The sequence below is a fragment of the Ceratotherium simum genome, chromosome 37 (assembly GCF_057802395.1).
Source record: "Ceratotherium simum simum isolate JZ-2026a chromosome 37, ASM5780239v1, whole genome shotgun sequence".
Classification (NCBI taxonomy): Eukaryota; Metazoa; Chordata; class Mammalia; order Perissodactyla; family Rhinocerotidae; genus Ceratotherium; species Ceratotherium simum.
In genome coordinates, this window is record NC_141936.1 from 7,875,581 (window position 1) to 8,163,938 (window position 288,358).

General features: G+C 44.2%; 4 protein-coding genes, 1 long non-coding RNA gene and 4 pseudogenes across 14 annotated transcripts in view; 3 read left to right on the top strand and 6 right to left on the bottom strand.

The window, feature by feature from the left end:
* Nucleotides 1-4,179: 4,179 nt before the first annotated feature.
* On the bottom strand, nt 4,180-73,383 carry LOC101398944 (UDP-glucuronosyltransferase 1A6). 4 transcript variants are annotated; one of them, XM_014785410.2, is made up of 5 exons: nt 72,263-73,383; nt 8,705-8,836; nt 7,782-7,869; nt 7,275-7,494; nt 4,180-5,192 (listed from the first exon to the last, which is right to left on the bottom strand). In XM_014785410.2, exons 1-5 carry the CDS (start codon nt 73,121-73,123, stop codon nt 4,895-4,897), a joined length of 1,599 nt encoding a protein of 532 aa, XP_014640896.2. In that variant the 5' UTR covers nt 73,124-73,383; the 3' UTR covers nt 4,180-4,894. The 4 variants fall into 4 exon arrangements, with proteins under 4 accessions (XP_014640896.2, XP_087280785.1, XP_087280786.1 ...); XM_087424659.1 differs by lacking the exon at nt 72,263-73,383 and adding an exon at nt 63,422-63,585; XM_087424660.1 differs by lacking the exon at nt 72,263-73,383 and adding an exon at nt 52,086-52,978.
* On the top strand, nt 24,512-25,520 carry LOC101399203 (dnaJ homolog subfamily B member 3). Its single transcript, XM_004427703.3, has one exon. It carries the CDS (start codon nt 24,564-24,566, stop codon nt 25,290-25,292), a length of 729 nt encoding a protein of 242 aa, XP_004427760.1. The 5' UTR covers nt 24,512-24,563; the 3' UTR covers nt 25,293-25,520.
* Nucleotides 33,550-34,566, bottom strand: LOC147912290 (UDP-glucuronosyltransferase 1A3 pseudogene; annotated as a pseudogene).
* Nucleotides 73,384-79,132: 5,749 nt separating the features above from the next.
* On the bottom strand, nt 79,133-80,044 carry LOC101405668 (UDP-glucuronosyltransferase 1A10 pseudogene; annotated as a pseudogene).
* Nucleotides 80,045-81,877: 1,833 nt separating this feature from the next.
* Nucleotides 81,878-86,792, top strand: LOC147912291 (uncharacterized). The gene is made up of 3 exons (XR_015550068.1): nt 81,878-81,962; nt 83,052-83,269; nt 84,194-86,792. It is a non-coding gene; the product is annotated as an uncharacterized LOC147912291 (long non-coding RNA).
* Nucleotides 86,793-89,677: 2,885 nt separating this feature from the next.
* On the bottom strand, nt 89,678-90,618 carry LOC101399470 (UDP-glucuronosyltransferase 1A7 pseudogene; annotated as a pseudogene).
* A 1,816-nt stretch (nt 90,619-92,434) lies between these two features.
* USP40 (ubiquitin specific peptidase 40) lies at nt 92,435-186,253 on the top strand. Of its 6 annotated transcripts, XM_087424662.1 has the most exons (34): nt 92,435-92,526; nt 93,652-93,857; nt 100,149-100,220; nt 105,876-106,093; nt 109,202-109,269; nt 110,456-110,569; nt 113,163-113,327; nt 114,912-115,058; nt 118,299-118,442; nt 120,544-120,672; nt 126,799-126,894; nt 128,295-128,402; nt 134,336-134,636; nt 138,633-138,714; nt 140,250-140,421; nt 142,471-142,555; nt 143,516-143,586; nt 144,203-144,522; nt 146,941-147,064; nt 148,301-148,358; nt 154,026-154,079; nt 154,839-154,927; nt 156,442-156,528; nt 160,473-160,509; nt 162,160-162,224; nt 164,308-164,382; nt 166,982-167,108; nt 169,573-169,667; nt 171,016-171,134; nt 174,743-174,808; nt 177,342-177,552; nt 177,693-177,788; nt 182,315-182,409; nt 184,169-186,253. In XM_087424662.1, exons 4-34 carry the CDS (start codon nt 105,895-105,897, stop codon nt 184,278-184,280), a joined length of 3,711 nt encoding a protein of 1,236 aa, XP_087280788.1. In that variant the 5' UTR covers nt 92,435-92,526; nt 93,652-93,857; nt 100,149-100,220; nt 105,876-105,894; the 3' UTR covers nt 184,281-186,253. The 6 variants fall into 6 exon arrangements, with proteins under 6 accessions (XP_087280788.1, XP_087280789.1, XP_087280787.1 ...); XM_087424663.1 differs by lacking the exon at nt 100,149-100,220; XM_087424661.1 differs by lacking the exons at nt 92,435-92,526; nt 93,652-93,857; nt 100,149-100,220 and adding an exon at nt 104,682-104,790.
* Nucleotides 101,869-102,983, bottom strand: LOC101399726 (UDP-glucuronosyltransferase 1A10 pseudogene; annotated as a pseudogene).
* A 5,421-nt stretch (nt 186,254-191,674) lies between the features above and the next one.
* Nucleotides 191,675-288,358, bottom strand: part of DGKD (diacylglycerol kinase delta) — a 111,181-nt gene continuing 14,497 nt past the window's right edge. Inside the window, exons 2-30 of one of the 2 annotated variants that reach the window (XM_087424667.1) lie at nt 272,149-272,259; nt 269,831-269,911; nt 230,696-230,800; nt 230,288-230,420; nt 229,240-229,346; nt 228,730-228,855; nt 228,430-228,532; nt 227,596-227,758; nt 225,057-225,165; nt 221,965-222,104; nt 220,786-220,870; nt 219,423-219,517; nt 219,216-219,315; nt 218,863-219,136; nt 216,906-217,055; nt 215,864-215,992; nt 214,498-214,594; nt 211,573-211,683; nt 209,593-209,689; nt 209,251-209,358; nt 208,121-208,234; nt 206,720-206,854; nt 206,255-206,406; nt 204,490-204,601; nt 204,316-204,408; nt 203,275-203,394; nt 195,980-196,097; nt 194,740-194,870; nt 191,675-193,883 (exon numbers count right to left, since the gene is read on the bottom strand). In XM_087424667.1, the coding sequence (XP_087280793.1) occupies nt 193,794-193,883; nt 194,740-194,870; nt 195,980-196,097; nt 203,275-203,394; nt 204,316-204,408; nt 204,490-204,601; nt 206,255-206,406; nt 206,720-206,854; nt 208,121-208,234; nt 209,251-209,358; nt 209,593-209,689; nt 211,573-211,683; nt 214,498-214,594; nt 215,864-215,992; nt 216,906-217,055; nt 218,863-219,136; nt 219,216-219,315; nt 219,423-219,517; nt 220,786-220,870; nt 221,965-222,104; nt 225,057-225,165; nt 227,596-227,758; nt 228,430-228,532; nt 228,730-228,855; nt 229,240-229,346; nt 230,288-230,420; nt 230,696-230,800; nt 269,831-269,911; nt 272,149-272,259 (3,489 nt within the window). In that variant the 3' untranslated portion in view covers nt 191,675-193,793. The remainder of the gene's footprint in view (nt 193,884-194,739; nt 194,871-195,979; nt 196,098-203,274; nt 203,395-204,315; nt 204,409-204,489; nt 204,602-206,254; nt 206,407-206,719; nt 206,855-208,120; nt 208,235-209,250; nt 209,359-209,592; nt 209,690-211,572; nt 211,684-214,497; nt 214,595-215,863; nt 215,993-216,905; nt 217,056-218,862; nt 219,137-219,215; nt 219,316-219,422; nt 219,518-220,785; nt 220,871-221,964; nt 222,105-225,056; nt 225,166-227,595; nt 227,759-228,429; nt 228,533-228,729; nt 228,856-229,239; nt 229,347-230,287; nt 230,421-230,695; nt 230,801-269,830; nt 269,912-272,148; nt 272,260-288,358) is intronic. The other variant, XM_087424668.1, reaches the window with a different exon arrangement.

The window sequence follows — 288,358 nt, forward strand, 5'->3', positions numbered from 1 at the left end:
TGTTGTCATTAAACATTTCTGTTACCCACATGTGTGGCCTATTTGGGAAAGGGAAAAGGTGGAAGGGGGATGATTCACGACAGAGTCCCCTGGGGATGGGGTCATAGGAGCCCAGGGTGGGAAGGTGTGGTCAGGGCAGCGGGAGGGGTGAGGGTGACAGAGGGGTCCTGGGAAGAGGACTGCTCCCTAAGGACTGGACGACTTGCTGGGGAAGGGGGTTCCAACTGGCAGAATATTTAGAAGGTGAAGAACCTCACAGATAGGTAAGAGGGCAGGGACCTTGTTTCCCTGAACCAAAAGTGGGGCCCAAGGGATTTCCCTGCCACTTGTAGCTGGGAGAGACAGTCCAGATCAACAGTTTGAGCAATGAAATATGGGCCTTTGGAAGCTTTCCTATGCATTACAGAATTCCTTTCTCTTAGTAATTCACGTGCCCCTTCTTTTACATTCCTCTCTGCCCTACCTCCTCCCACTTCCCGCTGGGCCTTCGTTTCTCTTGCAAAGATTACTCAAGTTATGTGGTTGCAATTACATTCTATAGACCCTGACTATGTGCCTGCTGTGTTCAGCTAAGCATGGGTCTCCATCTTGTGGTTGATATAGAGGTGGGTAGGACACACCTTTATCTCTGAGGGTCTAAAGACCCAACACATGAAAGATCATCAATTTAGGGCCAGGAGTGAATTTATCAGTTAGTTATTGCTGTGTAACAAACCACCTCAAAGCTTAATGACTGAAAACAACCATTTATTATTATTCATGAATCTATGGGCCAGCTGGGTGGTTCTGTTGATCTGGGCCATGTCCAGCCAAGCATAACGGGAGTCACTCATGCATCTGCGGTCAGCTGGTGGGCTGGGTGAGGGCTGGCTGGTCTAGGATGGCCCCACATAGGTGTCTGGCAGTTGGCTAGCTACTGGCTGAAGTGACTAGGGTGATGGGGACACGTGTCTCTCATCATTCAGCAGGGCTAGCCCCGGTTTTTCCCATAGCAGCTGGATGGGGTTCCACGAGAGCAAACAGAAACATGAAGGCCCTTGGGGCCTAGACTTGGAAACAGCACCCTTCACTTCTGCCACATTCTATCAGCCAAGGCATGTCATAGGCCAACCAAGACTCAAGGGGTGGAGAAATAGACCCCTCATCCTGATGGGAAGAGCAGCAAAGTCACATTGTGAAGGACATGGCTATCAGCAGGGGTGGCGAAAGGGGCCATTTTTTTATTACACACATGGTGAGTGTGTAAGCCACAGAAAAAAGTGAGATACCCTAAGCATGTTATCTAAGGGGACACTAAGGTGATGAGACCAAGGAGAGAGAAATGGGGTCTGCTTGCTTTTCCAAAATGAAAATACTTTTCATTTTTTTAGATTATGACAATAATATTTGACCCCATTCATTTATTCATGAAATCAATCAGTCGTTTCAATTCATGAAACCACCCACTCTTATGTGCTGTCACTCTACTGAGCTTCCCACCTCTGCTTCTACGGGAACTAACTTGAAAATAAGAAAACACCGTATTTGTGGAAACCTGTGAGCTTAAATGCATGAAAGGGTGAAGGCAGAAAGTGGAAAAAATGGAAATAATGTACGTATGTAGTGGACATGTCTGGGGGCATCTCTCCAACTCACAACACTCCCTCTTCCCTGACCCTTGCGTCACGATTTTGGACCCCTAGCAGCCGTGTTTTCCCTCTGTAATCCCTCCCTCAACACTCCTGATTGGACAAGGAGTGGACACCTGGTCCAGCTGGACCAATCTGATTCTTTCTCTTAGGAATTCAGAACTCTGGGTAAGAGAGAATCCAGTCAGTCTTCTGTGGGTCCTGTGGGATCTTGGGGCTGAGGGATCTGGGGCCTAAGAAGCAGAGAAAGCCAAGAGGAGAAGGAAGAGTAAAGCCAGCACCTAGAGCCCACAGGGACAGGAGGGGCAAGAGATGCCCCATCAGCACCATGCAGGCTTGGCCATGAGCCTCGCATCCTTCGGAAGTCTGTCCTTACAAAAAGTCCTTACAAAAAGACCCCTTTTTTGCTTAGAATAGTCTGAGTTGAGTTTTCTTGCCTTTAAACAAGAGGGGATAAGGTCTAGAAACACAAAGGTGCAAAGGAGCATGAGCTGGTGGGAGGTCAGAGCAGCTCGGGGTCCCTGAGAGACCTGGGGCAGGCAGGGAGGCTGGGAAGTGGTCTCTGGGTGGACCGACAAGGGCCTGAAAAGAGGGTGACATAGTCCAAAAGTCAATGCAGGGCTCAAAGATGTGGGGTGGGATCTGGTGTGAACAGCTTGTGTTGCAAAAGCAGCCTTTGTTGTTCGTGCCGTTGAGTGGATTCTGACTCCCAGCGACCCTGTGTACAGCAGAGCAGAACCCTACCAGGTCTTTTTGCACCATCCCCTCACCTTCCTGAACTATATCAGACAATGCTCCACTGCTATTTGTAGGGTTTTGATGGCCAATTTTTTCAGAAGTGGGTAGCCAGATCCTTCTTCCTAGTCTGTCTAGTCTGGAAGCTCCACTGAGACCTGTCCCCACGGGTGACCCTGCTGGTATTTGAAATCCCAGTGGCGTAGCTTTCAGCATCACAGCAACATGCAGCCACCACAGTATGACGACCAACAGATGGGTGGTGTGGTTCCCTGATCGGGACATGAACCCGGCTGCTGCGGTGAAGCACCGAATCTTAACCACTAGATCACCAAAAGGAAAAACAGCAGCCTAAGAAATGAGTAAATGTCCTGGCATCAGGAGAAACCCTAGCTGTCCCTGTGACCCCAGCTCCACTTTGAAGCCTACACATTTAAAACTTCTACATGCAACACAAAGCAAAAAACAAAGGTGTGAACAAAATTAAAAGCAAAGAACAAGTGCAGAAAATACAGAACATGACAGAGGATATGCTCATTAATGCAGAAAGCACCTTAACAAATCCCCAGGGTAATGCACCCCATGGAAAAACAGGCAAAGGACAGTCTCCAAAAAGGAAATACAAATGGCTCATAAGCTTGAAAAAAAATTCAAGCTGTAATAGTAATAATAATAATAGAAGCAAATTTAAAACAAGATCCCATTTCTCACCTATCAAACTGATACTTTTTTTTTCAATATGCTACTTATTACGGAAGAGGGTGTGGAAACCTGGCTCTCTCACAAGCTGATAGAACCTCTCTGGATGCAGTTGGGAATGTCTCAGACCATTTACCCAGGGTAGCAATGCTGCGGTGCCCCACCCAGATCTCCTCTGTTCTTATCTCTTAGTGCGCAAGGGCCCACATCCAACGCTGCACCTGTGTTTCTCTCCTGGGGACTCTCTGGGGCTTTTAGAGTCCCCCCTTGCCTGCCCTTGTGGCCAACTGGAAGTGCAAGGAAATTAATACTACCTGAGAGCAGCCAATCACTGACAGGGCGAGCGCTCAGATACCCCAGGGTCTTGCTTCCCTGGTGGGATAAGTCTGGTGTATTACACTGGCTCCCAGCGTCAACCAGAGCGGGATTCAGCTGCATTCGCCCATAGGAGAGCCAGCTTCTTGGCGGCCATCACTTCCAGTCCACTCCCCACTCCCCTGTCAGGGTTGCCTTCACTTCCCAAATAAACTCCGTGTTCTTGAATCCTCGCCTCTCTCAGGAATCGAAACTGAGACAACCATCAATTTCATTTGTTGTAAAGCACTTTCTCATGGAAACTGTCATGAATATGTGCAAAGACTTAGCTACTAGGATATGTAATGAGGCCTTTCTTAAATATATATATTACGTTCTATCAGCTTGTGAGAGCGCCAGGTTCTCACACCCTCTTCCGTATATATTAAGGTTAAATATATCCTGGTATATCCATGTAACAGATACTTCTTGGCCACTAAAAATGAATTAAATGTTATACAAAAACCTAGACAGAACATTCCCAATACAGTGAAGTGGAAAAAGGATGTTAGAAAACACTAGATATTTTGGTATAGCTGCAATATTTTATAAGTATATGCATTTGCCAAAATAGTAACTGTGGTTATTTCCGGAGACCGTGATTCCTGGAGATTTCCATTTTCTTGTGTGTTTATGTATGCACCTCTATGTTTTTCAAATTTTCTGTCATAACCATGCATAACTTTTGTAATTGGAACATGTAATTTAACAACAATAAACACAACAGCAATGAAGAGAAGAACACCTAAGACATATAATTTATATAAATTTATTAATATGTTTTTAGTTGTGGGAAATATCAGAGAAAATATACCTGCCAGACACTATATTTTGAGTTTTTATCAAGTTCAGACCCCTTTGGCACAAGCAATGATTATCTTCTCAAACCCACTACCCATCAGTTTTATACATCATTCTTTTCCCCCCAAGTCAGAAAATCATACACTGTTCTCAAAAGAGTCTATGTCACTCATTTATTTCAAGTACAAGGAACTATGCTCTAAAGGAATAAACGCTTCCTTCTTTAAATACACCAAGTGACATCTGTGAAGCATGAGCATAAATCAGGACCTGCCATTATTGGTGAAGGAATTAATCACAACAGTCTATGGAAGCCAGATGATGATGTTAGAAACGTCATCCAAGGTTGGGGCAGCCGTGGGACAACCTCTGAAACCTGCGCTCCCAAACAGGCCGCATCTGAGTAAGAAAAGTAATGCAGGATGAAAGAGAGACCTGTCCAACCCTCTTGGCAAGTCATTTGATAGATGACAAGTGAGTCCAAGTTAAAGATATTGGAAGGAGCAGAAAACATATTCAAATATCTCTAGCAATTAGACAAACAATTAGATTGTTTTTATTTTTAAAAACACTCGGGGCTGTTTAACTTATGGCTCAGTATTTCTTGAATAAGCATAACATGAATTTCATGCTGACTCCATTTGCAAGTTTGGGTCACCTCATTTCCCACCCACTTCTCAGTGTGTCTTGGATTTCTGAGATTTCTTAGCTTGCCCCTTTTTCCCGAAGCACTTCTGGTAGCCGAAGACACAAGATTTATAGGTGATGAAGGCAACTCCCAGCACGACGGCCAGGAGGAAGCCAATCACGTCCAAAGAGTGGTACTGGTACCACGTGAGGTCGTGGGCCGCAGGGCGCAGGTGCGGGGCCCCTTTGTGCCTCATCACGAACTCCACCCAGAACACTGCCAGGTCCAGTGGCTCCACGGGGCGGTCCTTGTGAATGCTGGAGAGGCGCATGATGTTTTCTTTATAGCTAAACACAAAGAGAGTTATGTGAATGCCTGGAACACCAACAGAAGTGAACCATCCTCCCTCTGTTTGCTTCTGGTTAGGAGCTACCAAATTTTCCCAACTTGGTAGAAAAAGAAACGTATTTCTATTCTAGTCAGAAAAGAAAACGCACACAAACACACACACTAAATGTTCTTTATCTATCAAAAAAAAATAAAATCGGAAGCCAAAATTATAATTTTAAATTATTTGAAATTTGCTTACTACTTTCTTCTTTTCTTTTTAGTGATATTTTTGTAGGAAATTAGATTATACTTTCTTTATAATGAGATGAAGAAATAAATGAAAAGGTCATGTCAGAAATTATGAACGGTTTTCCATGTGAAGTTGTAAACAATCACATCTAGTCAAGTAAAAGCCATTTTTAAGTGCCATCTCCAAGATGGTGGCACACTTTCAATTCAATTATTGAAACATCAAACGATCCAAGTGCTAAATTTAGCATAAGGCTGTGTCTATGCAGCCTATTAAACAAAATGCATTTGTTTATTTTGGACAGCTGAATCAGAATCTGAAAGCTGAATCCTTAAACATGTCTGCCATTTTATTTGGATACATTATTGTAATGTAATATTAATATTTGGCCATAAATCCTGCTCAACACCTTCCTTTTATATATATCTTCTCTTAAGCAAGATAGATTTTCTGGAGACTTTCATTCATTCATCCAATACCTATAGAGCACCTGTTATGGCCTGGTTGCATAATCTGATGTTCGGAATTTTTCCATTTCTCTTTATTTTATGTAGGTGCAGTCCCAGCTTAGAGTGTTGGGAACATGGAGATTCACGATCAGATAGAGATGGCTCAAAAATGAATAGATGAACTTAGCTAACAACTTACGCTGATCAATTAGTGTTTTTAAAAAATAATAATGTACTAGAGAACTTCTACCAAGTCATTTTTAGGTTACAAGCAGTTGTCTGTACTACCGAACAAAAGATCAAAATTATAGTACTAATGTGAACCTCAAGAATGAGTTTCGTGAGCACATGGAGAGAAGTTGAGTTTTAATTGTGTTGATGTGTGAGCAGCACAGCCTGACACTGACAAGCCTGGCTGCCAGCAGAGGCCAATGGAAAGCAGAGTGAGAACCACACCAACTGCTCTGGGCAGGCTGTTACCCAACACTCTGGGCACTTTACCCTGGGGTTATGTGGACTTTTCTCTTTGATCCATGGCACCGCACACATATGAGCCCCATCATTTTGCCCCCATCTTCCTTTGTCCAGGCTTGATGTATCCCCCTGTGTAGTGTCTCCTCTCATCTGAACACACTCGAGTTTTTTCACATCTGTCCTCCTGACTGGGGTCTCTTTTAAAATGAACTAACTACAGGTGAAGGCTCCTGACACTCTCACAGACACACACACATGCACACGCACTCATATGCATGCACAGGCACACACATGCTCATGCACGCACACACACATTATCAATTGTTGGATGAAGTCTACCCCTGGCCATCACTTCTCCCTGTAAGGTTTTGATCAGCCTATTTCTAGTGAGCTTGACAGCAAGAAAATAAATCTTATGCAGAGATCATTTAATCTGATGGCTTTTGCCTTTTGAACCATTTTCAGAGCCACATTTGAACAAACCTGTCTTTGCTTTTATTATAAGCCTTTGTCTGTGATGTCACATGACCCCCTCATTTATAAATCCCCATGGACAAAATTTCTCACAAGTTTCAGTGCTGGGAAAAGCTTTACCTCTAAGCACCTGGTTTGTTTATATCTTATGGACATTCTGCTTCTTGTAATGGAATATTTCTGTCTTGGCAGGAACTTATAGATCAAACGTCTATTATGGTGACATTTTTTAATAAATTGAAATTTTAAATCTATCGGGGGAAATAATATTTAAAATCATTTCTATGATAAATTCTATAGGTATTAAAGTATCCTTTTATAAGATGAATAATAACCCCCAAATCAACTTCCTTCTAAATTAGATTTTTATGTATTTATTTTCACATTTGAATATTTATTGTGACTGCGATGGCCAAAATACACGTAGTATTCCTCTGTACCTTCTCTCTTACCGTTTGTCATTGATGACAGCTTTTAGGGCATTTGCTAAATCGTCAGAAGTCATTTCCAGGACGTTCAAGGACACTCCAGCTCCCCTGGTCTCCATGCGCTTCGCATTGTCCATCTGATCACCAAACAAGGGCATCATCACCATTGGAACGCCATTGCATATTCCTTCATATATACCATGGGAGCCAGAATGTGTAATAAAGGCACGAGTCTTCGGGTGACCTGAGAAGCAAGAAAGGAGGGAGGCCTTCGGTTAAGTCACTGGGTTTCACAATCTGACACTGTCTAGGTTCTGAAAGCTCTCTAAGGACTCAGTGCTATCCACATGTGGCCCTTGCAGAATTTTGCAGAAGAAAATGTGGGTTGAGATGCCCCACTGGGTAAAAAGTAATGTGGGATACGTTGCCCATAATATTTTCCAGCTAAACAATCCTTTAGAACAGCCATGCCTAAGCCACTTTCTTAATTTAACCTCAGTTTGACCCACACGTCAAATCCTCCCCACGTACCAAGCAGATCATTTTGGGGCAGCCACTTGACAAGGATTGTATTCTTTGAAAGATTTGGTGGTGGAGTTCCCGTGTACCGCCACAGGACCTTGCAGAGACAAAAATAGAGTTTAAAGAACAGAATATGATTTAAAAACAAAACATCTGCTATAGTAGTTAGAAAGTGGAGTCCTCTGAATGAACCTAACAGGGATGGAAGGATGTAGTGAGTAAGAAGGCTTCTGGGGGCTGGTAACATTCTGTGAATTTGTGAAAACTCCTCAAGCTGTACATTTATGATTTTTGCACTTTTCTGCACTTCAAGGGAAAGTTTATTTAATAAAATGAGTGGACCTAGAACTACAAAAGCAGATATATAAGAAATAAATCCAGTTGTCCTAACCAACAGCTTTTTGGAGAAATATTCCTACTTAATATGAAGAAACACTATCCTGTTTATTTTATTTCATTTTATTTTTTTTGCTGAGGAAGAGTGGCCCTGAGCTAACATCTGTGCCCATCTTCCTCTATTTTTTATATGTAGGACGCCTGCCACTGCATGGCTTGATAAGCAGTGCATAGGTCTGCGCCCAGGATCCGAACCTGTGAACCCCAGGCTGCCAAAGTGGAGCACACGAACTTAACCACTACGCCACTGGGCCAGCCCCTGTTTATTTTATTTTTAATTCTCCGTAATACACTTTTGAGTCTCTTAGAGAAAATGAGACCTCAGAGTGAAGTGGACCATGGTTTAACAGAGCAGCGGGAGTGAAATTGAAAAAAAAAAAAAGATTGAATTTGCATTAATTGAATTTGCATTAATAATTGGCAAGTAGCAGGGAAAAACCAAGTCTAAAGTCCAACTAATGGAATTTAGATATTGGAAGTCTGAGGTTAGACTCGTGTGACGATAGAAATGAAGGAATTGTATAAAATCTTCTTACTGTCTGAGGTATTCTGCCTAAAGCATCAGCAATTTCCATCGCTTTCTTCTCCGGAATCTCTGAGACCATGGAGCCCAAAGAGAAAACCACAATTCCATGTTCTCCAGAAGCATTGATATAGGCTTCAAATTCCTAGGACCAGAAGAAAAATTTCCAGTTAATTTTTTTTCTCATATTCTTTGGTGACTGCATACATTAAGCTATGAATCAGATATCTTTCTCTTAACAGTGTGATTAAAGGGGTGTGTGTGTGTGTGTGTGTGTGTGTGTGTATGACAGAGACACAAAGTATTAGTCTGTGTTGCAGCATTTCTCTCTCCCTTCCTTCCTTCCAAAGGAGGAAAGCTTCTTGCTTACAGAGTTATCTCTTGGCTTCTTCTTGGAGATGCAGAATCCAAGTTAGGTTCTAATTTTCCCAAAGAAAAGCAGAGATAAGACCAGATCCACTTCCCCAGGGCTGCCGGCAGCTGGGAAGGTCTTGGGAGAAATCTGGTTTTTGGAAAGGTGGTTGAAGGAGAGAGCAGAAGGCAATGAGGAAAGAGGGAGGAAAAGTGAACAAGCATCATGGAGTGAGGAGAGAGCCTTTTAGCAGATGCTGTGAAAGGCAAAATTGGGGCAGAGGAAAGCTGTCCAAAGAGGATTTCAGAAAGCTTTCTATGGACTCTCAAACCCTTGCACTGCCCCTTTAAGAAAATCTACAGTCAAGATCTGTATTACTTTTCAAGGCTTCTGGAATATTCTTTTTATGTTGAAAGAATGCCTAGAGTCAAAGCACAAAGCTACAGAGAGTGCTAAGGATTAGGCTCACAATTAAGGAAAAACCTCAAATACCAAAGACCACCTTTAACAACTCTTGCTTCCCTGTGGCCTCTAGCAGTCTTCCATACCAGCCAATACATGTGGATGATTCAAGATCATACTCATGTCACCCGGCGCTGAAATTTAACCAGTCAACCTTGCATTTTTTCACCTTTCTTGGAGGAGAGCTTTCTATAGAGTGTAAGTCAACTTTGCTGCTTTAGCAAGAAGAATATACAGAAATATATTTGACTCTTTCTTTGCTGGCTCCATAATGTACTCTAAACAGCAAAATATTCCTCACTAGGGATGAAAGATACAAAACAGGAGACAGAAACCCTTGCCAAGTGTGCACTAGTGATCTGAGCCCCTTCCACGGAGTTCAGAGCAGGTCAAGGGCATGTGAGTAAAACCTGACTCCCAAAGCTGCTGTGGGAAGGATAAACAGGCACTGAGTCTCGACCCATCCAGCATACAACCCTCATGGAGTGCTCTTGTCCTGTTCCAGAAGCTGATTCCTTCTAGCAATATGTCCATCACTGTCAACCAAGGAAGACTGCAGCTGTCAGGCTGTCTCAGGAGGCCTCTAACAAAGATCGCCTGAGGGCATTACAGCCTTGGCTGTTCAAGGACAAAGCTCAAGATGAGGCAATAGGACTTGCTTCCGAAGAAACTTCTGGGCCAGATGACTCAAGGAATAAGGAATGAAGAACCGAGAGGAGACTGCATGACAAGCCCTCTACAGATGACACCAGCTTGGTTCCCTGCTGCCTACAAGACAAATCATTAGAAAACTGGGGGACTGAATTGATTCAAAGTCCTCCCTATTGCCAATGGCATCTTGTTGCCATTGTCATCTTTTTTATCAATAAGTAATGTTTTTTAATTGAGTGAGTTTGCTATATTTGAACTGTAAACGCAGTGGTCTTCCAGTTAATAATGAATGTCACAACAACTAGAAAAAAGCAATCTGTGGTCTCCTTGGATGAGGCAAGAGAATGGGATTTTAGAAATTGTGTGTACAGAGGTGAGAAACCAGTGATAGCAGGGGTCCCAACTAGTAAGTAAGATTACAGATTATGACCTATCAAAGGCCCATCCTTAAAGTAACAAGGAATAGACAGTAGAGATGGATGCCAAACAAAAGCTCTGAAAGGATGCACCAAAAAGATAATTCAGTCAGAAGAACAGCAGCATCAGCTACAGTGTTGAAACAGGGGAACAGGGGAACCTGGAATTAAGAGTAGGGGTGTGTCCCCAGGAAGAGAGTAAGGCAGCCCCTAGATTGAACCCTTGGCAATAATCTTAGCTCAGCGTGATCTGTCCCCAACCTTCAAAGCCATCTCCAGAGTGCTCCGGTCTGCAGGAAACATACACTTGCACGCCCACACAGTGGTAACTCCACTTAGAGGAAACAGAGTTAAGCATAAGTATGGCAATTTTCCCCCAACCATAGGTTATTAATGATCTAATTAACGCCCCGAGGGTCTCCCAAATGGTTTTATATGTTTCCAAAGAATGCCAAGGGCATTAATGAGATTGTGTGATGTGGCAGGGTTTGCCCAAAACTGAGGGGTTTCCTGGGACATGGGAGTTTCAGTGTTAAAACCTGAACAGTCCTGGACAAACCAGGACATTGGTCACCCTAGAAGAGAGATGTAGGAGACCTCTGACAGTGCTTAGCACACACGATTTTAAGAGACTTCTGCCAAGCTTGATTCTGAGCGTGACCAGTAAAGCCAGAATACTGACCAGCCCACTGTCTAGCCTGCCCCCACCAGTCCCAGGCCCTCTTCAAGGCCTCTGGCTCTAGCAGCCGTGTCTCGGCCTTTTGCATTGGGCTCATCTGAAAGGCCAGGGAGGCCAGCATCATCCTCCCCATCATCACGCTGCATTTTTGGTTTGTGGCAATAATATCCTGAGGATAGTTTTTCCGAAGTCCTTCCTCCCTAGGATCTGCACCACATCCCTCTTTCCTGGGGAGGGACAGCTCATCTCCAAGTGTTCTTTAAATTCTTTCTCCTGAGTGAAGGTACATGGCTTACCTTAATTTCCTAGGGCCTTCACTCCTTCATGAAACCTGGTCTTGCATTTAACCTGGTCTAGAAAGCGCTGAGTCTAACTTCCCCTCCTCGCACACCCTCCCACACCCACTCAGCAACCAGCAGTGTATGATTAACACAAAATGGAACCCACAGGTCCATAAACACCCAGCATTAAATAACAGCACTTGGCTAAAGTTTAAATAGCACAAAAGTTCATCAAGAGATTACAGCAGGGCAAACTTCAGAGATTGTGTTATCATGGCCAATGCCCAGCTCTGGGCCAGCTCTTACGGGATCCATAACAATGAGGTCCACCCCCTACTTGGCAAAACATGCCATAAACCTTGCCCTTCACAGACTCTGGAATGGCCAAAGAGTAAAGCAACGTGTTAACTGCAAATAACCCTTGGTCCCCCACCTCTTACCCTTGCAAAAAAAATGAGACCCCCTCTGAAGTGAAAGAACTTGCCTGCTCTGATGAGGCCTTTAATATAGGAGTTAAGTTCTGCTGAGAGTTTAGTATTTTTAGTTCCATGCTCCTATTAGATTGTCTCTTCCCAAATGTCTTTTGTTTCTCAAGAAACCTTAGCAAGCACTTAGACAGCATGTTGGAAATATGTCACCTCATACGCATTCAGAGCCACCTGCAAACACTGCAAGTCCCCAGTCTTTCTTCTCGTCATCATCTTCAGATCTCTGTTCTCACTGATCTTCTGTTTGGCTATTTTCTTCAGACCCAACATGTACATATGGATATCATCTCTGAATCTCTACATGTCCACAAAGACCTCTCACCCCGAGAGGGGACCGACATCTTGAAATTCTTAAGTTTCATTCCTTTGTTCTCAATGATGTTCTACATCATTTTTTTGTCTTGCAGGCATCCCAAAGATATGTCCAACACCAGGCTGTGCCTTCTCTATGGACTCTCTTTATCAAATAAAGATTCTATCTTTATTCTTGAAGTCCAGGACTTTTATCAAAAGCATTGGGAATAGGACGATCTCCACCAAAGGAATGGAAGTGCACAGTAGCATTTTTTAATTAACAAAGGGAAAAAAAAGAAACTAAATAGCAATTTGACACACTAGCAAAACTCAGGAAGAAGGAAGATGACAAAGCAAAATAAAAATAAAATAAATTAGAAGAGTTATAATCAAATCAATCAATTGTTAAATTAAGTGCAAACAGGCAAAATTCACCTATTAAAGGAATCTACCTGACCAAGGTAAACATATCAGCTTCGTGTTGTTTAAAGAAAAAGAAGGAGAAAGCTTGAAGACAAAGGAGTAGTAAGGAGGTACTAGGACAATGGAAACAAAAATAACGCAGGAATGTGATATTAATATCAAAAAGTAGAATTTCAAATTAAATAGGACAAAGAATGTTACTGTCAGGAACAATTTACAAAGACATTCTCACACCTAAGCTTGTTTGTACCAAACGAGGCAGCAACCAACACGTAGTCAATACAACTCACCACTTATACAAATTTACAGGGAAAAAATATGATATTAATAAATGATATCAAAAAATATGCTATCGGGGGCGGAGTCAAGATGGCGGCAGAGGCAGACTCTGAACTCACCTCCTCCCGTGGACACAGCCAATTTACAACTACTCGTGGAAAAATTACCCCTGAGACAGAACTGAAAACTGGATAAGAGGAACTCCTGCAACAACGGACAATCCTAACTGGAGTAGAAGCAGAGACTCCCTTCCGAGAGGAAGCGCCGCCTTCACAAGCACGCCAGCTTCACGACCCGGGAGCAGCTCACAGGCATGAGCCTCCTGGAGCGCGGGGCCCCTGAGCCGAGGCGCCCCCGCTGTGGGCATTTGTGACCCAGCACAATTGAGACCAGCAGCATAATATCTGACTTTGCCTGCTACTAAAGCATTGGTAGCACCCCAGAAAACCCGGTTCCACAAAGAAACTAAAACTGGCTCTTAAAGGGCCCACAAACTCACCGTTCCAGAAAGCATCCTAAAATCACCAGAAAGAAAAGGTGCACAGTGCTTCGGTGACAAGAGACTCACCTAATAGGCCTGAGTGCATCTCGGTGAGGGGTGAGACCTCTCCAGGGACTGGGACATTGGCGGGCCATTGTTGTGGCCTGGTGTGAGCGTGCTGACACAGACGCCATTGGAGTTCTCCCTGAGACCTGCTAGCCCAGGGTCTGCTCCACCCGCTAGAGCACCGATTTAATCCAGCTCAGCCAGGGCAGGCAGCCCACCCTGAGACTAGCCCCACCCAACAACAAGCCTCAGGCAACGTGTGGGCCTGCATAGATTGGTGACTGGATTCTCTGCAGCCTGGCAACTGAGCTGACTTGAGCAGGGCAGGGGTGTGCACAAGGAGCAGGTGGAGGGTGTGGGGCGGTGGCAGAGTGTGTGGGGCTCCCGCCGTGGAGAGACTGGGTCCACTTGGGGAGGTCGGGGCACTCACACGGGCAGGACTGTGTTGACTGTGTGTGTGGACCTGTGGGCGGCAGGGCTTCTCAGCCACAGAAGACTTGTACTTCTCAAAGACCCACATAGGAGGTTTGCTCCACCTTCCAAAACCTGAAACAATTGGGTGCTCCTGTGCCTGAGGCCAGCCCCACCCAGCTGCAATCCTCAGAGAGCTGACAAGAGACCTAATAGGCTAGAGGCTTACAGCAATTGTGTAAGGCCCTGAGCCTAACAACCTGCCACACGGTGGGGCCTACTCACTAAAAGAAATACTGCAACACAAATGTGGTATTAGAACTTGCAGCCAACTGTGCTGGGGCTCCCCACAGCTGATAAAGAGACTGAAGGGCCCACAACAACTACAAGCAGCTGAGCATTACAACAGCTGGCCAGGAGCATAACTCAGCCTCCTGGGAGCCTACAGGGAGAGCAAACAGGCCACAGCAGAAGGATACACATAGCCCACATAGGGGGTCACCTGGAACATTGAGAACTGAGGGAAGCACACTGGAAGCCTCCTAAGCCATCACTTACATAAGGTCACCTATCCAAGAGCAGGAGACGTAGCTGACCTACCTAATACGTAGACACAAGCACAGGGAAAGAGGAAAAATGAAGAGGCAAAAGAATACATTCCAAGTAAGGGAACAGGACAAAACCCCAGATAAGGAACTTAGTGAAACAGAAATGAGCAACCTACCTGACAGAGAGTTCAAACTAAGAGTGTTAAGGATGCTCACTGATCTGGGGAGAAGAATAGATGGACTCAGTGAGAATGTCAACAAAGAAATGGAAGATATAAAAAGAACCAATCAGAAATGAAGAATACAATACTGGAAATGAAAAACTCATTAGAGGGACTCAAAAGCAGAGTAGAGGATACAGAAGAACGGATCTGTGAGCTGGAAGAAAGACTAGAAGAAATTACTCAAGGTGAACAGGTAAAGAGAAAGAATTAAAAGAGTGAGGACAGTCTAAGGGACCTCTGGGACAACATCGCACTAACATCAAGTGTTATAGGTGTCCCGGAAGGAGAAGAGCGAGACAAGGGGCAGAGAATCTATTTCAAGAAATAATAGATGAAAACTTCCTAACCTAAGGAAGGAAACAGACATCCAGGTACAGGAGGCACAGAGAGCCCCAAACAAGATAAACCCAAGAGGCCCACACCAAGACACATCATAATCAAAATGTCCAGAATTAAAGATAAAGAGAGAATCCTAAAAGCCATGAGAGAATGTCAAGTTACATACAAAGGAAACCCCATAAGGCTATCAGCTGACTTCTCAGCAGAAACCTTACAGGCTAGAAGAGAATGGCACACGATATATTTAAAGTGCTAAAAGGAAAAAACTTACAGCCAAGAATACTCTACCCAGCAAGGTTATCGTTCAAAATGGAAGGAGAGATCAAAATTTTTCAGATAAGCAAAAATTAAAGGAGTTTGTCACCAAGAAACCAGTGTTACAAGAAATGTTAAAGGGACTGATTTAAGGGGGAAAGCAAGACCACAAAAAGGAAAAATTATCTATTTCCACGATTAGAACGTAATGGATACAAATGCACAAAAAGAGGTTGGATATGATATTAAAACATAAAAAGGAGGAGGAGGGTAGTTAAAGAGTACAGCTTTCAGACAGAGGTCAAACTAAAGTGACCATCAATTCTGTATAGAAGAAGTAAGGAACAGAGAAGGACTACTAAAACACTGAGAAAAAAAAAGTTAAAAAATGGCAGTAAGTACATACTTATCAATAGCTACTTTAAATGTCAATGGACTAAATGCTCCAATTAAAAGGCATAGGGTGGCTGACTGGATAAAAAAACAAGACCCATATATATGCTGCATACAAGAGACACACTTCAGACCTAAAGACACTCAAGAATTTGCCATTGCTTGCCTCTCCGCCCTCGGAGCTCACCACTTTCCATTTTATATCATTCACACTAGTCATGTAGAATCAACTGAAGGTCACTGAAGGCATTATTGTCTTTTGAATATTAATACAAAAAACGTTTATTTTGAAACAATTTCAAACTTATGGAAAAATTGCAAGGCTAGTATAAAAAACCCCAATATATTCTTCATCTAGATTTGCCAGTTGTTAGCATTTTACCACATTTGCTTTATCGTTTTTCTTGTCTATCTTACTTACCTATCTACATAGTATTATTTGTTTTCTGTACCATTTGAGAGTAAATCAGGCACTTTATGCTCCTTTTATCCCTAAATAATTAAGTATGTATTTCCTAAGTACAAAGGCATTCATTTATACAAACACAGGGCAGTTATCAAACTCAAGAATTTAACATCAATAAAATAGTATTTCCTAATCTAAAAAAAAAAAAAAAAAAAAAAAAAAAAAAAAAAAAAAAATATGCTATCAAGAAAGGTAGTTGATAAAGTTCTGCACCCTCTCCCATTAAACATCTTAAAGTAAAGAAGAAAACAATTTAAATAAATATACTATTTGTCAAAAGACAAGGGCAAACATAATGCAAAATGATAATTAATTTCCATTACAATCAGGAGCAAGACAAGGCTTCTTGCTAAGACCAAAATTATTCAACTGTTTTTAGAGATTCTACTGAATTCAATAAGACCGATACTTGGCATGGAATTTTGAACAGAAGAAATCAAATTTCCTTTTTTTGGCAAATGACTGCATGCTAGTGTTTTAAAAAATGTTGAAAATCAATATTTTGGTGAGATGGCTGAATATCGAGTAGATAACCAGCTAGAGACAGAAATGGAAAAAATATCACATTCCCAGTAGTGACCCTCCCAAAACTGTGTAAAACAAGAAAAGATGAATAAGAAAGGAATAGAACAAACATGAAGAAAACAACAAAATATTTGATGTTTGTTAAGGTAAACTTTGAAACAACAAGAACACCAAAAAACCCTGGAATACAAATTTCTCTGCTCTTCCTTAGGGAACTGGATTAGATGGCTAACAAACAACTTGTGGCACATAAACGCCAGGAAATATTATGTAGCAGCTAAAAAACAGATATAATACTCAGAACTGGAGCAATATCCATGACATATTGATAAATGAGCAATGGAGATATATTATCACTTTATAAAGCATGCAACAAAAAGTTCTATACATGTACATATGTTTATACATAATTGTAGGAGTATAAAAAGCTGTTGGAGATTACTACATAACAGTGACTAGTCCTCAGTTCATACCCTCTTCTCTTTCATTCATTCATTTAACAGATATTTGATGAGTGCCAATTATATGCCTTAGAGGCTGATATTTATGGGATACCAATCACGTGCAGACCCACTGCCAGGTGCTAAGGATGCAGTGCCCTGCAGAAGTGGTCCCTGCCCCTGCATATACGTAGGAGACACTCAACAAACAATCATCTAAAGGAAATAATCACGGTATTTGATGTGCTGTGAAGGAAATAGCACAGGATGCTCTCTTAGAGAGAAGGACTTCCTGTGGAAGTGACTTTGAAGCTGACCTGAAAACTGAAAAGACAGCTGCTACCTCACAAATTCAGGGAACAGCATCCCAGAAAGAGGGAACAGCAAGTTCAAGGGTCCTGAACTGGGAAAGACTTTGGAATGTCCCAGGAATAAAGAGAAGGCCATGTCACTGGGAATGTCCATGTAGATTCATAGACAAGCCCTTCCAGTTATAACAGAATTTCCATTATGTATGTAGGTCTTCAAAGTTTTAAATTGCAAAGTGAAAGTGAAACACAATTGTTTTTTCTTGGATCCCTCACAATGATGCCAAAAATATTTCTCTTTAATGTCTCTCTAGCTTGGACATGCTGACTAGCTTTCTTTCCTTTGATCTGAGATGTGCCCATTGGTTTGGTAATATTTCATCTCTTTCTTTTCCTCTTTCTGAAAGAGAATCATTAATTGTTTTCTCTACCTTTAGGGTTTCTCATTTTGCTTTCAGAAAATCAACAACACCTCCCTCTTTCTTAACCAGACCGCCCCATCAAACACATACTTGTCCAACAGGTCAGGGGTATCAGAATCTTGTTGCTGAGAGACTGTGAGGGGTCATCAGATCTCTCTCCATGTTGTAAGGGAAGAATCAGAGCCCCCACAGAGGGGAGCCTGTCATGTGGCAGTGGGTGGAGGCATCAACCCGGCACCAAAGTTTCTCCTTGCCATGATAATTACATGATCATTTAAAATATGAGTCACACTAGAGGCACATTGGAAGTAAGACTCAATGCTCTCCGAAGGTAATGACAGTCTCTTAGTAGGAGCCAGACTCAGCATCTGGAAAGTAACTTGGCTACCAGCAGATTCTCAACCAACACTTGAAGAATAAATTAGTGAATGCCCACTGAAATGTCACCTTCTCAGAGAATCCTCTCGCTCCTCTTCTAAAGGAGCCTGTCCTGCTATTCTCTATCAGCTCCATTGAGATTTGGAAGAGGATGTGAATGCTGCTTTTTCGCATACCTCAAATTCCGTAGGGGAAAAAATTAACAGATGAGCATTGCCAAGAACAAGACTCAGGGCCTTTTTGCCCAATGTCAGAACCTGGCTGTCTGGTTGTTTACTTATTAAAAGAGAAGGTACTGCAGGAGCCAGCTTCCTGTCAGAATATCTAGAAAGTGGAACTTTAACCAGGAACATAAAGGCAACTTTCTCTGCCAGAATCCATAAGTCAAAGAATTATTTCAGCAATCTTGAATCTCGCGTGCCTGGCCCAATCCAGAGCGAGGTGCATGCTGTACCCAGCTCTCTGTGCTTATGCCATTTAACCTTTCACATCTAATTGATTACTAGCCCCTGGAACACACAGAATAAACTGTCCAAAGTGTACTTTCCTAAAGCGTCAGCTACAAAGAAATAACCCAGAAGATAATATCAAAGACAGATATAAATTACAACTCAGACCTAGGAGACTTGTGAGATAGAAATTAACAAAGAGGGCATTTGAAACTATCTCAGCGTGCTCATTCAGCATATATCTTGGCAAGCTTATCTATCCGAAGTATTTGCAAAATAGGCATGCAAAGTTCCCACCCAAATACACACCTGGGATAGTGGTTTTTTGTTCAGGCAGTTGATCCCACCAATAAAAACCATATTGGGCATGATGGGCCTGGGGTAATCCTTCACAAAGTCACCTCTGAGAAGCCAGACAGACGCAGAGCTCAGAAGGTCCTGGAGAGTCACGTCTTTCTGAAGGATTTCCGAGGCAAGTGGCACAAACGGGGAATAAACCACATTGCACAGAGAGATCTCTATGAATGCAATGAGCATGTTTTTCACCCGCTGCAGGAAGGTCATGTGATCTGAGTTAGAGGACAGAGATCTGGGCACATAGGATGGTGGGTTGGGGCACTGGGTAGCATGAAAGTGCAGACTGCACGGTAGCGCACTCAAGAAGAACACAACAGGCAGAGCCAGGTACTGGGCCACGATGGCGCCGCAAGGAAGGAATGGGTCTGTCAGCACGGCATCAAAGCTGCTTTCCACCAGGGAGCTCATCACCTCCTTGTTGTGCAGTAAATGGGAGCAGGAAGACAAAAGCAGAGCCGAAGTCTCTTTGACTTTCTTGTAGGTTTTGACTACACGCTGCAGGAAAGGTTCGTTCTCAAAAACCCTAAACCCAAGACTGGCAAAAGTCTCTTCCAAATCCTCCTTTCGGAATGGCACGGGGTACTTCTTCAAGGTGTAAGATGCTCCTTCCTTAATGTATATGGACGCTTCAGGTGCTAGGACCACTATGTCATGTCCCCTCTGCTGCAGCTGCTGGAGGACCCCCACCAAGCTCAGCCAGTGGCTGCCGTCCGCTGGGACCAACAACAGTTTTCCGCCCTGGGACACAGAGGGGCCGAGCGCACACAGCAGCAGACCCAGGACAAGCTGACGTGGACCCTGGGAGCCCACTGCCATGGTGTCCCCGACTTTGCTACTAAGACTTTGACTTGCCAGAAGTTTACTCTCTCCCACTTACATGTTATAAGAACCAATCCATACACCAAGTTAATGTTTGATTGTGTCATATGACTACAGCTGTCAGTCAGCTAAAGGTAACAGGAAGTTTACTTATAGAGATAAAGAGGGCAGACCTTTACTAGGTTTCTTAATAGACAACCAAAGTTTAACTGGCTGGAATTCCTTATCAACCACTCACATCACATTCTTGATTAAACACAGAAGGCAAAGCATCTCCAGTATCTTTGAATCCATCAAATTACTATTTCCATGGACCAAAAGAGCATTATTGAATAGGAAAAAAGGCTATGTGGTGACAAATTAGACTTCCTTTTCACAAATGAAGTAGAAAGCTGAATATACCTTTTAGAAAGAATAGAACATGACATTGCAAGCCCACCTTTGGCCCGTGGAAACTTCTTAGAATGTCCTTCTCCGCAGCTCACTCAGGGCTCTGCTCTCGCTGCATCATTTTTCGTTTCATTCGTCCAACAAACATGTATTGAGTCCGGCACAGTGCTGGGCCTGGAGGCTCCAGCAGAGATCACCACAGATGAGTCTCCTGCCTTCCCAGAACTCACGCTCCATCAAAAGAAACAGACTGACAATTTGAACAGATAGATACATTCGAGGCTGAGAAACATGCTAAGGAGGAAATGAATGCTGCTGGGGTAGAGAATGATGGGAAAGGGAAACCTGCTTGAGGACCTGTGCACAGAAGGTCTTTCCCAGGACAGATCTGTATTCATTCAGAGAGGTAGCAGGAGAACACTGTAAAGAAGAAACCAAAATAGATAAGGGAACAACGGTAAGTTAAACTGTAGTCATCATCACACAGGCCCAAGGTCCAGGGGAAGGAAGACGCTTTGGGAAATTCTGATGACTAGGTGGAAGGCAAGGGGCAGAGGTGGAGAAAAATGATAAGAAGAATATGTATTTATTGAGCTTGTGCAACGTGCCAAGGATGGTGCTCAGCACTTCACAACACGTCCTATGTAATCCCCCAGAACTATCCTACAAGGCAGATACTATTATTCCCATTTTACAGTCGAAGACACTGAGGCTCAGAGAGACAAAGTGATTTGCCAGAGTCCTAAATTTACTAAGCAGCAGAGCCGAGATCCAGGCCCTGGGTATCAGAGCCCAGAGACCCTGCTCTCAAGCACAACTCCCTCCAGCGGGGCCCAGACAATGGTATTAAGGCTGCCATCGAAATTTACAACCAACTAGAAGTCAGAAGTGAAGCTGTGATCCCCACAGTCATTACCCAATCAATATAAATGGAGAGAAGGCAGATGGCAAGACTTTGGGATTATGTAGTAGGTGCTCACACAGCAATACCCAGCTAGTACCCCAAAAGATCTGGTGCCAGGTTGGAGAGCAAATACGGTGGTTAGTTGCCGAATAGAAATGCCCTTCCCAAAGAAAGGGCAAATTGGAGTGCAGACAGAACTGAGTATCTCACTCTTTCCTTTTGGGATCCATTGCTGTTCTATACAATTCCAAGCTGAAAGCACAGATCCCAATATGTTGACAGTGGACATCACTGGCCACCCAGACATGAGGATCTGTTAGGAGGGTCATGGAGAAACTGCTAACTTTAAAGCTTTGGTGTCCTGTGGGCATATTCACAGGACCCCTCATTCTGGTACTTAGAGTAGGAACTTAAGAGTCTCTTTTCCCTGTACCACCATCCTCCATAGACCTCTAGTCTTGTATGTGCTGACGTAAGGGTGCTCATACACACATGCACTCTGAAGCTCCCCGCGCACAACCCACGAGCACTCTCCATTCTCCAGAACCAAGATTCGGGGTAAGCAGAAAAGACGCAGCAAGGCTTTGCCTTATTGATGTGCCCTTACCTGCAATTTTGAAATTGATAGCCCAGTTTAAACATTAAGGGCAATCATTCTTCGGAAGTCTCCATGTCATGAGAGTTCATCTGTAGATTACACCATGGAGCAAAGGGCTGTAAAAACACACAGTCACCACTGACATGACTTTATGACTTTCCTGCCTCACGCAGAGCCTCAGAATTTTTTGAGCCCACTGTGCACCCAGATGGTTTGGGGCCAAGACTCTGCCTGTGACCAGGGATTGCTGTTCACCCATGTGAACAGCAGGGAACCCACATTCACTCTCAAGAATTACGACCAAGAACCACTACTAAGCAACCCAATAAAGCTTCTGCCCTGGAACCTGAGCAGACCTGACACTCAAAATCCATTGCTAATTCCCCCACTCACCCAATATTTATGAGAATGTTGGCCCTGCTGGCATTCTGCTAGAAGCTGGGACTAGAAAACCAAGTTAGAAATGGTCCTTGCCTGTCAGAAGTGCTCCAGTGGGCAAGAGATAAGCAACCAGGCAACTATAGGGCAGGGTGAAATGTGCTTGGTGGGGGAGCAGGGGTGGCCAAGGAAACACAGAGCAAGGCCACATTGTGGTCTTGCTTGGGGGCTACTGTAGAGTACGATGTCTGCGAGAGAGTTTCTGGAACCCACTGGAAGATGATTTCTTTTTAAGCTGAAACCAGTAGTTAAGAGACCCATCACACACTCCCAGCTCCTTTGATGGGATTAGATTAGAGCTGCTTGTTACTCAACTAACGAGCTATGTAAACAAGTTCATTGCCTTTTGGATAATCTATGGGACCCTCTAGGGGAAACAAATGTGTTTTCCTTGAATCTCTGTAGCATTTTGTTTTATTCTGCCTTATTTCCTTTAGCAGTCTGCATATTTGTCTCTCCTACTAGACTCTCTCACTCTCTCTTCCTCTTCTTAACAGGCAGAGTTTCAGCTTTGGAATCACTCTCTCACACAGGTGCCAGTCCGTGGTTTTGCAGACAGTAAACACTCGGTAAATGTGTCTGTTTAGATGTGACTTCCCTTCTCCCTTTATTGTAGGCCCCATATCGAAGCAAGTGCTGAAAGTGGATGATTCTACCACTGTCTCTCAGACCCAGTTGCCATGGTCCTGTTCAGGGCCTCAGCCCCCAATGCCCTCAACTCCTATCTGTCCCTTCTGATTCCCTGCATCAGCAGACCCCTGCACAGCTCCAACTCACCACCACCTGATAACCTTGGTCAACAGCTTCCTAGGGCCCAGAATAGAATTCAGACTCCTCAGCCTTGCCCACAGAACCCCAGCCCACCTGTCCAAACTCATTCCTAATCTTGAGCACTTCCACTAGACTCCTCCGTCTGCCCTTCTCCCTCCGGGCATTCTGGATCACTTGCCCTTCCCAAAACACGTTTTGCACTTTCCCGCATTGTTTCGTTGCCATTGGACTCTACACCTGATCAGCTTCCTACTACTGTTTATTGCGTGCTTACCCAGTACCAAGTCCAGGGCTTTATAGGCAATCGTTCAAGGTGATATAAAGCCACCAGTTTGTTCTGGTGACATAGCACACCCTTTCAGATCTACTACCCTTTATCATGATATGATGAAATGTTAAGTAAGTTTGTTTGTTAATTGTTTTCCTCTTAGTACTAAGTGACCTTTATTAGTGTTGCCTCAGCATTTATCAAAGCAAAGACTATACTGCCCGAGAGAGCACAAGGACGAAGTGAAGAGAAGTCAGATGTCAAGAAACGCCAAAAAGAAAAGTCACGGTCATGATACACCAGTTTTCGTGGAAATAATCACTGCACCCTAAGTTTACCACATAGCGCTATAAACATGGCCAGCAAGTCTTAATCATTTTGATATGCTAGACCAGGAGTTCTCAAACTATGGGCCAGGGCTATATCCAAAACTTTTCAGGGGAATTTTGCAAAGTCAAAACTATTTCCATAACAATGATATTTGACTTGTTCACTTTCATTCTCTCATCAGCATACAGAGGAGTTTCCCAGTGGCCACATGACACGTGATACTGCAACATATTGACTGCAGAAGCAGATATAAGAATCCAGCTCTCTTCTGTTAAGCCTTTGCAGAGAGATGCAAAAAATGTAAAATGAGGCCACTCCTCACTAAATTTTTTTGTTTTGAAAAATCACTATTTTTCCATAAAAATATGATTATGTTAGCATGCAATGGTTTTATTGTTACCATTAAATTGACTAATGAATTTGTTTTAATTTCTAAGGGAGTAAGTATTGATAGATATAACCCACATGAACAAAAGCAAACCGGTCCTGGGGCCAAGAGTTGGAGAATTGCTGACTTAGACAAACAACATGACTGATCTTCAGCCAAAGGTCAGACCAAACTCTCTCCCATCACTCTACCCCTACCCATGGGCCCGCGGGAAGGCCCACGGAAAGCCTACTTTAGGAAAATCATTCTCTATGGCAGCCAGTCGTAGCCCCCATTCTACCCGCTATCTCCCTCTTTTTTCTACGCTACAGAGGGGCAGGCGGGGGAGGCCGGTAGGTGGGAGGAGCCGGGGAGTGGGCGTGGCCATGGGTAGGCGGTGCCTCGGCACCCGCGTGAGACACGTCACAGAGCGCCTTGTAGGGAGTGGGACAAGCTCCCCAGCACTGCATTCTGGGATGCAGCCTCGACCAATGAGATGCGGCTACGTCACAAGGGGCGCCACTCGCGAGCGGGCTGGCCTCGCAGGGCACTCGGGCCCGCCCCCCGGGGCTGCCAGCCGCGCTGTGCCGGCCGTCCGACATGGTGGACTACTACGAGGTGCTGGGCGTGTCCCGCCAGGCCTCGTCCGAGGCCATCAAGAAGGCGTACCGCAAGCTGGCGCTCAAGTGGCACCCCGACAAAAACCCCGAGAACAAGGAGGAAGCGGAGAGGAGATTCAAACAAGTGGCCCAGGCGTACGAGGTGTTGTCAGACGCCAAGAAAAGGGAGGTCTACGACCGATACGGCGAGGCGGGGGTAGAGGAGGGCGGCGGCGGCGGCGCCGGCGGGCCCTTCGAGGACCCCTTCGAGTACGTCTTCACCTTCCGCGACCCGGCCGAGGTCTTCAGGGAGTTCTTCGGCGGCCAGGACCCATTTTCGTTTGACTTCTTCGGAGACCCGCTTGAGAACATTTTTGGGGGTCGGAGGACCTCCCGGGGAAGCAGAAGCAGAGGGTCCGCAAACCTTTTCTCCACCTTCAGTCAATTTCCAGCATTCGGGGGTGGCTTTTCTTCTTCCGATACGGGATTTCCTTCCTTTGGTTCCCTGGGGAATGGAGGCCTTTCTTCCTTCTCCATGTCCTGTGGTAGTGGTGGGACGGGCAACTTCAAATCCATGTCGACTTCCACTGAAATAGTGAATGGCAAAAAAATCACCACCAAGAGAATCGTTGAGAATGGCCAGGAAAGGGTGGAAGTGGAAGAAGATGGCGAGTTAAAGTCCCTGATGATAAATGGCAAAGAGCAGTTGCTGCACATTGACACCAAGTAATTCCAGTCCACATTCAACTTAAAGCACGTTGTGAGGAATAGCAGGACTTGTTCTTATTTGGAGATTGCAAGTGACCTCTACTTTCAGACAGCCGTACTCATAATTCATAAACAGTTCATGCCAACGCCTATTTGTTGTTATTGTTGGGACCAGAACAATAGGACCTCTGTCTGCCTTTAAGAAAAACTGTTGTAATTATCTGTATGCACTTTGCTATTTATTAAACATAATCCCAAGGCAGGCGGTGATTATTCTGTAGAACTAGGAAAAAATGTTCATCACCAGAGCGCCTGGAAGCTTGCCCTTCCATTTTGTTTGAAATGTAAGCCAGGTTGTTTGCTCTGAAGTCAACATTGCCAAGATAGATCATTTTACTTCATTTTTTAGCACATAGTAGTAAAATATATGAATGTATTAATAATACATCTGGCTTAAATTAAAGATGGTGTTTAGTTCCACATAAATGCTGGTGACGTAGTAAAAGTTGACCGTTTAAATATAACGTCTAGCCTAGGCTTTTTAAAAGCAGGTAAACCTGGCATAAGTGGGTGTATTAGTTTCCTGTGGCTGCTGTAACAAATTAACAGGAATTTGGTAGCTTAAAATAAGTCACATTTATTCTCTTAAAGATCTGGAGGTCAGAAGTCTGAAATCAGTTTCACTGGACTGAATGATGTCAGTGTTAGCAAGAAGGTATTCCCTCCAAAGACTTGGGCAAAATACTTAAGTGCATTCCTCACAGTTACATGGTTGGTCAAAGGCATCCTGAGGACTGTACTGACTCAGGTCCTTGACTTAAGCAATAAAAAATGCAGTGGTAATGATGACTCAAAAACTCAATGCCAATCTGATTGCTAGCCTGTACCCAACTTGGTTCTACAACTATGACTGTTGGAAATGTGAAAAGCATTTCTGTAAGGCTACACGAAACTATCCCATTGCCATGTGCAGGATGTATCTCATTGCAAATTAGGTTGACAAAAACCAGGAATATTGGAAAGCTTGGAATATTGATTGGGTGAGGCAACATACACACATCTGGGAGGGTAGTTTTCTGTTGGCACAGTTTATGCCACCAATGAAAGCCTTTTGGGGCATGGTTGCCTTGGGATAGTCCATCACAAAGTGTGCCATCTCCCTTGGTCATCTCTAAGGAAAGGTTTGCATGAAGCATGGGAGAAAAAAGGCAACTGAACTAGACAGACTAAAAATGCAGGTTGTTTTTAGTTCTTTACTGAAAGGTAATGTGGCCTGAGCGCATTGGTAACAAGAATAGATGAGATTTTGTTTGGATACCCTATGGTGCCCTTGAAGTCCAATCCCCATGGAATGACTTGCAAACAATGCTCCGTGGGAACATAGGATTTAGCCACCACTATCCCACAGGGGCACACGGAGCCTGTTAAACCACATCAAATAAATAGTCACTGAGGTACCTGGGCAGTGCTTCTTAATACACTAACTGTACAAGAAGTATCAGAATATAACAGACTACCAGGGCTTTTAAAACATGAGTTCATTTGTTTGCCAGGCAAGGGAACTCACACCAGGGTAGACAGGCATAGTTGTTGGGAGCAAGGGGAGAAGGGATGGTCAGGGGTTTTGAAGTGATAGAGAGGTGGGCACACAGTTTTATGGTGGTTATGCTCATTAAGGGTTGAAAATTACCACTCTGGATGGTACAGAATAAGTACATTTGTATCTATATAATTGGTTAAAACAAGTCCCCATTGTCCAGTGGTCATGAAAGTCTTCAGTTGGGTCCAGTAAGAGTCTGGCATACCAGTGTCACTCAGAGGTCATGGATCTTTCACAGCTCTGGCTAATTATAACAGTTGAGGGGAAACACAGCATTCAGTTTTGGTATATCCTGGATTAGTGCTGCTAAATGGAAGGTTTTCCTTTTACAGAAATATAAATCATTTTATTTAAAGAATTTTAAAAATTGAAAATCTCTTTTTAAAAATAACTTGATGCAAAATATCACACTGCTGTAGGCCTGTATATCAGTATTCCTCTTTTATGGAAAGGTTTGAGGGGGCTTTCAGAGTGGAAAAAAGGCATTTCCTCTGGTGCAAAGAGGACCATCTCGAGTCCCCTGCAGTGGATTCCTTGCGTGGGATCACTAGCACTTTCCCACATAACACACCAGGTAGGGAGAGGCGCAATTCAAGTCCCAAGAGACTTAGAAACCTGTGGCCGTCTCGGCAGCATCCAAATAGCTGAACATTTCCCCTGGCTAGAGCTCCACACAGTGCTATTTTTAGTTCAGCTTGCTTCACACAACAGAAAACATTTGGAAGAGAGAATAGTCTCTTCAAATAACCATTAAAGGATCAAGCTTCTTCCCTGGGATTCCGCTCTTCTGTCTCCAAACAGGCAGCGAGATCCTCTCACCATGGGAGATCATTCATCCGACTGCTTACCTCTATAGGAGTTGCTAATTCCACTTTCTCATCCTACTTTCTCAGTAAACACAGATTCCTTATATTTCCTCTTCTCCCGCTCTCCTTTAAACTCTTTCAGTAAGATTTCAATTACCACCAATCAGTATAACTTCAGTCACCAGCAATCTAGTATGACTACACTCTGGGAAGTCATCAACACCCTTATTACTGGAATAGTCTATTCTCCATCTTTATCCCACTCAGCTGAATTTTAGACTTTTTAGTAATTTATAAAACTCTTCCTCCTATTAATATGCAACTTGTAGTATCCCCAATCAGAAATAAGCTTTGTTAAGGTAGAGTTCTCTAAGGAAAGCTCCTTGTTTTTTTTGTTTTTTTGTTTTTTTCCACTTTGTGGATGAGAATATTTATGTCAAACTAGGGAGAGTGCTTCATTTGAGGTATCTATATTGGACAACATTCAGAGGAATTCTTTACCTTGGAACTTTCTGAAAACAAAATTATTTGTTGAAAATGAGTATATTCATGTCTTGGGGGGGACAATAACTGACTTGAAGGAAGCAAAAAAATGAATTTTTAAAAATGGACATTGAAAGCCACAAGATCACAACTGATAATGCAGAAAGTCAAGTCAGTGCTATAAATATGCTCCTCAGAGAACTCTCCCAGAATGCATCGGAAAAGTAGAGATAAAGTTGAAGAGTAAGATGCTAGCAACAGAGCCTGGGAAATAGAAATCTACAGATAACAGATATTCCCAAAGAAGAAATCAGAACAAAAATTTCAATAACTTAAATAGAGGAAAACTTTCAAGTTTTCAATAAGATTTGGGTTTAACTTTAGGCTTACTGTCTGAGGTAGGCAGTAAAATGGCCTTGCAAAGATGTCCACATCCTAATCCCTGGAACCTGTGAAGATGTCACCTTACATGGCAAAAGGGACTTTGCAGGTTTGATTAAGTTAAGGATCTTGAGACACAGGGAGATTACCTTGGATTATCTGGGTGGGCTCAATGTAATCACAAGAATCCTTATGAACAAAAGAGGGAGGCAGGGGAGTCAGAGATTTGAAGATGCTTTACTGCATTTATATGGAAATAGAAAAGCACCAGTAAATCCCCAAATTAACGAAGAAAAAAATCTTGTTTAAAAAAAAAGGAAAAGGAAACAATAAGGTAAAAAAAAAATGAGCTTACACTAAATGGAAGGAATAAAATCAAGTATATATATTGTGTGAATGGACAGAAATCTTACATCAATAGAAACTATCTGATTGGAGGGGGTTTTTACATGTTATTTAAAAACTCTTTAAGGAAACTTTTTTATAAAGTTTTTTTCAAGTTAAAAGTAAAGAGATAGACTTCACATGTATGGTCAAATGACTTTTGGTAAGGGTGCCAAGATATTCAATGGGAAAAGGACAGTCTTTTCAACAAATCATGCTGGGGAAACTATATATCCACATGCAAAAGAATGAAGTTGGACCCTTAGGTAATACAAAATGTACAAAAGTTAACTCAAAAATAAATAAAAGACCTAAATGTAAGATCTAAAACTATAAAACTCATAGCATAAAACATAGGACAAAGCTTCATGACATTGGATTTTGCAATGATTTCTTGAATGTGACACCAAAGTCACAGGTAACAAAAAAAGAAACAAATTGGACTTCATGAAAATTTACACAACAGAGTAAAATGGCAATCCACAGAATGGGAGAAAATATTTGCAAATCATATATCTGATATGGGATTAATATCCAAAGTATATAGAGAACTTCTAAAACTCAACAACAAAAAAACCCAATTCAAAAATGAGCAAAGGACTTGAATAGACATTTCTCCAAAGAAGATATACAAATGGCCAATAAGCACTTGAAAAGATGCTCAGCATCACTAATCATTAGGGAAATGCAAATCAAAACTACAATGAGATGCCACCTCACACCCATTAAGACGGCTACTACCCAAAAACCAGAAAATAACAAGTGTTGGAGAGGATGTGGAGAAACTGGAAAATGTGTAAACTGTTGATGGAAATGTTAAATGTACAGTCACTGGAGAAAACAGTAGGGCAGTTCCTCAAAAATTAAAAATAGAATTACCATATGATCCAGCAATTCCACTTCTGGGTATATACCCAAGAGAATCAAAAGCAGGATCTCAAAGAGATATTCATACACCCATGCTCATAGCAGTGTTAGTTACAATAGCCAAAAGGTGGAAGCAACCCAAATGTCCATCAATAGATGAATAGACAAGCAAAATGTGGTATATCCATACAATGGAATATTATTTAGTCTTAAAAAGGAAGGAAATTCTGACATATGCTACAACATGAATGCACCTTGAGGACATTATGCTAAGTGAAATAAGTCAGCCACAAAAAGACAAATACTGTATGAATCCACTTATATGAGGTTCCTAGAGGAGTCAAATTCATAGAGACAGAAAGTAGAATGGTGGTTGCCAGGAGCTGGGGAGAGAGGGGAATGTGGAGTTGTTTAAGGGGTATAGAGTCTCAGTTTTTCAAGGTGAAAAGAGTTCTGGAGGTTGGTTGCACAACAATGTGAATGCACTTAACACTACTAAACTGTATCTCAAAAATGTTAAAGATGGTAAATCTTAGGTGTATTTTACCACAATTAAACTTTTAAAAGGCAAACTTTATGAAAAAAATACAACAGGCATAAATCTTTTGAATCAGGTGCACCAGTCTAGCAGCCATATGTTTAAAGCAAAAGTTATTAAAAATTTCAAATGTAAATTGAGCAAAATTCAGTTAAATAGGAAAATATTTTAAGACTTCTTTTTCAGAATTGGGCATATGAAGTTTTTTTAAAAGAAAAATTGAAAATGTACATTTTTAGGTGTATTCATGGAACATTCACAAATGTTGATCATATGCTGTCTGATATAGTAGCCACTAGCTATACATGACTATTGAGCATCTGCAGTGTGGCTAGTCCAAATTGATATATGCTGTAAGTGTAAAATACAGACCAGATTTTGAAGACTTTGTATGAAAGAAAAAGAATATGAAGTATCTCATTACTATTTTTATATTGAGTATATGTTGAAAAGATAATGTTTTGGATATATTTGGTTGAATAAAATGTATTATTAAAATTAATTTTAATCTTCTTTTTGTTTTTAACATGCCTACTAAAAAGTTTTTAATTACATATGTGGCTTGCATTATATTTCTATTGGACAACTCTACACTAGACCATAAAGAAAACCTATTAAGAAATCTTTAAAACTAGTCACTTCACAAGAAATGTTCTCTGATTATAATCCAAAATAATTAGGAAAAAAATTTTAAAAAGAAGAACACAATAAATCTTTACTATGTGGGAATTGGAAACAGCCTTGTAGATAGCCATTGACTCAAAGAAGAAATCAAAAACAAAAATTTAAATGAGAAAATACAATGAAAATGAGAGCAATTTATGCTAAAACCTTAGGGACATAGAAAAGGTTTTATTTATGACCTTCAATGCTTCATTATTAAGAAAACATAAAGGAACTTAATATTTACCTAAGGAAATTAGAAAAACAACTATAAAGTAAACCAAAAGAAGCAAGGATGATATCATTCATAAAAAGTAAGCTGGAACCGGGGCCAGCCCGGTGGTGCAAGCAGTTTAAGTGCACGCTCTGCTGTGGCAGGCTGGGGTTCGTGGGTTCAGATCCCGGGCACGCACCATTGCACCGCTTGTCAAGCCGTGCTGTGGCAGCGTCCCATATAAAGTAGAGGAAGCTGGGCACGGATGTTAGCTCAGGGCCAATCTTCCGCAACAAAAAGAGGAGGATTGGCATTGGATGTTAGCTCGGGGCCAATCTTCCTCACCAAAAAAAAAAAAAGTAAGCTGGAATTAATGAAATAGAAAAAAATAGTAAAAAGAATAAGCAAGTCCAAAATTATTTCTTTGAGAATACCAATAAAATAATTCAACCCACCATAAATCTTAAAGAAGAAAGAGAAGGAGCAAAAATATAAGAGACTTAGACTTTGGAGCCAGCCCTGATGGCCTAGTGGTTAATGTTCAGCACACTCCATTTCAATGGCTCGGGTTTGGCTCCCAGGCACAGAACCACACCACCCATCTGTCAGTAGCCATGCTGTGGCAGAGGCTCACATAGAAGAACTAGAAGGACTTACAACTGGAATATACAACTATGTACTGGGGTTTTGGGGAGAAAAAAAAAAAGAGAGAGAGAGGAAGATTGGCAACAGATGTCAGCTGAGGGGACTCTTTCCTAGCAAAAAAAAGAGTTGGTTAGTTAATTTAAAAAAAAAAAAAGACTTAGACTTTGATCTTCCGTATTTGGAAAAAATTCCATAAACTACTTAAAGGAGTCACATCTAAGGGTATATCAAACCAAATAAATAAGAGAGTCAAAATCTCAAAGCAAAAAAGAATTTGGTGGAACAGAAATGATAATGGTGTGCCTACCATGTATAATACTTGAAGATTTCAGTGTAATTTATCTTTGAGGTACCAAATAAATTGGCAAAAACATATCTGAAGGTCTCCAGATGACATACTTTGTCCTGCTGGGTGCTTCTTAAATAATGATAATAGATAATATTTATTGTGTGCTCACTGTGACAATATTAAGGCCAGAATGGTTAGGTCACCCACCCAGGATGATGCAGCTAGAAATATGGGAGTGAGTTAACTTCTCTAGAGAATATATTCACATAGAAAAACAAAAGAAAAAATGCAACAATTGCTTTTTAAATGCCTTCCAACTTTTCAATTTTTACAATCTAATAGATAAATATATATTTTATAATTGAATAGATACATTGCATAAAGGAAAAAGAAAGCCAAGTAGAATAGATGCCTTGTCATTTGAGCACAAAGAAACGTGAAGTTAAATTCCTTTGCAGTAATATAGAAAGAGGTAGAGAAGTAAGAGTACAAAAACTATAAAAGATCTCAAGTCATGGAAGTTAATAAAAATTAAGTGAATATGAGGTAAATGGGCAAAAAAGATAACTAACTCAGTGGATTAAGAAACAAACCCAGCTCACAAGAGTCCTATTTCAGTTAAACCCAAATATACAGGGTTAATGTAAGATGCTTCTGAAACTATTAGTAAAGCAGTAGTTTTCCACCACAGAAACTCAGGGTGGAGTGGGGTGGGTTTGGTGATGTGGTCAGCCCATCCTAATAAACCATACCCCTTTCTCATTTCTCTTCATCACTGTCCCCACCTTCACTGGGTTTATAGGCTCAGTTTTATCTTTTCCCTAGCCCTTTCCACCATGCTTTGATGACTTTAGCGTCCCAAGTAGAAGACCCGTCTGACATGCAATTCAACTCTGGTACATTCCCACATTATACACCAGACACCAACTCTTGGTTAGAAAACTTGCCAGCACAGCTCCATCTCTGAAAAGTTGGACTCAATTTTTTCTTTCTCTGATCACAGAGACCCCACCTTCCCTCTCTAGCATTGTCTCTCTTCCACTTTATTTATTCAACCTCTTTGAAATGTCTGCTTCCTTTGGTGTTTAGGTCTCCTGTGATCTCACCTCAGCCCCCTCCAAGACAGGACTACTAAACACTATCATGTCAACAAATGCAATTTGCTAGTTCCTTTGTCCTACTACAGAACACCTGCAAGCAAAAACCCCCTGATGGATCAGTTCACAACTCAATTTCTCTGCTCCTATACAGCTGGAGAAAATTGCACAACCATGGAGACAGTGCCTTTACAAAAGGACAATCTTGGTGGAATCATATCATTGCTTGCCAATCCTATTACAGATCCCCTCCTCGGCCTCTCAGTCCTCGCAATGACCATTGCACACCTTTCCTACACTACTGGAGGCACTTTAACAATTTGTCTCATCGAAGAATGTTAGAAGGAGAATGAGAGGTAGAAATCTCTGGAAAGATTGGTAGACAAGTAAGCACCTGGAAGTAAGTTACAAAAAAAATACGTGTTCCCCCTGCAGCATTGATTGGATTAAAGCACCAATACTGACCTGAGATAATGGCTTCCTGTTGGCACAGTTTATGCCCCCAATAAAGACCATGTTGGGCATGATCGGCCTGGGGTAGTCCAACACAAAGTCATCTCTGAACAGCCACACGGATGCAGAGCCCAAAATATCCACCAGTGACACGTCTCTCTGAAGAAGCTTAGAGGCCAGGCTTGCATAAGGACTCAGAGAAACGTGGCAAATGTACTTCAGGGCCAGAGGGTAGAGCATATTCTTGACTCTTTGCAGGAATGTCATGTGGTCTGAATTTGTTGTTAAAAGCCTAGGAACATATGAGGAAGGGTTTGGGCACTGTGTGCTCTCAGAATCTAAGTCACATGGAAGGGCACGCAAAAAGAACACAGCAGGAATCTTCAGGTACTCAGCCAGCACTGCCCCGCAGGGGTAAACGGGGTCAGTTAAAACCACGTCAAAGGAACTGGCATTCAGGTGCCTGATCAGGTCCTTGTCATACATCAGCACCTCACAAGACTTTTGAAAGAGCAAAGACACATTTTTGAGAATTGTCATACTTCTCCAAAATGTCTTTAGAAAATGTGCTTTTTCAAAAATCATGTGACTCTGGCCCAGCAAGATGTGATTAAATTCATCCTGGGTATAAGGAATGTCGTAGGTTTTCATGGTGAAAAAGTCCTCTTCCTTGATATGTAGATTCACCTCTGGAGAAACGACCACTGCTTGGTGGCCTCTGGCATGGAGCTCCCGCACGGCCTTCCGCATGCTAAGCCAGTGGCTGCCTTCCATGGGGACCACCAGCACCTTCCCGCCCTCGGCCTGGGGCCCAACGCTCAGAAAGAGCAACAGCCCAGCGAGCGCCAGCAGGGGAACCTGGAGTCCCACAGCCATCTCGGTTGAAGCCAAAAGCAGCCCACTCTCCAGATCAGGCTGTGCCTCCCACATTTGTTCTCTTTCTCTTTATCTTATCATCAAACCACTTAGCAGAATGGCCTGTAATTGGAAGGGAGCTGCCATTCTTAAGTTAATTATTACAGAATAAATCTATTCCTATGTTTCACCACTGGCCCCACCCTTCTGCTTCCACTCAGGGAGATACCAGCCCCCCTTATCTTGGACAAACTCATCTGACCCTGCTGCTCTCTCCGGGGAGCCTTCTAGTTCACTCTCTTGTTTTTCACCCAATTCCCAAAACAAGGCTGTGGATGCCCATTTCATTTGTTCGCCTCCTGCTTCTCATGTTCTAAAGGGCTGTGACTGAGCTCTGAGGAGTCACCAATGCCCTAGTCCCCAACTGAAACCTCTCTGCTGGATGTGACCTTGTTTGATAACTCGTAAAACTCTTTCCTCCCATTCGTGGGTAACATGGAGCACATCCAGAAAAATATATAACATTGCTAAGATAGCTTTCTCTAAATGGGAGGGGGATGCAGGCTCTCTGGTTTTGTTCATTTTCCACACAGGACATCTCTTGCAATGTTCAGGGAAGAGCCTACTTGAAGCAGCTGTCAAATATGGAAATATCTGAAGGGATCCTGAACTTGTGACTTGATGAAGACAACACAAGAGTGTGTTGAGAATTCTATATCTAGTCATGGAATAAGAATTGCTGTTATCTAAAACACAAATGGGCAAGACAACACTTAGCAATGACATAGGGCGCTCAGAGAGCACCCCTCCCCCAGGGCCTGCCCACCACAAGACAGGATCCAAGACCTGGCCTTGGATCAGACTCTGTTTGAATTCCTCTTCTCTTGAATGCTGAAGCCACCAGTCCTCTGCTACTCTGTTTACGGACGGGGGTGTACAGTCATCCAGGCCTTTATTCCAGCCTGCAGTTTACGTTCAGGCTTTTCTCCAAGGTCATTTACAGTCCTAAGTCCTCATAAGGATGGATTCCTCCAGAACACAATGGGCTACATAATTTGGGGGTTGCTTCTGAGAGTGGGACTCTCTGGGACCACACGGGTCGCATGCCCATGGGGCCAACTCTGCTCCAGAAAGTGACTCCCATAGGTGCTCAGCAAGATGCTGACATCTCCTTGTCCTGTTTGCTGTGGGGACGATTTGGGTGGGCACCTTGGGCTGTCCAGCTTTCTCTCTCACTGAGTGTACACTTCTGCATCTGTGGCTTCTGCCACAGCGACATCCTGACCCAGGCTGCCATGATGGGCAAGGCTGAGGCTTTCCTTTGTGAGGAAGTTAGCCCCATTAGAGATCCACGTTGATAACGGATTCCACCACTGGGAAAATGCATGCCTGCCAAGACACTTCCTGTTTAACACCAGCTGCCACTGTGCAAGGAGCATTTGGTTCAACCACTCCTTGTAGGCTGTGAGTCCAGGGTCCTGCTTCTCTTCCTTCCTCTCCAACAGCAGCTTCTCTGCTCTCTTTTTCTGGATCCTCTTTCTGTCTCAGCCACATAACTCTATGTCTTCCCCAAGGCTCAGTTTCTGTGCTCTACTCACAGGTTAAATCCTATCATTTCTGTTCCTCAGTCACATCTACAAATAGCCATGCAAAATTACTTGAGTGTGTAGGATCGAGGATGCTCACGTCTCAAACTAAGTACATAAAAGCAGGAGAGCAAATGGAGCAGGGTGGCTGGGAAGGTGAAACTTGAAGTTTGTTGTTGCTGCTGCAGCTGCATATTATTGTCATTAGCAAGAGAAGCTGTCCTTTAGGTTTGTAGCCACCACCACATCTAGCGGCAGAAGCAGCAAGTTACTGGAGTTGGATCCCTTCATTCTGCTAAGAACTCAGTAGCCCCTGTTACTTGCAGCACTGTAACCACAGTGCACGCCTGTCGGAGAGTATACAAGGCCACATTCTAGCTTCTAAAGATATAATACTCAACTAAGAAGACGCAGTGTACCTAAGGGATTGGTGATGGAGGTAGTGTTTTCTCGGCTCTCATTAAACATATATATCAAGACCAGAATAAATGAAGAGCTATACAATGTCCTGGATGGGAAGATTTAACGTTGTAACGCTCTTGATTTTGTCCCAAATTAAGCTATAGATTTAATGCAAGCTCAAGCACAATCTCACTGGGATTTTGAATATGATCAAAAAATATTATGAAATTCACCCAGAAGCATTTCGGGCTTCTGGCAATGGAGAAGTAGCTCCTATCGACCAATGCTTTCACGGATAACGATTATAAAGTCTTGCAATAATGTGCGGAAAAAAAGGCAGTCTGAAGGCACTAGAGAGCAAGGAAAAGCCAGCGGAAACTGAAGGGGAGGAAGGGGACAGCAGATGACATGGGAGCGCGAGGGTGGTCAAGGGCCGGGTAGAGAGAGTTTCCCTGCTCTCTTAGTACCCGCCTCTTGTACTTCGGCCCTCGCCCATTGCACCAGCTCCTCCCTCTTAACAGGGAGATTGTCTACATCCCATTTGACCCAAGACCAGAGAGTGGCCAGACCCTCAGTCAGCCCGTCACCCCCCAGGGACCCGGCACCCCTTGCGTTTCCACCAAGCTACGGTGTGTTTCCTGGGTGGCCCTGCTCACTGCACCAAACTGTCACTGGTTACCAATCCCTGGGGAGGAATCTAACTACTTGGAGGACAGCAAAGCTCATCACTATGCCAGCCACCAGGAACAGAATTCCAAACACCTCTGCCCATGGCATCTTGGGATCAGAGTCACCAAGAAAAACACAATGCAGTCAAGCACTGGATGGAACAACGCCTTCCTTACGTGGAGCAGAGACAGAGCAAGATCTGCTCCAATAGTGAGCATCGGTCTCCCATGGCTAGCAGGTCTCTCCTGATGGCCAGCCAAATTAGGACAATTTGCCTACACGCACCCCTTCTGTACCATAGCAGAAAGACCTTGTCCCCTACCCAAGGAGGACAGATATAACAGTAGGGTTGACCAGGTGCCATAGGATGCCCACGCTTCAAGCAAAGACAAAAGAGTATTCTTTGAGCCTGAAACAGGGCACGGTATTCCCACACAAGGTGATAAGCCAGGCTTAGGCTGTGTGGGCTCGTTCCAAGGAAGAGTTCCAAGCCCAAGGCTCATTCTTCTGTGGCCAAGTGGGGGCCAAAAGAATGCATGCATGACACTGCCTTTCCAATCCCCATTTTCTTGACTTTTTGCATGAGAGCAAGCCACAGTTTAAAAGAGCTATCACTAGTTCTAAGTGCTCAGGAAAAAACCATTTGCAAACACTTAATTTAATGAGAATATACTATTCATTTTTAAAATTTCATTTTACATTTTGAATTAATGTAGTTTATATTTTTTTGTAGTAAAACATAGCTCATATTTCTACAGGCCTTAAAAACACAGACAGTGGTTTGTATTTGAATTGTGTCTTCTGTAACAGATTCAATAAAGTTGGACCAACTCTAAAAGATGCGAGGGGGAGGGGCTTGCCACATCAAGTCCCTAAAGCTCATACTCAAATGCTTTGATGTCCCACACCTAGCACTGCACATAGCCGTGGAAATGACAGGAAGCCTTCCCAACCGTAAGGGGACTAAATGACTTGGGAAATTCATGGAGTGTATAAAAGCTGGAAGCGGGAGGCTGAAAGTGAAGGGAGGTGATTTGCTTCTGAGGGCTGTAATAACGAAGCACCGAGACTGGGTGACTTAGAACAACAGAAATTTCTGGTCTCATGGTTCTGAGGGGCAGAGTCTAAAAAAGTTGTCAGCAGGGCCACACTCCCACTGAAGGCTTTAGGGGAGAATATTTCCTTGCCTCCTCCAGCTTCTGGTGTTTGTCAGCAATCCTCGGTCTTTCTTGGCTTGTAGATGCATCACTCCAGTCACTTGTCCATCTTCTACCTGTGTGTCTTCACATCATCTTCCTTCTGTACTTGTCTGTCTCTGTGGCCAAATTTCCCCTTTTTACAAAGACAACTCTCTTGTTGAATTAGGATTCAACCTAATGATCTCATTTTAACTTAATTATCTCTGTAAAGACCATGTTTACAAATGAGGTCACATTCTGAGGTGCTGGGGGTTAGAATGTTAACATATCTTTTTTGAGGGGGTCACAATTTAACCTACATCTAGGGACCAGTTCACCAGGGGCCTTGTGGGCCAAGTTGGGGGCCTGAGCTTCATCCTGAAGACTGGGCACCCACTGAAGTTGGTGTGGCATGGCCAGCTTTGTGTTCCTGAAATATACCTCTTGCAAAGAAGTAGGCAATGATTTAGAGGGGTCAGCCTGGATCAAGAGAGTCCTATTCAGAGGCTGTTTCTGTGCAGCGAAGGCCTAAATCAAAGCTTCAGCAGCCCTGGGGACAGGACAGATGCAAGAGGCAGTTTATGGAAGCATCCACAAGGAGGTGCTCAAAGCAAGAGGGCAGCACACAAAGGATGGGTCCAGAGAAGACAGGGACAGTTCTACAGAGGGCATCCCGCACCACCGGGGGAGGACCATCTGGATCTGGGAGTCATGCGTAGACAGGGCACTAGAAAGGGGTTCTCAGCTACCGGTGAAACATTTCAGCCCTTGAACTATTCCCCTAAACCCATTAAAATATCTACGCTTATAAGCCGCCTTCTGATGAGTATGGGATGAGGGCGGGAACATACCCTCATTGCATTAAAGGGCTTGCCCCCGTTCTAAATTAATGCAGTGGCATTTTATTTAGACATCGGTGTCTCTGATTTCTATTTGCAAGGCTTGGACTTGAGGCACCTGGGAGGATGGCGCCTTCACAGAGATGGGGGCCCTGGGGCGGGGCAGAACTGTGGGGGGCTGGGCGGGGGGCATATGTTCCTGTGCCTGTGAGACACCAGGAGGAGATGCCCAGGGCGATCAGCTTTCTGAGTCCCGAGCAGAGGAGGAGTCTGCGCTGCACAGATGGACTTGGAGCCATTACCATGTGGTGGTGCTTCACTCCATGCGTGTGGGTGAGATCACCCCAGAAAAGACCAGAAATAGAAAAAGGCATCTCTGGAGGCTGACTCCTGAGAGATGGTGTTCCCCACTGCCAATCTCATAGACCTAAACATAAAAACTAAAACTATTAAACATTTGAAGAAAACATACGAGCAAATCGCCACACCTCCAAGTAGGCAAAGATTTCTTAGGTCACAAAAAGTGCCTAAGAATTAATTAATTAAGTCAATTAAAATTTAATTAATCAGACTTCATCAAAATCTAAAACTTTGCTCTTTGAAAGATATTGTTTACAAAATATGAAAACGTAAGCCACACACCAGGAGAAAACATCAGCAAAACATGTATTTGACGAAGGACTTGTATCCAGAATATATAAAAGACTCTTACGACTCAAAAATAAGAAAATAGGGGCCGCCTGGTGGAGCAGTGGTTAAGTGCACGCGCTCCCCTGCAGCGGTCCGGGGCTCGCAGGTTCGGATCCCGGGCGTGCACCAACGCACCGCTTGTTAACCCATGCTGTGGCGGTGTCCCATATAAAGTAGAGGAAGATGGGCAAGGATGTTAGCCCAGGGCCAGTCTTCCTCAAGAAAAAGTGGAGGATTGGCATCGGATGTTAGCTCAGGTCTAGTCCGTCTCACCAAAAAAAAAAAAAAGAAAAAGAAGACAAATAACCCAATGAAAATGAGCAGAGGATTTGAAGGAACGGTTTCTAAAAGAAGATAGTCGTATGATCAATAGGCACATGAAAAGAGGTTCAGCATCATCTGTCATAAAAAAATGTAAATTAAAATCACAGTGAAATTCTACCACGCATCCACTAAAATGGCTGAAATGTAAAAGACTGACAATAGCAGGTGTTAGCAAGAATCTGGACCAACTAGAACTCTAATACCTTGCTGGTAGGAATGTAGAATAGTACAACTGCTTTGGAAAACAGGCCATTTCTTATAGAGCCATACAGACAGCTACCATACGACTCAGCAATCCCACTTCTCAGTACTTACCCAAGAAAAATGAATCCACATATCCACACAAATACATGCACTCAAATATTCATAGCAGCTTTATTCATAACAGTCAAAAACTGGAAACAACCCAAATGTCCATCAATAAGTAAGTGGATAAACAAATGGTGGTGTAGCCATACAATAGATACTACTCAGAAATAAAAAAGAATGAACTGTTGATACATGCAACAACAACATGCATGAATCCGAAAAAAACATCATTCTGAGCAAAAGAAGCTAGACCCAAAACAGTATACATGTACAATTCCACTCAGATGAAACTCTAGCAAAGATGACTCTAATCTTCAGTGACAGTCACCAGATCAGTGGTTGCCTAAGGCCAAGAGGATGTGCTGGTTGACTGGGACAGAACACAGGCATCTTACTGGGGTGACAGAAGTGCCCCACATCTGGAATGTGGTGGTAGGAACATGGGTAAATCAATTATTATCACTCAGAAATGCACAATTAAAATGGTGCATTTTATTGCATGCAAATAATACCTCAATAACATCAATTTTTATTTAAAAGAGCATAAATTGAAAAGATATAATACAATTACAAAAGAATAAAACTTTCCTAAGCCAAAACCACCATAGAAAGGCCTACACATTCCAAGAAACACTAACAGGAAAAGACCCATTTCTAATAATATCCTTTTTACATCCTGGTCAAATTTTTGAATTTCAAGTTTAAAGTCAAAAGTATCCATATATATCACAACAGGAAAAATAACCTAAAAGAGGACAAAAGGCAGAGACTTCAAATGCAAAATGCTCATAAGCCCCAAAATGATTGCTTTAAATGCTGACAGATCATCCTTTCCTGGGGACATTCTAATTTAGTGCTCATCCACAATTTCTTTTAAAAATGTCAGATTAAACACAGAGGTATCCATACAACACTAGATTTATAAGATAAACTACTAACAAAAAATCTGACATCTAAATAGAAAGCATCTTTAATTGTATCTAGTGTGGAAAGTCATTAGGAAATGACTCATCCCAGCAACCACTCCTGGACCCTCATATGTACACCAGGCGAGGCTCCACTCCCAGCTCAGGGATAGAACATGTGACCCAGGCCTCAGCCAATCAGCACATCTTGCCCACAGTGATTAGTGCAGAGATGGGCATGTGACTTAATGAGAGCCAATGAGAGAGAAGAACTTTTACTAGGAATCCTGGGAAAAGGACTCAGCCTGGCGCCCCTGCTGCTTGGTTATCATGTGCCTGAGAAGGACATGATCACCAAGGAAACAGATACAAGAAATAGAGATGAAAAATTAGACCTGGTGACACAGTTTAATCTCTGTAGCAAGCCACACCTAACTGGATAGACCCTGAGATTTTCCCAGTATTTGAGCCAATAAAGTTGCAAGTAACAGAAAGTCTTCCAAAAAATTCATTGAGTCAAAAATATGGTGGAGTTCCCCCAAGAGCTAATGTGACCACAGGTTGCATAAATTCTATGAAATGAGAGGAGTCCCGCCCAGCTCTGTTGTTCACTGGTCAAACAACTTAATAAAAAAAAAACACAAAGAGATGTTTAAGGGAACAATTACGGAGGAAAACACAAATCAAAATAACCGTGAGATGGGGCCGGCCCAGTGGCGTAGCAGTTAAGTTCACGTGCTCCACTTTGACAGCCCAGGGTTCTGGGGTTCAGATCCGGGGTGCGGACCTATGCACCGCTCATCAAGCCATGCTGTGGCAGTGTCCCACATACAAAATAGAGGAAGACGGGCACAGACGTTAGCTCAGGGCCAATCTTCCTCACCAAAAATAAATAAATAAATAACCAGGAGATATTTTTCATCTACCAGATTGGCAAAAACCTAAAAAGTCTGAAAATAAGTGTGGGCGAGAATATGAAGAAAAGCGCACACTTATACACTGCTGGAGGGAGAAGAAATTGTTACTACTAACTGACATTTAAAATGTGCATGACCCAGCAAGTCTACTTCCTGGCATCCACCCTATGGAAACTCCCACACAGGGGCACAATGAGGCATGGTCAAAGATGTTTGTTGTAATTTGTTTGAATAAAAGTAAAAAGCAAGACGTAGAGTGGGAGGACACATTTGCAATACCTATTAGCGGCCAAAGAACTAGTATCTAGATTACATCAATAACTCCTCAAGCAGACCAACAACCCACTACAAAAATGGGCAAGAGACTGGAAAAGAAAAAAGGAAATTCAAATGACCAATGACCATAGGGAAAGATCTTCAACCTCGTTAGTTGTATAGGTAACCAATATATTAGTAATCAGAGAAATACAATGCAAAATTATGAGATATCACTGCACAATCACCAGATTAGCAAAAATTTTGAATCTGACAACACTAAGTGAAGGCAAGGATGTGAGACAATAAGAACCCTCTTACATGGCTGGTGGGGATTTAAATTGGAAGGATCACTTTGGAAAATGTTTGTCATTATCTGTTTAAATTTTATATATATATATATGCTGTAACACAGAAGCTCCACTACTAGATATACACTCTAAAGAAACTCATGCAGTGTAACAGAATGTTCATTACAGCATCGTTCACAATCGTGAAAAGCTGGATACAACCCATGTCCATTGACAATATAATGGATAAACAAAATTATGAGATATTCATACAATGGAATACTATTCAGTACTGAAAATGCACAAACTACAACTTACAAGAACACACAACAATATGAATTTCTCAAACATAAAGTTGAGCAAAAGAAGCAAGACAACGAATTAAATACAGTCTGATTCTAATTACATAAAATACCCAAACAAGTAAAACGCAGCTATATTATTTAGACAGGCACAGTTAGATGGCAAAACGTAAAGGAAAGCAAAGAAATAATTGTCACAGAAGTTGTAACAGGGATAGACAGGATCTGATGGAGAGCAGGCACCCTGGATGGGGGTCTGGGCACTGATGGTGTCTATTTCTTGACTGGAGTGAAGGTTACATGATACTCACTTTATATTTATTTATTAAACTGTGCATATATATTTGATTACTTTTCTGTGTGTTCTATTTTCTAGTTTTTAAAGATCAGAAAACATATGGTATTTCTCACACGCACTTTTGTACTCATTTAATCCCACAAATACCTGACAGGCACAATGCTAGCTCTCGAGGATAAAAAGGAACACAAGATCTGCTCCTTGCCTTTAGAGAAAAATAAACATATACAAACATTTAAGTGCAAGAAGATGTGGTCTACTAAAGACATGAATAAATTGTTAGGGACACACAAATGAACAGCTTGTTTGGGGAAGGTGACATTCTAGAGAGGAATCAACTTAAGCAAAGGACAGAACAATCGGGTGGTCTGGGAACAGTGTGTGGTCTGGTGTTCAAAACAGCTCAAAAGGAATGTATTCACTGTCTCCTACAAACCAGGCTAAGTATACAAAGATGCCCGAGACACCGTCACTGTCCTGGAGGAAGTACGCCCAGAGAGAATGGCGTGTGGTCTATCCAGGGAGGAGAGGCCTCCTGGCCAAGATAGCTGGGCTGGGTCTTGGTATGCCTTAAACATCACGTTTGTGAGACACTGGGGAGACAACACTATGGAGAGGACCCAGATCTTGAGAACTTGAAAACATATTTTCAGTGTTAAAAAGGAAAAGGGACAAGCTAAATACCAATTAATAGGATTGGGCTAAACGAACAGTGACATATTCACATAATGCATCAGTTATGAGGAAAGAAGTAAATCTATGTGAACGACCATGGGTAGACCTCGCAGATATACCGGTGAATGAAAAATATGACATGCAGAAAATTCTGTGCAGTAACAGATAATCTACGTAACATGCCCGAACTGTTTTTAGCATTTTATAAGCACTCAGTAAATATTAGCTAGTTATGTGTAAGTTTAAGTTATACGGCATGATGTTTTGATACACTCATATATTGTGAAATGGTTAGCACAATAGGGCTGGTTAACTCTTCCAACACCTCACATAATTACCATTTCTTTTTTGTGGTGGGAACATTTAAGATCTACTCTCCTAGAAACTTTTAATATATAATGCAGTATTGTTAACTATAGTCACCATGCTGTACATTAGATCTCCAGAACTTATTCATCTTATAACTGGAAGTTTGTACCCTTTGACCAACATCTCCCCGTTCTCCCCTCCCCCTAGTCCCTGGCAATTCTAGTCTCTCTTTCTGTGATTTGGCTTTTTTAGAGTCCACATACAATGGAGATCATACAGTATTTGTCTTTCTCTGTCTGACTTATTTCACTTAGCATAATACCCTCAAGGTCCATCCATGTTGTCGCAACAGCAGGATTTCCTTCTTTCTCATGGCTGAATAGTATTCCATTGTATATGTATATATACAAAATCTTCTTCATCCATTCATCCATAGAGGAACACTTAGGTTGTTTCCATATCTTGGCTATTGTGAATAAAGCTGCAACAAACATGGGAGTGAAGATATCTCTTCAAGACACTAATTCTATTTCCTTTGGATATATAGCCAGAGATGGGATTGCTGGAACATATTGGTAGTTCTATTTTTAATTTTTTGAGGAACCTCCATACTGTTTTCCATAGTGGGTGCATCAATTCCTATTCCCACCAGCAGTGCACAAGAGTTCCCTTTTTTCCACATCCTCATCAACACTTGTTATCTCTTGTCTTTTTGATGATAGCCACCCTAACAGATATGAAGTGATATCTTGTTGTGGTTTTGATTTGCATTTCCCTGATGACTAGTAATGTTGAGCATCTTTTTATGTACCTATTGGCCATCTGTAAGATCAGTAATATTCTGATAGCAAACCCAGACAAAAGCTTCATAATAAAATAACATGACAAACCAATATCTCTTATGAATATGGATGCAAAATTCCTCAACAAAATACTATCAAACCAAACCCAGTAACAAGTAAAAAGGATTATACACCATGATCAAGTGGCATTATCCCAGGAATACAAGGTTAGCTTCAAACTGAAAACTAATTAATGTAATGTACCATATCATTAGAATAAAAGACAAAAACCACACGTTCATCTCAATAGACACAGAAAAATCATTTGACAAAATCCAACACCCAGTGTGAAAAGAACACTCAACAAACTAGGAATAGAAGAGCATTTCCTCAATATAGTAATCTGGGCATTTATTAAAAATCTCCAGTTAACACTTACTGGTGAAAGACTGAATGCTTTCCCCCGAAGATCAGGAAGAACAAAAGGATGTTCTTTCTTCCCACTTCCATTCAACATGTACAGGAGGTTCTGGCCAGGACAATTAGGCAAGAAAAAGAGATAAAATCATCCAGATTGGGAAGGAAGAGGTAAAGCTATCTCTATTTGCAGATGACAAGATCTCGCATAGAGAAAATCCTAAAGAATCCACTAAAAAAAACCCATTAGAACAAATACAAGTTCAGCAATCTTTCAGGGTACAAGATCAATATACAAAAATCAATTGCATTTCCAAAATTGAGAGTTGAGAAATAAACCCTCACATTTATGGTCAAATGATTTTCCACAAGGGTCCCAAGACAATTCAGAGGGGAAAGAAATCTTTTCAACAAATTGTACTGGGACAAGAGGATATCTCTATGGAAAAAAAGGTGAAGTTGGACCTTAACCTTGTACCATACATAAAAATTAACTCAAAATGGATCACAGACAACAATATAAGAGCCAAAACCATAAATATTAGAAGAAAACAGGCATAAGTCTTCTTGACCTCACATTTGGGAATGGTTTTTTCAATATAACATCAAAAGCACAAGCAACAAAAGAAAATAAATCAATTGTACTTGATCAAAATTTAAAACTTTTGTGCTTCAGAGACATCGTCAAGAAAATGAAAAGAAAACCCACAAAACAGGAGAAAAAAACATATACCATGTATCTGATAAAGTGTTTATATCTAGAATTTATAAAGAACTCTTACAACTCAACAACAAAAGAAGAAACAACCCAAATTAAAAAATACACAAAGGATTTGAATAGATATTTCTCCAAAGATATAGAAATGCCAAGGGACTGGCCCCATGGCTTAGCGGTTAAGTGCGCGCGCTCCACTACTGGTGGCCCGGGTTCAGATCCCAGGTGTGCACTGAGGCACCGCTTGTCCGGCCATGCTGAGGTGGCATCCCACATACAGCAACTAGAAGGATGTGCAAGTATGACATACAACTATCTACTGGGGCTTTGGGGAGATAAAGGGAAAAAAAGGAGGAGGCTTGGCAATAGATGTTAGCTCAGGGCCGGTCTTCCTCAGCAAAAAGAGGAGGATTGGCATGGATGTTAGCTCAGGGCTGATCTTCCTCACAAAAAAATAAAAAAAAGATTCCATTAAAAAATTAAAAAAAAAAAAAAAGAAATGCCAACAAGCACAAAAACAGATGCTCAACATAATAGTCATTAGGGAAATGCAAATAAAAACAATGAGATATCACTTCATACACTAGGATGGCTATAATAAAAAAAAATTGGGGGAGCCTGGCCCCGTGGTCTAGTGGTTAAGTTCTGTGCACTCCGCTTCAGCAGCCTGGGTTTGGTTCCCAGGTGCAGACCTATACCACTCATTGGCGGCCATGATGTGGCAACAACCCACATACAAAACAGAGGAAGACTGGCACAGATGTAAGCTCGGGACAAATGTTCCTCAGCAAAATAAAAAAATTTAGTGGAAATAACGTGTTGGCAAAGATGTGGAGAAATTGAAACCCTCATACATCACTGGTGAGAGTGTAAAATGGTACAACCACTGTGGAAAACAGTTTGGCAGTTCCTCAATAAATTAAACATAGAATTATGTTTATTTTATTATTTTATATATTATGTGACTCAACAATTCCACTCCTGGGGACATATCCAAAGAACTGAAAACAAGTGTTCAAACAAAAACTTGTACACAAATGCTGAGAGCAGCACTACTCACAAAAGCAAAAGGTGGAAACCCAAATGTCCATCAACTCATGAATGGATAAATAAAATGTGGTCTATTCATACAATGGAATATTATTTGGTCATAAAACGGAATGAATTGCTGATACATGAAACACTGTAGATGAACCTTGAAAACATTAAGCTAAGTAAAGAGCCAGACATGAAAGGCCACATATTGTATGCTTCCATTTAAATGAAATATCCAGAATAGGTAAATCCATAGGGACAGAAAGCAGATTGGTAGTAACCAGGGGCTGGGGGAAGCAGAGAATGGAGAGTGACTGCTAATGGGTATGGGGTTTCTTTTGAGGGTGATTGAAAATGTTCTGAAACAGATTGTGCTGGTGGTTGTACAACTCTGAGTCTACTAAAAACCACTGAATTGTAACATTTAAATGAATGAATTGTATGGTATATCAAGTATCTCAACCCTGTGGTTTTCTAAAAAAACCCACCTTATCTCATTTTCCTAGAATTATCTAAATTATTGATCAACCAAGTTTCTAGTTATTCAGAGATTCATGTTGCAAACTTTTTTTTAACCCGGACTATTCTCCAATAGTCACTCCTTAGATAGTTATTTTTTAACAGAAAGAGAGCTGTTAAAAGGTTCAGGATGTTAATTAACCTCCAGTACAACCAGTCATAAAGATAAACACAGGGTGTTGAAAGAGAAGCAAACCAGTGAAGGCATTGCAGACATTGGCCTAAGGCATATAATTTAAAAAATTCCTGTTAAGAATGACTCAGCATTTTGGGGGTCTGTTCCCCTGACTTGCCTAGAATGCAATCCTCAGATCACAAATGAATGCTGAGATTGCAGCATGAGTGAGTATTGCTTGTAGAGACACTTGTAGGGCGACAAGGTGAGCTCAGAAGGTGGGCAAAGGATCTTTGCTGCCCCCACACCACCCAGCTGGGGGCCCTGCTGGTAGAAGTCACTGATACTCACTTGAAATTTATTTAAATCAGCATGTCTCAGCTTCAACACTTTGGGCAGAAAATTCTTTGTGGAGAGTGCATGGGTAGGTATTCTCCTGCTGTGTAAGATTTTTAACAGCATCCCTGATCTCTAGACATCTATATCCAAAATAGGTCTAAACGTCTCCCAAGGAGCAAAATCAGCCCCTTTTGAGAACCACTTCCTAGATGATTCCAGAACACAGGAGGAGAAGACTTGGGAACAGAAGAGCTAGTATTGAGGAATTGGGATCCAGTTTTATGGGAATGCTCCGCAAAGAAGGTTGCCAGAAAACCAAGTTGTTTTTATAACTCCACAGAGAGAAGGTTTCAGCCTGTATTGAGCTAAGGTCCAGGGAAGAGAGACATAGAGCCACAGTCTCCTCTGAGAGTCTACAAAGCACTTTCCCGTGTTGCCCATTTGATCCTCAAACAACCCTGTGAGGGGTGAGCCAGAGGTTGTCATTTTGGTGTTCAGATGAGGAAGATGAAGTCCAAGGCTACCAGAGGGGGCTGAACGGATCCGCTGACACATCATTCAGCTTCCTTTCTTCCCTTGCTGAGGCTGTGTCTTTCCCCATCATGTACAATGGGATAAAAGAGTGCTGCCAACCAGGTGACCTTGGAGTGGGAGAGTGACAAGGGAGTGGGGTCTTGTCCTGCCCCTGCTCCTGGCTGCAGCCTGTGGCCTCAGGCAGCTCACTCAGCTTGCCTAGAAGCATCAGTTTGCTCCTTTATGTGAGAAAGTTGGGCTACCTCCTGTCTGAGGGACTCCATCCTGTTACTCCCGCCTGAAGCAGCCCTGTCCATCTGTGTTGCAGTCACAGTTTTCAAAGTTCTCAAGTGAACTGGATCTTACCTGCCCACCACTACGACTTCCTGAGTGTTCCCATGTCACAGATGGAGAGAGGAACACTCAGAGGTGAGCTACTTGCTTGATCCATACAGCTGGGTTCCAATCCAAGTCTTGCAGCTCTTACTCTCCTAGTGTAATGGGGAGAAGGAAGGGATCCTGGAAGCAGCAGCAGAGGGAAAGCTGACCCTTCTCCACCGTAGCTCAGGCAAAGGCTGAGCTCTCCTCCAAACCCTCCCACAGTGTAGGCTGGGCAGAGAGCATGTGCTGGTCCAGGAGCCTGAGCTCTGGCCAGGACGTGCCTCCGAGGTCTGTGTGCCCGAATAGGGAGAGTAGAAATTTGTCCTCTTGAATCTGTGAGCAGTTCTCTGCATTGGAAGTTGAAGGCACTAGGATTTATCTCTGAATTCTTTTCCTCTAAGAAAAACACTACAAACGCCCTTCTAATAATGAAACATAAAGGTAAACTCTCTTCTAAAATGGAGATATTTGAAACCTGACCCTCTCAAGAGGAAAAGAGGTTAGCCATGGGACAGGTGGGTCTCAACCAAGAAGAAACAAGGACAATGGAGAGAGTGTTCTGCAATCTGGCCTGGGTGGGGCCTCCATGGGCAGAGGGAAAGGCACCTGGGACAATGTGGCACAATCAGAACTGCTTTGGGGTAGGTGACAAGGTGCTCGGGGCTGGAGAGGAGGCCTTGGGCAGGTCCAGGACAAGTGGCTTCAGAACAGCTGGGGCTGCCCCAAGGCCCAGTCCCTGAGGGTCTCCCAGTGGGAACCACCAGCCAGGCGGCCGAGGGGCTTCTCCAACAGCATCTTGGGCAGAAACAACAGAGGAGCCCTGTGAGGTGGCTGAGTCCCTCCTTGGGCAGAGGAGGCGGGAGGGGGGTGGGCAGAGGTGGGAAGCGACCTCATTTAATATCCCCCACAGTTGAGGCTGTGAGCCCACTGGTTTCCCTGGAATGGGCTCACTGTCCTGGACTGTGAATCTTAGCACGATGCAGGGAAGGCTCACCAGCTCTGGTTTTCAAAACACTTTGCACATTTTAAAAAGAAATGTTTGAGTATTTGTTTCAAGTTAGGCCAATAGTTACCAATAAAACGTTTGCTGATTTGATTCACAAAATCTAATTTCTTTGGTCATTAATTTGAATGTTTTGGATTCTTTCTGAAGTTAAATGTTTTTTTCAAACTTTTATTGTCCACTTGTGTTGTGTTTACTTTATGTATTGCCTGATCATGTTATTTGCCTACTAGGAGTGGGGTTTGCTTTTTAGCTATAAATCAGGCTTTTATTTTTTCTAATCTATGATGCATCTTCATTTTTAAGTAAGTTATTGAGATGAGCTCACATAACAAAACTAACCATTTTAATGTGCAATTATTCAGTGGCATTTAGGACATTCACAATGTTGTGCCACCACCACTTCTGTATGATTCCAGAACATCTATATCACTTCAACAGGCAGAATTTTTTTATAGTGTTAAACAGATTTCATTATCTGACAAAGAAAAAACTTGATTTTGACTGCTCTATAATTACAAATAAAAGGGGACAATTACATGTTGTATAGAATGCTCCCTGTGGTGACATGTTGGGATGACAACTGAGATACAAAAGTCAGTTAAGCACAGATAAAGGTTCACGGTTCCCAAAAAGTTCACTCACTGCCGTCTGGTTTCTCAACAGGACTAAATACAATTCTTTTTGCAAAAATAGAATGGTTAGTCCAAGGTACCAAAAATGATATTTTTTTCCTTCTTATGCCAAATGTTTGCTATTACACTTTTGCTTATTAACTTCTTGGTTAACGTTTCCTGACATAAGGGCTTCTATTCCTGCCTCGTGCTCCCTGGAACCACTTCAGTTATGCTCACCCCCAGGCCCCCATCTCATCTCACAGCAACCACCAACTGTCCAAAGTGTCAACAAAGAAATCCTCGGATGTTAAAGGATGGTAGTGAGGGTCTTTGGAACCTATCTGAGGCATTCTCTCAGAAGAAAAATGCACTGAAAAAAGAATTCTGTTGTGAAAGACAGACTGGTCTGAAGCCTTTCAAAAGTCTAAACATTAAAACAAAAACACCCAAAGCTCACAAGTCTTTCTTTTCCAAAGCAGCTCTGGGCTCTCTTCCCCGGGTGTCAGGAGGGCATCTAGACACACCTGCCTTAGGTCAGAGGTCAACACACTTTTTCTCTAAAGGGTCAGATAGGAAGCATGTAGGCTCAGCAGGCCACAAATATCTCTGTCACCTTTTTTTTGTTGTTGTTGTTTTGCACAGCCCTTTAAACATGTAGAAACCATTCTTAACTCTGGGCCTAACAAGAGGCCTCTGGGCAGATTTGGTCCACCAGCTGTAGTTTGCTGACCCCTGCTTTAGGGCCCAGGGAAAATGCATGGCACAGACGTGGGAGAAGGGTCTGGGCCTGGTCTATCCCCTTAGTTCTGCATCCTCTTGATCAAGACTTCACCTCTTTTCTTGACAGATACTGTAGGAATTGGACTGGAAACTTCTCAGGTTCATTCTTTGATTCTGTGACTGTCCCCAGATTACCTAGCTAAAGATATCTCCTGCTGTTGGCGGCATGAACCCTGTCTTCATTCAAAACCTCTGCCTCAGATCTCCTACACGCCCCTTCCCCGAGCCTGGCCTCCCCTTCCCAATGCTGGTTCTTCAGGCAGCCCTGCCAGGTGACAGTCGGCTCGAGGAGCCAAATGACAGGGAAGACAGAGCGTGTAAGAATGACGTCTGCCCACAAAGACCCGGCGCAATCGAAAAGAAATAAACCACCCACTTGAGGCACGATTCCCTCCTTCTTGCAGTTGACACCTCCAATGAAGACCATGTTGGGCATGACTGGTCTCGGATACTCAAACACAAAGTCGTATCTTAACAGCCAAATGGCGGCCTTCCGATATAAGGTGGGTAAGTGCACATCTCTCTTGAGAATATTCCATGTGAGGTCTTCGTACTTTGAATACAGACAGTAAAATACGTAGTTCTTCAAATAACTAACGAGGAAGTTGACCACCCTTTGGGGGAAAGTCATCCGATCAGAGAACTGGGTGTAGCCCCTGGGAATGTAGGACACCGGGCTTGGGGTTCTGGTGAAGGCGTATTCCAGGGAAAACGGGAAGCCCCTGAAGAGGTACACGGAGGGCAGGCCCAGGTACTCAGCCAGGATCACCCCACAGGGTAAGGCCGGGTCTGTGAAAAGGGCATCAAACTCGCTCTCCCTGAGGAAACTCATGGTCTCAGAGTCATTCAGGAGGCTCTGGCAGTTGATGAAGTACATGTCAATAACGATCATGTTATTCCTGTACTCACTCTGAGCAGCATTCAGGAGCCATCTCTCAGCAAAGTGATGCTTTCCAAAAGAGCGGTAGCGGCGTTTCATCTCCTCCTCATCATAGGGCACTGGATAGATTCTTCTTGTGTAGTATTTGGATTCTTCCAGAAGCAAATTGACTTCTGGCACCAGCACCACAATGTCATGCCCCTTCTTACCGAGAGGCTCAATTATGTCCTTCATACTGAGCCAGTGGCTTCCATCCTGAGGGACCACCAGCAGCTTCTCACCTATAGCCACGCCCCACAGAGCTAAGAAAAAAACCTCTGCAGAAACTCTCCAAAATTCACGGAGAAGGCAGGCCATGCTGGAGGGAGTGCAGGCAGCAACAAGAACAAATCCTTACACTCCTAAACCGCAGGGCTGCTGCCTAGTTTCACTAAACCAACAAACCAGTTCTCTCCACACACCTATCTCTCCTTGCTCTGAATTTTGCCCTTTAATATGAAAGAACCTTAAATTAATGTTTAACCATTTCTAAGCACACAGCTAAAGTGAAGCAATTGGACCCCTTATCTGCTTTCGCCTGAGCTTCTGGGTTTAATTTTCTCCTCATCTCTGTCAATCTGCCTCTCCTTCTCTAGAGTCAGTCATAGTTTGAGGATAACTTGGAGAGGCCCCTGGAGGCCTGCCCAGTGCTCTGTCCTGAGCGCTCTGGATTCTGCTGCACCAATGATACATCCATAGATGAATAGCTCCTAACGCTTCTCCACTTCCTTGTCAACTTTTCTCAGAGCAGAAAGGAAGTGTTAACAGATGCCAAATTCACCATTCGAAACAACACAACAGAGTGGCCCACTTCGGATATGGGTTCCCTGGTTCCCACAGTGATGCCTGGAGGAAAGGTGGGCTCCTGGAAGCTGAGAGGGCACACCGAAGGCTGTGCCCACCCCTCTTCTCTTGGTTAGACCCATTACAGGGTCTTCTCTGTTATATCAGAACACAGATTCTAATCCTAACGACATGTGCTCTAGACCACAATTCTCACCGCAACTGCGGTTAAGAGCGTGAATTCTGGAGTCAGTCTGCCCCTCCTACGCTGTGCAACCTTCCCCTCTGGCTCTGAGTTGCCCCATCTGTCACGTGCGGGTGGTGTCTGTACCCCCCAGGGACTGTGAGAATTAGCCGAGTTACTCCTCAGGTCTGAACACGTCCCTCTGAGGGGCTCCCTCTGGCTCTGGTCAGGCAGTGGGTCTATGTGGTGGGAACTGAGGGGCACTCTGGGGGTCCACAAGTACCTCCTGAAATCTCACCAAGTCTAAGACCAGCCCTGGACTGTGAAGGCAAGAAGTATAGGAGGAGGGATTGGATAGAAGAGGAGATGGAAAACTTAAAAAGGGAAGAAAATGTAGAAATACAAAAGGATGCAAAAGCATCAGGTGTCAGGGCATCTGATGGTAACAACTCCAACACCCAGTAGTTGAAAGAAAAAGGTGTCCCTAGCATCGGACCCCTGACACCTGCAGAACACTTTCTGGTACAAATCAATCTCCTGTTGCCTGAGTTTCCTAGGCCCCTATAACAAAGTACCACACACCAGGTGGCCTAAACAACAGAACTTTGTTCCCACAGTCCTGAAGGCTGGAAGCGGGAGATCAAGGCGGGGGCAGGGATGGTTCCTCCTGAGGGCTCTGAGGGAGAGTCTGTTCCAGCCCCTCTCCTCGCTCCTGGTGGTTGGCGGGCAGTCTTTGGCTTTATTTGGCATTAGAAGCATCACTCCCTCTCTGCCTTCATGTTCACCTTCTCCCTGTGTCTGTCTGTGTCCAAATTTCCCGTTTTTATAAGGACACCAGTCATATTGGATGACCATATTGGCCTCTCCCCACATTGATCTCATCTTGATTTAACTAAGGACCATATTCAATTATTTGAGGAAACTCCATACTGTTTTCCACAGTGACTACACCAATTTACATTCCCACCAAGAGTGCACAAGGGTTCCCTTTTCTTCACATCCTCACCAGCTCTTAGTGTCTCTTGTCTTTTTGATGATAGCCACTCTAACAGGTGTGCCGTGATACCTCATTGTGGTGTTGATTTGCATTTCCCTGATGACTAGTGATGCTGAGCATCTTTTCGTGTACCTGTTGGCCATTTGCAAGGCCAGGAATATTCTGAATCCAAACCCAGACAAAAGCTTCATAAGAAAATAAGACTACACATAAATATCTCTTATGAATGTAGATGCAAAAGTCCTCAACAAAATACTATCAACCCAAATCCAGTAACAAGTAAAAAGGATTATACACCATGATCAAGTGGGATTATCCCAGGAATACAAGCTTGGTTTCAAACTGAAAAATAGCTAATGCAATGTACCATATCATTAGAACAAATGACAAAAACCACATGTTCATCTCAATAGACACAGAGAAGGCATTTGACAAAATCCAACACCGTGTATGAAAAGAACACTCAACAAACTAGGAAAAGAAGAGCATTTCCTCAATCTAGTAATCTGGGCATCTATTAAAAATCTCCAATTTAATGGTGAAAGACTGAATGCTTTCCCCCGAAGATCAGGAACAACAAAAAGATGTTCTCTCTTCCCACTTCTATTCAACGTTGTGCTGGAGGTTCTGGCTGGGACAATTAGGCAAGAAAAAGAGCTAAAATCATCCAGATTGGGAAGGAAGAGGTAAAGCTATCTCTATTTGCTGAAGACAGGATCTTGTATAAAAAAAATCCTATGAATCCAGTAAAAAAAAAAAAGGAACAAATAAAAGTTCAGCAAGGTTGCAGGGTACAAGATCAATATACAAAAATCAATTGGCTCCTTTGTAAAACATTAACTCTCCATAGATGTGTGGTTTCATTTCTGGGCTTTCAATTCTGTTCCACTGATCTGTTGTCTGTTTTTGTGCCGGCATCATGCTGTTTTGATTACTATAGCTTTGTAGTATATTGTGACACAAGTCAAGGGTTGTGATGACTCCAGCTTTGTTCTTTTTTCTCAGGATTGCTTTGGCTATTTGAGATCTTTTGTTGTTCCATATAAATTTTAGGATTCTTTGTTCTATTTCTGTGCAGAATATCATTGGGATTCTGATTGGGATTGCATTGAATCTGTAGATTGCTTTAGGTAGTATGGACATTTTAACTATGCTTATTCTTCCAACCCACAAGCATGGAATATCTTTCCATTTCTTTATGTCTTTTTCAGTTTCTTTCAGTAACGTCTTTTAGTTTTCAGCGTACAGGTCTTTCACCCTTTGGCTAAGTTTATTCCTAGATATTTTATTCTTTTTGTTGAGATTGTAAATGGGATTGTATGCTTGACTTCTCTTTCTGCTAGTTCATTGTTAAAGTGTATAGGACTGCGACTGATTTTTGTAAGTTGATTTGGTACCCTGCAACTTTGCTCTAATTGCTCATTATTTCTAATAGTTTTCTGACAGATTCTTTAGGGTTTTCTATATATAGAATCATGTCATCTGCAAACAGTGAGAGTTTTACTTCTTCCTTTCCAATTTGGATACATTTTATTTCTTTATCTTGCCTAATTGCTCTGGCCAAAACCTCCAGTATTGTGTTGAATAAGAGTGGTGAGAGTGGGCACCCTTGTCTTGTGTCTGTTCTCAGAGGGATGGTTTTCAGTTTTTCACCATTGAGTATGTTGGTGGCTGTGGGTTTGTCGTATATGGCCTTTATTATGTTGAGGTACTTTCCTTCTATACCCATTTTATTGAGAGTTTTTATCATAAATGGATGTTGGATCTCGTCAAATGTTTCCTCTGCATCCAATGACATGATCATGTGATTTTTATTGCTCATTTTGTTAAAGTGGTGTATCAGTGGAGAAAAGAAAGTCTCTTCAATAAATGATGTTGGGAAAACTGGACAGCCACATGCAAAAGAAAGAAAGTAGACCATTATCTAGCACCATACACAAAAACTAACACAAAATGGATTAAAGACTTGAATGTAAGACCTGAAACCATAAAACTACTAGCAGAAAATAGAGGCAGTACACTATTTGACACCGGTCTTAGCAGCATCTTTTCGAATATCATGTCTACTCAGGCAAGGGAAACAAAAGAAAAAATTTAAAAATGGGACTACATCAGACTAAAAAGCTTACGCAAGGCAAAGGAAGCCATGAACAAAAGGAAAAGACAACCCACCAACTGGGAGAAAATATTTGCAAATCATGTATCCAACTAGGGGTTAATTTCCAAAATATATAAAGAACTCATACAACTCAACAGCAAAATAAACAAACAAACCGATCAAAAAATGGGCAGAGGATACGAACAGACATTTTTCCAAAGAAGATATACAGATGGCCAACAGACTCATGAAAAGATGTTCAACATCACTAATTATCAGGGAAATGCAAATTAAAATTACAAAGAGATATCACCTTATACCCATCAGAATGTCTATAATTAACAAGACAAAAAATAACAAATGTTGTAGAGGATGTGGAGAAAAGGGAATGCTCATGCACTGCTGGTAGGAAGGCAAACTGTGCAGCCACTATGCAAAACAGAATGAAGATTTCTCAAAATATTAAAAATAGAAATACCATGTGATCCAGCTATCCCATTACTGGGTATTTATCCAAAGAACTTAAATTAGCAATCCAAAGGGATTTATGCACCCCTATGTTCATTGCCGCATTATTCACAATAGCCAAGACATGGAAGCAACTCAACTGTCCTTCTATGGATGAATGGATAAAGAAGATATGGTATATATATACAATGGAACACTACTCAGCCATAAAAAAGACAGGATCTTCCCATATGCAAAAACATGGATGGTCCTTGAGGGCATGATGTTAACCAAAATAAGCCAGACAGAGAAAGAGAAATACTGCATGATTTCACTCATAAGTGGAAGATAAACAAATACACGGATAAAGAGAACAGATTAATGGTTCCCAGAGGGGAAGGGGGCTGAGGGTAGGTGAAAGGGACAAAGGGGCACATGTGTAAGGTGATGGACAAAAATTAAACTACCGGTGGTGAAGACGAAGCAGAAATTGATAAATAATAATGTACACCCAAAATTACACAATGTTATAAACCATTGCAGCCTAATAAAATAATTGAAAAAAAATCAATTGTACTTCTAGAACTGAGCGTTGAGAAATAAACCCTCAAATTTATGATCAAATGATTTTCTGCAAGGGTCCCAACACAATTCAAAGGGGAAAGAAATCTTTTCAACAAACGGTACTGGGATATCCATATGCAAAAAAAGAGAAGTTAGACCCTTACCTCACACTATACACAAAAATGAACTGAAAATAGAACACAGACGTAAATCTAAGAGCCAAAACCATACAAATAATAGAAGAAAACCATGACATAAGTCTTCTTGACCTGAGATTTGGCAATGGGTTTTAAAATATAACATCAAAAGGACAAGCAACAAAAGAAAAAATTAAATCAGTTATACTTGATCAAAATTTAAATTTTGTGTTTCAAAGACACCATCAAGAGTGAAAAGAAAACCCACAAAGAGGAAAAAAAACATATACCATGTATCCAATAGAGTGCTTGTAGCTAGAATATATAAAGAACTCTTACAACTCAACCACAAAAAAAACAAAAACAACCCCATTCAAAGAATGCTCAAAGGCTTGGAACAGATATTTCTCCGAAGCTACAGAAATGCCAACAAGCACACGAACAGATGCTCAAAATAATAGTCATCAGGGAAATGCAAATAAAAACAATGAGATATCACTTCATACCCACTAAGATGGCTATGATAAAAAAAATTTAATGGAAAATAATAAGTGTTGGTAAAGATGTGGAGAAATTTGAACCCTGATACATTATTGGTGGGAGTGTAAAATGGTACAGCTGCTGTGGAAAATAGTTTGGCACTTCCTCAATAAATTAAACATAGAATTATCATATGATCCAACAATTCCACTCCTGGGACATACCCAAAGAACTGAAAATAAGGGTTCAAACAAAAACTTGTACACAAATGCTGAGAGCAGCATATTCACAACAGCAAAAGGTGGAAACCCAAATGTCCATCAACTCATGAATGGATAAATAAAATGTGGTCTATTCATACAATGGAATATTATTTGGTCATAAAAAGGAGTGAAGTAATGACAGACGCAACATTGTAGATGAACCTTGAAAACATTAAGCTAAGTAGAGAAGACAGGCATGAAAGGCCACATATTGTATGATTCCATTTATATGAAATATCCAGAATAGGTAAATCCATAGGGACAGAGAGCAGACTGGTGGTTGCTAGGGGCTGGGGGAGGGGGGGAATGGAGAGTGACTTCTAATGGGTATGGGGTTTCTTTTGTGAGGGACTGAAAATGTGCTAAAACTGATTGTGCTGACGGTTGTACAACTCTGAATCTACTAAAAACCACTGAGTTGTAAACTTCAAATGAATGAATTGTATATTACGTTAATTGTATCTCAAGAAAGTGGTTTTTTTTAAAACTACTCACTTTATCTCATTCTACTAGAGTTATCTAAATTATGGATCACCAAGTTTTTTCAGAGACTCATGTTGAAAACATTTTTTAACCCTGACTATTCTTGCATTTAGCCACTCATCAGATAATTACTTATAAACAGAAAGAGAGCCATTAAAATGTTCAGGATGTCTGTTCATCTCCAAGATAACCAGTTCTAAAGATGAACACAGGGTGTTGAAAGAGAAGCAAACCATTGATGGCGTTGTAGACATTGGCCTAAACCAAGTATTTAAAAAAACGCCTGTTAAGAATGAGTTGGGGGGCCGGCCCGGTGGCGCAAGCGGTTAAGTGTGCGCACTCCGCTGCAGTGGCCCGGGGTTTGCCGGTTCAGATCCTGGGCATGCACTGATGCACCACTTGTCAAGCCATGCTGTGGCGGTGTCCCATATAAAGTGGAGGAAGATGGGCATGGATGTTAGCCCAGGGCCAGTCTTCCTCAGCAAAAAGAGGAGGATTGGCAGATGTTAGCTCAGGGCTGATCTTCCTCACAAAAAAAAAAAAAAAAGAATGACTTGGCATTTTGGGGTTTTGTTTCCCTGACTTGCCTAGAATGCAATCCTCAGATCACAAATAAATGTAGAGATTGCAGCCTGAGTGAGTGTTGCTTGTAGAGACACTTGTAGGGAGACAAGGTGAGCTCAGAGGGTGGGCAACGGATCCTTGCTGCCCCCACACCACCCAGCTGGGGGCCCTGCTGGTAGAAGTCACTGATACTCACTTGGAATTTATTTAAATCAGTATTTCTCAGCTTCAACACTATTAATATTTGGGGCCAGAAAACTCTTTGTCAGCAGTGGGTGGGTGGGTATTTCTTGTGCTTTGTAGGATTTTTAACAGCATCCCTGGTCTCCACCCACTAGATGACAATGTTATCCTCCAATTGTGACATCAAAAATGTCTTCAGATGTTGCCCCCCAAGGGGCAAAACTCCTCGCATTTGAGAACTACTCTCTAGATGACTCCGGAACAAAGGAGAAGAAAACGTGGGAACAGAAGAGCTAGGACTGGGGAATTGGATAGAGTTTTCTGGGAAAATGCTCCCCAAAGAAGGTTGCAAGAAAACCACGTTGTTTTTATCACCTCACAGAGAGAAAGTTTCAGCCTGTATTGAGCTAAGTTCCAGGGAAGAGAGACATAGAGCCACAGTCTCCTCTGAGAGTCTACAAAGCACTTTCCCGTGTTGCCCATTTGATCCTCAAACAACCCTGTGAGGGGTGAGCCAGAGGTTGTCATTTTGGTGTTCAGATGAGGAAGATGAAGTCCAAGGCTACCAGAGGGGGCTGAACGGATCTGCTGACACATCATTCAGCTTCTTTCTTCCCTTGCTGAGGCTGTGTCTTTCCCCATCATGTACAATGGGATAAAAGAGTGCTGCCAACCAGGTGACCTCGGGGTGGGAGAGTGACAAGGGAGTGGGGTCTTGTCCTGCCCCTGCTCCTGGCTGCAGCCTGTGGCCTCAGGCAGCTCACTCAGCTTGCCTAGAAGCATCGGTTTGCTCCATTATGTGAGAGAGTTGGGCTGCCTCCTTCTGAGGGACTCCATCCTGTTATTTCCGCCTGAAGCAGCCCTGTCCATCTGTGTTGCAGTCACAGTTTTCAAAGTTCTCCTGTGAACTGCCTACTACCATGACTTCCTGAGTGTTCCCATGTCACAGATGGAGAGAGGAACACTCAGAGGTCAGACACTCATCTATGCCACACAGCTGGGTTCCACTCCAAGTCTTATATTACTCTCCTAGTGTAATGGGGACAAGGGAGGGATCCCTGGAGGCAGCAGGGGAGGCAAAGCTGGCGCTTCCCTGCCGTAGCTCAGGCAAGGGTCGAGCTCTCCTCCTTTTCTTCCTGCAGAGCAGACTACGCAGAGAGGATGTGCTGGTCCAGGAGCCTGAGCTCTGGCCAGGACGTGCCTCCAAGGTCTGTGTGCCCGAATAGGGAGAGTAGAAACCTGTCCTCTGGAAGCTGTGAGCAGTTCTCTGCATTGTAAGTAGAAGACCCTAGGATTTATCTCTGAATTCCTTTCTTCTAAGAAAATACTCCACTGACCCTTCTAATAATGAAATATAAAGGTAATCTCTTCTAAAATGGAGATATTTGACTTGAGCCTCCCAAGAGGAAAAGAGGTTAGCCATGGGACAGATGGGTCTCAACTAAGGAGCAAGAAGGACAATTGAGAGAGCGTTCCAGCATCTGGCCCGGGTTGGAGCCCCCATGGGCAGAGAGAAAGGCACCTGCGACAATGTGGCACAATCAGAACTGCTTTGTGGCAGGTCATAACGTGCACAGGGCTGGAGGGGAGGACCTGACCCAGAGAGGAGCCAGGATAAGTTGCTTCATGACAAATGGGGCTGCCCCATGGCCCAGCCTCCAAGAGTGTCCTAGTGGGAACCATCAGTCAGGTGGCCGAGGAGCTTCTCCAAGGGCATCTTGGGCAGAAACAACAGAGGAGCCCAGTGAGGTGGCTGAATCCCTCCTTGGGCAGAGGAGGTGGGAGGGGCCCGGGGCAGAGTGACACCAAGGTAGGCAGAAGCTGGAAGTGATCTTGTTTACTCTCCCCAAAAGACTTTGCACACTTTTGAAAGAAATATACAAGTATTTGTTTTAAGTTAGGCCAATAGTTACCTATAATACACACTTGCTGATTTAATATGCAAAATTAAATTTCGTTGTTTATTAATTTGAATTTCTTGGATTATTTCCTAAGATAAATGTGTTTTCAAACATTTATTGTCCATTTGTGTGGTTTACTTTATGTATTGCCTGATCATGTTATTTGCCTACTAAGGAGTAGGTTTTGTTTTTAGCTATAAATCAGGCTTTTATTTTTTCTGGTCTATGATGCATCTTCTTTTTTTAAATAAGTTATTGAGGGGAGCTCACATAATGAAATTAACCATTTTAATGTGAACAATTCAGTGGCATTTAGAACATACACATTGTTGTGCCACCACCACCTCTGTATGATTCCAGAACATTTCCATCACTCCAAAGGGCACATTTTTTCATAGTGTTGAAATGGTTTGATTACCTGACAAAAGAAACTTGATTTTGATGGTTCTGTAATTACAAATACAAGATGATAATTACCTGTTGTACAGAAGGTTCCCTGTGGTGACACGTTGGGATGACAACTGAAACACAAATGTCAGTCAAGCAGAAATAAAGATTCACGGTGCCTAAAAAGTTCACTCACTGCCGTCTGGTTTCTCCACAGGACTAAATACAACTCTTTTTGCAAAAATAGAATGGTTGGTCCAAGGGACCAAAAATGATATGTTTTTCCTTCTTATGCCAAATGCTTCTTATTACACTTTTGCCTATTAACTTCCTGGTTAAATTTTCCTGACATACGGGGTTTCTATTCCTGCCCCGTGCTCCCTGGAACCTTACGCTCATCCCCCAGGCCCACACCGCACCTCATAATGACTGCCAACTGTCCAAAGTGTCAACAAAGAAATCGGGAAGTGTTAAAGGATGGTGGTCAGGGTCTTTGGGACCTATCTGAGGCTTTCTCTCTGAAAAAAAAAGTGCACTGAAAAAGGATTCTGCTGTGAAAGATAGACTGGTCTGAAGCCTTTCAAAAGTGTAAATATTAAAACGCAAATACCCAAAGCTCACAAGTTTTTATTTTCCAAAGTAGCTCTGGGCCCTCTTCCCCATGTGTCAGGAGGGCATCAAGACACACCTGCCTTAGGTCAGAGGTCAACCCACCTTTTCTGTAAAGGGTCAGATAGGAAGCATGTAGGCTCAGCAGGCCACAAACTTCTCTGTCACCTATTCTTTGTTGCTGTTGTTTTTCACAGCCCTTTAAACATGTAAACACCATTCTTAGCTCTGGGCCATAAAACAACAGGCCTCTGGGCAGATCTGGTCCACCAGCTGTAATTTGCTGACCCCTGATTTAGGGCCCAGGGAAAATGCATGGCACAGACGTGGGCGAAGGGTGCAACAGGGATTATCCTCCTACCTCTGCATGCTGTTGGTCAAGGCTTCACCTGTTTTCTCGACAGATACTGTAGGATTTGGACTGGAAACTTCTCAGGTTCATTTTTTGATTCTGTGACTGTCCCCAGATTACCTAGCTAAAGATATCTCCTGCTGTTGGTGGCAAGAACCCTGTCTTCATTCAAAACCTCTGCCTCAGATCTCCTACACGCCCCTACCCCGAGCCTGGCCTCCCCTTCCCGATGCTGGTTCTTCAGGCAACCCTGCCAGGTGACATTCGGCCCAAGGAGCCAAATGACAGGGAAGACAGAGCGTGTAAGAATGACGTCTGCCCACAAAGAACAGGAGCATTTGGAAAGAAATAAGCCACCCACCTGAGACAGGATTCCCTCCTTCTTGCAGTTGACACCTCCAATGAAGACCATGTTGGGCATGACTGGTCTCGGATACTCAAACACAAAGTCGTATCTTAACAGCCAAATGGCGGCCTTCCGATATAAGGCGGGTAAGCCCACATCTCTCTTGAGGATATTCGATGCAAAGTCTTTGTACTTTGAATACAGACAGTAAAATACAAAGTCCTCCAAGTAACTAACGAGGAAGTTAACCACCCTTTGGGGGAAAGTCATCTGGTCTGAGAGCTGGGTGTAGCACCTGGGAATGTAGGACACCGGACTCGGGGTTCTGGTGAAAGCGTGCTCCAGGGAACACGGGAAGCCCCTGAAGAGGTACACGGAGGGCAGGCCCAGGTACTCAGCCAGGATCACCCCACAGGGTAAGGCCGGGTCTGTGAACAGGGCATCAAACTTGCTCTCCCTGAGGAAACTCATGGTCTCAGAGTGGTTCAGGAGGCTCTGGCAGTTGAAGAAGCATAGGTCCCCAAGCATCACAATATTCCTGTACTCACTCTGAGCAGCATTCAGGAGCCATCTCTCAGCAAATTGATTGTTTTCAAAAGAGTGGTAGCGGCGCTTCAGCTCCTCCTCATCATAGGGCACTGGATAGATTCTTCTTGTGTAGTATTTGGATTCTTCCAGAAGCAAATTGACTTTGGCACCAGCACCACAATGTCATGCCCCTTCTTACCGAGAGGCTCAATTATGTCCTTCATACTGAGCCAGTGGCTTCCATCCTGAGGGACCACCAGCAGCTTCTCACCTACAGCCACGCCCCACAGCCCTAAGAAGAAAACCTCTGCAGAAACTCTCCAAAATGCACGGAGCAGGCAGGCCATGCTGGAGGGAGTGCAGGCAGCAACAAGAACAAAGCCTTACACTCTCTAAACCACAGGGCTCCTGCCTAGTTTCACTAAAAAAATTAACAGACCCTGCCTACCTCTCCTTGCTTTGAATTTTGCCCTTTTATATGAAAGAATCGAAATTAATGTTTAACCTTTTCTAAGCACACAGCTGACTGGAAATAATTAGGTGTCTTATCAGCTTTCCCCTGAGTTTCTGGGTTTAATTTCCTCCTCATCTCCACCAATCTGCCTCTACTTTTCCAGAGTCAGTCACAGTCAGAGGACAACTTGGAGTGGACCCTGGAGACCCACCCAGCCCTCTGTCCTGAGCCCTCTGGATTCTGCAGCATCGATGATACATCCATAGATGAATAGCTCTCAACGCTTCTCTACTTCCTTGTCAACTTTTCTCAGAGCAGAAATAAAGCGTTAACAGATGCCAAATTCACCATTCGAAACAACACAACAGAGTGGCCCACTGCAAATATTGGTTCCCTGGTTCACACAGTGATGCCTGGAGGAAAGGTGGGCTCCAGCAAGCCACGTGGGCACACAGAAGGCTGATATAACTTCCCACTCCTCTTCTCTTGGTGAGAACCCTGTTACAGGGGCTTCTCTGTTATATCAGAACACAGAATCTAATCCTAATGACATGTGCTCTAGACCACAATTCTCACCTTGACCGTGGTTAGGAGTGTGAGTTCTGGAGTCAGCCCGCCCCTTCTGAGCTGTGTGGCCCACCCCTCTGGGTCTGAACTGCCCCATCTGTCATATGCGGGTGGTATCTGTACAGGCCCAACCCTGTGGCTGCGAGAGTTAGCCGAGTTACTCCTTGGGAGTCTGAACACGTCCTTCTGAGGGGCTCCCTCTGGCTCTGGTCAGGCAGTGGATGTATATGGTGGGAACTGAGAGGCACCTGGGGGTCCACAAGTAGCTCCTAAAAAGTCTCACCAAGTCAAAGACCCAGCCAGGACTGTGAAAGCAAGAAGTACAGAAGAAGTTATAGTGATAGAAGAGGAGGTGGAAAAATTAAAAAGGGAAGAAAATGTAGAAATATAAAATGATGGTAGTGACTCAAACACCCAGCAGTTCAAATTAAAAGGTGGCCCTAGTATCAGACCCCAACACCCACAGAACACTTTCTGGTACAAAACAATCTCCCATTATCTTAGTTTCTGAGGGCCCCTGAAACAAAGTACCGCAAACCGTGGGGCCTAAACAGAAATTTATTCCCACAGTCCTGGAGGCTGGAAGTCCGAGATCACGGCATGGGCAGGGTTGGTTCCTCCTGAGGGCTCTGAGGGAGAATCTGTTCCAGCCCCTCTCCTACCTCTGGAGGGTTGGTGGGCAGTCTTTGGTTTTATTTGGCATTAGAATCATCACTCCCTCTCTGCCTTTATGGTCACCTTCTCCCTGTGTCTGTCTGTGTCCAAATGTCCCCTTTGTGTAAGGACATCAGTCATATTGGATGAGGGTCCCTCCCCACAATGATCTCATCTTGATTTAACTAAGGACCATATTTTATTTTTTGAGGAAAACCTATGTTTTCCATAGTGGCTGCATCAGTTTACACTCCCACCAAGAGTGCACAAGGGTTCCCTTTTCTTCACATCCTCACCAACACTTATTATCTCTAGTCTTTTTGATGATAGCCACTCTAACAGGTGTGCAGTGATATCTCATTGTGGTGTTGATTTGCATTTCCCTGATGATTAGTGATGCTGTGTATCTTTTCACGTACCTGTTGGCCATTTGTAAGGCCAGTAATATTCTGATGCCAAATCCAGACAAAAGCTTCATAAGAAAATAAAATTACACACCAATATCTCTTACGAATAAAGATGCAAAAGTCCTCAACAAAATACTATTGAGCCAAATCCAGTTACAAATAAAAAAATTATTTGCCATGATCAAGTGGGATTATCCCAGGAATACGAGGTTCATTTCAACCTGAAAATTAATAATGTAACATACCATATCATTAGAATAAAAAACAAAAACCACATGTTCATCTCAATAGACACAGAAAAAGCATTTGACAAAATCCAAACCCCATATGAGAAGAACATTCAACAAGGTAGGAAGAGAAGAACATTTCCTCAATCTAGTGATATCAGCATTTATTAAAAATCTCCAATTAACACTTAATGGTGAAAGACTGATCGCTTTCCCCCTAAGATCAGGAAGAACAAAAGGATGTTCTCTCTTCTCACTTGTATTCAACACGTATTAGAGGTTCTGGCCAGGACAATTAGGCAAGAAAAAGAGATAAAATCACCCAGATTGGAAAGGAAGAAGTAAAGCTATCTCTATTTACAGATGACAAGACCTCATATGGAGAAAATCCTAAGGAATCCACTAAAAAAAATTGGAACAAATACATTTCAGCAAGGTTTCAGGGTACAAGATCAATATGCAAAAATCAATTGTATTTCTAGAATTGAGAGTTCAGAAATAAACCCTCACATTTACAGTCAAATGATTTCCCACAAGGGGCCCGAGACAATTCAAAGGGAAAGAAATGTTTTCAACAAATGGTACTGGGATATTCATATGCAAGAAAAAGGAATGTGGACCCTTACCTCTCACCATACACAAAAATTAACTCAAAATAGATCACAGACTTAAACAGAAGAACCAAAACCATACAAATATTAGAAGAAAACAGACATAAGTCTTCTTGACCTTGGTTTGGCAATGGTTTTCAAAAAATAACGTCAAAAGCACAAGCAACAAAAGAAAAAATTAAATCAGTTGTACTTGATCAAAATTTAAAACTTTTGTGTTTCAAAGACAACATCAAGAGTGAAAAGAAAACCCACAAAGTAGGAAAAGAAAATATACCATAGATCTGATAAAATGCTTGTATCTAGAATATATAAGAACTCTTACAACTCAACCACAAAAATAGAAATGACCCCTTTTAAAGACTGAACAAAGGATTTGAACAGACATTTCTCCAAAGTATAGAAATGCCAACAAGCACACGAACAGATGCTCAACATTATAGTCATTAGGGAAATGCAAATAAAAACAATGAGATATCACTTCATACCCACTAAGATGGCTATGATAAAAAAATATTTAATGGAAAATAATAAGTGTTGGCAAAGATGTGGAGAAATTCAAACCCTCATACATTATTGGTGGGAGTGTAAAATGGTACAGCTGCTGTGGAAAATTGTTTGGCACTTCCTCAATAAATTCAATGTAGAATTATCCTATGACCCAACAATTCCACTCCTGGGAACATATCCAAAGGAACTGAAAGCAAATGTTCAAACAAAAACTTGTACACAAATGCTGAGAGCAGCACTATTCACAATAGCAAAAGGTAGAAACCCAAATGTCCATTAACTGATGAATGGATAAATAAAATCTGGTCTATTCATACAATGGAATATTATTTGGCCATAAAAAGGAATGAGGTACTGATACATGCAACAATGTAGATGAATCCTGAAAACATTAAACTGAGTAAAGAAGCCAGACATGAAACACCACAAATTGTATGATTCCGTTTATATGAAATATCCAGAAGAGGTAAATCCATAGGGACAGACAGCAGATTGGTGGTTACTAGCAGCTGGGTGAGGGGAGAATGGAGAGTGATTCCTAATGGGTATGGGGTTTCTTTTGTGGGTGATTAAAAATGTGCTAAAACTTGTTGTGCTGATGGTTGTACAACTCTGAATCTACTAAAACCCACTGAGTTGTAAACTTTAAATAAATGAATTTTATAGTATGTTAATATATGTGAAGAAAGTGGTTTTTTTTAAAAATACCTGCTTTTTCTCATTCTCCTAGAGTTAACCAAATTATTGATAACGAAGTTTTTTTCAGAGACTCATGTTGAAAACTTTTTTTAAACCCTGACTATTCTTGCATTTAGCCACTCATTACATAATTACTTATTAACAGAAAGAGAGCTGTTAAAATGTTCAGCATGTCTGTTAATCTCCAAGATAAACAGTTCTAAAGATAAACACATGGTGTTGAAACAGAAGCAAACCATTGACAGCGTTGTAGACATTGGCCTAAGCCAAGTATTTAAAAAAGTGCCTGTTAAGAATGACTTGGCATTTTGGGGTTTTGTTCCCACGACTTGCCTAGAATGCAATCCTCAGATCACAAATGCTGAGATTGCAGCCTGAGTGAGTGTTGCTTGTAGAGACCCCCGGAGGGAGACAAGGTGAGCTCAGAGGGTGGGCAAAGGATCCTTGCTGCCCCCACACCACCCAGCTGGGGGCCCTGCTTGTAGAAGTCACTGATACTCACTTGGAATTTATTTAAATCAGTATTCCTCAACTTCAACACTACTGACATTTGGGGCCAGAAAATTCTTTGTCAGCAGTGGGTGGGTGGGTATTTCTTATGCTTCGTAGGATATTTAACAGCATCCCTGGACTCTACCTACTAGAGGACAGGGTCATTTTCCAATTGCAACATCAAAAATGTCTTCAGATATGGCCCCTGAGGGGCAAAATCACACCCTTTGAGAACCACTGACTAGATGATTCCAGAACACAGGAGAAGAAAACATGGGAACAGAAGAGCTAGGACTGGGGAATTGGATAGAGTTTTCTGGGAAAATGCTCCCAAAGAATGTTGCAAGAAAACCACGTTGTTTTTATCACCTCACAGAGAGAAAGTTTCAGCCTGTATTGAGCTAAAGTCCAGGGAAGAGAGACATAGCGCCACAGTCTCCTCTGAGAGTCTACAAAGCACTTTCCCATGTTGCCCATTTGATCCTCAAATAACTCTGTGAGGGGTGAGCCAGCGGTTGCCATCTCGGTGTTTAGATGAGGAAGATGAAGTCCAAGGCTACCAGAGGGGGCTGAACGGATCTGCTGACACATCATTCAGCTTCATTTCTTCCCTTGCTGACGCTGTGTCTTTCCCCATCATGTACAATGGGATAAAAGAGTGCTGGCAACCAGGTGACCTCGGGGTGGGAGAGTGACACGGGAGTGGGGTCTTGTCTTGCCCCTGCTCCTGGCTGCAGCCTGTGGCCTCAGGCAGCTCACTCAGCTTGCCTAGAAGCATTCGTTTGCTCCTGTATGTGAGAGAGTTGGGCTACCTCCTGTCTGAGGGACTCCATCCTGTTACTCCCGCCTGAAGCCCCACTATCCATCTGTGTTGCAGTCACAGTTTTCAAAGTTCTCCTGTGAACTGGATCTTACCTGCCCACCAACATGACTTTCTGAGTGTTCCCATGTCACAGATGGAGAGAGGAACACTCAGAGGTCAGACACTTGTCTATGCCACACAGCTGGGTTCCACTCCCACTCTTGTAGCTCTCCTAGTGTAATGGGGACAAGGGAAGGATCCTTGGGGCTAGCAGGGCAGGCGAGGCTAGCCGTTCCCCACCCCCATCAGGCAAGGGCTGAGCTCTCCTCCATTCCCTCCCACAGAGTAGGCTGGGCAGAGAGCATGTACTGGTCCAGGAGCCTGAGCTCTGGCCAGGACGTGCCTCCGAGGTCTGTGTGCCCGAATAGGGAGAGTAGAAACTTGTCCTCTGGAAGCTGTGAGCAGTTCTCTGCAGTGGAAGTGGAAGACACTGGCATTGATCCCGGAATTCCTTTCTTCTAAGAAAAACACTCCAATAGCTCATCTAATAATGAAATGTAAAGGAAAACTCTCTTCTAAAAATGTTTGACTTGAGCCTCCCAAGAGGAAAAGAGGTTAGCCATGGGACAGGTAGGTCTCAACCAAGAGAAAGAAGGACAATGGAGAGAGTGTTCTGCAATCTGGCCTGGGTGGGGCCTCCATGGGCAGAGGGAAAGGCACCTGGGACAATGTGGCACAATCAGAACTGCTTTGGGGTAGGTGACAAGGTGCTTGGGGCTGGAGAGGAGGCCTTGGGCAGGTCCAGGACAAGTGGCTTCAGAACAGCTGGGGCTGCCCCAAGGCCCAGCCCCTGAGGGTCTCCCAGTGGGAACCACCAGCCAGGCGGCCGAGGGGCTTCTCCAACAGCATCTTGGGCAGAAACAACAGAGGAGCCCTGTGAGGTGGCTGAGTCTCTCCTTGGGCAGAGGAGGCAGGAGGGGGGTGGGCAGAGGTGGGAAGCGATCTCATTTGATGTCCCCCACAGGTGAGGCTGTGAGCCCACTGGTTCCCCTGGAATGGGCTCACTGTCCTGGACTGTGAATCTTAGCACGAAGCAGGGAAGGCTCACCAGCTCTGGTTTTCAAAAGACTTTACACATTTTTAAAAGAAATATTTGAGTATTTGTTTTACGTTAGGCAAATAGTTACTTATAAATCATGCTTGTTGATTTGATACGCAAAATTGAATTCCATTGTTTATTAATTTAAATGTTTTGGATTCTTTCTGAAGTTAAATGTATTTTCAAACTTTTTTTGTCCACTTGTGTTGTGTTTACTTTATGTATTGCCTGATCGTGTTATTTGCCTACTAAGAAGAGGGTTTTGTTTTTTAGCTATAAATCAGGCTTTTATTTTTTCTAACCTGTGATGCATCTTCTTTTTTTAAGTAAGTTTTGAGATGAGCTCATGAAACAAAATTAACCACTTTAATATGCAGAATTCAGTGGCACTTAGGACATTCACAATGTTGTGCCACCACCACCTCTGAACAATTCCAGAGCATTTCCATAACTTCAAAGGGTGCATTTTTTGCAGTGTTGAAATGATTTCATTATCTGACAAAAAGAAACCCTTGATTTTAATCACTCTATAATTACAAACAAAAGGGGACAATTACATATTGTATAGAATGTTCCCTATGGTGACAACTTGGGGTGACAACTGAGATACAAAAGTCACTTAAGCACAGATAAAGGTTCACGGTGCCCCAAAAGTTCACTCACTGCCATCTGGTTTCTCAACAGGACTAAATACAACTCTTTTCACAAAAATAGAATGCTTAGTCCAAGGTACCAAAAATGGTATTATTTTCCTTCCTATGCCAAATGATTCCTATCACCCTTTTGATTATTAACTTCTTGGTTCAACTTTCCTGACGTACGGGGTTTCTATTTCTGCCCCGTGCTCCCTGGAACCAGTCCAGTTACACTCATGCCCCCTCCACCCACCACTTATCATGACAACTCCCAACTGTCCAAAGTCTCAACAAAGAAATCCGCAGGTCTTAAAGGATGGTGGTGAGGGTCTTTGGGACCTATCTGAGGCTTTCTCTCAGAAGAAAAATGCACTGAAAAAGAGAATTCTGCTGTGAAAGACAGAGTGGTCTGAAGTCTTTCAAAAGTCTAAATATTAAAACAAAAACAAAACAGAACCACCCAGGCTCACAAGTTTTTATTTTCCACAGTAGCTCTGGGCCCTCTTCCCCATGTGTCAGGAGGGCATCTAGACACACCTGCCTTAGGTCAGAGGTCAACACACCTTTTCTGTAAAGGGTCAGATAGGAAGCATGTAGGCTCAGCAGGCCACAAACTTCTCTGTCACCTATTCTTTGTTGCTGTTGTTTTTCACATCCCTTTAAGGATGTAAACACCATTCTTAGCTCTGGGCCATATAACAATAGGCCTTTGGGCAGATCTGGTCCACGAGCTGTAGTTTGCTGACCCCTGGTTTAGGGCCCAGGGAAAATGCATGGCACAGACGTGGGCGAAGGGTGCAACAGAGACTCTCCTCTTAGCTCCGCGTGCTGTTGGTCAAGCCTTCACCCGTTTTTTCAACAGATACCGTAGGATTGGGACTAGAGATTTCTCAGGTTCATTCTTTGATTCTGTGACTGTCCCCAGATTACCTAGCTAAAGATATCTCCTGCTGTTGGTGGCAAGAACCCTGTCTTCATTCAAAACCTCTGCCTCAGATCTCCTACACGCCCCTACCCCGAGCCTGGCAGCCCCTGCCTGCTCCTGGTTCTTCAGGCAGCCCTGCCAGTTGACTGTTGGCTCAAGGAGCCGAATGACAGAGAAGACAGAGCGTGTAAGAATGACGTCTGCCCACGAAGAACAGGAGCATATGGAAAGAAATAAGCCACCCACCTGAGACAGGATTCCCTCCTTCTTGCAGTTGATCCCTCCAATGAAGACCATGTTGGGCATGACTGGCCTTGGATACTCAAACACAAAGTTGTATCTTAACAGCCAAATGGAGGCCTTGCGATATAAGGCAGGTAACTGTACATCTCTCTTGAGAACATTCCATGTGAGGTCTTCATACTTTGAATATAGAAAGTAAAATAGGAAGTTCTCCAAGTAACTAACGAGGAAGTTAACCACCCTTTGGGGGAAAGTCATCTGGTCTGAGAACTGGGTGTAGCACCTGGGAATGTAGGACACTGGGCTCGGGGTTCCGGTGAAGGCGTGCTCCAGGGAACACGGGAAGCCCCTGAAGAGGTACACGGAGGGCAGGCCCAGGTACTCAGCCAGGATCACCCCACAGGGTAAGGCCGGGTCTGTGAAAAGGGCATCAAACTTGCTCTCCCTGAGGAAACTCATGGTCTCAGAGTGGTTCAGGAGGCTCTGGCAGTTGATGAAGTACATGTCAATAACGATCATGATATTCCTATACTCAGTCTGAGCAGCATTCAGCAGCCATCTCTCAGCAAAGTGATGTTTTCCAAAAGAGCGGAAACGGCTCTTCAGCTCCTCCTCATCATAGGGCACTGGATAGATTCTTCTTGTGTAGTATTTGGATTCTTCCAGAAGCAAATTGACTTCTGGCACCAGCACCACAATGTCATGCCCCTTCTTACCGAGAGGTTCAACTATGTCCTTCATACTGAGCCAGTGGCTTCCATCCTGAGGGACCACCAGCAGCTTCTCACCTACAGCCACGCCCCACAGCCCTAAGAAGAAAACCTCTGCAGAAACTCTCCAAAACGCACGGAGCAGGCAGGCCATGCTGGAGGGAGTGCAGGCAGCAACAAGAAAAAATCCTTACACTCCTAAACCGCAGAGCTGCTGCCTACAAATCCTGCCTATCTCTCCTTGCTCTGAATTTTGACCTTTTACAAAAAAGAACCTAAATTAATATTTAACCATTTCTAAGCACATACTTAAAGGGAAGCAATTGGACCCCTTATCAGCTTTCGCCTGAACTTCTGGGTTTAATTACCTCCTCATCTCCACCAATCTGCCTCTCCTTCTCCAGAGTCAGTCACAGTCTGAGGACAACTTGGAAAGGCCCCTGGAGGCCCGCCCAGCCCTCTGTCCTGAGCCCTCTGGATTCTGCAGCACCGATGATTCATCCACAGATGAATAGCTCTCGATGATTCATCCACAGATCAATAGCTCTCAACGATTCTTCACTTCCTTGTCAAATTTTCTCAGAGCAGAAAGGAAGTCTTAACAGACCATTCACCAGATAATTCACCATTCAAAACAACACAACAGAGTGGCCCCCTTCTGATATGGGTTCCCTCGTTCCCACAGTGATGCCTGGAGGAAAGGTGGGCTCCAGCAAGCCACGTAGGCACACAGAAGGCTGATATAACTTCCCACTTCTCTTCTCTTGGTTAGACCCCTGTTACAGGGGCTTCTCTGTTATATCAGAACACAGAATCTAATCCTAACAACATGTGCTCTAGACCAGAATTCTCACCTTGACTGTGGTTAAGAGCGTGAATTTTGGAGTCAGTCTGCCCCTTCTGAGCTGTGTGACCCCACCACTCTGGGTCTGAATTGCCCCATCTGTCATATGCGGGTGGGATCTGCACACCCCCAACCCAGGGGCTTCGAGAATTAGCCGAGTTACTCCTCGGGAGTCTGAACACATCCCTCTCAGGGGCTCCCTCTGGCTCTGATCAGGCAGTGGGTTTATGTGGTGGGAACTGAGGGGCACTCTGGGGGTCCACAAGTACCTCCTAAAATGTCTCACCAAGTCAAAGACCCAGCCCTGGGCTGTGAAGGCAAGAATTATAGGAGGAGGGAAAGTGATAGAAGAGGAGGTGGAAAAATTAAAAAGGGAAGAAAATGTAGAAATATAAAATGATGGGAAAGCATCAGGTGTCAGGGCAATCTGATGGTAGTGACTCGAAGACCCAGCAGTAGAAAGAAAAAGGTGGCCCTAGCATCGGACCCCTGACACCTGCAGAACACTTTCTGGTACAAAACAATCTCCCGTTGTCTTAGTTTCCTAGGCCCCTGTAACAAAGTACCACACACCAGGTGGCCTAAACAACAGAAATTTATTCCCACAGTCCTGGAGGCTGGAAGTCTGAGATCAAGGAGGGGGCAGGGTTGGTTGCTCCTGAGGGCTCTGAGGGAGAGTCTGTTCCAGCCCCTCTCCTCACTCTGGTTGTTTGGCAGGCAGTCTTTGGCTTTATTTGGCATTAGAAGCATCACTCCCTCTCTGCCTTCATGTTCACCTTCCCCCTGTGTCTGTCTGTGTCCAAATTTCCCCTTTGTATAAGCACACCAGTCATTTTGGATTAGGGCCACTCCCCACAGTGATATCAACTTAACTAACGACTATATTTCCATAAAAGTGCACATGCTCAGGTACTGGGTGTTAGGACTTCAACACATCTTTTTGGCGGACACAATTCAACCCATAACACTCAAGCATCATCTCATGCAACACACACCTTAGAATGTAGGTCTGACCATCCTTTTTCAGGTAAGAACTGAGGCTTGCTGCCTATGGAAAGAACGTTATTTGGTAACCTCTACAGCTTCCAAAGGAAAAGTAGAATTGGCTACTTCTAGATCAGCTGTTCTCAAACTTCTCAGTCTCAGGACACCTTTACAATCTTAATAATGAGTGAGAACCCCCAAAACTTTTGTTTATGTGAGTTACGTCTATCCTAATGAACTGTTTTAGAATTTAGAAGTATTTTTAAAATACTTCCTCATTAATTTATTTAAGATAACAGGAATAAACCCATCATAAGTTAACATAAATAAAATCTTTCATGAAAAATAACTATATTTCCAAAAAAAAAATTAGAAGAGTGACATTGTTTTACATTTTTTACAAGTTCCCTTAATGTCTGGCTTCATAGGTGACAGCGAGACTCTCCTGTTTCTGCATTCTATTGCTTGCAATATCACACATCATGTAGCTTTTGGAAAAATTCTACCGTACCATCATGAGAAGATGAGAGTGGAAAAAGCAAATAATGTCTTGTACTATTATGAAATAGTTTGACCTCAATGACCCTCTAAAAGGATCTCAGGGATCCCAAGGGGTTCCAGAACACACTTTGAGAATTGCTATTCTAGATCAGGGGTTGGCAAACTTTTTCTGTAAAGGCCCAAACAGTATATATTTTAGATTTCATGGGTCATTCAATCTCTTTGACAGTGACTCATCTCTGCCATTGTACCAGGAGAGCAACCATAAACAGCACTAAACAAATGTGCACGGCTGTGTTCCAACAATTTTAGTTACATGAACAGGAAGCAAGTTAGATGTGGCCCATGGAGTGTAGTTTGCAAACCTCTGCTCTAAGTAACGATAAAAACCAAGATGTCAACTCTTACTCACATGTCCATGTGGGTTGCCTCCTCCCTTCTTTTCAGGTTCTGTCAGTGTCATCTCAAAGAGACCTTCTCTGATGAACCCATCATCAAATAGCCCAGCCCATCACTCTGAAACCCCTTACCCTCTTTATTTTTCAGCATCACACTCACCACCTCCTAACCTATTGTTTATTATTCTGTTTCTCCCCCAACTTGAATGGGAGCAACCTTGACGGCAGGGACAATATTTGTTTTGTTCTCTGCTGTGTGCCCAGTGTCTAGAATAATGCCTGGCATACAGTAAGCTGTCAATAAATTTTTGTTGAATGAATAAACTAGCTTTTTATTTGCCTGTCTGTTTTATTCTCACATTCATTTTCATTGTTCTTTGCAAGTTGTGAGGATTTGCACATGAAATACAACATTTAAAGAACCATGTGTTCTTTTTCGAGAAGAAGCTGGTCGATGACACTATGGACATGTAATCTGCCACTTACCTTTAGGAAATTAAGATTTGAGAAGTATAAGTCTAGTCAGCATGCAATGAGAGGGCTGGGGTAGGAGTCAGAAAGCCTGGAGGTGGCTTCTAGCCCTGCCATCCACCAGCCAGGGCTGTGACCCATCTCCTGATTTTCAGGTTTCTCAACTGAGACCCAGGGAGACAGGGTCATGTTTGTTCTGATTGATACATTGCTGAGGGAGGTCCAAGAGGATGATGGATGTGGAAACCAGGCCGTCCAAGTGAGAGGTGCCTCCTAGCATGGCTAGAAGAGACTCGCCCAGAGCTAGTCACGCACAGCTGAACTGGCACGCGAGGTCCTGTCCTAACTCATGCCTGTTGACTCAGGAGGCATGCTGGGACTCGGGAAAAGAGAAGAAGCTTGAGGAATGGGATGGAAGGGGCCAGGCCAAACACAGGGCTGGCCCCAGGAACACAGTCAAGATGCAAATTCATTGCAGCCTCCCAGGGGGAGGGGTGCCAGCAGGGTTTCAGAGTCAGGAGGGTGGCAGCATCCTGGTTTGGGTCCACGTAGACAGCAGTAAGACCCCAAGATAGTCACAAAGGGAGCACAGGTAGGTCCACCCCTCCAGGGCAGGCAGGAGCTAAGCAGATTCTTTCTAAGAACAGAACACCTGGAGGAAGAAAAGCTTCAGCAAGCGTGTGGAGGGAGGAGAAGCAAGGTGTGCTACAAACCTCAGATTCTTCATACCAGATCCCATGCTGCTAAGGACCTTGGCCTGGGCCCTTCCTAACAGAGCCTTGCTCTGGTCTTCTTGTTGCTAAACAAGAGGCCTGCAAAAAGCATATGGCTTGGCCGTGGGGCCTGTTCTTATTCCCAGCAGGTCCAAAGGCAGGCCCCTGTAGCAACTCTAAATGCCAGGCTGTTTCATGTAGCAAAACTTTTATGAAGGTCAAGGGTCCCTAAGGTAGACGCTGTATCAACACAGCACAGAGAAAACTACTTAAAACCACACAGTAGACGCTCTTGCTCCTAAAAGTCCTCTTAGCCACTAGCAATTTCTCACTTGCCATGCGATCCCTTACAGTGACCAGTCTCCTCTGCTCCCTTCTTTGACAGTGAGAAGGCTTGGAGAGTAGATCTGAATTTTCAAAAAGCAGTTTGACTGAAATATAGGACATGGGCAAGCATTTCCGCTTATCCTGTCCTGCAGGTCTCTTTGTCCTCCCAATGGGAGTGGCAAAATCCAGAGGCTAAGGAGTCTGACAGGAGCCGGTGCCTTTCTTCCTCTTAGAACACCTTCTGAGGCCAAGATCCTATGGCACACCCCTCTACTCCACTGTGTTTTCATTCATCTAGCAAATGTGCTCCCAGTACCTGGCTGGGTGCTGGAGATTGGGCAACAGAAAAGCCAAATGTGGTTCCTGCCCTCAGGAAGCTCACAGCACACCATACAGAGTTGTCCAAGAATTCCTAATTGTCATTGTGATAACTGCTGAGATACCACGCCCCATGAGAATCCATAACTGGAGTGTGTGACCTTACCTGGGGATCATGGAAAGTTTCCCAAAGGAAGTATCGAAACCAAACTCGAAAGGATAAGTGAATTTAGTTCAGCTGTGAATGGAAGAAACAGGATTCCAGAGAGAGGAACAGCAGGTATGAGGGCCCCAAGGTAGGGTGGAACATGGTGGTATGAGAGACGGGAAGCAGGCAGTGTGGCTGGAACATGAAGAGAGAACAGGATGTGGCTGGAGAGGCTGGCAGAGGCTAGATGACACAGAGCTTTGCCAACTGCATCAACAATGTCTTGGTTCCCCAAATCCATACCAAAAGACCATAGGGTAAAACGTTTCCAACCTAACCCATGACAGTCACAAGGTCCTGGTTCCCTCAGGACCACTGGGAAGCCAAAGTAGACATGTGACAATGTGACTCTGCACTCAGATCAATGTCAGAATCACTAAAAGTAGAACAGCCAGATGTGGAGGTGCCTTCTGATGTGATGTAATACTAAGTACACAGCACTATCGATGACGTGTGCTTGCCAAAAAAGCGGTACCTGGGTCAGTGAACCTATACTAACTTCTAGTTTACAGGAACAAGTCCAACACCGGCACGAGAGAGCAATCAGACAGCTAGAACAGGGAACATTCTATGGGACATTGACCCAGTTACTACAACAAATCACAGCACTTTTAAGAAGAGAGGGAACAGTTACAGATTAACAGTGTTAGAAGAAATGATGCAACATGGGAAACATGTCTCCTGATTCAAACAAATCAAGGGTTAAAAGATATTTTTATCTCTTTTTTAAAATTGTAGTAAAATATACATGATATAAAATTGACCATCATAACCATTTTAAAGTGTACAATTCAGTACAGTCACAATGTTGTGCAACCGTCACCACTATCTAGTTCCAGAACCTTTCGTCAGCCCAAAAGGTGACCCCTTCCCCATTAAGCAGTCACTCCCCAGTCCCCCTTCGTACCAGCCTTTGGCAACCACTAATGTGCTTTCTGTCTCTATGGATTTGCCTATAAAAAATAAAGAAAGAAAGAAAAAAGCAAGCAAAAGAACATTATGTCCAGTCAGCTAAGAGATTTCATTTTAATAAAACGGGCATGAGAATTTACATTAGATATATGCATATATATAAAATAATTTCAGAAAAATTGGGAAAGATGCACACACAACTTCTAAGAGCATTTTCCTGGAGGCAGGGCATCGAACTAACAAAAAGGGAAGTTTCATTTCTTACTGTGTTTTTCAGTATTTTTCCAAAAATAGTATTAAGAAATGCACCCTGGAAATTAGATACAATTATATCAATTGTATACACCTGCATATCAAAGAGGGCAGCTTTATAAAATTTGATAACACACAATTAAATAAATTGGTGCAAAATAATTCCTTCAACTAGAAAGAAATTACAAATGCAACAAATCTTAATGCCAAATCACAGTTTAGTAAGGAATCTTGTTTAGGTCCAGAGCCAGCTTGTTCTTAATATGCTAAAGGAAAGGTGACTCACCTTTGACAGCGGCTTTCCCTGATGGCAGTTGATGCCACCTATGAAGATCACATTAGGCATCACCGGTTTGGGATACTCCACAACAAAGTCACTACGTAACAGCCAAATTGACGTATGGCTGAAGAGATCATATGCTGTGACAGTCTTGTGGAGAAGCTCAGAAGCAAATTCTAAAACATTTTTGAAGAAATAGTGGCAAAGTAAATGTTCCTCCAAGTGGAAGATATGATTCCACACTCTCTCTCCGAAAGTCATGGCATCTGGGAACGCTGAGAGCATTCTAGGAACATAAGAAGGAAGACTGGGACACTGGGTACCTTCTTCAAGATAATGACAAAATACTCCCCTGGTGAAGACCACAGATGGGAGGGAAAAATATTTGGCTACAATTAAGCCACACATATCAAAAGGATCTAGAAACACTGCATCAAAAGAATTCTCTTCTAGGTATTTTACTAGTTTTGTGTCATTAAACAAACTCCTACAATGTGAAAAATAGTATTCAAAAAGACGACCGGTGGGTGGACTCAATAACACAGAAACTATGCTTTGCCCCTGATCTTTCCATTGAGCGTCGGAGAAAATCCTGAACTGCTGATTCAAGTCCTCCAGAGTGTAAAACGTGGAATACGTCTTCATTGTAAAATTGAACGATTTTCCCACATGCCAACTCACCTCTGGCATGACTACGACCACCTCGTGCCCTCTGTGGACGAGTTTCTCCACAACCGAACGCATGGTAAACCAGTGGCTCCCATGCATGGGTACCACCAGCAGCTTGCCTGCCTCGGCAAAGCCAGGTGTCAGCAGGAGACACACACATAGAGGAAGGAAGCCAGTCAACATTGCAGGAGCCCTCAGTTGGATAACTACAGCCCGGAGCAATCCAGCTGCTTGGGTGCTAGGCTCGTGTAACACAGCCGGCAGAAGAGTTACAGGCACAAAACCCGCCCTAGGAGTGGGCGTGTATTTATACATTCATTAAAGAAAAAAAATTATATTCATGGCCTATGATTTACTTATAAGAACATTAACGAATGAGTAACATTTGCTGAGACGCCTATATGTTAGTGTTCCAGATAAGAGCTTTTGACCTTTGCCTTGGGCAGAGTTCATGCGGTGTATGGCAGGGGCAGTTTAGCAAGAAGTATTAAGCAACACTTCTGGATCCTGAGGACTCAGAAAGATTAAAAGGAAAGTAAATGTCAATAAAGCTGGTATTTTTGCAATTTGTCTGAAAGGAAATTTGGGTTTTATCCTGAATACCAAAGACTCTTTGCCCAGAAAAAGATTGGCATCCCGGGTTCCAAGGAAAGACTTGAAGCCCCTCACCAGTGACCTCCTCACTGGCACTGGAACTGAGGTTCACAAGGGTCTCTGAGACGCCTGGCTTTTCTGCTGGTCTTGTTCCATCTCCAAACCCTCTGAGGCCTCCAAAATGTTGAGATAAGATTGACAAGTCCACCTACATGGCCCATTCTAGGGGTGTGATGGAATGTGACTGTCATCTATTTTAAATCACTTTCCCTAGATATGACACACTCAGTGGGTGGTTACCAGCCCAGAAGCACTCAGCCGGGACTCCTCTCTTTTCTGTTTCCACGTGCATTTGTCTAGACCTCTACTGTGGGCTCCCGACAATTGGCCTGGTGTCCTCCTTCAGGAACCTCTGTATCTGTCTCCCACACTCTACCAAGCACTCCTTGAGGTCAGGGGACATATCTTCTTCATGCTTCCACCCTCTTCCCACAGTACCCATGCTCTGCCTCGCACAGAGAAAGCACGCAAGGAATGTTTGCTGCATTGGACTGAATCACTATTGCTGTTCTCAATCTCTCAAACTTTTAGCTGAAGTCAAAATGATTTTCTCCCTGTCTGCCTCATTCATTCCTGGATGGAGGCTGGGTTGGACAGAGGAGATCCCAGAGGTAGAGCCTAAATAGGCTATTGAAAAAATCCACCAAAGGTCCCCAAGTGGGCAGGAGAGGATAATTTCGAGGTAGCTTTAGTGTACTCTTCTGTATGCTACTTACAGTTGGTGGGGACGAACTAAACATTGAGGATGTTGTAAGGTTCAGGGTTATGTGGAACATTTTTCACAAGGTTTGCACAGGAGATACATTTGGAAAATGTCTTTGAAATTGCATGGCAAACTTGAAGCCCTACACAAATGTTTCCCACGTTTAAGCAACTTGGGAATTAGCCATGCCAAAATACAAGCGATCTTTGTATGGATTGAGAACAGCAATAAATACAAACCTAGAAAATATGGCCAGCCTGATGGCACAGTGGTTAAATTCCCGGGTTCCACTTCACCCCCCCAGGGTTTGCAACTTGGGAACCCGGCGCGGACTTAGCACTGCTCATCAAGACACGCCATGGCGGCATCCCACATACCAAAACTAGAGAAAGATGGGCACAGATGTTAGCTCAGGGTCAATCTTCCTCACCAAAACAATAAAAGTGAATAAAATAGTGCATGAATGAGTGAGTGGTCGGCTGCCCCAGAGGAGCGACGAATTCCACAACCTATGGGCAAGGAGCACTGCCCTCCCACAGTGACGCACGAACTCTCCGCGCCAAAGAACTACATTGCCCACAAGGCCGCGCGCGATGAGCCGGCGGTCCCGCGGGGCACCCTGGGAGGCGTAGTTCCTGCGTTCGGTAAATCGCTTACTTTCAGTGCCGGGGGCCCCGCCCTGCCCAAAATGGCGGATTCGGTTCGGGCGCGATGGTTTCCTTCGAGATTGGGCCGAGGCTGGGGTCTGGGCTTTAGGCAGTAAGTGGGGCTGGCGCCCGGGATGCGGGGGGCACGTGGGAGGCGTCGGGGCCGAGCGGGCGGCACGGCCTGAGGAGGGCGAGGTGAGCGCTGCCCGGGCCGCCCCGGGAGGCGCGTTTCCCGGCGTCCGCTCAGTGGTCCCGGCCGCGGGGACCCTGCGCCCTGACGCCCCGCGGCCCCGTGGGGGCTTGGGGGGCTTGAGGGCCTGGCGTCGGCGGTGCAGTGGGGGAGACAGGACTCCAGACCGCGAGCGCGAGGCCAGGCTCGCAAGCTCCGTTTTGCGTGCTTGTCTCCCGAGGAACGGGTTGGAAAGGAAACGCGCTGCATTCCGTCCCTGAGGAGCTGCGTTAGGCGCTCTGCATTTCTGTCTCCAAGTGACCCTCCGCCACACTCAGTGACACCTGAGCGCGTCCTGCAGGCCCCCGGGCTAGAGCTGGGTCTCTGGATTCGTGTTGGAGGGACTTGAAGCCCCGTGAGCTTCATGGCAGTCTTTTCCAGGGACCCTCCCCCCGGTTCTCCAGCTCTGGGGCCGTGTGCTAACCTACTGTGAAGATTAACTTGTTCCGTTTAATTCGTCTGAGCGTCATCGTCTGGTACAAGGAGTGTGAGAAGCCGAGATTTTAGCAAGTGATCGATGGTCCGCAGGCCCCCGTCAACTCGCAGAATCTAGGACTGGCGTTGCCCCCCAGCGGGGGCTCCGGTGTGGTGATGGGTTTTCTTTCCTTGGTCACTAGCGATGTCAATATGCCTTTTTAAAGACAGCTAACATTTATGGTGGGCCATCTGCGTGCGCTAAATGCCTTTCTTTGGTTATGTCGTTTGCTTGTTTCAATGACCCTGCGTGGTAGGTGGTTTCCCGTTTTCCATATAAGACCACGGGTTAAGTCACCCAAGGCCACACAGGTGGTGTGGAGCAGGGATGAAAAATCCAGGTCTTGCTGCCACCAAAGCCCAAACTACTGTGTGCTTTCTGAGAAATGACTTAAGATGGATACTCCAGAGTATAAGATAGGGAAATGTGAGGACAATTTCTTTTAAAATAAAAGCATTTCTGTGTAATGCCGTTTTGTTTTGTTTTGTTTTCTTAAGGGTAGTATTTAGTTTCACAATGTTTGGGGACCTGTTTGAAGAGGATTATTCCAGTGTGTCAGATAATCAGTATGGAAAAGGGAAGAAATTAAAGACCAAAGCTTTGGAGGCACCTGCTCCTAGAGAATTCACCAATTTAAGCGGCATCAGAAATCAGGGTGGAACCTGTTACCTCAATTCCCTTCTTCAGACTCTTCATTTTACACTTGAATTCAGAGGTATGCTATGTTACATGCATTTAAGTAGTAATATGTACGATTTTCTCTACCTGTAATTATGCAAAATCACAAAGTATCTTAAATGTGTATAACGCAGCGTGTGTTTATTGTTACTTATGTAAGTGATAAATCGTAATTCTCTTTGCAGAGAAATATGAAGCTTAAATTATCTTAAATATATTCTGTGTGATGACATATTCTGTGTGATGACAGTGATGTTTAGTAACAAAATGAAAATATAAGGCAATGTGTTTCTTTTCTAATTCCTATAATTTAAAGCACAACATAAAGACAATTTTGTCACAAGTGCCAGCTTCATTTTTGATACACTACTTGTATTTTTGAGTTTTAAAACTTCTCTCAAGCAATAAACACTTAAGCCAGAGTTACCCAATACAATTGCATCCTTCATTTTGGAGTACGGCGTGCTGTCACATTATTTATACAGTCTGAAATCATTTGTGTGCACTTCTGAAATCCAGAAGACTCTGACAAACTGATCTCATCTGAACTCATTTGGCCTCAGAAATGGACCTGATGTGAGGTTGTTTATCGCCTTAGTTAACTCACTTGGGTGAATATTGATACATTTATTACAGGAATATTAATCTCCTCGATTGATGGATACTGTTTGTCCCAGACACTGCTGGGATGTAAGGTTAAGATGTATAACCCTTTCTTCATATTACATTTCTAAAATCTGGAAATTGTGAGTTCCAAAGGCCCAAGATGTTAGATAAGGAATTCTGTGCAAGGGACAGAAGCCCATTCAAATTAGCTCAATTAAAAAGGGGGTTGATTGTAAGAATATAGGGGAATCTCCCAGAGGCCACCTGCAGAAAGCCAGTCTGATCTCACTGGACTCTTGATTTCTTACCGTGTTTCTCTCTACATGTTTGTCCCATTCCCGTCTCTGCAAACTAGCTTCCTCCACAAGGGTCTTAGTCTCTGTTCCCTGGATTTCCTGTGAACGTTAGTTTGCCTTCACATGGCTCCGGTTGGACCAGCTCTCCACAGTGTCTCCATATTCTGATGCAGACAGCCTGGCTCATCCTGTATCCGGTATCACATCCCCCTTCTTGCCACTACCAGATTTATCAACTCTTTGTGAGATTTCTGTTGTTTCTAAGTTTGGAAAGACTTCCTGCCTCCAGAGATTTAGTAAACATTTACCATTAGCTCCTTCCCAGAGCCATTCTGATGGATTGGACTGCATGTGGGATTTCAGAGTGGTGTCTCTTGTCCTTGACTTTCATCCCCTCTGTAAAAAGATATCCCTGATGCATTCAGTAATTCCACCATTAGAAATTTTCAGCATTAATAAGCAGGGGGGTTAAAACTTTCCCAAGCTTTAATATAGTTGAAGTTAAAGAGTAACTTAAAGGAGAAAAGTAGCCTTAACAAGAGACTGAAGAAGACTGTTTGGTGGGCGGGGAGGTGGACTGGTCATGGGAGAGTACCACTGAGCAAGAACAGGGCTGAGAGCCCCAGGCCATCTTCCTCTCTAGCAAAGGAGATCACCCGCCAGGCACATGGGTGACGTCTTAGTGTGGATGGTGCACTCCTTGTAAGGCTTAGCGTGGATCCCGATGCTTATTGACGGGAGGTGTAATTTGGAAAGGGTCAGGACTGGCAGAGAACTGGGGGAGGAAATTTGGAGCATTTTGGAATTGAATTTTAAGGAGTAGGGCTAGACTGGGTTCCATTGTACTCCAAGGTCAATGAGTTACAATGAAGGTACACGGAGAGTAGTGGGAGATGATTGTGAAAGTCCTCCTTTTGTGCAGGTTTGAAAACTTTGATAATAAAAAGTTGAAATAAATAATCTTGGTGGGAGGCATGGGGTTTCCTGACAATAGGTAAATTTGAATTTGAACTTTGGAATGGAGCCAGAATCTGAGAGAAATGGAGAAGCACGGATCTTTTATTCCTGTGTAAACTCATCCAGCCTCCAGTTCTCCAGAGCTGGAACCTCTGCCCTGAAATGTATAGACTGAACCTAAATTCCTTCCAGCTGGAGCCAGTAATCAATTCTGTTGAAACTCACCAAAAATTGAAAGACTGGAAGTGTTTTTCTTTTTCCATTGAAACTATTTTAATATTCTCCTGCATGAAGATCTGCAATACTTGTTGAAGTATTTAATTACATCCCCATATGTAATTTCCTTGAATAGACTCAAGGAGAGTTTGTTCTATGAGATTCTCAGGAAAATGGCCTTTGTGGGGCTCAGACACGGCCCCCACATGCACAGGCACACATGCATAACACACACTCTATCATCAAGCGATGTTTCCTTCTCATTGGACAGATAAGATTCAGACTAGAACTCCTCTCCTCAAGCCAGGTAGAACACCCTGAGTGTGTGCCTTTCCCAAGAGCTAACCTGTCTATCGGAAACAAGGTTGGAAAAATAAACAGTGTGCATAGGTCTTCTGATGTAGGTTTACTTTTGTAGTTACACTGTATCCAAGGCTCTGTGGTAAAGGACCATCTTTGAAATCAGAATGCCTCTTTGAGAATTACGCTTACTTTATGTTCATAAATGTATGCAACATTTCACATCTATAAAACCTTTATACATGTATGTTTTTTAGCAGATATATAAAACTATATATTTTATATGTATTTCTTGATATATACAATCAGACATGTATAAACCTCTGTGGTTCAATATATTTTGTAGATGTCTCCCTGTAGTAGGTAGAGATAAAAGCATATGTGGCTTTATTAACTCTAAACCCCTCTGGGTGACCTATGAGCCACACTGAACTCGCTGGTTCAGGAGGCTGCAGGGCCCCACCCTCGGGTGGAGGGCGAGGGTGCAGGAGGCGCCCGGGTGGTGCTTGGCGCCGTCATTGAGAGTAAAGGGGGGAAGCTCACTTGCAGCTCCTCGCCATCAACACAACCGCAGCCTGGTCTTGCCAAGAGCCAAGAGCCATGCCTAATTTTACTAGGCCTAAAATAGTAGTCTCTTCAATTTTAGAAAGAGCATTATTTCACCTTCCCATCAGTTGGCTGAAAAGTCACTCTTCACCAAACACCTGCTGAGCACCTGCTGGACTAGACACGATGGACCAAACAGGACCAAGAGGGTCTATGGGATGTCTTTGTACATCCCACTCAGTTTTGCTCTGAACCTAAAACTGCTCTAAAAAATAAAGTCTGTTTTTTTTTAAAAAAGAAAAAAATGATGGAGACTCACCCCTGGCCCACAGGAGCACATGTCTAGCAGGGGAGACACAAACAAACAATGCCACACAGGTATAGGTGGCACAGGGAGGGCGAGGCTCGCCTCCGTCAGCTGTCTTATTAACAACTGCCTGAGGAGGGGCGGGAGCAGGGTTTAGACCCACCTGCTGCACCATCAGTACTCGACAGCCACAGCCAGGTGCCTCTGGGCAGCACTTGGCTGCCTTCTACAGCCTGAGGCTCTGGAGAGCAATTCCAAGTTAATATGTGCTCACCTAAGGACACCTCTGCAGAGCCCCAGGTGCCTGACTTGTTAGCTCAGGGCCAGGCTTCCTCACCAAAAAAAAAAAAAAAAAAAAAAAGATAATGCAACAGAGACCGTATATGGCCTGTAGTCTAAAATATTTACTCTCTGGCCCTTTCCAAAAACATTTGCCAATCTCTGATACAGCATCTTGATTTTTAACAAACAAAATAACATGTTCTCTGTTACAAAAACACTTAAATTCACTTTTAGCACATGTCTGATGGAAACTGCTTAATTATATATATGCCAAAAACTTTTTCTCATAAAAATGGGATACATTATACAAGTCTGCACATCCTACAGTCCAAATGATACTTTGATTCTCATTTGTTTGCATTCAGTCATCCTAAATAAATCCATCATTATGGTCTTAGATTTCGTGTGTGTGTGCCTGTGTGTGTGTACCTGTCTGAGTGAAACTCTCAATTATGTGAGCATCCTGGTGCCCACTGTGGCAAAGGAGAGGTGAATAGAGGTCCTTACGGAACACTGTCCTAGATGGACTTGATTCAGGCTGTGAGTAGGACGAGTTACATAATCAGAATGTACACAACGTAAATTCAGAGTGCACACTCCATGCCTCACCTCTCCTTAGTTCAAAGGGGGAGATCCGGCTCCCAATAAGTGAGAGAATATGACTGTTTTACAAAATGTACAGAGCCTTCTGAGCAGCCAGATCAATAGATAAAAATGCAGAGTACATCCCTAATAAAGTAATAGACTGAGATGAGCCACCAGGTGTTTCATCGGGATTTAGAGACTGTGCATTTCCCAGGAATATTACTCCCGTAAAATCTTTTCAATTGCAAGTGACTGAACCCCAATTCAAACCGGCTGGACTGACTACTCAACATTATTCAGGAACTATTGAATAATTGTTTTGAACTAATTATTTAACAACGTTTTGCTCCGATAAAGCAAAATGAGAGGTATGATTCGGGAGGATTATTATTTGCAGATGATATTGTATACCTAAGAAATCTTACAAACTAATAAGAGAAATTAGCACTATGGCTAGATACAGAATAAATGTACAAAAAACAAAGCTATACTTTAATTACCAATAACCAGTTCAAAATAGAAATGAAAAACTGCCCTGTTCACAAGAGTTTCAAAAATAATAAAATACCTAGGAATAAATTTTAATAAGAAAAATAAAAGACATATAAAGTAAAATGCAAAATTTGACTGATAGACATAAAACAAGGTCTCAATAAATAAAGAGAAATACTACATTCTGAATAGGAAACGTTAATAGCAAAAAGATGTCAATCATTCTCAAATTAGTAAAAATATTTTATGTAACATTAACACAGCCCTAATGGTTTATTTTTATTTTTTGGAATTAGATAAAACGATTTCCAATTTTGTGAAAGAGACTAAACTACGACAATCACCAAGAAAATTTAGAAAAAAGAATAGTGAGCGTAGGGCTTGCCCAGCCAGATATTAAAACTTACTATGAAGCTACTATAATCAAAATTTGGTAATGGCCCATGAATACATACATAAATCAGTGGAAGAAAACTTAGAGTTCAAAAGCAGATGCAAATAGATATGAAAATTTTAAATATGATAAGATGCATTTCAATTCAATGGATGAACAGCAGATTTTTTATTAAATGATGTTGAGACAATGGACTATCCATTTAGAAAAATAATAAAGTTAGATCTTTATACCATGTAAAGTTCTCATGGTAAGAAATAAAACTATTGACATTGGAGGAATTAAAACAGTAAGACATAATATGGAAAAAATATTTATATATCTCAGGCTTGGAAAGACCTAAACAAGTTGAAGTCCAAAAACCGTCAGAGAAAAAGTTAACTAGCTGACTACTGAAAAATGAAAACCCTGAATGACAAAAGGTGAACAATAGCCAAGGAAAAACTATTTGCAACACGTATAGAAAGCTAAGTGTTAATATTCCCAATACTCAAGAGACTTATAGTAATTAGCTAAAAAGAGACAGCCCTATAAAAAATGATTGAAGAATGTGAATACATAATTCACAAAAGAGGAAAGGAAAATGACCAATATATCTATGAAATAGGAAATGAAAATTGAAGCAGCTATGTAGAATATTTTGCCAAAACATTTAAAACTTTGACAACATCTGTAGCTGGAGAGGACATGGAAAAACTAAAACTCTCATATACTGTTCACCAAAGTGTCAGGTTGTTCAATATTTTGAAAGCAATTCATCTAATTTATTAAAATATAATATGTGCATACCATTTGACCCAGCAACCCTCCTCCTAAGGACTCGCCTACTGAGATAAGAGCAAGAATATGAAATGTACGAGTATAAAGAAATTACTTAAGAATGTCTAGTACAGTCTTGCTTATAAAAGGGAAAAGGAGAAAAAGCTTAAATATCTATCAATATTAGTTGAATAAACACAAGGTGCATCCACAGTAAAGAGTTTTATGCAACTATTAGAAAGAATGTGACAGATTTCTATGAAGTGACTGTCAAGATGTCCAGAATTTATTAGCAAGTGAAAAAAGCAAACTAAAGAACAATATGTCCAGTCGGCTAAGAGATTTCATTTTAATAAAACGGGCATGAGAATTTACATTAGATATATGCATATATATAAAATAATTTCAGAAAAATTGGGAAAGATGCACACAAAACTTCTAAGAGCATTTTCCTGGTGGCGGGGCATCGAACTAACAAAAAGGGAAGTTTCATTTCTTACTGTGTTTTTCAGTATTTTTCCAAAAATAGTATTAAGAAATGCACCCTGGAAATTAGATACAATTATATCAATTGTATACACCTGCATATCAAAGAGGGCAGCTTTATAAAATTTGATAACACACAATTAAATAAATTGGTGCAAAATAATTCCTTCAACTAGAAAGAAATTACAAATGCGACAAATCTTAATGCCAAATCACAGTTTAGTAAGGAATCTTGTTTAGGTCCAGAGCCAGCTTGTTCTTAATATGCTAAAGGAAAGGTGACTCACCTTTGACAGCGGCTTTCCCTGATGGCAGTTGATGCCACCTATGAAGATCACATTAGGCATCACCGGTTTGGGATACTCCACAACAAAGTCACTACGTAACAGCCAAATTGACGTATGGCTGAAGAGATCATATGCTGTGACAGTCTTGTGGAGAAGCTCAGAAGCAAATTCTAAAACATTTTTGATGAAATAGTGGCAAAGTAAATGTTCCTCCAAGTGGAAGATATGATTCCACACTCTCTCTCCGAAAGTCATGGCATCTGGGAATGCTGAGAGTATTCTAGGAACATAAGAAGGAGGACTGGGACACTGGGTACCTTCTTCAAAGTAATGACAAAATACTCCCCTGGTGAAGACCACAGATGGGAGGGAAAAATATTTGGCTACAATTAAGCCACACATATCAAAAGGATCTAGAAACACTGCATCAAAAGAATTCTCTTCTAGGTATTTTACTAGTTTTGTGTCATTAAACAAACTCCTACAATGTGAAAAATAGTATTCAAAAAGACGACCAGAGGGTGAACTCAATAACACAGAAAATACGCTATGCCACTGTTCTTTCCATTGAGCGTCGGAGAAAATCCTGAACTGCTGATTCAAGTCCTCCAGAGTGTAAAACGTGGAATACGTCTTCATTGTAAAATTGAACGATTTTCCCACATGCCAACTCACCTCTGGCATGACTACGACCACCTCATGCCCTCTGTGGACGAGTTTCTCCACAACCGAATGCATGGTAAACCAGTGGCTCCCATGCATGGGTACCACCAGCAGCTTGCCTGCCTCGGCAAAGCCAGGTGTCAGCAGGAGACACACACATAGAGGAAGGAAGCCAGTCAACATTGCAGGAGCCATCAGTTGGATAACTACAGCCCAGAGCAATCCAGCTGCTTGGGTTCTAGGCTCGTGTAATACAGCCAGCAGAAGAAGTATAGGCACGTAACCTGCCCCGGGAGTGGGCATGTATTTATACATTCATTAAAGAAAAAAAATTATACTCATTGCCTATGATTTACTTATAAGAACATTAACGAATGAGTAACATTTGCTGAGACGCCTATTTGTTCGTGTTCCAGGTAAGAGCTTTTGACCTTTGTCTTGGGCAGAGTTCATGCGGTGTAAGGCAGGGCCAGTTTAGAAAGAAGTATTAAGAAACACTTTTGGATCCTGAGGACTCAGAAAGATAAAAAGGAAAGTAAATGTCAATAAAGCTGGTATTTTTGCAATTTGTCTGAAAGGAAATTTGGGTTTTATCCTGAATACCAAAGACTCTTTGTCCAGAAAAAGATTGGCATCCCGGGTTCCAAGGAAAGACTTGAAGCGCCTCACCAGTGACCTCTTCACTGGCACTGGAACTGAGGTTCACAAGGGTCTCTGAGATGCCTGGCTTTCCTGCTGGTCTTGTTCCATCTCCAAACCCTCGGAGGCCTCCAAAATGCTGAGATAAGATCGACAAGTCCACCTACATGGCCCACTCTAGGGATGTGATGGAATGTGACTGTCATCTATTTTAAATCACTTTCCCTAGCCATGACACACCCAGTGGGTGGTCACCAGCCCAGAAGCACTCTGCCGGGACTCCTCTCTTTTCACTCCGTTTCCACATGCATTTGTCTAGATCTCTGCCTTGGGCTCCCCACAATTGGCCTGGTGTCCTCCTTCAGGAACCTCTGTATCTGTCTCCCACACTCTACCAAGCACTCCTTGAGGTCAGGGGACACATCTTCATGTTTGCACCCTCTTCCCACAGTACCCATGCTCTGCCTGGCACAGAGAAAGCACACAAGGAATGTTTGCTGCATTAGACTGAATCACTATTGCTGTTCTCAATCTCTCAAACCTGTAGGTGAAGTCAAAATGATTTTCTCCCTGTCTGCCTCATTCACTCCTGGATGGAGGCTGGGTTAGACAGAGGAGATACCAGAGGTAGAGCCTAAATAGGCTCTTGAAAAAATCAACCAAAGGTCCCCAAGTGGGCAGGAGAGGATAATTTCGAGGTAGCTTTAGTGTACTCTTTTGTATGCTACTTACAGTTGGTGGGGACGAACTAAACATTGAGGATGTTGTAAGGTTCAGGGTTATGTGGAACATTTTTCACTAGGTTTGCACAGGAGCTACATTTGGAAAATGTCTTTGAAATTGCATGGCAAACTTGAAGCCCTACACAAATGTTTCCCACGTTTAAGCAACTTGGGAATTAGCCATGCCAAAACACAAGTGATCTTTGTATGGATTGTGAACAGCAATAAATACAAACCTAGAAACTATGGCCGGCCTGATGGCATAGTGGTTAAATTCGCCGGCGCCACTTCACCTCCGCAGGGTTTGAAACTTCGGAACCCCGGTGCGGACTTAACGCTGCTCATCAAGACATGCTGTGGCGGCATCCCACATACCATAAATAGAGGTACATGGGCACAGATGTTAGCTCAGGGCCAATCTTCCTCACCAAAACATTAAAAGTGAATAAAACAGTCCATGAATGAGTGAGGGGTTCGCTGCCACAGAAGAACGACGAATCCCCCAGCTAAGGGCAAGCGAGCACTGCCCTCGCACGGTGACGCACGAACTCTCCGCGCCAAAGAACTACATTGCCCACAAGGCCGCGCGCGACGAGCCGGCGCTCCCGCGGGGCACCCTGGGAGGCGTAGTTCCTGCGTTCCGTAAATCGCTTACCTTCAGTGCTGGGTGCCCCGCCCTGCCCAAAATGGCGGATTCGGTTCGGGCGCGATGGTTTCCTTCGAGATTGGGCCGGGGCTGGGGTCTGGGCTTTAGGCAGTAAGTGGGGCTGGCGCCCGGGATGCGGGGGGGGACGTGGGAGGCGTCGGGGCCGAGCGGGCGGCACGGCCTGAGGAGGGCGAGGTGAGCGCTGCCCGGGCCGCCCCGGGAGGCGCGTTTCCCGGCGTCCGCTCAGTGGTCCCGGCCGCGGGGACCCTGCGCCCTGACGCCCCGCGGCCCCGTGGGGGCTTGGGGGGCTTGAGGGCCTGGCGTCGGCGGTGCAGTGGGGGAGACAGGACTCCAGACCGCGAGCGCGAGGCCAGGCTCGCAAGCTCCGTTTTGCGTGCTTGTCTCCCGAGGAACGGGTTGGAAAGGAAACGCGCTGCATTCCGTCCCTGAGGAGCTGCGTTAGGCGCTCTGCATTTCTGTCTCCAAGTGACCCTCCGCCACACTCAGTGACACCTGAGCGCGTCCTGCAGGCCCCCGGGCTAGAGCTGGGTCTCTGGATTCGTGTTGGAGGGACTTGAAGCCCCGTGAGCTTCATGGCAGTCTTTTCCAGGGACCCTCCCCCCGGTTCTCCAGCTCCCCTCCCCCCGGTTCTCCAGCTCTGGGGCCGTGTGCTAACCTACTGTGAAGATTAACTTGTTCCGTTTAATTCGTCTGAGCGTCATCGTCTGGTACAAGGAGTGTGAGAAGCCGAGATTTTAGCAAGTGATCGATGGTCCGCAGGCCCCCGTCAACTCGCAGAATCTAGGACTGGCGTTGCCCCCCAGCGGGGGCTCCGGTGTGGTGATGGGTTTTCTTTCCTTGGTCACTAGCGATGTCAATATGCCTTTTTAAAGACAGCTAACATTTATGGTGGGCCATCTGCGTGCGCTAAATGCCTTTCTTTGGTTATGTCGTTTGCTTGTTTCAATGACCCTGCGTGGTAGGTGGTTTCCCGTTTTCCATATAAGACCACGGGTTAAGTCACCCAAGGCCACACAGGTGGTGTGGAGCAGGGATGAAAAGTCCAGGTCTTGCCGCCTCCACAGCCCAAACTACTGTGTGTTTTCTGAGAAATGACTTAAGATGGATACTCCAGAGTATAAGATAGGGAAATGTGGGGACAATTTCTTTTAAAATAAAAGCATTTCTATGTAATGCCGTTTTTTGGGGGTTTTTTTTTTAATGCCGTTTTTTTAGTTTCACAGTGTTTGGGGACCTGTTTGAAGAGGATTATTCCAGTGTGTCAGATAATCAGTATGGAAAAGGGAAGAAATTAAAGACCAAAGCTTTGCAGGCACCTGCTCCAAGAGAATTCACCAATTTAAGCGGCATCAGAAAGCAGGGTGAAAAGTTTTGTCTCAATTCTCTTCTTCAGACTCTTCATTTCACACCTGAATTCAGAGGTATGCTATGTTACGTGCATTTGATTAGTAATATGTACCATCATCTCTACCTGTAATTAACTGCAAAATCACAAAGTATCTTAAAGGTGTATAACACAGTATCTGTTAATGTAAGACATAAATTGATAATTCTCTCTGCAGAGAAATTTGAAGCTTTAATTATCTTAAATATATTCTGTGTGATCACAGTAATGTTTAGTAACAAAATGAAAAATTAAGGCAATGTACTTCTATTTTAATTCCTATAATTTAAAATGCTACATAAAGACAATTTTGTCATGAGTGCCAGCCTTCATTTTTGATACACTATGTGTATTTTTGAGTTTTAAAATTTCTCCAGAGTAATAAACACTTAAGCCACAGTTACCCAAAACAATTCTATCCTTCGTTTTTGAGTTGGGGGGGCTGTCACATTATTTATACAGTCTGAAATCATTTATGTGCACTTCTGAAATGCAGAAGACTCTGACGAACTGATCTCATCTGTACTCTTTGGCCTCAGAACCTGACCTGATGTGAGGCTTTTTATAGGCTTAGTTAACTCACTTGGGTGAACATTCATACATTTGTCACAGCAATATTAATCTCCCCGACTGATGGATACTGTTTGTCCCAGACACTGCTGGGATGTAAGGTTAACATGTGTAACCCTTTCTTCATATTACATTTCTAAAATCTGAAAATTCTGAATTTCAAAGGCCCAAGATGTTAGATAAGGAATTATGTGCAAGAAACAGAAACCAACTCAAATTAGCTCAATTAAAAAGGGGGTTGATTGTAAGAATATAGGGGAATCTCCCAGAAGCCACCTACAGGAAGCCAGTCTGACCTCACTGGACCCTTGATTTCTTGCCCTGTTTCTCTCTACATGTTTGTCCCCTTCCCATCTCTGCAAACTAGCTTCCTCCACAAGAGTCTTAGTCTCTGTTTCCTGGATTTCATATGAACGTTACTTTCCTTCACATGGCCCTGGTTGGACCAGCTATCCACAGTGTCTCCATATTCTGATGCAGACAGCCTGGCTCATCCTGTATCCGGTGTCACATCCCCTTTCCTGCCACTACCAGATTTATCAACTCTTTGTGACACTTCTGTTGCTTCTAAGTTTAGAAAGACTTCCTGCCTCCAGAGATTTAGTAAATGTTTATCATTATCTCTTTCGCAGAGTCATTCTGATGGATTGGACTGCATGTGGGATTTCAGAGTGGTGTCTCTTGGCCTTGACTTCATCCCATCCATAAAAAGATATCCCTGGCGCATTCATTAATACCACCATTAGAAATTTTTGGCATTAATAAGCAGATTCCTAGGGGGTTAAAACTTTTCCAAGTTTTAATCTAGTGGAAGTTCAAGACCAACTTAAAAGAGAAAAGTAGCCTTAACAAGAGACTGAGGAAGGCTGTTTGGTGGGCAGGGAGGTGGACTGGTCATGGAGAGTACCACTGAGCAAGAACAGGGCTGAGAGCCCCAGGCCATCTTCCTCTCTAGCAAAGGAGATCACCCGCCAGGCACATGGGTGACGTCTTAGTGTGGATGGTGCACTCCTTGTAAGGCTTAGCATGGATCCTGATGCTTGTTGACGGGGAGGTGTAATTTGGAAAGGGTCAGGACTGGCAGAGAACTGGGGGAGGGAAATTCTGCAGCTTTTTGGAATCATATTTTTCAGGAGTAGGGCTAGACTGGGTTCCATTGTACTCCCAGATCAATGAGTACAGTGACGGTACACAGTAGTGGGAGATGATTGTGAAAATCCTCCTTTTGTGCAGTTTTGAAAACTTTGATAATAAAAAGTTGAAATAAATAATCTTGGTGGGAGGCATGGGGTTTCCTGATTAACAGATAAATTTGAGTTTGAATTTGGAATGGAGCCACAATCTGAGACCAATGGGGAAGCACGGATCTTTTATTGCTGTGTAAACTCATCCAGCCTCCAGTTCTCCAGAGCTGGAAGCTCTGCCCTGAACTGTATAGACTGAACCTAAATTCCTTCCAGCTGAACCCAGTAATCAATTCTATTGAAACTCACCAAAAATTGGAAAAGACTTAAAGTGTTTTTCTTTTTCCATTGAAACTTCATATTCTCCTGGTGGCAGGCCAGGTGGCGCAAGCGGTTAAGTGCACGTGCTCCGCTGCAGTGAACCCGAGCGCACACCGAGGCACTGCTTGTCAAGCCATGCTGTGGCGGCGTCCCCTATAGGGTGGAGAAAGATGAGCACGGATATTGGTCCAGGGCCAGTCTTCCTCAGCAAAAAGAGGATGATTGGCAGATGTTAGCTCAGGGCCGATCATCTTCAAAAAAAAAGAAAAATATTCTCCTGAATGATGATCTGTAATACTTGTTGAAGTATTTAATTATATCCCCAAATGTAATTCCCCAGGACAGACTCAAGGAGATTTTGTTCTAGGAGACTCAGGAAAATGGCCTACCTGGGGCTTGAGACTTGGCACACACACACACGTACACGCTCAAACACACATGCATAACACACTCTATCATCAAGTGCTGTTTCCTTCTCATTGGACAGATAAGATTCAGATTACGACTCCTTCTCAAGCAAGGTAGAACACCTTGTGTGTGTGCCTTTCCCAAGAGCTAACCTGCCCATCTGAAACAAGGCTGGAAAAATAAACAGTGTGCATAGGTCTTTTGATGTAGGTTTACTTTTGTACTTACACTGTATCCAAGGCTCTGTCGTAAAGGACCATCTTTGAGATCAGAATGCCTCTTTGAGAATTCCACTTACTTTATGTTCATAAATGTATGCAACATTTCACATATATAAAACCTTTATACATATATATTCTGTAATAGATATATAAAACCATATATTTTATATATGTTTATAGATAGATATAACCAAACATATATAAAAGTGTATATGGTTCAATATATTTTATAGATGTCTCTATATAATAAGTAGATATAAAAGCATATGTGGCTTTATTATCTCTAAATCCCTCTGGGTGACCTATGAGCCACACTGAACTCGCTGGTTCAGGAGGCTGCGGGGCCCCACCCTCGGGTGGAGGGCGAGGGTGCAGGAGGCGCCCGGGTGGTGTTTGGCGCTGTCATTGAGAGTAAAGGGGAGAAGCTCACCTGCAGCTCCTCGCCATCAAGACAACCGCAGCCTGGTCTTGCCAAGAGCAGAGAGCCATGCCTAATTTTACTAGGCCTAAAATAGTAGTCTCTTCGGTTTCATAAACAGCATTATTTCACCTTCCCATCTGTTGGCTGAAAAGTCACTCTTCACCAAACACCTGCTGAGCACCTGCTGGACTAGACACGATGGACCAAACAGGACCAAGAGGGTCTATGGGATGTCTTTGTACGTCCCACTCAGTATTCCTCTGAACCTAAAACTGCCCTAAGAAATAAAGTCTTTTTTTTTTTTTTAAAATAAGGATGGAGACTCACCCCTGGCCCACAGGAGTGGACCTCTGGCAGGGAAGACAGACAGACAAACGATGCCACACAGGTGTAGGTGGCACAGGGAGGGCGAGGCTCGCCTCCGTCAGCTGTCTTATTCAACTGCCTGAGGAGGGGTGGGAGCAGGGTTTAGACCCACCTGCTGCACCATCACCACTCGACAGCCACAGCCAGGTGCCTCTGGGCAGCATTCGTCTGGCTTCTACAGCCAGAGGCTGTGGAGAGCAATTCCAAGTTAATATGCACTCACCTGAGGACACCTTTACAGAGCCCCAGGTACCTGCCTCATGGCCGCACTGAAAAAGGTTGAGCTCTCGCTCTTTCCACCTCTCCAAGGCAGGTGTGGGCCCCAGCTCTGTCCTAGACTGAGGAGGGGCCAGGCTGGTCTGAGACTCAGTGTTCAAGAGGCCACTGGCCTATATCTAAGAGAGCATGAAACGACAAAGCAGGGCTGGCACTGGAGTGTCTGTGAGGCTGGATGCCCTCCCTACTTTCCCAGACAGCCTTCCCATCCCAGCTCTGAGTCACCGCCTCTCTAGCGCCCTCTCTGATTTTCCTAGACACGGTTTCAGGCTCCCCTCTGTGCACTTGTGCACATTGTGTGGGCATTTCCACTTCCCAAGTCTGCCCCCTGGACCAGACCTCCTCCAGCCCTCCTACCTCTAGCACAGACCTAGCCCAGTCAGATTCTGAACTCAAGTCTGCAAAACTTCAGAGTAGAACCATCACATTTCAGTATCTCTTAGTAACTTGCTTGACAGCTTCCCAAGAAAGTCTATGGAATCGACTGTCTCTTCCAGGAAGAAAGAAAAGGCTTTTGCTTTTTCCCTTTGGGAAGGGCTAGTCTAGGCAGCCCCAGGAGGTACAGTGGAGAGAAAGTCCGTGACGTGACCCAGGAAATGTCTCGTCCCTTTGGACATGGGGGACAAGATTTCTGGCCCCCAGGGAAAAGCCAGAGTGAGACAACCAAGGAGAAGGGGAGTCCAGATGGGCCAGGACAGAGACTGCTTGTCCTCTCAGGCATGAGGGTTGACGGACATGTGCAGATCCTAAATGAGGGGCACCTGGAGGTCAAGAGCGTTGCAAAATCACCCAGCTTCCATGCATTTGCTGTTCCTGATGGAAGGGTGTGTGTAGGGGGAGAGTTGACCCAAACTGTAGTAGCAAAACTTGAGCTTTGCATCCAATCACAGCACTTTTCTTAAAAATAAATGCAAACGCAAACCATGGGCCCACAGTTCATCACAGGGATCCAGGTTATCTCCCTGATGTTTTAAACTTAAACTTATTACTCCTGTGAGTAATCCTGCCTTGTGCCAGTAGCACTCACTAACACAAATATATTTCTTATTACCTGTTGGTGTAATGTTTTTTTCAGGGTGAGCAGAGTATTACAATATATCTAAAACTTATGTTTTCCTACTCGAGTCCTCTTCTTCCTCACTGGTCTCACTTTGGACTTGTGCCTGAGGAGCCCAGAAATCTTGTTGCCCACGTCCAAAGGGACAGGAAAATCTGAGTGAAGTGTTTTTGTATGGCCCATGAGCTAAGGATGGTTTTTACATTTTAAAGAGCTGTAAACAAACAAAAGAACAAAAAATAACGCAACAGAGACCTTATATGGCCTGCAAAGTCTAAAATATTAGCCCTTTACAAAAACGTTTGCCAATCCTTGATACACCATCTTGAATTTACACAAACAAAATAACATGCTTTCTGCTACAAAATCACTTAAATTCACTTAGCATATGTCTGATGGAAAGTGCTTAATTATTTTTATTCTGAAAAATTTTTCTCATAAAAATGGGATGCATTAACAAGTCTGTGCATCCTACAGTCCACACAATACTTTGATTCTCATTTGCTTGCCTTCAGTCATGCTAAATAAATCCATCATCATGGTCTTAGATTTCGTGTGTGTGTGCGCGTCTGCGTGTACCTAATCTGGGTGAAACTTCCACAATTATGTGAGGATCCTGGTGCCCACTGTGGGCAAGGCGAAGTGAGCAGAGGTCCTTAGAGAACACTGTCCTAGATGGACTTGACTCTGGCTGTGAGTAGGATGAGTTACGTAATCAAAGTGTACACAACGTTAATTCACTGAGCGTACTCTCCATCCCTAACCACTCCTCAGTTCAAAGGAGAAAACCAGGCTCCAATAAGTGAGAGAATATGACTCTCTTATAAAATGTACTGAGCCTTGTGAGCAGCCAGATCAATAGATAAAAATGCAGAGCACGTCCCTAATAAAGTAACAGACTGAGATGAGCCAGCAGGTGTTTCGTCGGGATTTCGAGACTGTGCTTTGCCAGGAATCTTACTCCTGTAAGATCTTTTCAACTGCAGATGACCAAACCCTTCTCAAACTGGCTGGACCAACTACTCAACATAATTCAGGAACTATTGAATAATTGTTGTGAACTAATTATTTGAACGTTTCACTCTGATAAAGCAAAATAAGAGCTGTGAGTGGGGGGCTTAAAATTTGCAAATGATATTTTATACCTAAGAAATCTTACAAACTAATAAGAGAAATTAGTAATATGGCTAGATACAAGATAAATGTACAAAAGCAAAGCTATACTTGACCAATAACCAGTCCAAAATAGAAATGAAAAAATGCCCTCTTCACAAGACTTTCAAAAATAATAAAATGCCTAGGAACAAATTTTAATAAGAAAAATACAAGACATATAAAGTAAAACGCAAAATTTCATTGATAGACATAAAACAAGATCTGAATAAACGAAGAATACTATATCTTGAATAGGAAAAGTTAATAGCAAAAAGATGTCATTCTTTCTAAAATATTTTATGTAATATTAACACAGCCCTAATGGTTTATTTTTGTTTTTTGGAACTAGATAAAACAACATTCAGTTTTGTGAAGGAGAATAACTTATGAGAATCACTGAGAAAATTTAGAAGAAAGAACAGTGAGTATGGGGCTCGCCCAAACAGGTATTAAAACTTACTACAAAACTACTATAATCAAAATATGGTAATGGCCCAGGAATACATAAATAAATCAGTGGAAGAAAACTTAGAGTTCAAAAGCAGATGCAGATAAATTTGAAAATTTGAAATAAGATAAAGATGCATTTCAATTCTATGGATGAACAGTAGATTTTTTATTAAATGATGTTGAGACAATGGACTATCCTTTTAGAAAGATAATAAAGTTAGATCTTTACATCGTATAAAGTTCTCATTGTAAGTAATAAAACTATTGATTGGAGGAATTAAAACATTGACATAATATGGAAAAAATATTTATATATCTTAGGCTTGGAAAGACCTAAACAAGTTGAAGTGCAGAAACCATTAAAGAAAAAGTTAACCAGTTTGACTACGAACACGAAAATCCTGAATGACAAAAGATGAACAATAGCCAAGGAAAACTATTTACAACACACATGGAAGGCTAAGTGTTAATATTCCCAATACTCAAGAGACTTATAGTAATTAGCTAAAAAGAGATAGCCATATAAAAAATGATTGAAGAATGTGAATACATAATTCACAAAAGAGGAAATGAAAATGGCCAATATATCTATGAAATAGGACATGAAAATTGAAGCAGCTATGTAAAATATTTAGCCAAAACATTTAAAAGTTTGACAACATCTGGGGCTGGAGAGGACATGGAGAAGCTAAACGTCTCATATACTGTTGACCAAAGTGTCAGGTGGTTGAATATTTTGAAAGCAATTCATCAAATTTATTAAAATATGATATGTGCATACCATTTGACCCAGTAACCCTCCGCCTAAGGACTCTCGCCTACTGAGATAAGAGCAAGAATATGAAATGTAGGAGTAAAGAAATTACTTAAGGGCCGGCCCCGTGGCGTAGCGGTTAAGTGCTCGCGCTCTGCTGCTGGCGGCCCGGGATCGGATCCCAGGCGCACACTGATGCACGGCTTGTCAGGCCATGCTGTGGCGGCGTTGCATATAAAGTGGAGGAAGATGGACACAGATGTTAGCGTGGGGCCAGTCTTCCTCAGCAAAAAGAGGAAGAGTGGCATGGATGTTAGCTCAGGGCTGATCTTCCTCACACACAAAAAAAGAATGTCTAGTACAGTCTTGCCTATAAAAGAAAAAAGTGGAAAAACCTTAAACATCTATCACTATTAGTTATTGAATAAACTACGGTACATCCAAAGTAAAGCATTTTATGCAACTATGAGAAAGAATGTGACAGATTTGTATGAAGTGACTGTCAAGATGTCCAGAATTTATTAGCAAGTGAAAAAAGCAAGCTAAAGAACAATATGTCCAGTCTGCTACTAGATGTCATTTTAACAAAATGCATGTGAGAATTTACATTGGATATATGCATCTATATAAAATAATTTCAGAAAAATTGGGAAAGATGCATACAAAACTGCTAAGAGCATTTTCCTGGAGGCTGTGGCATCGAATTAACAAAAACGGAAGTTTCATTTCTTACTGTGTTTTTCAGTATTTTTCCAAAGACAGTAATGAAAATGCAGCCTGGAAATTAGATACAATTATATCAATTGTATACACCTGCATATCAAAGAGAGCAGCTTTATAAAATTTGATAACAATTAAATGAATTGGTGCAAAATAATTCCTTAAACTAGAAAGAAATTACAAATGCGACGAATCTCAATGACAAATCACACTATGGTAAGGAATCTCTTTTTAGGTCCAGAGCCAGCTTGTTCTTAATATGCTAAAGGAACGGTGACTCACCTTTGACAGTGGCTTTCCCTGATGGCAGTTGATGCCGCCGATGAAGATCATGTTAGGCATCACAGGTTTGGGATAGTCCAAAACAAAGTCAGTTCGTAACAGCCAAATTGACGTATGGCTGAAGAGATCATATGCCGTGACAGTCTTTTGGAGAAGCTCAGAGGCAAATTCTAAAACATTTTTGATGAAATAGTGGCAAAGTAAATGTTCCTCCAAGTGGAAGATTTGATTCCACACTCTCTCCCTGAAAGTCATGGCATCCGGGAACCCTAAGAGCATTCTAGGGACATAAGAAGGAGGACTGGGACACTGCGTAGCTTCTTCAAGATGGTGGCAAAATACTCCCCTAGTGAAGACCACTGATGGGAGGGAAAAATATTTGGCTACAATTAAGCCACACATATCAAAAGGATCTAGAAACACTGCATCAAAAGAATTCTCTTCTAGGTATTTTACTAGTTTTGTGTTGTTAAACAAACTCCTACAATGTGAAAGAAAGTATTCAAAAAAACTGTCGCTGGATACACTCATCATCATAGAAATGAGACTTTGTTCCCGAGCTTTCCATTGAGCCTCGGCGAAAATCCTGAACTGCTGATTCAAGTCCTCCAGGGTGTAAAATGTGGAATAAGTCTTTACAGTAAAATTGAACGATTTTCCCAGGTGCCAACTCACCTCTGGCATGACTACGACCACCTCGTGCCCTCTGTGGACGAGTTTCTCCACAACCGAATGCATGGTAAACCAGTGGCTCCCATCCATGGGTACCACCAGCAGCTTGCCTGCCTCGGCAAAGTCAGGTGTCAGCAGGAGACACACACATAGAGGAAGGAAGCCAGTCAACATTGCAGGAGCCATCAGTTGGATAACTGCAGCCCAGAGCAATCCAGCTGCTTGTGTTCTAGGCTCGTGTAATACAGCCAGCAGAAGAAGTACAGGCACAAAACCTGCCCTGAGAGAGGGTGTGTATTCATACATTCATTACAGAAAAAAAAAATTATACTCCTTGCCTATGATTTACTCATAACAACAATAATGAATGAGTAGCATTTGCTGAGACACCTATTTGTTCGAGTTGCAGATAAGAAGAGCTTTTGACCTTTGCCTTGGGCACAGATCATGCAGTGTTATGGCAGTGCCAGTTTAGAAAGAATTATTAGGCAAAGGTTTTGGACCCTGAGGCCTCAGAAGGATAAAAAGGAACGTAAATGTCAATAAAGCTGGTATTTTTGCAATTTGTCTGAAAGGAAAATTTGGCTTTCATCCTGAATACCAAAGACTCTTTGCCCAGAAAAAGATTGGCATCGCAGGTTCCAAAGACTTGAAGCCCCTCACCAGTGACCTCTTCACTGGCACTGGAACTGAGGTTCACAAGGGTCTCTGAGATGCCTGGCTTTCCTGCTGGTCTTGTTCCATCTCCAAACTCTCAGAGCCTCCAAAATGCTGAGATAAGATTGACAAGTCCACCTACATGGCCCACTCTAGGGATGTGATGGAATGTGACTGTCATCTGTTTTAAATCACTTTCCCTACATATGACCCACGTAGTGGGTGGTCCCCTGCCCAGAAGCACTCTGCTGGGACTCCTCTCTTTTCTCTCTGTTTCCACATTCCTTTGTCTAGACCTCTGCTGTGGTCTCCCCAAATTGGCCTGGTGTCCTCCTTCAGGAACCTCTGTATCTGTCTGCTACGCTCTACCATGCACTCCTTGAGGTCAGGGGACATATCTTCTTCATGTTTGCACCCTCTTCCCACAGTACCCATGCTCTGCCTGGCACGGAGAAAGCACACAAGGAATGTTTGCTGCATTAGACTGAATCACTATTGCTGTTCTCAATCTCTCAAACCTTTAGCTGAAGTCAAAATGATTTTCTCCCTGTCTGCCTCATTCACTCCTGGATGGAGGCTGGGTTGGACAGAGGAGATGCCAGAGGTAGAGCCTAAATAGGCTATTGAAAAAATCCACTAAAGGTCCCCAAGTGGGCAGGAGAGGATAATTTCGAGGTAGCTTTAGTGTACTCTTCTGTATGCTACTTACAGTTGGTGGGGACGAACTAAACATTGAGGATGTTGTAAGGTTCAGGGTTATGTGGGACATTTTTCACAAGGTTTGCACAGGAGATACATTTGGAAAATGTCTTTGAAATTGCATGGCAAACTTGAAGCCCTACACAAACGTTTCCCACATTTAAGCAACTTGGGAATTAGCCATGCCAAAACACAAGTGATCTTTGTATGGATTGTGAACAGCAATAAATACAAACCTAGGAAATATGGCCGGCCCGGTGGCATAGTGGTTAAATTTGCGCCCTCCACTTCAGCCACGCAGGGTTCGCAAGTTCGGATCCGGGTGCAAAGTTAACGCTGCTCATCAAGACATGCTGTGGCGGCATCCCACATACCATAAATAGAGATACATGGGCACAAATGTTAGCTCAAGGCCAATCTTCCTCACCAAAACATTAAAAGTGAATAAAATAGTGCATGAATGAGTGAGTGGTTGGCTGCCCCACGGAAACCACGAATCCCCCAGCCCATGGGCAAGCGAGCACTGCCCTCGCACGGTGACGCACGAACTCTCCGCGCCAAAGAACTACATTGCCCACAAGGCCGCGCGCGACGAGCCGGCGCTCCCGCGGGGCACCCTGGGAGGGGTAGTCCCCCCGACCGTACATCCCTTACGGTCAGTGCCCGGGGACCCGCCTTCGCCAATATGGTGGTCTCCGGTTCGGGCGCGATGGTTTCCTTCGAGATTGGGCCGGGGCGGGGGTCTGGGCTTTAGGCAGTAAGTGGGGCTGGCGCCCGGGATGCGGGGGGGACGTGGGAGGCGTCGGGGCCGAGCGGGCGGCACGGCCTGAGGAGGGCGAGGTGAGCGCTGCCCGGGCCGCCCCGGGAGGCGCGTTTCCCGGCGTCCGCTCAGTGGTCCCGGCCGCGGGGACCCTGCGCCCTGACGCCCCGCGGCCCCGTGGGGGCTTGGGGGTCTTGAGGGCCTGGCGTCGGCGGTGCAGTGGGGGAGACAGGACTCCAGACCGCGAGCGCGAGGCCAGGCTCGCAAGCTCCGTTTTGCGTGCTTGTCTCCCGAGGAACGGGTTGGAAAGGAAACGCGCTGCATTCCGTCCCTGAGGAGCTGCGTTAGGCGCTCTGCATTTCTGTCTCCAAGTGACCCTCCGCCACACTCAGTGACACCTGAGCGCGTCCTGCAGGCCCCCGGGCTAGAGCTGGGTCTCTGGATTCGTGTTGGAGGGACTTGAAGCCCCGTGAGCTTCATGGCAGTCTTTTCCAGGGACCCTCCCCCCGGTTCTCCAGCTCTGGGGCCGTGTGCTAACCTACTGTGAAGATTAACTTGTTCCGTTTAATTCGTCTGAGCGTCATCGTCTGGTACAAGGAGTGTGAGAAGCCGAGATTTTAGCAAGTGATCGATGGTCCGCAGGCCCCCGTCAACTCGCAGAATCTAGGACTGGCGTTGCCCCCCAGCGGGGGCTCCGGTGTGGTGATGGGTTTTCTTTCCTTGGTCACTAGCGATGTCAATATGCCTTTTTAAAGACAGCTAACATTTATGGTGGGCCATCTGCGTGTGCTAAATGCCTTTCTTTGGTTATGTCGTTTGCTTGTTTCAATGACCCTGCGTGGTAGGTGGTTTCCCGTTTTCCATATAAGACCACAGGTTAAGTCACCCAAGGCCACACAGGTGGTGTGGAGCAGGGATGAAAAGTCCAGGTCTTACCGCCTCCACAGCCCAAACTACTGTGTGCTTTCTGAGAAATGACTTAAGATGGATACTCCAGAGTATAAGATAGGGAAATGTGGGGACAATTTCTTTTAAAATAAAAGCATTTCTATGTAATGCCGTTTTTTTTTTTTTTTCTTAAGGGTAGTATTTAGTTTCACAATGTTTGGGGACCTGTTTGAAGAGGATTATTCCAGTGTGTCAGATAATCAGTATGGAAAAGGGAAGAAATTAAAGACCAAAGCTTTGCAGGCACCTGCTCCTAGAGAATTCACTAATTTAAGCGGCATCAGAAATCAGGGTGGAACCTGTTACCTCAATTCCCTTCTTCAGACTCTTCATTTCACACCTGAATTCAGAGGTATGCTATGTTACGTGCATTTGATTAGTAATATGTACCATCATCTCTACCTGTAATTAATTATGCAAAATCACAAGGTATCTTAAAGGTGTATAACACAGTATCTGTTAATGTAAGACATAAATTGATAATTCTCTCTGCAGAGAAATTTGAAGCTTTAATTATCTTAAATATATTCTGTGTGATCACAGTAGTGTTTAGTAACAAAATGAAAAATTAAGGCAATATAATTCTTTTCTAATTCCTATAATTTATTTATTTTAATACTTTTATTTTTTTGTGCGTGATGAAGATCAGCCCTGAGTTAACATCCGTTGTCAGTCCTCCTCTTTTTTTGCTGAGGAAGTTTGACCCTGGGCTAACATCCGTGCCTATCTTCCTCTACTTTATATGGGACACTGCACAGCATGGCTTGACAAGCGGTGCGTCGGTGTGCGCCCGGGAACCGAACCTGCGAACCCCAGGCCGCTGAAGCGGAGTGCACGCACTTTACTGCTTGCGCCACTGGGCGGCCCCAACTAATTCCTATAATTTAAAATGAAACATAAAGACAATTTTGTCATGAGTGCTATCCTTCTTTTTTGTTGCACTCTTGGTATTTTTGAGTTTCAAAATTTCTCTGAAGCAATAAACACTTAAGCCACAGTTACCCAAAATAATTGTATCCTTCGTTTTGGAGTAGGGAGGGCTGTCACATTATTTATACAGTCTGAAATCATTTATGTGCGCTTCTGAAATGCGGAAGACTCTGACAAACTGATCTCGTCTGAACTTGTTTGGCCTCAGAACCTGACCTGATGTGATGCTGTTTATAGCCTTAGTTATCTCCCTTGGGTGAACATTCATACATTTGTTACAGGAATATTAATCTCCTTGATTGATGGATACTGTTTGTCCCAGACCCTGCTGAGATGTTAGGTTAACATGTATAACTTTTTCTTCATATTACATTTCTAAAATCTGGAAATTGTGAGTTCCAAAGGCCCAAGATGTTAGATAAGGAATTATGTGCAAGGAACAGAAACCAACTCAAATTAGCTCAATTAAAAAGGGGGTTGATTGTAAGAATATAGGGGAATCTCCCCGAAACCACCTACAGGAAGCCAGTCTGACCTCACTGGACCCTTGATTTCTTGCCCTGTTTCTCTCTACATGTTTGTCCCATTCCCGTCTCTGCAAACTAGCTTCCTCCACAAGGGTCTTAGTCTCTGTGTTCCCTGGATTTCATATGAACGTTACTTTCCTTCACATGGCCCTGGTTGGACCAGCTCTCCACAGTGTCTCCATATTCTGATGCAGACAGCCTGGCTCATCCTGTATCCGGTATCACATCCCCCTTCGCACCACTACCAGATTTATCAACTCTTTGTGACACTTCTGTTGCTTCTAAGTTTAGAAAGACTTTCTGCCTCCAGAGATTTAGTAAATATTTACCATTATCTCCTTCCCAGAGCCATTCTGATGGATTGGACTGCATGTGGGATTTCAGAGTGGTGTCTCTTGTCCTTGACTTCATCCCTTCCGTAAAAAGATATCCCTGATGCCTTCAGTAATTCCACCATTAGAAATTTTCAGCATTAATAAGCAGGGGGGTTAAAACTTTCCCAAGCTTTAATATAGTTGAAGTTAAAGAGTAACTTAAAGGAGAAAAGTAGCCTTAACAAGAGACTGAAGAAGACTGTTTGGTGGGCGGGGAGGTGGACTGGTCATGGAGAGTACCACTGAGCAAGAACAGGGCTGAGAGCCCCAGGCCATCTTCCTCTCTAGCAAAGGAGATCACCCGCCAGGCACATGGGTGACGTCTTAGTGTGGATGGTGCACTCCTTGTAAGGCTTAGCGTGGATCCCGATGCTTATTGACGGGGAGGTGTAATTTGGAAAGGGTCAGGACTGGCAGAGAACTGGGGGAGGAAATTTGGAGCTTTTGGGAATTGAATTTTAAGGAGTAGGGCTAGACTGGCTTCTAATGTACTCCCAGATCAATGCGTTACAATGAAGGTACACGGAGAGTAGTGGGAGATGATTGTGAAAGTCCTTATATGGTTTTATGCTTTCACCTCGAGGTTTGTAGTTCATTTTTACCCATTTCCTGCCGAGAACTCAGGAGGAATATAATATCCACAACAGTAGTCACTAGGGCAGGAGTTGTGTTCAGTGGGAGAAACACCCATCTCATCCCTTTTCTCCCTGCGGTATATCAAAGTTCCCCAGGAAGAGTACCTATCTAGGTTTGAATACAGATTCCCCAAAGATTCCGATATGCCCCATTGGGTGGCATACCTAGATGTTGGATTAAAAAAAAAAGTTCTGAACACTGGCACTGAGTTGCCAACTTACTTTTTCTGGTAAGTTCGCCACCATCTGTTCTTACCCTCAACAGAGAAAAGACATTTTCATACCAAAATCAGGAAGGGCGTGTTCTCAGAGTTAAAGGTGTTCCTTCTCATCAAAGGATGGTTGAAAGCCTCACGTGTGACTTGTAAATGAACACATGTGACACTATTATATGTTGTATATTTCCTAACATTCCTCATGTGGCTTTGGGGACCTACTGCCATAGGCAATAGGAAGCCATCAGAGATTTTTGATATTACTGTTTTTAGTTTTATGTGCATACTTTGCCTTTTATAAATCTTCCATACTGAAATCTTAGCATGCCACTTTATGGAGACAATGGTTAAAGATAATGTTACCCATGGGGCCGGCCTGGTTGCATAGTGGTTAAGTTCGCATGCTCCACTTCGGCGGCCTGTGGTTGCCAGGTTCAGATCCCAGGCGCACACCAACACACCACTCATCAAGCCATGTGCTGGCAGCATCCCACATGTAAAATAGAGGAAGATGGGCACAGATGTTAGCTCAGCGAATCTTCCTCAGCAAAAAGAGGAAGATAGGCAGCAGATGTTAGCTCATGGCCAGTCTTCCTCACAAAAAGATAAAGAATAATGTTACCTGAAAGTAAGATGTGTAGAGTGAGGGTATAAATACTGTCACAATCAGATTTCTGAATTCTTAACTGATTTCCCTTAGTAGTGGTCTTGGCTTTCTAAAACAGTTTTCTGAAATGAAATGATGTTATTTACATCTCTGATTCTACTTTTTTGTTTAGAAGCTTTATTTTCTCTTGGCCCGGAAGAGCTTGGTTCGTTAGAGGATAAGGATAAACCTGATGCAAAGGTATTAAATCTATGATGTGTAGGGGTTTTTGGAGTGTTGCATAAATGTTTTTTAAGGAAGGAATTAAGTTTCTTATTTATAGAAATCAGTAATTTTATTAATTACCAAATATGATCTTTATTTCCAGAAGGTGACTTGGCCTGTACCCTCCTGGTAATGGAATTTTCCTTGCAGAAAAGAATTACTTTTCCAAATATAATGCTGCTGCCCCTTTACAGGCATACCTCCCACTCCACTATGTTTATTCTTTCTTCTAGTGTAGGAGATATTTGCTAATCGTCTACACTAACCTACCAAAAAATCTACTTAATGTGCTTATTTGTAACAATAATGAAAAATAGAGACCAGTATTCTTTCAATTTGGTATTCTGGGAATAAATTAAGGACTTGATTTATTATGAGTGCATATCTAATCATGTTTCTCCCCTGCATAAACATCATTCAGAAGTTTATCGCTCTCAGGCTAAAATCTGTACTTCTTAATAGGAGTCTTTCATGATCTAGCCACTGCATCTCAAACTACCTGTGTGAAAGAGCCAGTTTCTGTGTATTTTTTTTAATTCCTGATCTGTTGCAGATCATACTTTTGTAGAATATAATAAAAATATTGTGACAAATGTCAAATTGCCCTAAAAGTTTTGAAAGGCTTATTCTCACTTTAGATACTTAAGTCCGGTCTGCAGACCAAGCAGCATTCTCAGTCCACCCTGGTCCTCAGCACAGCACATAAAGCAGGGACGGGCTTGGAGCCCACAGGAAGAAAGCGAGGCAGGGTACAGCCAGCCCTGAATGGGGTCCCAACTCCAGAGTGAGATATTTGTAACTGGAAAAGTCCTCATAGGGAGTATGTCTGTATCTGAGATATTTTAGAGAAAGAATGAACTATTAGAGACTTAAATTACTGTGACTGTGTAATCAGTTGGGTGGTTTATTAGGGCCTATTTGGGTTTTAATATTGATCTGTACTATGTTAAGTTAGAAAACTCCAGATAGCTAAAATTTTGGGGTTGAGTTAGAATTTTCAAAGAAAAATGAATCTTAGTTCACCCTTTATAATACTTATAAACTTTCTCCTGAGTAAACTAAATGAATCAGGAGATATGAGAAAACTCATATGCAATTCTTTTAAAAAACCCAAACACCATTTCAAAGACTTCATTTGGAAATGCGTTTGTGTCTCATCCAGGTTCGAATCATACCCTTACAGTTACAGAGGCTGTTTGCTCAGCTTCTGCTCTTGGACCAGGAAGCTGCATCCACGGCTGACCTCACAGACAGCTTTGGGTGGACCAGCAATGAGGTACGAAGGCCAGCTTCTTGAAGGAAAGGTTACCAGCAATAAAAATAAACACTGGTTTAATCATCTTATCTAACTTCCTTTAATTTTGTCTTAGGGTTTCAAGATATTGTTTAAATATTCACTTCTTATATTAAATAATTACAAGTTAGCAATATATTTTTAGATGCTTGCTGTATGCAGGATTTTATGAACGGGGATGGTTTTGGGTTGAGGAGAGGGTTGTGGATACAGGGAGAAGTATAAGAGCTGATTTTTGCAGTTTCTACCCTTTATATAGTCTGGTTGAGATACAACCCCTATTACAAGGAAATTACTTACATTTATATAGCAAACTGCTAATCAGCTCTAAAAGCTGCCTGGCGATAATTCTTTCTGCCTTTATGATGTGCTTTCGTGTTTGAATCTGGGTGTGCCAAATGAACATTTGGTTCCAGCAAAACAGTGAAACCATTCTGACAAGCCTTTTCACTTGCCTTGTCTAGCATTTCTCCGACTCTCTTCATTTTCTTCCTGTATCCTATTGTGTGCGGACTTTCTCTCATTTTTCTGTTTGAGTTCCTAAAGAATATTTCACCATATACAAACACTCAATTTGTCAGCAACAAGTAAAGGTGCTTTGAGCTATTGGCTATACATAATCAAACAAAATCATGTCTGCGATTTTTTATGGAATACATGTATTCTTGCAAAGACAGAGGTATGGGAGACAGTCACAGAATTTAAAGAGGCAATGATCAGAATAATGTTACGTTGCCTTCAAAAATAAACTCTAACCTGTGGTCTTCTAACCAGGAACACTCCTTAACTAGATGGTGCTGTGTGGTCACGAGGTAGGGCTTGGGCTCTGATGTACAAGGGGGTAGAATACTTGCCCTCAACAGTGTATGCTGGATTTCTGGTGCAGGGCAGGTGCTTAGGGTTAATTCCTGTTTCTTTCCTTGTTTTAAAAATAACCACTTCATTGAGATATGGTTCATGTGCCGTAAGATTCATTCTTTTAAAGGGTACAATTCAGTGGTTTTTTTAGTATATTCCGAGTTGTACAACCATCACTACAACCAATTTTGGAACATTTTCACCAACCCAAGAAGAAACCCCATACCCATTAGCAGTCATCCCTCCCGCCCCCCCAGCCCCTGGCAACCACTGATCTACTGTCTGTCTCTATGGATTTGCCTGTTCTGGACATTGCACAGAAATGGAATCATATACGTGATCTTTTGTAACTAGCTTCTTTCACTTAAAATAATGTTGTCAAGATTCATTTGTGTTACAGTATGTGTCAGCACTTCATTCCTTTTTATTGCCAAGTAATATTCTATTGGATGGATATGCCACATTGTTTTTATTAATTTAGTCATCAGTCAGTAGATTTCGCTTTGTTTTTGGTAATGAGCTTCCACTAAGTTGCTGGTTTTGTACTTCTTGAAGCTGAGAAAACCACATTTATTTATTTACTTCTAAATAAAATCTTGCAGGAAACCCTCCAGGACTGGACCTGCAGTAGTAGAGAGGGTCTCTGAGGCACGTTTGCCAAACTTAGGATTGTTCAGAAACAGAGCTTGAAAACTTCTACAAGTTTTCTGTCCCATGAGAGCCAGTGATATTGGAGAAATTGACCTCTCTAGTGTCTTATATGTTAAAAAACAAGAAAGAGGTCCTGAGTCCCACATCTTGCTCCACTTTTCATCCCCTTTATCAGCTTCTCTTCACACAAAACTTATTGTCTTCCCTCACTGCCTCTACTTCTGCACCTTCCACCTGTTCCTCTACCTCCTTTCTACCTTTCTTGTCAGAGTCACTCGTGACATCCATGTGCCAAGTCCAGGAGACTCTCTGTTCTCTGCGGACTCTCAGTAGCATGCACCACCCGTCCTTAAAGCACCAGCTCCTGCTGGTTCCCCTGGCCTCACTCTCCTGGTTCTCCCCACTGCTGCTCTTCCTCGGGCTCCTGTGCTGGCTCTTGTTCCTCTTCGCTTCTGAGCGATGGTGGACCCCTTGGCTTTGGTTTATAAATTGTTCTTAAGGAGTAGTTCAGTGTGTTCACACACAGTTGCATGACTCACAGCGGATGACAGCAAGTTCCATCAGAATTTTTCCAGTAGCACTGTGTTAGTCTTTTTTTAGTTGGTCTGTACGTCAAAGCAATAAATTCTCGTTCTTTTCACGTGTTGATAATTCAGACTGTTCACCAGTCCCTCTGATCTAAGTGAGATTTCGCTGTGCGTGCACTGCGAGCTCTTACAGACTGCCCTATGCCTGTTGTGTTGCTTCCTCCTCTCTTCTTTCTGCGCCTGGCCACGTGTATAGGTTTCCACAAGAATAAATGCACTTTCCTGTTTTCAAGTGACTTGAGTTATATGTACACACTGAACACCATCTATTCATATTTTCATTTTGTAGTAAAAATAAAAATAGGTGGTGCTCTCTTAACCTGTTCTCAGCTCATTTAGCTTAGTCATCTTTAGATTCCATCAAGGCTTACCTTTGGATTTCTTGATAAATCTTGTGTTTTTTAACGAATAACACTTTAACAGTCTGTTTTAAAAAATCTGAAGCACAAAATTACATTTAAAAGTTACCTGTTTTATAGGAAATGAGGCAACATGACGTACAGGAACTGAATCGAATTCTCTTTAGTGCTTTGGAAATCTCTTTAGTCGGGACCTCCGGCCATGATCTCATCAATCGTCTATATCACGGAACCATTGTTAACCAGATTGTTTGTAAAGAATGTAAGAATGTCAGTGAAAAGCAGGTGAATATGCAAGAGTGTTTGAGTAATAAGTTATATTGTAAATTATAATTCATGTAATTAAGTCTATGATTTGTAATACCACATGAGGATTATTACTAGAAATAACTTGATGAGTTTTTTTTTCTCTAGCGAGACCCAAGTCATAAGTTTATAATCCAAATTTCTCTGTATAAACTGAAAGAAGCAAATATCTTAAAAGATAGCTTTAATCTTTTATTCAGTACTCTAATATTTAGAAAATAGATTTGGGGGATGTTTACAAGTAGAGGTCTGTGGCCTCCTGAGAAAAGACAATATTATCATGGTTGGTGGTTGGAATATGGTAGAGAAAGTTGATTAGGGACGTAGTAAAAATAGAGAGTACTGAGAAGTGTTTAAACTGACAAATGTCTATAGTTAAATATTGAATTTAGTTTATTAATGTCTTTCAGAAAGTTCATTTGTACATGTGTGCTTATGTTTAACTTTTATATATATAAAGCTGTTTCAGTCCTGTTTAAACTGGTGTAACCTTCGATTCTTTGTCTTGACACAGATTGCTCATTTAATCTAATTGGAAATTTGCTTATGTAAATATAATAATCTCTGCTCTACAAATCATACAGCAAATGATTTCATCATTGAACAATTGTCCTTTAATAAAAATCTCCTTTTGTTATGGCAAGAGTTATAGAAAGTTTCTGTATTTGACCGTATGGGTGAAAAATTAAATGCCATTTTCTAAATATTGCATTAATTGCTTTTTTGGAATATATATATATCTCTTCTCTTTCTATTTTTTATGAAAGAGTTGGGTATAAAAAATACTTTTTGGCCCTTGTTTCCTGTGCTAATAGAAGGTTTGGTCAGCCTAGTTGGGAAATATTAAGATGTTGTGTATCTTTGAATTACTGTATAATTGACTAACTATAATGTAACAATTTACAAAGTAACTTCAAAACATAATGTACATGAAGACGTAAATTACAGACATTAGCTTTTCACATATATATTATAAACTATATATAAATGTTCCTTCTATTACTTTAGATTTCCACATGAACTAATTAGTGCTTTATTATTTTACAGTCCTCATAATCTCTTAAGTGATGCTATTGTGCACACACACACAAAACTATAAATATGCTTTAAACTTATAAAATTTTAAGTGCTTATTGCTAGAAATATGTTGTAATCCAAATGTAGTTATAGTAGAATTGATAGGCTCCCATTTTGCAAAATACTGTCCTCTTAAGATTCCCATTTTGCAAAATACTCTCCTCTTAATTTTCATAAAAATACCTTTTTATCCTGGCTCAAAATAATTTTTTCTGAAAAATTCCTCAGTATAGCTTAAAGCAGCCCTAGCAGAAGAGGAGGAAGTAGAGTTTACATTAGAGAATCCAGCCCTGCCCCTGCTAGTCTAGAGACTGAGACAGCACTCATAAACCTTGAATTTCCCAGTATCTGATCAGGAGATCTGTACCTGCATATGCACAGTGTTTTAGGAAAAATAGATCTGATTATTCCCAATATATGTATGAGTTGGTTATGTGTTTGTGAACCTCTGTGAAATTGCTTTTTGAATCTTCATGTGTATTTCAGGAAGACTTCTTAGATCTAACCGTAGCAGTCAAAAATGTATCCGGTTTGGAAGATGCTCTCTGGAACATGTATGTAGAAGAGGAAGTTTTTGACTATGACAACTTATACCACTGTGGAACTTGTGACAAGCTGGTTAAAGCAGTAAAGGTAACCATAGATACTCTGCCTTTTTGTAGGGTGCCCACTTAGTACTCAGTAGCAGAAGGTCTGTCAAGTGAAGTGAGTTTGTATGAAAAGGTCTGGAAGATATACATGAAGCTCTTAATTAATACTAAGGATTGTGGGCCGGCCCCGTGGCTTAGCGGTTAAGTGCTCGCGCTCCGCTGCTGGCGGCCCGGGTTCGGATCCCGGGCGAGCACCGATGCACCGCCTCTCTGGCCATGCTGAGGCCGCGTCCCACATACAGCAACTAGAATGGATGTGCAACTACGACATACAACTATCTACTGGGGCTTTGGGGGAAAAATAAATAAATAAAATCTTTAAAAAAAAAAAAAAAAATACTAAGGATTGAAAACACATTTTCGTTTTACAGTCATGGGCCGTATAACGATGTTTCGGTCAATGACGGACTGCATGCCCAACCGTGGCCCCATAAGATTAGTACCATACAGCCTGGTGTGTAGTAGGCTATACCATCTAGGTTTTTGTAAGTGCACTCGATGATGTTTGCACAGCAACGAAATTGCCTAACAAATTTCTCAGGACATATCCCCATCGTTAAGCGACACATGACTGTACATACCTGTATTTTAATTTTTTACAATAAAGAATTTTTTTTAAGCTTTCAACCCATCAGTCCTCTCAACTTCTTTGTCTCCCAGGAAAAATTTATTTGTACCTCATTGTTTCTTAAATATACCTTTTTTTTTTTTTAAAGGTGTGTTTTATTTTTTTTATTCATTATTTATTTTTTTTATTTTTCTCCCCCAAAGCCCCAGTAGATAGTTGTATGTCATAGCTGCACATCCTTCTAGTTGCTGTATGTGGGACACGGCCTCAGCATGGCCGGAGAAGCAGTGTGTCAGTGCGCGCCCGGGATCCAAACCCGGGCCCCGAGCAGCGGAGCATGCGCACTTAACCGCTAAGCCACGGGGCTGGCCCGTTAAATATACCTTTTTTTGATAAACTCCCCACATCCCTGCTTTTTGCAAATTACCATTTGAAGAAGGCAATATGTTTTTATTTCTGCCAACCAAGAAGCTTTCCTTTCTTTGTCTACTACTATGAAAATAGATGGCTGTCTTCATTTTCTGCATATGCAGTTATTTTACAATATTGATGTATCTACCCTTTCTGACTTTAGCAAATCTAATATGCCTTTTCCTCCTCCCCCAGTTGGAAATACTTAACTTGCTAACTAAAGGGCTTGACAGGGTTTCTTTTTATATAGCAAAGCAAATATGGGATGAGAGGAGGACAAGATTTAAGCAACTGAGTTCTTCTGCAGTATGGCATCAACTTTGCTGCTGTCATTATCCACAGCAGTAACTGTTCCACTGCTGGTGGATGATACGATAGGCTATTCATAGTGTGATAAACTTGAGCTCAATTCAGTAGTGGTTATTGAGCACTGACTTAAAGAACTACCACAAAAGAGAGAGACATCTTTGTGGTTACTCTGTTATGTTAAAGAGAGAGCACTATTCCTAGAGCTGACAGTTATTAAATTTTTCCAACAAAGAAAATGAGGATTGATGTAGATAACACGAATTTGGATCCTGGAGATTGTAGGTGAAAATGTAATAAAAACAGTAAACCCCATGCTTGTAGCTTTCACAATAGGATTTGAAACCAGGGTGAATTTTATATTGTTTAATATATAATTCTATCCAGCCTTTGCCCCTTTCTAAAACCCAAAGAGAGAGGTTTATTTTTTGCCTATTTATTTTGTATTTCACCTTTAATGTTACAACTACAATCTAATAGAATAAAGTTCAGAGGATGAAAAATCTTGGAAAGATACTTAAACACATTCTTAGTTTTGGTTGAACTTAATTTGCACATAAGTAAAACAAAAACCTTTTGCTAAACAAAAGCAGTTCTGTTATGCACCTTTTATATCATTGGTTTAATTCTTTTTTAATGAAAATTTTTTGATCTTGATACTTCTAGAATTGCATTCTTTTCTAGTTCCATTAGATTTTTTGCCTTAGATTTATTCTAAGTTTAGGTTTGGTTGTGCTACCTAAATCAATGCAGATTTTTTTGTTCTGTACAGTCTTTCTTTTCTGAACCACATTATAGTTGAAGTTACTCAGTTTTTTTAGATGTATTTTTTGAGCTACTTTGAAAATCTGCCATGTTGTTACATTGCTGTTTTTTCATTTAACTTTTATTTACCCACTAAATTTGTGGAATTGTTTTAAATATATTTTTAGGAATGTTAGATATTTATGATTATGGATAATTTTATATACGGGGAAGGATTTTTTGGCCCCCTAACATGCCATTAGGGCAAGGGAGTTGGGAAAAGCTGATGACTTTTAAATAAAAAGCAGTTTAATTTTGTGCTTTGTTTTAAAGCAAGGAATTAAAGCAAAAAAAAAAAAAATCTTATCTGCTTTTAAGAACAGTAACTAAATCCCCAATCAATGGATCTTAACATTTGGGGAGTTAGAGCCCTCTGGGAAGTCTAATGAAAGCTATGGATCTTCTCTCCAGAAAAATACATAAACACATACAATTTTCCTGTAATTTCAAGGGTGTGGATCCATTGAAACAGGGCCCTAGGTCCCAACTTAAGAGCTCCAGGTCTTCAGGAAATAAAAGGAACTGTGTATCTGCCAAGTAAAGTGGAGACTCCGAGGAGGAAGGTGGAAGCAGGAAAAGAGCACTTGGAGAGGAGAGCACCCAGTTACAACATGCTCATCAGAGAGCTTTGATTTTAGGATATCAGCACTGAAAACATAAAATAAGGGGCTGGCCCCATGGCGTATGTGCGCACGCTCCATTGCTGGTGGCCCAAGTTCAGATCCCGGGCGCGCACCGACGCACTGCTTGTCAGGCCATGCTGTGGCGGCGTCCCACATAAAAAGTAGAGGAAGATGGGCACAGATGTTAGCTCAGGGCCGGTCTTCCTCAGCAAAAAGAGGAGGATTGGCATGGATGTTAGCTCAGGGCTGATCTTCTTCACAAAAAAACCCCAAAAAAACATAAATTGTAAATTTTTCATTGTAAGCATAAATGAATGGTGTCACCTTTAATCCCATAAAATAGATGTGTTTATATCAAGAGCTATATTGAATCCATGGTGATGAGTTTATGTGATTTAAGGACATATTTCTCTTAAAACTATGACATAGGTTTCTTATATCTTAAGAAATATTATGTATTCTTTTATATAACTCTGCTTTTAAAAAACTTTCACATTTTTTCTTTTAACAGTCGGCCAAATTACGTAAGCTGCCTCCCTTTCTTACTGTTTCATTATTAAGATTTAATTTTGATTTTGTGAAGTGTGAACGATACAAGGAAACTAGCTGTTACACGTTCCCTCTCCGGATCAATCTCAAGCCTTTTTGTGAACAGGTTTGAACTATTTTATTTTGAAATTCTTTCTTTTCCCCTCTCAAGATCGAATGTTTTATTGACCTGATTTTCAGCTGACTACTTGCAGAATCTCTCAGCCTTGGCACTGTTAACATTTTGAGTTGGATGATTGTCGTGGTGGGCTGTCCCATTCTTTGTAGGATGTTACGCGGCATCCCAGGCATCTGCCTACTAGGTTACAGTCACTTTCCCTCCTCCCCAGCCCCCGTAGTGACAAAAATGTCTGTAGACCTTGCCAAATGTCCATGTCTCCTGGGGAGGGAAGCTCACTCCTGGCTGAGAACCAATGGTTTATTACAGTCCTCATGAATTTCCAAAGTAGGGAATTGTTCTCAGTTCTTTTTATTAAACTCTCCTTGAACAATCTTTGAAGTGAAAATTGAAGAACAAAATTAGAAATGACCCTGCATTAGGAAAATTATCATTTTTAGATGTTTACTTTAGATGCAGTAGTGAACTACACGTCTGCAAAGGGAACAGGTGATTGGAACTTCTGTAGTCTAGAATTTATAGTCCTTAAGACATGGGAGAGAGAAAGTTTTGAAAACAAATTAATTACATAATCAACCCACTTTGTAAGCCATTCAAAAATATTTTCTGTATAATTGGTGTAATGCCAAGATCAGAGTGATGAGACTGATATATTTCTTATTACAAATCATTCTTTATATATTTATTAAGACCAGAACATTTATGAGCTAGCTATCAAAGGTATCTCTTTTTAAATGTTCATAAATTCAGATGGGCCTTCCTCTACTTCAAGCTTAATTGCTGAGCCTTTTGGTTTTTGTTTTATTATATTAATTGCCATTCAAAGGTTATGATGTTGTGTTGGCCCTGAGCCTGTTATTGGCATACAGAGTAAAGTTTTTCTAGAGTAAATTAATATGCTTGCCCCTCCCCCTATTTACTGCCTGAAAAATATTTTTTTTTCAGGATGAATTAATTCTTTTTTTCTCAGTTTTATTGAGAAATAATTGCCGTACATCACTGTATAAGATTAAAGTGTACAGCATGATGGCTTGATTTACATAATGTGAAATGGTCACCACAATAGGTTTAGTTAACATCCATCATCTCATATAGAAAAATTTTTGTCCTTTTATAAAAGTAGTTTGTCACATGATTTTAACATACTTTGAAATAACAAAAACTGAATTAAGTAAAACATTGAGCACTTGTTTAGCCCACAATAGTTTTACTTTTTGATTTCTGTATTAATGAAAAAAATTGTCACTTTACATCTTTGTTTACGTCTGTCTGTCTTGTCTTTTACCTGAACCAGACGTTTAAAAAATGGTGCTTACTTAAAAAGTTAGATTTTTTAAGCAAATAGTTCCTCCAGTAATTGGCACCCTCAAGTAACATCCGTATGCAAAGTATCTGTTAACCTAAAGTAGATTTTTTTTTTTTAATGGCAGTGTAGGTGTTCATCTGTTGGGTCAATCATAATTATAGAGCACGTTAATTATAGAAGAGATTGCTCACAGAATTAATAAATCAAGAAAGAACCTTTTCTTTTCACTAAACTGCCTCTAAACAAAACCAGCTAATATGCATAATTGGTAAATTCCTGTTAAATGTAGAGGACTAAAGTGTCGAGAGGGATGGTAGATGGTAGATATGATACTGACGTTGAGGCTTATGACAGTCTAGTTGGAATATAGGACAAATTCAACAGCTAAAGAGCATATAAAACAATACAAAGAAGGCTTTCTCTTGCTGAAACTATCAGACTCACTGATAGGGTAGTATATTTTATCACATTGGCTTGTATGATCTTAGCTAAAGTACATAAAAATAACCTCTTGTTTGGATAAATGTTTTCGTGTTTAACTAAGAGGCAGAATTTGATTGGTGTAGTGTGATTGGTATTAGATCAATGATAGATAATTTTCAGTCTAAGAATTAAGAATTTTAAAATTTAAAGCCAGTTATTGAAATTTATCTTATCATTAAATAATAATAAACAGTGAAGTTTCTTATTAATTTCAGCAGTTGAAATTCTTTTTTCCCTTTGATTATGTACCTTCCCATTTTGTGTAAACTATATCAGTGTTTATGTTCTTTTTTCTTGTAGAGTGAATTAGATGATTTGGAATATATATATGACCTCTTCTCGGTCATTATACACAAAGGTGGTTGCTATGGAGGACATTATCATGTGTATATTAAAGATGTTGATCATTTGGGGAACTGGCAATTTCAAGTAAGTAAAGAAATTAATTTAGAAGTATCTTTGCAATTTTTTTCTTTTTCTAGTCCTATTACTTTGGTGAGGATAACATTTTGCCGTTTATTATATATTTACTCTGTAGAAAACTTTTATAGGCACTGAAAGTTAATACTGATAGAAGTTTTAAATTTTTATTTCTAAATAATTTCACACTTAGAGAAAAATAACCAGCATAGTACAAATACTCCTGTATACTCTTCACCTAGATTCTCCAGTGGTGAACATTTTGCCACCTTTATGCAGGCACACACTCTATGTATACACATACACACACAGACACAGAGTTAACGTTATCATTATTAGTGTTGAGCCATTTGAAATTAATTTGAAGACATTGGGCCCCTTGACCCCTAAATACTTAAGTATTTATCTCCTGAGAACAGGGACTTTCTCTTACATAGGACAGATCAAAATCAGGAACTTTAATGGTGGTATAATACTATTATCTGTTATATAGTTTATATTCAGATTTCACCAGTTGTCTTATCCAAACCCTTTATAGCATTTTCTTCCCCACTCTAGTATCAAGTCCAGGATCATGCATTATATTTAGTTAGCATATCTCTTAAGTCTCCTTTAGTCAATAACCGTTCCTCAGCTTTTCTTCGTCTTTCATGGCACCAACCAAAGATGATAGATTTTCCTCCTATATTGTCTTGTAAAAGTTTTATAGTTTTGCCTTTTACATTTAAAACTTTAGTCTTCCTGGAATGGTTTCCTCTGAATGGTGTGAGATTTTTTTTTTTTCCATTTGAGTACTCAATTGCCCATTACCGTTTATTGAATAATCCATTCTTTCCCCACCAATCTACAATGCCAGGTCTGTTATGTCACTTGTTTGTTTATGTGTAAGTATATTTTTGGGCTCTTTATTCTGTTCCATTCTTCTTTTTTTTCCTATTCCTAGGCAAATGCCACATTGTTAATTTCTTTAGCTTTATTGTAAGTCATGATATCTGATAGGGCAAGTCTCCCTGCGTGTTGTTATTCTTCAGGAATGTTGTGCATTTCTTGGCTTTTTATGCTTCTGTGAACATTTCTAGAATCAGCTTGTCGGTATTCACATACACACACACACAAAAAATAGTGGGATTTCGAATCTACATATGTAAACAAGACATATCTTTTCATTTTCTAGAAGTTCTTTAATGTCTTATAAAAAAGTTTTATAGGGGCTGGCCCAGTGGCATAGTGGTTAAGTTCACGTACTCTGCTTCGGTGGCCCAGGGTTCACAGGTTCAGATCCCGGGCGTGGACCTACTCACCGCTCATCAAGCCATGCTGTGGCAGCATCCCATATACAAAATAGAGGAAGATAGGCACAGATGTTAGCTCAGAGCTAATCTTCCTCAGCAAAAAGAGGAGGATTGGCAATGGATGTGAGCTCAGAGCCAGTCTTCCTCACACACACAAAAAAAGTCTTATAATTTTCTCAAGAAAAGAACTTGCGGATGTTCTGAGGGGAAGCACTAACTGGGAGTCTAGTTCCAGTTATTTGCAATGGGAAAAGTTATAGTGTATTACACACCAACCCCAAACTCTCAACCAGTTTTCTAAAATGTAACTAAAACATAGTAAAACCTCAATATGTAAGTTACATCGTTAGGATGTAGAATGCTTAAAACACATCTTTCTGATTATCAAACAGTTAATATTGTTAATGAATAGTTGCTCCACGTGTAGTAATATGGCTTCTCTTGGTGCCAGCAGTATTCAGGAAGCATATTCTCTTTGTTGACATTCAGTGTGCTTTTCAGAGCATCTGTCTGTATTTCTGATGCTCTATCAGTTGCACTTGGAATGTATTGCAAGATATATATGTTTCGTAAAGTTTAGGTATTAAAGAAGTCAAACTGTTCTACCAGGAAAATGTTTGCCAGGGAGATATTCTGTGGGGCTATGTCTGTACTTTGTATTGTTTGGACTATTTGCAGCTAGTGTGTTGAAATTCAGTTATCTTGAGTATATTGATTTTATAACCAACCATCTTGCTAAACCCTCTATATTGTAGACATCCTTGGGAAAAGACAGTTTTGTTTCACCCTTTCCAATCCTTTACTGTCCATTTTTTTTTATTGCTAGAACTCGAGTTCTGGGTTGAGAAAGCCATGCAAACATCGCTCTCAAATGCTTGTGCCACATATGCCAAGACACTAGCTCATTGGGCACATTCCCAGTCAGAGGAAGTGACGCGCTGCTTACTTCCTCTGGCCTGAGTCAGCCCTCAGTGTTTCTGTGCTTAGTTTGAGCTGATTCTTGTCGTGTTACCTTCCTTCACACACTTGATGTTTCCAGGATCTCGTAGTAGAGAGTTCTTATTCTCTAGAGCAGCCATTCTCCCCCACCCCTTTCAAATGATTATATTAGCTTTATTTTATTCTCTCTAAAAGATGAGGTTGAAAACTTTTATTAGATTCTGATAGAAGCTTGTGAACAGGTCTAATAAATATTATGTTGTTTGTTTATTTTTTTCCTCTTTGCCTTGCCCACTGTAGTTCTTGATTTTTTCCTTCAGTTATGCCTGCATCTGTTGTAACCTTTTTCCGATACTGCCGAGTCTCTCTTCAGTCTCAGAAAGAGCTCCACCCTCTGTGCTGGTGCAGCTTCCACCTCCGGGAGCATGTCTGCTCTCCTCAGTGCCTGCTGCGGCTTCTGCTCAGCCACTGTCAGATGTCAGGCACTTTTCTAGCTGGTGGAATGTATCCTCAGGCTTTTGATGCATAAAATATTTATTTGTATTTGCATTTTCAAGTTTATCGTTGAGGTCATGCACAGAGGTGGCTTCACACTGCGGGGTGAGGTAGCTTGTCTCAAGAGTAATGATTCTCTCTTGCATGTCTTGCTTTTGGGTTGTGCTTCTTGGACAACGCTGCAATGTTATGTTCATTTCTTCAGAATTGATTAGCTCTTTACTAGCAGTGTTAGGCTCTTCTCCCGGTTCTGTTACGTGGGCATATGTTCAAGAGGGCAGACATTCTTTTATTTGGTTTTGCTCTCTGCCCTGCTTCTCTGTTCTTGAAGCTCTTACTTTTTAGCAAGGTGTTCCTCAGAGCTTAAAGAACAGTCACAAGATTGCTTTCCATTTGTGCTTATTTCCTTATTCATGGCTTCTATGAAGCATCCATTTGTTAATTTTTTTCTTATTCTATTCTTTAAGAATCACTAGCTTTTCATCCGGAGCTTTGTCATAATATAATCAGGATAATGATTAGTACATTAAGAATTTCAACTTTAGTAGGTACACCTGCTGGATACTGCTTGTCTGTTTACTGCTATTAGCCTGAGAGATCTCTTGTGCCTAGAGACAACGGGTTCCAAATATTCTAATCATAGCCAGGTAGTATTCTTTCTGCTTATAGTTGAGTAATTTCTTCTTCCCTTTCAAGGAGCTGTTCCCTGCATTCATGGATTTGTTTTGTAGGTGCTGTCTGCAGGGAATAACTTCCATGACCAAACTCACATAATTTTCCCTGGGGTAAAGCCAACATTTCATTCTCTCTTAGTCTGTCTAGAAGATGATCCCTTTCTTCTAGCATGAAAGCCATAAATTATTCAAAATATGACTCTAGATCTGGCCGTAAAGAGGAGCCTGATCTATGCCTTCCACTTCCTGGGGGGCTTTTTGCTTCACTGATGGTTGACGTCACTTTGAACATCATCTTGCACATTTGAGGAAGTGGGACAAAGAAGGCTTCACAAGACCTCCCAGTAGGCAGCTTTGGGACTGGTACCTACTAGACCAGCCTGACTCCAAAGGCCATGGTGTACACTGGCGGGGTGGAGGATGACTGGGCCCAGCCCGTATATCACCTGCAGCAGTGTGTCAAATACTGACCAATGCCAGCCTGCCTCTCCCCTGCTATCATTTTTAAATCTTAGTCCTTAGTCATAAATGTCTTTAAACATATTAAACATACTATTTTATTATTCTGTCTGAAAATTGCAGTATCTGAAGACTTTGTGGGTCTTATTTGGGTATCTGCTGATTCTATTTCCTTGTGATTTTGTTATTTTAGACTGTAGGCTTGGTTGGTTGGTTGGTTTTTTAAGAATATGATTTACAAGAATAATTTGAGGCCTGAGTTGTAATGCCTTCCTCCAAGAAAGATATGTGTTTGTCTCTACCGCATGCCTGGGGGTCACTTCCAACCCTTAATGGCTTTAAAATAACATCTTGACTTCGTGGTTTTAGAGCCATACAGCTAGTGTGAATTTGGGCCGCAAACCCACATGAGGACCTACTTGTGATTACAACTTATTAGAGGAAATGTTTTTCCACCTTCATTCTAGTGTCAAGGTCAAAGTGAGCCAGTTCCTTGTTATCCTTTATCGTGGGGTGGATTTTTTTCTAGGGCATGCTTATATTGAGAGTGTAGCCCTTTCAAGTTTCTAGCTTTTTGCTGGAGTCTATCTTTGTGTAATAAAAAATATATATTTGGTCTCTGTCCCAGGTTCCTGGCATAGAGCTCCTTGAAATTTCCTGTGATGGGCATGTCTTTTCTTGTTGATAATGAATCTCTTCCAACCATACCTGTGCTTATGCTAATGAGGTGACTCTCTTGGGGGCCTAGATACCTTCAGGGTGAGGGCTGGTCACCAGAGGAACCAATCATGTGATTAGAGGGTTGGAACTTTCAGCCCCACCCCCTGACCGGAGGATGGGAGAGGGACTAGAGATTGATTTGGGTCACCAGGGGCCAAAGATTTAATCAATCATGCCTCTAATGAAACTTCAATAAAAGCTCTGAAACAGGGAGACTAAGGAAACTTCTGGGTTGGTGAACACATCCAAGTGCAGGGAAGGTGGCCACCCCGGTTTCCATGGGGACAGAGGCTCCTGCACTCAGGATCCTTCCCCACCTTGCCCTATGTACCTCTTCCTCTGGCTCTTCATTTGTATCTTTTATAATAAACTGTAGTCCTGAGTATAAGTTCCTGAGTTCTGTGAGCTGTTTGAGGAAATTATCACACCTGAAATGGGGGTTGTAGGATCCCTGGAATTTGTAATTAGCCAGGTAGAAGTGCAAGTAGCCTGAGGACCCCATTTGCAGCTGGTGTCTGAAGTCGGGGCAGTTTTGTGGGACTTAGCAAAGTTAGTGTCAGAATTGGATTGAAATGTAGGACACGCAGGTGGTATCAGAGAATTGGTGGTTTGGAAAACCAGTCATTCAACTCCCTACTTTGGGTAGGTCCATAGGCTGTGTCTCCCAAACCCTGTCCTATGTGAACATTGAAGTGGAAGCTCTGTGTCAGCAAGGTTGGGCAACTGAACGCCTCAGCTCTGGATTTCCTCCCTGGATTCCCATTTCACTTCTTTCTTGAGGACTTTCCTGATGTTCTCTTGCTAGTTTAGCGTGCGTTTAAGATGTTTTTGTTTGGTTTGTTTTGTTGTGTTGTGTTTTACTTTATCCAGCATTTTTACTAATTTTACAGCAGAATGATTGTGTTTAATCTGCTATATTCTTCTACTGTTTCTTTATTATTTTTGTCTTGTGTTAATTATTTAGGTGTATCTGTATTTATGGTTTTAAGCCAATTTAAATACTTTTGCAAGATGGCATGTATGAAAAAAATCAATAAAAATACCTTATCAGGGGAATTTTGACATGTTCCCAAAGAAGTTCACAGAATGGCGTGAAAACGTGGGTGATCAGGAAATAGAAGGGAGTGTTTGAGCTGAGCCCACAAAGATGGGTCGGATTTTATTAGGCCAACACGAGTGAGGATAAATTGGATCAAGACCAGAAAATGTTTTGAACTGAATGATATGAAGATACAACATATCAACGTTTGTAGGATGCATCTCAAGTAGTGCTTAGTGGGAAAATGTGGAACCCACTCTGTGTTGTGCTGGAAGCTTTACTTACCTCACAGTCCCAATTTATAGATAATGCCAGAGAAATTAAGTGGCTTCTCTAGGACTATTCAACCAAAGCTGGAATTCAAAGCCAGGTCTGCTGATTCCAAAGCATACAGATTATTATGATGCTTTTATCATCATTTCTCCATCTTGAAACCTCTGTGGCACAAACATTCCTATTTTGTTAATTACCTTTTATGGGATTAGTGATGGAAACTTTTTTATTATTTTCCTTCTAGGAGGAAAAAGGTAAACCAGATGTGAATTTGAAAGATCTTCAGAATGAAGAAGAGATTGAGGATCCATTGATAATTCTGAAAGCAATCTTATTACAGGTAGAGAGAGAGAGAGTGTGTTGGTATTTGTTTCTGTGTATGTACATCATATATATATATGTGATTTAGTTGGTAGAACTGATATTGTTACTATTCATAGTCTTTCTTCTATGGGACTTCTCTACATCTATTTAAAAAATTTTTTATTGGATCCTTTCTGGTTATAAAAGAAATACATAGTCATGGTAGAAAATTTGAGAGCAAAAAACTAAAAAATATATAAAGAAAATAAAAAGTAAATAAACCAAATGCCCAGACATTAACACTTTGATGTATATTCTTTGCGTTCTGTTTTCTTTGTATTTATATATATATTGGGATTGGGTAATTGGTTTTTTTGGTATTATTATTATCATTTTAAATAGAATTGGGATTTACTTTACATACTGTTTTGGAATTACTGTTTTCCCATATTATCCTTTTAATGTCTGTAGGACCTGAAGTTATGTCCCGTTTTTCATTCCTGATATTGATAATACCTCCAGTATGTGACTTTTAGTGTTTGCTTAGTACCCTGTTATACAGATGGTAGGTCTTCTTTCATTTATTCATTCATTCTTAATAAATAATTTTTCATAATTCTTACTAGGGTCCTAGGCTGAATCCTTTAACTATATGGGTCTGTGGCTACTATATTAGTCTGCCAGGGCTGCCATAACAAAATACCACAGACTGAGTGGCTTAAACAAAAGAAATTTATTTTTTCACAGTTCTGGAGGCTGAAGTCCAAGGTGTCAGCAGGTTTGGTTTCCTCTGAGGCCTCTCTCCTTGGCTTGCAGATGGCTGCCTTCTCATTGTGTCCTCACCTGCCTTTCCTATGTGTCTGTGCATCCCTGATGTCTCTGTGTGTGTCCACATTGCCTCTTCTTACAAGGACACCATTCAGGATTAGGGCCCACCCTAATGGTTTCATTTTAATTTAATCACTTCTTTAAAGGCCCTATCCCGATATAGTCACAGTCACAATTTTGAGGGTTAGAGATTCAACGTATGAATTTTGGTCAGGGGACACATTTCAGCCCTTAATAGTCACTTCTTGCCCCCTTTTAGAACTTGTTTATACTTTGAAACATTCAGAAAAGACATAATAATCCTTTTTTGCACTTAAATTTTTCTTCTGAAAATCCCACATAATGTCAGGAATTTACCAAAGCTCAGAATACTCTTTGGATATTGCTCTTTAAGTGTTTAAATTTTGGCACGTGGAAAGTGGCAAAATTCAAGTTTTCTAAACTGAGGCTTAACTTTTTATTTTGAGATAATTATGGTTAATCCACTTGCATGTTTGCTGTTTTAGGCACATGTCATTAGATATGATCCTTTTAGCCCCTTTGAACTCATAAGTGTTGCAGTTATATTTCATCCGATTTTCTTAAATGACTTTGTGTTTCTTTCATAAGGAGGAGAGTAATCTAATTCCTATAGATCAGCTGGGCCAGAAACTGTTGAAAAAGATAGGAATATCTTGGAACAAGAAGTACAGAAAACAGTATGGACCATTGCGAAAGGTAACACATGGCATCCTTGTAGGAAGTCCTATTTACAGGAAGTTTTATTATGATCCCAACAACGTGAATTCCTTTGCAGAAAGAAATTTAAATTAGGTGAAAATAAAATCACTATTTTTGTTTAATGGTTAGAATTCAGTTAAGTACTTATTAAGTATTAAGTTATTAAGTAAAGTAATTTTTATCATAGGATCAAGAAGTAAGCCAAAAAAGATCATAACAGCAAAAGAATCTCAGGAAGTGCATACCCTAAAGTTTATCATTTTACTTATAGAAATGTCTTCAGGTATTCAGCCAGATTTCACTTGATCTTTCTTTTATGCACAATTGTAGTAAATTTGGTGATCTGGTTTCCTAGGCTGTAAGATTAGATGCAAAAACTGGTGCTTCCAGAAATAAGACAAAACAACTTGACTGAAAACAAGCAGAGCAACAGAACACTTAGTAAATATTTTAGACTGTTTCTTATAGGACCAAAGAGCTTGCACACTTCAAACAGTGCTTCAGTGCATCTTTTAATTAGACCACGGTTCATAAATGAATGTTAGCCTAGTGACCCTGAGTTCATATAAGGTTTGAAGATTTTTGTTTAAAGGATTGGATCAGTGTTTCAATATTTTACTTCTAAGTATGATATTAGCTGTGCAGGTGTTTTTTAAATGCACCTTTTATAAGTTTGAGGAAGTTAGCTTTTATTCATAGTTGACTGATAGATTCATTTTGAATACAGTTTGGATTTTATCAAATGCTGTTTGGTTTTTTACATCTATTGATATGATCACATGGCTGTTCTCTTTTATTATGTTAATGTGAATTCTGTTGGTTGATATTTTTAATGTTAAGTAAATCTTACATTTCTGGGATAAATCACACTTGATCATGATATATTTTTATGTATTGCTGTATTCATTTGGCTCATATTTTATTAAGGAATTTGTGTCTGTGTTTATGAGAGATATCAGTCTTTTCTTTTTTTGTAATGTCTGTCAGATTTTAGTATCAGAGTTGGGAAATAGTCTCTTTTTTATATTTTTGGAAAGAATTTCTCTAAGATCGATTATTATTTCTTAAATGTTTGGTGAAGCCATTTAGACCTGGAACTTTTTTGTAGTAAGGTTTTTAAATTATAGTTTTAATCTCTTTGATTATAGAGTTATTTATGTTTCTATTACTTCTTGCATTATTTTGGAAAATGGTATTTTTTTAAGGAATTTGTTCTTTTATCTATGGTGTTAAATTTTTTCACGTAAAAATATGTGTTTTCTCATTTTTTTTCATCAGTCTTGTTTGGAGGTCATCAAGTTTATTAAACTTTTCAAAAAACAAGCTTTTGCCTTTGCCCATTTTCTCTACTGCTCATCTGTTTTCTATTTCGTTGAATTCTGCTCTTGTTTTTAATTATTTCCTTCCTTTTACCTCTAGTGTTTAATTTGATCATCTTTTTCTAGCTTCTTGGGTTAGTATCTCAGTTTTTTTTAAACCTTCCTTTTAATACATGCTTTTAAAGCTTTAAATTTCCTTCAGAGCACTAATTTAGCTACAGCTAAATTTGACATGTTTTCATTATCATTCAGTTCAAAATATTTTGTAATTTTCCTTGTGATTCTTTCTTTTACCCATGAGTTTTTTGGAAGTGTGTTGCTTACTTTCCAAATAGTTGGGGAGATTTCTAGTTATCTTTTTGTTACATCTATAAATTGATCTCTAATTAATTCCATTATACTTTGAGAACATGCTCTTTATGATTTGAGTTCTTTTGAAATTATTGAGACTTGTTTCATGCCTCACAATATGGTCTATCTTGCTGAATGTTCTGTTATTCACTGGAAAAGTTATTTTCTGCAGTTGTTGGGTATGGTGTTAATATAGGTCAACTAGGTCAAATTGGTTAATAGTCTTTCTTTCTTCTCTATTCTTACTAATTTTTCTGTCTTCTTGTTGTATCAGTTACTGAGAGGAGTTTTTAAATCTCCAGTTATCATTGTGGATTTGTCTCTTCCTCCTTTTACTTTTGACAATTTTGCTTCGTGTATTTTCAAGCTGTATTATTAGGCGCATACACATTTTGGACTGTTATGGCCTCCTGACGTGAAATGCCCTTCTTTTATCTCTGCTAATATTCCTTGCCTTGAAATCTACCTTGGCTGGTACTGATGTAACCATACAAGCTTTTTTATGCAAGTATGTCTTTTGCAAACAGTATGACATTGGTTCTTATTTATTTTGGAAAACTGTGATTTTTAAGGAATTTGTTCTTTTATCTAAAGTGGTGAATTTGTTAGCATAAAGTTGTTTGAAATATCACCATGTTATCCTTTTAATGTCTATAAGACCTGAAGTTATGTTCCCTGTTTCATTTCTGATACTGATAATTTGTGCTTTTTAGCTTTCTTTTTTCTCAGTCTTGCTGGGGGTTTATCAAGTTTATTAAACTTTAAAAAAAAGCTTTACTTTTGTTGATTTTCTCTACTGTTCATGTGTTTTCTATCAGATGTTAGAGTTTGACAATCTCTTTTTTTTTTTATCAGATCGTTTTTGTTATTGATATTTTAATAGTTTATAACATTGTGAAATTTTTGGTTGTACATTTTTGTTTGTGCATCACCATATACATGTCTCGCTTCACCCCTTGTGCCCACCCCCTACCCCCATTGCCCCTGGTAACCACAATACAGTTTTCTCTGTCCATGTGTTGGTTTATATTCCACATATGAGATCATACGGTGTTTGTCTTTCTCTTTCTGGCTTATTTCACTTAACATAATACCCTCCAGGTCCATCCATGGTGTTGCAAATGGGACGATTTTGTCTTTTTTTTATGGCTGAGTAGTATTCCATTGTGTATATATACCACATCTTCTTGATCCATTCATCAGTCGAGGGACACTTGGGTTGCTTCCAGTTCTTGGCTATAGTGAATAATGCTGCAATGAACATAGGGGTGCATAAGCCTCTTTGGGACAATCTCTTTTTTTTAATTAGAATGTTTAGTCCATTTGTTTTATTTTTTATTTTTATTTTTATTTTTTTTGTGAGGAAGATCAGCCCTGAGCTAACATCCGTGCTAATCCTCCTCTTTTTGCTGAGAAAGACCGGCTCTGAGCTAACATCTATTGCCAATCCTCCTTTTTTTTTTTTCCCCAAAGCCCCAGTAGATAGTTGTATGTCGGAGTTGCACATCCTTCTAGTTGCAGTATGTGGCACGCAGCCTCAGCATGGCCGGAGAAGCGGTGCGTTGGTGCACGCCCGGGAGCCGAACCCGGGCCGCCAGTAGCGGAGCGTGCGCACTTAACCACTAAGCCACGGGGCCGGCCCTCCATTGATCTGTTTTAAAGTTCACTGGTTCTTTCTTCTGCTGTAACCAGACTTCTGTTAAGCCCAGCCAATGAACTTTTTGCTTCGGATATTGTATTTTCAGCTGTAGAATTTCTGTTTAGTTCTTATTTAGAGTGTCCATTTCTCTGGTGAAATTCCCCATCTGAACCCCTTCATCCATCCTTTCCTATAAATTAACATATTTTTAGTAACTTTGTTGTTATAACATCTGGATTATTTCTGAGTCTATTTCTATTAATTTTATTTTCTCTTGTGAATTGACTGTATCATCTCTTGATTGCAAATCACGTTGTCCTGTTTCTTTGCATATCGTATAATCTTATCTTGCCTCCTGGACATTGTGCATGGTGTGTTGTGGAGACTGTGGATTGTGTTATTGTTCTCTACAGAGTTTTGCATTATGTTCTAACAGGCCATTGAATTACCTCTGAATCACCTTGATCCTGTGGAAGCTTCCTTTGGGGCTTTGGTAGGGTCTGTTGCAGTTTTGCTGGTTAGTCCTAGCGAGTAGCTCTTAGTCCTAGGGCATGCATGGTCCGTCCTCTTAAGGAAGGGGTTAGCAAACTATGGCCTGTGGGCAAAAAATGGCCTGCTGCCTGTTTTAGTACAACCCTGAGCTAAGAACTGTCTTTACATTTTTAAATGGTTATTTTTTAAAAGTTATGTAGTACTACATAATGTCCTTAAGTTTACCTCTTAGCCCACAAAGCCTAAAATATTTACTCTCCGGCCCTTTATGAAAAAGTTTGCCAACCCCTGACCTAAGGCATGGCCCTTCTAGGATTTCGGTGGAAAGCCTGCGGTGTTTGTCATATGCCTCTAATTTGGCAGGACTTCAGCTCCATGCTCTTTCTACCCAGCAGCAGGGTGCTAAAATCTCTGCTCAGGTCTTGAACCTCCCAGCTGTTACTTTATGCTGGGTTCCTAGGGTCTCAGACTGTCTGTGTACCATTCAGGAGTCAGCCAAGGATTTGAGGGCAGTTTGATCTAGATTCGGGGCTCCCTTATAGGATTTTCCCTTTCACTTTCTAGCCTCTCTTGCATTCTCAGATTCTGTTTCCTCAGCCAAGTAAGACTCCTGCCCTTCGCTTGAACTGTCTTACATGCACTGCTACCAACTGGGAAGAGGGGGGTTAGTGTAGAACTCACCTCATGTGCTTCCCTTTTTTGGAGGATTATGTCCCCTCCACTTTCTGCCTGCTTTTGGTTACTCTCCAAACAGTTGTTTTCATTATTTTGTCTAGAGTTTAACATTTTTGTCAGGAGGCTTGATCCAGTAAAAGTTCTCTGTCATTGCTAGTACAAGACTGTACTGAAGCTTGAGATTTAAAAGAGTTAATCCTCAACTATGCAACAAAGAAAAAATCGGCTATTCAGAAAGTTCATTACTCGAAGCTTTCAAATTGTTGATGTTTTATTGTACCTAAAACAAATTAGCTACAAAACTGTTTTACCATCTGTTATACACAGTGTTAATATTGTTTTTGGGTCATATGCCCTAGGCCCTTCTGTTAGTGATAAAATAGTACTTTTGATTAGAGAGTTGGCATTCCTCTTTCCAAGAGAAAAGAATATTCCGGGGCCAGCCCGTTAAGTACGTGTGCTCTGCTGCGGCGGCCTAGGGTTCGCAGGTTCGGATCCCGGGTGCGCACCGTCGCACCGCTTGTCAAGCTATGCTGTGCCAGCGTCCCATATGAAGTAGAGGAAGATGGGCATGGATGTTAGCCCAGGGCCGGTCTTCCTCAGCAAAAACGAGGAGGATTGGCATTGGACATTAGCTCAGGGCTGATCTTCCTCACAAAAAATAAAAAAGAAAGAAAGAAAGAATATTCTGTGTTGATTGATGAGCTAAGCAAATGTTACATAAACCTCCCAAGTGCTTTTTCTATGTGAAGTAAATTTGTGCTGAGAGGAAAGAAGGAGGTGCAAGTCTGCATAGAGATTAGGGAATGAGAGAAGAGAAGAGGGTGGAGAGGTGGGGTAGACAAAAGGGAGAGAATATTTTTTTCTTTCTAAGTCTTTGGCTGGAAGAACTTGAGAAATAGCCTTTGGGATTATGACTTCAGCCTTTCTATGCTTTGATGTCCTGAGCTAGCCTTTCAGCTTCTAGGACAGACAACATTCAATTTAATTCATGTTGAACAATAATTTAGGCTTTTAATTATCCCAACAGAGTTTCTCTGAGTCACTAGTTTTTAAATTATCTCTATAGTGCCTCACTGTGATTGCCTTTGTTCTGTGCTTTGTTTGTTTAGATTGCTTTAAACATTTCGGAAGTATTTGTTCTACTTAATCTGTTTCAGTAAAGTATGTTTTTAAACAGCATTATTAAGGTATAATTAAAATATTTTTTAGATTGTGGCATGGCAGCTTTGTCCCTTGATACAGCTATTAGACTGTTTAACAGAGAGCACTCTGATATTTATTAAACGTTTTATTATGTCTCAAATGGATATTTTTTCCTCCTAGCTGGCCAGGCCAAAAATAAAGGTGAAGTTAAAAGATCTAATCAGAGAAAGGAAGATAAAGTTTTTTTATCGTGTCTAGTTAAAAAATTTCTTTTATTAACCTAGTATTTGTTTTTTGTTTCTATATAGTTCTTACAGCTTCATTCTCAGATATTTCTACTCAGTTCAGATGAAAGTACAGTTAGTCTATTGAAGAACTCTTCTCTCCGGGCTGAGTTTGATTTCCAAAGGAATGATCAACACATTTTCAAGACCCTTACTTCAGAATCCCCAGGACTAAATGATAGAAGCTCCTGTCCTCACTGGTTTGATATAAATGATTCCAAAGTCCAACCAATCAAGGAAAAGGATATTCAACAGCAATTTCAGGGTAAAGAGAGTGCCTATATGTTGTTTTATCGGAAATCCCAGTTGCAGAGACCCCCTGAAGGTATGGAAGGAAAAATGTTCCTATTTGTTTAAGCTGATGATTATAGAAGATAAATATTGAATGCTGTTTGAATTTTTACCCTTTTAAAAGAAGGTTTAGTCTTGGAACATTTTAAAATATTTTAAAGCTAACAGTAGGAAAGACATTCTACCAAATGAAATCCAACAATCTGTCATTTTATAAAGATTATATATTTCTATTTAATTTTTTCCCCTCTACTAATGTGAGGCCACAGTTAGATTTTCAAAATTGGATTTTCTTGGATCGCATAATGTTTTCTTGTTGTGTGGGCAAACTTGCATGTGATTTACCTTATGCACAGTCTTGGCTCTGTCATTTGTCCTATGTTGCCTTTGAGTTGTAAGTGGCCTTGGGCTTGTTATCATATGTTCCCTTTCATATGTTCTTTATCTTCCTTTCCCTCAAGGTAATGTGTTCTCTGAACAATTGAAATATCTTTGAAGCACTCTTTGGTGAACCTTCTAAGAGAGCTCATTTTGTTGTTAGTGCTGTGGAGTCGATTCCGATTCCTGGTGAGCCTGTGCATAGCAGAGTAGTACCCTGCCTGGTCTTTTTGCACCATCCTCTCACCTTCCAGTGCTATATCAGATGATGCTCCACTGCTATTCCTAGGGTGTTCATGGCCAATTTTTTTGAAAGTGGTTGGCCAGGTCCTTCTTCCTAGTCTTAGTTTGGAAGCTCTGCTGAAACCTGTCCACCGTGGGTGATGCTGCTGGTATTAGTAGTACCAGTGGCATAGCTTTCAGCATCACAGCAACACGCAACCACCACAGTATGACATCTGACAGACGAGTGGTGTGGGTCCCTGACCAGAAAACAAACCCAGGCCGCAGCAGTGAAAGCGCCGAATCTTAACCACTAGACCACCAGGGCTGGCTAAGAGAGCTCATGCCATGGACGTTAACCCTTGAGACCCACAATGATAGAGAGTATTTTTTTCTTTTTTTTTTTTGTGAGAAAGATCAGCCCTGAGCTAACATCCATGCCAATCCTCCTCTTTTTTCTGAGGAAGACTGGCTCTGGGCTAACATCTGTGCCCATCTTCCTCAACTTTATATGGGATGCTGCCACGGCATGGCCTGACAAGCAGTGAGGCAGCGTGCACCCGGGATCCGAACCTGGGCCGCCAGCAGTGGAGCACGCACACTTAACCACTACGCCACGGGGCTGGCCCTGAGAGTATTTTTGAATTGAAGCGACAAATGTGAATCAGTCTGTAAGACTTTTTGATCACTTCCCAAAGTCCACTCAAAAGTAAAAAATCTTAACTAGGAAAGCTCTTTAGATTGAGACATATCTATGATTAGAGATGAGGATACTGTTCTTAGATGATGAAAATAGTGATCATTTTTATAAAGAATAAGAGGGGCTGGCCCCGTGGCCTAGTGGTTAAGTTTGGTGCACTCTGCTTTGGCGGCCCAGGTTTGGATCCTGGGTGCGGACCTACACCACTCATTGGTGGCCATGCTGTGGTGGTAACCGACATAGGAAACAGAAGAAGACTGGCACAGATGTTAGCTCAGGGCAAATCTTCCTCAGCAAAAAAAAAAAAAGAAGAAGAAGAAGAAGAAGAAAGCAGTTAATAATTTGCATGTGAATCAAAGGAAATTAACTTTCTGGATCTGAAACAGTTATATAACTATTCTGTTAATCAGAAAGGGCTCTGTATTTTTCTGAGGGAAAGATATAGTAATGGTTCTAATAAAAATATTGTAGAGCAGAATTCACAGTTACAGCAATATATATTAATAGAAAAAGAATGTCTTCAGATGGAATATTGTCTTTTTCACAGAATTGAATTTTAGTATGTACGTAATGGGAATATGTACTAAATGACAGTTTTCTAATTAGCTTAGGAATTGAATAAAGGTCTAGCCAAAATCTTGAGGGACTTTTTTGGGGGATGAAGGGGTGGAACTTGGTGAAATGATCCTAAAATTCACCTAGAGAGATAAAGTAATGAAAATTGAAGAAGGGGCTACTGAAGGAAAATTTACTCTATCAGTAAAAACATGTTTGTACAGCTATAGCAGTTATGCATTATAGCAATGTAGTGCTAATGCGAAGAGGGGGACATACCATTGACGTAGAGCAGTAAGCCCAGAAATTGATCTGAGTAGTTTTAGGATTTTAATCCATGATAAGGTAGTTTTTCAGATAATAGAGGAAAAGCAAATTACTCGATAAATACGACTGGGAAGTTGGGTAGTTGCTAATCACTTGAATTAGCAATTAGTATAATCAATTATATAATCAAATTATACTAATCGCTTGCATGAAATTATAGTTCCTTTAATGTTTGTGTAAAAAAGGAACCTTAAAATGTATAAAATATAAATATTTTTCTGATCTCAAAGTAGAGAAGATCTTTCTACGCTTAGATGTAAAGAAAAAAAATTAAGGAAAAGTGATATAAACCTTAAACAATATTAAAAGGCAAATGACAAGCTAGTGGAAAACAGCAAAATGTATGACAAATTTATTTCTCCTATCTGTAGAATGCTTTTACGTCTATTCCATTGAGCACAGTAGTGAATTGGGAAAAGGCTATAAATAAGCAATTTAAATGAGATGCCACTTTTTTCTTACCAAGTCAAATATTTCTATTAATGTGGTTCTCAACAGTTGGCACTTCCTCTACAGCTGGTAGGTATATAAGGTAATACAACCAGTTCGGTTGTATGTATTTAAAAACTTTAAACCAGTACTTCTGGGCTGGCCCCGTGGCTTGGTGGTTAAGTGTGCGCGCTCCGATGCTGGCAGCCCCGGTTCGGATCCCGGGCGCGCACCGAGGCACCGCTTCTCCGTCCATCCTGAGGCCGAGTCCCGCATACAGCAACTAGAAGGATGTGCAGCTATGACATACAACTATCTACTGGGGCTTTGGGGGGAAAAAATAAATAAATAAAATCTTTAAAAATAAATAAATAAATAAATACACCAGTACTTCTACTTCTACAAATTTGTTTTGAAATAATCAGAGCTGTGTATAAATATTTATGTTTAAAGATGTTTGTTACCCTCATTATTTTATAATAGTGACTAATTGGAAATCACCTAAATGTCTAACAGGAAAAGATTGGTTGGATTACTTATGCTGTTTATAGAATGGACTACTATGCAATCATTTAAGGCTTTCGAAAAATGCTCACAATATATGAAATAAAAAAGCAAGTTACAAATTTGTTGAATACAATCCCAGGTGCTTTAAATAAGTGTGTGTGTGTGTGTGTGTGTGTACAGACGGATTGTGTAGGTGTGGGAAAAAACCCATAAGTATAGATAACAAATTTTAGCAGTATCTCTTGGGAGTGGGATTACAGGTAATATCTATTTCTTCTACATTTTAAAAAATAATTTCCAGAATCTTTACAGTGACTAATTATCACATTTGTTATCAGGAAGAAAATAGTAGGTGTTCTTTTTAAAAAGTATATTTAGGGCCAGCCCCCGTGGCTTGGCGGTTGGGTGCGCGAGCTCCACTGCTGGTGACCTGGGTTTGGATCCCGGGCGTGCACTGACGCGCCGCTTGTCCGGCCATGCTGAGGCCGCGTCCCATGTGCAGCAACTGAAGGGATGTCCAGCTGTGACGTACAACTATCTACTGGAGCTTTGGGGGAAAAAATTAAATAAATAAATAAATAAATAAAAAATAAAATAAAAAATAAAAAACAGACCAATGAAAAGCCAAGAGTACAACTTGCAGGCAGAAAAAAAAAATAAAAAGTATATTTAAAGAGAGTTGAAGAAATGGAATTCTTCTAGCTTGGCTTAAAACTGTTTACCTTTCATTTGTTCTAATGTTTTCATTTTTCAGATGGGAAAACTTGAGATCCAGAGAAAATTAGTGTTTACACAGATAGTTGGTAGAAGCTTTCCTAGCTCCCAGCACAGTCCTTTCTAGTTTTCCATGTTACTCTTCAGCAACCAGATTTCATTTAGTCAGCACTAATTAATGAAAAGTTTTGTTCACAGCTCGAGCTAATCCAAGATACAGAGTTCCACGTCATTTGCTGAATGAAATGGATGCAGCCAACCTTGAACTGCAAACAAAAAGGTAATTTTAACTAGTTCTAGAGTTTGAATGGTTTTTCTGGAGAGTGAAGATCTAATTTAGGTCTTAAGTATTCAATAATGAAAATTTAAAAAGAAAAGTCAACTAGTTAATTCCAGTGTCTGCTTAGCTGCTTAATTTTTATAGTGAGAGTATCTTTTACTTTGAAATTATCCTCTGTGAGAGTGAGTGAAATAATGACACACAAATAAATGGCCATCGCTAAGAAGACTAGAGAAATCGGTGAGCACGTAGTTGCACTAAATGAATTGTATCCTGTTCTGTCAGGTAATTCCCTTGGTACAAAGAGAGCCTGATGTGAAAATCACCTCTCATGTTTAAGTAGTTGTGGAGAACTGTCACATAGTGACAGAAGACGAGAGGTGGGCGAAAGGAAGGAAATGTGGATTCTATAGACTCTTGGGCTTAGTGTCAATCTTGGGCAAAAACCTATACTGGATTCTTAAAGGGATGGTTTGTGAGAACTTGATGATCTCAGCATTCTCTTTTGAGCCCTAATCTTGGACCCTGAAGAACTGTTTCTTTATTTGTTCTCTGGCAGGGTTGGTGGGGTATTGGGTTAGGGAAATGGATGTTCTCATGGTCTCCTTATGGAGCCAAGTGGCTGATTATGTGGCAGGGATGTGTTCAACATTTTTATTATTGACTTGGAGCTAGCGGAAAAAAAATAGCAGGTAGATTAAATGACAAACCAACATCGAAGGAAATCTCAAATCAAGACACTAAGAAGATAAAAACTTAACAGTAAGATATTTTAAGTGTAAAAAATAACCTGCTTGAGTGGTGTTGATTAGCAGTTGGTAAAAAAAAAAAACCAAAACAACTTTAGGGGTTTTAGTGAGCCAGCACTAAACTCTCTAATGTGGTCATCAAAAATAGCTAATGCTGTCTTTGACCACATTAATAGAGTTGTGTCTGAAGTAACTGAATCATGGCAATAAGCCTCATCCAACTCTCCATTGGTCAGACTGCCTAGAGTAGTGTTTGGCACCATGCTTCAGAGCAGCTGAGCAGATTCAGAAAAGAGCGGCCAGTGCGAGGCTGATGCTGAGAACATTTGACCTGGAGAGAGTAGACTCAAGAGGATCATGAGAGCGACTGCAAATATTTTATGGGAGAGTCTGTGGGGTTTAGTGGAAGTAAGGATGAAATAGAAGTTGTAAATCTGGTACTTAACACAATTTTAGAAGCAAGTTTCCGGCATTTTATTCATGACTATAATATAATCTTAGGATTGGAAGTGTTTGAGTGTCAGTATTTGTTCAGAGTCACGTTGCACAGTGTATGTTAAAACAATTTTTCCTTGGAATTCATGGTGGCAGAGCTGAATTTTTGCTATTGATTGAGAAACTAAAATGAATCATTTTGGAGCTGGAAGAAAAGGATGTTAATTATAATGACTTAGGTGGAATAAAGATCTTGTTTGTATTGTAAATTAAATATTTTTGGTTTGAGAAGAAGTAGTGTCTGTTATAAAAACATAGCATTTAAGTATTTTTTATGCCTCTTTAAATTAGGGCAGAATGTGATTCTACAGACAATAATTTTGAACTACATCTCCACCTGGGCCCTCATTATCAGTTCTTCAACGGGGCTCTGCATCCTGTGGTCTCTCAAACAGAAAGCATGTGGGATTTGACCTTTGATAAAAGAAAAACTTTAGGAGACCTTCGACAGTCAATATTTCAGGTAATTTAGCCTTACTTCCTCTTAATTTAGACTTTAAAGTCCATCTCAAGCTGGATCTCTCTTTTTGAAAATCCTATTTAGGATACAACTGTTAATTTTCAAAGCTGCGTAGGAAAATCCTACACCTGCCACTTCCATAGAGGGATGGCCCAAACGTTCTCCCCTTACTTGTGAGTTTTTAGAGAGGCTTTTCTGCACGGACAAGACTCCAGTGTCCTGCCAGCAGGTTTTCAGGTGGAGAGCCAAGCCTGGTATATTTTATTTTGAGGAGAGAAGGAGTATAAGGTAGTCTCTTTTTTGGAAAAATAAATAGAGAAGAATTATGTTAAATGGAGTGAAAAGATAAAGATAAGCATGTTGCCTAAAACCAAGAACTACTAAACAAATAAAAGCAGCTAATTTTTCTACGTTGCAGTATAGAAGAGCATTTATTAGTAAGATTCCTGAATGAAGGAAAATATCTACTAGTCTCTAATAAAAACAAATATCTATTTAATCATTGTCTGTAAATAATTTATCCAGCTGTATTTTAATGATAACAACAGAGGTGGTCTTTATTTTACTTACAGTGCTTTCATGTAAATTGTGTCATTTGGTTCTTTTAACCTCATGAGGGTAGGCTAACCCCATTTTAAAGGTGAAGAAATTGTGATTTAAAGAGGTCTAGTGACTTGCCTGTGGTCAGACACCTGGTTAGTAGTTGAACTAGGACTCTAGCCCTGGTCTCCCTACTTTCTTTTCTCTTGATCGTGTTTCTTCACCCCACAATACTTCCTGATCAAGGAAAAGGAAGCTTTTTTTCCAGAAATAAATAAATTTTCTGAAAAACTATCAATTATCCAAGTGATTAACTTTCTTTTGACTTTTCTCTTGTACAAAGAAAAGCAGGCCACTTTCTTTTTTACCTTTAGTTGATTTGAATGATATTTAGATGTTGGGTCAGTATCAGAATTTCTAAAATTATCTAATATTTCTGAACTTCTGCATTAAAAGTTCATTTCTGAGCCAATCCTGGCAGTGTCGATAAAGATGGACTTGGAGATTTGACCGTGTCTAGGGTGACATTTCAAATAGAAAAGACCTTATTCTCCTTTATAAGTTTTAGATTCACTCCACTCTGTTTTAAATGTACATCTAGGACCGGCCCCATGGCTTAGCGGTTACGTGTGCGCACTGCGGTGTCGGCGGCCTGGGTTCAGATCCTGGGCGCGCACTGAGGCACTGCTTCTCTGGACATGCTGAGGCCGCGTCCCACATACAGCGACTAGAAGGACGTGCAGCTATGACATACAACTATTCTCTGGGGCTTTGGGGGAAAAAATAAATAAATAAAATTATTAAATGTACATCTCTGTTATCTCAGAAGTAAGCCACTGGCAAGAGGCTGTGAGATTGACACGGTTAACTAATCACTTGTAAATATGAAATTTCTTTTTAAGAGAACAGTCTTATAGTATTGTGGAGGGAAACTAAATAGGACTGACTTTTGTGGGTGATGTTATTTTGGCAAGATTACCACAGTCCCCAGAGTCTTGAATCTAGAAACTTAAAGAACAGATCCCTGGTAGTCTATTATATAAACTGGTAATGCCATTTTTCACATTTACAGTGGGAGATGTTCCTTTCAGGTAACGAGAATATTAGTGTCTGCTAGAGTCAGTGCTGCTTTTCCCTGAACAGTGCTGATTGAACAAATGATTTTTGCTTTTTTGGGCAAAGATTCCTGGGCTGGCATGCTGATGAGTTTGCCTTCTGATGAAAGCGGTCTTCCTGTGAATTAAGTAGAATTGTTTAAATGGTCGTTTGCTCTTGGTGTGTACCAAGATTCTCCCATCACCAGTGGATGAACTAGCCATCCTGGATTTGACTAAACAATGAATGATGTCTTCTTTCCACACTTGTGGTGTTGGGTTGGGATGGGAGAATTCATTTGTTTGCACCCTTTATCATCCGTATGTAAATTGGCACAGTGCTCTTCTTACTTAACCTGAAAGTGTGATATATGTGTTACTTTTCATTGTTCTCTTTTCTTTCCTTAATATTCTTTAGCTGTTAGAATTTTGGGAAGGAGATATGGTTCTTAGTGTTGCAAAGTTTGTACCAGCAGGACTTCATGTTTACCAGACGCTTGATGGTAAGATGAATATTAAAACACAGCAACTCATTTTACATATTTATATTTTTGTGGGGCTCATCCGTGATTTTCTACTTTTTGCCAGTCTTTCCCCTGCCTACTTCTTTCTTAACTATGTAGATTATCATCACATTGTCAGTTTTCAAACTAATTATTTATCCAATTTATAATGTAGTCGATATATGTAATGTGTGAAATTTTGCTAACATGGAAACATTTTATGTTTTCTGAAGTTAAGGCTACCTCTCTACCGAAAAAATTTTTTTAAAGGTTTTGGAATTTTTTTATATTACCACAGATTTTTGAGCAAATGGTTTGAAACTATTTGAATCTTATTTATGTGACTTGATTTTTTACCCCACTCAGCTTCAGATTTTGTGGCAAAACAAACAGAAGTACTTGGAGAGCTTAAAAGCGTTTACTTCCTTTAAATAACAACAAAACAATAAAAATAGCAGTAGCAACAGTAACATTTATTTCAGACTTCATTGTGCCAAATACTGAGATAAATGTTTGATGTGAATTATCTCATTTGATTTTCACAAAATTCTTTTATCCCCATTTCATAAATGAGAAAACTGAAGTGTAGAGACTTGAACAGCTAATTAGTGGTGGCGCTAGGACTATTTGATGCCGAAGCCTTACTCCTGTTCACGATGTCCAGTACAATTGACATTTATATTAACTCTTTTTTTCTGCTATCATGCTCATAAAACTTATGTAACAACATGGGGAAATGCTTACATAAATGAAAAAAAAACTAAGGAGTGATGGAAGGAATAAAGATAAAAATAATATAAAACAATGTCAGTATCATAACCATAATTACTGCCTTTTTCTTAATTTTCCTTAAGGAGAATGCTTTTTCAAACAAGTATTAAAGTATCTCAGCTCTTTCTTTAGTTAAATTGTGTTTGATGATCATGATAAATTGTCTCACTGATAATCTCGTCTTCCTAGGAGATGACCTGACACTGAGTGAAATTGAAATTGCTGATGGGGAAGACATCTTTGTATGGAATGGGGTGGAGGTAAAAAGTGTTGAAGCAATACTCATGATAGTTTTGGATTTTTTTTTAAGTCACTCTAATGAAATTGTATTCAGTATATCTGAAGGCAGTTAGATATTAGAAAGCTGCCGAAATGTCCAATCAGTTTTAGGTTCAGTCATTGTTAGTTACCTGTTAAAGAGAGATTTGTTGAGCACCTCCATTGCGCCAGGCTGTGTGTCCCTGTGGGAATGCAGAAGGGGGCGAATAGCTCTACTGAGTTAGGGAATGGAGGTGACTTGTAGGAGCAGAGTGAATGTTCTACATCAAGAAAGGGGCGAGGACTATCTCAGCCACTGGGTGGACTGTCCTTGGTCCATCTCGTATATTTCCAAGGCTTCATTACCACCACTGAGGACTCATACATCTCTATCTGCACTCCAGATTTCTCTCCTAAAAAATAAAAGATGGCCAAGAGAAAATTTCAAAAGAAAAATTGTTCTTCTGATACTTAAAAGACATTTGTGAAAATTTTATTTCATTTGAAAAGAAAAAAAATGAGAATTGTTCTACAAGAGTAGTCTTTTACTACGTTATTATGTTGACTTGATTTTGGCAAATATAAACTATACTAATGGTTGTCTTGATATTATTGTAGGTTGGCGGAATCCAGATTCCAACTGGTAGTGACTGTGAACCTCTGCTCTTAAATGTTCTTCATCTGGCAACAAGCAGTGAAGGAGAAACGTGTCAGCAGTTGATAGAATTTCCACATGTCTTTCCAGCTAATGCAGAAGTAGGCGCTGTATTCACAGCTTTAGCAATCCCAGTAGGTGTCCTCTTAATCAACAATACTGAATCTATGGGAGAAAAGAGCTGGACCACCATTCCCAAGGAAGACTTTAAGAAGACATTCAGAGAACAAGGTGTCAGAAATGGAAGCTCAATTTTAATTCAGGATTCTAATGATGATAAGAGGTAACTCGCTAAAAAGAGAATTCTTTTTTAAGTTACAGTCGTGCTAGCTGCATAAAGACATTTTGGTCAGTGACGACCACATATACAACAGTGGTCCCATAAGATTAGTACCATACAGCCTAGGTGTGTAGTAGTCTGTACCATCTAGGTTTGTGTAAGTACACTCTGATGCTCACACAACGACGAAATCGCTTAACGACGCATTTCTCGGAAAGTATCCTGTCGTTAAGTGAAGCATGACTATATTTTAATTACAGTACTATCTCTTAGAACTCTAAAGCTTTATTTTAATAATGATAAGAGTTAAATGTTTCTTTTTATTCCTAGGCATTATGTTCTATATGTTGTAAACAGGAATGTTCTAGGTTAGGCAACTTGAGAAAAAATGATATTGTAATGTGATTTTTTTTATTTTTGGTAAATGTGGTAACTAAATAATGTAGGTATAGACTAAATATAGTCTAGATTAGTTGGCTATAAAGCAGAATCCTAGCAAATGAATTCTGCTTAGCACTCATTATAAAACTGAAGGCACGTTTTCCCAACGAAAGTTCCTGAAATTTTTCACAAGGAGGACACTAAAATCATAGATAAATTTGTCTGAATATTTTGTCACAAGAATCCCATAAGGCAATTCAGTTTTTTGTTATAATCCTTTTTATGAGTCTTGAGATCCTCCCAGTTGCCCAGATGAGCAATTACATGGGAATTATACCCTTGATTCCTGTAAGTCCCAGCTGAAGCTCAGAAGTGCTGCCTCTCTCCGGTTTTGTTATCCGTGTCTGTTACACTATATTTCTGTAGTCGATTTGTCTATACTGTAACCACCCCAAATTTCAGTACACTGAAGACTTGAGGTTACAAACAGTGAATCGGTTCCCTGCTTGATCAGTGCTGTGAATGTACTTAGATTGCAGTCTCTGTATTATTGTTTATGGTGGCTGTGATACATGGAGGCAGAGCACTTGTGAACTGTATTTATTTTGTATTACATTTATCACTGTTACTCTTTTGGACAGGTGTTTTCCAGACATTTATTTCCCCACCTTGTTCATTTAATAAAAAGCTTATTATATATTCCTTTATAAAAAGTAATATACATTTATTAGGATTTGGGAAATACAGAAGTGAAGACAGGAGCCCCAGCAGCATCACCATACTACCTGTGCAGTGTCAGGCACTGTTAGCTTTCCTGTTTTTCTGAACTGAAATAATTAGTTTTTTGTTTTGGAGGTTTTTCCTTTTTAGACATAATGACTATTTTGTAGCTTAATAGTTTTTGCTGTCCCCCCGTGTCTGTAGACTCTTCATAAGCCTCGTTTCATGGCTGCCTAGTGTTCTGTGTTGATGTTATTGTTTACCTGACAGCTCCTGTGTGAGGCAGTACGTGTAGTGGGTAAGGACAGGGACTCTGGAGCCGGCTGCCTGGGTTTGTTCCCAGCTTTGTCACTGACTAGCAGTGAGACCATGGGCAAGTTACTTCATCTCTCTGCTCAGTTTCTTCTTCTATAGAAGGGGGATAGTAGTTAGTACCAACTTCATAGAGTTGTAAGGAGTAAAAAAGGTGCTTACAAAGTGTTTGCACATAGTAAATGCTAGATATTTTAGCTAGCAACATCGTCATTGTCATCATCATTCAGTTTTTCCTGTTTTAAGGTAGTCTCAGGGAACATCTGGGTGCTTAGAACTTTCCTGTGTATAGGATTGCTAACTTAAGGTGGAGTCCCAGGGTGGAATAACTGAAATGAAGAGTAGAATTATGTTCTAGGGCTTGGATACGCACTCCCAAAGAGGACTTCTGCCAGCCCATTCAGTGCCTCTGTGTGAATTAGAAGTCACTCCTTCCTCAAGACCCTTTTACCATCTGTAGGAAAATTTCGTTAGAATAAGACACCTTACTGCCATCTGCTATCATAAAACTATAATAAAAATATAAATATACAATGTTTATGATGCGCATGATACCCCTTAGATGTGGCCTTTTTACTCAGTGTTGGTCTGCACAACTACACATGGCCGTCCTGTTATTAAAAGGACTAAGTCTAAATCCTACGGGTGGGCTTCTGGTGTAGGTACTCTCTTAAAGCTCCCCTAGTGATTCCAGTGTGCGGGCAGAAGTCAGCAACTTATCGTTCAGTTACAACGGTTCTCTTTGAAAATTGTGGCAACCAGTTATTTGTAGAGGGCAAAAATATTTGGAGTTGTGAATATAGACTCCGTAGAACACTACCTAACACTACCCTAAAAAGATAGTCAACTTTCAAAAAGCCAACTCGGTAGAACTTGGTCACCTTTAATTAGTCACATTGAGGGACACATGCAGAATTTTGGAAGTAGAGCCTAAGGAAAAGTATTAATATTCTGATTCATAAAAGTGCTGTGTAAAGACACCTTTTTTAAACATCTTTTTACCTACAGTTTATTGGCGAAACAAGGGCAATGGATCGCTAGTATGAATGAGATTGACTGGCTCCAAGTTAAAAATTTATGTGAAATAGAATCTGAAGAAGAGCAAGTTAAAATATCAGCAACTGTTAACACAGTGAGTAGATTGTAATTAAAGTTTGGTTGATGGTTTTTTAGTTAACAGAATTTTATTTAGAAAGCAATACCTTAATCTTTCAGAACAGTTGTCTCAGTAGATTTCTAAATCTTAAGAAATCAACTTTTTATTTTAAACATCTTATTATTGCCTGTTCACCTGTATTATTAGCCCTTGGCATGTTTTTAAGAAAATATATGCCTTTTTTTTCCTCCAAAGCCTAGAATTAGAATGTGCAAGTTACCTGTTTAATTAGTACATCGAACCCTCTGGCTTTGATAAATATAAAATATTTTCAAGGGTCTTTTCAGTATTTTTTAAACCAGGTATATGTGTTTTGCTTTTGTGTTGGGTTGGGTTTTTTTAAGTTTAACTTAAATTTCTCTGCATTATACTCTGTGCTGTTTATAAAGCGAACTGCTCTTAAAAGGAATTCCTTCAGTCTTCCATTTGAAGACTATGATACTGGTTTCATCTTTTTATATTTATGTAGTCTCAATCTGTTGAGTTTTTTTTCTGTATCATTAAAAGAAACTTATTAGAATGTTTTCTGTAAATATTATTGTTTCTTAAGGTGCATTAATATTTGTTGGTGTAGTAGAGGGGACAGTGTAAGACCAATGCACTAAAACTCAGGAGACCTCCCACCCCTCACCCTAAGTGGGAAACTTTGGTGAAGTCCCTGATTCCTTCAGTCTCTGTTCCTTGTTGGCACAGGGTGAGGCTCTGGTGGGAGGGTAGAGTCGATGATCTCTGACATCATTTTTACACCTAAGTTTCCATGATTTTGTGCCCTAGAGGCAATTAGCCTAACCTAAAAAAAAAAAAAAAAAAAAAAAAGGAAAGTAATTTACATAGTGCCGTTGGATTAGTATTGTACATTTCTTTATTACTTACGTTTGTTGGCCCTGAATTCATCATTCCTAACGTAAGGAAATGGGATTACTTGCAGTTTCTTGTGTTTGCTCTTGTCAGAAAGGTTAGTGGTTTGTCAACTTTTTGCCTTTCTAGCTAGAATTGTTTCTTTAGTTTTCTGTAGGTATCTTTTCCGTTCCAGTTAACATCAGTTTGATAAAAACTTAACTATTAAGATCTAAGTTTTTGCTTTTGACTTTGTAGAAATGAGAAAATGAATTTCAGGGATATCTGTATATGCACAGACTGACAATTTTCATTTTCCTCTCCTCCCATTGTTTCCAACTAATACACAGTCATTAGTTTATTTCTCTGTTTTAGGTGGTGTTCGATATTCGAATTAAAGCCATAAAGGAATTAAAATTAATGAAGGAACTAGGTAATCATTTTCGTTTGCTTTTGGTTTTTTGGTTTAATTTAGTTTTTATTTTTAATGGAAAAAATATGAGAGAGTACAAAAAATAATTTAGGGAAAGCTCATGTACCTGCCACCCAAAATGGGCAAAAGTTAACATATTGTCATGTGTTTGTTTTTGTTTGAAACATTGCAAATAAAGTCCTCTGTGTTCTCCTCCTCAGACCTATTCTCTCTCCCTCCCCAGATGCAACCAGTATATCTGATTTGGGTCTTTATCTAGTGTATGTATTCATATTGTACTATATATTATATTTCCATGTATGTGTGTATATTGTATTTTTACATTTATATAAATTCTATCATAATATAATATGCTGCAAACTCACTATTCACTCAGCATTAGATTTGCTTTAACAGCTTTATTGAAGTGTAGAGTACATACCATCAAACACCCATTTTAAGTGTAATTCAGTGATTATTAGTAAATTTATAGAATTGTATAACCATCAGCGCAATCTAGTTTTAGAACTTGCCATCACTCCAAAAAGATCCCTTGCACCTTTTTTGCATTCCAAGCCCCTGACAACCACTCATCTACTTTGTGTCTCTGTAGACCTGCTTTTCTCGTCATTTCAAGTAAATGGAACCATATCATACGTAGTCTCTTGTGTCTGGCTTCTTTCATTTAGTATACTGTTTTTGAGGTTCATTCATAATTCAGCGTGTATCAGTGGTTTGTTCCTTTTTATTGCTGACTAGCATTCCATTGTATGGATATATCACATTTTGTTTATCCATTCACCAATTGATGGACATTTGGATTGTTTCCACTTTTTGGCTTTTATCAATAATACTGCTGTAAACATTTGCATGTAAGTCTTTGTGTGGACATATGTTTTCGCTTCTCTTGGGTAGATATACAGGATTGGAATTGCTAGGTCGTATGGCAAATTTATGTTTAACTTTATAAGGAACTGCCAAACTACTTTCCAAAGTAGCTGAACCATTTACATCCCCACTAACAATGTAGCAAGGTTACAATTTCTCCATATCCTTGCCAATATTTGTAATTGTCTGTCGTTATCATTATAGCCATTCTAGTGAATATGAATTGGTATCTCGTTGTGTGTTCAATTGCATTTTCCTAATGCAGTGATGGTGTGCACTATTGAGGTGCTTCTTGTCTATTTGTATATCCTAAGGATTCTATTAAAAAGCTACTAAAATTAATAAGTGAGTTTAACAAGAACTCAAAATCAATACACAAAAATTCACTGTATGTTTATCTACTAGCACCGAAAAAAATGGAAAATAAAATTAAGAAAACATTTATAATAGTGTAAAATATCATGAAATACTTGAGGATAAATTTAACAAAATATATGCAAGACCTGTACACTGAAAACTAGAAGACATTGGTGTGAGGGGCGCATTTTATGTGGTGACTGACAAACAATAATGTACAACTAAATTTTCACAATGTTATAAACTATTATGACATCAATAAAAAAAAATTGGTGTGAAAAATAAAAGAAGATCTGAATAAATAGAGTGATGTACCATGTTCTTGGATTGCAAGACGCAGTATTGTTAAGAGGCTAATTCTCTCAAAATTGATTTGTAGATTCAGTGCGTTCTCACTCAAAATCTTAGCAGGGTTTTTTTTGGTAGAAATTGACAAGCTAATTCTTAAATTTTTATGGAAATGCAGAGAACCTAAAGTATCTGTAACACTTTTGGAAAAAAAGAACAAAATTGAAGGAGTTGCACTATCTAATTTCAAGACTTACTCTAAAGCTGTAGTAATCAAGACTGTCTACATTGGCATAAGAGTAGACATATGGAGCAGAGGTCAGCAAGCTATGGCCTACAACCTGTTTCTGTACAGCCAGTGAGCTAAGAATAGTTTTTACACTTTTAAAGGGCTCTTTTAAGAAAAACAATGTGCAAGAGATCACATGTGGTTTTTAAAGCCTAAAATATTTACAATGGAACTACATTGAGAATCCAGAAGTAGGTGCAAACATATATAGTCAGTTGACTTTCAACAAAAGCACCAAGGTATTTCCAGGGGGAAAGATGGTATATTTCAGCATACAGTGCTGGACCAATTGGATATCCATAGATGCAAAAATGAACCTCCAGCTTTGCCTTACATCATGTAAATGGATCATAGACCTAAATGTTAAAACCTAAAACTATAAAATTTCTGGGAGAAAATATATGAGAAAACTTTGTTACTTTTACCATAGGAAAAGGTATTTTTAAATAGGACTCAAAAAGCACAAACTATGAAAGAAAAAACTAATAAATTGGACTACATCAAAATTTTAAACTTCTGTTCTTCAAAGGTATTTGAAAAGGAAAGCCACAAACTGGAAGAAAAAATTTATAAAACACACATTTGACAGTAGACTTGTATCCAGGATATATGAAAAATACTTGCAACCTAATCAGAAGACAACCTAACCCAAATTGGGTGCACACTTTACAGAAGAAGACCTACCTATGAATGAACAATAAGCACAGAGAAGGATATCAGTATCATTAGCCATCAAACTAAAACCATAATGACACATGACTACACACTGCTTAGAATGATTAAAATTTGAACTACTGACAAAAACCAAGTGTTAGCGAAGATGTGGAGCAACTGCAACTCCCACGTGTTGCTGGTGGTAGTGTAAAATGGTACACTCTGGTAAAGAGTTAGCTTGTTTCTGATGAATTGAAACATTCACTTACAAATTCTCCTAGATATTTACCCAAAAAAATTTAAAATGTATAATATCCTTACAAATACTGTACATAAGTGTTCATAACCAAAAGCCAGAAACAACTCAGATGCCCTTGAGCTGGTGAATGGATGAACAAATTGTGATGTATCTGTACAATGGGATACTATTTTTCAATAAAAACAATGAACTACCACCCTATGTAAAACATGGGTGAATCTCAAAGACATTATGCCAGGCAAAAGAAGCTAGATGCAGAATAAATATGCTTATGATTGTATTGATATGAAATTTTCAAAAAAGAAAAGCCTAAAATATTTACAATGGAACTACATTGAAAATCCAGAAATAGGTGCAAAAACTAAGCCATAGTTAGAGAGGCAGGTCAAGATTGAGGGTAGGGGTTTGACACGAAGGAATTTTGGGGGGTGGTGCAAATTGTATCTCGATTTGCTGGTGGTTGCCAAGTATTTATATTAACTCTTTGAATTATATACTTCAACTGGATATGTTTTATTATACCTCAATCAAGTTGATTAAAAGTGTATGGTTTATTCAAAGAATAGTTCATTGTCTTCCCATGTAACAGGTCTCCCTTCTTCTGTTCTTGCTTACCTCCAGACCATTCTTCCTATAGCAAGTGGTCTTCGGTGTCTCTGAGTCAGGTCTTGTCACTGCTCTGCTCAGAACCCTGTAGGGCTCTTCCACTGCACGGAGGCTACTGCCTTAGCCTGGCCTGGGGGAGCCTGCTCATGTGACCACCACCTAACCAACCTCATTGCAGTCTGCTTATTCCCAACACACTTCCCGTACTGCCTTTCTGTGAGTGTCTAGTGCACAAGCTCTCTTCCACCCCCAAGACTCCTAGTGCTGTCATCCGTCTTTGAACTCTCTTCCCTTTACTCTTCATCTGCTAACTTCAGTCGTTCCTTTGGTCTTAGCAGAAATGTCACTTCTCCTGTCATCCCTTACCACACAGTCTCAGTTCATCTCTGTTTTACTCTCGTGACACCCTGATCTTCCCTTCATAGCACTTACACTGTAACTACCTGTGTTTGCTGATGAATGTCCACCTCTCCCATTAGACGAGGCTCTTAGAGGGCAGAGTCCATGGCTGTTTTGCTTACTACTATGTTGTCAGCTTCTAGAACAGTGCCTGGCACATAGAAGACACACGGTGTTTGTTGAGTGAAAGTGAAAAAATTTTAAGGAAACAGTGTTTAAATGCATTTTGTAAATTGGAGAACTCTTCATAGGTTGTTTCAGTTGTCAAGAAATTTATATTAGAATTACATGCTAGCCTCGCATTACTGTAGTAGAAGATAACAGAACTCAGGAATCTCAGAGGGAGATTCTGCCATGGTCTAAAAAGTTAGAACTTCCAAGGCCCATGCTGTTCTTGCCTTGTCAGAAGGCTCCACCCCTCCCAACCCCCCACTTCATATCTGATTCTGTAAGAATTCTGTTTGGACTAAGAACCTGGTGTGCTCCTTCCCATAAAGCAGGAATTTTTGCATCCTCAAATTTAGGGCATGCTGGCCCTAATCCATTTAATTTTTTTAATTTTTTTTTAATTCGCCCCCCCCCCAAAAAACCCCAGTAGATAGTTGTATGTCATAGCTGCACATCCTTCTAGTTGCTGTACGTGGGACGCGGCCTCAGCATGGCCGGAGAAGCAGTGCGTCGGTGCATGCCCAGGATCCGAACCCGGGCCGCCAGCAGCAGAGCACGCGCACTTAACCACTAAGCCACGGGGCCGGCCCCCTAATCCATTTAATAAGCATAAAAAATCACCTGACATATTTTAAATATAGGCAGTCTCTGTATAATTCCAATATGCATGAATTTCAGTTACCACAGTTCATTATGTAACATCAGTTACCCAGCAGTAAGGTTCACGTTTCAGCTACCACCAGAGATATTAATGGAGTAATTGCATAAAGTACAAACTTGGCTACTAGCTCTTCACTCCACAGATCATGACGTAAATAGCAGATGTGCATTCTGATCAGTGACTAATGACTTCACTGTTTCCAGTCTGTCAGTGATTGGGTCACTGCATACCTGTTATTAATTGCACCCCACAGACAGCAAAGTGTGTAGTGTATTGCCTCCTTTTCTCCCAATGGTAAACCCACATAACACTTTACAAGGATGGATAATCGAATTGGCCAACAAAGATGAAAGTGCAGCAAAGAAACAAAAGTATGTGGAGTTCCAGAAGAAATAGCTGACCATGGGAATGTTGACACTGCTGTCATTCAAGAGACTTTAGGTATGCAGCCAGAGGAACTTAATGAATGTGAACTTATTGACAGAAATGAGGAAAGTGGTCATGACGAGAAGGATGAAGATATCCCAGGGGAACTGACGCCAGCAAAAAACCTCACATTAAAGCAGCTCTGGGAGATATTTCATGACATTGAAGCACAAAATATAAAATACTAGAAGCTGATCCAAACTGAGAGTACGACAGTTCGCCAGGCAATAGAAAAGATACTCGCTCCGTATTGTGAGCTCTACAATGAGAAGAAAAAAACAAGCCCTGTTTAACTATTTTCAATATCTTTTTTCAAAGAAATAAAACATTTTAATTCTCAGTGTTTCTAGTGTTTTAAATTACAGTGTAAATACTAGTTTTGCTATTTTTTTTTCACTTCACTATACATGTATAACTGACAGTTTTAAATGTTTTGACAAAAATTTTTAAAGATCACAGAACAACTGTGATTTTTCTGATTGTTACTAAGGTTGATTTGCCGTTTTCTGCTTGCAGAGGCATTTTTACAGTTTTGCACTACCGTGCAAAGTGAAGATTGCTTGTACTTGTCTTTTGGTTGTTGGGGGGTGGGGTTTTGTTTGTTTTTTTAGCTTATTGTAACTGCCTGCTAAGAGAGCATCTCTCTTTAGTTTTCTTTGTTTGGGGCACTAACCAGCTTCTTTTCATTTATAGCTGAGAACAGCTGTTTGAGACCTATTGATAGAAATGGGAAGCTGCTTTGTCCAGGTAAATCTTTTTGGTAGCCTTCAAAAGCTGACACATATTCATGTCATTGATCTTTCTTAACACTTTTGCTTTAAATAATGATTTCCAATACCTAATATTCTTAAATTACCTTTTAGAAACTGATTTATAGGACATATTGTCATTCCAGGTGTCTTCCTCGTGCATTAAAGAAAACCTTAACCGAAAATTCACACACTTCTGTTTTCTAAAGTACAATACCTGTCTTTCTGATTAGCTGATCCTTGTTTTAGTCATGGTTTTGATCTAGTTATATCTTTCTAGGTTTATTGTCAAAGTTTTTACTTGTTTTGCTAATTTTATTGCGATATCGGTTATGGAATAGAGTCTTTGTTCTTACCTCTGTGATGCATCTTGTCATTAGACTTAATTTAGTCTAATTATTGATGGTAGTCACCATAACAGCTTTAAACTTGGAAGAAGCTAGTCCACCATTCATGAATCAATTCAGAGTATCGAGCTTTTAATCTGTGTGAACAACAGTGTGAATCTAGAACATTCATAACTGCCTCTTATTTCTTAGCATTGTTGTACAGATAAGAATAATTTATTATAGGGTGTGGAAATTGAAAATCAAACAGAACTCTGGAATATGTAATCCTTTTGCATGGAGTACTGTGACTCATTCTTTTTTCTTTCTTGACATTCTTGACTTTCAAAGAAAGACTGATTTGAGTATGTTATTTTGCCCAGAGAGGAAGGAATTAACACCATTCATCATGTTATCAAAATTCTTTATAGTCCCAGACAATTATACTTTGAAGGAAGCAGAGTTGAAGATGGGGAGTTCATTGGGACTGTGTCCTGGAAAAGCACCGACTTCCTCTCAGGTAACATGAGGTTGCCTGACAGAACAAAATCAGCCTTCCAATAATCAGGAGCTCTTAATGTTGTAATCTGTACCTTAACTGCTGCAGTAATATTGTTTTTCTTAAAAGTTTTCTTTTCCTTAAATGATACCTTTTATTTTAAGAATACATCCATATAGTTCTCTGTGTTTAAATAAAAAATATTATGTCAAAGTATATTCATAAGTTTCTTTTTCCATGAAAATTTTGTGGTTAAGGGGGATCTTTAAAGTTGAGTGGCCACCAGTTTCAACCACCATTTTTCATAAATTCTAAAATACACCCTTTTTTCCACCTACTTTTTTTTTTTTTTTTTTTTGGCAGGGAAAGGTGCGCCCTGAGCTAACATCTGTTGCCAATCTGCCTCTTTTTTTTTTCTCCCAAAGCCCCAGTACATATTTGTATATCCTAGTTGTAAGTCGTTCTAGTTCTTCTATGTGAGCTGCCGCCACAGCCTGGCAACCGACGGGTGGTGTGGTTCCGCGACCAGGAAACAAACCCCGGGGCGCCGAAGCAGTGTACGCCAAACATTAACCACTAGACCATCAAGGCTGGCTCTCCACCACATTTTAACATCTGTAAGATTAGGATGCATCTTACAATCAATGGCATCCTGCAGTTGTAGCTGGCACTGTTTTTTCTTACCTAGTAGTACATAAATAATGAGTAACATCCAGCAGCATTTTAGATTTAATGAAATACATTATATTGATTTTGGACTTAATTACTCTGCAATAATTTAATAGACTCACAACAGCTTTGTCTTTATCAGTATTCATTTTCTGTATAAAATACCATCAGGTTGACCTTTGCCAGAAGCCCTACCTATTTAATAAATTTTTATCACAGTCCAAAAGTCATAATAATGTCATTATTCTTAAGTCTGTATCAGGTAAGCTGGCCTCAGGTCCGGATTCCCATGGTTCCTGGATCCACTTTCATTAGTTTCTCAGTTACCTCCCCTTTAATTTGTTCTTCCCCTGAACTCTTAACAAATAGTGCATGACAGGCTGACAGGAAGAAAAACGTGACAAGGGAAGTTGTTAGGAAGGAAAAGTAGGGCTATAAGGAACTGAATTGACGAGATCAGATTTACGTTTTTCCTGTGGGGTCTTGTGAATTACAGTCTATGGAATCCCTAGACAGAGACTTAAGATCCCAACCAAATGACTCAGAGGAAAAAACACAGTTAATGCAAATCCCTCTGAGGAATGACCAAGAAAGAGATGGAGATCATAGTAGAATAAATGATATCTGTGAGAAATGTTTATCAGGAGTAAAAATACTGGTAATGCAGCATCTTACATTTCTAGGTAGTGGAGATTATTGTTTAAATTGCAACATTAAATTACCCAGTGTAGTCTTGTTTTTACATAGTTTGAGATTTTTATTAAAATTTCATGGACCATTGGCTTTTCTTTTTTGAAAGTATAAATAGATTTGTAGAATTTTAAAATTCAGATTAATTTGCATTCATACTTCTGTCTTGATGCTAGCTGTTCCTGTTTTTCGCTGTGGGGAGTGACGTTCAGCCCGGGGCAGAGATGGAGATCATAGTAGAAGAAACAATATCTGTGAGAGATGTAAGTAATTTTACTTTTTTGTAGGGGGAGGTCTGTAGGTGTTTGGTATGGAGAGCAATGGTAACCTGTGTTAGGATTTTGAGGTGCTAAGGCTAGGGTTTACGTAATACACTTTAAAGAATTCTTTGTACTCACTAAAAGAGTAGTTTTGGGAGCTTGAAAATTGGTAAACCAACTGGAATTTTTAAAATAAGATTATTATTCTTTTCTGATTATCAATACTTGTTTATATAGAAATTTGGGACATGTAGAAATGAATTAAAAGAAAAAAATAAAACTCCTCATAATCCCTTATCCCACTAATATTAGCATTTTGGTGTATTTCCTTCTGGTGTTTTAGTGACCCCAGCACCCAGATTGTGGTCGCTAAATACGGTTTCCTACTAGAAGATACCAGAGCTTCTTAGAGTAATGGCTGGTTCTATAGCTAGGTCAGGAAAGGATAAGATGAGTCTGGAACGTCTTGTCAGAACAGAAACAGTGAAACTAGCAAAGACTGGGGATCGGCAGAGAGACTTAGGAGCCAGTTTGAAGAGGCTCTCACTGGTCAAAGATGAGACAGTTTGGACCACAGTGGGAATAATAATGAAAATTGATTGGTACACATACATAAAATCCATGAGTTCATGGGGCCGGCTTGGTGGTGCACTGACGCACTGCTTGTCAAGCCATGCTGTGGCGGCGTCCCATATAGAGTAGAGGAAGATGGGCACGGATGTTAGCCCAGGGCCAGTCTTCCTCAGCGAAAAGAGGAGGATTGGCATCGGATGTTAGCTCAGGGCTAGTCTTCCTCACAAAAAAAAAAATCCACGAGCTCATAATGATCCTAAAAGTTACCTATAGTGGATGCTAGGGAACCATCAAAGAAAGAATTGACATTTATCCTTTTTTTTTTTTTTTTTCCAAACTGTACCCCAGGGTAACCAAATAGATAAGGAGAAAGTTTTTTTTATAGATATATCCCAGCTAATAAAATGAAGAAAGAATTTTAGACTATCACAGTTTTGTAACTCCTAATGAATTAATGGATCTAGGCAACGATCCTGAAAGACTGCTAACAACCCAAAAAGAGCAACAGCCAGGCATTATAGAAGTTCGAAACAATACCCATGCTTTTATTGCCAAAAAAAAAAAAAAAAACTGGACCTGAGTCTGATCAAGCCTCCAGTTCTGAGTGCCACGTTATCAGTACAGGGGACAGAGGGTTGTGATAAATGCACCATAGGCCTGCAGTCAGCACAATACCCAGGGGGAAAACTCCTCTTCAAGAAATCAGTTGCAGGGTGAGGCAGCCTGTAGATTAAGAGTCTTAGGAGCAATAGCAGGTGCAACTTACGGCACTTTATTTGGCCCTTGATTCAAACCAAAAGAACTTCAGTAATAGTTTAAGAGAAAGGAGGGAAATCTGAACACTGACTGGATATTTGTTATTAAGGAATTCTTAATTTTTTTAGGTGTTACAGTTGTTTTAGGGTTATGTTTTTTGGAAGAATCTTTATCTTTTAGAGATGAGTACTAAATATTTTCCCAGTTTTTCATTTGCCTTTTAACTTTAGTGTTTTTTTTAATTTCAAAGAAAAAAACCACAAAACTTTTCAGAGGAGTGACATGTATATCTTTCTGTTCTCTCTTGAACCCACTGCAAGCAGACTTGTTCCTGCCACACCACTGAACCAGCTCTTATCAAGGCCATCAGTGGCCTCCATGTTGCTGTGTCCAGTGAGCAGCTCTCAGCTTGCTGTTTCCTCTTTTCTAACTTGTGAGCTCCTTTGTGCTCAATTCTTAGACTGGACCTCACCCCAGAGCGCCATACTTATGTATCCAGCTGCTAACTGGTGGTCTGATAGTCATCGCAAATGATAACATACCCATGACAGAACTGCTGTCTTCTCTCTCACATTTTCCTCTTCTTCAGTTATGGCGGCTCCATTTTTCTGCTTACTTAGGCCAAAAATCTCCAAGTCATTCTTGATTCTTTTCTTTTTTACTTCACATCCAGTTTTTCAGGAAATCCTTTTGGTTTTACCATCAAAATTTATCAAGGATCTGACCACATCTTATTCCTTCATTGCTATCACCCTGGTCATCTCTCATCTGGATTATTCCAGCAGCTTCCTAACTGATCTCCTTTCTTCCAACCTTCTACCTCCCAGGGTCTGTTCTTAGAAAGTTGAGTGATCTTTTGAAGCGTAAGTCATCAGTCACTCTCAACTCACAACCACCCTCCTGTGCTTTCTCATCTCACTCAGAGAGAGAGCCAGCAGCCCTGAATGACCCTGCAAGGCCCTGTGGGTTCTGGCCCTCCGCTATCTTGTTTTAAGGAACCTCCAACTTCTCTTGCCTCTCACTCACTACTCCAGCCACATTGGCCTCTATGCTGTTCCTCAAACAGGCCTTTACACTGGCTGTTTTCTCTACCTAGATCACAGTTAAGTTGAATGCTCAATCATTTGTTTTTCTTAAATATTGGAAGCCTTTAAGACTGCAGTTTTCTTTGAATACAGCTTTGGTCCCATTCCCTATGTTTTAATATGTTGTGTTCTCACTGTCGTCATTTTCTAAACAATTTTAAATTATATTTTATTTTTTTATTTTTTTTTATTTTTTTATTTATTTATTTTTTGTGTGTGAGGAGATCAGCCCTGTGCTAACATCCGCCAATCCTCCTCTTTTTTTGCTGAGGAAGACGGCCCTGGGCTAACATCTGTGCCCATCTTCCTCCACTTTATATGGGACGCCGCCACAACATGGCTTGCCAAGCAGTGCATCGGTGCGCGCCCGGGATCCGAACCAGCGAACCCCGGGCCGCCGCAGCGGAGCGCGCGCACTTAACCGCTTGCGCCACCGGGCCGGCCCCTTAAATTATATTTTAAACTCTTTTTTATTGTTAATCATACAAGTAATTATGGATTTACTCTTAGTTTTTAAACTTCATGGGGAGCTAAAAATCCCCCTTGGTCACCACGCCATTCTTGTCCCTTCCCCAGAAGTCACTACTGTCATTGGATGATATAATCTTGTCCCCATCAGTACAGTGTGTATCCTTCTGTACCTTTGCCGTGCATATACCAACATGTGGATATATATGTACATATACAGATGAAGAGCTTGACTTGTTTGTATGGTTTCTTTTAAATCATAAATAGGATCATGCTGCATGTATTATACTAGAACTTTGTTTCACTTAAAATATATTTAAGACCAGTACATATAAATCTATTTTATCCTTTTAATTGTTTTAAGATCTTTCATGGTTTATTTAAACGTTCCCCTGTTAATGGATACTTTGGTTGTTTGCATTTTTCTCTTATTCCAAGCAGTGATGATCCTGATTCTTGCTCCCTTCGGCCCTAGTATAGTATAAGTCAAATTTTATTTACTCTTTTGTCCTAGACTTATCTAAGAATGTTTTTGCCCTCAAGAAGCTGAGAGCTTTTAATTGTTGTTTTATGTAAATTTCTGTTAATTGTGTCTCATTTGTTGCATTGTGCGCTGGGATCACAGCTTGCCCAGTTTTTTCCTAGCCAGTTTATATGTGACCAGTTCTGTCTCCTGGGTGCTAAGTAAGGGCTACTCTCCTTTTACAGGATTCAGAGTGTAATGTGTGTCTGTGAGATCACCTTCATTAACCATATCTGGTCAAAAATACAGTGAGTCCTCGTAAGAAGAAAGTCCTGCTGCAGACGTGGAAGTGTATGAACAAACTTTGGACTAAGTTCTGGTTGCAAATGCCAGAAACTGTGTTTTCCCTCCTGAGTTGGCCCCACCTAACCCTTAGGAAGGAGAGCTGACTTAATCACCCTCTTAACCATGTATATCTTTATCTATTTGAGAATTATTATATATAATCAGATTCAGATAGGCCCAGGGTCCAAAAAGGGCGTTTCTCTCAGTACTGTAACTCAGAAACAGAAAACTAATGAACGCATTTTTTTTTTTTACAGTGTTTAAAGATAATGCTGGAGAAATCTGGGCTACCAGGTAAGTACAGACCACGATGATGCATAACCTTATCCACTCCCTTTCCTTATAGTAAATTATCTATAAGCCTAATACAGACTCTTCAGACTGCTTTCCTCGGGGTGGTAAGTCACGCTTTACATCTCTGTATGTACATTATGAACTCTTCTGGTTCTTGTTTGCAAGCTAAAAGAAAACTGGTTGTAGGTTAGCCTGCCACTGAGGAAGGAGAACCTAGATAGGGTCCAGCAAAGGTGCAAAAGAGGTAAAGCTAAGATTCATACCCTCTAGAACTACCCAGGTCTTTCACTGATTTTTTTTAACCTCTTTGATTCAGAACTTCAGTGCATTGTGTTTCGTGCCAGTCTGTCTGTGTTATAGATTAGGGAATGTAATGTGAATGGGAAAAATAAATCCAGGGTATCTTGAAGTAGCCCCCTGGGTGCAGTCATGTTAGTGAGCTTAATGAGGCATCTCACTGCTTCATTAGAGCACTTTGCCATTCTCAGACCTCATTCAAGTTGAAGCCTGTGGCTCCATTATTTGGAAGGGAAGTTAACACACTCTGGGTTCAAGGCACTCTTCTAGAAGCTTACGTGCAACGTATCATTTCCTCTCAACAGCAGTCTTCCCATGCAGGGATCATCACCTGTTCCCATTTTACAGATGAGAAGACAGAGGCTGAGAATGGCTAAATGGCTTACCAGAGTTATACAGCAAAGCTAGGTCTTTCTGATTTCAGAACCCAAGCTCTTTGCACCATGCTGTGCTATAAAGTAATGGTGTTCACTTTTAACTTATTGGTGGTGTTTTTTTAAAAAAAAAAAAATACTTAGATTAAGTTAAATACTGATATAACTCTTCTATATTTAAAACTAGAACTAATGACAAAAGAGGGTCTGTAAAGAACAGTATTGGGATCCAAACTCTGTGGCCTATATGGGGTAAACATGAGATCTGTTTGTTCCTTTGGCTGCAGCTTCTTTTGGTGGGTGGGGGACTTGACTGTTTTTTTTAATAACCAGGATTTCGCACTTTTGCTCCACTCATCTTCCTCTCCTCGTCAAAAAAATTCTCTTCTCATTTCATCAGTGTAGCAGGTGTGCTGAAAAACAGAAATCTAATTAAAGACTATTTAACATTTATAAATGTTCACTTATACTAACTTCATTAAAATGCTATTCCAAAAGCACTATTTTTTGTTAGCTTAACTGCTAAGTGGATAGGAACAGTTTTGTTACACGTTATCAGTTGCTGAGCAATGTTAGCATATACTTTCAGCCAAGACAGTGAAATAAAACATAACTTCATGATGATTTTTGAAGGGATTCTATACTTATGTATATATGGACATATATCTGTACTCGTGTGATGTATATGTATGTGTGTACATGTAAATAATAAAGGTATAATGTAGATATCATATAATAGTAGCAAGTGTTACTTCTATTTGCAAATATGTACTTCTTGATCAAAGAGAGAAAATTAACCAAATTGGGGGAACAATTTAATTTTTTTCATGCTCTGGGAAAGATAATTTACTTTAAAAATTAGTTAATTATTAGATCAAATCCCATTTGATATTCATTTATCCAGAAGAGTCATTCCTGACAAACTCTTAAAACATAGTCTTCTGAATTTTTTTTCATCCTGATTTTGATTCCTTCATAGGAAACGCATGGCATTTACGAAAAATGGATTGGTGCTATGAAGCTGGGGAGCCTTTATGTGAAGAAGTAAGAATATTTCTATACATTTTATTCTTAAAAATGGTTGTGTTTATTTTGTATTTTCATGCAGGATACCTACCCCACTTGTGAATAAATTCTAGAGAAAGGTTTAATTTTTTTTTAGGATATAAAAATCTATATATGGGTCTACTTTCACTTTTTCCATACTGTAGGTTTGTGTGTGTGTGTGTGTGTGTGTGTGTGTGTGTGTGTGAGGAAGATTAGCCCTAAGCTAACATCTATTGCCAATCCTCCTCTTTTTACTGAGGAAGATTGGCCCTGAGCTAACATCCGTGCCCATCTTCCTCTACTTTATATGGGATGCCAGCACAGCATGGCTTGACAAGAGGTGCATCGGTGCCTGCCCAAGATCTGAACCTGCAAACGCTGGGCCGCCGCAGCAGAGTGTGCGCACTTAACCACTACGCCACCGGGCTGGCCCCCTTACTGTAGTTTTTTTGATGGTATCAGAGGGAAAGTCTCAGCTAAGTGGGAATGTTTCTAACATCTGTGCTAAGTCCTCTTTAGATAAGAGAGTGTGTCCCTAGGAATAGTAGTTCTTCATTAGGAGGCAGAGAACTTCAGAGAACAAACATTTGAACTAATGAAAGTTTTTAAAGATACACTCTGAATTTTGAAACCTGAATTTTTTAATCTCAGAATTCTCTGTGAGTCATGGCAGAATTCATCTAACCAACCAGTCACTTAGGCTCTGATCCAAACTACATCTCTAGATCCAGCCAAACTCTTAGGTAGTCTTAGGAATAATTTTATTACAGGATAGTTGGAATCTGGTTAATCTTATTGTTGATCCAAACAGCATCAAACCTCCCAGTCCAAACCCATAGCCTTAGAAGTAGACCCAAAGTGAAGCTTTGTGAGAAAGCTTAGACAATTGTGGTCAGCCACCCTTTTTCCCAGTCTTTGTTTGCCTGCTTTCTGTTCAGTAATAGACAGTGGCATTGAATGTCAACAGAGGTTGATTTAAGCAGGTGTACTGGGGCCTTCCCCTGGAACACTGTTTGCTGTATAGCAGTCAGTTACAATATAGAGAGGCCCCTCTTGAGCCTTGGCCAGGAATTTGACTGCCCGGAGTAAGAAGTGGACCTCAAAGAATCTTCAGGACATACAGTTTGGATGTCAGAAGAGTCTGTCTAGTCAAATGTCTAGTTCCACGTTTTCTTCTCTAGTAATTCCCCAATCGATATCAAACAGTTCCTCTAAAAGCAAACTCATTACCCTCCAAACTGACTCCTCTTCCCACATTTGCTGTGTGTCCTTCCCATCCTGATCTTTTTCAGCCTGAAATGGGGCTTACCCTGCTTACCTGCCATCCTTCATATTTGATCTCAGCCTTCAAAGGCCTGTCAGTTTTTCCACTCCTTCCCTGAGCATTCTCACTGCTGTCCTCCTGGTTCAAGCCTTTTTTTTTGCCTCCTACCTAAATTACTATAGCTGACTTCCCTCAGCCCAGGTGTTCCACACTTCAGTATGTCATGCATGTAGCAGCCAGATTGATCTTTTAAAAACCCCTTCTCAGAAATCTTGAGTGGCTTTTTTCAAAGCAGCTGAAAACTCCTTTTTTCTGTTCCACATGCCTTCACTCTGTGACCACCCTTCCAATACAGTTTTCCTTCCTGTTACTCTCCAGCTGATGCTCCCACCCTCATCAGTCTAGTCTCTTAGCTCCTCCCCAAAACAATCCATACTCATTCTTGACTTGACCTTGACTTTTCCCTGTTCTTTTCATGAGAAATTCGTTCTGTTATTTCTTCTAGCCTTCCAAATCCAACCCATCTTTTTAGGCTTAACTAAAATTTCATCTTCTGTAAATCAGTCTCTCATCATTTCTCACCTCATCTATCTCCCTTCCTCTGATCTTTATGATACTTACAGTTCATACATAATACAAAATGATATACTGTTTTATAGTCTTAGCTTATTTCCTGTCTCTTCAATATCTGCTTTATTATTCATGTATTTATTTCTTGAAAGGGTAATAGAGGCATACGGTTTAAAAAAAGATCAAATGATCTGTTTGTCCCTTTTAAAAGTCATAAGTGACAAAAAAGAATTTCTGTATTCCCAGGGTGCAACACTGAAAGAGCTTATGATATGTTCTGGAGATACTTTGCTTTTAATTGAAGGAAAACTTCCTCCTCTGGTAAGATGTTGCTTCTGAATAGACATTTTGTAGATAACAATTACTGTTTTCTGGTTATAAAGATGATATATTCTCATTGTGTGAAAATGGGGAAATATAGACGATCATACAGAGAATGGAGAACTTACCAAGGTCCTACCAATCAGACAGCTACCATATTTTACATCTTTATATATTTCCTTCCTATAAAATCAGTTATATATACAATTTTATTTCCTACCTTTTATGATTAATTTTTTAACCTGACTATAAAATCCAAAAACGCTCATTACATCCAGTGTATGACTTACCACAGTTTAATTCACCTATAGCCCCATTGTTGGAAATTTAGCTTGTTTTAAATTTTTTGTTTTTACAAATAGTACTTAAATATAAATCCTTCTTAAGATAGTTCTGAAGATGGAATTAACAAGTCAAAAGATATAAACTTTTTCAAGACTCGATGCTATATATTGCCAAATTGTTTTCCCCAAGAGTTGTACCAAATTTACAGTCCTACCAGCAGTATAAGAGGGCTCATTTCACTGCTTTCATAAACACTGCACATTACCACTTTTTAAAACCATTATTTTTTAGTTTATTTCAATGTGGACACATGTAAAGATGAAAACAAAAAAATGACCCAAAATTCCAGCACTCAGATAACCGTTTGCTTATGATTAGAAAATTCAAACAGCACAGAAGGCCATAAATGAATAACAAAAATTTCTCCCATAGCTTTCTCCCAAGAAAGAGTCACAGTTAACTTGTTTTTCCGTGTATATCCTTCCAAGAAAAAAATTATGCCTATTTGTATGCTGAATGTAAATATGTGCATGTTCTTTTTAAAGTTTACATAAAGGAGATCGTATTCTATACATTGTTTTAACACCTGTTGTTTTTTGTTTTTATTCACTTACTATCTTTTGAGGATCTCCTCATGTTGGCACAAACAGAAACTACCTTATTCCTTTTCATAACTTCGTAGAATTCTATTGTATTTTCTACCATGCTCTAAAGTTAATCTTTGAATTGGTAGTCTCAAAATTCGAAGTGTATAAAACGCTGGGCCAGGAAAAGTAAGTGCCCCTGCTGTCCCCGAGCCACTCGGTGTCCTCCGCCCACAAGCAGGCAGCTTCCTTCCAGAGGCACATACTTTTTCATGCACACACACACACACACACACACACACACATCTGTGTGTATATACATAGTCTTTTTTTCTTTTTATTTACACAAAAGATTATTTACACAAAAGCTAAACACCCTATTGTCTACCTAGTTTTTTTCATTAATGTTTTATCTCCGTATATATGCTGTATCAGTACACATAAAGTTATCTCATTCTATTTGATGGGTTTATTTAACCAGTCTCTTCTCAGAGATTCAGGTTGTTTCCAGTCTTTTGTTGATACAGATGACAGTGCAAAAAATATCATATATGTGCCATTTTCCACGTATATATCTACAGGATAAATTCTTAGAACTGAAATTTCTTTGTCGAAAGTTATGGCCTACCATAATGTAACCAGTCTTCTAAAGAGGAACCTTGAGGTTGGGTCAAGGTTTTGCTTCATGATAAACATAAACAATTTGCAGTGACTGTCCTTGCGTCTGTGGCTTTGCGTGCTTGGGCCAGTGTCGCAGAAGGGAAATTCCTAACTGTGGAGTGGCTGCGCCAGAGGGGTTGGGCATTTAAGATTTTGACAGTGTCAGATAACTCTCCAAAAACTTTGCAGCAGTTTATACTCCTGCCACCAATTTATGAGAATTCAGGTTTACCTGTATTTTCACCAATATAGAATATTATTAGACTTCCTGGTTTTCGTTAGTCTGATAGGTGAAAAAATGGAATTTTATTATTCTGATTTACATTTATTTATTTAGTTGAGTGGAAGTTGCATATTTATTAATCTTCACTAATTGGATAAAAAGAAATATTCTCATTTTAATACGCATCTTTTGAAATATTTTTCTTCTTTTTTTTACATTCTCATCTTTTATTGTTGGAAACTGAGCACTGTAACAACATGTTTTATCCTTTAAGAAATCTACTAAAAGTTCTTTACTAACTCAAGAAAATGGATGAGGAAGAACCAGTTAAATTAGTAAAACTGAAATTATAGGATATGTTTAAGGAAGTGGGTTTGTTTCGTGTAGTTTGTATATGGGAATCCAGCTGAGATCAGTAGGTTGTTGGTTCTCTATCAAGTTCTTTTAGGAATTTAATCGATAAAAACTGCTTGTACCTGGTGTGTGTGCAGGTGGTGCTCTCACAGTACCTGGAAGTATTTATATAGTTTGTTCTGGCCAATATTTTGTTACTGTGTTCACGTTGTGAACATATTGTGAACAATTTCTTCATTATTGTAGCTATTAAGATACTTCTAAGGAAAGAACATGTAGTCCCAGTCATCCCAAAGACTGATTTTTATGATTTTAAACTCTTGATTGTAAAATAGTAGACAAGTATAATGTATGGCAGTTAATACATCGAAAAGGAAAAATAATAAATTCAGAAACATTTTCTGTTATCAAGATGTTTCTCTCTATGGAAGTGGAAGGGGAAGTTCACTTAATCTGTGTGCATCAGAGCAGTTAGAAATGCTCCATTCTTCAGGGTTTCCTGACGGTGCCCATCTGGTGGTACCAGCCTCGGCATCCCTCGGGTCACTGGAAGAGTCATCAGGACCAGATGAACTGTACCCCTCCTCAAGGTGGGATCTGGAGACCCATTTCCGCCCAAGGTGAGAACAGAACAGAATTGCAGTAGCCAACGTGTCATAAAGAAAAGTAAAATGGGGGCCGGCCCTGTGGCGTAGCGGGTAAGTACGCACACTCCGCTGCTGGCAGCCCGGCTTCGGATCCCAGGCGCGCACCAACGCACCCCTTGTCAGGCCATGCTGTGGCGGCGTCCCACATAAAGTGGAGGAAGATCCGCACGCATGTTAGCCCAGGGCCAGTCTTCCTCAGCAAAAAGAGGAGGATTGGCATGGGTGTTAGCTCAGGGCTGATCTTCCTCACAAAAAAAAAAAAAACAAAAACAAACAAAAAAAGAAAAGTAAAATGCTTCTGCTCTGAGAGGGAACTGAAATATGTATTTTAAAAAATGTAAGTTTGAGGGCTGGCCCCGTGGCTTGGCGGTTCGCTGTGCACGCCTCCGCTGCTGGCGGCCTGGGTTCAGATCCCGGGCGCGCACCGACGCGCCGCTTCTCTGGCCATGCTGGGGCCACGTCCCGCGTGCAGCGGCTGGGGGGATGTGTGGCTGTGACATGCTGCTATCTGCTGGGGCTTTGGGGGAAAAATTAAATAAATAAAGAAAATTATTAAAAAAAAAAAAGTAAGTTTGAAAATCAAAACCTATTTATTCCGTAAGTCATTCCATAATAATAACACCATCTATTTTTATACAGTGATCTGTAACCTCTTTAGAGTACTATCTGTTATTATCTTTATCCATATTATATCAACATTTTAAATTTTTTAAAGGAATTTTTATATATCGTCTCTGAAGATCCTCATGACAATGTGAATAGCAGCCCCGTTTATTATAATAGACTATGATACTGAGGCATAAATCACTCACAGTGACCTCACTGCAGCCCCAAGGGCAGAGAGGCAGGGCAGGAGTCCGTACCGTGCACACCTCCTGTTCCTTCTGCCACTACCACTCGATCCCCAGCGCCTGCTTCCAGGGCATTCCACCTCATCTCCCTGACTCCTGAGAAGAGATACAGACGGAGCATAAACATATTGTTTTACTCTTTCTAAGTTGCTTCTCCACAGACAAAATTCAGCACATGCGTTGTGATGAGCAAGAAGCCACTAGCAGTGAGTGAACTGCCCTGTAAAAAGTGGATTTACACTTCATTATAAAAAAAAACAAATTAATCTCCTTTGTAACTGTAGATAAAGAGAATATATTTTTAGTAGGGCCAACTCTTCTTTTTTCTTTTTATCATGCTTTACTTATTTATCTTTTTTTAGTGCCTTGAAGTATTGTATCATATACTTACATTTCTTTCTATCTTTTAAACCTCACTACTGAAATTAATATAAACGAGTCAAATTCTTATCTCCTTACTCTTTGAAGTTAGGATTATATGTAGAGAGCAATAAAATATTTCCATATTGAGTTAGCTATGAAATTGGCATTAGGTTATTTTTCGGTTGTATTGTATTAGATATGTTAACTAATTCTAAAACTGCTTTGGTGATAGAATAATAATTACCTATAGAGTTGGATAAAAACTTTAAAAGCATGTTTAATGAGTGTGTTTCTCTATGAATGTAAAGAAACAGGTTCGTTTTTTGGTAGTCCTTCTATTATCACAACATATGAGAAACATTTTTCATTCCTGAGAGTTTCCTAAGAGTGTCTAATAGCTTGTAGAGTCCTTAAGATACAAGAAGAACCACTCATGAAGAGAGCCTTTTCACTTAATTTACTTATAATCTAATTTCTTATTATGTATTAGCAGTGTGCCCAGCAGTAAACAAAGACATTTAATTAAAGCAAAAATGAGTGAAATTATTCTGAATTTTAAATTTAGTTACCATGTTTTATAATCCAGAGTTTTAGATGAGAGAGCATTTTGTTTTTCCCCTTTTTAAGCAGATGTAGAAAGGTCTTCCTATGGTCAGGGATTCCTTCGGTCAATAAACATTTGCTATGTGGCACCCACCATACCAGGCACTAGAGAGATGAACAAGATAGATGGCTTACCCTCTCTTGAAAATCATATTCTTTTGGGGAGACAGATTAGGGAAAAAAAAGGGACGTACACATACATGTACACATACAAACAAAAGAGTAACAAGTTGGGATAAGTGTTATGAGAGAAAGAAACAGGAAGGTAATATAAAGAATAAGGGCAGAGTAACCTACCAGCAAAGTCCTCTGTGAGGAAGGAGAGCCTGTGGAAAAGAGCATTCTATGTAGACAGCATGGGTATAAAATTCCTCAAACCCATTATAGTGAGAAAACCATGGCATTGTGCCAACAGCCAAGCTCCCTGCCTGCTGATTTCCCAGGCGGTGCTTCCTCCCCCTGAAGTCATGAGGAAGCTAATTCGAGGAACTCAGAATACGAGTTTCTTGAATGGAATTGTACTCAAACTATTTAGGATATCAAAACATGGCATGGATTTCAGAAATATGAAATAAATACATTTAAAGCTCCTTTGAAACATCTAGCCCTGTCCTTTGTAGATTCTCCTGGTGACGGACATGCAGAAGTTTCCCTCCACTACTTGGGAGACGTTGAAATCTCAGAAGATGCCACCTTGATGGAGCTGAAGTCTCAGGTCAGACTTCGTCCTGCAGCGTACCTTAGTGGTGGTCTGGCTTCTTCCAGTGAGATATTAATATATTCTTCTATTTCCTTTTCCCTCAATTACAGTCTGTTCTGATAGGGCATTTGTTATATGCCATGTTCAGTGGTAAGTACCCAACAGGCGACACACACCATATGGCTCAGACAGCTCCCTTGTATTTGTTTCTGCCATTGCCTTTGTGGCTTTCATTTATCCCTACTCTGAGAGGCATGCTGTGCTTTCATTTGAATATATCCTCAGTGACTTGCGGCTTCTGTTTATTTTGATTTTTCAGGGAAACATGATTTATTGAAACATTTGTAAAGCGTTCACTTTACCCCTTTATTTACATCGTTTTTGTATCATTGTGATCCATGTGTTAAATGTTGTTAGTTAAAAGGTGTGTTATTAGTTTCCCGGGAGGTCAGAATATCAGCTTTATGTTAGGATGTTAAACTAGGTATTGTATTGTTTTCTTATACATTAACATTCATAGAGAAAGAGTGTTTTGTCCAAATGGAAAGGCTGGATTGAATACAAAACACAGTGCTTAAGAAGCATCTCAGTATTGTTGGACTGAAATGAACATCCTGTCTTCCTCTTAACGGGAAAAATGTGGGAGCATATAGTATGAATCAGTCACTGATACCTGACTTTTCCTGTGTGTCCTCAATGTATGAAATTATCTTCCTCAAAAAACGCAAATGATCTTGTTTTCATGAGAACCAAAGGGGAGACACTTTTTTTCTTGTATTGGACTAAAAGATATAGAATTGCTGTTTTAGGTAAAAAAAATGGATGAATATTGGCCATTTTATATACTACAACCTAAATATATAAATAGTTATTTACCCCTAAAGAATTAGTACAGCAGTTTAGGCCTAGCAGTTGGATCCAAAGATTTTGAAATATTTCAAAATCAAAAGTTATGTCCTTGGCAGAGCATACGGTATTGAAGAATTATATCAGCAGTGATGAAAGGTGAAGGTGAATCTCTTGCTTTTATTAGAGTGGCCTCTGCTCTTGTGAGTTATTTTCAAAAATTAATTTTAAAGTTTCATTTTCTAAAACATAATGATTAAAAAGGGCTTTTGGCTCAGACTTAGAAATAGAAAATTCATTTCTCCCTCAAGCTGATTTCAGTAGAGAGGAATACAAAAATGACTCAGGATTAATTTCATTTAAGAGATATTCCTTTGATTTTTTTGAATAGATTTTACCATTACTCGAGATATGCTTTCCCCTAGATGTCATTATGTAGTGCTTCATTTTTTTCCTGAAGCAATATATTTTTAAGAATACTTTTTCAAACCATTGGAGAAATGTCTTTCTTTTCTAGGCCATGACCTTGCCCTCCTTCTCGGAGTTTGTCATCCCATCCCCAGCCTTCCTCAGAGTCTGGACTGTGGAAAATAAGCGCCCCAGCAGGCTTTTACGAGCCAACCAGCAGCAGCTCAAGTAGGTTTCTCCTTGAACACTCTTCCCTCCATCCACCGCTGCAGTGCTGGGTGGTGGGATGGGCTGATGGAGAAGTCAGATGGGAATAGGAAGCCCTTTCCTGGTAATTCCACATTCGTCAGTTGGGTGACACTTTTTATCATAAGTTAAACTCAGGGACAACTTCAGTTTTCCATATTAAGCATAAATGGAGCTTCATGTATTTTTACTATGCTCTAGATACTGTGAACAAAATTTTGAGTGTTCTTTTTTGTTTCCAGCTTTATTGAAATATAACTGACATATAACATTGTGTAAGTTTAAGGTGTACAGCGTGTTGATATGCTTATATATTGCAAAATGATTACCACCACAGCATTAGCTAACACCTGCATCACGTCACATAATTATCATTTCTTTTTTGTGCTGAGAACATTTAAGATCTACTCTCTAAACAACTTTCAAGTATATAATACTGTATTATTAACTGTAATCACTATGCTGTACATTAGATCGCCAGAACTTATTCATCTTATAGCTGCAAGTTTGTACTCTTTGACCAACATCTCCCTTTTTCCCTCCACCCCCCAGCCCCTGGAAACCACCATTCTAGTCCTTGCTTCTATGAGTTTGGCTTTTTTAGATTCCACATGTGATATCATACAGTATTTGTCTTTCTCTGTCTGAGGTCATTATGCCAAGTGAAATAAGTCAGAGTCCATCCATGCTGTCGCAAACAATAGGATGTCCTTCTTTCTCATGGCTGAATAATATTCCATTGTGTATATATACCACATCATTATCCATTCATCCGTTGACAGACACTTAGGTTGTTTCTGTGTCTTGGCTATTGTTAATAATGCTGCTGTCAACCTGGGAGTACAGATGTCAATTCAGTCACTTGTCTTCATTTCCTTTGGATATGTACCCAGTGAGATTGCCAGATCACATGGTAGTTCTCTTTAATTTTTTGAGGAACTTCTGCATGTTTTCCATAGTGGCTGCACCAATTTACATTTCCACCAACAGTGCACAAGGGTGCCATTTTCTACACATCCTCTCCAACACTTGTTATCTCTTATCTTTTTTGTGTGTGTGTGTGAGGAAGATCAGCCCTGAGCTAACATCCATGCTAATCCTCCTCTTTTTGCTGAGGAAGACCGGCCCTGAGCTAACATCTATTGCCAATCCTCCTCCTTTTTTCTCCCCAAAGCCCCAGTAGATAGTTGTATATCATAGTTGCACATCCTTCTAGTTGCTGTATATGGGACACGGCCTCAGCATGGCTGGAGAAGCGGTGCGTCGGTGCGCGCCCAGGATCCGAACCCAGGCTGCCAGTAGCGGAGCGCGCGCACTTAACCGCTAAGCCATGGGGCCGGCCCTTGTTATCTCTTACCTTTTTGATGATAGCCATTCTAACAGGTGTGAGGTGATATCTCATTGTGGTTTCTATTTGTATTTCCCTGATAAATAGTGATGTTGAGCACCGTTTCACATACCTCTTGGCCCTTTGTATGTCTGTTGAGTTCCTCTGCCCATTTTTTAATCAGACTATTTGGACTTTTTGCTTTTGAGTTGTATAAATTCGTTATATATTTTGGATTAACCCGTTATCAGATGTATGATTTGCAAATATTTTCTCCCATTCTGTAGATTGCCTTTTCATTTTGATTTCCTTTACTGTGCAAAACCTTTTTAGTTTGATGTAGTCCCATCTGTTTATTTCTGCTTTTGTTGCTTTTTTGGTGTCAAATCCAAAAAAATCATTGCCAAGACAGATATCAAGGAGCTCAACCCCTCTGTTTTCTTGTAGGAGTTTTTTGGTTTGGGTCTTATCTTCAAGTCTTTAATCCATTTTGAGTTGATTTGGGGTATGGTGTAATGTAAGGGCCCAGTTTCTTTCTTCTGCATGTGGCTGTCCAATTTTCCCAGCACCGTTTATTGAAGAGACTATCCTTTCCCCATTGTATATTCTTGGCTCCTTTGTCGTAAATTAATTGACCAAATATGCATGAGTTTATATCTGGGCTCTCTGTTCTATCCATTGGTCTGTGTGTCTGTTATTATGCCAGTACCATACTGTTTTGATTACTATAGCTGTATAATATAGTTTGAAATCAGGAAGTGTGATGCCTCCAGCTTTGTTCTTTCTCAAGATTGCTTTGGCTACTCAGGGTCTTTTGTGGTTCCATATACATTTTAGGATTGGTTTTTCTGTTTCTGTGAAAAATGCAATTGAAATTTTGATAGGAATTGCATTCAATCTCTGGATTACTTTGGATAATATGGACATTTGAACAATATTAATTCTTCCAACCCAAGAACATGGAATACCTTGCCATTTATTTGTCTTCTTCAGTTTCTTTCATCATTGTCTTATAGTTTTCAGTGTACAGGTCTTTCACCTCCTTGGTTAAAGGTATTCCTAAGTATTTTATTCTTTTTGATGCTATTGTAAATGGGACTGTTTTCTTAATTTCTCTTCTTGATAGTTCGTTGTTAGTGTATGAAACACAACTGATTTTTGTAAACTGATTTTGAATCTTGCAACTTTACTGAATTAGTTTATTCTAACAGTTTTTTTGGTGGAGTCTTTAGGGTTTTCTATATATAATACCATGTCATTTGCAAACAGAGACAGTTTTCTTCCTTTCTCATTTAGATGCCTTTTATTTTTTTTTCTTGCTTAGTTGCTCTGGCTAGGACTTCCAATGCTATGTTGAATAAGAGTGGCGAGAGTAGGCATCCTTGTCTTATTCCTAATGTTAGAAGAAAAGCTTTCAGATTTTCACCATTGATATGATGTTAGCTGTGTGTTTGTCATATATAGCCTTTATTATGTTGAGTTCTGTTTCCTCTATACTCAGTTTGTTGAGAGTTTTTATCATGAAAGGATGTTGAATTTTGTCAAATGCTTTTTTTGCATCTGTTGAGATGATCATGATTTTATTGATGATTGAGATGATTTGATCTCAAATCAGAAGATTTTCATTTTGTTAATGTGGTATATCACATTGATTGATTTGCAGATATTGAACCATCCTTGCATTTCTGGAATAAATCCCACTTGATCATGGTGTATGATCCTTTTAATGTACTGTTGAATTCAGTTTGCTAATATTTTGTTGAGGATTTTTGCATCTATGTTTATCAGGAATAATTTTCTTTTGTTGTAGTATCCTTGTCTGGTTTTGGTATCAGGGTAATGCTGGCCTCATAAAATAAGTTTGAAAGTGTTCCCTCTTCTATTTTTTGGAAGAGTTTGAGAATTGGTATTAATTCTTCTTTAAATGTTTGGTTGAATTCACCAGCATAACTGATAACTGTCTGGTCCTGGACTTTTCTTTGTTGGGAAGTTTTTGATTCAGTCTCCTTACTAATGACTAGTCAGATTTTCTGTTTTTTTCTGGTTCAGTCTTGGTAAGTTGTATGTTTCTAGGAATTTTTATCCATTTCTTCCACATTGTCCAATTTGTTGGCATATATTTGTTCATAGTAGCCTCTTAAATTTTGAGTGTTCTTATATGGTATAATCTTTTGCTTAAGAAAAAAGCTTAAAATTGGCAAAAAAAATTGTACAAACTTAAATGATATGTTACTCAATATTATTTTGTTTCATTTATTATCAGGGAATATAAACTGGGAAGGAGAAGTGAGATCTGCGTAGAGCCCCTTCAGAAAGAAGAAAACTTGGGGTAAGACCTCCTCCTACACATACAGAGTTACACACGCATCTTATCACAGTGGAGAGTTAGTTTCTTTAAAAATTTAACAACTTAATAGTAAATTAGGTTTTTCACTGCTTTTCTGAGTAGTCTGGCAACTTAAAACAGATTGTGTTCTAGAAATGTATTTCTGTGTCTGGTGTCTAGAACTTGAAACTCATTTTTCCATATAAACAGAATTTTCCAGTAAGTCCCAAATGCATATTGATCTTGAAATGTAAGCAAAATGCTCACCCCCAGCTTTTATCAATGCATTCAGATAGTCTCTTGTCAAACTGATTTGTAATAGCACCTGTCACCTGCCCCTTTATCCTAATTGTTTTGTCCTAATATCCTCTGATATAGTACATACTTATTGAATTGTCTGTTATTATCTGTCTCCTACTACTAGGATATAAGCTTTGTGAGAGCAAGTACTTTGTCTTTTGGTCACTGCTGTATCCCCAATACCTAGAACAGTGGCTGTGTCATAGTCAACAATCAATTATTGAAGAGAGAAGCACCCCAAAGTGGTCTACCATCAAACCTTCCTGTTCTTTTTCTCACGATAGGAAAATCTTTTATAAGACCTTTTTGTCAGTGTAAATATTAAGATTCTTTCTACGTGATAAGATGTGAATATCATTCTTGTAGTCAGCCTGTTGTACCATAACTCTAACAGCACTCTTTCAACCATGTCTAACTTTCATTTAATCCCGTTGTTCTTATAAAAATGCAGTCTTCATACAGGGGCTGGCCTGGTGGTGTAGTGGTTAAGTTTTCACGCTCTGCCTGGGCAGCCCAGGGTTCACAGGTTTGGATCCTGGGTGCAGACCTACCCACCACTCATCAAGCCATGCTGTGGCAGGCATCCCACATACAAAATAGAGGAAGAGTGGCAGAGATGTTAGCTCAGGGACAATCTTCCTCACTAAAAAAAAAAAAAAATGCATTCTTCATAGAAATTGTATTTCCAGGAGTAGTTTCCTGAAGGGGAATTTTTGGATCAAATGGTATGGACATTTTAAACCTCTTAAAATAAATTGTTGAATTCCTTTCCAGGTAAGTTATAGCAATTTATATTCCTGCAAGCAGTGTTTCTGTGTATTTACTTCACCTCACCTTCAAACCAACATTGCATATGTTCATCGTTTAAATGTTTGCTAAATTGATAAATGAAAAATGGTTATCTTGTCTCATTTGCTTCAGTGCTTTGATTGCTATTAAGTTGGGCATTTTTTCAAAGGCTCATGAGCCATTTGTATTTTGTGAGTGTGAATTATTTCATATATTTTGCCTATTTTTCTAATGGGGTCTTAGAAAAAAGTCTAATTTAATTTGTGGGAGCTCTTTCTATGATAACGACACTGACCCTTTGTCGTATGTGTTGTAAGCCTTGTCCTTTTGAAGGCTGTGCTGTGCACTTCCTTAGACCCCCTCCCCATCGGCTCTTCTGTCCTTGACTGACCTCCAGAGCTCTCTTGTCTCCTCCGTGAGGCCTCTGGTCCCTCCTCGTCCTCCTCACCCCAGCCTCTGTCACCTCCTTGGCAGCTCCAGTGCCTGCGCTCACCACGCTCCCTACGCTCCGGCGTCACTGCCTCAGCTCCGGGCCCTCAGCTCTCTCAGCGACCCCACACCACCTTCACCCTGCGGGAGAGGTTCCGTCTCTCAGAGCTCCCTTCTTGACCGAAGTCGCCTCCCTTCCCCTCTCAACTCCTGATGCACCAGGCCTGCGCTGTTTCCTCCGGTTGTTCTTTTTCTTCTGTTCTATCACCCTTTCTCTTTGGTAAAAACACCAAATATCACAGAAATACAGATTTCAAACCCCTCATTGTCTCACCATCCTAAAAATACCGTTACTCCCCTCTCTACCTTCCAGTTCTTACCTGTAGTTTTTACTTCCTGTCCTGTAATGATCTCCATCCGTCTCTCTGAGTATTTCTCTTCTTTCCCTCCCTCCGAGGACTTTCATCCACACTCTTCTCCAGCCAGGGATTCTTTTGCTCTCGCAGCTGCAGCTGTCATCTCTGCACCTCTAGCCCCCTCTCTTCCCACCTCTCAGCACGGGCTACCCCCAGCAGCTCAGAGTTTCAGCACCTGCAATAGCTTCACAGCTCTGGATCTGATGCCCGCCTTTCCCGGGGAGTCGCCGTGGCTGGGACCCTAGGCCGGTTGACCCCTCCCCTTCACCCTCATGGTGTGGCCCAGCTCAGCCCTTTAGCTCTGCTTCCCGTCTTCCCTCTGTGCCCCCTGAGGAAGGTTCCTCCACCACCCTCAGCTGCCCCCCCAGGGGCCTCTGCTGTGGGCTAGAATGGGAGCTTCCACCTCTTTTCTGGGCCAGGATTGAAGGAAACCGAAGTAGAAAAGAGCGTTTCCCACTAGCATTCAGGATTTAGGGAAAATCTCTCCTTATACAAACCAGAAGAGTTGGAGGCAAAGTTTCACCCATCTTGTCCCCCATAGTTATTGCAAAGTTCTCATTTTGTTTGTTTTAAATTTGACTTATGATTATTTTCTGGCGCAGCCCCCAGGACGTGCTGCTGAGGACACAGATGCGCCTCCCCGGCGAGAGGGCATACGCCCTGCCCCTGGACTTGGTGTGGGATGCTGCCCGAGGCTGGACTGCTGGCTCCCTCAGGCAGCGAGTTGCTGATTTCTATTCTCTTCCTGTGGAAAAAATTGAAATTGCCAAATACTTTCCTGAAAAGTTTGAGTGGCTTCCAATATCTAGCTGGGTAAAGTTGTGGGGCTTTCTCAGAGAAATTAGGCCTTACTGGCATAGTGACTAGGTTAACTACAGTTTCTTACAGATAGGGAATTTAGTAAGAATTTGAGGTTGAGTTTTCTTTATTCAAGATGCTTGATTTTTTTATAGAACCAGCAAATTACTAAGAGGAAAAAGAAGAAAAAGCAAGATAATTTGCAGGGGATGCCTTATTACTTGAAAGATGGAGATACTATTGGTGTTAAGGTAAGTTGTTTAATAGCAAATATACCACTTTGACAAAACACCAGGATCAAATGATTTTATAGAGGTTTTATCAAATCTTCAAGGCACAGATAATCCCATTTTATATAAGTTTTTTTAGAGAATGGAAAAAGAAAAAGAGGGAAAGCCAGACAACTCATTTTATGAGGCCAGTAGAACCTCAATAGCAAAACCTTATTTGGGGTATGACTTGGATGGAAATGCTCTGCGGTTTTATCAGCAGTGTGGGGCTGTGGGTTTGAGGAGGGGCCTGTCAGGGTTAGGATGTCTCCTTCCATCCCCCGTTTTGCTCTAGGTTCTTTTTTTTAAAATCATGATTTGAGCACTGGATTTTTTTTTTTTTAAGGTTTTTTTATGTGTGTGTGTGTGAAATTTTTGTTGTACATTATTATTTGTCCAGTCACCCTATAAATGCATCCCTCCACCCTTAGCACTGGATTTTTATTTTTTTTTATAATTTTATTTATTTATTTTTTCCCCCAAAGCCCCCATAGATAGTTGTATGTCATAGTTGCACATCCTTCTAGTTGCTGTATGTGGGACGCGGCCTCAGCATGGCCGGAGAAGCGGTACGTAGGTGCGCGCCCGGGATCCGAACCCCGGCTGCCAGCAGCGGAGCATGCGCACTTAACCGCTAAGCCACGGGGCCGGCCCTGGATTTTTAATATTAAATTTTATTCTATGTATTTTCTGCATCTGTTGAATTAGCCATATGGTTTTTCTTCTTCTTTTTTTTTTTTAATGAATAAGATTAGCCCTGAGCTAACTCCCGATGCCAGTCCTCCTCTTTTTGCTGAGGAAGGTTGGCCTTGGGCTAACATCTGTGCCCATCTTCCTCGACTTGATATGGGATGCCACCGCAGCATGGCTTTACAAGCGGTGCATTGGTGTGCGCCCGAGATCCAAACCTGTGAACCCCAGGCCGCCACAGCAGAGCGCACGCACTTAACCGCTGTGCCACCAGGCCAGCCCCATGGTTTTACTTCTTTAGTCTGGTAGTGTGGTGTTACTACATAAATAGATTCATGACACTGGGCCATCGTTGCATTCTTTGGACAAACCTTTGTTGTCATGTAGCAATATTTTTTGTATTAAGGATTAATAATTTATTAATCCTTAATTCTAATAATAATTCATTAATTATTAATCCTTACTATTTATCGCTATAATTTATTAATTATTGATATTATTTTGTAATTAATTTGTTGATATAATTAAGTTGTTGATTTAATAATTCATATTTTTATATGGGGAAATAAGCATTCTCTTAATCACCACTTCTGTTCAGCATTATACTAATCAATGTGGCCAATGTAATATGCCCTTCCTCCCTGCAAAGAAAAGTAAATAAAAATTGAAAGAGAGGTAAAAGAAATTCTAAAAGGAAATACAAAACTGTTCTTACATGCAGTTTTTCTATAAAGGAGGTTCAAGAGACTACAGATAAACCCTTAGGTTAAGAGAGTTCAAAAGATTATAAGATCAATATACATGAAACTACAAAGTACCTAGGAATACATCCAACAAAAAGATTGATAAGACCTTTCTGGAGAATATTACTAAAATATTGAGCAGTATTAAAGCTTCATTTAGGTACAGAGCCATATGTTCTTGGAGGGTAAACCCCACAATAGTAAAGCTGTCAGTTCTTCCCACGTCCCTAAGTTCAGTATCATCCCAGTGAATGACCGTATCGATTGGATTAAAGACAGTACGTTCATACGGAAGAGCAAAGGGCTGGGGAGCTAAGGTGTTTTCAGGAAGAACAAGGTCAGGGTACTTGCCTTACCAAGTGATAAGACTGATTATACAGCTGTCGTGACAATGTCACTTTGGGCCCGGGGTCAACAAATAGGATTGGGATATGAGAGCCCCAAAACAGAATCACACATGTGAGGAAACTTGACAAGTATTTGAGGCAACGTTGAAAATGGATTATTCAATAAATGGTGCTGGGAGAATTGGTTATCCATATAGGAAAATTGAAGTCGTAATTCTGATTTCATTTTCATAAAGAGGGTCCCCAAATTTATGTAAGCTTTAGGCTCCATAAAATCTCTGTCCACCTCTGCTCACACCATATACAGCAATCAATATGGAAACTCAAATGTGAAAAGCAGTGATTTTCAACCTTTCGAAGAAAAGGTTAAGAAATATTTCTTAAAATAAGAAACAAAAAACAAACCATAAAGGATGGATAAATTCACCTATATTAAAAGTAAAAAATTTTGTTCATCACAGGAAGCCATAAAAAGCGGGGCCAGCCCTGTGCCGTAGGGGTTAAGTTTGCCTGCTACACTTTGGCAGCCCAGGGTTCGTGGGTTCAGATCCCAGGTGCAGACCTACACACCACTCATCAAGCTATACTGTGGTGGCATCCTGCATACAAAATAGAGGAAGATTGGCACAGGTGTTAGCTCAGAGCCAATCTTCCTTACCAAAAAAAAAAAAAAAGTGAAAAGACAAACCACAAACAGGAAAAGATTTATGCAACAATATAACGAACAAGGATATTATCCAGAAAATATAAAGTACTTCTGCAAACCAGTCACAGAAAGATCACCCAAAAGGGAAGAAATAGGCAAAGAGTGATACCTGGAAGTTCTCAGAAGAGAAAACTAAATGGCCAGTAAGCAGATGGGAAGACAGGGAACTACCTGGTAACCAGGGACCTGCAAAACGAAGCAGTGAGCTCAGAACCCCCCACCCACTAGCAGTGGGAGTGCAAATTGGCACAGCTACTCTGGAGAGCAGTTGGGCAGTTTTTAGTAAAGTAAAAGATGCCCATACAATAGATAAAACCAAGTCATTGCACTCTTGGATGTATAACCTGCAACAACACGCTCGTGTGTGTGGGGAGACGTACAGAAATGTTCACTGAAGCACTGTTGGTGATAGTGTAAATTGGAAAGAACTTAAATGACCCTCAGAAAGGGGACAGATAAAATGGAAAAAAAAGTACTGATAGTGTGGTATAGAACACAGCAGTTCAAACGAATGAACCAGGGCTACATACGTCAACGTGAATATTTGATGTTGAAAAAGAAAACAAGGTCACAGAACGATTGTTTGTAGAAAGTGTACAACCGTGTAAGATGCTGAGGGTCATATTCCCGTGTAGTAATCGAGTGAAAATGAAGGTGGGAGCAATAGCAGCACACTCAGCATAGTGCTTACCTCTAGTGGGGCAGGGGCAGTGACAGAATCTTGTTTTTTCTTGAAAAATAAAAATGAAGCAAATATGGTAAAAGGTTAATACTATTGATAGCTACCTTTCACTGCACATTTTATATGCCCAGCACCATCCATGTGCACGTTTAACTCCAGTTTTCCTCATGAGAACTGTAGGAAGGAGGTGCCGTTTTAAGATGAGGAGGCTGGGGCGCACAGAGGTTACGGGACTGGTGTACCCATGGATTTGCACCCAGGCGTGCTCTAACTGCTGTGCAGCACTGCCTGTGCCCTCGCTTATGCTACCCTGAGAACATGGGTGTCTATCCAGTTAGCTCCATATTTTCTCTTATTTTATAATGTTTGACAATTTTTAAAAAGCATATCAGGCACAGATTTTACTGGAATAAAAATTATAGTATGTTTATCATGCTCCCCCCATTTATTGGACTAGAGATTATAATCTTTGTTACAACATTTTTCTCACCTGAGACTGGAGATGCAGCAAAGCCCTCCTGCAGGTCTTCAGTTAATCTCCTGTCAGTGAGGTTTCTAGTTACAGCACATGGAACTAGAGTTAACGCCTCCAAATCTGCACGTGGGAATGTGGCCAGTGATCTGGGGAACCCTTAACCCAGGGCCTGGCAAGCCTCAGAACTGTCTTTCTGTGGCATACATTTCCTTCCTAGTGATGTTTTCTCAGGGTTAACACTTTGATTAGTTAACACTCCCTGAGACGTGCCTGTGGGCAGCTGAGGAAAAGCCAGTATCTGTGGTAAATAATAATCACATGTGAAACTGACTGGGCGGGGGCAGCCATGGTCCCTCGGGAGAAGGTACAGAGCATCCTGGATTGGTGAAGTACTGCGGTCCAAGCTTCAGGGAAGCGCCGGGGAGTTAGAAGACACAGTGCGGGCCTTGCAGAAGCTCTCGGTGTCGCTGTAGAGCTACGTAGGTTAGAACAGTTTGACAGTGTTTAGAGAACAGACCGCCGTGTTTCTAGCATGCGGGGGTGATCTGTGTGATCGCTGTCCGCGGTCTCTGGCTCGTGTCCTCATCTCCCCACACAGCCCTTTGCCCGGCTCACTCGGGGAGCGTGTGTGGTGGAGGCGAAGGCCGGAGGGCTGCAAAGTAATTCCCGTCTGGGGCTCTTCTGTCACTCACTTCATTCGTCTTCATCAAGCACTAGAGTGTTGTGTATCCTTTATTACGGTATTAATCTAGTTGATGTACATTTGGATATCTCCTTTTGTCAATTTAGGTAATTTTTTACACGTCTCAAATGTAGGCTAAAAAGATGTCTGAAAACATTGCTCGTTACTTATTTTGAAATGTAGAATCTCCTGGTTGAAGATGATGATGACTTCAGTACAGTCAGAGATGACATTGGAAAAGAGAAACAGAAACAGCTCACTCTGGGAAAAAAGAAAAGGTAATACCAGTATTCTCACTCACGTGACAGATTCCCCTGGAACCTCTGGGCAGCTCTCGTTCATTCTCACTCGACAGGTCTTGATTAGGGCTCAGGACTCTCGTTACACGAACCTGGGCTTCATAAAGAAGTCGTGTTGTGGGATTCTTCCCTGCCGCCGGCACGTTTACGTGTTCTTGAGAACACCTCCTAAAGGGCTCTCTGCGGGACAGGTGAAGGAGACGTGGCACCAGAACTCATCAGGAGGAGACCTCACCCATGCCCCGGGTCTCATCCTGTCCCTTCCTGGGGAGCTCTGCGTCCTCCTCTCTCCCATCCTCACCCGCTCCCCGTCTTCTGGGTCTTTTCCTTCAGACACCAACCACCTCAAGTCTCAGTCATCTGAAAACAAGAGCACTCCCGATCAGATGTGCCATTCCAGCTACTCTTCTCCATCCCCTCCGGGGAATTAGCCTGGTCCCTAATCCATGGAGCTTCCCCTTACTTCCCTGCACTGCTGACCCCTCCCCCTGCACGAAACTCCTCCCCCCTGGTTCTCCTCTTGCCTCCCAGGCTCCTTCCCTGTCCATCTTCCTGGGTCGGAGTCCTCCTGCTCTTTCTTCACCCTGCATGCTCCACCTGAGTCACCTCACCTTCTGTACATAATCCAGCTCTCTCTCTTGGCCTGCAAGCCACATACACCTTCCAGAATTTACTGGAACATCCCACCAAAGCCAATACTTCAAACTCCATGTGCCTGAACCCAACTTGCACCGCCACGGTTCACGTCATCACCCCCACACAGGCCACACTAGGGGCGCCATAGTCACCCTTGTCTGCTCCCCACTTCCAGTCTCATTAAGTCTCGCTCTGTCCTGCATCGGCCTTCCCCCCCGTTCTCATTGCTCTGGCTTGCTGGGTGGTCTTTTTTTTTTTTAAGATTTTATTTATTTTATTTTTTGCCCCCAAAGCCCCAGTAGATAGTTGTATGCCATAGCTGCACACCCTTCTAGTTGCTGTATGTGGGACTCAGCCTCAGGATGGACAGAGAAGTGGTGCCTCGATGCGCACCCGGGATCCGAACCCGGGCCGCCAGCATCGCAGCGCGCGCACTTAACCACCAAGCCACAGGGCCGGCCCAATTGCTGGGTGGTCTTGTCTTACCTGAGTTAGTGCAGTAGCCTTTGATGTAACTACCTGCCCAGCTAGCCCCTGCTCATCTCCTAATCTTCATCTCCTCCTGCCCCTGTGTCTCAGTACCCACGTGTCAGGTATGGTGGGACCACAGCAAGTAAGACATGCCCTCTGCTGCCCGGGGCGCCTGGCGGGGCTGCAGCGAGCAGTACAAGCGAGTGAGGGTGAGGTGGCGGTGGTGTCACCCAGATGTGTGCATGAATGATAATGGCTCACGGAGCTGGACATTTAAGATTTGTGCATCTGTGAATGTTATACTTTGATTCAAAAAGTGGAGAGAGAAAGATTACTCTGTGGTGAGACATTTTCACCCAGCAGATTGGAAAAGACCTGAGTGTGACCCGCTGTGTGGGCAGGGTGTGGGAACCTGCCGTCCTGCACGTGGAGAGGGGGCGGATAAGCTGAGGTCCTCCGACGGGGCAGTTTGGAAATAACTGTCAAAATTGCAAACCCACATCCCTGTGGCCTGTGCTAACTTGACCCCTAAAAGTTGGAGTGACCTTTGGGGTCATTCCAAACCCCTCGACCCGGTGAGGCCCGCTGTGTCCGTGACGGCGAGTGAGTGACACCTCTGTGTCTCCTGCAGCCAAGAAGCCCTGCGTGTGCAGAGCAGCCATGTTTTCTCCGGGACAGAGGCGCCTGCCCGGCCCCGTGGACCAGAAGCTTCTCTCTCCATCCACGTTGGGAGTTTCAGGTAGTGCTGGCAGCTGCCGCCATCCCGGTGGGCACAGCGCCCAGGCGGTGCTGGTACCAGAGGAGCTGATCTCCCCTGGGCCTGGCGGGGCCTCGTCGGCTGCATGCACAGGGCTCTGTGTTCCTGCTACAATTCGCCATTCTGTTCCAGGAGAGCAAGTTAGTTGGTTTTCTGCCTTGTGCAGACACGGACTCCAGACCTCTGCTTTATTATGAGCAAGGGGATGTTTCATCTCAGGCCAGGCAGGTGCACTTGATCGCTCTGCTGTGCAGCCCGTTCCCCCGGGAGGCTGGCACAGACCTGGCGATACTGCAGGTGCCAGTCAGATGTTGCCCTCCCACCACGCTTGACCCCCACTGCTGTTTTTCTCAGAAAACTTATTTGTTGTGCATTAACTGCAGATGTAGATCAAATGGTACCTTGCTAACGCCTGACAAATCTGCCGTTTAAGATACATGTGTTCCGTTCTCTTCTACGCTGTTCACATGACTTTGGTATCTGTGTTAACAAAGGTTCTGACAGCTCCCGCTGAGGGTCTGGCCAGCCTCATGCTGTGACATAAAGGGAGTCCCCACACAGCACGTGTTCCCCCTTTGGTCTGAGTGAAAACTGTGATTCTAAGTAGCGTTAGCTCTGTTGGGAATGAGGTGACAGAGGGGACAGCCTCTGGAGTTAAGTATTCACTGCTAAAGAGACAGGAGCCTCAGGTGTGGCTGCCACACGGCCCAGCAGCCCTGAGGTGTCCTCTGACTGTGCTGTCTGGTCAGAACATTCTCGCTGTGCTGCTGCTGTTGCCGCTGCTGCTGGAGCCTCCTCGCGTCCCAAGTCTGGAGGGAGGTGGGGTCGTGGCGGACAGGCCTGAGGAGGCTGATCGTCCTGAGTAGCCTCAGTTAAAACAAAAAGAAAATGTCAACTAAGATTCTTCTCATAATTTAGCATGGCTTGACCGATTTAGGACACGGATGATTCACTTTCTTAAACTCTGACTGAGTTGAAAGCAGGATTCGTGAGAAAATGTAATCAGTTCTTTCTTACCTCAGATGAAGCTTTGTAGCAACTCTCTTGCTGAGTATGGTTATCATCTTGATTTCAGACAATTTCTCATGAGCGCTTTTATCACTGATATTAAAATAGCACTTACATGTTATGAGATGGAAAGAAATCGACAGACGTGGCCCATGTCTGGGCCTGCCCCGCCGGCCTAGGGAAGCCAGGTTCACGTTGTCACACTGTGCTGCCTCTCACAGCTTGACATGGAGTGGAATGGCCCTCCGTCCTCCTTCCAGCACCGTCAGAACCACTGCTAGAACTGCAGCCTCTCCTCTGGGTCTGGCTGAGAGGGTGGGTCACAAATGATGTATTCATCCGTAAGAAGTTGGACTTGGACTAGCGAGCTGCTTTCAGGTTCTCAGACACTAACTCATCCAGGAGCCTCGCACGTGGGGTCCAGACTGCATCAGTCAATGGACCTGGCGTGTTTTTGATGACAGCAAACTGGCATGCTCTGGTGAGCTGTGGCTGGAAGCCCAGGCCCTGTGGATGAGCCATTCTGTTCCTGACTCGGACTGACGTGTGTCCTGGGTATGCCCCTCGTTTCATAGTCAGGTAATAAAATATTAACGTGATACTGAAAAGCTTTGCTTTTGAGAAGCCAGAGGCCTCACTGGATGTGACTTACCAGGACGAACACGGAGGACATAACTTAAAGGGCCCCGCAGGGAGCGCCCGCTGCGGCCTGGGGCCCTCCAGAAGGTCTCTGCGTGTTGGCCCCCTTCCTGCCTGCCTTTTTTTTTTTTTTTTTTTTAATTCGGAGATGGAACGGGGCCACAGGGAGAGAGCTGTGAGATTTCGTTAGAAAAGAAAGAAACTGTCCTTCCCGTTGTAGTCTTCCGTTTCCACTGACGGCTTCATGTTCTACTTGGCCTCTTTTCCCAAGCGAACTTCAGGTGCTAAATAAACACGGTTTATATTTAGAAATACTGTACCAGTACTGCTTTAGAAATAACAGAAGTGTGTTTTGGTTTTAAATAAATTCAGACTCCCGGGAAAAGTTGTATTGGAAGAAATTGGAAGTGGTCTGGTTCTCTCCTTCCAGGGAAATAGATTTCCATTCCAGGCAATGATGGTTGAGTTGCAGAAAACATGTTTACTCAACTATGACATTTTTCTGGCAAAGAAAGGGGAGGCACACAAGAATTCCCTGATAATCCAAAATCATGGCCTCACAGGTGTCGGTTTCCCTCCGGAACAGACTTAACCGTGCAGGACCGAGTCCTGTGCCCTTGCCCGTCTGGACAGGAGCACACCGGCTCCTCTCGTTCTGTTCTCACTTACGCGCCAGTCTGAAGTGTGGCCATACTACCGTCAATAAGCTACACAGCAGATGTCCTGGGGGTGTGTTTACGTTCTGGAAATTCACTGCACTTCAGAGAGGAGAGTGAAGCAGTAATATCAACACACGAGTAAGAGGAGATGTTTCCAGCTCCCTCCAGTCGCTGCGTTTCCCTCTGGCCCCCGCCCGGCCCAGGAGAGCGCGAGGGCGGCGCTGACAGCGGCTCTCCCCAGGCGCCCTGTCGCTGCTGCTGTGTTAGCTGGACCCCCCACTTGCAGGTGCCTGGACCCGACTCAGGCTGGCTTGAGGAAAAATGGGCATCTCCTGGCTTGGGAAATGGAAGAGCCCACGGTGGAGCTGACACCGGGCCCATGGAGGGCCGAACGCCTGAAAGACGGCTGGAGCCTGTCCAGGGCCCTGGTGCTTGTCTCTCCCAGGTGGCTTCTGTCCCCCGAGGGCTTTTCCCAGGCTGGCGAGATGCCACCAGCAGCCCCAGATTTGCCTCCTGTCAGACGCGGTGCTTCCGTCCAGGGACCTGTAAAGTCCCGGCCTGACACCCATCGGCCCCAAGTGGGTGACATGCCCACCCTGCTGTCGGCTCCATTCACGCCAATGAGGGGGAGGAGGGCAGGTGATGGTCCCCCAAAGAAACTCTAAGTGCTGTGGGCTGCAGGGCCCCCGCGGTCCAGCCCCTTGGCTGCCCAGCGTGCATCATGGTCTTCCACGCGGGCGTCTCACAGCTGCCAGCACCTCACCTGGATGTTGGCAGCTGTTCCAGCTATAGCTGTCCACACCGTCCCTCCCCAAAGGAAGGACCTCAGAGTCCCACCCAGCTGCTGCTCCAGCCCAGCCCAAAGTCCCTAGAGGCAGACCTCTGGGTTGGGTCCCATCGCTAAATGACAAACATACTCCCACCCAGAACGAGTGGACAGAGGGGTGAGGTGACCACAGTGCACAGAAGCGGCCCCAGGGCAGCAGTCGGGGCCCACGCAGCCTGACCCTGCGGTTACACCTCAGGTGGAGGTTGGGAGGACTCCCCTGTGCGGTGGTAGCACTTGGGCATTTTCTTCCTGAGTGTGCACGTCCTGGAGGCCTGGGGACAATGACCTTGGGGTCAAGTGACCACAGGCTTTTGTTCACCGCGTGGGGTTTGGCTGGCAACACGATTTCCAGAAGTTCAGGCAGCTTACGGTTGATCCGCTTCCGTCAACAACGTGAGCAAGAGAGCCTTGTAACTCCCCGGCCAGCTGGCTCTCTTCCCCGTGTTTTGTAGTGTTTGATGCTTTTGTGATCAAAACTCTGGAAGGGCCGTGCCCAAGCTCCTGCTTGATACAGACACATGTTCCAAGGTCAGCTCCCGGGCTGGGCTGGTGTGGTCAGAGCTGCCACCCCCTGGTGTGTGCAGCGCCTCTGTCTAGGTCCACTTGGCATGCAGACCGTCCTCCAGTGAGGCCTCCACACACTGTAAATGCCTGTGCAGGTGTGCACCAGTCTGCTCTGAAGTCTCCTCTGCACCAGTTCGCCCATCTCCCGCAGGGGCCCCTGGCTCATTCTTTGGCCTCACTCCTGCATAACAGGTATAACTCGGGTCTCTATATGCTTTTGCTTTTGCCTTTCCAAATACAAAACCTTTGCCCAATTCTCCCTGCAGGAGAGATGAGACTGTTATGGAAGGACTGATGTAAGGAATTAGGTTCAACTCTACGAGACAGAGAACAAGACGTGTCTGGTTTTCACTCATATAAAAGAAGTGCAATGGGAGGCGCTCCAGGACTTCATGGAGATGTCAAGGAGGGGGCTTCCACCTCTGTAACCCTCAATACTTGCTTCCATTCTCAAGGCCATTTCAGGGCCCAAGCTGGCTGCTGGAGGTCCAGCCATCGTGTCCACCCTCCAAGCTAGCAGCAGGAGGAAAGAGAAAAGCACATTCTCATGATTTTAAGGAAACTTCCTGGAAATCTCAGTTAATACTTAACATCTCTTTGGCCAAAACTTAGTCACATTAATAAGGTTGACTGCCAAGGAGCCTGGAGAACGTGGTCACATTTGCAGGGGCGTATTTAGGCACAGTGCTCCCCCAGGTGATGCAGGGGTTCTCTGGGGGGCGTGGGAGGAGAGGACTGATGTCCATAGGCATCTAGCAGTGGCTTCCACAAATGCCAAGAGAGAGTTGGAGCTTCTAGCACTCAAACTTAGATCATGCAACACAGGCCAGGACGAGGGTAAGCCAGGCCTTGGGTGCAAAACTTAGAGGCGCCCGAAACACTTTTAAATCAGGACAGATCATTTTTCACCACAATATTTTTAGAAATCAAAATTAATGCGGAAAACAAAATATCAAAATTTTAAATGAAGACGAGATCCGCAACGAGTCAGCAGCCACGCGAGCCTGGATCTTTTTCAGCAAACGCCTTCTCCAGCCCTTGCTGCATCCAGCCAGCACATCCTCGACCACCCCAGGCCAGCTCGCTCACAGGGCTCTCCCGAGCGGCGGGGACCGGGGTCAGAAAGGAGGAGGCGCACAGAAGGAAAGATGGGTCTCAACTTACCCTCTCTAGCCCCCGTGACCCGAGCTTAACCTCCCCAAGCCACCTGCAGTCACCACGCGGCGTAGACTCTGAGCGGGAGCCAGCGGAGGAGCCTCGGTGCCTGTGGCAGAGGCCCGAGTCCAGGGGATGGAAACCCCCAGGGCGGAGCGGGAGCGGTGGCAGGCACGTTGGCTGGGCGACAACAGTTCGGGATGAGCCGTCGGCCTCCCAGCCGGCAGGAGAGGCCAGGTTGGCAGAGGGAAGGCTGCCGACCCGATGGTGCCAGGCGACAGCGTGAGGCTCCCCTCCCCAAATATCCGCAAACCATCTACAGGGGGTGAGCAGGGCGAGGGGGCGGTCACCGAGGGGCTTTTCTCCGTAAGGAGACCGTCAGTCCCCGAGGGCACCCAGAGCAGGGTCGGGGGCTGTGAGCGCAGTCCACGGCCGCCCTTCCTCGGCCCGCCTCTGCACTGGGGCGGCCAGCCCCCAGGGGGGCTTTCATTTCCAGCCGCGCTGCTTCCGCGCTGCCCCCACCCCAGCCCGGAGGTGAGGACCAGAGCCACCCTGGCCGCACCGGCCGCGTCCCTGAGTGACCACGTAGAGGGGCTGCAGCCCGGGGCCCTGAGTGCTTGACACACACCTGCCCCCGACTGTTCTGGGAACAAAAAGTAAACTTGGTTCAGTTTCAGCCACTACACGGGGGCTTTACCTGTTAAGGCCGCGTAGCCGACCCTAACGTCCGCCAGTTCACACTCAGGTCAGCTTTAAACTGGACAGAGCACGTACTGTTCTGGTAGATGACATCTCAACAGGAAACAGCACCAGTTTTGAATAATGAAGACCACTGCATTTCCCGCACACACCGTCTCCCTAAGTCTTGCCCTCGCACCACACCGGACTCCGGCCCTCCTCGGGTGGCACTGGCCCCCGGGCCCCCTAGATGCCAGCTTTCGGAGAGGCCTCGTGTCTGCTGACACACGGAGCCGACCCTGACCCCGACCCCACTGCGCAGAAGAGGAGGCTGGCGGCCGGCCCACCCGCCCGGGCCTGCTCCTGCTCAGTCCCCCAGGCGCCCCAGCAGGCAGGCAGGAGCCCATGCTTTGGGGCCAGGATGCCTGCATGGGACCGGGTCCCTGTCTCCTCACCTGTCGTGTAGGCTGAGCTTGGTGTCAGGCCTGGGACACAGGACAGCACTCGAGGTATGATCTCTGGTGCCCAGCTGCCCCGTGACTCCCATCTCTGCCACGTGCTGGCTGCGTGACACGGGACAAGTTGTGAACCTCTCTGAGCCTGTTTCCTCTGTAAAATGTAGATCCCCACCTTGTAGGAGTGTTAATATAGGAATAGACAAGTTAATATGTGTGAAGTACTTAGGCCAGCACCTGGAATAAATATTATAAATGTGTGAGCCATCAGCATCGTGATGGTCAGCATGGCCGTATTCCCTTTGCCTTGACTGGTTTAGTCATGAGTGTGTGACACAATTCTAGACGAGACATTAGGGGAGGTCAGCGGAAGCCAGGGCTATGAAAAGTTTCCTTTTTTTTTTTTTAATAAATCTATCCTAATAAGTATATAGTAATATCTCATAGTAGTTTTTAAATTTATTTTTTTCCCCCAAAGCCCCAGTAGACAGTTGTATGTCATAGCTGCACATCCTTCCAGTTGCCGTATGTGGGACACGGCCTCAGCACGGCCAGAGAAGCGGTGCGTCGGTGTGCGCCCGGGATCCGAACCCGGACCGCCAGCAGCGGAGCGCACGCACTTAACCACTAAGCCACGGGGCCGGCCCTGAAAAGGTTCCTTTTATCTTGAAAAGAGACATAGAAGAGACAACTACCTGCTCACACATGTCTTACCCTGGACATGGTCCTATTTGGATGTGATGCCTGGAATGGTGGCAGCCACCTTGTAACCATGTGGCCTGATCCTGGATGGCCACATGGGAGGAGGATGTACACCAGGACAAAACTGGGACTCTGTTAAGGAAGGAGGGACAAAGAGCTGCTGTGGTGGCAACCAACGTCCAGACCCCAGGCAGCCCTTTTGTACCCTGGCCAGCCTGATTTTCAATTCCATGACCCCAGTCCCCAGCCCTCACCCCAGGAAACTGGAGGACGACAAAGTGACCTTGAGCTTGGAGAGGCAGCTCCCTTGGGATAAAGATACTATGACTAAATAGCCAGAGAGGTAAGAGAGCTTCCGGTTTGCAGTTTTTTATATAAAAGACGCAGGAGAGTTGGAATATTTGCTAAAATGACCACCTTCAGTGGGGAGGCTGGGCTGAGGCTGCACGTGATCAAGCCTGAGAACCTCGGCTCTGCCCAGGGCCCTCCCTGCTGATTTGTTAATCCAACAGACCCTAGAACCCACACCCTAACAAACACAATGGCATTCCATTTTGCTTTTCAGCCCCCACCAATTCAACTTATTTTTAGAGCAGCTGAAAAAAACAATTCTCAATCCAGTTTGGAAAGATTGTGGCAACCGATATTTTATGTCTAAGCACAAGGAAAGATGACAAGAAACCCGACAATGCAAGGTCAAAAACAGGCTTGTTTTATTATACACAGAACGACGTATTTACAACCCGGTGTGGCTATGTACAGAGCAGTACAGGAGGCGTGTGCTTCCACGGTGGGCGCTGTATAAATTAGGATCATAAATAGGAGGGAAGCCCCACCCGAGGGCACAAAACCTTTTCTCCAAGACTCTTCCTTCCTCCCTCTGCACTGACAGGACCAAGACCCCCGGGACCCGGAGGGACAGCCGGCCAGCCACCAGCAGGGGTCCTGGGGGCTGGCAGAGGCGCAGCCCCAGGTGCAGCAACAGACACACACTGACGAGGGGCCGGCCCCTCCCCACAGCTTCACGCAACATCACGTTCATTCCTTTCACTTCTGACTCACTAGGATGAGAAAAATAGTTTTTACGTAAACAGTGTGGCTTTACTCACTGACAACAGGCATTTAAACACCACGCGTGACCCCAACCTAAGGCTCTCCCAAGGGGAGGGCACGGAGGGTGGGGGGGGGTGCCCACTGCTCTCCTGTGCACCCTCCTCACCGGAGTCCTAGCCTGTCCAGATCCTGCCCTGAGGACCTCCGAAGCCCAGGGCACCCCCCGCAAGGCCACAGAGCAGACCCGTCCGCGTCTCGTGGGCATGGGTCCATGACCTCCTCTGTCAGCCTGTTCCGCTTTGAAATCGAGTGACCGCTGGTGGCAGGACTCTCGCTCCACCTTCCTCCATCTAATCCAACTGTTGTGACGGCAGAGAGAATGACGGGGCAAGGAGGGGGACCCACAACTGCCCCAGTCACCTGCGGGGGCGCGGCTGAGGGCATGTGCAGATCACGGGACTCTCACCCCAAACCCCAACACCGCCCCTCCACACGCGGAGACGAGCGGGCCGTGGACCACCAGTGGGACACCGCCAATCCAGAGGCAGGCCCGGCGGGCGCTGGAAGGGGTGCTGGCAGCGGGGTCTGCAGAGCCAGGGGCGGGTAAATGCCGCCCGCCCCCTCGGACGATGGGGTGAAGCAAAGTGCGGGGTGCAGGGCAGCAGCGGCAGCCCACTGACCTCACTAACGCCCAGGCCTCCCTTCGGGGTGGGGAGCCCTGGCTGCGGCCCCCACATGCAGAGTGGGTTGAGGAGCCCCCTTTCTAGGATGGGGGGAGCCCCATGGGGTGCGGCCATCTTCGGAAGGGGGAGGAAGGGGCAGTCAGAGGCAGTGAGGCCAGGGTGCCGCCTGGGGACCGTCCCCCTGGCTCAGCCTTCTCTCAACACCTCCAGGGACATGGGGCCTGGTGGCACGAGAAGCGACCACAGGGTCAGAGACCCTGGACAGCCCACCCTGGGCTGCTGCCTGGGAAGCAGAGGATGGAAAGCATTTCCCCAGAGCCTGGGAAGCTTCCGGAACTAACGCACACACACATCCCGTCCACTCCTGGCCCCAGGCAGGACCCCAGGGGCTATGGACCACATCCCCACGCCTGCAGCTCAGGGGGAGGTGGCGCGAACCACAAGGGACCAGAGGCAGACAGGGAGGGGACTCATGGGCCCAAGCACGGAACTACCGGATGACTTGACTTAAAGAGGAGGGGTTTTTTCTTTCTCTTCATGTCAAACTAAAACGAACAGGCCTGGAAATGCATCTGTTTCGCTTCAGACCAAGAAAGGCAGGACCTTTGTTAAAGAGCCTATTAATCAACAGAGGACATCAGCAGTGGGCGGCCTTGCAGCACTGCTCAAGAACCACAGAGTGGCTGGCAGGCACGGAACTTTCCAGAGTGGGATGCTGCAGCTGGGCCAGTGTTGGAACGCTCAGGAGATGGTGCCACCCGACGCGCCACTGAAGGGCACATGGAGAGGAGCCCACAGGACAACCGTGTGCCGCCCAGATAGGCCCTTTCTGCGGATCACATGGTGCCCGGGGCCAGGCCCGGCCCGAGACAGGTCAGCGAGAGCCGAGGGGTGGTGGCACAGTTTGCCCCTCGCGACGCCGGGTGGAAAAGGTGTGGTTTCACAGGTAGCTATGTTGGTATCTGGGAGGCTTCCTGTCGCCAGCAAAGGGAGTAGCACCATGAGAGGGGACTCGCGCTGCGCCCCGGCCTCAGTAGCGGGAAGAGCCGAGGACACAGGCCGCGAGGGCCAAGGCTAGGCCTCGGTGGCAGGGGTGCTGCGGCTCAGCTCCTTGATGCCACACAGGATCCTCTTCATGTGGCCCACCTTGGTCACGCCGAGGTCCTGCAACGAGAGGACAGCCACCCTGACACCACAGCAAGCCACCTGGCGGGCCCCCACTTGAGTCTGAACACAAAGGAGGGTGAAAATGATGAAGACAGTGACACGATGGGAAGGGCAGAGAGAACAATGGCACAGACGCCCGCCACCACCACACACACCCACACACACACCCACGCCAACACTGATGACATCAAGGGACACGGGACAACACAAACACAGGCCTGGCGGCAGTGGATGACGTGACCCGAGGAAGCCACTGTCCAGGATGCCCGCGGTGGCCTTCCACCCACTCAGGACATGGCCCTGAGCCGGGCGTCAGGCCGGCCCCGAGCCAGCCCCACCGCGAGCTGGCCGGGCGCCCCCGCTCCCCGGCCCCCTCGAGGGACGCAGTGCGGCGCCGGCGCAGGCAGCGGCGTGGAGACGGGTGTGACCCTGGAGGAGCCGCAGCGCCCGCAGCCACCTGGGCTTCTGGACCCGGATGGACTGTGTCAACCGCAGAGGGAGACCCAGGGCTGGGCTCCTGCAGCCAGACGGTGTCGTCACACACAGCCCCTCAGCTGACCCAAGAGCGCAGGGCTGTGGCCTCAACGAGGTTTCAGGGTTTCAATGTTGAAAGAGTTCACCGTCCAATCAGGCCCAGAAGAGCAAGCTCTCCCCCTATGTCTGCCCTGGCTCTGCCTGCCGGAGGCGGGGGGCCTCTCGGCCGCCACCACATGTCACCCTGCGTCCTGCACAAAGGCCTGAGAACCGTGGAGAGAATCCTGGTGCCAGGACACGACGAAGGCAGAGGAGGGGACGGAGAAGGGAGCTGCAGGGACGCCCTGGTGCAGGTCCCCAGGACACGCTGTGGAAGTACCTTGAGGTCCCTCCGCTCCAGGTGCAGGAGCTCGGAGCCCCGGATGTCGTGCCGCGTGAAGATGTCCTTATACTCACAGAGACTGAGGTGCTCCAGCCAGGCAGCAACCTCCTCTGTCCCCCAGAGGTGAACTGTCAGAGACGGAAAAGCACGAGTGCAGTGAGTGCCCAGAGCCCCGCACAAGGCAGGCGGCAGCCAGCACCTGAGATGCCCGAGGAGCCAGCAGGAGACGCCCAGCAGCCAGCAGGAGACACCCAAGACACCCCAGCAGCCAGTGCCCAAGACGCCCCAGCAGCAGGCACCCACCCCCCAGCCACAGGCGCCGCCCCGAGGGGTGCAGAGAGAGGCAGGGGAGCCGCCCTCTCGAGGGGCGTGAGCTGCAGGAGGAGCCCGTGTCTGTTCCTGCCAGGTCGGCCATCAGCCTCTGGACATCTCCCCTGTGTCCCAGGAGGGACCAGACACCACCAAACACGAGGAAAACGTCCATCTGACTGGGCTGCTGAAGCCAACTTTCCCTCTGCCTTCTAGAGGGTTCATTTCACTTCTGGCCACGGCAGGAAGGGAGACATGCAGAGATTTCATGTAGTCAGAGCCACCATCATTATAAGAAACCCAATTTCTGGACAAAGATGTGAAGAAGAAAAATCAAAGGGCGCTATCCATACTGGCGGCAAACGCCACACCCAAATCGAGGCCTGGGGCCGCCCGGCACCCGAGCGCGCTAGGGACAGCTGTGCTCAGGGCCGACACTTAGGATGGAGATTTGAAGCCCTGATTTATTGACCCACAGGAGAAATGTCCTTAAATGCCATTTCCCATTGATTTCAGCACCCACAATCACGGTGGCCCAGTTCCCAGTGTGGGGGGCCTTGATCAGGGGATCGATTATCAGGGACCAGCAGCCCCTCAGAGGAAGCGGGCCCAGCGTGTGAGCTCTGTGTCTGTCCTGTCACCTCTGCTGTCCTCCTCCCCACCTCACACCCCCAATCTAGGGCAGGCAGGCGGCTCGGGGGCGGGTCACCTGGAGTCTGCACAGAGGGAGCTGAGGGCAGGGAGTGACAGGGGTCAGTGCCCAACGCAGGGCAGGAAAGCAAAGTGCAGCTCTGTGGCCACAGATAGACGGCTCGGGGCAGGCCGGACCGGGCCGTGGTGACCAGGGCCATGGCCCAGGACCACGGGGGAGAAAGCAGGGCTAGGGGGCCCCACAGCGGGCGGCCGGAAGAACAGAGGAGGGCGGTACCCGGGGCTCCCAGGCTGCTGCGAGCTTCTCTGTTCTTGTTGTTTTTCTCCTTCTTAAACTTGGTCACGAGGCGGAACTTGCCACTGCGGCTGCGCTTGGACAGATCCAGCATCACATTCTGCGGGAGAGAACCACCGAGGGTCAGACCCCCACTCACCGAGGCCTCAGTCCCATCTCTGTCAGAGGCGGGAGAGACACTTGGTTCCCAGACTCATTGATTCTCGCGTTTTCCCTTGATTTTTAGTCTTGTGTTTATTGTGGATTTTAATTCCTTTAAAAGAGGTTTCATAGTGATCACAGTGTCTATTTTCACATTGTTTTTCCATTTTATAACATGCATGTCTCGTGTGATTAAGCAGCTTCATGAACGTTATCTAAACATCAGTGCCGTTACACTGATTACTAAGAGTCATTTAGCCGGTCTTGTGTCGCGCTGCAGGCTTCAGCTCTCAAGATTCTGCGTATCTTTCTAAATGCAGCTTTGCCTGCACTCTCTCCTTGGATCTACTCCCCGAGGCAGACTCTCGGAGGGAGGGGAACAAGAGTGACACAGGGACGCGGTCCCTGCTCAGTGGCCACCTCCCCACCGAGCAGCCCAGGGGACGGCGGAGCTAACACTGCCCTTCCCGCCTGGTCTGTGGTCCTTCTTTCCTGCAACACAAATACACGTGCCCGTGTTTATATCCCGTGTCTGTGATTACCCACTGAATTCACAAAGAGCACAGTTCCGTATTTTTCAGGGGCGCCAATTTCCTCCTGCCTGTGCTGGCCTGGATTCTGCCCCAGGGCCCCACCTACCTGCGTCCCCACACTGACTCGCAAGGTTAGACCACAGCCTTATGAGATGCTTTCTCATCTCAGGGACATTTGGTCCCACTGAAAAAAACTCCACAGGGATTTTTGAGTGTGTGTGTGTGTTTTTTGTGTGTGTGAGGAAGACTAGCCCTGAGCTAACATCTGCCAATCCTCCTCTTTTTTTGCTGAGGAAGGCTGGCCCTGGGCTAACATCCGTGCCCATCTTCCTCCACTTTATATGGGAAGCCACCACACCATGGCTTGACAAGTGGTGCATCAGTGCGCGCCCAGGATCGGAACCAGCAAACCCCGGGCCGCCACAGTCGAGCGCGTGCACTTAACCGCTTGCGCCACCAGGCTGGCCCCGATTTTTTTCCTCTGAGGAAGATTCACCCTGAGCTAACATCTGTGGCCAATCTTCCTCTGTTTTGTATGTGGGTTGCCGCCACAGCATGACTGCCGACAAGTAGCATAAGTCCACGCCCAGGAACCGAATCCGGGCTGCCGAAGCAGAGCACGTGGAACTTAACCACTAGGCCAAGGGGCTAGCCTCGACCCATAGGGAATTTCACTGGTATTGCACCAATCCTAGAGTTTGGAAGTAACGAGCCTCTTCACATGGGGAACATGCTCGGCGGCCCTGCTCCCATCTTCCCCATGCCCCTATATGGTCCTCATGGACTTCTTACCACAGGCATTGTGTGTTAAGTTTTCTACTATGGAACAGACTTCTTACAGTGACATTTTCCAACCAATGATTGTGGATACCTCTTTTCACAAATTTCCTACACTTGGCAAAACTACCAATTCTAACAGCTGCTCCATGAAAGACTTTTAGCTCCCAGGTGACCATTGCAGCCACAGGCTCCTCTGTCCCAAGAGGAACCAGACACAGGCAGGGGCGACCGCAGTGCACATTCTCTAACAGAACCCTGACTTTATAATTCTCTTTTTTTAATGCATACACAAGTATTAAATTTATGTCTAACTTTTAACATGGATATTTTCATCCCTTCATAAGATGGGGCGACTTGTAGCATGAGGCTGACTATCAGCATGTTAACTTATTTTGTCTCCTCTGCCTTTTGAAAGCAAATTTCAGACAGCAAATTACTCCACCCATAAATACTTCAAATACGCAACTCTAAAAGACAAGCACACTCTGTTTTTAAAACACAATCATGGCTCCGTTACCATACTTGCCCCCACCACCAAGAATTCATTAGACCTAATGAATTCATTTGTATCAAGTCTCCCTCACTGTTTCAAGGGGTCTTCTCACAGTTGGTTTGTGAGTCAGGACCCTCACGAGGTCCACAAGTGACACTCATCTGCTGTGGCTCTTGGCCCTCCCTTGTCCTTCACCCGTAGAGAACCAGCTGTCTGTCCTGGACACGCTCCTGTCCTGGCTGACTGAGTGCTCGCTGCTCCCTCCCCGCGCAGAGACGCTGAGATGGCCACGGCTGCTTTCAGCCAGCTTCCTGCTCTCAGGCGTGAGGGCGCCCCAGTAGCGCTGTCCTCTCAGTGGATCAGCCCCCCTCCCCGACGTGCCCCATCCCTCGCTGACACGCCTAAATCCAGTGTCTCCCCGGGGATGCAAAATGGCCTTTTAACCCTTCTGCACTTTCCAGCTGGAATTCTTTTATAAAGAATATCTTTCGCCAACTATTTGATTTAAAGGAATTATTTTTACGGATCTACTGATAATACTGAATTTGGGAATCAGATGTGCTAGCTTTAAAAAATCAACTGTTTGAAAGCTCTGGAGATTTGTTTCACAACAATGTGAATACACTTAATGCTACTTGAACTGTATGTTTAAAATCGACAAAGATGGTAAATGTAATGTTTTTTTACCACAATTTGAAAAATGAACTGGGATGATGTCCACTAGCTCTGATACTGTTTCTTATATCTGGAAATCACATATTCCTTGACATTCTTCCTTTGGAGGTAATATTTAGATTATTTTTTCAAGTTGTTCTGCGGCTGTTCTTCTTAAAACGTCTTCAGACATCAATGTGCATAATTTAAATTTTTCCTAAAAAATCAACAGTTTCTCAAGATTTTAAAATTTATTTGCACTTCTTTGAATATAACTTGATTTATTTTCTTTCTTTCCTTTTTTTTGTGAGGAAGATGAGCCCTGAGCTAACATCCATGTCCATCTTCCTCCACCTTATGTGGGACGCGGCCTCAGCATGGCCTGACAAGCCGTGCATCAGTGTGCGCCCGGGATCCGAACCCGGGCCGCCAGCAGCGGAGCGCGTGCACTTCACTGCTACGCCGTGGGGCCGGCCCCTTGATTTATTTTCTTATCTTATTGTTACATTTCTTTTATCACTTCATTTTGTTCATTTTTTTCCTTGATTATATTTGTCAGAGGGTGGCTGAATTTATTTTACTTTTCTTTCAAAGAACCAGTTCACAGATTTATCACTTTTTTTCTTACTTTCAAATTAACAATTTTGCTATTTTTATGCTAGCAGAAACGGGCACCATCCCCTGCAAGGTTCTTTTTCCCTCTGCACTTCACCCTCCGTCTCTTCCCCCGCCTGGGTGAGGCTGAGCGGGAGCCCCAGAGGGTGGGAGCGCAGAGCGGGAAGGCAGCCTGCAGAGGAGGCCGGAGAAACCAGGAGGCCTGGGAGGCCCAGGAGCGAGTGTGCTTCTCCCTCCACTCCTGGGACAGCCGGCTGTGCTTTCCGGCCTTGGCTTCCATCAGATGAAGGTCTGCTGTCACACTGCCCCAGCCCCTCCCTGCTCTGCCGGCGCTGGCTGCAGAGGGTTTCTGGTTTTGCAACTAAACCTGCCCTCGGGTGCCACCTGCACTATTTCCCACCTACTGCTGTAGGAACTAACACCCACACTGTCTCCCCAGCCCACACTAGGAACCCCAGAACCCAGGGCCACTCTGCACACAGCCTGGAGGATGCGTTAGGTCAGACATCCAGCAGGATTTGCGGTGGTTTGTGTTTGTTTCCATGGTGGCTATACAGCATTTGGTGATATTTGTTTTGAAAACATTTTTAGGCTTAAAGCATTGAAGCCACAATCCCTGTGACAGAGGCTCTAGTAGTAAGACCCGCGAGTCCCAAACAAACCACCTGCAACCAGGCACCAGGCTGCGAGCCCCCACTGCAGCTGCTGCTGCTGCCCATGAACTGAAGGAAATCACCGCCCTCTGTCTCCCGTGGGAATCTGCGTGGACAAAGAGCTAGACCACAGGCAGGGCAGGGCAGGGCAGGGCAGGGCAGGGCAGGGCAGGGCGGGGCGGGGCATGGGAGCGAGGGCCGCAGCTGACGGCCGGCACAGTCTCTGCTTTGAGTTAGTCCCTGAGGCTTCCTTGTGGCCTAGAACTGTGCTGCTGTAACCACGCCCGGAAAACAACCAGCTTTAAAGATTTCCCGTCCATGGCAGACTGCTACCTGAATGAAATACGGTAAAATACATTACTAGAAAAATGAAATCAAAAGGGACATATAAAATACAAACCTCAATTTTTTATCATTTTCAACAGAAATAAAATTTCCTCTGTCAATTGCTTACAAGTTCCTAAACCCTTCCTCTCAATTTCTTTTTTTTTTTATAATTTTATTTATTTATTTTTCCCCCAAAGCCCCAGTAGGTAGTTGTACGACACAGTTGCACATCCTTCTAGTTGCTGTATGTGGGACGCGGCCTCAGCATGGCCTGAGAAGCGGTGCCTCAGTGCGCGCCCGGGATCCAAACCTGGGCGGCCAGTAGTGGAGCGCCCGCACTTAACCGCTAAGCCACGGGGCCGGCCCTCAATATCTATAATGATAACAGTTTTCCACTGTCAGTAGTGCTGGTCTAGAATATGATCAGATTTTGAAAATGTCCAATGGTAACAGAAAAGAAAGCATACTCCCTCTTTACAGAGCATAAAATCCTCTCTATAGAGAAACATGATACATGCTTCTATACATACATATTCTTTCAATTTTCTTTTGTTCAGATGCTGTAATACAATTTATTATTATTAATCATGGGCTGATACTGATGGCTCACACTGCAATTTGGTTTCTGTCACTCTCTCTCTCATTTCAAGAGGTTTTCGCTTTACATATTTCATGCATGTAAATTAACATTAAAATTTTGGGGGTGATTCACTAAAAGAATAAACAGAGAGTATCTATTTCCAGACTAGAAGAGGAGACAAACAGAATTATGTGGGAGGAAGGAGAGACTCATCAATCAAAAAGGAGAAATTAAAAGAAACAGAAAAAGTGGGACAAATGGAAAACATAAAATATGATAAAAATATATCTAAATATAATCAGTAGTCACAACAAATGTAAACAGACTGAGCTCTCCAATTAAAACACAGAGTGCCAGACTGGATAAAAACCCCCAAATTTAGCAACATGCTATTTATAAGAGAGAGACTCCAAATAAAGCTTAAAAGTATGAAAAAGAATATACCAAAACAAGTAGACTTGAAGATAAAAAGCATTACTACAAGTCTTTACATGATGATAAAACCTATATGCACCCAATAACATAGCCTCAAAATGCATAAAGCAAAAATGCACAAAACCATGAAGATAAATTGAGACATCCACATTCATGATCAGAGAGTTCAACAGTCATAGATAGATCAGGAAAACAAAAAAAAAAAACAAAAACCAGTAAGGACTTAATGATGTAAATAACACAACTGCATATGAGGTACATTTCTAAAAACTAACCACCTACTGGGCCATATAGTAAGTCTCAATAAATTTCAAAGGACTCCTAACATATAAACCACCACCTCTGAACACAGTGAAATTAAGTTAAAAATCAGTAACAAAAATATAATTAGAAAAAAATCTCATACTTTGGAAAATAAGAAAGATACTTTTAAATAACCCATTTAGATGCTATATTACTTAGCAGATGGTTTTAAGACTATTATAATCATCATAAACTTATGACTATGTGTAATAATATTATATTTTACAATATAAAGTGATCCTCTTTTTTATCATTTATTGCCTTAGGTATGCAATTCTATTTTTATATTGTTATTTTGAATTTTTTTATTGTTTCCCTTGAAATTGTTTTATTTTTAATCTTTCTGATTCATAAGTTATTGGAGGTATGGGAAAGAAAACTGAGCGTTTGTGATCAGCATATGGTTACATTCCTTTCTTAACACAATCTGAGAATAAATTTGCTTTTTAAGAGGGGAAGCTGTATCATGTTCTATTTTCTTATTTTTATGCTGTTAACTGCATCTTGACTGGCTTCTTATTTTCTTTTACACTATAGATTATATTTTTTGTCTTTTGTAGTGATTTGCAAAGACATAAATCTTTTCAATCCTACTAGAAACTACCTTTACGTTTTTAAAAACATTGCTGACTATACATTTCTCTAATTATCAGTCAAGAACTTTCTAATCTTCTTCCACCTTTACAAGGAGGAATTTAACGTGCTTTCATTGCTCTGTCCGTGTCCTCCTCCTGGCCTACCCACCGCACTGTCCACTTCACAGGCTCTGATAATTTAATCTGGAATTACAGGACTACGTTATTGTTATACCCATTGAATATTTTATATATTATTATTCTTTCTTTTAATGAAATTTTTATCACATTTATAATTAACTATTTAACCACTTTTGATGAGCTTGGCCTGTCTTTTTAAACCAAAGTGTCCTCCTTCTTAAATTGCTGAATTTTGTTGCTCAGCTGGAAGGCCTCTGAACCAGTCTTCCATGCAGGGTTTGCTTTTGTCAACAAATGCCTGTGTTCAGAGAGAGTACGAGGGCTGCTCTGCCCTCCTCCGCACCCTGCCCACTGCTGCCCACAGGTTCTCACACAGGGAGCTGGTGGCGGGGCGCCCAGTGTCCGTGTCTAGCAGATATTCACCTTGTGAGACTGGGCTTCTGTTCCAGCCCTGAGAGGAAGGTGGTCTGGGCTTTGCTTTGTCCAGATGCTGCCCATGAAAACCGACATCCAGCCAGCACCTTTCCTGGGCCCTCCTGCCCGCTCTACGCCCCCAGGCACAATACACCCAACCTCCTGTCTGTCTCAGCTACAGGATCTGTGGCAAGCTGGGGCCTCTAAGTGCGTGTAAAGGAAGTGTGACTGTGAGTGGGACACACCAACTCTGACCCCATCGACTACAAACTCCCAAGAAGCTGCCATTTTTCTGACCGATGTGTCCCCACACTGGGGGAAAGCAGTGGGCTGGGCTCAGCCTTCCTCCTACCCACTTCCTGGCCAGCCCCACAGCTCTGCTTCCAAGGGCAACATGTGCCCCCATCATCAAGGGTTGTTCTCAACACCAACTCCTGGCTCCTTCCTACCTGCCACAGTCTGTCTCTGTGCCTTGAAGGCGTTTTAGTAGAGAAGTCTCGAGAAGCCGTTTCAGGAGCCGCAAGACTGACACCATCTTAACCCCAAGGCTGCATGGAGCACACTGACTGCAGGCACTGCAGGAAGACCCACTGCGTGCAGGGCGCCCACGATGAAGCCCTGGGACCCACATACCTCTTCATCACCGGGCTCCATGGGCTGGCACAGCCAGGGGGTGTCCGCCAGCTTCCGGAGCTGCTGGTCCATCTCGGCGAGAGCAGCCCCAAGCCGCTCCTTCTGAGGGGGATCCAACTGCTGCTCCAGCAGGGAGGAAAGAGAGAGACAGCTGATGACCAGCAGGGAGGAGCCGGGGCCACGGCTGAGCCCCCGTGCAGGCATGAGCTCTGCCCTGGGGCTGGGCTCCTCTCAGAGAGTTCTTAGAAAAACTTCCAAGGAAACTGAGTCACAGAAGACCAGCTAAGGGGCCAAACACAGAACCTCCCCTTGTAAGTAGTGTCAAGTGAGAGAATTAAACTCTCCTTTCGTAAATAATGGAGCAAACCAAGCTTGCCTGAAAACCACACTAGCAGGGCTGACACTCCACCTGCCTCAGTTTACCTGGGGACCCCTCTGTCAGAAACAGGGATGGGACCAGTCTGCCCGCACCAGAGTGCGGACATGCTGAGGCGGCAAAGGCGGCGGCTGTAACATCTCAGGACAGCACGATATTTTGGAAGGAGACCAGAGGATACGGAAACTAGACCTTTGGGGTGGTTCTCCAGCCATGTGACCTTCAGCAAGTCCCTTCACCTCCTTGGCCTTCCACGTCCTCACTTTTTAAATCAAGGTTGGCAAAACCATCTCTTGGGTGTCTCCCCGATGTAGTTTCTGCAATTCAGTAAAACCTCAGGGCTGGCTGAGAAAGGAGGGGCGACAAGTTCTGTGGGCCTAAAGAAGGGCCGCGTGCCCGGCCACGGGCGGAGGGTTCCAACCCTGTGGGTTTCTAAGGTGGAAGCCTGTCTACGACAACAAAGGCCTTCCTGCCGCAGGAATCAGACACGCTAGAGATGACGTGGTTGAGATGTAGCCAGAAGGGTTTGGGAACCAACCACGTGGTCAGCTCAGACAGCCTCCGAGGCCCCTTCCGACACTGAGTCTAGAATTCTGGACTGAGACGCGCTGCCCTCCACGCGACCACGGTCATGCACGCTCGCGAGGGCCTGACCCCCGGCTCACCAGGGCCATCTTGCCGGCCAGCAGCAGCTCCGTCTCGCTGCGCAGAGCTTTCATGTTACTGACCATCTCCAGGACGAAGCTGCAGTTCAGCCCCTGGAGGAACAGAACAGACACCATGTGGCAGGCCTGAGGGCGACGGGGGTCCAGAGGAGAAGAGCTGAACAGCGTAGGTACCTCCGTGGTTCTGGGCTTGCCGTACACTCGGTCCATGGACTTGGAGCAGGCGTTGACGGCGTGGGCGAGCTCCTGCTCCACGGCTCGATGGGACTGGGCGATCTCCCGGATGCTAGAGAGAAACACGGCATCGTCAGACCACACAAAGTGGCCTGCACCGTCACCTCGCGTGAACACAAGCCCGTGGACCGTGGCTCGGCCACGATGACCTTGCTGACCATTTCCTGACCAACAGCAAACAGAGGAGGTCTTACGTGGGAAATGTGCTGTGAAAATCCAGGTTTTTCCAGGTCGACCAGGGAGGAAAATGCCCAAAATGAGGCTTACACCTTGTGAGACAGCAAGCTGGTAAGCAGCTGCGTGGAGACCCCGACCCTTCCCGGAAGGGACTGTGCCTGCCCTGCTCTGCAAGCCGGGAGGACAGGCCCCTCCTCTGAAGGGGACAATCCTGCTTTAACAAACAGCTCAGACCCCGGGACACGGCCCCAGGCAGCAGCCCCTTGCCCGAGGGACCCACACAAATGCAGCTGGTGACAGGGCTGGGCACTGCGAGAGCACCGGGGGGGCAGAGGGAGAGCACGAGGCAGGCCAGTGGGGTGGGCTGGACTGGGGAGCAACTTGTCCTGAGCCTGGGGAAATGGGGAGTTGCCGACAGACTGTAGTCCCCCTTTCCAGCAGACCACGGGGCTGCCACAGGCTTTGAGGGGGCAAGAGTGAAGACAGGAGGCAGCTAGAAGCCTGTTGCACAGCAAGGAACTGGATAAATACTTAAGAAATAAAGTCAAGCCTGGTTACTGATGGGGTTATGGGGAAAGAACTGGTTGGAGGCCTGGGGGGAGGAGGGGGGCAGAGGTGGTGCCAACCACCTGAGACAGAGCACGGCGCACGGGACATGCTCACAGAAGGACGTGGAGCCAGAACGGCCACACTGAACCAGAAATGCCTCTGGGGCACCCAGAGAGCTCCCAACCTACTGGCCGAGAGCCTGATGCCTGGGGAGAGGGTGTGAGAAGGACCGCCTGGAAGGACACGCAGAGCCCCGAAGCGGCCAGACAGCAGTGCTCCGGCGAGGGCAGAGGAGAAGGCCAGGGAGAAGCACAGAGGGATGGTCAAGGAGCACCAGGCCCGCGCACGGCCTCAGGAGGGAGCGTTGAGGCAGGAAGGTGGAGTACACATGAAAGAGAACCAGACGGCGGCTAAAGAGGTCACCAGATGTGGCAACTGAGAGGGCACAGGTCAGCAGGCTGACACGACCCTGCCAGAGTGAGGCATGACGGCAGGGGACACACCGGGCAGGTGGGGACGATGGACAGTGGCAGAGCGGGGACCACCGTGCTGGAAGGTCCACAGTGGCTCCAGGAGCCGCTTCTCGAAGGCTAAGAGAAGAAAACGCCTTTGGCTGCTTTTTTTTTCTTTTTTTTTTTTAAATGCCCATAAAGTTTATTTTTTAATAACAAACCTGCTCTCTGGGATAAAGTAAAGGGGACTGCTCTTCCTAGGAATCCAGGATAGGTTTTAAAATCTGTGAGCTGGCTCTGAAAATACATGTGGGCTTTAAGCTTCCATCCACATGAATTCCAAGCAACCTCTGAAAGACCATTAGTGGAAACAGACCACAGCCAAGGGTGAGCAGAAACCCCGCCCAGCCTCGTGAAGGGAGCAGACCAGCAAATGAGATCGGAGGAGGGACTCAACGCCTGTGTCCCACTGGGGGCCAGATGCTCAGGGGGAGAAGGCTGACCGCGGCGGGAAGGCAACAGCCCACCTGTGGATGAGCTCTCCCGCCGCCTGTCCAAACTGGTCCATCTGGGTGGCCTCCTCCTCAGACAGGATCTCCGGGTGCAGAGAGCAAGACGGAGGGCGAGGCAGTTCGCACCTCTGCTTGTCTTCCCAGGACTTCAGGGTGTTCTCAAACGCCTAGGGCACAGCAACCCAGCATTACACTGTCGATCGCTCCCTCAAGAGGGGGGCAGGTGTCCACCAAGAACAAACACTACTGGGACGCTGCAGGGTAGCGTCTAGGATGGGAGAGGCAGGGTTCTCTTTTACACTGGGGGAGGAGGAATGGTCCCAGAAATTATGGCCCTGTTCGCTTAATCTTCCGTCTAAAAAAATAAATTCCTAGAATAAAACGTTAAAAACTCTGGCTCTTCTTCTGGAAGGTGCACAGTGCGCCCGCAGGTGAGCCTGGGGCCCTTCTGTCCAGGCCCCCGCAGGCAGCCCTCCTTACCCTGTCTCTGGTGAGTGTCTGTGCCCGGTTCTTGTGGATGATCCGAATGTATCCCGGTGGCTGGATCCAGGCCTCTCCGTCCACCTGCACAGGTACGCCCTCATCCCCCAGGATGGAAATCTTCACCGTGCGACACTGAGCAAACGTTACAGCCGTTACTCGCGCACCGAGCTGAACCAAGGGGCCTTTCTGTCCTACACACCCCTGCACACACCGGCAGACCTCTTGGGGGACACACCCACAGCTGACCCGCCCTGTGGTCAGAGCATCCCTGTCTGGACACAGCTCATGGAACCCGACGGTCTGACCCATCCTGCCCACTGTCCCCTCACCCAGCACTGCATCTGTGATCACGGTGAGAACTCAGTGGTCAGACACAAGCGCCAGGCCCGGGGTGGGGACTCGTGATGACCAAGAGTCAAGGGCCCCTGGGCATGTACAAATACTCTCAGAACAGAGCAAATGCCCAACGAGTGGTTAATAACGCACTGTTCCTGGGGCCGGCCAGTGGTGCAAGCTGTTAAGTGCCCGCGCTCCGCTGCGGCGGCCTGGGGTTTGCAGGCCCGGATCCCGGGCACGCACCGACGCACCGCTTGGCAAGCCATGCTGTGGCGGCATCCCATATAAAGTGGAGGAAGATGGGCACAGATGTTAGCCCAGGGACAGTCTTCCTCAGCAAAGGAAAAAAAAAAAAAAGAGGAGGACTGGCAGATGTTAGCACAGGGCTGATCTCCTCACAAAAAAAAATAAATAACGCACTGTTCCTCTTCATGATAAAAATACTGCCAAAGAGTTAAAACCATGAAATTCAAGCAGCCTACTGTGGGACAGACTGGCACAGGAAGGACTGGACCATCACAGCCTGGGGCTCAGGTCAGCTGGGCCTATCAGCCCCCCGAGTCCTTGTGCATAAGAACACCGCCCTCCTCAACCCCAGAGACAGACCCTTCCCACCCCATCGCCAGAAATAAGGAGGAACCTGCACCCAGCGTCCCCTCCCCAGTTGTGCCTTGGAGCAGCCGGGCAAGACCACACTCGCTCCCCGGGTCACACATGCTCAGACTCTGTCCCTAAACTCAGGCTGCCGCTGCTGAAGGCTGCAGGCACAGGGGCCAGTTCAGGCCAGGCCTGTCTCGCCTCACCCCACCACAGCAGGAGGGGCAGGACACAGGTGGGACCCCAGAGAAAGCCAGGGCAGGCAGCTCAGGCGGGGTACAAATCAGCCCCAATTCTGAAAGTGTTTTTTAACTGCCTAATACAGCAGGTGAGAAGGGGCTCGGGACCAGGAAGCAGGGTTATGGGCGGTCCTGGAAAAGCGCCCGTTCTCTTGGGCTCTGTGCACCAGGAGTTCATCTAGCAAGGAGGGCACAGCCCTCCCCGCTCCAGGAGCACGGCCAGTACCTGGGCAATCCGGTGATGCTGCAGCTTGATGACCCGCGACACAGCCATCTGCATACTGCCAAACACCGCGACCACCTCCAGAATCTTATCATCGAACGACGGGGCTGCAAAAGTCTGAAGGGCCGGTGTTAAGGCTAACCTCTGCTCCCACCTTCCCTGGACACGGCCCCCACATGCAGGGCTCTCAGTCTCGGGGGCTGCTGCAGCGGTTAGAGCCAGACAGGCCCACCACAAGGAGGTGGTGCGTCCTAACTGAAGCAGCAGCTAGGGGGTGAATCTGCTACTGAGGGCTTCTGGTACAGATCCTGACACCAGCTGCCTGGGATCAAATCCCAGATCTGCCCCTTACTAGCCATGTGTGTGGGCTTGGGCAAGTTACTTAATTTCCCCCTTCCTCAGTTTCCCCATCTGTAAAATGGGGATAAAGTGGCATGTTCTTCAAGGGGTTGTTACAAGGACTGCATTAACACACGCAGAGTGCCAGACTAGCCACCAGCACGTGTTAACTGTGCAATGTGTTAACTATTTTCATTAGCTCTTATGTACGGAGGAAGCCATGCCCCTAGTTAAAACCCATCAATGCCTCCCACAGTTCTTAGACTAAATTCCAAACTTCTTCCCCAGCCTACACAGCCCCACGAGAGTTCTAACTTTTCTGCACTCCACCCGCTGCACACCGCCGTCGGAGAACTTCCTCCACGCACCGTGCCCTGTCTTGTCACTAAGTCTTCACATACACTGTTCCCTCTGCCTGGAACAGCCTCCCCATCCCTCCCCTCCCTCCACCTGCCCTGGCCAACCCCAAGTCATCCTTCAGGTCTCAGCGTAGACATCCCTTCCTCCTAAAAGCCATCCCAGACCGACCCAGGTCAGGGTTGGGCCCGGCTTCTGCATCACACCTGTGCCTGTGACCACATCTGCTCGGCCATCCTTCTGGTGAGCGGGGGACCCTATGCCTTGTTCTCCACTGTACCCCCACTGCCAGCACAAGGGAGCTGTTCTGTCCACCCCTCCACATCATGACAGAGCACCCCGAGAGTCGGGGCCTGAAGTGGCTGACACTCCTTGAAGGGGCCGCCTCTCTGGTTCTCCCCCATTGAGCCCACACTCCCCCAGCACCCCATACATACATCATCTTCCTTGGTGCCCCCCCAGAAGTTGGTCCCTCCGGCGTAGCTGGGAATGTTGAGGACAGCGATTCCCTGGAGACTGGGCAGTGGGATGGGTCGCCCGTCACACTGAGCAGGAGAAACGCAGGAAGAGGAAAGAAAAGAGAAGCACGGCGTCAAGATGCACGGCCTTCTTCACCAGCAATCCGCCCCTGGGGCCCAGGAGGCCACAGTCGCAGCTGGGCTCCCACCGAGGGGCCAACAGGGCAGGGGGGGGGACTGCGCTCCGTCAGGAGAAGACGAACAGGAGACCACACAGGCCCGACCGACCGCCCGCAGCTGCGGGAGGCCCCTCCTGCTCACCTCCAGCAGCACCTTTTGCTCCAGGTTCTTGTAGGTTCTGTGCAGCAGCTCTTTGGTTCCGAGGACTCCGTACCACATCATGTTCTTGGTTCGACTCCTAGAGATAGAAAGCACAGAACAGACAGGGATCGTGGCTTTCTTCACACAGTTAACCAGTCACTGTTCAAAGCGTAGGAACAACGTCTGACCACAAGCCGGCCAGACTCAGCAATGCCCTACAGCAGCGCCGCCTTAAGGAAGGGCGTGATCTTGTTACGCACCTATGTAAGATACGTGTAAAGAGATACAGTTATTGACAGGAAATTCTGCTAAAAGGTAACATTTCCCAAGAAAGTAAGCATACCCTGAAAGGTAAAAAAGTTAAGACATTACAGAACTTGACAAAAATGTATACTGTGATTTTTTTCTGACTCTAAAAATTAGGCTTTCCGCAGAAAATCTGGAAAGCACAGAAAAGCACAAAGGAGAAAATAATCTCCATATTTCCCAGATCTGCACGTACTGATGGCGAACGCATGAGCCCCCTGCCTCAGTCTTCTCTAGGTACTAGATCTACGGGGAGATGACTGGCTCCCTTCACTCCACCTGCACAGCGGGCACCTCCCTCCTGAAACTCACCCAGTGGACCCCTTAGCCTGGATGCAGCTTGTCCCCACTCCTGAGCTCCAGAAGTTCTTGGCAGTGGCCTCTCTGCCAATGTCCCCAATGACCTCGTCAGGAAAGAGGCACTTTTCTAAGCAGACCTTCTCAAAGCTCTCACTGTGAACCCAGGGACGGGTATGCCAGGCTCCCAGGGTTCTAAAAATGTACCACACGTGGCCCTGCTCCTCGCCTACTTTACTCTGCTAAATTATGTGCATTTTAACGCCTTTTTCAGTTATTTTTCAGACTAATGGGGGTGTCTTGAAACAATTCGGGTTCACCAGCACGTGCTGTGCAGCAGGGATGCCCCTGGGGACCACTGAGCCGTTTTCCTCCATTCAAGAGCCCCAGGGCTCAAAGGTTTTTTGAGTCCTTAAGCCTGGTTTTGTTTTCCTAGAAATTTCCAACCACACATTTGGGCAACTCCTCGGGTGTGAGTGTGACTCTCTCCCATCCAGCTGCCCCAGCGTCTCCCCTCCAAGTGACAATGGCACCAGGCGGGGACGCAGACCAGATGGGGCAAACGGGCAGGTTTGCAGGCTCTCCAGCAAGGGGCCACCTGACTCCTGCACCCACGGCCGTCCTCTGCCCCAACTCCACTCTAGTTTCTCCCTCTCTAGTTCTCCCAGGATGCCACACCTAAACGGTGTCTTCCTCCAGGGCATCAGGGTGGGGTGGGGTGGGAGACATTAACTTCCACTTCCCGTGTTTCCACGGAGGAGAGGGAATTTCTACTTCAGCCTGGGAGGAAACCTTCCCACTTCTCTCCATCCTCTCCCCAGGCCAGAATAGCAAGTAGGTGGTAATTTAGGAGAAGAAACTGAACATCCCCGGCAAAACCCCTTGGGGACCTCTCAGGTGGCCGTCTTGCTACAGAGGGGTGAGTTCTCATGGGCCCTGTTGGCTGGTGTGGTGACGAACACACAGATTGCTGACCAACGATGCTGGGACTCACGTATCTGGCACAATAACTTCATAGCATACCTTACGTTACCTGCCCTTTACAGCATCATCACAGACTTACAACTTTCATGAGAGACTCAGCCGTTCTGATTGACTACAGTTACTGGTTTTCTGTGTTGAATTTGCCCCGACCTGGCCAACCCTAGGGCTGGAACCCTCCTCTCCAGGCTGGCCTCTTGGACTTTCACCTGCTCCCACCCACACCTTATGAAAGCACCTCCCTGTCTGACAACAAGGCAATCAGGCTCCATGTTTGTCTTCTGCCTCAGCACTCTGCACACTCTCCAACGCGCTGACTCCAGAAATTGCCTTACTCCCCAGAAGGAGAAACGAGGAAGATGGGAAGGACGGAGGGCGCACAAGGCCGTCACCCACCTGCACTTCTCCGGGTGCTCGTCTCGCTTGTTGTTGAAGTCCAGGGAGATCTTGGCATCCAGGCCGATGCCAAAGTAATTGTTCATGACACACTTCTCCGTGTAGTACTCTCTGCAGAGGGGGGTCAGACTGATTAAAACAACTCTGCTCAGCAGTTTTACTTCACAGCCTCCCAACCTCTAAGCATTTCTTCCTGAGGACAAAACGCACAGCTTTTTTTTTAGGTAACAGCTTTACTGAGATATAATTCACATACCTTATAATTTACCCATTTAAAATGTGCAAGTCAGTGATTTTTATTGTATTCACAGTCATGTAACCATCACTACAATTTTAGAACATCTCATCACCCCAAAAAGAAAGCCCACACGCTTTAACGATCAACACCCCCCTTCCCAGCCCCCAGCAACCACTAATCTACTCCCTGTCTCTACCGATCTGCCTCCTCTAGCCATTGCATGTAAATGGAATCACAATATGTGGCCCTTTGTGTCTGACTCCTTTCACCGAGCACGATGTTTTCAAGGTCGTCCGTGTTCAGTACCTCATCCCTTTTAATGGCCAAATAACAGTCCACTGTGTGGATACACCACATTTTGTTTGTCCATTCGCCAGCTGATGGACACCTGGGTTGTTTCACTTTGGGGCACTACTTGTTAACATCGGTACACACGCTTAGCATGGACATGTTTCATTTCTCCTGGGGATCTGCCCAGGAGGGGAACTGCTGGGCCACATGGAAACCCTAGGTTTTGAGGAACCGCCAGACTTTTCCAAAACGCTGCACCGTCTTACATTCCCACCAGCAACGTTACACCTGATGATAACGCTGGTGCACGCACACACACACGCTTGAACTCTGGATCTCCGAACGTTCCCCAAACATGCCTAGACCCAACCAAAGTAGTCCCCAAATCTGAGGAGGTCCATCCCTGCCCTGGGACAACAGCACTCCCTTCCTGGTCCACCACTGAGAAGACACATTTCACTCCGGCTTCTCAGCCCTAAGCCCGTCCAGCGGGCAGCCCGTCCGCCGCAACTCCCCCGGCTGCTAGTACAGCTCCCGCCCGGCCCCGCCCTCCTGCTACAGGAGCCGGACCCCCCATTACCACAGCCACAGGGGTCACACCCAGGTGCCGCAGACTCTGGTGTCCCTCCAGGGCAGGTGGGTGAAGGGAGGAGGCCCTGATCCCCACCCAGAGGAAGCAGCAAGAAGGAAAGTACATTCCTGATGTTCCTGGTGGAAGCACCCCCACAGACTCCACAGGGTGGGTGGGCGCAGAATACTGCTGGGGCCAGACTCTGCTACGTTTTAGGATAACAGGCTTTTGCAGTCTGCTCTGAGAACATGCAGTCGCCACGTGCACATGTGTTTATGACACATCTAGTCCGAGTGCTAACAGCTGAGGGGGAGCAAAGCTCTGGGACAGAGCTGTGTTCTGAGCTGGAGACCACGTGCTGACCAGCATGTATAGCTCCTGGGAAGAGAGAGGGATCCAGCCCAGAAGACTCGCTCAGGGACAGGGAAGGGGGTGGAGAGACCGGGCTCGGGGCCTGGGGAGGAGGGGCAGCACCTGCCTGGGAAGCGGGAGATGGCCAGGCTCCCAGAGGCCATCGCAGGCAAAGGTGGAGTGACCACAAGTCCTGGGTCCCCGCGGGACAACCCTGTCACACTGCTGGGTGGAGGGAGGAGCACAGCTTTGTCCCTCCAGGTGAGGGAGGAGTCTCAGCCTGTCTGAAGAGAGACCAACACCTCAGCTGCCCAACATGGAGCTTCAGTGACCTCAGGTGAAGGAAACGACGAAACATCTAGTTCCGGAAGCCCTGTGGGCGATGCTCACGGAGGCTACGGCTCTGGCCTCACTGAGGAAAACAGCATCAGGAAGGGTCAGGACCAGAGCCTCAGTCAGACCCGGAGTGGGCGGGCACAGGAGGGGCCTGGCGTGAGGAGCAGACAGGCAGGAGGCAGGCGAGGCAGAGCCAAGGACGCTGAGGAGTCCAGCCCAGCCAGCACCTGGCACCAGGCATCTGAACCAAGGCCGCTCTGGCAAACTGGCGCAGCAGAGGCTCCCACTCTGCACACTTCCAGCTCTGCGTTCCCAAAACCCAGGGTTTCTGTAAACCGCACGGTTCTCGCTGTTACTCTCCCCCACCACACCAGACAAGGCTGTGCAAGTCCGGCAACTTGTAACGACTGCCACTCGCCGACAGCTGCCCAGAACTTGCCATCAGACAGCAGGAAGAAAAATGTAGATTTTCAATGTACCATTTGTATCCCCAATGGCCTCTATATACACATGAACAGACTCCACCAACCTGCTGTATACAAGTCCTCACTGCCTTGAAAACTGGGCAGAGGATACAGCACGAGGAGCACAGAACAGCATCAGAACTTTCTTCCCTACAAGTCTAAACCCGGGACGGTCTCTCTCTGCGGATCACAAGGGGAGCTTCTAGCCCCGGAATCTGACTCCGCATCACTAACCAGGGAGAACAGAACAGCAGAAGAGCAAGAGCGGAGAAGGAAGGTTGTCAGGAAAAGGTGCCAACAGGCGCCCAACCAAGGACACTGGAGAGTAACAATCTGGAGGTGACAGCAAAGAACAAGTGCAAAGGCAGTTCCCAAAAGGAGTTTCTGAACCTGCGGAAAACCCCAGAACGGTAGGTATGCTGAGAAGCCACTGGCGCATGGCCTCTGAGGGAAGTCAGGAACAAGCCAGGACAGGCTCCGGCCCGTCGCAGGAAGTTTCCAACCACACCCCTTAGCTGAGGCTTCACAATTTCTAGGTTTTCCTGATCAGCTACCACCACTGGAAAGGGGTCCCCCAGTCGGCTGTTCACAAATTTCTCTAGTTAATTCCAATCCGTTTTCTACGCTCCTGAATTCTCCTAACAACATGACCATTTGGTTCACCCCGTACTCACAGGTTTTCTGGTTCGGAGTTAAAGGGATCAGCATTAATCAATAAGCGACTGATGACAGAGCCTCCCGGCAAGGAACCAGACATTCCAGCCCGCACGTCTGCGAGGGAGACAACAGGAAAGACGGCACCGGTTAGGAGTCATGTGTTCAGGGATGCGCGCGTCCTTGGGCTGACGGACGTGTGTTCTTCAGGACATCATTACAACTAAATGTTTCTAAAATAATGTATGAATAGGTCCAAATTTTGACGATACATGGTTTCAGGTCAAAAATCACCCTCATCAATCCATACTTATGGAACAAAAATAAATACTCTGGGTGGTAGAAACCAGCACCTGTCAGACGTAAAAAACGGCTTATAAAGACAGTTCTCATTAAACGGAAGAAACTCCACCAAAATCATCTCTTAGCACAACTAATCTGAGAGTCCAGTTGTACAGCTTTATAAGGCGAAATTCACGAGAAACAGTTAAACACCAAGGAACACTCCAGGCGACCAGAACCCTCCAGGAACCTGCACCAATCTAAAAAATGTGAAATCATAAACATGAAGGCAGAGATGGAGCCCTGCTTCTGAATGTTCTAATCCACCCCTTCCAGTGAAATCGGTCACTGATGAACCAAATAATTCTCATCAGCCTCATTTCCCAAGGGCTTCTGGAATTTTCTTTCTATTCAGTTGAGATTGACTAGAAATTGCCAAGTCACTTACAGGAGCAGAGGGTGTGGCGTGTGCTCTACCTGGGCAGGAGGCCTCAGGACTCTACCTGAGCTGGTTAAGGGAGTCTTATTGGCAATTTCAACCCCTGTACCATCCCTTCCATTTGCAGAGACAAAGTACTGTCACAATTTCCCGAGGGAAGAAGCAACAGGAGCTGCCTCGACTTGACCCTGGGCAAAATGAAAGCCAAGAAGGGAGGGAGGACTGGGCCGACCCTCCTAGCGGCTGGTTGTGCTCCTCCTGCCATCAGCTAGAAGGAACGGGCGGTCCCACGGACCCCCTGCCCCCTCCTTCCACGCGGGGTAACTCCTACTTCTCCTCCAGCACCCAGCTCAAGTATCACCTCCTTCAGGACGTCTTCCTGGGCCCCCTGGCAGTGATTTGGGTGCTATCTGCCCTTTGTAATAAATAACAGCACTTTCCACACCATGATGTAACTTTGAAATTCTGTCCCTCTCTCCTATGGACCCATAAACTCTTGGAGGACAGGGACCCCGTCTCACTGATTCCCACAGACCCAGTGCCAAAGCGACAGGCCCGGACCTCACACGTCCACACGTTAGCGCCCCACCTGCGCCCCTCCTCCAGACACGGGGTGCCACTGAGCGGGTGCTGCTGACTCTGGCCCGCCTCGGGGGGACACTCACGTGGGAACAGGATCTTCGTGTTCAGTGCTGGCAGGCCGTCCCGGTTTCCTGACTGCGGAGGGAGAGAGGCAGAACTGCCCAGTGACAAACTCCCTTTGCTTATCAACTTTTCACACGGGGATTTGGACACTATAAAAACAGAAAAGAAAGTTGTAAGACTGTCCAAAATAGAACATGACTGAACCACTGGGAGAGCTTGCTAGACAAACAACCGAGTGGAAGCGCCGAGGGAAGCCAGGGATGGTTATGAGCCACCGGTTAGCTCTAGGTAGAGGGCAAAGACAAATGAAGAAGCCCAGAGAGAGAGCAGGAGCAGGGAGAGGGTACGGAGAGGCGAGGGGGTCTGGATTCCCTTCTAGAGGGTGACATAGGTCACTGGGGTGCTGGACAGGCACAGAGGGACCAACCCCTAATCCCACTTGGGGCCGTGAGAGCCCATACACGGGCAGAGCAGAGTTCTGAGAAGCAATATACCTCCCAGGGGCTTGTCCAGGCTATGAGAGAGGTGGCTGCACGCAGTCAGGAGGGAGGGGGCACTTCACATCGGGACCCTGGGCTGGGGGGCTGTCCCAGGAGGGGTAAGGGTCCCCAGGCAGATGGCCCGTGGGGCTGGATGGTGTCCAGGCAAGGACGGCTCTGACTGCAGTGAACTGTGCACGTGCACGGCATATGGCTGGCTGTAGCCAGGAGGCCCTGCACCCTGGGTTGGGACCCATGGTGCACAGGGAGAACCCATAGACCGTGAGACTCATTGGGTCTGACTGAGGTGCACAGGGAGGTTCCGAGGAAAGCACATTCCTCAGCAGCAAGGCCCCCAGGCTCCCCACCGGGCCCTCGAAGGGTCCTGCCAGGCCTCCACCAGACAAACGGCATACAGCAGGTGGGGCACAGAAAAGGCCACGCGTCCCTGGCTTTTCATACCGCCAAGCAGCCAAAGCAAGAGTGAGAAAGCATCCTAAAACTTCCCTCGGCACGTGTTCTGAGTATCGCAAACCCAAAAGGCCCAATCACGGTGCTGAAGGTCACCAGGGAGGGCTGGTACCTCTGCGGAGGCTCCTGCCCTTGCCGACCCCACAGCTCTCACTGTGGCACGCTCTGTCGTCCGACTTCAGGTCTGTCTGCTCCTCTGACTCAGAGAGACCTAAGACGAAGCCCTCCTGTTCTTGGGTCTGGGCGTTCTGCTCGTCAACAGCTGTGCAAAGAAAAACCGTTTGCAGCTGAATGTGTGGGTATCAACCGCAGATGACGCCAGGCTGACGAGTTCCTGCTGAACACAGGCTCTCCTCTTCACCTCACAGTTTGATTTTTCCTCAAATGTCCCCTCAGCTGAAGGCTTAGACCCCCAGGCTCCCACCCTGCCCCTCACTCTCCCCGGTCCTAGCACACTGCAAGTACAATGGGCACCTGGCACTCATGCCAACAGGCTGGGGAGACAGAGAACAGAAAAGCTGGAAGATGTGGAGAGAAGGTTAGCGATAGAGCGAGAGCCCAGAGCATCCCCGAGGAGAACATGACAGGGCCCACCTGACTGTCAGCCAGAGGAGGACGGTGTGCACACCCCAGAGGAGGGCGTTGTACACCCCAGAGGAGGGCACTGTGCACACGCCAGAGGAGGGCGGTGTACACGCCAGAGGAGGGCGGTGTACACGCCAGAGGAGGGCGGTGTACACCCCAGAGGAGGGCGTTGTACACCCCAGAGGAGGGCACTGTGCACACGCCAGAGGAGGGCGGTGTACACCCCAGAGGAGGGCGGTGTACACCCCAGAGGAGGGCGGTGTGCACACCCCAGAGGAGGGCGGTGTACACCCCAGAGGAGGGCAATGTGCACCCCAGAGGAGGGCAATGTGCACCCCAGAGGAGGGCGGTGCGCACACGCCAGTGTGTGGGTGGGAGGTCACGACATTATTCTCACTGAAGTAGGAAGTCAGTCCACTCAGAGTGCAAAAGGTGAGGGCTGGGAAAGGGTCTGGAGTGAGTGGAAAAAGTATGAAATGGTTTCTGAGCGTAACAAGAGAGAAGACAGACCAAAGACAAGGGGGTCCAAGTGAGGTTGGAGGCAGTGAAATCACAGGTCAATGTGGTTTTCCAGTGTTCTCTTCAAAGCTTAGCAAACCTGAGTCCGGAAAAGGGGAGCGATCGACCAGGCGAGTCTTTAATCCTGTGCAGGTCTACCCACCTCCCCAAGGCTGATGGTGGACACTCAGCAGTGGCAGCCTGGCCATCAGGCCGATGACCTGTGCAGGCCTGGGCCCCCTCCACGACTGCAGCCAGCCCCTGCCTCGGACACCACGGTGCAGCTGCTCCTCCCACTTCTCTGACCACTGCCCCTGGCTCACGGCCTCTGACCCCTTGATGCAGCTATACCAGCCTAGCCTCTCTTTCCGTCCTTCGACTTAGGGCCTCACCCACCAACTCGGGCCCAGGCCCACCTCTCTCCTGGGCACAGGGCCTTCCTCTCTGGGTGTCCTCAGAGTGCTTCAGTTTTAAGCGCCAAGGCTCTCCTCAGAACGTGCCCCCCACCCAGGGACAGCCCCACCTCTAACTGGACAAGGCCACACTGTATAACCCGCTGCTGCTGCCCGAGGGCTAGCCAAGCTGCCACAGGTCAGGACCCTTCTGGGGAGTGGGGCCTCACCCACAGATCAGTTTCTCCAACATGCTCCCTGCACAAGCCCTTGAAAGGCTCCCTTCCACCAGCTGGGGGCGCCCTCTTGGCTCTGCCTTCCCCTTTCTGGAATCCCAGGGTGCTCCCTCCACAGTCAGGGTCTTTACATCAGACACTAGCAGGTGAACACAGAGAAACGTTCCCCAGCACGCTCTCAGCTGGGAGGTGCCACCACGTGTCAGGCAGAGGTACACCAGACAGGCTGGAAGTGACCTTGGGCCATCTGGGCTTGGCCTACACAGTGGACACCTTTTTGTCTGTCACCATGTTCAGGGGAAACGGGGAGCCCAGTGCCTGCCGGAGAAAGCTACCTCGTTAGTAAGAAACCAGCTACCTTTCTCTGTGTGTTCTATGATCTGGCGGATCGCTTTCTTCAGGCTGTTGGCTCTTAGCATGAGTTGTTCCCGAGGCCGAAATATCTGCGGCCGGGCTGGGCACGCTGACCCCACCGAGCGGTCCCCAGTGGAGCCGCAGCCGCCGCCCGCCCCATCTCCGTCTTCTGCCTCCTCGGCAATGGTGGGCGGCGGGGTGGGCAGAGAGGACGAGGCCTGGGACTCGTCATCCAAGGTCTTGAGGAGAGAATCCAGCTTCTCTTTCAGGACAGAGCACTGGACGAGAAACGAATGGAATGGAACGGAGTGCTTCTCTGTCCTGACACCCTCCTACCCAGGTGCCCAGAGGACAGACCTTCTTGGCCATGACCTCTGACTCCTCTGAGCTCTCGGTTGCCTTCTCGTAGGCCTTCCCCACTCGAGCCACAAAGTCCTTCACTGTCTCGCAGAGCACTCTGTGGGTGGAAACGTGGAAAGATCCTTCTAGAGAGACAGTTCTGGCTGGGAACTGGGCACCCTGCATGGTTGACCCCTGGCTCCCCCAAGGCCGCTGGCTACTCACTTCGCAGATGAGATCACCACCGAGTGCTGGTCGGAGGTCAGGATTTTAGAAAGATGGGCTGCGACTGAGTCTTCATAGAAGAGAATTTGCTGCACCTACAATCGCCCCAAAACAGGGCGGGGTGACTGTCAGTCTCTGATTGAAAGCTCCATGACGGAGTCCCAGAGAACTGCTCACCCACTGCCCCTGCTGGCCCAGGCCTCACACGCTAATCTGAGACTCGATAGTGCTATCTGAAGGATTTCAAAAGCTTTGTCAAGCCGTGGACGATGGATCTTAATAAAAAAGGACACGTCAATAAAATCTTAGTAACAGCTCGAGCTTCTTTAGCCTGAGATTCAACAGCACCGGCCTGTGCTAGAACTACGATCTTTAATCCCATTTCATGCTTACGGCAGCACAGTCGATAGGCAGGGTTCCCCAAGTCGGGTTTCACTCTCAGTGGACAACATGTTTCTCCACCTGGCTGGGAGCCTGGCCCTGGCCCGTCCTCTCGGGTGAATCCTCCCTTCCCCCCTCCCCTCTGCCTGCTGCAGTGGGAGCTCTAACCCCGTGTGATGAGCCCTCCCTTCAGCCCCTAGCCCGAGGTCAGCAAACTTTACTAGAGGCCAGACAATCAATACTTTAGGCTTTGCACACGTGCTCTCCCGCTCTCAAAACGTACAGACCACTCTCTGCTCACAGGCCATGCCAAAACAGGCCCGGCAGATTTGGCCTGCGGGCCATAGTTTGCCGACTACTGCCTGGCCCACGGTCTTTGACCCCTCTGGCGGGGAGACAGCCCTTGGCAGACTCCTCCATCCTGCTCAGCTAGCAGGCAGCTCTCCCAGTGGGGACGAGCGCAGCTACGCGCCCAGCGCTGGCCCAGTCTAGGCAAAGTCTAGGCCTGATGGAACCGTTACATCACAGAAACAACCATGAAATGAAAAGAGCTAAACAATGAACTAGCACAGGCGAACTGCAAGGGTGCGGACAGGAAGGCGGGTGGACAGCAGAAGTGGTTACTGAGGAGGTGGAACGAGACGGGGCTCAGGGCTGGGGGCAGTGATGGCAGCCTCGCACAGGGCCCTCCCCACGCAGATGGAGCAGCAGGAAGAGTGTACACTGGGAGAGAGGGAAGTCCCCGGAGACTGTTGTCACGAAGGATCTCAAATCCTCGGATAACCCCACCCTGGGAAGCCCCCAAAGCCCGAGGGGCAGTGAGAATCCACGCAGCTCCAGCTCAGCCTGGGGCTGACCCTGCACCTGTGTGGGTCTGGCGCAGGGCAGGAAGCTGAAGGAGCGGCTCATCGCCACAGGGCGGGGGCGCAGTGCTAACTGCTCAGGAGGACAGGGAGATCATGCGGGGGGGCGACGGAAATACCTCGGAACCCTCGCCGAAGTCTTCCGTGACCGTGGAGGAGGAGGCCTGCCGGGGCGGTTTGGTCTCGTAGGCCATGACGCTCCACCTGTACACACAGAAGAAGGCAGCCCTCAGCGGGGTGGCTCCAGCCCCCAGAACGGGCCCTGCACCTCCCACTTCGTGGCCCAGGACTTGATCTGACGGCAACTCTAACTTGATTCGTAAGCCGTTTATCTCGACTCGTGTCCCATCACTTGGCTCCTCACTTAGCTGAGAACTAATGTCACAACCAAGAGGGCACGGCCGCTCCGCTGAAGGAGGTGGCAGGTGTCCCACAAACAGCTGGGGCTGGGAGAAAGGGGTTTCCCTTTCCTCAGACCTCAAGTCACGCGGCCAGCAGCCAGCGCTCTGGGGGGTGAGCGCTCACAGGACAAAGGCACAGACGCCTCCCTTGAATGAGAAGAAACGGGAAGGGCAGCTCAAGTCACACCCGCCAATCACAACTACAGGTCCTCTGAGGGATGGTGACGTGTTTTCAACACCACCAATTCGCCAAAGGCTGTGATTAGCAGGATTTCATACATCTAGCTCAGAGGTAAAAGAAGCATGCCAAAATATTTTAAACACATAGAGAATAATTATCCAAAACGTAGCTGCTTCTGGGAACAGAATAAGGGAAAATGGGATTGCTCGACTACGCAATAAGGAGGACTTCGCTGACGGGTCAGATCAGGGCGGAGCCGCCTTCTCTAACAGCCCCAGTGGATCCCACTGGGCCTCCTGAGAGGGCCTGACCACTCAAGGGCACCGTTCCTAATCTGCTCTGTTTTGTCCTTACCTTTTTCAGAATCTGATCAAAAGTTAAAGACTACCAGAAAAAAGAATTCCTGCTCAGGCCAAATTTTTACAAATAAACGCAGAGGACCCTATGGTTTCCAGGGACCCTGGGTTCAGGACAGCCGGTCAAAGTGCCTGTCTCTCAGGACAGGACACATGGTTCAGGACACCCGGTCAAGGTGCCTCTCTCTCAGGACAGGACACCTGGTTCAGGACACCCGGTCAAGGCGCCTATCTCTCAGAGCAGGACACCTGGTTCAGGACACCCGGTTAAGGTGCCTATCTCTCAGAGCAGGACACCTGGTTCAGGACACCCGGTCAAGGTGCCTGTCTCTCAGAGCAGCTCCTCTCGTGCAGCCTCACCTGTCCAGCATCTTGGTGCTGGCTCTTTCCAGCTTTTCCAGGATCTGTGGGAGCTGGGTGTCGTCATCGCAGGCCGAGCCCCAGCCTAAGACGCGAGCCAGGTCATTCCCGGTGCCAAGGGGCAGCACTCCCAGCTGACACTGACGACAGAACACAGGGGACATGGCATTAATAACCCTCCTTTTCACCTACAACAGCGGCTAAACACAGTGTGAGATCTCAACTAAAACGTACGGCGCTTACATTCTATGCAGAGCCGCTAGATAGGCCAGATGGTATTTCTAATCCGATAGAAGATTCCAGGGCCGTCTGACCCCACCTCCCACAGACCTGCTTCTCACCTGTGGCCACGTCTTGACAACCAATCCTCTAGGACCTCTCTCATCTACATTTCCAAAGTCCCCTTCCTTCCCATTTTCACGGCTATGGCCACAGTCCCAGCCCCGACAGTGAGTATCTGAACCCATGAAGAATCATTCGACGAGTCTCCACTGCCTGTCTCCCTCCCCTACAACATCTCACTCACTGACACCAAGTTCACCTTCCAAAATCCCCCATGGCATCGACATTCCATCAAAACAGGTGCCAGGACGTCCACAGTCCTGCGGCAACACTCAAACATGCCCCAGTGCTCAGCGCACACCCAGGGCACGCCCTCACCTGGGATGCCCACCCCAGAGGCCCCATGGAAACCCCCGTGCCAATTCAGTGCGCAGGGAGCTCCCTAGACCCTGGCCGCCCAAGAGCTCTCCACCCCGACCCCGACATCATTGGTCCTCCCTGAGCACAGCACAGCCCGTGGTCACCCGCCCCAGCCACCAGGGAGACCCCACCACCCTGCCAAGGACAGAGAGCTGGACGGAAGGCCCCACCTCCCCACGGGTGAGGGCAGCAGCCGGCGAGGACAAGGAAGCCTGAGCACCAGGCGGAGAGGACCCAGTGCTGGCTTTGGGGAGCCTTCAGGAAAAGGTGCGGGTAGTGGAGGGAAGGCGGGTGGTGGAGAGGTAACCCGCCTGCCAAGTCAGAGCTCAGTCAAGAAGAGGGCAGTGAGGAGAGCGGAGGCCAGAGAAGAAAGGAGGAGGCAAACCGGGGCCCTGGTCAACTGTGTGATCCAGTCTGGACTTCACCCTAAAGCCATGGACCCCCGAGGAACTTCAGCGGGATGCTGAGCGAGCAGAACTGCCCGTGGGGAAGGTCCCCGGTGAGGAGTGGACAGACGGAGGCCTGGGGTCAGCAGCACAAGGGGGTGGCCTGGCCACTCTGGGGTGGCAGGACTGAGCCCCAGGGATTAACTAGAAATGAAGAGGGAGGGCGAGGGAAGAATCAAGAACAACAGTTAGATCTCTGGCTTGGACATCTGGCAGATGATATTCTCAGACTCCAAGGCAAGGAAACGGTGGGCTCAGCACTGGAAATGCCGGGCTTGAGCCACCACGAGGCATCTAGAGGGCAGGGAGGGCAGCCAGGAAGACAGAAACACCGAGAGGGTGTGGGGTCCTGGAAAAGCCAGGGGAGAGAGGGCTGACCAGAGGATCAAGTGCTGCAGAGAAGCCAAAGGAGATAAATGCTCACTGAACTCAGCTGAATGGATGAAAACCTGTCTTCCTGACTAGTGATGATGAACTTGTAAACACCTGGAAGTCGACAAAACTGAAAACTGAACCTGAGTGCACTGGTCTAACCTCACCACTAGGGGGCAGTGTTCTCTTTACTGAGCACGTGGCCTCGCTTGAGCAGAGTTCACTGGCACACGGGGACCATCCAGTCTCCAGCATCATCCTCGTGCCTGGGCTAAATACTGACAGAAAGTCCACCCACCTACAAAGAACCCAACACCAAGAGTGGGGAGAGAACGCTAAGTCTCTGAAAAATAACACCCAAGTCAGGTCAAAGATTTGAAAGAAAAGTATGCCGAAAGCAAATGACAACCTAGGAAAAATATGACCAAGGAGTTTATACCCCTATTATAACAATAACCTTTAGAAATCCATTTTTCAAAAAAGGTAAATAGCCCAATAGAAAACTAGGCAAAAAACATGAATAGGTGATTCATTTAAAATTTCACAGTTAAGTGAGATGTTTGACTTCAGTCAACATTATTAAACAGTATTAAAGAAATAAAAATAAAACATACGTTTTTTGTCTACTTGGGCAAAAACTAAAAAGACGATGGGAAAGGAGAGTTTTAAGTAGCCTCAGGAATGTAAATTGGAACAGCCCTGATAGGGCAAGCAGTCGCCAGCACATATCAAAATTTAAATCTGGGTGCTCTTCAAAGAGAACATAACTGGGAAGGTGTATCTATGGTTTTCACCAGAGCTGTCCTTAGGAAGCAATCGAAGCGTCCATCAATGGGCAGCTGAGCCAACACAGGGCTGGCGCAGCTCTGCCCAGTGGAAAACCATCGCACATCTCTATTTACTGACCTAGATGGCGAGGTGCTTGCGTGCAACATACTGATTTTTAAAACGCAGTAATAGAATAGCATGGGTAATATGAGTCCGTTGAAATTAAAACTGCATGTATACTACATATATGCTGATGGAGAGAGGTCTAAAAGACAGTTACCAGAATGTCAGCGGTAGTTAATTATGGGGGGGATGAGGATGAGGGGGCAGGGAGTGGAAAATCAATGAACATTTTTTTTTTTTTTTACAATCAGGAAAACCTATTTTCAATTTAATACAAAAAAACTGAGTCCAATGACCCCTAACTCTGACCTGAAGTTGAAGTCTACTTCTGTTCCTTCCTCACAAGCAGAAGGCACCAGGCAGCAGATTTTATCACTACTCAATAAAGAGCTGGCAGGGCATGCAGGATGGCCGCCCCACCCAGACCTGGACCTTCGGGGACTGGAATGCTCTTTTGGTAGCTCCCTTTACTTCTGTCTGTGAAGTTCCCATTCCTATGTCACAGCCGGAGCCCCTGGGCCCCACGATGCCATTGAGCTACCTGCTCTTCCCCCCAGACCTTTGCCACTCCCTCCACGAACAGCACTCCCAGGGGACAAGGAGCGATGCCCAGGACGGCACGGCCTCTCTCTAACTGGGACACAGCTCTCCCCAGGGCCAGGCCCCTCCACGCCCAGGTACCTGCTTGTGAAGGTTAAGGCTGTCGATTTCAGAGAGGACCCAGCCAACACTGCCATCACCACCGCAAACCAGAATCCGGAACGTGTCAAACTTCTGGAATAAGCGTAAGCTGCAGGGGAAAGAGAATGTCAATGAAATGAGGTACGTTCTAAAGGACAAATGATGGCCAGTTAGTCCTGGGCCGAGGGGCCCCGTCTGTGCTCCTCGTGGCTGACCCAGCGCCTCCTCATGTGAATAAGCTCTCAGACGCCAGAGCCCGAGTGAGCACAGGCTCAGCCGCTGGGGCTGCCAGGCACCTGAGAGCAAAGGCTCTTCCTGAGCGGCCTTATCCACGTATTGGCTTCAGGGACCACACAGATGCCGATGACCCAGAATGATGCCCTCCAGACTCTCGTGAAGGACAACACTTGCACTTGTTCACCAAAATATGCCACTCGGGAGTCTCATGGGTACCTCCTTGTCCTGGGTTTCCTTCCTGGGAGAATGGCAGGGCCACCATCAACCCAGTTACCAAGCCAGACCCTGTTGTCCCTCTTGAGTGCAGGTCACCATCACTTGTCTCGTAAACCCTACCAGAGCCTCCTCCTACCTCACACCTCCTTCACAATGCCTCCAATGCGTGCGACCAGCCTGATCTTCCCAAAACAAGTCTCGTTGAGCGTCTAGCTTTAGAAGTTGCCACGTACTTCTAGGAAAGGTTCAAAGCTCTCGGCCAGCACTCACGGCCCTCCCTGGCCAGCAGCTGCCCGCCATCTGCCCAGCTCCTGCCACTCCCACCGTGTTCTCATCTCTTCACGCATGCAGCACCCTCTGCCAGGAAGGCTCCCCAGCTCCTTCCCATCATTAAACACTAACTCTCCTCAAATGCTGGCTCAGCAGAGAAACGGAGACCCCCCAGTTGGATTTATAAGCCCCTTCTCTGGGTTTCCAAAGAATCTGCACACCACCCTGTCAACGTGACAGACCACCATGTCGTGTGACTGTGACTGCCCTTTGTGTGCTGTGCCCCCTGCAGGCAGGGACCCCATCTTGTTTGGCCCTACTTCTAGCACCGAGTCTGAGCCAGAGGAAGTCTTAGAAAACAAACAGGGATGAGCGACACGGCACAAGACCCCGGGCATAAAGAGAGGTGAAGCGGCAGGGCTGCATCTGACTTTCAGGTCGTGAGAGAAAGAGCCACAGGTGCTCCTCTGAGAACACTGACCTCTCTCACGCCTGCTCTCTGGAGAAGAGGTGCTACATCAAGGCTGAGAATCGGGAAAATAAAGCAGTCTCTCTAAGTTCTGTTATAAACAGTGTGAGAGCAAGGATGCTTCCCAGAAACGGGAATTTACAAAATCAACTCCCACTGCACGTCAGAGGGGGCTTCCTAAGTCATCTGGTCTCAAACCTAACGCCCACTACAGGCTGTGGGGATCTGTGTGCACACCAGAATCTGCATGATTATTCCCCAGGTCTACTGAGCAGCCTGCCCTTCCCAAAGCCACCTCACAGCGTTCGTCCAGCATCCTCAGTGCCACATTGAGCAATGGCCTGTACCTGCCTGGTATATTGTGACAAGGGCTGTAGGATCCCTCCACTGGCCCCATTCTTTAAGTAAAATGATTCCTTTATGAACCCCATGGTGAACGTGCTCTCACATCATTCAGTTAATAAGTCTGTCTGCAGAAACGTGTGGACTGCCCCTTTGAGGAAACAGGCTAGAAAGCTGCCATCTGTGACCTTTCTCCAACAGCACCTCGCTGTGAGGGGGAAAACCAACACACAAGGGCCCCCGTGGGCCAGCGTGCGTGCTCCTCTCCACCAGGCGCCCGGCTCACGTTACCACAGCCCGTGGCTCCAAAAACACATGCTCCTTGGCACCTCCCAGGAAAAGACGCACCAGAGAACAGGTTCTGCAGGCACTTCCCATGACAAATGTCCTGGACAATCTCCCTCATGTGCTAGGAGGCTCTTAGAGCTCCCATCCTGAATTCCTCCAAACGAGGAAGCAGCTAGTTCAAATGACAAAATTTACAGAAACAAATGTTTCCCACAAACCTATAAAATGTACAAAACAAGAAAGCACACACATCAGCTCTATGGCTGGCAGATAAAGGTGTTTAATTACTCTTCCCCACACATAAGGACCCACACATCTGCATGTGTCGCTGCTCTCACACTAAACAGCCACTGAAAAGAATGAGGCAGACCTGTACCTGAAGGCAGACCTGACGTCACAAGGCGTCCACACTGCTGTATGCTGACATATGTAAAGAGTGTGCTGCACAACGGCAGGGAACACAGGACCCATCTGGTTTAAAAGTGTGTGTGTGCACACGACTGAAATGCACATTTGAGAGTTGGAAGGACACACAATTCTATTAACTATTAAAAGCAGGTACCTCTGTGAGTGGAAGGTGAGGAGGGGAGGGTCAGGAAAGACAACTTTCATTTCCTACTGAAGATTTTCTGTCTCTTTGAATCTTTTTTTAATAAGCATGCATTATCTTCAAAATTTTTAAAACTCCAAGACAGACATATTTGACAAGCCTCCTACCCGAGGTGTGGTCCTCCGTTCATGAGGTCGAAGACCTGGGCGGGGTTCAGCAGCTGTTTGAATCTTCTGAGGAACTTCACACCCTGGTTGTCCCCACTTTTTGAATTGACAAAGACCAACAACGGGCTTGTGCAGGATGGAGGACATGTGGCCTTCCAGAAGCCTGGATGTGGGAACGGAAAAGGAAAGAAGAAAACTGAAAGCCGGAAAGACACCAGTGGCCTCGTAATTATGTAAGAAGTAGACACCCCCAAGGGACCTGTGACTCACACCCACACGTGTGCCCAGCAAACCAGCAAGATCATTCCCCATGGAGAGTCTGCTCTCATGTCTACAAGGATTCTAAATTTCAGAGAGACCGTGCACCTCACTGCTTGGTCCCCCTTGCTCTCAATCTGGCAGAGCTGGTTCCTGAGATATGTGCCCAGTTTCCCGCCTTTCCACCAACACTTGTTAATATGCATCATCACAAACCATCTGGACAAGTGGGAGCAGGTATCTGCGACTAGATGGAGACTAGTTGATGGTGAGCACAACTTCGACAGCTCACGTCAGAGATGGAGAAGTGTCTGACTCCGTTTCTATTCAATAACCAACTGGTCCATCACCTTCAAATAAAGTCCAGACTCAAGTTCTCAGTGTGCCCAACGGACAGCAGGACGCCAGTTACCACCTCTGTGCACCACTAGTCTCCCCTCCAACGGCTGGGCCTCACCTCTTCCCAACCGCATCTCAAAATCACCAACATAATGAGTTCTAGGGTCGGGGAGGGGAGAATGCAAGGAGAAAGAAGCACGAGGAAATGGATAAGACAGGAGAGCGTGTGGTACCCACCATCGGAATCGATGCTGTTGAGGGCGGTGGGAGGGATAACAGACACTTTACACAGGCCCAGAGGGCACTTGGTCAGGAGGGACTCTTTACAGGACGTATGTACCTGAAACAAGAGTCCACGCATCACAAGGGGGCAGCGGCATCCTTCACACACACCAGAACTCTCCCTGGCCTGCAGCTGCAGGAGGAGCGGGCACCTGCAGAACCAGGCTGACCTGTTCCCATCAGGGATTTACAGGAGGCAGGAGAGGGATGAAGCCCACGGCACAGACGTGCAGGGCCACGCACACGCGCGCTCACCATGGCCTTGCACCAGAGGCAGCGCCAGTCCTGCAGGCGCAGCACGCTGCCGCATGTCTTGTCGCACACCGTGCACTTGGCGCTCACGGGCAGGTTTCCTTCCAGCCACTGGTGAGGCATGGCGATCTGCAAGCCAAGCAGAGAGGCGCACTAGGGAGGGGCCTGAGCCCCACGCATGGACAAGGAAGCCCTTCACAAAAGTGCCCCAAAATGAACTCAACCAAGACATTCTTCTCCACGCGAGCAGAGGGAGAGCAGGGTCTGCAAAGCGCTGTCCCACACCCCCACCGCAGCAAGACTCACAGGGACTGGACAGAGCTCGGAGGCACCGTGGCCCACATGAGCCGCCAAATACACAGTGGGAACAACTGAAATGAAAACCTGCGAGGAAGGGAACTAAGCCCGGGCTGGTGGGTGGCTTCTTGCACCAGTGCTAGCAGGAGGAAAGGAGGGCCATGCAGGGTCGCAGCCCTGGTGCAGGGCCCCGGGGCGGGTCCCCCTTACGCGTACCCCGTCCTCGTCCTCGATGATGTCCTTCCCAATGGAAGCCAGCGTGGTCCACTTACAGTTATTGGTCGCGCGCACTGCACACCGTTTGTGGGCCTTGAACTTGCACACTGTGAGAGAATGAACACATGAACCTTCCAGCCTCATTCACGACAGGTGCTTCCAGTGCTGAGGAGACAGTCCAGTGGGAACCGCCCTCGACTTCTGGGAAGGTTGGAAGGAACACACAGCACTCCCCGTGTTATACACTAACTACTGGGATACGCGCAGAGACTGAGCACAGTGAGGCTAGGGCCAGGAGCAAGACCCGGCATCCAGTACAGCCAGGAGTTGGCAGACTTTCTGGAAGGGGCCAGAGAGTGACCGGCTCAGGCTTCGTGGGCCACACACAGTCTCTACCCCAACTTCCACCCTGCCCTGCAGCACAAGGGCCACCATGGACCATACTCCACGTGTGGACACTGAAATTTACATTTCATGTGATTTTCTGTGTCTCAAAATAGTCTTCTTCTTTTGGTTTTTTTCAAGCATTTAAAATTATAAAAACCATTCTTAAGCTCACAGGCTGTACAAAAACAGGCAGTAGGTGGGAAGGGGCCCAGGGGCCACAGTTTGCCTTTGTCTGCTCCTGCCCACTGCCCTTGCCCAAACACTGTAACCCTGCCCTCTGGATCTGAAGACAAGTCTAATCCATTTATCCACAACCCAAGTTACCCAGAGAGGGTACAACTATGCTGGGTGGACAGATATTTTAAATCTCTTCCCTCTGTGTCTGCTATATTTCCTCTTCGTGTCTCCTTATTACCAGGTTCTTTCCCTTTCCTTGGTTCCATTACTTTAAAAATAACTTATCAAAGGATCCTCAGCAGGTAAAATGAATAAGCATGGAGTCACGGAAACCACTTCACTCCTGATTTGTGGTGACTATGCTTGAATTTCTGAGGCTTTGTCAACTCAAACCTCAGCCACTTTTCCCGGTAGAATAGCATGGCTCATACCTTCACAGGACAGTCCGTGGGACTTGACCCCGGACAGATAGCATGGTTCGTACCTTCACAGGACAGTCCGTGGGATGTGACCCCGGAGAGGGCCTCGCGACACACATTGCAGTAAGTCGGCCTCGCATGGGAACAGGCATACCAATTGTGCATCCCTGAGAAATGGTCCATGCTGTACTGGGTGGGCTGGAAGAATGAAATAAAGATGGCAAAGATAAGGTGTCCCTTTCACATTCTTAAGTGTGGTAACTAGAACAGGATTCAGTAAAGTATCCAAGAGAGGAGAGGAGTACGGGGTCACAGCTGATGGGTCGGGCAAAATGATGAGCAACGAGCCTTAATTTTACAGGGAGCATGCTGAGAAAGCAGGTTCCAGAACGGTTCAGTCCACACACAGGAGATATTCAGACAGCAGAACATTAAGGAGAGGGTAACAAGAAGGGATGTTTTTATTTTTTAACCTCAAAATGCTCCCTGTTCTGGACAGTCTTCAGTGCTGCAATCCAATCTTCCATCTCTTTTCTGTTATCAGCACATAAGATGAGTTTCCTACATGGAGTGATGACCTAGAGAAAGAAACAAGAAACATTCAACATATCCACGGACAAAAGACAAATGCTAACAACTATAAAAGCTTTATAAAAACCTACTTTCACTATATATATATATGTATATGTATATTTTTTTAATGAAAAATGACGATTTCATTCACGTATTCAATTGAACAGAACATAAAAATGATTATCATGGGTTACTAAAAATCAAAAACAATCTCAAACCAAAAAGACAATCAAATTTAGTTTATACATTCACCAAAAATTAACGTTAAGTGGACATTTACCAACTACTTATTATGTACATACGTAATCAGCCATAGAAAAAAATTTTTTTTGTGAGGAAGATCAGCCCTGAGCTAACATCTGATGCCAAGCCTCCTCTTTTTGCTGAGGAAGATTGGCCCTGGGCTAACATCCGTGCCCATCCTCCTCTGCTTTATATGGGACGCCGCCACAGCATGGCTTGATGAGCGGTGCGCCCCCGGGATCCGAACCTGCGAACCCCGGGACGCCGAAGCGGAGTGTGCACTTAACCGCTGCGCCACCGGGCCAGCCCCCATAGGAAACTTTTTAAAAAGGAAAAGAAAAGCAGTTACTATTGCTCCCAAGAGCTCACAAATTGACGTCCAGCACTTGAATGGTTTGGGGAAAGTCTGGTCCAAGTTACTCTAGGAATACGGCAGCATTTCAAATGTATCATGCATACAGGCTCTCGTAAAGACCTGTTGACAAACAACAGAATAGCAACCAGCTACTACACTCGGGGCCTGAACAGTTTAACTGCAAATGAGGTCAGGAACCTGGCAACAATCCAACAAATGAAAATGATATCTACAACATATAACAATTTTTTACACATAAATAGGAAAAAAAACCTTCTTATAGAAGGGCTATGAATTTGCAATTCACAGAAAAAATATAAAATGGCTAATAAATGAATGAAAAGATGCCTAACCACTCTAGTGAATGGGGAATGCAAATGAAAACAGCTAACTGTTTTTCACCTATCAGATTGGCAAGTTTTAAAAGATGATAATCCAGTGCTGGCAAAGGTATGGGAGAAAGAGTTCCCCTCAAGTACTGATACGAGGTAAAAGGGTATAAACTTTTTGGAGAAAACTTTGACAATGTCTATCAAAATTTTTAAGTCATAACCTTTTACTTAATTTTGTTTTATAATGATGTAAAATATCTACATGGTTCCAAAGTCAAGTCTACAAAACAAGGTAGAGTCAGAGTCTAGCTTTATATCTGCCCCCTCCATCCTGGTTCCCTCCCTTCCCCACAGGTAGCTTTAAAAAATAAATAAACGTATGGTTTATCCTTCCATTTTTAAGGTATATGCAAATACATGTATATATTCATATCCCCCTTTTTAAGACAGTAGCACAGCACAGACACGTTTCTCCACCTCTGCTTTCTCATTTAATTCTCTGTCCTGGCTGTCACTCAGCAACACACAGTGACCCCTGACTTTCCTATGGGGTGCAGAGCTCCACGGGACAGAAGCACCTCAGGCTAGTCACCAGCTCCCTATTAAAGGCAATGTTATGTTGTTGAAAATCCTATTTCCATCAGTGCAACAAGGAAGAACCTTTACATAGATCTTTTCATATTTTTACCAGTATATTTGGGGGATAAATTCCTAGAACTGCCCTGACAAAGAGTAAATGCATAGATAATTTTGCTAGTTCCTGCCAAATTCCCCTCCACAGGGGTTGTACATTTTGCATTCCCACCAGCAGTGTTAGGGAAATGTCTGCTTCCCCATGGATTCACCAATAAAATATGGTGTTTAACTTCTGGATTTCTGCCCATATTATAGCTTTAATTTATATTAGGAAAATCCAATTTAGGAACACCCAATTTAAATTATTAGATGATCATGTTTCTGGCTCAGAAAATTCAGAAACAGTGTTTTATAGATTATCTCTTCAGTGATTTCCATAAACTACCTGCAAAGCTTAATCAGAGAAGGGGATAATTAGAACTGGGTCACAAATGCATGGGACCATTCATCCTTTCACGTCACCAGGGAAACCGAGATAACTACATGCAGGGGGCCAAGCTGGGCGTAGAGAGAGATGAAGCTGGGAGAGGGTGCGGGGAGACTGAAAGACAGAAACAAGAGAGGACCGGAGAAACTGAGTACCCGCCTGGGGATGGGAGGTGGGAGCCACCCTCCTTTACGCTTCAAGAGCACGACGTATAGCCTGTATCCCAGCACTGACAATACCCGTCCACCCAGCAGACTCCTGCTGAGTCTCTGCTCGAGACCTGTGATGCCAACCACAACAGGAAGGCTCCTACTCAGAAAGAACCTACACTGCGGAGAGATAAGGAAACAAGGAAACAATTTCAGATGCTGACACGGGCCATGAAGACGAAGCGGATCATGTGAATGGGGCTGGTGGGTGCTCTGGACAGGGTGGTCGGGGAAGGCCATGGGAGAGTTGGCAACTGCCAATGGCCTGGGGTCGGTGCTTAAGGAATTTTCATCAGTTACTGTCTGTCTAGAAAACCTCAGCAAACGCTTCTTTATTAAACACTCAGGAGTGAGTCGTAATATTTGAACACTTTTATCAGCATAATAAATACAATTACAGAAAGATAACATCCTTTATTTTGTATAATTTGGGGATTATATTAGGAGTTACGCAATATGATATTTACAGAAGAGAACAATGAGATTTTTCACGTCCTGTTCTATTTTAGGTCTTGCTTCTACTACTCCCGTGATAAACTTTACAAGATGAAGTGCCCAAATTATTCCAGAACTCAGCTACGTCATCTGAGAAAACGGATCTCTGGGTCCACCATCTTCCATGTGCTGAAGGAGGGGTTTACTGGAATAGCTTCATGGGTACTGGGCACCACTGGGCAGCAAATTACAGACAAAACTGTTAAGTTTACAGACAGTGAGTTACTGAGACGAATGATAAATGACATCATTTCCTCAATCTGTACAATTGTTTACAGGGAGTAAACACTGACCAGCAGATAAATGTCCAAGAACCTGGTTTTCAGCCTTTTTAAAAAAACTCTTGGGCCGGCCCCGTGGCTTAGCGGTTAAGTGCGCGCACTCCGCTGCTGGCGGCCCAGGTTCGGATCCCAGGCGCGCACTGACGCACCACTTCTCCGGCCATGCTGAGACCGCGTCCCACATACAGCAACTAGAAGGATGTGCAGCTATGACATACAACTATCTACTGGGGCTTTGGGGGGAAAAAAAGGAGGAGGATTGTCGATAGATGTTATCTCAGAGCCGGTCTTCCTCAGCAAAAAGAGGAGGATTAGTACAGATGTTAGCTCAGGCCTGATCTTCCTCACAAAAAAAAAAAAAAAAAAAAACTCTTACTTGTGCCTATTTGAAGAAGCCTCAGACAGACTCGGATCTGAATCCCACCTGGCCACTGACCGGCTAGGAAACGTGGGCACTCTGTCTTCATTCTATTCTGGAAAAGGGGGACGGTGAAGGCTCCCTGGCAGGGTCGTTACGGGACCGAACAGGACCGAGTGTGTACTGTACCCAGCACGGGGCCCAGCACCCAGTGTGCAGGACTCGCCCCTGGTCTGAAGCCCTGACGAGCTGTGTCACGTGGAGCAGCTGCCTGCCCACCCTATGCCTCCAACTGCTCATCTGAAAACCAGGCTATTAACAGTGACGTCACGTCCTAGCGTCACCAAGAGGTTTAGGGCAGGGACCACGTAAAGCGCTGAGACCAGCGCCTCACATGTAAGCACTGGCCACTGTTACCCTCGGTGCCACTTCAGGCTCCAGGTCCTAACCTCAGGGTACTATTTGGTGGAACCAAAAGATGGCTCTTCTATGTGGACATCATCTCCCTGAGACCATTCTGGTGCCAAGAGTCCACCTCCCAGATCGTGAGAACTGTCACAGAAGACTCCCACCAATAAAAACCCATCTCTGCCTCTCTCCACTCACGCTCTATCACCTTTGAGACAGAATCCACATTTCTTGGCTCTACAAGACCAGTCATGACCCATCTCCTGGAAGGCTCCTCCTCACCTTGGTCTCCTTGCAAGGACCTCAAAGCCTTCCAGCCCTGGGAAGCTTCCCAAACACCAGCCAGCAGTCTCCACACTCCACAGAGGCTCCTGCCTGTCCCTCTACTCCCACAACACCAGCCCAGGGCCCAATATGTGGGAGAGGTGAGGGTGGGAGGCTCCTGTCCTCAGGAGGAAAGGAAAATGGGAGGCTGCTTCTGAGAGAGACGTCTTGGACAGGGCTTCCTATTCACTCCCTTGATTCTGGAGACAGAGCAGGCAGGACAGGACCCAGGAGAGAAAGTGGATGAGATGGGCAGGCTATTCCCTCACAGCTGCGCAGCCAGTTCACGAGGGTAGGAAGAAGGCAGGATTCTGGGGAGTCACTCCAAGGAATAAGAGTGTCCCTTTGTTTGGACTGCAGCCAATACTGTAACTCCTAGAAACCAAGGAATGGTGCAAAAAAGCTAGAACTATCCCCTAAGCCTAGCCCTCACACAGAAAAGACTTTGGAGACCAAAAGATGCTCTATATTTTTCAAGCAAATTTGTAAGGTAAGAAACAGATCACATAACTCAGTTGACTTAAATAATCAATGCAAATTAAAGCAGGTCGGACAGTGAACTTGAAGGACAAATGAGCAACATCACCGAGATCCAGCAGGCCAGGACCCATGACTGAAGGAGAGACTTGGTACCAGGGATGCAGCAGAGAAATACACGGAGCAAGAAGACAGACGGCCACAGGAAACCACAAACCTGAGAGAGAGAGCACCCCAGACCTCGGAGTTGGAAGGACAGACAGAGGGTGAAACAGAAAGGACATCACAGACGAAGAAGAGAGAAAACCGCAGGAGCTTTTCTCACATAATCCTCCGAGGCAGGCTAGAAGTGCGGTAAACAGACTTGAACTCTTAGACACCTGCTGGAATTCTCCCGAAGGTAAAGAACTTAAAAATCGGTAAGGAAAAAGCAGACCAACTAATAGAAAAAGACTTGAACAGCTATTTCACAAATAGCCAATAAGGCACATGAAAAGGTGTTCAACTTCACTAGTACCACCTGGCAAGTGGAAAGGAAAACCCCAGCGTGATACGTGTCTCGTGGTGGCTGACCTGAAAAAGACAGATGCACATCACCAAGTGTTGGTGAGGATGTAGGGCACAAGAACTCTTGTACGGTGCTGGTGGGAATGCGACTTGGTGCAACTACTTTGGAAAACAGCAAAGCTGAACGTATATTCACCCTATGGCCCAGAAATTCCACTCCACACGCAAGAGAAATCCGAGCACGTCTCCTCCTCCTCAAGACATGGACAAGAATGTTCGTGGCATCACCACTCTCAACCGGCAAGGACAGAGTGGATAAGTAAACTGTAATGCATTAACACCATGGAATACGACAGAGCAATGAGAATGAAGCACTGCTGCTACATGCGATAACATGATGGATTTTACAACGCTGGAGGAAGCCAGACACAAAAGAAAATACACTGTTCATAAAATTTCCTTATGCATAAACAAAGTTTAAAAAAAAACAGGCAAAATCTATGGTGTCAGAAACTAGTTGCTTCTAGCAGTGTTTTTTAGGGAGAGGGGTCACATGGGAGAGCTATTGGAGGCTGCTGATGTTCTGTTCGTTGATCTGGAACATTCATCAAGCTGGACGCTGGTAATAAGAGCACTTTGCCCTATGTATGCTCTACTTCAGTAAAATGGATACAGAACTGGGAATAAAACTAACCATGTAACTGCATCGAAAGAGAAATAACCAAAGTCTGGTTAGAAAACTAAAAGTACAAGAGACAGACAGAAAATGGAAGTGTGTAAATAAACATGAGAGACTCGCAGAGCTACAGTGTTAGAAATAGAGCTTTAACATACAAAAGAGCGGCCGGCCCAGTGGCGGAAGCGGTTAAGTGCGTGCGCTCCGCTGCAGCGGCCCAGGGTTCGCCGGTTCGGATCCCGGGCGCACACCGAGGCACTGCTTGGCAAGCCATGCTGTGGTGGTGTCCCATATAAAGTGGAGGAAGATGGGCACGGATGTTAGTTCAGGGCCAGTCTTCCTCAGTAAAAAGAGGAGGATTGGCAGATGTTAAGCTCAGGGCCGATCTTCCTCACAACAAACAAACATACGAAAGAGATGCTCAGTCTTACTCATTAGGTGAATGCAAATTAAAATTATGAGATACCTTTTTGTATCTACCAGACAGAGATCAAATTTTGATAACACGCTCTGTTGACTCTCATACATTAGGGTGTAAATTAGTACAACTCCTATGGAGAACATTTGGTGAAATCTAGCAACATTTAAAATATACATCTTTGTCTTAGCAATAGTGGTTCTATAAATTTATCCTACACATATGTCCTCGTGACAACAGCCTCTAAGATATACGGTTAAGTGCTCAAAACAAAATGGCAGGAACAGCATGGGTGCAGAGGAAAAGTAATACTAGTCATCTCCAATGAGGGGACCTCTGAGGGTCTGGGAAACTAACTTTATATCTTTTTATCCTTTTGATTTCTGTACCATGGGCATGTATTATCTACTCTAAAAATAATTATTAAAAAAATATAAAGCCTTAAGTTTATACTATATGCTAAGGCCAAAAAAAGAGCTGTAAAAGCTCTGTTTGAACTAAGAACCTTCGCCTCCATCCTTCCCCACAAGTAACGAGCTCCCAGGAGCTGTGAGAGAATTCCTGGCCACTCCATGTGGGTCTTTGACACCCACGCCAGACAAGCACCTTCCAGTGTCCCAGGGAGAAGCAGCCTGGGAGGTTATCAAACCACGGGCAGTGACCTTTGAGAAATGCAGGAGAAGAGGGAGACGTGTGGAGACATACGGAAGTGCTGTTCACAAGGAGGAGAGGGTGGACTCTCGAATCACATACACCGCGCTGGCAGGACGGGGAGAGCGGCGGGGGTGGCATCAGATGATGCAGCAGCTACCACGGTCAGGCACTTGGCAGTCCCGGGGAATCTGCTAGGTGTTTACAGGCATTTGCTTGTTTCATCTCCTCCAACCTAATAAAGAGGGTATTGGGAGAGGAAACTGAGGCCTGTCGGGTGACTGGCCCAAAGTCCACAGCTCGTGACACAGGGGGCCGGGACACCAGGCAAGCTGGCTCCTGACCCTTCCCCAGCAGCGGCTTCCAATCTGGCTTCCCGGCAAGACTGCCACGTGAATAATGCCAAGACTGGGCGGTGGGGGGGTGGGGAACCGGCATGTGGCACGCCTCCTCCCGGGCTCGCTCAGAGCACGCGGTGTCTGGCACACCACATTTCCTTTTGGCAGGGACACTGGCTGGGAGGCTCAGCGCAAGGACGACAAGGACATCTCCCTGAGTCATGCAACCACCACCCCTCCCACTCTGACCAGGTTTCCCCAGAGTTCAAAATAGACAGTGGAGAAATGAGATCTGGAGGAGAATGACAAGGGCAGTCCATGACTCACTGGCAACGTCCTGTCCAGCAATTCCCAATCACGGATTTGGACATGCCTCTCATTTGTAAATAAGAGCTTAAATGACAAGACGATCAAGATCCTGCAAACTTTGGTATGCTGGAACCACAGGCCAAACCAAACACCCTTAACAGTAATACACACGAGGCCCTGAGCCTGGGACGGTCCAAAGGCCACGACAAGCAGCGAGCAGGAGGGGTGGACACACAGGTGGGACTGAGAGCTGCTCGCACTATGTCAGATTTCACGGATCCCAAAAATAATAAAAGTAACCCGCAGACTTCTGCTTCCAGGAAGATGATTAGATGTACTTTTCCCTCTTCCTCTGGCTAAGTACAACTAAAACCCTGGACACTACTATACACCTACTAGATGGCTAAAATAAAAAACAGGGACAACACCAAATGCTAGAGAGGATGTGGACAAACTGGCTCATACTGTCGGTGGGAATGTAAAACAGGATGGCCACTCTGCCTAACAGCCTGGCAATTTCTTAAAAAAAACAAATATGTAACTACCATATGACCCGACAAGCACTCTCTTGGGCATTTACCCCAGGGAAATGAAGACTTATGTTCACACAAAAACCTGTCCATGAATGTTTATGGCAGCTTTACTCATAGTCACCAACAACTGGAAACAACCCAGAGGTCCTTCAGCGGTAAACGACTGGACAGGCTGCCGTGCCGATTCCACGGAATACCACTCACTGTAACAAGAAACCACCCCACACACGCAACGACCCGGAGCGATCTCCAGGGAGCTCTGCTGAGTGACAAAAGCCACCCCAAAAGGTTACATACTGTATGATCCCATTTCTAGAACACTCTTGAGATGACACAATTACAGAAATGGAGAACAGATTAGCACTGGCCGGAGGTTAAGGAGGGGGTGTGGGTGTGGTTATAAGAGGTCAACCAGAGGATCCTCGTGGAGATGGAAACGTTCGGATCTTGACTGCACGAGCGTCAACATCCGGCGTGTGATGCTCTGCTACAGTTTTGCAAGACGTTACCACAAGGGGAACTGGGTAAAGGCCACAGAGGACCTCTGTATTATTTCAATTCCATATGGATCTACAATGGTCTCGAAATGAAAGGTTTAATTAAAAACAAGTAGCCACAATCAACAACATTTTACTAACATCTAATATGTTCAAACTGGGAAAACTGGGAGTAATTCCAGAACAATATGGTATTTCCTAAGAACAAGGGCATCAGGTCTCACTCAGCACAAATTAAAAGTGTGATTTTATCTTGTTAAAGTCCTTTATTTGTAGGTAGTGCAAACGCATGAAACATCTGACTTGCCAAGGAAATATTATGCGGACACCCCCTGGGTACATATCATCAAAGAAAACCAAATCAGATCCTCCCCGCACGCCTGAGCCAAGTCAGGCATGGAGGGCCACCATGCTCACAGCTCTTGGCCTCAACACGTGGCCTGGTACCGAGCCTGCACAGGACAGAGCCCGGGAAATGGAAGGACTCGTTTCTGTGCACTCACAGTGCTTGGGAATCACGTCAGCCGTGACCCACGGGCCCTGCCCTCCAACAGCACTGCACTTCCTGGGTGGCCCCGGTGCACTCTGGGAGCAACCAGAAATGCCACCAAGACGAGCTACCCCCCAGCTCCAGACCCCCAAGCTACCTGCCCACCAGAAAGGCCCCTCAGGAGTCCCGCTCACACACCTAGATGTATCCTCCCATCAACTGCCCCCTGGAGGCCACCATCCACCCAACCATACCCTCAACTTCACCTCTTCTCCCAGGCTCGACCCCTATCTTCAGGATCCAAATTCTTCCTTTTTTCTCACAATTAAATTCAGGCAATCTTTCACTGGAACAAACAGACAAGATCCCTGCTCCCTGCCATGGAGCTCAAATCCAAATGCAGACAGGAAATAAACACCATCATAAAGCAGTAAATCATACAGCATGGAGAGCAGGAGCTGGTGATAAGTCTATGAGAAACAAGATCAGAAAAGAGAGGTCAAGGGTCAAGGCAGGCCTCACTGGAAAAAACTGGAAGGATGTGGAAGGGAAGAGCTAGGCAACAGCCTAAAGCAGGAGCCGGGCTGGTGGCTGGCACAGAGGGAGCCGGGGGGAGAGGAGCCAGGACAAGCCTGGAGAAGCAACAGGCCACAGAGCACCATGCAGGTGCCTAGAACTCCGGCTTTGACTCCGAGTGAAACGGGGAGCTGTGGAGCTTTTGGGGTTTAAAAGCATCATTCCAGTTGCTTTATTGAAAACTGGGATGGAGGCAGGGCAGAAGTCGGGAATCCCACCAAGAGATGACGGGGAGGGGCGTGGCTGCACTCTGGAGTGTCCTGAAGGCAAGGGGGTTTCCTGACAGACTGGACCGGCCGTGAGACACAGAGAGGAGCCAACAAGGGCTCCCTGAAGAGCCAGGGAGAAGTTGCCATCCAGAGATGGGGAAGGCTGGGAACAGGCTTTGCAGGGTGGGGATCAGGAGTTCATTTTGGACATGCTTAGGGTGAGGTGTCTGTCAAAATCTTGGCTGTGTCCAATGTCTTATCTCATCCATGAGGTCTTCACCTTACCATCAGCCTGGCTACGTTAAAAAAAGAAACTAGATCACTCATAAGTTACCAGTGCTGGGGGAAGTTTAAAAAACAAAAGTTCTGGAGAACAATCTGACAACATCTCATCAAGCTGAAGATGTGCACATCTTAGAATCATACTCTAGACAAACTCATGCCCGTGTGCCCAGGAAGACATGTGTCAGAATGTTCATGGTAGCATTGGTTATAATGGTGAAATCTGGGAAAACGTGAGTCAACAGAAGGACATTTCAAATCCTGGACCACTACATAGGCCACAAAAACTAACAATGGAGCACTGTCATCCTCAACTCAGGCTGCAAGTGTAAAAAGTTCTGAGGATCGCACTCCACTCCCCAGAAACTCTGATTTAATTCCAAGAATCAGGAATCAATCTTTTTAAATCTTGAACCACTTAACGAAAGATAAATGTACCACATGGATAAATCTCCAAAACACAAAGCTGGGTGAAAAAAGTAAGCTGCAGGAGATATAAAACAGGACACCTTTTATTCAAAATTTTAGCACTGGCTAGACAATAGTATATATTGTTTATACCTACATACACAAGTAGAGAAAATACAAAGACATGCAAACAAATGATAAACACCAAATTCAGAATCGGGTTGACCTCTGGGGAGGGAGAACAGGAGGGAAGAGGATAGGGAAGGGAAAATAAAGGACCCCAGGTATATCCATAATGTATCTTTCTTAGGCTGGGAAGTGTACATAGTGGTTCATATGTCACTTTGTAGATGCCTGAAATATATAATAATTTTTAAAATGTTAGGGGCCGGCCCCGTGGCTTGGTGGTTAAGTGAGCGCGCTCCACTGCTGGCAACCTGGGTTCGGATCCCGGGCTCGCACCGACGCGCTGCTTCTCCGGCCATGCTGAGGCCGCGTCCCACATACAGCAACTAGAAGGATGTGCAGCTATGACATACAACTATCTACTGGGGCTTTGGGGGGAAAAAATAAATAAATAAAATCTTTAAAAAAAAAATAAAATAAAATAAAATAAAATAAAATGTTAAATGTTTTGGCACAAAAATATGCTAAAATACCCAAGCCAGGGCCTAGAGAAACAAACAGTATGACTCGTATTTATAGTTATAGTTTATTGTATTTATATATATATAAATACATATATATACATATAGCATGTATGGTTTATTGTACTTATAGTTGATAGCATATATTTATAGTTGAGACTTACAGAAGGGAATGGGTCAGCTTGAAACCACACCTGTAAGTGGATTCTACTGGTAAAACTGGGGGACATCTCCGGGGAGCCTGAACTTGGTATTCATGCATTCATTCACTCACCATACGTACCGCCCTCTGGGTGCTCCCAGGGCCGTTACACACCTGGCCAACGCTGCTGACGCATGAGACGCATGGCAGACACAACTGTTCCTAATTTCCCTCTCACATTTCTCATCTCAGAGTAGATTCCTGAATCCTGAAGAGCCAGCTGAGTGCGTGAAAATAGGGTTGATCCTTTATGGAGGAGGAAGGGGGAGGCACTGGCTGACAGCTCAGAAGGAAGCTCTTAGAGACCAGCAAAAAACCTTCTCTGCCAACACAGCCCCCTGCACGAATCATTAGGGTGGCAGCCCCCGGAAGCTAACATCAAACCCTAGGAACTTCCTTTTGGAGGATTCTCAAAGCACACAGAGATACACGCCTCAGCTTCTTCACCTGCAAAATGGGTATCAGGGCCTGCCTCTCTGAGGGTGAATGTGACAGGATGTTATTCCCATTAACAGTGGGAGCCATCACAGCTGTCCTCCAGCAGGAAGTCATCGGTCCACAGGCCACACAGGTCAGGGCAGACAGGCCATGCAGGAGAGCAAATGGTTGTGTTGGGCATCTGGTCAGCGCCTGCCTGAGCACCATCTGACACCATGGGCGACAATCCCCTGCGGCTATGGCAGTATGAATAAGGAGCGAGCACGCCCCCTGGGGAGAATACTTCCAGGCTCCCCGGTGCTCGTTTGAGGATCTGGGGTGAAATTTCTCCTGTGACAAAGCTCAGACCACGGGAACTCATTAAGAGAAGTTTGTCCGACCCACAGGCTTTCTGTCTGGCCGGGTGAGCACCAAAGATGTTTCCAGCATGTGGGTGACATCACACCACCAAGCCCACAGCTGTAAAAACCCCAGCCCTCCACTTCTAAGGAACACAAGACAAAAATCAACCCTCCAGAGATTCTTACAATAGTCTACAATTCCTTCCACGTACATCGTTTCAAATCCTTACATTTACCTCTTTCCCACACAGCTCCCCGCGGTCCTACGGCCCACCGTTACCTGGAACTCTTACCTGCCACTCTCCCCTCCTTCACAACAGTTTCCAACGGCTCAAAATGGATCAGAATTAAAGTGGCCCAGCAAAAGCAAAAATCAAGTTTTGAAATCAGTGGACAAGAACTTGTGGTTCACTGAAGAAGAACAGAGACACCAGAGTAACGAATCAGCACCGCGAAGCCCAGCCACTGACCGGACAAGGAGTGAAGGGACAGTGTCGGGGCAGGATTAGGAACCTGGAAATACGCTGCTAAATATAGCTGCCCAGCCTGCGGGGCTTGGAAAGGTGGCCGAGAATAAGCATCTGGCGCGCTCGGTAATTTCTGTCACTTCCTGTTAGTCACATCCTGCTGTTCCGATGCTGCCCAAAATGCTGGATTCCCCACACACAACCCCTACCTGGAAGCCCCCAGAGACACAGACCATTCAAAACAGCTGGGATGTGCGTAGACAACGGACTTCCTCATGGAGTACCACAAGGAACACAAAAATAGACACCACCACACAAACAAGCCCCTGGTGGTCCCCGTGCGAAAGCAGCCCCAAGACGCGGGTCCCGGCCTCCAGGCACCCGGCTCTGCAGGCCTCGAGGCCCCCGGAGAGGAGCCCAGGCCTGAAGTGCTGCTGGACACCTCCCTCCCTGAAGCTGCACCTCACCTCCAGTCTCAGGGCAGCTTGGGGGGCTGGGGGGGTCCCCCCACCAGAGCCACTTGACCTGCCCAGGCCCACAGCACACAAAGCCAAGCATCCTCCGCCCCACCCACCTCCCCACCCTCCTGAGGACACGGCCACCAGGAATGCAGGATGCCCAGGCAGGGAGCAAAGTCAATCCGGCCAGAGGTTAAAATTACATGTCATCTATCAGAAGATAGATTTTTTAAAAGGAACAAAAAGTAAAATGAAGCAAAAAGTAAAAGTTATACCTAAAACTGAAACATGACAAAAATATTTGGGGTTATTCATCTATTTGGTATTTCAATGTGCTTCATTAAGCTTTGAAATATGTTCAATGTGTGGAAAACCTTAGAGATGAGAGACCACCCTGAGGGGTTGGGGGAAAGAGGCAGAGAGGCCCCTGGAGGGAGGGGCACCATCACCCCCACTACCTGGGGGGAGGAGCACCCAGGTGTGCAGGTGGTACCCCAGGGGGCATTTCCCCAACTGCGGGCAGGAAACAGGAAACCAACAGGCAGAAGAGAAGACACAAACAAACAAACAGACCCTAGCATTCTTCCAACAGCAAAACACTCGAAGCAACCTAAATCTCCAAAAACTGGGAATGGTGAAATAAATTATGACATGATCATACAGTGGAATACCATATCGCCCATTTTTAAAAGGATGATGAGAGCACATATTTGTGGACACAGATGATCATAATACAATAAATTTAAAAAGCAGGTTACAAATTAGTATGCATAATTGATCCCACTCTTCGTAAAACTAAAGTACATTTACTGATATTCATAGGAAAACGCCTAAAAAACTACTTGTCTATATCATGGTTTTTCAACCTCAGGCACCACTGACATTTTGGATCAAATAATTCTTTGTTGTCCCAACACTGTAGGATGTTGAGCAGCATCCTCGGACAAGCCAGGAGCGTGCTCTCGGCGCCCCCACTAACTGTCATAACCCAAAATGTCTCCAACCGCCAATGTCCTCTGTGGGCAAATCTCACTCCCCACCTTATCCCTCCCAGGTTTGCGAACATGGGTCTCTAATAGTGTTTATATCTAGGATCTCTGCGATAAGACTTTTGACTGTTTTTTGGGTTTTTTGGTTATGATACTTATTTATAAAGAACATGTTATTTGTATAAACAAATGAATAAAAAAATAATCCTAGCATCAGTAAAATATTACAGGTGTTTTTGCTATCATGCAATCTTTGAGTTGCTGCAAACCCTCACATTCTATAAAAGTGCACAATAAAAATAACAGTAAGTCTCACGGGAAAGGATGAGCTGGGGCAGAACACTCCAAACCTATGCAACTTTGTAACCAAGCATTAAGGAAACAACAGCAATCCTAATAAAAACACTAGCACAAATTTTAGAAGTATATAAGGAAATACTATAGTCAATATAGAACTTTACCTTTTAAAAAAGTGAAAAAGCTTGATGGATGGGAGTTGCTGCAGCTGAGTTACAGAGGTGGGCAAAATGCATAGCAATGTAAGATATATTATTACAAGCAATTCCAAGGCAAAGTCTGAAGGCCTGGAGCCCAGGGCCATGCTCCTCCTTGGCTGGCTGCGTCCTGTCCTGCAGCTGGTGATCTCGGCTCAGCTGCTGGGTTGGTGCATTTTTTGCTAGAGAAACACATGGCAGCCGAAAGAATTGTAATTGCATCACCCTCCTGGCTACAGCACAGAGGGAACAATTAGCTCCAAGTCATTAGCTCAAACACCTAGGGTTATTATTATCCCAGTGACAATGAAATCGGACTTGAAGGGACATGAGGATGGAGGCTGTGGAATGGGAAAGCTTTGGCAGTCTTAAATCTGGCCTCCATCTTACTGTCCTAATTTATCTGTTTTTCTCTGGGGTTATTTGATGGTAAATCCGTATACACTCAAGTGCATTTATAGTAACATTACAGTTAACAAGCATCAAGAGAAGAGAAGAGACCAGACGAGACTCATAAGCAACTCTGCAGCTCTAGGTCCACCATGCACTTTCCTGATCACTGAAGGTCACACTCATTAGGCAGGAAGATTTCCCAGAGCAAAGGGGCCCAAGGTAAGAACACCTGCATCTGCTGACTCGCTAGGTATTGCCCTGGGGACAAAGTCTTGTGCACCTTCCCTGATGAGCTGCTCTCAGGGCTGTCTGCACGTCCCACACTTGCACTGGGGAAGTAAATGGCAGACTAGATACCAGGCAGCAGGCTATGCAGCCAGAAAAAAAGACAAACAAGACGCCAAACAAAGAGGAAAACAAGGTTTACAAAGAATTTCTCCAAGGGTATATTTATATTACATTACTGCGTAGGAAAAAAAGCAAAACAAAAAAAGATTTATTTGTTATTTTTGTGTGTGTGTGAGGAAGATCAGCCCTGAGCTAACATCCGTGCTAATCCTCCTCTTTTTGCTGAGGAAGACCAGCTCTGAGCCAACATCTATTGCCAATCCTCCTCCTTTTTTTCCCCCAAAGCCCTAGTAGATAGCTGTATGTCATAGTTGCACATCCTGCTAGTTGCTGTATGTGGGACGCGGCCTCAGCATGGCTGGAGAAGCGGTGCGTCGGGGCGCACCCGGGATCCGAACCCGGGCCGCCGGTAGCGGAGCGCGTGCACTTAACCGCTAAGCCACGGGGCCGGCCCCCAAAAAAAGATTTAAAGGGCAGGACACATAGCCTGGAAAACTGGAAGCTGATATCTCAGGTGGTGGGATTAAGGGACTTTTTTCTTTTCCTTCCGGTTTTCTGTATTTTTCCAAATTTTCTACAGTAAAAAGTGTTTTAAATATATCCCTGCCTTTATTTTTCCTATAAAATCAACATCTGGGCCAAAAAACTACTAGCTGCCTATATAACTAGCATTTTCTCCTTCTGCCTTCCAAACCGCCCCTGCTGTTCCGATGGCCCCTAGCTCGGCCTAGCTAACAGCACATTTCCCACTGCCCTGCAGGGCTAGGCACACCCGTGGCGGGGGCGGGGGGGGGGGTCGTCGTCCCAGGACAGCTCTCTAAGAGGAAGCAGCAGGGGCTCCTTCCTGCAACCCCTGCAGCTGGCATCTGGCCCTCGTGAAGGGCCCCTCAGAGGGGAAGCTGGGTCTCTGCCAACTGTGGGGCTCCACACCGGCCCCACACTGCTGGCCCTGGTCTTTCCAATGAGAGAAAACAAACCTCTACTTGATTTAAAGCACTGTGACCTGGGTTTTTTGTTAAACATCCCAAACCTAATCTTAGCTGAGACGCCATCCTCATCATCACACAGAGAAGAAAATGGAGGCACAGAAATTGAGCCTTCTTTATCCTCCAGGTAAATAACTTGATTTACTTTGTTAAATAAGAACTGAAAACTCTCAACTCAAATGGACAGTAACGCAAAGAGAGCCTGATTTAACAGAGTAACACTAGGGGTGAAATAACACCGCAAATCGAACCCGAGGACGCGGTCAGGGCTGGGCGAACAACAGCCTGCCACCTGTTCTTTAAATAAAGCTTTACTGGAACACAGCCACACCTGCTCACTTACATACTGTCTCCGGCTGCGACTGTGGCCAGAGAGACCCTATAGCCCGCAAAGCCAAAAATATCATGCCTTCCATAGAAATTTGCTGCTAACCCCTGACAGAAATCACTGGTCACATGTATCTCAGGAAGAGCACAAAGAGAATTTGATGTGGAGGTGTGAGATGCAATTTGCTGCATCACAAATAGAATTTGCACCTGGTCCCTTCTCTCTGCCTCTGGCTCCACAAAGGAGGGGTCTCCCTCCTGTTCCCAGAGGAATCCCTGAGTGCTTGGCAGGTGGTACGTGGTCAGTAAATACTCATGGAATTGAAGACTTCCCATTCACACGAAGGGTCACCTCTGAAAACTGTGTATGAATATTCACACTTACTAAAGAGCTTAGGATGAAAAATCTCACAAAAGTGAAAAATACTACAATGATATATACTTTAGCAGAACTCTCCTAACACACCCCACCCATTTCACAGGGAATATTTCAATGTAGTTTACCCTGTGGACTGAGGATTCCCATCCTTCCTGTGTTCTCCAGCCTTACTGTGAGTCAGTCTGGGAGCTAAACTGTCTGGGAAAACGACCATGCCCCTTGCTGACGTCACACTGTCATACGTGTGAGGATGCTCTTAAGTTTTGCTCCCAGCAAAGAACTAGGCCAGCAGGAGCAGAATTCGAGGTGTGGGTCCTTTCAGCCCCTCATCCACTCCCTCCGGAGGGGACCCTGGCAGTGAGATGGACCCACATCTCCCAGGCAATGACCATGCAAGATCAAAGGGGCAGTCATCTCCTCTCCCCCAGAATGTTACTATCGCATAAAAACACCAAGCACAACGTGAAGGTTTCAAATTTGATGACTGTGAAGCAACGCTGTAGGAGAAGGAGACAAGACAGGGACGGCTGGATCTGAGTCCTTTCTCTGCAGAGCTCACAGTCGTCACATGGTCCTGCTCAGGTTCAGCCAGGAGGTGAGGTCACAGACTCGCGCACGTGCCCACGACTGGACGACGGTCTGTTCTAACCTGTTCTGCACATTGGGAAACGGATGCCCAGAGAGGACAGTAACTCTCCAAGGCCACACTGCTGGCAGGCGGCAGAGCTGGGGCCAGAAGACAGCTGGCCAACTCGTCACATCCAGGGCACATCCTGCTCCATGGAGCCCCCTCCTCAAGGGATGGAGTGTCTGCCCGACAACCCTCGTGGTCTGGGCGAGCTGTGAGTGCCGGCATGGGGACTCGGCACTCCAGGTAGCAAGGGACGCCGTGTCCTTCAAATCTAGACCCAGGGAGGAGACAAGACCATGGGGAGCACAGCGGTTGTTCTCAGCTCCCAGCTCTGACGAGGGAGCCCCGGCTCCACGCCCAACCTCTGCAGCTGTTGTAGGTGGACAGGGCCAGCCCCTGAGATGCAAGGCGGGGAGCGGGCACTAGAACCCCTCCGGATGCTGGGGACCTGAATGGGGTATACAGCAACAGCAGTCACGTCCTCTCAGAGATGCCCTGTCCCAACTGCCCTGTCCCCTCTAACTCCTGGACTAACTAATATACTCAGTCCAGGAGGTCGCATTTGTAAGCAACCCAGGAAAGGGTATCTCAGACCACACTCCCAGTCAGGCAGGTAAGTCATACACTTTCAGGTAATTCCTCCTCATCTATAAACCCCCTTCCTAACTTTAGACAGTTCACCCCTTCCCTCTGACCAAGCTTCCTGTAGTCTTCTGGTATTTCAAGTATATTTCAAAAATGAAAAGTAATTCCAACCACAGGATTTTACATTTTAAAAAACCAAAACATAAAAAGGTTGAAAATATTTTTTTCCCTTGGCAAGCCCTGACTCAGAGGGTCTACCAGGGCTGTGGACACATCACTGGGTATCTGAACAGCCACGGTGGGCAGGCAAGGCATGCAGGTCAGCCAAGGTCAGCAGGCGTGACTCAGGAGCCACGTCCCTTTGTCAGGGCATGGCCATGACACAGTCCCATGTGGACAGAGGAAACAGGCTTCCTAGACATGCCCCGGGATAGAGACACAGCAACAACTAACCAATTAACCTAAGAAATATTTATAGAACTCCCATTTTGTGTCAGGCATGGCTGAGAGCCCGCTGGGATGGAGAGAGCCAGCAAGCCCCAGGACATCCCTTCTGTCATGAAGTTTATGCCTCTCTCTCCAAGAAACAGAAATTGGAGGGAAAAGAAGGGGGTGCATAAAATGTTGATGTAGACATAAGAGACAAAAAAATCTGAATAGCCTATATCCATGAAATTTTTTTTTATCAAAAATTTCAAAAGACATTACCAAAAACCTTCCCAAAAAGAAAACTCCACACCCAGACAGTTTCACTGGTAAATTCAAGCAAAAATTTAAGAAAGAAATAACCCCAAACTTTATCAGTAAAGAGAGAGGAGAACAAGGACCCTCCTTATTTTCTGATGCTACTTTATGTTTTATGAAGCCAGTTTAACCTAAGTACCAAAAGCTGACAAAGACAAAAGGAAAGAAGGAAAATTACAGATCAGTATCTTTCATGGATATAGATGGAAAAACCGTTAACAAAACAACAGCAAATTGAATCTAACAACAAATAAAAGGATGAGGGAATAGGGTTTGTCTCAGAATGCAAGGTTGGTTTAATGTTTGAAAATCAACCAATTTAATCTGCCCTTTTAACAAAATAAAGGCGAAAAACCATATGATCACTTCAATAGACGCAGAAAAGTAAAATTCAACACTCAACATTCAACACTGACAAAATTCAACACTCATTCATAACAAAGATTCTCAGCAAACAAGAAAATCCTCAAACTGATCAAGGGTACCTACAAAAAGCCTACAGCCAACATCATACTTAGCAGTGAAAAGCTGAACTGTTTCCTGTTAAGACTGGAAGAAAAGAAAGGATTCCTGCTTTTACCACACTACTCAACATTGTTTTGGAAGTCCTAGCTTTTGCAATGAGGCAAGAAAAAGAAATATAAGACATCAGGGTTGGAGGAGAAGTAAAGCTGTCCCAATCTGCAGATGATATGACTGTTTATATAGACATTTCTGGGGAATCTACAAAACAAGTACTAGAACTAATAAGTTATTTTCCAAGGTCACAAAATCCATTGTAGTCTTATATATATTCACAGCAAACAACTGGAAAATAATCTTTTAATTTCATTTATTTAATAGAAACAAAACCATAAACTACATAGGAATGAATCTAACAAAAGACACTAAAGATGGGCCGGCCCGGTGGCTTAGCAGTTAAGTGCGCGCGCTCCACTACTGGCGGCCCGGGTTCGGATCCCGGGCGCACACCGATGCACCGCTTCTCCGGCCACGCTGAGGCTGCATCCCACATACAGCAACTAGAAGGATGTGCAGCTATGACATACAACTATCTACTGGGGCTTTGGGGGAAAAAAAAGGAGGAGCATGGGCAATAGATGTTAGCTCAGAGCCAGTCTTCCTCAGCAAAAAGAAGAGGATTAGCACGGATGTTAGCTCAGGGCTGATCTTCCTCACAAAAAAAAAAAAAAAGAAAAAAGACATTAAAGATATCTACACTGAAAACTACAAAACTTTGCTGAGAGAAATTAAAGAAGACCTAAATAAGTACAAAGATATATCATGTTCATGGGAAAACTCAAGGTTATTATGATATCAATTCTCCCCAAACTGATTTATAGATTTAATGCCATCTCAATCAAGATTCCAGCAGGCATTTTTCTAGAAATTGACAAGTTAATTTTAAAATTCACAAGAAAATGCAAAAAACTTAGAATAACCAAAGCAATTTTAAGAAAGAAGAGCAAAGTTAGAGAACTTGCCCTGATTTCAACACTTACTGTAAAGCTACAGTAATCAAGCAAGTGTGGTGTTAAGGGAAGGGTACACACACAGATCAATGGAAAAGGATAAAGTCTGGAAATAGACACAAATATATGGTCAACTGACTTGTGACAAAGGCATCAAGGTAACTCAATGGAGAAAGCAAAGTGTCTTCAACAAAAGCTGCTGGAACAACTGAACAACCATATGGAAAAAAATGAACATCAACTCTTACATTACGTGCAAAAATTAACTGTACATCGATCATAATCCTAACCGTGAAATCTAAAACTACAAAACTTCTAGAAGAAAATCTTTACGATGCTGAGGTAGAAAAAGTTTCTTGGATAGAACACAAGCAGCATGAACCATAAAGAAAAAAACTGATAAATTCAATGTCACCAAAAAGAAAGACTCTGCTCTTCTAAAGATGCCATTAAACAAAAGGCAAGCCACAGATTGGGACAAACATTTGCAACACATATATCACACAAAGGACTTATAGCCAGACTGTATAAAGAACTCTTACAATGCAATAATAAGACAAATAAGTCAGTACAGAAATGGACAAATTATTCTACCATACACTTCACAAAAGAAGACATACAAATGGCCGATATAAATGGCCAATACAAATGGCCAATACAGATGGCCAATACGCAGTGAAAAGATGCTGGCCTCATCTGCCACCAGGGAAAAGGAAATTAAAACCACTGTGAGATATCACTACGTATCTATTAGGACACGTAAAATAAAAAGACTCACCACACCAAGTGCTGGTGAGGATGTGGAGCAACCGGAACTCTCATGCACTGCAGGTGGGAATGTAAAATTCCAAGCACTTTAGAAAACAGTTGAGCAGTTTCTTAAAAAGTTAAACATACATCCACCAAATGACCCAGCAATCCCACTACTAGGTATTGACCTGAGGGAAATCAAAACATGTGTCCACACAGAGACTTACATATGAATGTCCATGGCAGCTTTATCCGCCATACCTCAGAACTGGAAACTGCTCAAATGCCCACCAAGAGGTAAAGGGATCAGCAAATCGTGGAAAAGGAACAAATTACTGATACACCCAATGTGGAAAATTTCAAAATCATTATGCTGAGCCAAAGAGGCCAGACATTTAAAAAAAGGACCTACTACCATTATTCAATTTTTATAGAAGTCTAAAAAATTCAAACTAATCTACAAAGACAGAAAATAGATCCATGTTTGCCTGGGGTGGGGTGGGGTGCAGAGAGAGGATGGAGCACAGGGAAACTTTCTGGGGGGTTTCTGAGATGTTTGTTATCCTAACTGTGGTGACAGTTTCAGCCGGGTGTGTGTGTGTGTGTGTGTGCGTGCGCGCACATGCGTGTGTGTAAACTCATCAAGCTATACACTTTAAGTAGTTCAGTTCACTGTATAGCAATTATGCCTCAACTAAATTATAAAAATATGTTTAGGGGCTGGCCCAGTGGTGTAGCGGTTAGGTTTGCGCGTTTCGCTTCGGTCGCCCGGGATTCACGGGTTCAAATCCTGGGCACGGACCTACTCACCACTCATCAAGCCATGCTGAGGCGGTGTCCCACGTAGAAGAGCTAGAAGGACCTACAACTAGGATACACAACTATGTACTGGGGCTTTGGGGAGAAAAAAAGTAAAAGAGGAAGATTGACAACAGATGTTAGCACAGGGCCAATCTTCCTCAAAAAAAAAAAATACTTTTAACGTTTACATATTTTATTATTCTTTAAATATTCTTTAAAAGACGGGTGAACCCTTCTCTGAATGACTACAGTGACCACGTAATTTATCACCCAAGCTGGGAAACTTCTGCAAGTCAAAGTGGGTGCTAACTTATCTACAATAGGGTGTGTGAACTGGCAGTGCCCTGGACAACCAGCAATTATGTTCCCAAGGAACAAAAAATACCCAATCTATTCCTTGGTGTGATTAGATACTTCTTGGATAAAGCAAAGCATAAAGTTCACTCTTCAGAGGACAGAGAGAGCCAGAGCTGGCAACGCCCTCGGGGATCAGCTATGCCTGGGCCCTTGTGTCCAGACAAGGAAGCAGTCTTGGTTTTCAGTGTCGGGGCAGGACAGATCCAAGGCTCCTGCCTCGAGGTCAGCGTCCCTTCAGCCCCTCCAAGGATGGAGTGGGGGCTACCCCTACTCCTGAGTCTTTTCCAGATGTCTGATTACTCTGATCCACCATCTTCAGACCTTTGCAGCCAGTGAACAATTAGGCAACAGAGAAGATGGCGCCCGGACACCAACCAGCTTTTCTAAGACAAGTCCCACAGGGACGGAGGTGAGCCTGAGTGCAGCCAGGAGTGGCTCCGTGCAGGGGGCGCTCCCGGCCTTATCTGAGCACCTTGACACGAGGCTGTGGTTTTGAGGTTTAGCTAAACATCCTGTACAGAACTAGTACAACAGCTCCTACAGTCCTCCTCTTGTCTAAAAAAAAAAGAAAGGCGGAGGGGGAATCACATGTTTCATTTTAGAGTTTACATTTCAAACCAGGTGCTTCAGCTGTGGCGGGGGAAGGATAATTGAGCCAATAAACAGCACAATCTCCCCACCACAGAGCACGGAATTATCTTAATTTGATAACAAGTTGTTTCAAGGAAATAAAAAGATCCCACCACTCTACGTACCCTGAAATACCAGGTCATTCTGGGACAGGAAAGCAGCTTTTTCTTGTAAACATAATATCCTACAAAATGATACCATTTTCCTAACTTTCAAGGAAAAGAGCCACACAGACAGGACTCGGCTGAGTTACACACCCTGGCACATTTACCAAAGAATTCTTGGGAAAGAATGACTAAAATTATTAATTTCCTAGACACCCTAAGAAAAAATTCAATCAAATCCACGTACTGTTCCTTTTCTCCACTGTTCCTTCTCTCAAAGAATTCTTCACAAAAGTACTACAGTCAAACTAGTCTCTCAACTATCCATTTTTTTATTTCCTCTGTCATTTGTAAAGACAATCAGAAGTGTTAACGCACATACACACACACACACACACCCCGATAGTTTTTTGTGAAAATGGCTTAGATTTCACAAACACAACTCCTACTTGATAACAACACACAGCCCAGACAAGTAACAGCGTCCTCTCCCGCCCCCAAGTCTAAATAGGTCTACTTAACAGACGCCAGAGTCGGAGCCACCACTCACCAGCCAGGCTGCCAGAAGTCGACAGTGTCCTCTCTCTGCCTGCTTGGAACAACCGCAAGAACTGAAACCCCAGCCCTCACGGGGAGTACCTGGCTCCTCAGGCCATCTGTGCCACACAAGCAGGTGCTGCCTTCGGCAAAACCCCACACTTAGCAAACACACGGCCACCAACTTGGCTCAACGCCTGCTTCTTCCTGCTTCTTGAAACTGAGAACACCACGTGGATTATGCAGCATGGAATTCACTGGATTCGCTTCCTTCTGCAGCTGCTCTCCAGCCCTGCTGCACTGTCTGGGGCACGTCTTCACAATCACAGCACTGAGTTCACTAAGCACCTACTATGGGCCAGGGGCCTGCCCCACCACCACGTGCCAGGGAGGACTGCCCCTATTCTGCCCCTGGGAAGATGAAACTACAGGTGTTAAGAAGTTGCTTGAGATCCCACAGCTGACAGCTGGCACAGCCAGGATGTGAGGTCAGGATCTCCTGGAACCCTGCGCTCGAGCAGGAACCGGGGTGGGCTTGCTCATGGCAGAGAGCCCAGATGGCAGGAGCTGCTGGCCTAACGTGGGGCTTCCCGTCTGGCAGGGCTTCTAGCTTATGGAACAGCCCAGCCCAGATGCAGGCCAGCGGTCATAGAAATTGGGAAGTTTTTCCATGCAAGGAAATCTGCCAATTATATATATAGCCTTTCCTCTCTCTGAGCCAAAGTGACTGGCGGAGGGGTTTTGCCCAGGAAATATCTGAGCTCCAAACAAGCTGAAAGGAAAACTGACGCTGAAATCTGGAGAGAGGTCATGGGTCCTCACCAAAGGAGCAGCCCTGACCACCCCACAGGCTGACATCTACTGGGAGGAGCCAAGAAACTCAGTTTCACCCTGTGCAAGCCTACCAATGAACTTCCATTCACACAACAAACATGAATGCCAAAGGGACGAGATTTAAAACAACAAAAAATATTATGTAAATCCATTACATAGCTTCCTTTTTATTTAGAGTTATCAGGCTATAACTAATAAAAACAGGAAAAATAAAATGTAAAGGAAAATCAAATGTAATTAAAAATGTAAGATACCTTTATTTAATAAGGTAGTTAGTAGTTATTGCCTGGTAACTCTTAAGGATAATAACTCTTTCCTGATATCTACTCTTCAGCGGCAGATGCTATTTTTTAACACTGTCTATAAAATTGATGTCATCTGAAATCCTCTGAAATTCCTATAAATCAGAATAACTGCTAAGCATTAGCAAGTTGAACCCTGTCAGTTTCCTACTAGTGGTGATGAGTGGTGGTGGAGAAAAAAACTAGCAAACATTTAGAGGGCACTTTTCTGCCAACCCAATGACCTATGAGATGGACTCTAGTATTATCCCATTTCTCAGATGAGAAAACTGAGTCTTAGAAAGGTGAAGTATCTTGCCCTAAGTCACACAGCTAACAAAGAAGACCACCTTTGTAACATATTTCGTGAGACTTCTGGATACCATAAAATATTTCAGCAATGTCACTTGGAGAAAGGCAAGTTACAACCGTAGACATGAGAAATCACTCCTCTCTTTGCATGGCATGGCTATCCTGACACGGTCATTTCAGGGCAGTCATTAGGATGATGCTAGGAGCAAAGCCTACAAGATCCCTATCCCAAGAGCCACATGGTGTGGCCATATGACTAAGCAGAGGTGCCGCGTCATACTTTGGGGAAGTTGTGCGAGATTTCAATACGGTATTTTGCAGAAGCAGCCCCCTAAACATGTATATCCCAGGTGAGAATGCAATTCTCCTTCAATTAATACTGAAACATGGCACATCTTTTTTGTGCCGTGGACCCCTTTTGGCAGTCTGGTGAAGCCTATGGACTCCTCCTCAGAAATGTCTCTAAATGCAGAAAATGAAATACTTAGGATTGCAATGGAAACCAATTTTAATAAAATACAGTCATATCCACAGACCCCTTGGGAGGAGGGGGGTGTCCATGAACCTAAGTTAAAAACCCCTCCCAGGCAACATACTTTCTTCTCTCCTCCCTCTCCCGCATCTCCCAAAAGGAGATATGGGGGTGAATGGCACTCTGGCAGCCATCTTGGACCAGGAGAACCAAATTGTGGAAGGAGCCAGACAACCCCGTGGAACTGCCATGCTGACCAAGGACTGCCTTCTTTTGTATGAAGAATAAAACTTTACATGTTCATACCGTTCTCATTTTGGCATTTTTTCTTATAAGCAGATGTAGTGGGTTGAATGATGGCCTGCAAAAAGATATGTCCACATTCTAATCCCCAGAACCTGTGAATATGAGCTTATTTGAGAAAAAGGTCTTTGCAAATGTAATTAAGGATCTTGAGATGAAACCATCCTGGATTATCCGGGTGGGCCCTAAATCAACGACATGTCCTTATAAGAGACAGAAGAGAAGACACAGGGGAAAGAGGAGAAAGCCATGTGGAGACAGAGGCGGAGATTGGAGTGATGCAGCCGCAAGCCAAGGAACACCTGGACCCACAAGAAGCTGGAAGACGCAAGAAATGGCATCTCCCCTGGGACCTCGGGAGGGAGCGCAGCCCTACCATCACCTTGATTTCAGATTTCTGGCCTCTAGAAGTGTGAGAGAATAAATTTCAGTGGTTTTTATGGTAATTTGTCATGGCGGCCCCAGGAAACTAACAGAGCATCCAAACCTATTTCTAATATACACAACTTTATGATTTTCTAAACATTAAACACTAAGAATTAAAAATAAACTCCCTTTTATGTATGCAGTGTTGTATATGGCATTATGTGGAAGCAGCCCTCTAAACATGAATATCCTAAACTTAATTCTCATTCAGTCTATATTGAAAACCCTCTTTACTTTCAATCCCCACTACCTGGCCAATCCATTTTCCTGAAATTTAAAAATAAGCCCATGGCCTGTCCTTCCCTTCATTCTATTCTTATATGACACCAACAAACACTCACTTCTCGCTTTCTGCCCTCTGCCCAAGCTTCTTCCATTCCCTCCAACCACCCCTCACCCCTCACACCACGTGTTCTCGACTCCTCTGCTGCCCTTCTCCAGGCCATGCTGCCTAGACAGAAGATGTTCTGCCCCACTCCCTGGTCATACTTCTTCCTCCACCAGCTCAGTCACTTACATGAGCCAGGGTCCTTTGATCTGTCCCCTTCCTCATCATCAAACTCAGCCCGGTCTCCTCCATTCCTTTATTACAGGTACATGACATGCTCATCAGAGATTCTGGGGGTTTGGGATACAATAAAGTTCCAATTATGATCCATCTAAAACAATGTAAAGTAATCAGAAGCTGAAATACAGAAGTCCTCGTGCCCAAAAATGAAGCTGTAAACCAGAACCACACCAATCACACAGAGCAGAAGTTTTATCTTCTCAACCTCAACGGCAGGCAACACAGGTGGAAAAGGACCCATGACCGAGCAAAGGCTGCCCTCTCAGGGAAACGCACACGCTCTCCTGGGCAAGAGGGCTCAGCACGGGAGCCGTTCCCAGGGGAAGACCATGCTCATTTTCCCAGATGTGCCTCCTGTGATCTAAGATGCTTATTCTAGTAATATCTTCAACAGGAAAAAGTGAAAACATTCCAAGTCTCTAATACTGCAGGAGTGAGCAAATAAAGTTTAACTGATCAACTAGGACACAATGAAATTTCCACATGCGGGCCGGCCCCGTGGCTTAGCGGGTAAGTGCGTGCGTTCTGCTGCTGGTGGCCCGGGTTCGGATCCCGGGCGCGCACCGACACACCGCTTCTCTGGCCACGCTGAGGCCGCGTCCCACATACAGCAACTAGAAGGATGTGCAACTATGACATACCACTATTTACTGGGGCTTTGGGGGGAAAAATAAAAAAATAAATAAATTGTTTAAAAAAAAAAAGAAATTTCTACACAATGAAATATCTGCAGCTATAAAAGTGAGCATGATAGAGAGACTCATGATGTGGAGATTACGATGAAATAATAAAGCCAAAATATAAAAGTGTACATAGAGTGATGTGTGTATAACATATGTACAATTTAACGTTTGCCTATGAAAAAGCCTGAAGGGAACGCGAAAAAAAACAGCTGCTGAGCTACTGTGGGATCTTCTTTTTTTCCAACTTTAAATTTCCTTTTTAATCATTATTATGATTTAGACACTTTAAGAAATAAGGTAATAAGCTGACCCGCACACTGTTGGTTTGTCGCATGAACAGTGCTCCCGGATACTATTCCTTGAACACATGTGACCTGCTGGCGGGCTCTTCCCACGCCGTCCTCTCTGCGAGGGACCCGTCCCCACGTCCACTCACACGTCCCTTCCCAGAAGAAGCCTGCACTCCCGCCGCCTGAGCTGCTTCCTTCTCATCACTCACCACGTTTCGCATCTTCTATTACAGGCACTATGGTGATTTCTGCTCACGTCTAGCAGGCTGTGAGGAGCCCCTGAGCACAGGGAACGCTTTATCCACCTCCGTCCGCCCTCAGGCACCCAGTAGAGTTTGTCACAACACACGATTGTTGAAAGAAGGAAAAACAAGTCTTTCTAAAACGTGACTCTTTTCCAATTGATTTCTGAAATTAGGTTGTGAGGGTAAAGCCTTACCTGCTGTCAAATTATTCCTATATTCTCCAGGACTAAACGAGAAGTTTTCAAGCTGTCAAACCTGCTGGAAACACACACACAGAGCAAAGGAGCCAGCCCCTCCCACAGCTGCTCAGCAGAACCCAGAAACACACAGGCCAGGGCAGCTGCCGGGTCCTCCCACTCCCAGTACTCAAGGCATCTGTCAGTGGGTAACAGCAACAGAACAGGGCCAGCCCACAGAATCACCCATGACAATGAACGTCTGTTCTAACGACTCAACATCCTCTCTGAACAGAAAGGAGCAACGGAACCCACTTCCTAGCTCCCACTCGCTCGCACACACAGCCAGTGTGTCTTGCCCCGTGGACAGCCAGCTGAGAAAGAGAGCCTCTCAGGTCAAGAAGGAAGAAGGTGTGACCAAGTGCACAGATTACTAAGGAGCCTGTGCTCATTCAGTGTCACATGAGTGTAGGTCCCAAACGTGGCTGCACCTCAAATCATGGAAAGCTTTGAAAAATCACCTGTTTGTAAATCAGCATCACAATCTCTGGGGATGGTACCAGGAACATTTTTTTTTCCTTTTTTAAGTTCCAAAGGGTGCTCGGGCACAGCCAAGTTAGGGAACCACTGCCCCAAGGGAGCAGAGGGCAGCTGCACATACCCTTCTGACCAGAGCATAAAACAGGAAGATTTTACAGAGGAGGGAGTTCTCGCCCTACCTTTGAGGGATGGACGGGGTCTACGGGGAGAACTTGGGGTGAGGGCCTCCATGTTGAGGGGCCCCACAAAGGCCAGGGCGACCCCTGCACAGGGCGTTCATTCCCCACAAGGAACAGGCTTGGCTGGAGCAGGTGTGTGTCAGGGCAAGAGGCAAGGAGGGACCAGAGGGCCAGATCCCCTGGACTGTATTAGGTAAGAAATGAGGAGGCACTCAGTGATTTACACTGTTTTTAAAAATGGGCAGAATATGACTCTTTTTAATGGCTTTATATTTCAGATATATTCCAATAAAACTTGTCTTTCTTCTTCAAGGTCCAACTCAATGGCAGCTGCTGCCATGACCCCAGGGGTAAGAGTCCAACATTCAGACTGCGTTAGGCCCAGGGAAATCTAGAGTAATCATAATAATTTTGATTAACGAGAAGTTATCATTCAGTAAACAGAAGTATGCAACATTTAAGAAATATAAGTATACCAAACTCAAAGAAAAATTTCTAAGTACCAAATGAAATAATAAATTAATTTGGTTCACTGCTTTCAATGCACTCATTGACTAGATAACCAGTGAGTGCCTAGAACCATAATGTTAAGAGCAAACATATCACACCTACATTGTATGAACTCATGTAACCCTCACCACAGCCCCACAAACAGGTACTATTATTATCTCATTTCTCAGATGGACAAACCAAGGCTCAGAGCTGTATGTAACTTGCCCTAGGTCACTCAGCAGTGAGAGGCTGAGGTGGGATTCACACCCTAGCTCCCCAGTCCTTGCCTCTGAACACCGCTACTGTGCAAGGTCCTGTGGGGGGTATTTTCAGAGATAAAAAAAAGGAATATGACCTAGTCCTGCTGTCTAGGATCTTACACTCGACTGAGGAAATACAGATCACAGACATTCAAAGACAGAGTCCCTGCCTGATTCCTCTGGGAAACCCAAACTTTGGAAACACCACAAAGCACATAATTTCCCCCATCAATGAAACAAAGGTACTTGAACGTGCTACAGCATGAGTCCATAAACACATAAGTGTAATAACTTATAAGGCGCCATCTTTTCTGCAGGCTCCTTTTCCACCACAGCGCTGGCTCTCTGCTGAGAGCACCCTCTGTCTCTGCCCTCTGGCTGCTCAGCCAGCTCTGACTGAGTGGGGAATGAGAGCCCCACGGAGGCAGGGTGTCATGAGTACCCAGCCACCAGCCTGGGGATTCGGATGTGTGCCTTGGCAAAACCAGAGCCAGCTGCTTGTCCCAGGGCCGACATGCCACCCAATGCCAGCACCACAACCTGAGGAGTCTGAGGCGGAGGGCTCAGGCAAGGCCCCAGAGCCAGAGTGCCACGAGTGGGTGCCAGTGTGACAGCAGGTGGCCGGGGGCAACCCTGACTGGGGTGAAGGGCTCTGGGGAGTGAAACTTCCACCGAGAGCCACTGTCCTCTCCCAGACAGCGTGGGCATGAATGCCTCACAATTCCAGCGTGCTCCAGGCTCCCTACCCTCTGAGGGACACGGGCCAGGGCTCAGGCCACACCTGCCTAGAGTCACCCCTCAACCTGCTTCCCACTGTCCATCAGGGGCCCCTGTGTCCACCTCAGAGGACGAGTCTCTTTGTCCTACTTAGTTTAGAAAATCTTCACTACATTGAACTCGGCTCTGATTCTGCCTCCTTCAAAAGGGACAGGGCCTCTGACACCAGCCACCATGAAGTAAGTCTTGGAGATGACATCTCTAAAAGCGCCCAGTGATATGCTCCTGGTGAAGGGAGAAGGCACGAGTGCCTCGTGCAAGGCGACCGCGGCGCCTCGTGCAGAGCCGCTTGCTGGGAAGCATCTGTCACTGACTGCCCAACACCCCACTCGTCTTCAACACTGTTACTAATTCCCGAGTCACACAAAACAAAGATCAGCGCTGGCCGTGTCTAGGCTTCCACACCTCTCACCTGGCCACAGCAGAGGCGCCTGTCGGACCTCCTCACACGCATTCTGGCCACCTCTTCCCTCAGATCTAGTCTCCGGCAGCAGCCAGACTCATAACAAAAACCCGCCGTTATCACTCCCAGCTTTAAAACTCTTCACGGCTTCCCAATACATATGGCAAACAAGTCCAAACTCCCCGCCTGGAGTGGACTGGAAAGCACTTCACCTCTGACCTCTGCCCCTCGCACCACCCTCACACGCTCCGCTCCCTCTGGCAGGAACCACTTCCACCCCCGACAGTTGGCGTTGCTGGCCACCTCCCTCTCAGCCTCAGGGCTCCAGGTGTCTCTCCTGGCCACGGGAAGGCCTTCCCGGACACCTGCCACCACTGCAGCCCCGAGCTACTTCCTTCACGGCCCGCAGTGCGTCTGTGACTGCTCACACCTGCCACGCCCACAGGACCGTGTGCTGCGTGAGGGAGCTCTGCTCTCTCAGTGACACCCAGGTCTGGTCCGCTGAGTGGACTCAATGAGAGGGGCAGGCCCAAATCGTCCTAGTGCTGATCAAGTCACTCCACAGCAGAGAGGTACAAGCACCTACTATGTGCTGGCACCGGGGTAAGCAGGGGACAAAACAGACAAAAATCCTCGCATATCCATGCAGCACATATGCAGCATTACAACAAACTAAATAAAGCCGAATGGACTGGGAGCAGCGACTCTCAGGGAGGGACGGGCAGAAGGGGGCGGTGGCCTGGGAACAGAGCCGGGCAGTGCCCCACTGCGTTTATTTCTTTCTGCTACATTTTGAAACTTCAAATAGCATTAAAGGAGGTGATGACATTTCATCAAATCTTTATTAAAATAGGATAGAGGTTAAAAATGATGGAAACACTGACATGGAGAAATAAGTAAATAAAAGCACTAAACCCTAACGCCCCTATAATTCCTGGCACACTCTACAGCCCTAGGCTGCTTACAGGAAGATTATAAAAGAAGCCGTGTAGGACTTGAAGTCAACAACTGAAATCACTAAAGAAAGCTCAAAGATGAACAGAGCAAGGAGGGACTGTCCAGTCAATGAAAACATCTGGAAACCTAAGAGAAAACGGAGGTGTTCAAAGGAAATCCTTTCCCAAGGCAGGGAAATACCTATGCTAAAAAGAAAACATTTCAGGGCCGGCCCTGTGGCTTGGTGGTTAAGTGCGCGCGCTGCGATGCTGGTGGCCCGGGTTCGGATCCCGGGTGCGCATCGAGGCACCACTTCTCCGTTCATCCTGAGGCCGAGTCCCGCATACAGCAACTAGAAGGATGTGCAGCTACGACATACAACTATCCACTGGGGCTTTGGGGGGGAAAAAATAAAATAAATAAAATCTTTAAAAAAAAAAAAAAAAAAACATTTCAAAAATATTCTATCAAACAAGAATTAGCCTAGGATAAAAACAAACTAGAAAGAACATGAAAGCTATGGTAAAATGAGGGTAAAAATCACAAGCAAATGCAATAAGAAACAAAACTAAAACTTTAGTAAATAGAATTAGAGAAAACCAACAAATTAAAATAATGCAGAAGAGCCGGACAGATATGGAAGATAAAGAACCCTACCCTCACGACCCCACAGTCCCTGGCCCCTGCCGGACTCGGGAACACATTTAACCAGCCTGCTGCTCTAGCAGAACCCCTGACACCTTCACCCACCTCACGTCGGCTGCCCCCTTCCACCTCACTCTACTCCGAACCAGAAGCCACCCTCTCTCAGTGAGGGCAGTGGTTTCCTACCACTTTCTATACGCCCTCCCCCTTTCTCCCTCAGTTCACCCCCACATTGCAGCCAGAGTAAAAAGTTTCGTTTCAATACTGCAAACCTGGTTATTTCCCCACAACGAACTAGTCAATGGCATTACAAGTTGAAGGACTAGTCCCAAGACCTTCCCATTGCCTCCTACGGTCTCTCTCTCCCTCTGGCCTCAGCGGGCCACACGGCCCTTCTTTCCCTTCTTCACACAGTCTAGACTGGGCCCCCCGACCCCATCACAAGGCCTTTGCACACGCTGGCCCCTCGACCTGCCCCATTCCAAGTGCCTACAGGCACAAGACACAAAGGCACAAACTCACAAGCACACTCTCTTCAGGAGATTTACCAGTCCCCACTCTTCGCGTCTCAGTTAAAACATGACTTCCTCAGGGGCAGTCTTCCCAAGCCCTCCCCAAGACCGGTGAGGGGTCCTCCTTAGGATATGCCCCACGCAGCCTTCTTTCCCTGTTGCCTGTCTCAGCCTCTTGTTACACCCCTCTCTGGGTGCTTCACTGAGCCCCCACTAGAAAGCAAGTTGAGGAAGAAGAGCCTCCCCACTTCTGCTCACCATTGAACGTCGCCACTGAGCATGGTGCTCGCCCCGGGCAGGCCCTCAACAGACACATGCTCGATCAGCGAATGAACACACAAGCAGAGTTCCCAAAGAACAAGACAAAGCACATGAACCAGAATCATAGAGGGGAAAAAAAAAACACTTTTAAAGGTGGAAAACCAAAACCAGAACCTGGAAGACAGCAGGTTCACTATACACCAGAAAAATATAAAATGTGAGACAGAGAAAAGAAGTAATAATCTCACTCAATAACTAATAGGACAAGCAGAAAAACAAATCAGAAGCTTATAAAAGATTTGAGAAAAATGATTGAACTTTTGTCCTAATAAACCGCTTACAGGAATTACTGAATCTAAGTTCTGTTCAAATACATGTGGAACATTTATGAAAAGTGACCATTACTGGGTCATAAAGAAAGTCTCAACAACTTTAAAGGATTGAAATCATACAGAATATGTTCTCTGATCACAGTAGAAGTTAGAAATCAATAACAATACAACCAAACAATTCCCCAAATGCCATGAAATTAGGAAACACAAAGGAATATGAGTCCATTTACATCAAATATCTAAAACAGCGAAAACGAATCCACAGTATTAGAGGTGAGGATAGTAGTTACATAGGGAGAGGGGAGGGTAATGACTGGGAGGGATCACGAGAGGAGCTTCTCGGGGCCTGGATACATTCTGTCACTTGATCTGGGTTAGTGGTTACACATCAAGCTCTGCACTTACATTTGTGCACTTTTTGGTTTGGAAGTCATATTTCAATTTTAAAAAATTTATTTAAAACACATAAAGTTTCAGTAAAGCAGAAATGCTACTCTGACAAACTCCTTTGAAGAGTTATGGTAGTAAAAATACAGCTTCAGCACGAATCTGTAAATTTTGTGATCACAAGGCTGAAAATAAATTAAAAACATGTTAGATAATGGGAAGAAAAGAAATATAAAGGAGAAACGGGAAGCATTTTTACCTGATAACTTTTGCCCACTCTTAGTGTGCAAATCTAATCTAGCTAAATCTAATCTAAATCTAGCTGGAAAAAAAAAAACCAAAAAGATCACTGAAACCATTATAGCCCATGAGGGCAAATTTAGATAGACAGAGAAGGGGGGGAAGGGTTTGAACTCTAAAAATAAAGAGCTGACTATCGGAAAGCACATGAAAAATCAATTCATAAAGAGAGAAATACAAATGGCCAACGAACTGTGAGAAATGTTCCACCTCACTTTGATAATCAAAGAAACAAATTAAAACAAATTACCATTTTTACACTATCAAAGTGGCAAAGATATTCTAATCTTTTAACACATGGTGTTTGTAAAAGGATAGAAAAAAGCACTTCATAAAGTCCCTTTCATATAAGTTCTAAGAGCAATTTGGCAATAATATACCAAAAGCCTTTTAGCTTTCATAGATTAATATTAACATGTTTAATCGTCAAAAACATACAATTTCATATTATCGCAGAGACTAGGACATGAAGCTGGCAAATCACCTTTTTCTCTTCGTGCTGCCGTGTTTTTGGCCTTGTAAGGGGGTGACCCCACTTGCAAGTAAGAACGCAGAGGACACTGCTCTACTCCCCATCTTCTGAAAGCTCCCACTGCCACTGCCCCACCTACCAAGCATCTAAAGGCCGTCTATGTGTTTAGCTTCACCCCGGCTTCACTGTGTTCATAAAGAACAGGAAGACAAGCAGACCCATCTCCAGTTACATAAGTGTCCTTTGTCCCATTTCATCCACCAAGCCTGTCTAGAATCTCTCCTCTCTCCCAATATTTCCTCCGTTTCCCTCGGAAGTCCCTTGTTCCTCGGGTCTTTATGTCCTTATGGTACACTTCTTTGGTGATGTTAGGGAGGAGTAAAAAGGGAGTCTTTTCTAATGTGGAGTGCATTTACTCATGCTGCTCCAGCCACAAAAGGCTCCCATCCGTTGGCTGATTCATGATAATAGCAGCTTTCACTGACTGGTTGTTTGTATCAGGCATGCAATTTTAGTAGAAGTTGTGGTATTTGGAAATGACCACTGGAATAGCTGGAAAACCAAATGAGATATTCCAGAACATTTGCTTCTGGTCAAATACATTCATTCAATCTGCACTCACTCCCTGAGCATGTGCCCCAGGCACTGGCAAAGTCCAAGGCCGGGCTCTGCGTTCCAGGAGGGCAGACGATTGAAGAGAGACCTGCACAGATTCCTACAGTTCGCTGTGCAGTAAGTGACAGGTTCAGCGTTCAGATAGCAAACGCTGCAGGGGTTAGAAATCGGAAAGATCAGAAAGTATGAATGCTAAGCAAAGAAGATATTTGTATTAACTATAGCCCCAGTGCCTAGAACTTACTGACTCTCAACAGAAGCACATCTGGGGGCACTGCACCGGCCACCTGGCTCCAAACACTCCCGTTTATTCCATATTACGACGCCATCATGACTGCTCAGGGATGAGCCCCCTCATCTCGGAATGTTTCCAGGAAACTTCAGTATTAATCTTTCTCTTGCCCTTTCAGCACATCCTTAGGTGAAAAGGCAGTTTTAAGAGCACTAACAAAATCTAAAATAAACGTGAAAGATCGGTGCCTCTGCCCTGAGTGCTGGGAATCAATCAGCCGTGACTCCCGATAGGAATGGGGTTCCAGAGTTCCCCAACACAGGACACGCTCAACACCTGGGAGTCCACTATCTGGCACTCTGAACACGTCTTCCCACACAGACAGCACATGAATCAGGGCTCACTCTCAGACCACACTCCACAGTAACTCACGCAGCACCAAAAGCACAGGGCCACACTATTTTTTCCATAGTATTTTTTATTGCGATATAATTCCCATACAGTTCACTCTTTTAAAGTATACAATTCAGTGGTTTTTAGCATATTCACAAGGTTGTGCAACTATCACCGCTAATTTTAGAACATTTTGTCACCTCCAAAAAATCCGGTACCCATTAGCACTCCTCCCTCCCCCACAGTCCCTCATAACCACTAATCTACTTTCTGTCTCTATAGATTTGCCTATTGTGGCATTTCATACAAACAGAACCATAAAATATGTGGCCTTTTGTCTCTGGCTTCTTTCACTCAGCATGTTTTCAAGGCTCATCCAAGTTATAACATGTATCAATACCACATTTATTTTTCAAAAACCTTTTACAAGTTCATACTTTCTACCTCAAATGGAATTCCATTTCTAAGAATTTATACTATGGAAACAATCTGAAACATACAAAAGGATCTGTGTACAAGTGCACATCACAATATTATTTATGATAGGAAAAAATGGAATGTTCAATATAGGGACTGGTTAAATAAACTTATACATTTAACTGATGGAATACTATGCAACATTAATAAACAAGATTTTGAAGGATATTATAAGATAAGAGAAAAAGCTCATTGTTAAGTGAAGAAAAAAGATTAAAAATTATATTTTATGAAACATATTTGGTGGGAATGACATAAACCAAAATATATTACTAGGTTTCTTTGGGTAATAAGAATATGGATGATTTTAAATTTCCTATTTATATTTATGTATTTCAAAATTTTCTTCAATAACTTGAGTGATCAGAAAAGCTATTTGTCTTTAACAATATTTTTCTACTCCTCAGGAGAAAAAACAACTTTTGGAATGTGAACAGAAAGGCACTCAAAGTTAAATGCAGAGTCCCTCGTGTTTTATATATATATATATATATGTAAATTTCATATATATATATACACACACACACATATATATATATGAAAATAAGAATAAGCCAATCAATAAGTTGTTTTAAAAAGTTGTGAAAAGCAGAAAAACGCCAATAAACATAAATCCAGAAATTGAATTAGATAACAGAAAAACAGAATTGATCAATAATACAAGAACTCATTCTCTTAAAAAACAAAAAATGATAAGATTTTAAGAAATCTGACAAGAAAGACAAGGGCTAAAAAAATAAAATTAGAAATGCAACAGGGACTTGAACCAGAGACAAAAATGTTTAAAGTGCAAATAACGCCTGTTACTAAATTTGAAGGTGTGGAATCAGTGGGAAGGTAAATTACAAAAATGGACTCAAGAAGTAAAAAAGCTTGAATGATCTAAAAGCAAAAATAAACTTTTAGGTTTATCCATAGCCTTACCTCACTGAAAAGTCTTCATGACAGATAAAGTAAGTTCTCTCAAACCTTCAAGAAACAATCAATTGTAAGCTATAAAATTTTCCAGAACACATAAAATCATGGAAAGTTACTAAATGAATTTTATAGGGCTAGTTTAACTCTGAAATCAAAGCACAACAAAGGCTACCTTCTACCCCAAAGAAAAGCACACGCATGGATGGGAAAATACTAAATCCAAAATTATGTTGTAAAATTCAACATTACCAAGAACAATTTTATTATTAGGAAATATATAAATACCTAAAACCAAATTGATCATCTAAATTAATGCTCAAAACACTCCAATGAAATCCAACACCTATTCCTATTAAAAACTCTAAAAGCCACAAATCAAAGAATCATTCATTTACATAGTTTAGTTTAGCCAGTAAGTAAACACTAAAATTAATGGAGAAAAAGTTAAAATATTCCAAGTAAAATGAAGAATAAAACGAGAGAGACTATCAGCAAAGTCTGACTAATTCGATAGGCCATGAAGCAAAACCAAGAGCAGTTAGTTACATCAAAACAAAATAAGCAGAAGTTTAAATGGAGGAAGGAAAATTCCATTTGTATCAGCAACATCAACAATCAATCCATAAATCAATACATAAGATAAAACACAACCTGAAAGTATCTGAAACTAACACTAACCTAAAATGTCAGATCCTAAACCTGAAAAAACTACCCACCTTGACTGAGTTAAAAGAGAATTGAAAAAAATCAGGGAGCATACTTTATTTCTAGATGGGATAGCTTAATAGCACATATAAAAAAAAAATTTTTTTTAATATTCCATTCCTGCTATTAGAGTCACACCTTATACAGGTAGGTTCTAAAGTCAACCCCTGAAGCCCAAATTGTAGGCATACAAGAAATGCTATCTAGCCATTAAAAAATATGACGAATGTTTAGACATGGGAATCGACATGGGAAAATGTCCACCATAAATTGTCAAGAGAAAAAAAAAACAGGTGAAAAACAAAAGGACAATATGATCTCAAGGTGTACGAGGGTGAAGACACAGATATTTAGAAATAAGGATAAACACTCTGGAGTGAGCAGATGGCTTCCTCTGGGTGCTGAGGTCACATGATTTTATGCATTTAAAACTTCTACAGAAAGTACAACAGAACTTTCATAAATTTGGGGAGGAACAGTTTAAAAGTAAAAAAGAAAAGAAACACACCAAAATATCAACATTCTGTGTTTCAAGGTGGCTGAATTATGGTTGTTTTTTTAATTGCTTCAACATACTTTTCCATATTTTCCAAATTTTCTACAATAATCACGAAAAACAAACCTCTGTGCAAAATTGTTAGAGAAATGTAAACTACGACACATTAGAAAAATCCATTTGGACCCTCCTGTTCTTTTGAGCTTACATGTGGTAAATTCTGTTATTCTCCAACCACAGCACTATTTTCAGCATTAAATTCAAAATTTACCAGGAATCATTCCAATCAGAGAAAAAAGAATGAAAAAATCTAAACTGCTCACAGATATTCAAATTAAAAAGGAAAGCCGTGGGGCCGGCCCCATGGCCCAATGGTTACATTTGGCATGCTCCACTTCAGCAACCCAGGTTCAGTTCCAGGCACAGACCTACGCCACTCGTGAGCAGCCACGTTGTGCAGGCAACCCACATACAAAACAGAGTCAGACAGGCACAGATGTTAGCTTAGGGCAAATCTTCCTCAAGCAAAAAAAAAAAAAAAAAAGGAAAGCCGAATATGGTAAGGAACCAAAAAAGGTGTGTATCCAGTCTTACCGTAAAACTGTTGTTGACGTTTTTGGTGCTGGACTCGGCCACGCTGGCATCAGTCAGATCCACCTCATCAAATATGATCGACTGGAGAGAGACACAGGGACGGCAGTCAGTGCGGGACAAGGCACCCCCAAGGCGATGTGTTCCTAAGCCCTGGCCCAGTGCTGCCCACACGCTCCCTCAACCCCAGTCAAGCACCCACAGACACCCACGTGCCTTGAAATGGGAGCCCTGGATGACCAAATGATCACCGAGTGAGCCCACCCTCTCTGCCTCTAATAGAGAGCACTGAGTTCACAGGTACAGCTCTGTGGTTGTTTTAATCCAGGAGTTCATTAGCAACTGCATCAGTGGAGCAAAATAAGAAAACAAAAAACAACGCTGCAATTTCTGTATTTATTTTTTATAATACCACCATGTCACTTTTAAATGTGAAACATGTCTCACACGGAGTCCACCTGAGAGAGCAGGGGTCCGGACTGAGGATCCTCTATCCTTCCGGCTTCAGTTTCTCCAGCTAGCACATTTAGGGGGAAAGGTCCCGGCTAAAATAAATGATTCTAGGGGAAGAGAGACCATCCCAATAGAAGGGATCCAGCCATGAAAGAAAACAACGAAGCAGAGCAGAAGAAATCTAGAATGGAGAGACAGACAGTCAGGCTCCAGGGAAGGACTGGGAATTAGGCCTGAGGCCCACCCCCTTTTCCTCTCCTCTCTCCCCCAAATGCCCCCATCACAGCCCCCACCTCCTATTTACCTTACTGTCCCCTCTAAGAGGATGCTATCAGAAATCCCTGGAGGAAATACTAATAACTTAGAAAAGAGACTCAGCCTTTTAAGTAACCTCCCCTCCACCCCCAACACACATACACACAGAACTAAAATAACTATAAGGGTTTTGTTTTAAAAATAAGGGATGTGGTCAGAACCCTTTCTAAATAAGTTGCTCTGTTCAATTTCAAATTTTAATGCACTAACTCTCTAAGGATACATCTCAAAATTTAAATGATTCAGATCCCAGATTGTTTTTTTTTTCTTTTTTGGTGAGCAAGATCAGCCCTGAGCTAACATCTGTTGCCAATCCTCCTCTTTCTGCTGAGGAAGATTGGCCCTGGGCTAACATCCATGCCCATCTTCCTCTACTTTATATGTGGGACGCCTGCCACAGCATGGCTTGATAAGCCGTGTGTAGGTCCACGCCCAGGATCCGAACCTGCGAACCTCAGGCCACCAAAGCAGAGCATGTGAACTTAACTGCTACACCACTGGGCTGGCCCCTCCAGATTTTTTTAATACCAAAATATCAGTATTGACATCAACAATGATATAAAAATACTGGCATTCGCAATACCAAAAACTAGGTTTGCAAACACACTGGTGTCTGAAATGCATAACACCACATTCGTTCAAACCTGGAAGTAATTTAGCGACTTTCACTGGCTCCTCCTCTCTCATTAGCATCTGCCTGGCAATTCTAGCTTTAAACCTTAAGTACAAGATGGCACACAGAAAGAAGGATCATGGCTAGAAAGCTTGAAGGTAAAGAATTTCACGTTTCTGTTCACACACCAAGAAGCCCAATACACTTCAAAATACTTCCAGATAGTTTTACGGGTATATACTTATCTCCAAACTCATCAAGTTATGTACATTAAATATCTACAGCTTTCTGTATGCCAATTATATATTTTTTTAATAAACAATCTTATTTTGTGTGTGTGAGGAAGATTAGCCCTGAGCTAACATCTGATGCCAATCCTCCTCTTTTTGCTGAGGAAGATTGACCCTGGGCTAATATCCGTGCCCATCTTCCTCTACTTTACATGAGACGCCACCACAGCATGGCTTGATAAGCAGTGCGTCGGTCCGCACCCGGTCCGTGCCCGGGGTTCTGAACCTGCGAACCCTGGCCGCCATAGCAGAGCGCACTTAACCACTACGCCACCAGGCCAGCCCCTGCCAATTATATTTTTTTAAAAATATATTTTAGTCAATAATAAGAGATTTATAAGCCTGTGACACCCCCAATCTTTCTGAAAGAAAGATATCCAACTGTAATGTGGTTATTTGTGACATTTCTCCTTTCCCCACTGGTGACAGAGGACATTAAAGAAAAAGGAAATGAATAAAAATCAATGTTTATAAGAAATAAAACATGCCTTAAAACAAAATAAGCACCCTAGAGTATTACGAAACTCACTGCAAATAACAGATCTAAGAATCCAAGGTTTTTCCCAGACGAGGACTCAGTACCCAAACCCTCCCCTGCAGCTCCTCTCTCTCAGCTTTTCCCTCGTGGAGTTTCCTCCACTGCTCCTCACCTTTGCGGTCTTTGCATAGTATAGTGTGCGCCCGCGAAGCTTAAAGTATCTCCTTTTTGATCGCTGGAAGGAATTGTTCTGTTTGGTCAGCGTCCCCTCCTTGATGATAGTCTGAAAGCACAGAAGCGTATTCGTGAGCATGTGTCCCGCCGACCCGCACGCCGACAGGCCCGTGCACTCGTGTCTCTAACGGCCGAGGGCCTAACAGAAATACTTCACACTCTCCCCAGACCTTGACCTGTGGACAGACCAGGCACGCTGCAGGGGAGGGCTCACACAATTCTCTGAGAGACGATGGTGCACCTGAGTGGTGGGGGTGTCAGAGGCCCAAGGTGTGACCTGGATATACCCAGGGCATCAGCAGACGGGGACACGAGGCTCACAGGACCAGAGTAGGCAGCGCGGGGCCAGTGCGTTCTCCAACTTCAGCATTTGGTATTTTTCAGCTATTCTTGGCCCTGTCTCCGTGTTGTCTGGCCTCCTGCCATTTCTCAGGATCCTGTTGCCAAAACTGTCGACGTAGGTTGCTGTGGGGTTCAGTGCGGCTCCAGGCCTGGACCCCACTCAGCCCTCACCCTATTCACAGGCCAGGCATGTGCATCTGCCCAGCCCGTGAGAGAGAAGCACCACAGCCAAGTCACTAAACTCATCTCATGCCACAAGTCTGATCAGGAGTTCTCTCAAGAGGATCAAGAGGGGGACGGCAGTCCACTCCCCTTGGCCCCATCAATGCCAAGAAGGGCGCACAGCTTCTACTGGAGCTGTTTCCCTCAAGTTGTGTCCCACGGCTGGACACCTAACGGGACGAGGGAGCCCTACAGACCACTCAGAAGTTAAATGCTCCCAGAGCTACTTGCCATTAGACGCTCTGAACCACTCAGCACCACTAACACAGTCAAAACTAACAAACAACGAGCGTGAAACAAGAGCCTGGCTCTCGGCGACTGCACACTTTCTTTGACCCCCACCTAAGAGAAAGGTCCATTCTACACGGAGTCTCATCACCGAATGGAGGTAGAATGTACAAAAATTCTGTTCAAGGACAAGAATATTGGTTCAGAGAAGCTTTTGTTTAATTACCTAATCCCATAAGCACTTTAGCACTTTAAGTTACTTTTTTTAAAAAGTATCTGTACGAAGCACTCGGGCACCTGGGGCCACTTAAGACGACATAAGATGAAACCAGACACAGAAACCTCATGTCACCCAAATGTGCCAGGTCAGAAAGCAAGCAGAACACTGGTGCTGTCCAGTCTCTCCACCAGTCTACTCCTAACGAGGAAGGGAGCGGACCTCGGATGCAGTGTGACCCCCCCCAGAGAAGAACGCTGAAGAACGCCTCCCACCCCACACACACCACCACTACCTGGCCGAGCACCAGGACCCCCACCTGAGCAGCACAGCGCTCCAGGGTGTCCTGGGAATGCAGGCAGTGCTGCTCTGCTCCCTTTCCCCATCACCGGACGTCCTCTCCGTGAGCTCCCTGGGCAGGGTGGGCTGCACAGGTCGGCTCACGAGCACGTCCCAAGTAGGAGGGAACCTGTGCTGGCAGGGCCGTCCCGGCTGCACAGATAGCAACCCTCTCCACCTCCCCAGAGGATCAGCCCAGGAGGACACCACTGAGAACCTACCTATGCACATTCTGTGAATACTTCACCCCCTGCTCTCCCAGGTAATTAGAGTGCCAGGAGAAGAGAAGAGAGGACCCCAACACCACCCAGTGATCCAGGGAAGAAACACATCAACCACAGTCACAGCCTCTGAAACCTCCATCCCTAACTAAACAAAGGCTCTGGCTTTCCTGAAGGGCCGCAGCATGTGCCGAATCAGAACGAGGCTGACACGGAAGGCGGAGAGAGGGCTCACCCTCTGATCCCAGGAACTCCAGATAGAAACCAGTCTGCAATATGGAAGGACTGCAGGGCTGCTGTTTCCCAAGTCCACATGGTGACGCTCATTTCAGTGTGCTCTTCAAAGACACAGAACAGCTATGTCTGTCACAGCAATGCCACCCACGGACGCTGCACTACCCTCCAGGGGAGCCTCTCCTCCTGACCTCACGGGACTCCCTCACAGGCAAAGGCAGCTCTCCTCGCCCCCGTAGGTCTTCCTTACCTCTGCAGGGGAAGTAATCGCTTCCATCTCTTTCCTAAATGCAAATTAAAAAAAGAAGAAGAAGAAGAAGAAGAAGAAGCCCAGACCCAGAAAAGTTATAATAAGTTATCTTTACAGGATAAATGCTAGAGTATTTTTTCGAGTCTCCTGCTACACATCTCACACATAAAAGAAAAGCAAACTTAAAACACAATCCACACACACACACACACACACACAAACCTTTCAGAAAGCGGATGAAGCTGCGATCTTGGGCTACCCAAGGAGAGCGGCCGTTCTATTTATAGAACGAGAGTGCTCAGAAAAAGACTCTGGTGGGTTTCAGCGGAAAAGGCTGGGGAAGAGATAAAGACCAGTATTTCTTTGAAGCTTTCTCAGAAACTGCATCTCTCCTCCTGATTCGCTGCTCATGAATACTATAGATATGCTGCAGAATATTTTTAAACACTCAGTCAAAAGCAATGAACTAAAAGTGGTCAAGAAAATAACACCCCTGAATAATCTGCCGCGTTTTGCATTTGGCAGCCTGTAAATGGCACCCACAGGAAACCCTGCTCGGCTGGCAGGGCTCCTCCTGACGCCCAGCAGAGCAGGGAACCAGAAGTCAAAAGCCCAGACCCCAAGTGCAGCCCACTCAGGGCAGCCTGCGCGGCCAGGCTCTTCGAATCGTTTTGTCAAGTGCTTTGCACAAACAAAAGGGCCAACTCTGTCCTTCAAGCAACCCAGGGCACCTTCATTACCATCAGGGACAAGAAACAACAGATTTGCAACACACACGGGCACTGAGAATCAGAGCAGCGAGTGGCAGAGTGAGCACCCCGCCCACCTGCAAACAGAGGAAGCAGATCCCCAGGCTGGACTCCAGGGAACGATCTGGCAGAGTATTCAGCCGGAGCCTACGCATGACCCTGGGTGCCACGGCCACCCACTGACCAGACAGACAAGACAGGCGCACCTGGCCCACAGGCGAGCCCGGCCCGCACCTGCTGCAGGGGAAGCTCAAGTCTCTAGTCACCCCACTCAGGAGCAAAGAACTGAGTGAGGCAGCTCTGGAAATGCCCTTGAAAAAGGCTTCAACCCAGTGGGCAGAAAGAGGCGAGAACAGGCCCCACGAGCCCAGGTCAGACCCACCCGCCCACCAGGCATCCTCTGTCTTCAAGAGGCTGCGTGTGCCCAGTCGTGGGGTGAGGATGCCCCCTCTCTGCAAAGGCAGGGGGAGCCCCTTCCCTCAGCCCTCCCCTTCACTCCCTCCCCAGACACGTGGCCTCAGCACCGGCTCTGAGGGCTGCAGGGACAGCTCAGACAGAGGAGGACAGAGGACGCGGGGCACCAGAGAGGGAACAACTTCCCCCGGAGGGAAGGCTTCACAGAGCAGGTCTCAGAAGACAAGCAGGGTCTGAGCAGGCCAGGCAGAGAGGCCTGAAACCCTCAGAGCCCCACAGCCTCCTCTGGGCTGCAGACAGAGCCTGACAGGGTGGGGCCAGATGACTGACAGCCAGGCCTGTGGGTCACAGGGGCCCTGAATCAAGGGGGTGGTGTCTCCCCGCTGTACATTTTAGAAAGATGATTTTGGCTACAGGGTGGAGGAAAGGGAGAGGGGAGGAAACCTGGAGGCAGGCAGAACACTCCAGAAACTCCTATAAGAGGGCCGCCAGCAACAACGAGCACCTAGGAGGAAGGACACATGGACACAGGCATGAGAGTGTTTGGGAAGAAGACCCACCATAGACGGGGGCGAGGAGGAGACAGGACAGGAACCTAGGCTGACTCCGGGGGTCTCATGGGTGAGGAAGTGGGCTTAGTTTTGGCCACACTGACTCTGTGAACCTCGAGGACACTGGGGGAGCTGAGTGGAGAGCCGGCAGCAGATATGTGGTAGGGGGTGTGAGAGAAAGTTTAACGGGGGAGATGGGTCAATGAAGTCCCTTATGGAGAAGGGGGGGAACAAGAGGAGGCCCAGGGAACGGGGAGCCCCAGGACGCCAACATTAGGCACAGAGAGGAGTGGGAGTCCAAAAAAGAGGATGAGAAGAAAGTATGCAGAAAACCAGGGGAGCGGACGTGAACATGCCAAGAAGACCACGCTGACGTCTGGTACAGCAGCGACGCCACAAATGGGGGCTGGGAGGAGGCAACGGAGGGGCTGAGGGGAGGTCACCAAGGACCTGCTGGAGCAGACTCGATGGCCCGACCCTTCGCCCAATGCCAAAGCCAGATCAAAGTGCACTGGATGTGAGTGGGATGGGAGGAAGCATAGACGGTAGGCTGTTATTTTTTAACTTGCATGTTTCTTAACTTTTTATAAACACAGAATCACACTGTACATACCGTACTTTAACTTCCTGTTTTTTCTGTCATGATATATTGTCAACAACCTTCCATATTAGTCAATATATTTTTGTGGGCTACAGAGTATTTGTACTGATGTGCGTATATCATCAACTCACTCCCACTGCTGGGACATTTAGAACACTTCCCGCTCAATACCACCAACAATGCTTCAAAGAACACTGCTCTCACGAAATATCCTACTCCTCAGAGCAAATTCTACACGTAGAATTTGGGGATCAAAGACAGCCCAGAAACAGGCGCTCGCAGATTTGAAAGCATGATGTGTGACAGCAGCAGCACTGCAGGCTGGGGTGGGGGTAGAGAAGGGACTAGTCAATGGACGGGACTGAGACACAGGTTACCTAAGGGGAAAGATGCAACTGGTCCCTCACCTCACACCACAGACAAAAGGCAGTTCCAGGTGGACTACAGGATCAATGCAAAAGAAAAAACTCGCAAAGTTTCAGCAGACAATACAGGAGAATTTCTTTACAAGCTTGGGATTGGGGAATTTTCTTAAATAGGACTAATACTAAACATAAACTATAAGACTGCCAAAGCCAACCATATTCCAACTGAGAACTTGTGCTCATCAAAGACACTTTACAAAGAAAGAGAAGAGAGAAGCTGCCATCTGGGAGAAGATACGCACGAAATTGCCAACAGCTCGAGCCAGCAACCAGAACATTGTGAGAACCCCTGCAAAACGGTAACAAAGAAAAATAAACTACCGAAAGGAACACTGGCAGAAGGCATGAACCGGAAAGTCGAATGGTGACTAAAAGATGTTGCAAGGCAGAGGGCTGGACAGAGGAGCCCTGGCGTGACACCCTAGAGCTCTGCAGGGTGACAGGCTCACACATGTAGTTTATCATGTGCCTCAAAGCTTACATGTGTGTTGCATATTATTAGTATGTAAAAAGATAAAAGAGCAAAAGTGAGCTCTCAGGCAGAGCTTGGCTGATGCTGTCAGTGTCCCATGCAGGTAACTGTGAGAACTGTCACATTTCCTGAGGAGACGAGGATAGGGGCCAGGAAATAAAGGGGGAGGAGGATAAAATAAAAGAAGAAAGGAGTGAAAACTCAGCCAAATGTTCACTTCAGCCATCTATCTGTCCCTAAATCTTTTCAGTCCTTCAACAAAAAAACCACAGGAACCTGACTATGTTAGGCAACACCATTCAAATTTACAAAGTCCCAAAAAAGTGGGGATATTACATAAAAGTTAATAAACAAAAGAACTATTAAAATGCTTCAATGCGGGCCAGCCCCGTGGCGTAGCAGTTAAGTGCGCACGCTCCGCTGCTGGCAGCCCGGGTTCGGATCCCAGGCACGCACTGATGTGCCACTTGTCGGGCCATGCTGTGGCGGCGTCCCACATCAAGTGGAGGAAGATGGGCATGGATGTTAGCTCAGGGCCAGTCTTCCTCAGCAAAAAAAGAAAAGAAAAAAAGAGGATTGGCATGGATGTTAGCTCAGGGCTGATCTTCCTCACACACACAAAAAAATGTTTCAATGGAAAGAAGCTAGCAGTAGGGCGTAGCCCCATGGCATAGTAGTTAGGTTCAGCACACTCCGTTTCGGCAGCCCAGGTTAGCAGGTTTGGATCTCAGGCACAGACCTACACCACTGGAAACCTGTGCTGTGGCAGTGACCCACACACAAAATAGAGGAAGACTGACACAGATGTTAGCTCAGGGCTAATCTTCCTCAAGCCAAAAAAGAAGAGGATTGGCAACAGATGTTAGCTCAGGGCGAATCTTCCTCAGCAAAAAAAAAAAAAAAAGAAGAAGAAGAAGAAGAAGCAGCTAGTAAAACTTACTACCTTAAATTTGCACACCACTTGAAATTTTCATGAGCATTTCTATATCTATTTGCCTTCTTAACAGAACAAACATTTGTGGTCTATGAGACAGACACTAATATTCCAAATGACAAATAAGAAAACTGGTCACCAAGAGACTGAGTCATTTGTCCAAGGCTAAACAGCTCATAACAGACCACAAAAGAAATGTCAGGCCTCCTCACTCTTATCTCGAACCTTCTTCTACAGTTTCTAATTTATGAACACCATAATTCATAAATCAGAAACAACCAGAAAATAATTTGTTCATAAAACATAAGGCATGCACACCACATATAAAGACCTCTGGGCTATTTTAAACACTGACTGAGTACCCACCATATCTACCACGTACAAATGAGCCATTTTTACCTTTTAATCTCACACCAACTTTGGAGGTATGTTATAAGATTCTCCCATTTTATAGATTAGGAAACTGAAGGTCAAAAGAATTAAGGCCTCACTTGAGGCCACACGGCTAGCAAATGGAAGACCTGGAATTCAAATCTGAGACCTAAATAGCCAGGCCAAAAATATTTGTTGAAAAAATGAAACAAGCATAAATATCTACTGATAACTCTAATTTAAATAAATTAGGCAAAGGTGAATTCTTTCATCTATTCAAAACACCACCCACAAACCCATCCTGATTCAGATCTACCATCCTGATTCAGGTCTTATCCCATCCCATCAGAAGAGGAAGTTTGCACAGGTAGGGCCACAACTGCACGCTGCACACCTCAGTGTCTCCACAGCACCAACAGCCAGCAGGAGAGGGAGACCGAGGCACACCTGGGTAACTGCTGTGCTGGAGAATTCCTCTCAACTCTGCAGAGCCAGGCCCTGCCTCGGGTGCTGCCAGTCTGACACAAAGGCACCCACCTGAGGTTTTTTCTAAAGACCCCAAAACCCAATAACTCATGGGAAAAAGACAGCCCTTTTCTTACCAATCAAGAGAAGCCAATTTCCTCTTTGCACTACCTGGTTTTCCTCCTTCGATGCAATACTCCGAAGATTAAAAGCTACCATGTCCCAAAGCCCCTATGCCATTTAAAGTTCCACTGAGAGGAAGGGAGATGCCTCATTCCTGTCCCCACTAATATGAGGAAGAACCAAAGCAGAAAAGCCAAAAAGTGGCCACAAAATATAATGCCCAAATTCCCCAGAGGAGCTGCTCCAGGATCTGCCCTCCATTTGGGGTTCACTCCATGTTCCCTAAGTCTGGGGGCACTTCTATTACTGTGGATGGCCCCACTCCTCCCCTCCTTGCTAACACAGTCTCAATTCTGAATGGGCTGGTTGTACCAAGTGTGGCCAGTCATCACAGGCCTGATCCCACTTCCCCAGTCCTGGCCACACGAGTCAGTCTTGGTGAAAAAGACCTACACATACGTCCTGCTGGGGCTGGGGAGGTGGAGGAGATGCTTCACTGATATGTGGGAACACATGTGGCTTCAACTCCCCCTTCCCCCTCCTTCTTGCCTTGAATGTAGACACCGTGGCTAGAGCTGTGGCAGCCATGTTGAGGCCATGAGGTGGCAAGCCAGCAGTCTAAAGCTAGTGAGGCAGAAAGGCAGAAACAATCTGGGTCCTACTGGCATCATCAACCTGCCAAATGCACACCTGTCTAACAAAGCTGGGTTGGCTGAGTTAGCTGCTGTGGGGTCACCATCAATGGCTACTCTATCACTAAGCACTGGTGTCCCAGGGTCCAAGGCCCCACACCCAAAATGTAATTCATCTCAAACCACTCTCTTCACCAACCCCTTCCTTTCTAACTTGCCCCCACCATAGCTCCTCTTTAGTTAACAGCACCATCAACACTGAAAGACGTATCAGACCTGCTCCACTCTTCCCTCCCTCACTCCCCACTTCTAACTGGTTACCCAGTATCAATGTCACTTGTTAAAACAACTCAAGATTCTGCCCCTTCTTCAGGCTCTCTGCCATCAGCTTAGTTTAGATCCCCACCTCGGGCTTAAACTACTCTGTCTCCTGTCTCTGTGCCTCAGCGTCTCTCATGTGTGACCCAGACCACCCGAATCAGAACCCCCGAAACACTTGTTAAAAATGCAAATCAGGGGCCAGCCCAGTGGCGTAGCAGTTAAGTTCACACGCTCCACTTTGGCGGTCCGGCCCGGGGTTCACAGGTTCGGATCCCACTCGTGGACCGATGCACTGCTTATCAAGCCATGCTGTGGCAGGCATCCCACATATAAAATAGAGGAAGATGAGCACAGACGCTAACTCAGGGCTGATCTTCCTCACAAAAAAAAAATGCAAATCACTCTCCGGAATCCTGGAACGTGAATTTCTGACAGGGCCCCCGCCAGACTTATGCACACTGAATTCTGAGAATCCCTGCTCCTCCGTTCTCTGTCCACCCTCCCTCCAGCCTGCTGCAGAGTCCTCTGGTGGCTCAACTCCAACAGCCAGTAGAATTACCCAGCAAGCTTCGAAACATGCTGACACCGGGGCCCCACCCCACCAGAGAAATGAGAATCTCTGGGGGGACCACGGAGCCATAGAGATTCAAAGCTCCCTGAGGATTCGAGTAAGCACTCCCCCTAAGCAAAGCGCCCGCCACCACTCATGAAACTCCCCCTGCTTTCCTGTGCGTCTAGGACCGCGGCCCACAGGGCTCTTCCCAATCAACAGGCTCCTCTCCCACCCACCCCAGGGCCTCCTACGGCAGCGCCACAACCAAGTGACCCAAGCAACTGGCTCCTTTACGCCCCCTGCTTTCGGACAGACCCTTCCTCTGCCTGGAATCCGACTGGGGCTGGGAAACTCCTGTGCTTGAGACCCAGGCCAAACGCTGCCACCTCCAGGAGCCTCTGGCTCCTGTCTGCTTTGCACCCTCTGACTCCCCGTCGAGAGGCTCTCCCTCACCATCAAGGAGTCCCAAGGGCCCGGCCGTCTCCCTGAGCTTAATCACCTGGTGCCCAGCACAGGGCACTCTGAGGAAACTGTCTGCAAAACAGCGTCAAGGGCTAGCGTCCTTAATCTATAAAGAGCTTCTAAAAATTGAGAAGAAACTGACAACCCGATAGAAAAACGGGCGAAAAATATGAACAACCATTTCACAAAAAAATAAAAACGGCCCTTAAACTCTTGAAAAGATGCTCAACCTTGTTCATAATAACAGAAAACAAACCAAAACTAAACTAAAATACTACCCTCACCAACAGACTGACCAAAAAACAAATAGGCAATACGCTGTATGGGCGAGGCTGTGGGGAAAGGCACTCTCCAACATGGATCCGACTGTGGGCTGAGATGGGCCCTGAGGACGGGACTCCAGCAAACACCAGCGAACCACGCAGGCATCTACCCTCAAGCCCACTCCAAGGAGCCTATGCCACAGATACTCTGGCAAAAATATAAAACGAGGTTTGTATGAGGCTATTTGTTGCAAAATATTACAGCAAAAGACTGAAAATAATCCAAGTGGTTGAATAAACTATGTTACACTCAAAAAACGAATACTATACGATTGTAAAAGGAATGGGGAAGATCTTTATACAGCCATGGAATGATCTCCAGATTATATTAGGAGAAAAAAGAAAGGTGCAGAACACATAGGAGCATGCTATATCTTTTATGTAAAAAGGATGTGTGCGTGTGTGTGTGTGCATGTGCAGACAGAAAGAAAACTTAAAAGCAAATGTGTGCATATATTATTTTTAAGTTTTCAAACAGAAACAATGGAAGCATAAACCAAAATAACAAAAATGGTCAAATGGTTACCTATCGGGGGAGGGAGGGACCTAAGAGCCGAGACAGGGAAGGTGCCAGGCCTCTGGGAAGGTACCTACATTTAAAAGGACTCTGCAGGGCAGCAGCACCGAGGAGAGCGACCTCGGCCCACCTCTGAGGGCTTTCCACAGATGACCCCATTTCACGTACACAGCGACCCTCCGAGGGAGGCACCACCAACATTCCCATTTCACAGAAACACGGGCAGGAAAAGAAAGACAGAGTCAGTATTTGTGGTGTGCCTACTCTGCACCAGGAATGTGGTTTTCATCAGGATTTCATTTAATCTTTGCCACCTTGCGAAGAGCCCCTACCCCATCTCACTGATGAGGAAACTGAAGTCCAGAGAGGACCTCTACCTACAGAGAACGGACACAGGTGGGGTTCAAACCCAGGTCTGTCTGATTTCAACTCTCTCCATGCTTCAGTATGAAGTGAAAAAAAATGTCTGCTTGAGGAAAGGTTTTCTTTTCACTTTTTTGTTTTTACAAGTTAGATAAGACTATGTCATAACTAATCCTCCCACGTTTGTGGGGTGAACGTGTGGACAAATGTGTACGGATCAAGGCACAACCCACCTCCACTACACACAGAGTGGGCAGACCCGGGCCGCCAGCAGCAGGAGAGTTGTCCCAGTACACACACGTGCTGTGGCTCGGTTGAGGCAGCAAGGACTCAGTGGCTCCTGTGAGCCTACAGTCAGGGCCCCCTCTCTGTGGACGGGAGGAAGGAGATGCACTCTGTTTCAACAAGTATCTACTGCAGTGCAAGCACTGCTGGGACACAACGATGGACAAGACGGGACCCTCGACCTTTAAGGAAATGGCCCACTGGTAGAGGGATACTTTTACTAAGTAAAAAGCACCATGAGGGCCGGCCCCGTGGTTTAGCGGTTAGGTGCACACGCTCCGCTACTGGCGGCCCGGGTTCGGATCCCAGGCGCGCACCGACGCACCACTTCTCCGGCCATGCTGAGGCTGCGTCCCACACACAGCAACTGGAAGGATGTGCAGCTATGACATGCAACTATCTACTGGGGCTTTGGGGGAAAAAAAAGGAGGAGGATTGGCAACAGATGTTAGCTCAGAGCCGGTCTTCCTCAGCAAAAAGAGGAGGATTAGCATGGATGTTAGCTCAGGGCTGATCTTCCTCACAAAAAATAAAAAAATAAAAAAAATAAAAATAAATAAATAAATAAAAAGCACCATGAGAATCTGCTTTAAATGCTTAGAAAAAAGTGGGGCTCGGGGGTGGAGACAGATGAAACAAGAGAGACACAACCCTGACGGCTGTTTAGACTGGGTGATTGATGAAACTCCTCTCTCCACTTTTGTGTACGTTTGGAAATTTCCATGACAGAGGTACAGACAGGGAGCTCTGGAAACTCAGAAGTGAATGAGACACACCAGAGGCCCGAAGGCAAGGCCTGAGGCTGCTGCTGCTACTTGGGCTGAAAGCAGCCGCTCCCGCCACCCCGCCACCCCGGTTTCCTGACCTGTCTACCCCACCTCAGGGCGCCGTGCAGAGCGGAAAACAACAGAGAACACAGCTCAGACACTGCAAAGGGGCTACACAAATGTCAGGCAGCATCAAACCATCTTGATTCACCTTCCTCCTCCCTGGGCACGTGCCCAGCCCACTGTCCCTTGCCTGTTTTCAGAAGTTAGGTGGAAATAAAGTCCTGTGGCTAATAGTCCAGCTCTAGGCTGACGTGGTCACTGGAAGTTGCTTCTTCTTCACTTGAGAACACTCCAAGTCCGGCCACTGCTAACACCCGCCACTAACATCCTGAGATAACATCCTTCCAGTGTGCTTTCAGTGAGCAAATAAAACAGAGAAGTGGGGGTACATAATATACAAATCATTTAATACCCTGCTTTTCCAAGTAATATATTGTGACCAGACCTGCTTTTATTTTGTTTTGTTTCTCCATAGCCTATTTATACTTCATTTATTCAAATGCTTAAGGACGCTGACATAATTATGAACACATCTAAGAAACCAACAGCGTTTCATACATCAACTAGTTTCAACGTCAGACTAAAATATATCTTATTTATATCAAGACCTTGAACTCTCTGCTTAGATAAGTTTAGATTTATTTTCAACACAGGAGTTAAAAGTTTAAACAAAGGGAAACATAACTAAGATGTTCCATACAATGCATACATTTATTAGGGGACTACGAAATTTAAATCCTATGTTTTCACAAGCATGTCCTTTTGTATATCTGGCTCCTTAAACTTAATCCATTTTGATCCGACAGTTCAAACTGTTTCAACTGTGTTTTAGGACATCCCAGAGAAGAGATGGAAGGCAGACTCTTCTCCACCTTCTGCAACTAGAGCAAGCATCCCAAACCATCAGTGTCTAGACGGCCACTCTTACCATCAGGAATCTTCAATTAAAAGGTAACATGTTATGCTTCCATTTGTTTTCCTTAATATGAAATAATAATTCTTATTTTAGACAATGCAGAAAAATAGAAATAAAAATAATCCAACTTGCACCACCCAGCACGATCCCTGACATCAGTTTGAAAACTTCCTTCACCTTACCTCCTACGTACAGTGTTTTGCCCACAGCTGAATGGCATTCTGTACACACTGCCTCCCTGTTTCCCCAGCATCACAAAGGACTGTCCACGTTACTGCCTTCCTCAATCACCTGAACGGCTGCATTTGGCACAAGAGCAGCACCTCACTCTGCCACGGCCCAACTGTATGGCCCGATGGGCGCCTTGGTCACCTCATGGCAACCTTCATGCAGCTGTGAAGGTGAAGTAAGACCACCCACACACAGCGCGCGGCGCAGGACCAGCACCCAACAGGTGTCAGCTATTGTCATTAACTCACTGAGTCATTACATTAGAGTGTTCCAGGGTTCGCAACTTTTTATACTTAATGGTGCAATGAACATGTTGTCCATTATGCTTTTTCATATTTAAGATTATTTCCCCAGGATAGGGTCCCACTGGTGGAATTATTGAGTCAAGAGTATGCACTTTCTTTGAGGTTTTCACACACGTCACCAAATTGCTTCCCCAAATGGTTATACCCATGTGTGCTGCCAGAGGGTAGAGAAGCCAGCTACAGGGTTTCTATAAACAGCAAAATTCCAGCTCATACACAATACTGGTTAGATATAAAAGAACACTCAGACAATCATGACCACTAGACAGTAAACATACACTGAGACAATTAGACTTGTACCTCAGTCTTGACAAACCTGGATTTACTCCCCTCTTAAGGTACATGAAAACTTGCAGCCACCACAGAGAGAAGGGAGATAAAGGACGATTTCCCAGACTTCCTTTCTCGCACAGCGTATGTGTACGAGTCCATCTTTATCAAAGCGTTCAAATACAAAGACTATCAAACGGGACGGGATTTAATGAGATGTGTGTTTATTTCAAATTTTCCCAAACCAAGAAAAGAACTGAATTAAGCGCATACTCTCAACCTTGAAACATAGAGGAGTTCTACAGCAGTAAAAATTCTGAGATGCAGACATTTCCTTTTAGACCCTTTAAATGTGTAAATGTCTCATAACCTTCCATAAGAATGACTCTATTAAGAATCACTTTATGAACCCTACTGAGTCCAATCCAAAATGGTCATGATTACCAACCAGGCCTGAAGAGCTCATTGGCAGGGTCTAAGCATTACAGGGTATACAGCTTGAGAGGCAGAATCCAGCTGGAAAGAGTGGTCCCCTTCAACAAATGGTGCCGGAACACCTGCGTATCCACAAGCAAAAGAATGAAGCTGGACCTTTACCTCACACCACGTACAAAAATTAACTCAGAATAGGTCAAAGACTAACTATAAGAGCTAAAATTATAAAACTCTCAGAAGAAAACACAGGCATACATCTTCTTGACCTCAGATTTGGTAATGGTTTCTTTTTTTTTTTTTTTAATTTTATTTATTTCTTTATTTTTTCCCCCCAAGCCCCAGTAGATAGTTGTATGTCACAGCTGCACATCCTTCTAGTTGCTGTATGTGGGACGCGGCCCCAGCATGGCCGGAGAAGCGCTGTGTTGGTGCACGCCCGGGATCCGAACCCGGGCCGCCAGCAGCAGAGCGCGCACCCTTAACCGCTAAGCCACGGGGCCGGCCCGGTAATGGTTTCTTAAATATAATACCAAAAGCACAAGCAAAAAAAAAAGAAAAAAATAGATAAACCGAACATCAAAATTAAAAACTTTTGTGCATCAAAGGACACTATCAAGAGAGTGAAAAAACAACCCACAGAACAGGAGAAAATATTTGCAAATCATATATCTGACAGGGTCTAGTATCCAGAATACATAAAGAACTCTTACAACTCAACAACAAAAAGATAGGGCCGGCCCCGTGGCTTAGCAGTTAAGTATGCATGCTCCGCTGCTGGCGGCCCGGGTTCGGATCCCGGGCGCGCACTGACGCACCACTTCTCCAGCCACGCTGAGGCCGTGTCCCACATACAGCAACTAGAAGGATGTGCAACTATGACATACAACTATCCACTGGGGTTTTGGGGGGGAAAAATAAATTAATTAATTAATTAAAAAAAACAACAACAACAAAAAGATAACCCAATTTAAAAATGGGCAAAGGACTGGAACAGACATTTCTCCAAAGAAGATATGCAAATGGCCAACAAGCACATGAAAAGATGCTCAACATCATTAATCATTAAGGAAATGCAAATCAATACCATGAGATACCACTTCACACCCACCAGGATAGCCATAATAAAAAAAAAAACACAAAATAACAAGTATTGGCAAGTATGGAGAAACTGGAACTCTCATACATTGCTGTTGGAAATGTAAAATGGTGCAGCCATTGTGAAAAACAGTTTGGAGGTATCTTAATAAGGTAAACACAGTAATATCCAACAATTCCACTCCCTAGGTATATAACCAAAAGAACTGAAAACAGGCATTCAAACAATAACTTGTTCATAGCAGCTCTATTCACAATAACCAAAGGGTAGAAGCAATGCAAATATACATCAACAGATGAAAGGATAAACAAAATGTGGTATATCCATACAATGGAATACTATTCAGCCATAAAAAAAGGAATAAAGTAGTGACACACTACAATATGGATGAACCTTGAAAACACATGCTAAGGAAAAGATGCCAGACACAAAAGGCCACATAGTGTATGATTCCATTTGTATGAAACATCCAGAATAGGCAAATCCATAGACACAGAAAGCAGATTAGTGCTTGCCAGGAGCTGGGGAGGAGGAGGGAATGGGGAGAAACTGCTTAATGGGTAAAGGGTTTCCATGTGGAAGATAGAAAAGTTCTGGAACTAAATAGTGGTGATGGTTGCACAATACTGTTAAGGTACTTAATGCCACTGAACTGTACATTTAAAATGGTTAAAATGGTAAATAAAAATAGAAGAAAAAGAAAGTAAGTAGCCCTCTTCCATCCTGCCACAAGGACAAAGCACTGGCCACCCTGGAGCCTGGGGTGTACCTCCCCATCGTGGGGCCAGAGGAGCTCAGGAAAACCACCCAACTCAGGCACCCTTCACCTCCAGACGCAGGAGAGCAGAGCCAGCCAGGAGTCGGGGGTACACGACCCAAAACATCCCACTACTGAGACCGAGGTGGCGGGAGAGCCCGCCCAGAGCCACAGAGCCACAGCACCGGACCTGTGGCCAGTCTCGGGAAACGCACACCTCCTCCAGGAGCCAAGCACCCAGCTAACGGGTGCACCCAACCCGCAGAGTGGCAAACACCATTCAAGGATGAACAAACTCAAACAAAAACGTGGAGGTGGGAGGTTGAAGACATACCATAAAGCACATGCATAAATCTGAAATGAATTATCACTGAAACGGAAGACCATTTTAGAAATATGTGCTCCTTGTTGTAAGATTACAGGAAGACACTGCCTCTATTAAAAAATTAAAATTTTTTATAGGACAGGGAGCACAAAAATGAGAACAGGATGAAATTAAAAGAACCAGCTAAGACACAGGCAATGATTAGAAAAGGAGGCAAAAATAATCACTCGACAGCAGAATTAAAATCCACATGGAAGGGTCTAAAGGGAAAAATGTACACTGCAGAAAATGTCATTGGTGGTGACAGGACAAAATTGAGATGCTCATAGAATGCTGCGGGATACAGAGGCGAGGAGAAAATACTGAGA

Bases quoted from the DNA above. Each gene is read 5' to 3' on its own strand.
- LOC101399203 (XM_004427703.3), top strand. From the start codon at position 24,564: ATGGTGGACTACTACGAGGTGCTGGGCGTGTCCCGCCAGGCCTCGTCC.
- LOC101398944 (XM_004427702.3), bottom strand. From the start codon at position 19,894: ATGGCAGTGGGCTCCCAGGGTCCACGTCAGCTTGTCCTGGGTCTGCTG. The intron at 8,837-19,030 runs GTGTGTATTTGG...TTCTGGTCCTAG, and splicing joins ACAAAAAACCACTATCCCAG to GAATTTGAAGCCTATATCAA. The intron at 5,193-7,274 runs GTAAGAGAGAAG...CTTTGTGTTTAG, and splicing joins GCTGTCATCAATGACAAACG to CTATAAAGAAAACATCATGC.
- USP40 (XM_087424662.1), top strand. From the start codon at position 105,895: ATGTTTGGGGACCTGTTTGAAGAGGATTATTCCAGTGTGTCAGATAAT. The intron at 118,443-120,543 runs GTTTGAACTATT...TTTTTCTTGTAG, and splicing joins TCAAGCCTTTTTGTGAACAG to AGTGAATTAGATGATTTGGA. The intron at 140,422-142,470 runs GTAATTTAGCCT...AATATTCTTTAG, and splicing joins TTCGACAGTCAATATTTCAG to CTGTTAGAATTTTGGGAAGG.